Raw genomic sequence first — 267,789 nt, 5'->3', positions numbered from 1 at the left:
TTCATCATAAAAGTTAGTCCTTTTATATTTGTTCAAGAATTATTAATGCCAGGTGTGATCCAGGAACTTGCATGTTACCATGCAAACTGATTCTTGATATCTTCTTTGGAAAGCACATTTCAAAATACCCCATAAAGATGGATGTGAAGGAATTATATGCATCATTGGTATTTGTTTGGAACAGCAGTTCTGCCTAGGACACAAAGCTTGTGGTTTTATAAGTCTAAACTGGTATTTGTCATATCTACTTCTGTAGGGCCTACATTTGAAAATATGTTATCCCTAATACTTCATGAGTTGTTTTACATTGTTCTAGGTTCATATATGTGGGGAAATACGTTATACATAAGAAATTTAAGAACTGCTCTTTCAGCATACTTTTGTTCATAAGATTTATATTGAAGTCTCCACACACAATTATAGTGACTCTTTAAGAAAATCAGATGTTAAGTAGTGTTTCTAAATTATTAATAATAGCATTGTATTGTCAGTATGTGGCCTGTATATTGCTATGACAAAGACTTTTCCTTGTAGCTTATACAGCTACATGTCTGCTACTTCAAAATACTCCTTCACACTCAAGGATTTGGTTTTGCACTTTCTTTTGTACTTGATGAACGATTTGGTAAAAGCACATACACCCCAGTTTTAATATTCCTTCTACAATCCTAACTTGCCAGTTTAAATGTATGGATGTTAGTGCTACTTAGTTAAAAATTTCTGCTGCAGTGCTCCACAATTCACGCAGAATATTTGCACAATTCATTGCTATTTCAAGTTCTAATGAGTTATTTTGAAGATACTAAATGTTTAGGCTAAAAATCTGCAGGTAATTAGTACAACGACTGGTGACATTCATATTTATGTTATGTGATGTTGTGTTCCGTCCTGTGTCTTGACCAGGTTCCAAAAATCCTTAAGAAGGACAGGTTTTTGCACCTGGGCTACAGTATTTCTATTGTTGTTGATAATTGTGCTTCTGTTTGAGATGATTCTGAAGGCTCACATTTGGTTTGGAGTGGTGCAGCTTCAATGACGGCAGATGTCACTCTTCCTAGACAGCACATATTTCTTGCATCACACTGCACATTTGAGAACTTATGCACTAATTCTAAAAATCTTTATTATTATATCACCTTGTCCAGTTTGTTTAGGCAAAAACCATGTGAAATGTGAAATCTTTTCCCCAAATTTCTTATGGCCATGAACATTACATTTCAAACTGCCTGAAAATATTTCATGTCTGTGTATCAGCACTTTCCACTTCTTTGTTTACATAGGGCCAATCCCACCAAGTGGTGATGATATTTTCTTCTCCTCAGCTCATAAAGTCTTCTTTTAAGTTAGATTAATAGAGCCTTTTTTTATCATTCCTTGAAACTTCTTTTGATCCTGCCAAGAAGCAGTGACGATGTTAGGCATAAGCGATCACTGATGGCCTCGTGCTTGTAGGGACCTCGCAAAATAGTTGTTGAAGCTGTTACAATTTTAGCTACGTAGTTGTCCATCTCTATTTCTGTACGAATGTAGTAGTATTTATCTGGGGTCGTCTGGCAACATTATGACAGTTAAGCTCCATTACAAGATGCATCTAAGGTGTACACCTATGCAGCAGTGCTCCAAGTGTACAAGTTTGGGACTGCAGACTGGTTCCGGTAGGCCTATTACATTACACGATTCACACAGGGTATACCTGTCTTGAATCAGCGCATGCACACTACATAGCAGTAATGCATGGAGCTTGGAGGAGGACTAAAAAAAATAGTAAAATAATTATTAAACTATATACCATACTTAGTGAGGAAGCTGATTGCCATATTAAAGAAAGATGCATGTTAAACAGAAAATACACTTACTTCTCTTTATACCATATTCACAGCCTGCTTGGTATGCACAGTTTTTCCAGACTGATACTTCGATCCAACAACAGCAAATGTAACAATGCTCTGTGGAAGAGACAATGCAGGCAGGGACATTATCTTGGCCAGTAGTGCTCTCTGAAACCAATACTACCAGGTGACACTTTACTCTTTTTTCAAGTTATTGATCTCATATAAGTGAACAAGTCTTTTATCTCTGAAGGTGTGGTTGTACCAATTTCAGCCATACGTACTATGGTAAGTCAGTATACAATACATTTCTTGGCTGTTCCGGTGAAACCGAATTCATTATAACTGGTGTCGCAGGTTCACACTTGAGCTCCTCTGGGATTACCACCTATGCCAACACTAGCCACAGTAAGAAACAGGACCTAACTAGTTTAAGTGAAGCATTGCAATTTATTATAACTCACTTACAAAGGTATACAAAAACATGAGAGCAATACAATACACCATCCACACAGAAGGAAACAAACAGAGTGAACACACTCTGGGGATGTGAGCACACTCTGTGCTCGCAAAAGCATTTTTATTATTGTTTTATTTATTTTTTTATTACTGTACACCTGTTAATGTTGCACAGACACAATACTCATATTAAAGAAAAGCTGATATCATTACCTTTTATTTTCGTCTAACAACATTGACTGCAAGTTGCATACTAGTGCAAATTCATTCTCATACTATCTCTCTCTCTCTCTCTGTCACACACACACACACACACACACACACACACACACACACACACAAACACACACACAATAGGGATGACAGTGGCCGCACACGCGTGCTTGTGTGTGTTTCTTCACTTGATGAAGGACCTTGTTTTCTAGCTGGATAATACCCAAGTTTACTTTTAAATGTGCCTATCTGTTAGTCAGTGCCTCCTCTGTATGGTGAGTAGTGATCTACCCTAAATGTGTTATCAGTGCTTTGACTAGTTTGAAGCACCTCTCCGCACTGGTCTATTTTGTGCAACTATTTCATATCTGCACAACTACCGCACCTTACATTTACCAGAATATGCTTACTATGTCCAGGTATTTGCCTCATTCCAATATTTTTAGCCCCTAAATGTAACTCCATTACCTACATTACTACAACTTGATGTCTCACATTATGTCCCATTATCTTCTCTCTTCTTTTAGCAGAGTTGTGCCATGAAGCTTTTTTTCCTCCAGTTTGATTCAATGTCTTTCATTAGTTACTTGATCTACACATTTAGTCTGCAGCATTCTTCTCTTACATCAAAATACAATAGCTTCTCTTCTCTTATTGTGTATACTGTTTTGCATATGTTTCACTTCCATAGGATACAGTCCAGAAAAATACATTCAGAAATGGATTCTTAACTCTCAAATTTATAAGGATGCAGGTTTCCATTGCCAATGTCAGTTTTAATGAGAGTTTTTTTGTGTATTGGGTCATCATATCATTTTGAAACATTAAACATAATTACAAAACCATTGTTTTGAATGTACTGGGCAATAATACTAACGGCTTCCGATGACATGACATACCGCCAACCATCATTATTCTGGAACATTATCGGATAGTCTAAAGCCAAGATTACTTTGGAAGGTGGTTGTTATTACCCAGAAGAGGAATGCTGCAGTGACAGTCAAAGAACATGATGAAGCTGTCCCAGCTCATAGTGGAACAAACCACTTCAAAAATAGGTATCCTGTGCTCTATCTTCTCGTGCCCCTCATAATAATGAAATAATGTAACCATTCCTTTGCCAAAATTTTGATTACTTATTATTATGTCCAGAGGTGGCATTCCACTCCCCCACTCAATCTGTGAAATATCTAGGTCCATCCTTATACCATATCTCCTAACCTCTTTGGGCTAATTGCTATGGAAGTCTCAGCTGCAAGACCTGTCTTATGCATCCATCTAGCACATACTACATAATCCAGTCCCACCAAAGAGATATTCAGTATTTTAAGAGCTAGGGGCGCATGTGAAAGCAGTCATATCATACACCAGCTCCGCTGTAATTTCTGTATATCCTTTACGCTATGGTGGCCAGGGGTACCAGCTGCAACACTCATGACAGTTATGAAGCATGGATCAAAGTAGGCAACACTGACATGCTCCAAAGCAGCTATGCAGGAAGATCAAGTATAAACCCAGACCGCCAGGAGGCGCATCGAGAGCTACGGACCACCGAGCATCTTCCCAGGTATTAGCAAGAGGTCCCTGGTTGCACCACAATACCATATCTCCATCCTGTCCTGAGTGACTAGGTAGCACCAGTCTCTCCCTGAAGATTGATTATTTAAGCCAACACAGGGACAACTGCAGACAGTTCCCATCAGTGAGAGCTGGCCAAGTCATGCGCAGCTGCTTGTGGTCTGTCACTTATGCACTCACTGATGTGCCATTGAAAAAGGCCGTGTCATGCCATGAATTTAGACTTCATAGTAGGCAACAGTTCTTCAATTGCTAGTTTTTCCCATTTTAGTTCCAGCTCATGGGAATTAATTGGAGCTTATACCTCAGAATTGCATTTAGTTTAAACCACTGAAGAGGTGGAGTTAATTTTTTATTGTCTCTATTGTAACCACCTTTTCTTGCAAGATAATTAAGAAGCTGTTCCTAACTTTACCAGGTTTCTCTTCAATTAGCAGCAAGAAGTAGGATTTATCAGTGGCAATGAGGATTTTTGATCTGTTAGAACGTGTGTGCCATGTCCCAGATAGAACAGGAAAAAGTGGCAGCCATGCTGCCAGACATAAACATTACAGATGTGTGCTGCTCTTATGCCAAAGGATGCAGGAAGCAAATTAGATCATAGTGGGACAAGTTCTCACCTTGAAAATTCCCACTCCAGTAACTGTGGAGTTAGGTTCTCAGCCCATCACCGATGTATGCCGAGTTACATTGCCACAAATCCCACTGTTACCGACTGTGATCCAAAGTTTTATAAGCCCCACAGCATTGAGTTTACACTCCGGGATAAGCTTTGACAGGAATTTAAACACCTCCAGAAAAATTACATTTTCATCCCAGTCACGCATAGTGAATGGGCATCGCCCATTTTGAATTTGGAGAAGCCATCGGTCACCATCTGCATCTGTGGTAACTTCAAGGCCACCATCAACACCCAATCTGTGTCTGCCATGTATTTCATTCCCAAGATCGAGGACATTGCTTCCTAACTTGCCAAAATTAACCTTTGGGATGCTAATCTCCACCACCCACTGGACAACTCCCGAAAGACAGTGGTCATCAATACTCTGCATGGATTGTACCAATATAGCAGGATTTCATTTGGCGTTTGGCATCAAAATTGCCCCACCAATCTTCCAGAGATACTTGGAGCAGTTCCTGAAGGGCATCCCAGGGACAGTGAACTACCTTGGCAATATTCTGGTTGCTGGAAAGAATAGAGCTGATCTTGCCTGGAACCTACAGTCTCTTCTCCACATTTACAACAGCAAAATTTCATTGTAATTTTGTCAAATGCTCTTTCTTTGTCCATCAGGTTGAGTATTTAGGACCCATATTCAGTTTGTCAGGCATCTGGCCTATTCTGCAGCATGTGTCCATCATCCAACAATTACCAGCTCCAGCGGACACATCCCAGCTCTAGTCAGTATTGGGCCAGCAGAATATCTACTGAGAGTTCATTTCCCTTTCTGCGGCAACTGAGGAGCCGCAACAACACCTTCTCCATAAGAACGTGACCTGGAAGTGGTCCTCCCAGTGTAATAAGGTGTTCCATGATATGCAGCAAATCCTCCTTCAACATACTTGCTTAATGGCACACAATCCAGCAAAACCACTAGTACTGGCAATCAACACTTCAGACCATGGGATCAGCACAGTCTTGTCCCATATTGTGAACAGTGTGGAGCAACCCATCACATCTCTATCCAAAACTGTAATGGCAGCAGAGAGGAATTACAGCCAGATAGAAAAAGAGGCTTTGACCATCATCTTCGGACTCAAAAACACTTCCATGACTACCAAATGAAGTGGTGCAGTGCTTAGCACAAAGGACTTGCATTCAGGAGGACGATGGTTCAAATCCCCATCCGGCCATCTAGATTTAGGTTTTCTGTGATTTCCCTAAATCGCTTACGGCAAACACTGAGATGGCTCCTTCAACAAAAGGCACAACTGACTTTCTTTCCCATTCTTTCCTAATCAAAGTTTGTGCTCCACCTTCAGTGACCTACACATCAACAGGATCTTCCTTCCTTCCTGCTTCCATGGTTACATCTGTGGCTGCCATTTCATTTCATGCTCATGTCGGATCATAAACCTCTACTGCCACTCTTCAAGTCATCAGAAGCGAAATGATCCGAATGGCGCAAAGGCTGCAGCAGTGGACCCTTTTTTTGGGGGGAGAGAGGGGGGGTTATGCCTATGATATCCCAATACCATCCTAATGCTGTCCATACCACCTGTCAGTCGTGACCTGGAGTCTGATGAGGATCCGGAAGTATGTTTTCACTTCAAAGTTGACACCAGAGGCATTATGTACAGTCACCCAAACAACGTGTGCCTCTTAGGACAATACATACTGAACAACCATGTCCTCCAGGAGAACTTGTGAAGTAGAACACAGTGATGCCCTATGGGCAAGAAAAAGATGACACACCTTGACCTCCAAGCATACTTGAACAGGTGGCATGAGATTTCATCCCTGCACGGCATTGTGTTTCTACAGAGTACCACAAGCTATGCTCGGATGTTCATTCCTGGCACTGTCTGACATAAAGTCTTCAGATTCTCTATGGCAGCCACTGGGGTAGTCATACTGATGACACTGCTTGCCCAGCAACATCTTTACTAGAGGGGTATAGGTGTTGTAACGTCTCTTAGCAAAACACATATTATATGTGGTAAAAAAGGAGAAAACAATAATTGAACTGGATGATTGTAATTGCGTGGACAACGATTGTGTGAACTTTATGTAATAAAGAGAAAGCATTATGTGTTATGTTTTATACTTTTATAGAATTATGTACTGATTTTTTTAAAGATAATATCTGTGTTGGCGAGTACTGAAACCGCCACAGACGATACTTATTAAATATCAAACAAAGATGAGAATATGTCACAATGAGTATAAATAGTAGTGACCGAACATTAAAATCTCTGTCATCTTCTTGGAGTTACGTAAGTAAGAAGAGCCTGTGATGTTATAGTGTACACTTGCGTAGCATTCTTTTGTCAAGAATGCGAAAAGGACGCCATTAGGTACTGATTTGTAAAGGTGTGTAAGAATTTAATCTGTCTAAATGTTTTGAATAGAGTTACTTAGTGAAAACTTGCATTATGATTTGTAATAAGCTTGCCTGGTATTTTATCCCATCCTTTTAAGACATTTTCAGCTATTTAAATATTATTCGTGGTGCAGAACTGCGCTACGAACGAACGAGCCGCTGCTGCGGCGCATTCAAACTCCATTAAATGAAACCAATCATACCGCAAAGAAGCAGACAGGTAATAGTGAACTACAATTATTTCTTTCAGCTTTCGGAATTGCAGGGCAGAGCAGCAGATTTTATTTTTTATTTATTTATTTATTGTTCTGTGGGACCAAATTAAGGAGAAGTCTCCATGGTCATGGAACGAGTCAATACATGAAATTATAACACGATAGTAGAAACAGATAAAATGAAACACAAGAAATGTATTCAGGTGACAATTTGTAAGTTTAAATAAAGAAAATCAACAATGTAACACTGAAATTTGCTTAATTTTTCAGCTCTTCCAGGAGCTCCTCGACAGAATAGAAGGAGTGAGCCATGAGGAAACTCTTCAGTTTAGACTTAAAAGCGTTTGGGCTACTGCTAAGATTTTTGAGTTCTTGTGGTAGCTTATTGAAAATGGATGCAGCAGAATAGTGCACTCCTTTCTGCACAAGAGTCAAGGAAGTGCATTCCACATGCAGATTTGATTTCTGCCTAGTATTAACTGAGTGAAAACTGCTAACTCTTGGGAATAAGCTAATATTGCTAACAACAAACGACATTAAAGAAAATATATACTGTGAGGGCAATGTCAGAATTCCCAGACTATTGAATAGGGATCGACAAGAGGTTCTCGAACTTACACCACATATAGCTCGAACAGCCCGTTTTTGAGCCAAAAACACCGTTTTTGAATCAGAAGAATTACCCCAAAAAATAATACCATATGACATAAGCATATGAAAATATGCAAAGTAGACTACTTTTCGTGTTGAACTGTCACTTATTTCAGATACTGTTGTAATGATAAATAAAGCAGCATTTATTTTCTGAACGAGATCCTGAACATGGGCATTTCGCAACAGCTTACTATCTATCCGAACGCCTAGGAACTTGAACTGTTTCGTCTCGCTTATAATATGCCCATTCTGTCTGATCAAAATATCAGTTCTTGTTGAATTGTGAGTTAGAAACTGTAAAAACTGAGTCTTACTGTGATTTAGCATCAAATTATTCTCCACAAGCCACGAACTTATTTCATGAACTACATCATTTGATAATGTTTCAATATTACACATAAGATCCTTCACTACCAAGCTGGTGTCATCAGCAGACAGAAATATTTTTGAATCACCTGTAATACTAGAAGGCATATCATTTATATAAATAAGAAACAGCAGTGGCCACAGCACCGACCCTTGGGGAACACCCCTCTTAACATTGCCCCATTGGGACTGAACATCACTACCACTCTCAATATTGCGGAGAATTACCTTCCGCTTTCTGTTCTTAAAGTAAGAGGCAAACCAATTGTAAGCTACTCCCATTACTCCATAATGGTCCAATTTCTGCAGTAATATTTTGTGGTCAACACAGTCAAAAGCCTTTGTTAAATCAAAGAAAACACCTAGCGTTAGCAACCTTTTATTTAATCCATCCAAAACCTCACAGAGAAAAGAGAATATAGCATTTTCAGTTGTTAAACCATTTCTAAAACCAAACTGTACATTTGACATCAAATTATGTGATTTTAAATGCTCCAGTAACCTTGTATATACTACATTCTCAATAACTTTAGCAAACACTGATGGCATAGAAATAGGTCTATAATTGCCAAAATTATCCCTGTCTCGCTTTTTATAAAGCAGCTTCACTACCGAGTACTTTAATCGGTCAGGAAACCGACCACTCCTACAGGTAAAGTTACAGATATGGCTAAGTACTGGGCTAACATACATAGAACATTACTTCAGTATTCTGCTAGATACACCGTCATATCCATGAGAGTTCTTGGTCATTAGTGATTTAGTTAATAACTCAATCTCCCTCTTGTCAGTATCATGGAGGAGCATTTCAGGTAACAGTTTCGGAACACTTTTTTCTATGATTGCTATATGATTCCCTGTTGGAACTAGGTTTCTATTTAGTTCACCTGCTATATTCAGAAAGTGATTATTAAATACTGTACATATATGCAACTTATCAGTAACATGGACATTCCCACTACGCACTGATTCTATATCCGCGACCTGTCTCTGCAGACCAGCCACTTCCTTTTTTATGATGTGTTTTACAGGTGGACGTGGGCTGCGGATGATATATTATTAACAGTGCAAAAAGATAATTTACCTTCATAACATAAAAGAAATCTTGCTGTGCGTAGTTCTGGTCTGGAAAACATTATAGTAAAAACATCGTTTACTCTGATAATAGTCTCATGTTCTCATGTTAGTTGTGGTACTTATTGTTGTTTTACTGTTAACACAAATACACTAAAAATTTTGATGTTGAACAAACATTGCGTACTGTATCATCAGTATTGATAGCAAAATAATTTTCAGTAACCTTTTCAATAACTGTAAAGTAAGGAAGATATGTTGAATTTTATGGAAGTTACAGTAACGATAAAATGTTCCTTTAATAGAAAGCCAGATCCAGAATAATAAGAACATAATATATTTTGTTTTGTTGAAAATTAATGATCCAAAGAAAGTCATAGCACAGCATCCCTAAAAAGTATTTCGGGGCTCTTTTCATAACAACATATTTTATCTCATATATTAGTTGTTATGCGAGGAATAACAAAAGCAAAGCAGAGAGACAGCGAAAGTGTGAAGTGAATATTGCCAGAATGGTGAGGAAGTGCTCCACATGTCAAAGCAAGCAAACAGCATCCTACCCCTCCCCCTGTTGATAGTTTCTATTGTCCACCATGATGAAGTTGGTCCCATGAGTATTTGGATTTTGTGGGTCCTTTCTTTGAATCTAAGTGACTTCCAGTTATGGGTGCTGGCAGTGGATTCCCTTTTGGGTTTCACATGTAATCCACAACCTCAATGAAAATGATCCACTTGCTAGACACTTGTTTCCCCTCAGACTCCCAAAAGCCCTGGTCACTGGGTACAGACCCCAATATATGTTGGCCAAGTTCCAGGAATTCTGCACTTCTTAATGGCATCATGTTAATCTGCACTGCTCCATTCCACCGTGCCTTGAATAGTATGGTTGAAAGTTTGTATCCAACGTCAAGAACAGAATGGAAAAATTACCTCATCACTTTTGGCAGGAGGAACAAGACTTTTGGTCAGGTGAATACGGGGTTATAAATACAAAATCAAATAGGGGTAATGGGAGAGAATGAAACATAGTAGGTGAATATGGATTGGGGCTAAGAAATGAAAGAGGAAGCCGCCTGGTAGAATTTTGCGCAGAGCATAACTTAATCATAGCTAACACTTCGTTCAAGAATCATGAAAGAAGGTTGTATACATGGAAGAACCCTGGAGATAGTAGAAGATATCAGATAGATTATATACTGGTAAGGCAGAGATTTAGGAACCAGGTTTTAAATTGTAAGACATTTCCAGCGGCAGATGTGGACACTGACCACAATCTATTGGTTACGAACTGTAGATTAAAACTGAAGAAACTGCAAAAAGGTGGAAATTTAAGAAGATGGGACCTGGATAAACTGAAAGAACCAGAGGTTGTACAGGGTTTCAGGCAGAGCATAAGGGAACAATTGACAGGAATGGGGGAAAGAAATACAGTAGAAGAAGAACGGGTTTGAGGGATGAAATAGTGAAGGCAGCAGAGGATAAAGTAGGTAAAAACAAGAGGGCTAGTAGAAACCCTTGGGTAACAGAAGAAATATTGAATTTAATTGACGAAAGGAGGAAATACAAAAATGCAGTAAATGAAGCAGGCAAAAGGGAATACAAACGTCTCAAAAATGAGATCGACAGGAAGTGCAAAATGGCTAAGCAGGGATGGCTAGAGGACAAATGTAAGGACATAGAGGCATATCTCACTAGAGGTGAGATAGATACTGTGTACAGGAAAATTAAAGAGACCTTTGGAGAAAGGAGAACCACTTGCATGAATATCAAGACCATTGATGGAAACCCAGTTCTAAGCAAAGAAGGGAAAGCAGAAAGGTGGAAGGAGTATATAGAGGGTCTATACAAGGGCGATGTACTTGAGGACAATATTATGGAAATGGAAGAGGATATAGATGAAGATGAAATGGGAGATATGATACTGTGTGAAGAGTTTGACAGAGCACTGGAAGACCTGAGTCGAAACAACATTCCATTAGAACTACTGACAGCCTTGGGAGAGCCAGTCCTGACAAAACTCTACCATCTCGTGAGAAAGATGTATGAGACAGGCGAAATACCCTCAGACTTCAAGAAGAATATAATAATTCCAATCCCAAGGAACGCAGGTGTTGACAGATGTGAAAATTACCGAACTATCAGTTTAATAAGTCACAGCTGCAAAATACTAACGCGAATTCTTTACAGACGAATGGAAAAAGTGATAGAAGCCGACCTCGGGGAAGATCAGTTTGGATTCTGTAGAAATGTTGGAACACGTGAGGCAATACTGACCCTACAACTTATCTTAGAAGAAAGATTAAGGAAATGCAAACCTACGTTTCTAGCATTTGTAGACTTAGAGAACGCTTTTGACAATGTTGACTGGAATACTCTCTTTCAAATTCTAAAGGTGGCAGGGGTAAAATACAGGGAGCGAAATGCTATTTACAATTTGTACAGAAAGCAGATCGCAGTTATACGAGTCGAGGGGTATGAAAGGGATGCAGTGGTTGGAAAGGGAGTGAGACAGTGTTGTAGCCTATCCCCGATGTTATTCAATCTGTATAGTGAACAAGCAATAAAGGAAACAAAAGAAAAATTCGTAGTAGGAATTAAAATCCATGGAGAAAAAATAAAAACTTTGAGGTTCGCCGATGACATTGTAATTCTGTCTGAGACAGCAAAGGACTTGGAAGAGCAGTTGAACAGAATGGACAGTGTCTTGAAAGGAGGGTATAAGATGAACATGAACAAAAGCAAAACGGCGATAATGGAATGTAGTCGAATTAAGTTGGGTGATGCTGAGGGAATTAGATTAGGAAATGAGACACTTAAAGTAGTAAAGGAGTTTTGCTATTTGGGGAGCAAAATAACTGATGATGGTTGAAGTAGATAGGATATAAAATGTAGACTGGCAATGGCAAGGAAAGCGTTTTTGAAGAAGAGAAATTTGTTAACATCGAGTATTGATTTAAGTGTTAGGAAGTCGTTTCTGAAAGTATTTGTATGGAGTGTAGCCATGTATGGAAGTCAAATGTGGACGATAAATTATTTGGACAAGAAGAGAATAGAAGCTTTCGAAATGTGGTGCTACAGAAGAATGCTGAAGTTTAGATGGGTAGATCACAAAACTAATGAGGAAGTATTGAATAGAATTGGGGAGAAGAGGAGTTTGTGGCACAACTTGACAAGAAGAAGGGACCGGTCGGTGGGACATGTTCTGAGGCATCAGGGGATGACCAATTTAGTATTGGATGGCAGCGTGGAGGGCAAAAATTGTAGAGGGAGACCAAGAGCTGAATACACTAAGCAGATTCAGAAGGATGTAGGCTGCAGTAGGTACTGGGAGATGAAGAAGCTTGCACAGGATAGAGTAGCATGGAGAGCTGCATCAAACCAGTCTCAGGACTGAAGACGACAACAACAACAACACCTCATCACTGCTCCAGTTAGGATGCCTTGACATCATTTCTTTCATCATACCATGTAGCTCCTCAGGACAAATTCTCACCTGCAGAGAAACTGCTTGGCTGTCAGCACAGATCACAATTATCCCTGGTGTACCCCCAGATCAGCTCCTCACCATCAAAGACTAATAGACGGCGACATTTTTCTCCACATAATCTGATATGGTGCTGACATATCAATGAGGTCATCAGCAGTGGCAGCCTGTATTCATCATCCACTTGATCAGACATGTCATGGTCAAAGTCCAGCTGCTAAACAGAGGCCACTGCCACCAGCATGTTGACCAAGTCTGGGCAAGACATGAACTGGAACCTCCAAGGGACACTCTAACACCTCTTTTCATTCCAGATTCCCAGGATGAGGCACAGATCACAATTATCCCTGGTGTACCCCCAGATCAGCTCCTCACCATCAAAGACTAACAGACAGCGACATTTTTCTCCACATAATCTGATATGGTGCTGACATATCAATGAGGTCATCAGCAGTGGCAGCCTGCATTCATCATCCACTTGATCAGACATGTCATGGTCAAAGTCCAGCTGCTAAACAGAGGCCACTGCCACCAGCATGTTGACCAAGTCTGGGCAAGACATGAACTGGAACCTCCAAGGGACACTCTAACACCTCTTTTCATTCCAGATTCCCAGGATGAGGCACTTTTCGCACCGCCTGCCATTGCACTGGCCCAAGACCTCCCGAGGCCAGATGTGGTTTGTCATGATCCCCATCCCACATTGATGGAGGTGGATCTGGATCCACCCCTCAGGATGGCAAAGACTCCAGCATCATCAAGGCCTTCATGGCCTGCCATTTCCTTGACGCAGCGATGGAGATGAGGATTGCTATGGTGAATAGGAGCACCAGCCACAACCTTCACAAGAAGTATGATGTGCAGGTCAAAGTAGGCGATGCCCACACGCTCTGTAGTGGCATTTGTGTAAATCTAGTATAAATCCAGACTGCTAAGGACTACCGGGCACCTTGCTAGGCATCAGCTAGAGGTCGCTGGCTGCATCACAAAGCCACACCTCCATCTAGTCTCAAGTGGCTAGGGGGCAGGACATCTTTTCCTGGAGAGTCACCATACAAGCCAACCCAGGGAACCACTGCAGACTTTTCCTATCAATGAGAACTGGCCGAGTCATGAGCTGACTGCTTGCAGTCCATCACTTAAGTCCTCATCAATGTGCCATTGGAGAAGACTGTGTCATGCTGAGAATTTAGGCTTCATAGAAGGAACAGTTTTTTCAATTTTAGTTCTTGCTCCTGGGAGTTAGTTGGAGCCTATACCTCAGAATTGTATTTAGTTGAAACCTCTTAAGAGGTGGAGTTAATTTCTTGTTATTTCTATTGTAACTACCCTTCTCTTTCTCTCTCTCCCCCTCTCCCTCCTTTTTTTTCTTTCTTCAAGCTAAAGCTGCTTGTAAGATCTACCAGGGCTACCATCAACTAGCTGTCCACCTGAACGAATGGCCTCCATCAAATTGTGGCTAAGATGAGAACTTACCATCCAGTAGTGCAAATTGCTGCAGAGTATAACATGCTCGATTTCAGTGCTACTTCATGACTCATAACACCTAGAACCTCACCTCTAATACTAACTTCTCTTAAACAATATTATGAAAAGGAAAGTTGCTACTCACCATATAGCGGAGATGCTGAGCCGCAGATAGGCACAACAAAGAGACTCTCACAATTAAAGCTTTCAGCTGTTAAGGCCTACAATAGATCACATACATACATACATACATACATACACACACACACACACACACACACACACACACACACACACACGTGCACATGTGCAAACACAGCTCGCACACACAACTGCAGTCTGAGGCAACTGAAACCACACTGCGAGCAGCACCACCAGTGCATGATAGGAGCAGCGACTGGGTGGGGGTAAGGAGAAGGCTGGGGTGGGGAGGGGGAGGGATAGTATGGTGAGGGCGATTGACAGTGAAGTGCTGCAGGTTATAGATGTGTTCAAATTATTAGACTAAAGACATTTTTTACAAAACTTTACATTTATTACACATTTACATTCACACACAGATTGTATTTGTACATTCAATACTTTGTATGCATGCTTTTCTTCTTAATCAACAGTTTTATCCTGTTTGGCATAGTTTTTATTAACTTTTCACATGAAATTTTAATATAATCGTCATGGTACCAGATTTCCTGTAGTTTCTCCATGAGATCTTGTTTGGTGGTTATTGTAAATTTCCTTATCCTCTGTTTCACAATAGCCCATAAATTTTCAATTGGGTTCATGTCAGGGCTATTCCCTGGCCAGAGCAACACATTCAGTTGCTTTTCTTCCAAGTACATGGAAACACTTTTGGATTTGTGTCAAGGTGCCCCATCATGCATAAAAATGGCATCTTTAGTAGGAAACTACTCATTTACTTGGAGGAAAAGTTCCTTTCCAATGATTTCTTTATATTGTTCTTGCCTCACTGTCCCTACAACAATGTGTAATCTGCCAGGACCTTTCACGGACATCACACTCCAAACCATAACGAAGTTGGATGCTTCACACATTGTTGCACACACTCAGTTTTGAACTGTTCTCCAGGTCTGCAATGAACATACTGACTGCTTTCTTCCATCACAGTGAATACCGATGCATCACTGAAGCATGTGTACAAAATTACAAGTTAGAAAAGTTGGGAATAGCAGCATAGGAGACCTCAACAGTCCCAAAATTCAAATGTGCATTTCTTCAGTGTCAATAAAAAATCACAATTTCAAGCCAAAACTCCTAACTTTAGAGGTCAGACCCACTTAATTTACCACATCATTGCACATAGCTTAGCCCAGTTCTCACTTGTCCACTCCTGAAGTTGTTTAACCCACTGCAATCTTTTGTTTTTCATGGCAGGTGTGATTTTCTCTTTTTTACTTGGTCGGCGTGCCTTTAAACCACATCCTAACAGCCTCCTCCTCACTGCCACAGGTGACACTTCAACACCCAAACCTTTCAGTTGATGGCTCATGTCTGTAGAAGTAAATTTACAGTTCATTGTTGCCTTGTTGCCATGGCAGGTATGATTTTCTGTTTTTCCCTTGGTCAGCATGCATTTAAACCACATTCAAACAGCCTCCTATAGGTGAAACTTCTACACCCAAACCTTTCAGCTGACGGCTCATGTCTGTTGAAGTAATTTTATGGTTCATTGTTGCCATGTTTGTAAGTCTTCTCATTGTTCTAGGACTGATTTTTCTTTTACATCCACATTTTACTTTCCTCTTTGGCTTTTATTCACCACCTTTCTGCACTGAAAGTTTGACTGTGCTCACAGTTTTCTGTGATATTCTCATTCTGTCAGCAATTTTTTGCTGTGTATAATGATTTTCAGCAAGAAGTGCTACCACAGCCAAAACTTTCTGAGGCGAACATCTTTTGTTTTCCCCATAACCTCACTTCCTTTGGAAACTCCACGATTTATTCCTATAGCTAAAAACATGCAAGTTCACAAGCTATATAATGTCGTGATTGATAATACACGATTTACTCTACTTAATTTACTTGTTTGTATATCTCCGCTATCAGAGAATCTTTTTAGGGTTATAATTCTCAGGATTTGTAATTATAAAAGGGGAGAGATTGGGAGGGGGGAGGGGGTGGGAAGGGGGTAGCATAAAAGGAGAGAAATAAAAAGACTGGGTGTGATGGTGGGAAGACGGCTGTGTAGTGCTGGAAATGGGAACTGGGAAGAGGCTGGATGCATAAGGAAAGTCACTCTCCTCACCCACCCAGCCTCTTCCCTGTTCCCATATCCAGCACTACACAGCCGTCATTCCACAATCACACCCAGTATTTTTATTTCTCTCCTTTTCTGCTACTCCCCACCCCCCTCTCCCCTACCCTCCATCTAACCTGCAGCACTTCACTGTCTGCCACCCCCACCATACTATCCGTTCCCCTCCCCAACCCAGCCTCCTCCTTATCCCCACCCAGTCGCTGCTGCCTGCAGTGCCGTTTCAGTTGCTTGAGACTGTAGTTGTGTGTGTGTGTGTGTGTGTGTGTGTGTTGTCTATTGTTGACAAAGATCTCAACAGCCGAAAGCTTTAATTGCGAGAGTCTTTTTGTCGTGCATATCTGTGACTCAGCATCTCTGCTATATGGTGAGTAGCAACTTTCCTTTGCATAATAGTGTTACATTCCATCCTGAATTTTCCATTGTTTAATTAGCTTCTCTTAAACACACAGATCAGCACGACATAAATTTCAATCCTGGAGTCCTCCTGAACTTAAGTCTTTGCTAGTCCCTGCCTCACATTCACCTGCACCCTAGTTCCCATGTCCCCACTTCCCTCACACTCTCTTCACTGGAATCTACCTCTTCTTCTGTCCTACTTTTCCTTCACAGTCCTCTCCTTCATGTCACTGTGTGCTTGTTCCACAAGCAACTGCATTTGACAGCACCAGAAAGCTGACCAGTAATGCACTCCTATCCTGAATGCTTGCTGACTCTTCCTCCAAGCCATTAGCTACCTTCCTGTCTAACATACCTCCTCCCCCTCTGTTTTATTTCTACTCTCACCCCAGTCAAGCTGCAGTGCCAGTACAATATTGTGAGCTAGGACAATGTAGTGATGTGTATTTTGTACCAGTTATGGAGGAGGGCATTGTCCAAAACCTTAGCAACATTTTTCCCTTATTTATGTTTATATCAACTACTCAATGCTACCTTTACTCCTTCCAGCTATTCAGGCCTTTTCGTTTTTTGTATCACCATTCTAGTGACTGGTTTGATACAGCACACCACAAATTCCTCATATTTTACCCTCCACAGCTCCCTCTAGTACCATGTAAGTTACTCCTTGTCTTTAACAAATGTTATCATCCTTTCCCATCTTCTTGTCAGTATTTTCTATACATACCTTTCTTCACAGAGTCTGTGGAGAACTTCTTCATTCCTTGTCTTATCAGTCTAGCTAATTACTATCATTCTTTATCACCACATCTCAAACTCTTAAATTCTCTCCTGGTTGTCCAACAGCCCATGATTCATTACCACAATGCTGGGTTCTGAACATATATTCTCTGAAATATTTCCTCAAATTAAGGCTGATGTACGATACTAGGAGACTTCTTTTGGCCAGGGGCAAGGAATATCCTCTTTGCCTGTGCTAGTTGGCTTTTTTATCTCCTCCTTGCTGCATCTGTCATGTTATTTAAGGCAACTGCTTGTGAGAAGCAGGAAATCTGTGTCTGTGTCCCAGTCCGGCACAAATTTTCATATCATCAATATGTAGTACATCCATACCTAACACAGCTGAAGCCAAGTTACTTGCATTCATTGAATTTATTTTGGAGCAATAGCAGTCATCAGCAAATCTAATCTTTGATATCATTTCATCCTGAATTTTAATCCCAATCTTGAGCCCTTCTTTCATTTCTGACATTGCTCCTTCAACAGTTGGGGCAAAAGACTGCTTCCCAGTCTTACACCCTCGTTACTCTGAGTGCTTTATTCTTGTTCTTCCATCCTTATTGTTTCCTCTTCGTTCTTTCACATACCGTATACTACCTCTCTTTCCCTATAGCTTCCTATAATTTTTCCCAGAATTTCAAACATCTTGTACCACTTTACATCATCAAACACTTTTTCTATAAGGTTGACAGATCCTATGAACGTATCTCGATTCTTCTAAAATCTTGCTTCCATTATCAACTGAAACATCAGAACTGCCTCTCTGATGCCTTTACCTCTCCTAAAGTGAAATTGATTATCACATAAAATATCCTCAATTTTCACTTCCATTCTTCTGTATATTATTCTTGTTAATAACTTGGATGTATGAGCTGTTACGTTGATTGTCCAATAGTTCTTGCCCTCATTATTATTATGTGGATAGTACTTTTCTCAATCAGATGGTACACCTCCAGTCTGACAGATTCTACACACCAACGTGAAAAGTGGTTGCCATTTCCCCCCATGATTTAAGTTCCAAAGGGATGTTGTCTATCCCTTCTGCCTTATCTGACTGCAAGTTTTCCAAAGCTCTGTTATACACTCTAACATTGGACCCCCTATATCTCCCACATCAACTCCCATTTCTTCTTCTATCATATGATCAGATGAGTCTTCCATCTCATAGAGATATTGTGTGCTCTTTGCACGTATCCCCTCTCTCCTATGGGTTTAACAGTGGAATTCTTATCATACTCTAAACGTTGCCACCCTTGGTTTTAATTTCACTGAAGGATGTTTTTGACTTTACCACTTGCTGTACCAGTCCTTGCAATGCTCATTTCTTTATTGATTTCTTCAGATTTTTCCAGCAGCCATTTTGTGTTGGCTACCTTGCACTTGCTATATATTTAATTGCTAAGTGACTTATGTTACTGTATTCCTCTCTTTCTGTGCACCTTTTGTACTTACTTCTTTCACTGAAGTATTTCTTCTGTCACCCAAGATTTCTTTGCAGTTGCATTACCTTCCTTGTCTCAGACAATGTCTGTGACTGCTCTTTTTAGAGATTTCCATTCCTTTCCAGCTGAACTACCTATTGTGGTATCCATTACCACAGTATCTACAGCCTCAGAGAACTTCAGACACAGATCATTCCTCAGCAATTCAGTATCCAATTTCTTTCCTCATTGCTTCTCTTAAGCTTCAGGCTAATCGTCTTCATTACTAAATAGTGGTCTGAGTTTATATCTTCTCCTTGGTACACCTTACAATACAATATTTGATTTCAGACTCTGTCTGACCTGATGCAAACCAGCAGAAACCTTCCCTTGTCTCCATGCCCTTTTGAGTAGAACTCCTCTTCTTGTGATTTTTGAACAGCATAATGGCTATTACCAGTTGAATTTTGCTGCAGAACTCAATCTATCTCCTCTTTCAAACCCACTACTAATCTCATATCCTCACATAACACCATCTTTTGTTCCTTCCCCCATAGCTGCTAGATGATCTCCCTTTACATTTTGATTTACCCATCCAAAGTCCTCATTTACTTTCTTACTCTCCATTTTCTGCTTGTGATGTCAGCAAGTATACCAGAACTATTATTGTTGGACCAACCTCTCCTTTGACAATCCCCTCCTGGCGATCGATCCAAAAGGGGGGCTAAACTGCAATCTTTTGCTGCTGTACATATAATGAAACTTTTTTTTCAGTTAAAAGCCACATATCCTGTGGATACACATTATTTGTATTTAATGAAGTGTTTTCCATTGCCTTCTGCATCCTCATGCCATTGAGCATTGCTGATTCTTACACCCTTTTGGTGCAAGGGATGAGAGAATGCCCTGATACTCTAACAGCTGTTGCATCCTCTTTGACAAAGCCTTCGGTAGAACTAGTGCTACTCCTTAGATCAGAAGTCTTCAGGTGCCACTGATGACAATTTTTATTCAAAATCAGGCACTGGCTGCATTTGAACCCAGAACCCAAGACATCTTCAAATACTAGTCAAAGTTACTACCCACTAGACCACAGCTCACACTTTGTGAGCCAAACTAGTAAAGGGGCGGTGCAGTTATCAGTTGAAAAGCAGGCTGATCATGCCAAGCCCTCACAATGTGTCTCTGCAAACATGATATAAAACAAACTGTAAAAATAGAAAGTGTGAAGAATAAAATCCACCAATGAAAGAGAACAGAAACTAATGAGAGACATACACAATCCTCAAGTCATTATGAGACAGCCGGAATGTGCAAGTAGCTCAGCCAAAGGAAACTTCTGAGAATACTACATTCCGAGATGTTTCATCCTTCCTGTATTTTGCTCCATAGCAGCTCCACGGTAATGACATTCAAAATTGGTTACAGTTGTCTGAATGGTGTCTGTGAAATTTTAAGGTAGTATCGATGCTATTGAGGGCGCTGTAAAAAATACAATGTGTGGTCAAAAAGTAATGGGGATTTTTTAATTTTGTGGGCTTTACATTTATGACTTTCAAAATTTTTTTATCTTGTTGGTACAAGTGTGCCTGATGTATGCATTTTCATCTGTTTTGAATCTTTAGTTTATTGTTGACAATCAAAAAGTGCTCGGCAAATTTTTACTTTCGGAAAAGATGGATCAAAGAATTTGCATTAAATTTTGCTTGAAAAGTGAAATAAAGTGCAGCACCACACTTGAAATGTTGACTGTGGCTTTTGGTTAATCTACTATGAGTAAGACAAGAGTTTATGTGAGGTCTGAATGTTTGAAAGAGGGTTGAAAAGATGCTGAAGACAACTTCCCTGGATACCTTAGCACATCAATAATTGATGACAATATGAATGAAGTAACGAAATGGTTCTAGAAAATCATTGAATCACCGCCAGAGAGGTTGCTAATGATGTTGGCATATCTTTTGCTTCTTGCCAAGCAATTTTTCAGATGTTTCGGGCATGAAACATGTAACAGTAAAGTTTATTCCAAAATTGTTGAATTTTGACCAAAAACGTTGTGTAGACATTGCTCAGGAATTTCTACATGAAGTCGACAATAACACAGAACTTCTAAAGAAAGTCCGCTCCGATAGCTGAGTGGCCAGCACAGTGGTCTGTCACGCCAAGGGGTCCGGGTTCGATTCCTGGCTGGGTCGGAGATTTTCTCCACTCAGGGACTGGGTCTTTTGTTGCCATCATTGTCATTTCATCATCATCAGTGAAAGGCAATGGGTTCCACCACCACTGGGATCACTTCCCTAGACGCTCATGAGGTGGACCTCTCTGACGAGGCTTCCTCTGTGACCAGACCTGCCGTAAGGCAGAACACAAAGTTTTTTCTAAAGAAAGTTATAACTGGTGATGAAACATGGGTATGACATTGAAATGAAGGCTCAGTCGTCCAAAATGAAACTGCCTGGAGCACAAAGACTGAAAAAAATTCAACAAGTCTGATCACAAGTGAAAGTCTTCCTTACTATTTCCTTCGATTACAATGGGATGGTGCATCATGAGTTCCTGCCTTATGGTCATATGGTCAATAAGGAATACTACCTGCAAGTTATGCACTATATGCATGAAGTAATCTGAAGAAAATGACCAGAACTGTGGCAAGTGCTGGCACAAGTGCATTATATCTGATGGGGATTGCCTTGAAGAAAACAAAGTTGATGTTGATGAATAAATGGAGATTCTTTAAGAAAAACAAAAACTCCCATTATTTTTTTGATAACTCCTTGTACATGAAGTCACAGGTCGTGTGGTGAGTACTTATTTTATTTATGCATTTTGATGCTCGCACACATTGTATTACAGGTAAGATAGATGACTCCACACCTATGTATGACTCGTTGACCCAAACCTTGATTAATCTTATGACGACATATAAATCGAAACATTTAGTCAAAGAACATATTCACCACACAACCTGCGACTCCCATGTATTTCTTATGTTGTCCATAATAGCACTGATACAAGCTCCATATTACGTAAAAATGGACGCGTGCTTCTAACGTGACTTCATGTCACCCCTGTGTCTGTGAAAACTGCAAAGTGTTCCATGGATTCTATGCAAGGTTTTGTTTATGGGTGAAGGATCATTTGCAAATCAGTCTTTGCAATATGCAATAGTGGTCAGTTGAAATCCACTCTGTTCTCAAAGAGGATAAACAACCACCATGGTTTGTCAACATATTTCCAAGAAGTGCATCACTGATCACTATTTTATTGATGGGATTCTAAATAACCAAGAGTACCTACCTTTTCCTAATAGATACTCTGCTGCAGCTATTGGAAAACTTTCCACTGGGCAAAAGGCAATTTTTATGGTACTAACATGACTCTGAAATACCAGCCATTCTGCACAGATAATTACAGACCTCCTCAACAGAACATTTGGAGACCACTGGACTGGCCATTTTGTAAACAAAAAATTGCCTGCATGCTCACCAAATTCAACATTTCTGGGTTTCTGTTGGAGGGAAAATTAAAATATGAGGTCTGAAAGAAAACACTGATGATTCCCAAAGACATGAAATGCCTTATAACAAGGACATGTGCTGTGATAAGTCCAAGTTCAACATGTAGTATAGTCAGTCTGGAATTACTTTACAGCATGTATGAATGCTCAAGGTCAACATTTTGAGCACTTGGTATGATGGTCAAAACAACAAACACACAAATCATACCTAAGATACATGTTTGCTTATACTTGGTACAGTAGGGCAGATGTTTGTGAGATATTTTCTCCTGACAGCAGAACAGCAGCTTGTGATGTAGTTGTCTTGTTTCTAACTGATAAAGTTTTACAAATGATACACCACTGAAGTCTTCTTTGAACACTCTTTCCAACGCCACAGAAAAAGAATATATATTCCCACAAATAAATGAACGGGCAGTATCATAACTTGGCAGCTATAAACATTAAAAATTATTTGCTTACATCTCAAAATTCGACAAACAGTCTGCTTAACAAAAACTATACCCTGATATATAGGGTGTACATAAAGTCCGGGAACATTTTCAATTATTTATTGCACAAGAACCAAAAATTGTACAGATATCATACATATGTCATTTTGAGGAGAAACTGTGAAAGTTTTTTTCATGTATACTGTCACAGCTTAGTTTGATAACTTGCCAATAGTCAGCGCTAGTCGCAAACATGGCAAGTTCAGGTGTGGAGCGAGCTTTCTGTGTGTTGGAGTTCGACAAAAACAAGTGTGCTACAGCTGTTTAGTGGATGTTTAGAACCAAGTACGGTAAGAAGCCACCAACAAGGAAGGCCATTTAGCAATGGCACAACAAATTCGTTATGACAGGTTGCTTGTGCTCAGCAAAGAGAAGCAGACGTCCCAGTGTGAGTGAAGTGAATGTGGAGTGCATATGGCAAGAATTCGATTACCTTATTGACATCTGCCGGGTCACTCATGGTTCGCATATCGAATGTTTGTAAAAAAAACTTTCAGAGTTTCTCTTCAAAATGTAATATGTATGACATCTGTACAATGTTTAGTTCTTGTGCAGATAATAATTGAAAGTGTTCCTGGACTTTATGTACACTCTGTATTTATTTATGCTGGATGTATTTTAAGTGGCCTGCCTCAATCTGTCTGTATTACAGATAGAAAGACATGGAAAGGCAATGAAGGAGAATGGGGAAGACCTGGATGTAAATGGAGATGTTAGAGAAAAGAATTAAAAGACTCACAAGAGCTGAGTATATGTTACATGAATGATTTGCCTACTAGGATCCAGAGAGTTACAAACCAAGCAGCCACCAACCGATATAATCTGCAAAACAAAATTGTCTGTTGTTATTACAGAGTGTCTACAGCCATTTAGTATTACTAGTAATGCTGGGGCAGTTGCCATTCTGTCAATGCAGGAAGCTGAAAAGAATTTGTAAAGGCATTGATGGATATGTTATAATCAAAAAGTGGCTCTTCCTTTGGCTGTGTAAGTCTTCACAAAGGTAGGGGCTGGATCAGGTTGTAGAGGTGGGGTCTGTGAAAGTTTGGAAATGGGACAACTCTGGTCTATTACAACAGTAAATGAATAATAAAAAAGAGACTGGTAAGAAACATATGACTTATATTTTACTGGTCAGGACAGCAATTATAAATCAAACATCTCAGAGAAATAAACTTTCCTCTATGAAAGTAACATACTACAATTTCTTTGTTTCACGACTTAATGGATCACTCGATGTGATCATATAAGTTAACTGGCAGTGACAACTGACTAAGAATTCTATATTCACATTTATGTAAGTACTACAGTTTCCATACAATTTAATCCTGTGTACATGCAGCAGACATGATGATGTATAACATCTTCATACTGAAGATCCTGTAGTGGAAACTGGGAGCGCTGTACGATAATGGGTGTTCTTCGTCTAACACTTTCTTACTGATGCAAAATGCACAAAATTAAACACTGTGTGCAGCCCATAACAAGAAACAACTGTTTCTTATCTCATTTGAATAACACGACAAATGTTATTTTCCTTTGTACAAGAAATCAAAGATTAAAAGTATATTTCATTCTGATCTAGACTCTGATTCACAGGGAGAACAGTAAGAACCTCTTTCCCATTATAAGTAATGATATACAAGTGAGCTAACAAAATGAATAAATTATGTTATCGTCTAAAGCCACAAGGATACTATATAACATGCTACTGAAAGTGTTGCTACTTTTAAGATACTTCTAGAACTACCGTATGAACTGCAACACTGATTACGTTACAAATCTGTAACTCAGAAACCTATATGCTTTAAAACTGGCATACAGTACTGTATATATGTCATCTATACAAAAATTGTTCACTGTGAAATGATAAACATATGTGGACCATTTCCAAAATTAATATCACACAATTCTGTAACAGTAGCATGACAGCAAAACAATTTATCTATATACAATGCTACAGTTAAACAAACTAATCTCTTTAACATATGATTTTGTATACTGTTATCTTTGAAAATATAATAATATAGCTGCTGTAACATAATTCTTGCCATTACAGCAACTCTCCAAAAAGTGATACACTTCATGAAAAATGAGCCATTACTCTACTCTTGATACAATTTTTCTAAAAGCCACTATATAATGCAATTACGATGCCATGTTTTGTGTGCTGAATACCTTGCACACAAACAGTTTATATATGTTACCTTTGTCATTACTGAATCTACTTCATACAAATCCACTGAACCTACGCTTACTGACAGATTATGTAATCTCTTGTATATTTTCAGTTTCATGTTATTTATACTTATTGCTTTAGGGATTAACAAAGGACACTACTACTCCTATGAAAGCCTATTGTATAAAAGAAATAGGCAACAACAAAACATACTTCACTTAAAAGTATCACAATATGTTTTAAAAACAATTTGTTATCAATCTGTGAAGAACAAATAGTACAATTTTGAATGAGACACTAACAAAAAAGATTTACTGTATTGCAATGTTCAAAGCACTTAGCTTTAACGTAGCTCAGGGTAGGAGGGCAATGCTAAAACGTGCTGGGATGGTAGCCATCAATGTCCTTACATTATATACATTACAACATGCACAAATGCACATAAATAACCACCATAGTGATAGTGGTTTGGAAAAAAAATTTGTACGAGATTCATTTATTTGCAGAGTGCTATTTCCTACAAATATTACAGAAGTATATTCCAACAGAGAACTCCAGATGGCAAGACATATTTCAATTATCATACAAGTTATACTATAACACGGACAAATTGTTTAACATTGGTAGTACATCACTTCATAGTCAGTCAACAGCGACAGGGAATATATAATGCTTCTTGAAACATATTCTACACCGTGTAAGTTGGGGAGTGAGGGAACTATGGAACAATCGAGTGTACAACTCCCAATTAAATTTAACATACAAACAAACTGTTTCACATTAACGACATTTTACATACACATAACAACTGACCAATGGAGCTATTACAGCAGTACCATCAGAATAGAATCAGGGAGAAAATACACATAAGCGCTTTTTTTAAAACATAAAATGGTATTGCTACAATACTTTAAAAGTAGTCACTGATATCAATATCACTACTGAGCAAATTCAGATTGGTCAAAAATGAAATGCCCAAGTTTTAGTGTTCAACAAATTCACTAAAATGGCTAAGATCTGACTGCATGATTCAATGGAAGTCTCCTATACCATCTTGCATTCCATCTTATTAGTAAACCATTCAGCAGTTTATATTATTAGAAATCACGTTTTTGGAGGGCCCTGCTGTAGGTGTGATCAAGCTGAAAACTATATATAACATGCTCAGCGAGCAATCAATCTGATACTATTCGTCGTTGTCTCTTCTGAGGTGGAGATATGCAGTCATCATCAGAGCCTGCTGTTGTATCATATGCATACTGAGGAAGCCACTTCTGCAATAGGCTATCAAAAAATTCTTCTAAAGTTTTTGCATCTTGGTAAACTTGGCTCTCCTTCTGCAAAAGACAAAGAAAAGCATCTCTTCACAATTATTGTTAGGTATTAGTTCCAAATAGTAAACTATAGCAATTTTCTAATATATATTTTTTTCATTTGTACAGACTGACTGCTACACTCTCAAGTTGAGGAATATTCCATTACTGTTAACAAGTATCTTTTACAAGTCACATATTGGTTTTTCAGTTTTGGTTTTCTGATAAATACTATAGATTGAACGTATGAGAGGAAACACACAGATTACAGTTCTCGTGGAAAGATCGTAATCTCAAAAGGGTGTGAAAATTTAGAATATCACATATTCACTATAACCTAAATGTCTGTAAATTCCTCAAGAACATTTTACTGAAGAGACTACTAGCAAATTAAAAATCCAACTCAAATTGTGAAGCATTGGGCCATAATTATGGCATGTTTGGGAAGCTGATACCATCTTTTCTACTGCAGTAATCCTAATTATGTTTACAAACATAGCTAGTGCCATTTTAAGTTGTAAAGATGTGATTAGCAACTGCATAAATAAATGGTCTGTGAGTACATACAAAATGTATCTGCAACTGCCAGAGCCAGACTTCACACAAGATTCTAAGTAGGATACCAATAAACCCTGGAGCAACACTAAGGAGGGAGGATGGTGAGTATAAAGAGTCAGCACATGAGAGGCAGAAAGTATTCCTAAAAGACTCACTTCTGACAATGCGCTCTGCCAGATGATTCAGATCAAGATCCAGTCCTTGTGAGGTACTGGTTAACAAGTAACCAATAGTAGAACTGAGAATCTGGTAAGGAATATATGGAGTTCAACAAAATCTAGTGGACAATGGGAATGTTTCAACTATTCAAGTCACCAGGTCTTTGTTGCAACAAGCAGGAGAGTGATTAATCACACTCTTATGCAGACTGTTTAAGAGTCAGTTTTGGTGCAGTTGTCATTGTTAATACTTGGAGAACAGTGGAAGTTGTTTCCAGTATGGAGCCAGGCAGAATGATCATACAAGGCTAAGGACATGAGACTAATCAATCTGTTCTCCTTTCATCTAAAGACATAAGAAAAACTGGTTAGCATGCACGTTGCAGAAAGAAGGTGAACTGAAGTTTCTCTAAATAAAAACCAACACTCATACTAAACAGACAAATCACACAAAACAGCACTTCATCAACTTGTTGCAAAAGCACTACATTTCCAGGGAATGACACTCTGCATAATCCTGAATACTGTGAGGGCTCGCAGCAATACAAGCTTTGAACCTATGGTAAAAGTCATGGAAGGGCATGACATTAAGACCACCATATCTAGGTAGAATAGGTGGATTAAGACAGTGATGAGAAGAAAAAAGGTCAAAGCCACCATGATAGATGTCAAACTGGTGATAAATACCACTAGAGGGCATTTGCAAGATGGGATCTTGTCTCTGCTACCAGGGAACCTAGTGGTGAATGGACTCATTAAGAACCTAAATGCTGGACTATTTTTGCCAAGGATATGCAGACGATTTAGTCAAAGTAATATTTGGTAAGATTGCAAGAACTGTTAGAATATTGGCACACTGTGCTATGAGTATTGTGTAAAATTGGTGTAGGAAACAGGATTCAAGGGTTAGTATCATTCTTGAGATAGCTTCTCCAGAACAAGTACTGGAATCTTCAGCTCTTCGACGAAATTCCATCAGTAGAGGGAGTCAGAGAAGTACTTAGGAGTAGCCCAGAATGTGAAACTTACAAGCACCATCACAAAAAGAAAACTTATGGGGCTACAATGTGGTGGAATACAATAGCAAAAAAGCTGGCTGCTAAGGAGCTCAGGAAGATGTAGAGATTGGCCTACCTAGTAATAATGAGTGGAATTAGCAACACTCCCACCGCCGAGTTGGATACAACACTACACATGCGCCCCCCTTCTCCAATTACATCACTGGGTTACAATGAAAGCTGCAGTAGAGATCTTTAGGATTTCCAGAATCCCACACTAATATAATGAAAGTGGTAAACATAGCAGTGGTCTGGGAAATGCCAGCTGACTATACAATAACTTACAGCTGCTTCAATAAACCTTTCTATGTAACCATAGGGAGCAGGGAGCATGGAAGGGTGAACCACAATACTGTTCAGCTGATGTAGTCTGGTTTACTGACGGGTCAATAATGGGTGAAAGTGCTGGAGGTGGGGTACACAGTGTGCAGCCTCAACTGAAGAGTACAGTCTCACTAAGGAGGCTGCTGTGGTATTCACAATCAGAGTATGCACAGAGGAAAATCTACATAGGCATTACAAGGATTGTAACATCTACATTCATTCAGACAGTCAAGTAGCTGTGAAATCTGTGTCAGCCCCTGGAATAAGATAAAGTATCACTGCAGAACATCATGAAATTTTTGTGAGGCTAGGGTAAAGCAACAGTGTAAACTTGCTGTGGGTTCCTAGTCACTCGGAATTAGTGGTTATGAACAAGCTGTTAGGATGGCCAGGGCATGCACTATGACTCAGTCAGTTGGACCGGAACTTACCTCAGCCATCATTAAGGCAAAAGTAAAATCTAAATTAAATGGCCAGATCAGGAGGTACATTAGAACAGTGGACTAAAACCCAAAAACAATCATGACAAGCAAAATGCCAAAATCATGTTTTAAAAGAAGTTCTGTAATCCTGGGCTTGAACAGCAGGCATATTAAACTCTCATTAGGTCTAATAACTCGCCTGGAAACTTCAGGAAACACCTGCACATGATGGCTATAGAGAAAGGAGCTCTAAGTGCAGTCTATATGTTATGGGGGACGAAACACATTACATTTAATCTTTCAATGTGATGCACTGGAAGCCAAAAGACAAAATATTTTAGCCATAATTCATGAAGAAACTGTGGCAAGCAAAGATGTATTAAAAATACTCCTACAACTCTTTAAGTGTGCTGGTTGTCTTTTCTAGAATGGCAGAGAGATACTACATAATAAACTCAGTCTCAGTGCAGGCAACAGGGTGCTAGGACCACCGTTGTTTTATCTACCTGGTTAAATCAAATCAAACCAAACTAAATCAGTCACCTGCTCAAATATTTTTTGTTCCTTCTTTAACAATCCATAGCCTAACAACTAATAAAAATTTAACAACATATACAAAGACATGGAAGCACACATCGCCGCTGTCCCTCCTCCTCACACGCACACATGGGGCGGAGGGAGGGAGAGGGGGAGGGGGGAGGGGGGGGAGGAGGGGGCGGAGAGAGAGAGAGAGAGAGAGAGAGAGAGAGAGAGAGAGAGAGAGACTTCATTGCCTTTCTTTAGAGGGAAATCATGCTTACAGACAAATTTATTATGGTCAGATCTTTGTTTCAATACAAGAGAGATACCAGCCACGTACTACTTCCACATACCACTAAACAGTCTGTAAATTACACAGAAATGATACGGATAAGCAAACCCACATAACATAACATTTGAATTGATCTTTTGACATGGTGACTGGTTTTAAATGCGTAACCCAACAAAACAAATTTTGAATTACATAGAGCCCACACAACACAACAGTTGCATGTAAATAAAGAACTGACATTTTGTTATACATTCACTACAAGTTTTTCATGACTCCAACACTTCAATATAGTAAGAACTTATCTATTATAAAGCAGTATACTATACACTGGTAGGGTTACAGGACATCAGCCAAACACTGATAATGTAAGCCTCAACACTTTGTGCATAATGTAAGCATGTATCAAAATGAAACTAACAAGCCTGATCCTAGTTTGGCAGTTGATAAAAAAGAGAAAAAAAGGGATAGAATGCAAGGACAAATACAGCATCTCACTTTAAGTACTCTAATAAAGCCCAGTAATCACATTTTTAATAGAGAACAGGAGTGTAAGAATGGATTCTTAAATAGAAACACAAACCTATTCACTTTTCTGGATATTCTGTAACATGCATTATTTTTCTAACTTATTCAAGTCATACCATTGTGACTGGCAATAATTTCTTTTGTTTTAAAAATAACTGTTCTCTGTTACACTTCTCTTGCTTTGTTTTTGCTGCCACCAAAACACACAGACATATACTTATGCAAAACCCCCCCCCCCCCCCCCCCCCCACACGTGGGAAAAATATATCTGAAAACAAAGATGATGTGACTGACCAAATAAAAGCACTGGCATGTTGATAGACACACAAACAAACACAAACATACACACAAAATTCAAGCTTTCGCAACCAACGGTTGCTTCATCAGGAAAGAGGGAAGGAGAGGGAAAGACGAAAGGATGCGGGTTTTAAGGGAGAGGGTAAGGAGTCATTCCAATCCCGGGAGCAGAAAGACTTACCTTAGGGAGAAAAAAGGACAGGTGTACACTCGCGCGCGCACGCATACACACATATCCATCCGCATATACACAGACACAAGCAGACATTTGTAAAGGCAAAGAGTTTTCCTTTACAAATGTCTGCTTGTGTCTGTGTATGTGCGGATGGATGTGTGTGTGTGTGTGTGTGAGCGCGCGAGTGAATACCTGTCCTTTTTTCCCCTTAAGGTAAGTCTTTCCGCTGCCGGGATTGGAATGACTCCTTACCCTCTCCCTTAAAACCCACATCCTTTCATCTTTCCCTCTCCTTTCCTCTTTCCTGATGAAGGAACCGTTGGTTGCGAAAGCTTGAATTTTGTGTGTATGTTTGTGTCTCTATCAACATGCCAGCGCTTTCGTTTGGTAAGTCACATCATCTTTGTTTTTATATATATATATATATATATATATATATATATATATATATGTATATATATATATATATAAAAAAAGAAAGATGATGAAACTTACCAAACAAAAGCGCTGGCAGGTCGATAGACACACAAACAAACACAAACATACACACAAAATTCTAGCTTTCGCAACCAATGGTTGCCTCGTCAGGAAAGAGGGAAGGAGAAGGAAAGACAAAAGGATATGGGTTTTAAGGGAGAGGGTAAGGAGTCATTCCAATCCCGGGAGCGGAAAGACTTACCTTAGGGGGAAAAAAGGACAGGTATACACTCGCACACACACACATATCCATCCACACATACACAGACACAAGCAGACACAGAAAATGTCTGCTTGTGTCTGTGTATGTGTGGATGGATATGTGTGTGTGTGCGAGTGTATACCTGTCCTTTTTTCCCCCTAAGGTAAGTCTTTCCGCTCCCGGGATTGGAATGACTCCTTACCCTCTCCCTTAAAACCCATATCCTTTTGTCTTTCCTTCTCCTTCCCTCTTTCCTGACGAGGCAACCATTGGTTGCGAAAGCTAGAATTTTGTGTGTATGTTTGTGTTTGTTTGTGTGTCTATCGACCTGCCAGCGCTTTTGTTTGGTAAGTTTCATCATCTTTCTTTTTAGATATATTTTTCCCACGTGGAATGTTTCCCTCTATTATATATATATATATATATATATATATATATATATATATATATATATATATATATATATTCTGAAGCCTGTAAACCAATAATCACAGTACACATTAAAAAAAGAAAAGCCTATCCCCACCTGATTTCAGTAGGGACATCTAAAACACTAATACATACATGCATTTCCCATTATTCATGAATAATGCACAAGCTTTCAAAGAATGCATTGATATGCTGTTGCATTGAAAGCACTCTCCTACTTCCAACACTTGTACCATTAAAAGACAACAGATAAATAGCTTAACCACCTGTTAGTGCAATAAAACAAGTTCTGTTGAAATGTAAGACTTTTTTTTGGGGGGGGGGGGGGGGGGCAGAGTAGGTTAGTGGAAATCAGTGAAGTGTTACATTAAGCACATGCACAAAATCTAAAATCCATTCATACTGTCCAATAAGGTAACATCCAGTAGTTTTACTGCTTGCTCTGCCATGGCAAGTCAAATGTGATTTCACCTTTTAATTGTGGAGGTAGAAATTGGAAATTATGATGAATATAACAAGAGTTTCACCTTTTAATTGTGGAGGTAGAAGTGGGAAATTATGATGAATATAACAAGAGTCTACACACACCTCCCAAAATGTCAAACACAGTCTGATGCTGTAATCAGGCAAAGAGGTCGGCACTGCAGAACAGTGTAGGGAGTATCAACAAAAAAGTGAATACACGGACACTTAAAAATTGTGATATGGTGAAGAAAGGGATGCTATTTCAAGAGAAACTCTTCCTGAAGTTTTTCACAGAAGCAATTAAATTAATGTTAATTCCTGGACTGAAGTAGTTACTGACCACTGATTCATACTCATCAAATATGATGCGATGGTAATGAGCATAGCTGGTTATTGAGATAGTATTCCGGGATACTTACAGTTGAGAAATTTACACCTTAGAAATAAACAGTAAAAAATAATCTAAGCACTGTGTCACAGATAGTTGTGTAACCCAGACCTTAAATAGAGAAAAAAATGTAGATGGCAAGTGTGAGATTCATACGAATGATGATACAAGAAATACCTTGCAGAACTGTGGAACATCAATATACCATTACTGGTCAACGTTAACTAACGAAGTAAAACACGTTGGTGTAGCCACTTCAGAAGAATAGAACACAAAACAGAACTATATGGTGGTACTTTACTTAAACATAAGAGGTAAAAAATGATAATTAGGGACATTACTTACATTTGCGTGTTGGTGAAGTCAAAAACAAGACAGAGACGGCGAAATTTAGGAAATATCTAAAACAAATAGAAATGCTAGAACATTAGATGGTAGAGTGGAAATGCCTGATAATGGGTACATATTTACCTTCTCATTCTTTTTCCAGTCAGAAGTTGAGACACAATGGATTTGCAAAACATTTGCATCTACAAGTCATGGAATCCAGACGACAAAAATAAATAAAGATAGAAAACAGTTCATCGTGATGAATGTGTGAAGAGTAGATTGGCAGAACATGGGTTAATTAGTGCACCTGCACAGATCTTATATTAGTAGTTTTGACTGTTTGCTGTAAGAATCTGGTGTATACAATTTGGTAAGCAATCAGGTTGGAACATTAAACTTATTTAGATGACATTACATATAGTTGGATCACTGGGAGACTACAGATTGGCCATATCATAGTTAAGGAGACCTTGAGTCGATTGCCACATACACTGCTATTTTGTGGATGTGGGAAAAAATCTAGGAGTAAGGAAACACTCAATGACAGCCTTCACGCAGTCAACTATGGGCTACAAAATAATGTCTGTGCTATTTTCTTGTTTCAAGTGCCTGAAGGCATCTAACAAAATTCTTGCTCTGGCCTGACCTTTTGGCAGCCTCTCAGTCACACATCCCTCTGGAAGCTCAGTTACCTGTGCCTTCACAAGAAGGAACCACAGTTGGTGTTGTAATGAGTGAGCCTATGAAAAGTGGGGCAGTATTCTTGTTCACAGGTCAATCACAGTTTACTGTGGAGTATGAATTCCTCACATGAGTATGTGGCATGCCACCACCCATGTCACAATCAACTAATATTGTGGAATGCGACAAAAATGAAATAAAACTTTCCAGTGCCTGAAAGATTCACAAAAAGGCAGTGAATCACTTGCATTTGTATTTCACTTCTACCATGCAAATGAATAATTCATTCACCATGCACAAACCTTCAGTATATGTTTGCAAAACAAAAGCAACAGAATAGGCATGATGAGATGGCTTCATCAACATAATAACGAACAGCTTGAGTTAAGGATGCAAATATGTACCTCTAAGTAGTTTGTTCATATCTACTGTAGGCAGCCTAGGTGGCTTACTATCATGCCTACACTGTGACAAAATTTAAATTAAATTTTGAAAAAATTATAAAAAGTTTAAAAAATTCAAGCTGTTCAGTTTTCAAGAATTCAACCGACACTTCCGATACATTTTAAAAAACATTCATTTTTAGTAGTATTACTTGATTGAAGTCTTAATGTTATTCCTTTACAGAAAGTGTCAATACTGATAATACAAGCAATGAATGCATATGTTAAACTTTACTGACTACACTTTGCCTCTCGTATAAATTCTCCTCTCGTCACATGAACATAGAAGTATAATAAGTAGTGTCGCAGTCAATGAATGTGACCATAGCACTCAATTCATTATGTGGGGAATGTTTGTAGAATATACAGGCCAAATACCAGAGCCCATAGTCTTTACGCAAACAATTTATCTGAATAACAGAAGACAATATTATGAAATGGATAGTTGCTACTCACCAGATGCTGAGCCACAGATACGCACAACAAAAAGACTGGCAGAAAGTAAGCTTTCTTCGGCCAACAAGGCCTTCATTGGAAACAACCCCCCCTCCGCACACACATGACCACAGTCTCTGGCTCCTGAGGCCTCTGCCAGTCTTTTTGTTGTGCCTATCTGCACTGTATGGTGAGTAGCAAACATCATTTTCATAATATTGTCATAGTCCACTCTGCACTTTCCATTGTTGAATAACAGAAGACATTTGTTTCCAAGAAAATACAAAACATTATTTCCATGAAGTTTAATAAGATGACTGACTCTGTTAACAGATAGTCCTATCACACAGAACTACACATAAACAGCGAATCAATGTGTACATGCTGTATAACTGTCGGTAAATATGACCCTGAATATGAAACTCATAACTTCATAATTTCATTCAAGTCAAAACTGAGCTGTATTTAAGGGAAAAAATCGATTTTTAACCAAATATGCCTTCCAACATGCGCCAGACTCTGCACCGGAACAAAACTTTCTGACAGACTCCCTCTTGCATAATAAAACAAACGTGTACATGGAAAAACAATAAACCATATGCTGATTCTTAAGTCTACATTTTTGTGCAGAGCAATAGTTAATTTAGATTTTATTACTTCACTAACAATTAGAGTTTTGAAATGAATCAAAAATATTTGTCCTGACAGTATGAAGCACTAAATAGATTATGCTCACCATGAAGAATGCATTGTAACTTTTCAAATTATAACTACTGCCAAGTTAATGCTTACTGTTGAACCCTCTCAGTGAGCAGCATTAGAAACAATCCTGTTTTGTGCATGAAACTTCAATGGGGTCTCAGAACTGAATGCAGAATGTATGGCATGTATTCTACGGAACATGATTCATTGGTTTCCTTAGTCCCATGAAACCACTTATGGCTCTTGAGGTCCATAAAATGTGCCTTTGTCAGATGTGTTATAATATCTGAAGATGGCTAGTCTCACATAGGGTACAAAAAGGAGGTACTGAGTTGACTAGTGAGGATCCATACATATACAGGGCATTTTCTCATGGGACATATCTTACCAACAAATATACTTACTCAAATCAAGTTGGTGTGTCCCTAAAAAGCCACTTGGGGACTGTCTGTATCTCTTTTTGTAATTCTAATTCTCTACAAACAATACATTCCAGCATTATAATGCATCACACCATAGTGGACAAAATGCCCCCGCCCCCCCCCCCCCCAAACAATGACATGATGGAGAGGTCTAAGGGTGAAGTCCCTACACCTTAAAATGCCGGAAAAATGTGGTCAACTATGAAAATAACATGGTCCAATACATTATCTATAAGTATTTTGTTACTTCATGAATCAGTGTAAGTTAACATTGCTGTACTTTATCAACTGGGTTCTCTAAAATAATAACTACCTATTCCACAACTTCTGCCCGAGTAGTGAAAAGCTAAATCTGTCCTCCTCTTGCATGCCCCAAACCTGCCCCCCCCCCCCCCCCCCCCCCTCAATCCCACTTCTTTCCCCTATTTATTACTCATGTAACTTTGTGTCCGAGTTCTACAGGTATTTTCAAAATTATTTCCCAGCTAATACAAGAGTTCAGTGTTGAGTATAATGAAGAATTTTGTGGTATGAAACTCTCTCAGCCAGAACCCTTGTTAGTTACCACATTTTTAAAGCAGAAGCATTGTTCCTTTTAACCAATAGAGTAGCATAATATGAGCCCCTTTTGTAAAAGCCATAGTCTTCTTGCAGCCATTCCTGTTACATATTGAAAACTAATGCAATTTAGGTGAAATTGGTTATCGACACCAACAAAGATTGCACATAAGCAGCCAAAGGTAAGTGGTCTTTAAACAGCTATGACTGCAATATCTACCACCACATTGCAGTTGATAGTTTTTTCATGGCAATTAAACAAGACCTTTTTCCAAGCTAGAGCAGCAATATAGCAATATGAATGTCAGCTGCTTACCTTTGATGAAACCGCATTGAGATACACATGAAACGAAACAATAAAAATATTTGAGTGTACACACGTATGCATGACACAGACTTACAAAAATTCTCAAATGACTGTTGATTAATAAGAAATTTCAGAAAAACTAGAGCAATTCCATGCAACTAGAACTGATCATTATTTTACAGGTGTGTACTGCAAAATTAAACAGAAGTGGTAACATCAAAAAGTAAGTGATAACTTTTATGAAAGTAAGAGACTCTTCACATGACTGTTACAAAGTAATATTCTATGACACAAATGCAGTGAGTAGTAACCATCTGTAATCTGGATGCATGACTGCATTTTTGTCTCATTAGGTATCTAGTCCACAAATTTCAGTTTTGTGTATTGTATTATGAAAACAAATTGCGCACTACTTGGAAAAACTATAAAGCTGACATTTTGTGTAACTCTAAAATTGAATCTCTAGTAATTGTTTCATGCACATCTATTGTCCTTAACTGCAAAATTAAGACATCAGTCAGATGAAAATTGAAATATTCAAAGCAGTTGTTGATAATTTAGTTTGGTGTCACTTTAAAGACCAATCTTCTATCTTTGGTCTAAAAAAATTCTCAGTGAAAATAATATATAGGGATTAATGGTAATGAAAATTTATATAATTTATTTAGAAATATCTTTAGTTGATTTTTTTCCAATTTAGAAGTGAATCACACTATGCTGATCTGAAGACAATGGTGCTATCATGTTAATGATTTTTCTCTCCTGTGCAGTAGAAAAATTACATAGTTATCAATGAAAGAGACAAACTGTGGATGTTCAACAGGATTAATTTGTTTTTGAACTGATTTTGTGCTTAGAAGGCCATATTCAGGTTATTATCTTATTATCCACCATAATTACACTCTCCACTGTCTGATAGAATAGCTCCTGGTATAATGCAGCTAATATAAATAAAGTATTGATTTAGCAAGTGCGAGCAACAAGAATACTGAGCAAAGTAGATAATCACTTATGTTGCAAAGTTCTTTTCCATGAACTTTGAACTCCTACGCGCACTTTCCCATACATTTTCTTCTAAATGATATTTATAGCTGATGATTAACGTCAGTTTCAGATCAAATGTGATTAACAAAATTACAATATAAGACACAGAAATGATTTTTTATACGATGAACCTGTAATTTTTTAACAGATTCACAAGAAAAGAGAGATTTTATCTTACATGTCAGAATAAAATATTTGATTATCTAAATCCAAAAGTTGAAAACTCCTGTTAACAGTGTAACAGGAAATGAAATTTGTGGCAAAAGGACCTTTTTCTTTCATCATGACAATATTAAACAAGAACTAGTAGATAATCAGCAATAATGTTCTACCAGTGGTCTTTCTCTTGATTTTCCAAGCTCATTTAAAGCTCCTCATGCACAAAGAATAAATGACAGTGAATGAGTGAGAATTCTTAACACAGTGTACAGATGTAGTTCCTGAAGCAGATTCTCTTTGTAAACAAAACAAAACAGTATGATAGTAGGGATTCCTGGAGAACTTACCCCCCCCCCCCCCCTCCAAGGAGCAAATAATGTGATCTGGAAAAACCACTAGTCAATAACAATTGGATCAGCCTTTGGCACATCCACTACCATAAATGGGGGAATATAGCATAATGATAATGATAATAATAATAATAATAATAATAATAACAGTAATCACAATAGTAAACTCTGTGTGTGTGAGTAAATGACTGAACTTAGAACAGGTTACATACAAAAAAATTAAAAGTTATTGCCTGTTGCTCTTTTTCTTCACCACTCTCTAAGATTTCTGTTGGTTAAAGTGTCAGTTTCTCACAATATTATGAAAAGAATAGTTGCTACTCACCATATAGCAGAGGTTTTGAGTCGCAGATAGGCACTATAAAAAGACTGGCAGAAACTAAGCTTTCAGCCAATAAGGCCTTCATGGGATATAGACACACACACACACGACCACAGTCTTTGGCAGCTGAAGCCACACTATGAGCAGCAGCAGCAGCAGCAGCAGTGCATGATGGTAGAGGCAACTGGGTGGGGGTAAGGAGGAAGCTATGGTGGGGAGGGGGAGGGATAGCAGGATAGGAGTGGGTGGTGGTAATAAGCTGCTGGACAGTGTGCAGGGACGAGGTGGGGAGAGGGAGGGCAACTAGGTGCAGTTGGGAGGTTAGTCGGAGGACAGGGGTAGCAGAAAAGGAGAGAAGTAAAATGACACCCACTGTGCCCAAGAAACAGCTACACGACCCTGTTGCTGAGCACGCCAACCAACACGACATTCTTTGTTTCAATGACCGCTTCACAGCCTGTGCCTCACAGACACCAGCTTTTCTGAATTGCGCAGGTGGGAACTCTCCCTGCAAGATATCCTATGTTCCTGTAACCCACCTGGCCTCGACTTGGTTACTCATTGTCCTCACCCATCTTGCCCCTTCCCTGGTCACATTCCAGCACTTATACAGTCCTCTATTCCACCAACGCACCCAGTCTCTTTCTCTTTACTTCTCTCCTTTTTCGCTATCCCTGCCCTCCTGCACCTCTTCCTCGCCCTCTGTCTAGCCTCCCGACTGCACCTAGCTACCCTACCCTCTCTCCACCTTGTACCTGCACGCTCTCCAGCAGCACATCACTGTCCCCCACCCCTATCCTACTATCCCCCCCCCCCCCCCCTCCAACCCCAGCTTCCTCCTTACCCTCACCCAGTTGCCTCTCCCATCATCCACTGCTGCTGCTGCTCTTAGTGTGGCTTCTACTGCCAGAGACTGTGGGTCGTATGTGAGAGTTGCATTTGTGTGTGTGTGTGTGTCTACCGTCTATTTTTGACAAAGGCCTTGTTGAGCGAAAGCTTATTTTGTGACAGTCTTTCTGTTGCGCCTATCTGCGAGTCAGGATCTTCATTATATGGTGAATAGCGACTATCCCTTTCATATATTGTTACATTCCACCTTGGATTTTCAATTGTTTGTTTCACATAATAAAAGTAGATGTAATATATCCGGTTCTTGACTTTCTTGTTTCATTGAATATATCCATTCCTCAGTATTTCCTATATGGACCTAATTGTATCAGACACTTTCATTTACTTCAAAATAAGAAAGATGGGAGCTGGTGGGAAAAAACACAACACACATCCCTCTAACAATAACAAAAGTGCTCTCATTTCTGAATATCACTGCCTTCGCAAATGAGAAAGGAAGTAGAATGAGCAGAATCCTACAGTGCACCAGCACTTAGAAACATACTAAAAGTGAACCAACTTAAAACAAAGGAATATGAAGACGAAGAAACAAATACATCCTTAGTAGATTACCCAATTTATCATCAGTTTATTTATTAGACACCACAGTAACTAACAACAGAGAGAAAATTCTATAACCATTTCAAGACTACTTTCCATATTTGCACAGTTGAAGATATGAATAAAAAACACAGATAATTAATAGCGTAAACAATAATTTCTAGAAATAATTCCAAATTATGTGTTTGCAGCCATTCAAGACTTGAAGAAGGTCCATGGAGATGATAGTGATATACAAAAGAAGATAACACAACTGTGTACAGAATATATGCAGAAGAAGCTAATTTTTCAAAATGAGAACAATTTTGTAATTATTCTGCTTCACAAGAAAGCTGCCTCCTCCAACCATTTACAAAGTATTCACCAAAATTATTGCGCACCACATAGAGGGGGGGAAAAAAATTGATTTTGTAAGAAGCCAGTCGTCCTCTGAAGTGGATATATCTGATGGTAGCTACTGTTGCCTTTGGTGTTGGGTGTTCTGAATCCATATTTAGCATGGGTTTTTTGAATGATAATCTTTATTTTGATAGATCACACGTGAGTAGGTCACGGAAATAGCCAATATCCTGTTGTTTCCTTTACTATTTGTCTCTGATGTTCCACTTGCTCATCAGATACCCAGTGTGGTCGCTGTTAATGAAATAAGTTATCCTTGAACATCTTGTAAAAATTCCTGGTGTTATTTTTGAAGTCCTGTTTTATATCCATAAGTGAAACATAAGATCGGTTTGTTTCTGCGAATTATTTTGGAGGCTTTTCCTGCATCTTTAGAAAAGTCTCCCAGCTTTCAGTAGTTCTACGTCTATTCGGATCTCCGGGCGGGGACTACTCAGGAGGACGCCGTTATCAGGAGAAAGAAAACTGGCGTTCTACGGATCAGAGCGTGGAAAATCACATCCCTTAATCGGGCAGGTAGGTTGGAAAATTTAAAGGGATATGGATAGGTTAAAGTTAGATATAGTGGGAATTAGTGAAGTTCGGTGGCAGGAGGAACAATACTTTTGGTCAGGTGAATACAAAGTTATAAATACAAAATCAAATAGGGGTAATGCAGGAGTAGGTTTAATAATGAATTAAAAAATAGGAGTATGGGTAAGCTACTATAAACAGCATAGTGAATGCATTATTGTGGCCAAGATAGACACAAAGCCCATGCCTACTACAGTAGTACAAGTTTATATGCCAACTAGCTCTGCAGATGATGAAGAAATTGATGAAATGTATGATGAGATAAAAGAAATTATTCAGGTAGTGAAGGGAGACGAAAATTTAATAGTCATGGGTGACTGGAATTCGAGAGTAGGAAAAGGGAGAGAAGGAAACATAGTAGGTGAATATGGATTGGGGCTAAGAAATGAAAGAGGAAGCCGCCTGGTAGAATTTTGCGCAGAGCATAACTTAATCATAGCTAACACTTCGTTCAAGAATCATGAAAGAAGGTTGTATACATGGAAGAACCATGGAGATAGTAGAAGATATCAGATAGATTATATAATGGTAAGGCAGAGATTTAGGAACCAGGTTTTAAATTGTAAGACATTTCCAGCGGCAGATGTGGACACTGACCACAATCTATTGGTTACGAACTGTAGATTAAAACTGAAGAAACTGCAAAAAGGTGGGAATTTAAGGAGATGGGACCTGGGTAAACTGAAAGAACCAGAGGTTGTACAGGGTTTCAGGCAGAGCATAAGGGAACAATTGACAGGAATGGGGGAAAGAAATACATTAGAAGAAGAACGGGTTTGAGGGATGAAATAGTGAAGGCAGCAGAGGATAAAGTAGATAAAAACAAGAGGGCTAGTAGAAACCCTTGGGTAACAGAAGAAATATTGAATTTAATTGATGAAAGGAGGAAATACAAAAATGCAGTAAATGAAGCAGGCAAAAGGGAATACAAATGTCTCAAAAATGAGATCGACAGGATGTGCAAAATGGGTAAGGAGGGATGGCTAGAGGACAAATGTAAGGATGTAGAGGCTTATCTCACTAGGGGTAAGATAGATACTGCCTACAGGAAAATTAAAGAGACCTTTGGACAAAGGAGCACCACTTGCATGAATATCAATACCATTGATGGAAACCCAGTTCTAAGCAAAGAAGGCAAAGCAGAAAGGTAGAAGGAGTATATAGAGGGTCTATACAAGGGCAATGCACTTGAAGACAATATTATGGAAATGGAAGAGGATGTAGATGAAGATGAAATGGGAGATACGATACTGCGTGAAGAGTTTGACAGAGCACTGAAAGACCTAAGTCGAAACAAGGCCCCCGGTGTAGACAACATTCCATTAGAACTACTGACAGCCTTGGGAGAACCAGTCCTGACAAAACTCTACCATCTGGTGAGTAAGATGTATGAAACAGGCAAAATACCTCAGACTTCAAGAAGAATACAATAATTCCAATCCCAAAGAAAGCAGGTGTTGACAGATGTGAAAATTACCAAACTATCAGTTTAGTAAGTCACAGCTTCAAAATACTAACCTGAATTCTTTACAGACAAATGGAAAAATTGGTAGAAGCCAACCTCGGTGAAGATCAGTTTGGATTCCGCAGAAATGTTGGAACACGTGAGGCAATACTGACCCTACGACTTATCTTAGAAGGACAGGCAAACCTACATTTCTAGCATTTGTGGACTTAGAGAAAGCTTTTGACAATGTTGATTGGAATACTCTCTTTCAAATTCTGAAGGTGGCAGGGGTAAAATACAGGGAGCGAAAGGCTATTTACAATTTGTACAGAAACCAGATGGCACTTATAAGAGTCGAAGGGTATGGAAGGGAAGCAGTGGTTGGGAAGGGAGTGAGACAGGGTTGTAGCCTTTCAACCGCTGTTATTCAATCTGTATATTGAGCAAGCAGTAAAGGAAACAAAAGAAAAGTTAGGAGTTGGTATTAAAATCCATGGAGAAGAAATAAAAACTCTGAGGTTCGCCGATGACATTGTAATTCTGTCAGAGACAGCAAAGGACTTGGAAGAGCAGTTGAACGGATTGGACAGTGTCTTGAAAGGAGGATATAAGATAAACACCAACAAAAGCAAATCGAGGATAATGGAATGTAGTCAAATTAAGTCGGGTGACGCTGAGGGATTTAGATTAGGAAATGAGTCACTTAAAGTAGTAAAGGAGTTTTGCTATTTGGGGAGCAAAATAACTGATGATGGTCGAAGTAGAGAGGGTATAAAATGTAGACTGGCAATGGCAAGGAAAGCGTTTCTGAAGAAGAAAAATTTGTTAACATCGAGTATAGATTTAAATGTCAGAAAGTCGTTTCTGAAAGTATTTGTATGGGGTGTAGCCATGTATGGAAGTGAAACATGGACAATAAATAGTTTGGGCAAGAAGAGAATAGAAGCTTTCGAAATGTGGTGCTACAGAAGAATGCTGAAGACTAGATGGGTAGATCACATAACTAATGAGGAGGTATTGAATAGAATTGGGGAGAAGAGGAGCTTGTGGCACAACTTGACTAGAAGAAGGGATCGGTTGGTAGGACATGTTCTGAGACATCGAGGGATCACCAATTTAGTATTGGAGGGCAGCGTGGAGGGTAAAAATCGTAGAGGGAGACTAAGAGATGAATACACTAAGCAGATTCAGAAGGATGTAGGCTGCAGTAGGTACTGGGAGATGAAGAAGCTTGCACAGGATAGAGTAGCATGGAGAGCTGCATCAAACCAGTCTCAGGACTGAAGACCACAACAACAACAACAACAACAACAACAACAACACCTATACCACTGATTCAGCACTTTGGTTCAGTCCTCCATCATGCTATCACATCAAATGCTTCAGTGACCAACATGGGCATACCCAGCACAAACACAATACAGTACTTGCATAGTGCTCTGCAACGCAAAAAATGTGTCAGTTTAGTAACAACTGGACGACAGTTGGATATTTGATTAATATTTACATTTAGGATGTGTATCTATAGCCATTTGCAATGAAATCTGGAAACTATTTTGCTGTTCGCTATTTTCTTTGTGACCAAAAACACCAGATGGCACCATGATCTAAAAGCTTCCAGCAGTGCTGTATCTTCAATATCAAATGTTTTTTCTCATGTTGCTGCCCAATGGCAATAAACTCGTAAAAAAGTTAATGCAGTAAATATTTGCATGTATAAAAGTCTCATAAAAACTATACTCTCTAAGTTAAGAACATGGTAAATACTAGGTATCTGTGTGATAAAGAAATTGAGTTTCTCAATAATTATGAGGTTTTTTTTTTTTTTTTTTTTTTTTTTTTTTTTTTTTTTTTTTTTTTTGTAAGGATCTGTGCTACATTTCCTCCAGCCCTCCCACTTATATTAAACTGGTTTTCAAACCCCACCCCTCTCCCTAAGTATAGATCCTGGGTGCACTCCAGGTGACCAGTAACTGGGATGAAAGTACCATGAAACCCAATACGTTGCATTGACAAACATATATTGATAAGAAGTTGAGCACTCTTTATGTTTCATACATAGTGAAATGATGGCATTTAAATTGGTGCTCCAATGGTGAGGTGGGTGAGGCAAAGCCAATCAGTTGTGAGGGCAAGAGTTACAATGTTCAGCATCTGCTGCAAGCACTTGCCTGTGTGAGGAAATTAGACCAAGTCAGTTAATTGTTGTGATGTAACAAATGGAATTTTCAGTTCATCAACAAATTGAGTAAAATAGTCTTTTCATTTGTCACCCTAGACACTTATTAATAAAGGAAATAAATTTCCTGAACGGGTCTGCAATCATTGCGGATTTTTGAAAAGCCACGTATATTGCTGAATACATTTCGTTACCCATAATATCATTTTGGCTACTGCCATCATCGGATAAAAACTTAGAATTTCTAAAAGAATATTCAATGTCAGTTTCAATAAAATCCACAAATTTTACCAAATCTACATATTAAATTGAATCTATAGGTTTCATTGAAACAAACAGTGAGTATTGTTTTACAAGTTCTAAGTTTAGATCTTTGATGGTGGTACACTAAACAATGTCATAAACAAATAAAAGCAGGGTGTCTGGGTTAAGCGGATAATAATACACTCCTGGAAATTGAAATAAGAACACCGTGAATTCATTCTCCCAGGAAGGGGAAACTTTATTGACACATTCCTGGGGTCAGATACATCACATGATCACACTGACAGAACCACAGGCACATAGACACAGGCAACAGAGCATGCACAATGTCGGCACTAGTACAGTGTATATCCACCTTTCGCAGCAATGCAGGCTGCTATTCTCCCATGGAGACGATCGTAGAGATGCTGGATGTAGTCCTGTGGAACGGTTTGCCATGCCATTTCCACCTGGCGCCTCAGTTGGACCAGCGTTCGTGCTGGACGTGCAGACCGCGTGAGACGACGCTTCATCCAGTCCCAAACATGCTCAATGGGGGACAGATCCGGAGATCTTGCTGGCCAGGGTAGTTGACTTACACCTTCTAGAGCACGTTGGGTGGCACGGGATACATGCGGACGAGCATTGTCCTGTTGGAACAGCAAGTTCCCTTGCCCGTCTAGGAATGGTAGAACGATGGGTTCGATGACGGTTTGGATGTACCGTGCACTATTCAGTGTCCCCTCGACGATCACCAGTGGTGTACGGCCAGTGTAGGAGATCGCTCCCCACACCATGATGCCGGGTGTTGGCCCTGTGTGCCTCGCTCGTATGCAGTCCTGATTGTGGCGCTCACCTGCACGGCGCCAAACACGCATACGACCATCATTGGCACCAAGGCAGAAGCGACTCTCATCGCTGAAGACGACACGTCTCCATTCGTCCCTCCATTCACGCCTGTCGCGACACCACTGGAGGCGGGCTGCACGATAGTGGGGCGTGAGCGGAAGACGGCCTAACGGTGTGCGAAACCGTAGCCCAGCTTCATGGAGACGGTTGCGAATGGTCCTCGCCGATACCCCAGGAGCAACAGTGTCCCTAATTTGCTGGGAAGTGGCGGTGCGGTCCCCTACGGCACTGCATAGGATCCTACGGTCTTGGCGTGCATCCGTGCGTCGCTGCGGTCCGGTCCCAGGTCCACGGGCACGTGCACCTTCCGCCGACCACTGGCGACAACATCGATGTACTGTGGAGACCTCACGGCCCCACGTGTTGAGCAATTCGGTGGTACGTCCACCCGGCCTCCCGCATGCCCACTATACGCCCTCGCTCAAAGTCCGTCAACTGCACATACGGTTCACGTCCACGCTGTCGCGGCATGCTACCAGTGTTAAAGACTGCGATGGACCTCCGTATGCCACGGCAAACTGGCTGACACTGACGGCGGCGGTGCACAAATGCTGCGCAGCTAGCGCCATTCGACGGCCAACACCGCGGTTCCTGGTGTGTCCGCTGTGCCGTGCGTGTGATCATTGCTTGTACAGCCCTCTCGCAGTGTCCGGAGCAATTATGGTGGGTCTGACACACCGGTGTCAATGTGTTCTTTTTTCCATTTCCAGGAGTGTATAAAATGTAATAGCTTGATACATAATCGAGCTATTTATTGGCGGGTTGCTTTTACAAGTACGGTAACTCAAAATGTTGCTTGTGGCAGTTGGTGCCATATGCAACAATGCATAACTGCTAAAGTCTGTGACACTGATACAATGTCGATTTTTGCACAAGTATGGATGGAGATCAAGTGACGAAGTTCCCACTTACATAACAATCACGAAATGGGGCAAGCAGCTCTGGGAAATTGGGAGTTTGCTTTTGATATTGGGCCATCATGCCAATCATGCAGTTTCAGAGGCTTCTGTTGAATTAATCTGTATGTTCTTCAGCAGATTATCAATCTGACAATCAAGTAGGCAGTTACGATTACCTCATTCTAGAGTACATTATGTCGTACATAAAAATTTGCACATATGGACATACAAACTCCAACTTCATTACAAATACAGATTATATATCTACGTGCTACTAATGGAGCACGGATAGAGGTGTAGTAGGTGTTTAAAAAAAGCCCTTTGAGTTAGATTCACATTCCATAAATTATTTTGCACAATAAATCATAATGTTGTGCAATGAGTCATTATACACTCACAGTGTAAATAAATTTTTTCATATGGTTACATTCTACATTTCTAAGGTCGTTCCTTTTTCCCCTACGTACTACCTTTTACACATCATGATAAGAGGAAGTCTTCTACGGAATAGGAGGAGATGTCATGGAGAAACTTTCTTAGTTTGTTTTCAAATTTTACTTTGCAGTCTGTCAGACTTTTTATATCATTGGGTTGCAGCACTGTGCATCCTTTTCTACACTAAAAACAACCTTAAAGTGGAATAATGAATGTCATTTTTCCTTATGGTAGTGTAATTATACACAGCATTGTTCCTTCTGAACTGTAGTGGATTATTTATAACAAACATCATAAGGGAATAAGTACATTGTGAAGCAGTAGTCAGAATCCCCAGCTCCTTAAACGGATGTCTACAAGATGATTGTGGGTGAGCTCCATATATTATTCTTGCAGCATGTATTTGAGCAACAAAGACTCATTTTCTTAAAGATGAGTTCCTCCAGAAAATTATTCCATATGATATTATTGAATAAAAATATGCAAATTATGTCAAAATACTGATTTGTCTCTCACCATCATTTGCAATCATTGTAAGTGCAAATAGGGTTGAGCTAACTTGTTTTAGGAGTTCCAAAATTTGCTTTTGTCATTTTAAATTCTCACTGATAGGGACACCCAATAATTTTGAAGTCTCCACCCTTCTTATTATTTCCTTACCACATATTGCACTTCTCACTGGCATACTACTGCTAGATACGCAGAACTGCATATTTGGCGTCTTCTTAAAACTGAGGGTGAAACCATTCTCAGAAGACCAGTCAGTGATACTTTTAAGAAATTTGTTTGTGACTTCTTCTGTTCCTGTATGTATGCTTGGACTGATTCCAATACTAGTGTCATCTGCAAAAAGGACTAATTCTGTTTGTTGTGTATTAAACAGAAGATTGTTTACATGTATCAGGAACAACAGTGGACCTAAGATTGAGCCTTGAGGAACCCCATGCAAGATTTCTCCTGACTTGGAATTATATCCCTGGACTATATTGGCTGAATTACTAAGTCAACTTTCTGCACCATTCTGGTTAGATATGACATTATCCGCTGGTTAGACAGTTCATCAATCCCACAAAACTTCAATTTATCTATGCGAATACTGTGATTCACACAGTCAAATGCCTTAGACAGGTCACAGAAAATACCAAGTGGCAGTATCTTATTATTTAATGTTTATAAAATCTGGTGAGTGAACAGGTAAGTAGCATTTTCAGGAGAGCAACCATTCTGAAATTGTTGAGGATATTATTGTTGCTAAAATGAGGTGCTGTTCTAGACTACATCACATTCTCAAAAAGTTTGGCAAATGATGTCAGCAGTAAAAGAGGTTGATGGTTTTTGACATTTTTCTTATCACCTCTCTGAAAAAGGGGTTTAACAACTACATATTTCAGTCTCTCTGGAAAAATGTCTTGAGTCAGTGATGCATTACATAAAGACCCGGCTTCTTATATGGGAACAAATCTTCAATACTCTATTGGAAAGAAAGCTCAATGAGCTTTTATTTTGAGAGAATGCATAATTTTTGTAATTTCTGAAGGAGAATCTGGCAAGACATTCATATGATTATGTGTGTTATTTTTCAACATACTGCTGTGATTTTTCTCTTGAACTGTTTGTCTCTAGGCTTTCTACTATATATAAGAAATGATTATTAAACACAGTTGCTACCTGTGACTCATCATTTATAGTCCTTCCATTCGGTTATCCTGTTCTGTGGCTAGTTGTCCTGTCTCTCGTTTCACTACATTCCACGTAGCCTTAATTCTGCTGTCAGAATTACGGATTTCTGACATTATATGCATGTTCCTTGATTGTTTAATAACATTCTTAGTAAGTTTGAGTAGTTTTTCTAGTGTGCAACTATTGCAGGATCTCTACTTATTCTTGCCAAAAGATACATTTCCCTTTCACAAGGTACTTCAATCCCATGAGTGATCCAGGGTTTTTTACATGGCTGTTTCATTTTGTTTCTGATTAGCTACAGCCTACGTTCAGATGGCTCAAAACCATCCAGACTAAGAAGATTTTTGACACAGCATACTCACTGAAGAGACCTCATAGAGGTTGAGATTATTGGTAGTTGGGAGCTCCAATGTCTGGCACACTATGGACCCCTTAGGGACATGGCTGCCACGAAGGGAAAGCAAGCCAATGTGCACTCTTTAGGCATACTGGGTGAAGTCATTCCAGATGTGGAATGGGTCTTTCCAGAGGCCATGAGGAGCACAGGGTGCAGCCAACTGCAGGTGGAGCCTCACATTGGTACTAATGATGTGTGTCGCTTTGGATCGGAAGAGATTCTCTCTGGTTTTGAGCGGCTATCAGACATGGTAAATACTGCCAGTCTTGCTTGTGATATGAAAGCAGAGCTCCCCATTTGCAGCGTAGTCGACAGGACCGATTGCAGACCTCTGGTACAGAGCCAAGTGGAGGGTTTGAATCAGAGGCTCAGACAGTTCTGCAACTGTGTAGACTGCAGATTCCTTGACTTGCACCGTAGGGTGGTGGGGTTTTGGGTTCCACCAAATAGTCAGGAGTCTATTACTTGCAGGGGGTGGCTACACGGGTAGCAGGGGCAGTGTGGCATGGACTGGGCGGTTTTTATGTTAGAGGGTCTCAGGGAGACACAAAAAAGGGCTTCAGTCTCAAAAGGTGCAGGTCGAACACTCAAAATAACGTACACTGTAGGAAAAATCGGTATAACAGTTGCATATTGTCGTAGCTATGTTGGGAAAGTACCAGAGCTCTCAGCGCTAATAGGAAGCACTGATGACCAAATCGTTACAGGCACTGAAAGCTGGCTAAAGCCGGAGATAAGTTCAGCCAAAATTTTTATGAAGAACCTATCAGTGTTAAGAAAGGATAGGCTAAACACAGTTGGCAGTGGCATGTTTGTTGCTGTTAGTAGTAGTTTACCTTGCAGCAAAATTGAAATAGATGGTTCAAATGGCTCTAAGCACTATGGGAAATAGATGGTTCCTGTGAGTTAGTATGAGTAAAGGTTATTCTTGGCCACCAGAGTAAAATAATAATTGAATCCTTTTACCAACCACCCAACTTACATGATACAATTGCTGAAAGGTTCGAAGAGAACTTGAGTCTAATTTCAGACACATACCTGACGGATACAGTTATAGTTGGTGATGACTTCAATTTATCCTCGATATGTTGGTAAAAACGCATGTTTAAATCTGGAGGTTCGCATAAAACATAATCTGAAATTGTGCTAAACGCATACTCTAAATTAGTCCGAGCAGTTAGTTCATGAGACCACTCTAATAGTAAATGGTTGTGAAAACACACCTAACCTCTTAGCAATACATAATCCTGAGCTAATAACAAGCACCAAAACGAATACAGGGATTAATGAAAACAGAGTTGTCATAGCAAGACTGAATACTGCAACTCCCGAAGCCTCCAAAAATAAATAAAAAATATACCCACTTAAAAAAGCAGATAAAAACTTGCCTGACGCCTTCCTGAGACATAATCTCAACTCCTTAAAAAATTAACAATGTAAGTGTACACCAAATATGGCTTGAAATCAAAGAAATAGTATCGACAGCAACTGAGAGATTTATACCAAATAAATTAAAAAACGATGGATCTGAAGATCCTTTGTACACAAAATTGGTCAGAACACTGTTTAAGAACCAATGAAAAAAACATGCCAAATTTAAATGAATGCAAAATCCCCGCAATTGGTGATCTTTTACAGAAGCTCAAAATGTAAAACGGACTTAAATGCGAGATGCTTGTAATAGTTTCCACAAGACATTTTGTCTTGAAACCTGGCAGAAAATCCAGAGAGAATCTGGTGGTATGTAACCTACGCCAGTTGCGTGTTAGTAATGGAAATACTATCAATGACAGTGCTGATAAGGCAGAGTTACTAAACGCAGCCTTCCGAAATTCCTTCACCAAAGAAGGTGAAGTAAATATTCCAGAATTCCACACAGGAACAGCTGCCAACAGGTGTGAGTTAGAAGTAGATATCCTCGGAGTAGTGAAGAAACTTAAATCACTTAATAAAAGCAAGTCTTCCAATCCAGACTGTGTGCCAATTAAATTCCTCTCAGAGTATGCTGATGCAATAGTTCCATACTTAACAACCATATACAATTGCTCACTCAACAAAAGATCCACACCCAAAGACTGGGAACTTGCACAGGTCACACCAACATTCAAGAAAGGCAATAGGAGTAACCCATTAAATTACAGGCCCATATTCTGACATTGATATGCGGTGGGATTTTGGAACATATACTGTATTCGAGCATTATGAATTACCCTGAAGAGAACGGTCTACTGACACGCAGTCAACATGGATTTAGAAAATCCTGTTCTTGTGAAACACAACTAGCTCTTTACTCACATGAAGTATTTAGTGCTATTCACAAGGGATTTCAAATTGATTCCCTATCTCTAGACTTCCAGAAGGCTTGTGATCCTGTACCTCACAACTGGCTTGTAATCAAATTACGTGCATCTCAGTTATATGACTGGATCTGTGATTTCCTGTCAGGGAGGTCACAGTTCACGTCATTGAGTAAAACTTAAGTGATATCTGGCGATCCCCAAGGTGGTGTTATAGGTCCTCTGCTGTTCCTTATATAGATAAATGATTTAGGAGACAATCCACGCAGCCCTAGGTTGTTTGCAGATGATGATGTTTATCGTCACGTAAAGTCATTAGAAGATCAAAACAGATTGCAAAACAATTTAGAAAAGATATCTGTATGGTGTGAAAATTGGCAAGTGACACTAAATAATGAAAAGTGTGAGGTCATCCACATGAGTGCTCAAAGGAATCCATTAAACTTTGGTTACATGATAAATCAATCAAATCTAAAGGCTGCAAATTCAACTATCTGCCTAAGAATTACAATTACACACAACTTAAATTGAAAAGAACAAATAGAAAATGTTGTGGGAAAGACGAACCAAGAATTGTGATCTACTGGCAGAACACTTAGAAGATGCAACAAATCTACTGAAAAGACTGCCTACACTACACTAATCTGTGCTCTTTTGGAGTACTGCTGCATGGTGTGGGATCCTTACCAGATAGGATTAACGGAGTACATCAAGAAAGTTCAAACAAGAGAAAATGTTTGATATTATTGAGAGATTGGGGAGAGAGTGTCACAGACATGACACAAGACTTGGGGTACACATCAATAGAACAACAGTGCTTCTCATTGCTGGTGGGATCATCTTACAAAATTTCAGTTACCAACTTTCTCCTAGAAATGCGAAAATATTTTGTTGATGACAACCTACATAGGGAGAAACGATCATCATAATAAAATGAGGGAAATCAGTGCTCGCATGGAAAATAGGTGTTCATTTTTTCTGCACATTCTTCAAGAGTGGAATAATAGAGAATTATTGTGAAGCTTGTTAGATGAACACTCTGCCAGGCAATTAAGCGTGATATGCAGATAATCAATGTAGATGTAGGTATGTACTGATTGTGCCATAGTGTCAAAAAAATATATTTCATTACAATATGTACATTTTTTGGATGTTAAGCATGATACAAACATAAATTCTTATTGCATTACAGGAAAGGTAAAATTATAAACGAAACGAAATTGAAGCAACAAGAGGAACACAAATCATGATGTGGTAAAAACCACATGAATAAAGATTCCAAGCGGAAAAAGAATGACAGGAACAAAAGTTAGAGCAAATGAAAAATACGAATGTCATGATTAAAATGATGTGCTATAACAATAGAGATAAAACAATGCATTCAAACCAATTAATTGAATATAACAATAGTGACCAAAATAAAGGTTAAAAAAATTTTTTTCTAACCACCTGACATAAAGGTTTAAAAATTTTTTTTTTTCCTAACCACCTGACATGATTTGAACCCACAATCTTTTACATATGAGGCTTGTATTTTAACCACTACACTGCGCAACCGCCTGTTACACACAACTTTTTCAAAGCTTTAGAGTATCACACAAGATTCTGAAATTTTTTCCCATCAATTACTTGCAGACGAGGGCCCATTGGATCAAATAACTGCAGGGTGTAGTTCCTGGGACCTTAACTTACGTCTCTGGGTAGGTGATTTCAAAAAGTCGATCAAACAGTTGGGAACCACTCTTTGTGAGAGTATTACAGTATATCCCCCTGGAACAAAGATGCTAAATCCACACAAGGAAGACCAAGTTCCCAGTGCAAAATGGCAAATTATAACCAAAAGAATAATAATAAATTAAAAAATAACTCACACACATATGGCCTCATAGTCTCAAGGTACTGAGACCTCAGTGACAACCAAACATGACTCTGTGTGTATGTGTGTGTGTGTGTGTGTGTGTGTGTGTGTGCGCGCACGCGCGCGCAGTGGAGCTCATATAATATATAATACTAGCTGCAGAAAGCTGGCTGAAACTTATAATTGACAGGAGTGCGAATTTTGGGTAAATTGAAGTGTAGATTGTAATGATAGACTAAGGAGAAACAGAGGTAGTGTATTTGTCACAGAAGACAAGAAACTCAAATCTACAAAAAATATAAATTGAAGCTGCCTAAGAGATTATTTGGGCAAGACATGGTATCATGCGTGGGCATAAAACTGTAATTCGATCTTTTTTTCAAAAACCAGACTCATTCCCAGATATACCTCATAACTAGAGAGTAAACCTTAGTTCCCTAGCATGTATGTTCTTCAATCATACTGTCTTCATTGGAGGAGACTTTAATTATCTAAAAATCGATCAGGAAAATTACAGTTTGTGGGTATGATTAGACATCCTGCAAAATATTACTAAATGCCTTCTCTGAAAGCTACCTACAACAGACAGTTCGGGATCCCATTCAGGATGGTAAAATGTTATATCTAAAAGCAACAAATAAACTTAACCTCTTTGAAGGTCTCCATGATGAAACTAGTGTCAGTGATCATCAGGAAGTCGAAGTAATAATGATTTCACAGTAAAATGGACAATCAAAACAAGTACAAAGATTTTCATGCTCAGTAAAATAGATAGAGAGACTGCAGTGTCATATCTCAGTGAGAAACATGATAAGTTCAACTCTGGGCTGGAGTATGTAGATGAACTATGGCTAAAGTTTAGAAGAAACACCTGGCAGAACAGTTCATGATGAGAGTGACCCTGGATGGTATATGATAACTGTAAACAAACTTCTACAGAAAATGACTTCTGCATACCAAATGCAAAACAATGCACAGGACCAAAAATACAGAGATATCATCAGGAGGGCAACAGGTGAAACCTCCAATGACTACCATAGGAGAACCTTGATGAAATATCTAGAGATATTCTTGAGCCTTCAGGTATTGCTTACGTAGGAATAATGAAGAATCAAATTAATTACAGCATGTATGAAGGCATTTAAGCAGTCAATCTTCCCACATCCTGTATTTGACAGACACACGAAGAGACGGACACTTGGTACCATGCCAAGTGTCCTCTGCCATACACATCACAGTGGTTCACAGAGTATGTAAGCAGCTGTAGATGTAGGAAAAACGTGAGTTTGGGAAGGAAACTTAAAGAACAAATATTACCACTCATCTAGGAAGATAGAATAAGATGATGTAATAAACTGCCTAGCATTTGTAGATTTTTTCCCATATTAAAGCCTGACAAATGCAGTAACACAAGCCATCTCCCAGAAGAGAGCCCGAAAGCCAGGCTTACAAATCTCTATCAAGAGAAACAAATTGATGACCAACATAAATGTAATCAAAAATATTTAGGAATATATGTTGTTCAATAGAAAAGGTAAAGCAACACAAATGTTTTGGGGGAAACAATCCTAGAAAACATTTAGAAAAATCAGCTATGGAGGAATACACGAGATGGAAAGAGCTTACAGTGAAACTAAGAATTTCTACAACAAAATAGCTTGTCTAAAAACATTAAAACAAAGTACTATAACACAGTAATGAAACTGCAATTCCACCAAATGTTTGGTACAGAATTACAAGCTTGATAAATTAGAATATTAGAAAGAAGAATTATAAAAATATATTAGGTCCTCTAAAAACATCAACATTTTGGAAATGGAAAGTAACAGTGAAATTTATCACAACATAGGAAACCTATCAGAAACAATGAGGAATAGGGTACTGATATTACTTGGACCTATGTAGAAAATGAACAACAGAATAGCCAAAAGGATTTCTAACATCTTTGGGGAAAAGGTCAACAACTATCAGGATTGCTTGGTCAAAAAAGACTTGAAAAGATACAACATTAGACAGGAAGTAGTAATGGAAAGAGAAAGATTTAGGAGGAAAGTTTTAAAACTAAAGGTTTCAAAAGGAGGAAGGAAAATAAAACAGGTACAAAGTGGTGTGAAGACAGGAAAAAGAGACACTGTGAAATAATGAAGGAATACTGGAAGAAAATGATGGAACAACAAAACATAAAGAATTGAAAATGCAATGTGGTCCCTTTAAGACCCTATCATAAAAAGAAGAACCAGATAATCAGTAGTTTTATCAGCTGATAGTAAGACATCTGAATGGCAATTTTATGGACATATCCTTCCAATGATGAAGCTTGAAATAACATTATCCTAGTATCATTCTCCGGACATCAAAATATATAATACATCCCAAGGAACCTACATATAGTTTCTAAAATACTATTGTGATATTGATATTTCTTTTTGATTCCCATCTTATTTATCTGAATAATATATACATCTGCACAAGCGTGTTGAATCTGATAAGCACCCAGAGATCCATACCATAATTAACAAATATACATGGTGTAACTAAGTAACTGTGTAATAATAATCCTTTATTCAATTCAGCCAAGAAAATTAATGAATGATGTCAAAGAATGGTTCAAAAGAAAGCAAGTAGCATGACTGCCAAGTTCAGGTAAGTGGTATCTTGATTTCACACTGGAAATGAGAGCCTACACCAAATGACTGACTGACAATTTCATTTGACTGGAAAACAGAAAACATTAGTAAACATCATAAGTATTCATAAAAATCCACTTGAGCATACCCAAAAGACTATTAGCAGTTATTTATGGTTTCATAAAACTTTTTTTAATGAGTAACAAGATTTAGTAATTTAGAACTATGCACGGTACAAGTCAAGAACTGTACTCCCTATTATTCACTCTGAGAAGTATTGTACTAATGAAAATCAGAAAATTATTTTCAGAAGAACAGATCCCTTTTACTTGCTGTGTGAACAGCAGCATGTTATTGACGTCAGTTTAACATGAACATTTGTATGGGAAAATTGAAGGCTGTGGGAGGGGGATGGGGGAGGGGATGGGGATGTGGATGTGGAGGGGAACCAAACAATATGACATGTCACATACAGTCCCTTCAAATAGGAGGATTATATGACTAATTAGTTTGTAACCTCAACATTTTAAGAGTGAAATACAATTCCACTTTCATTTTGACACCTCTTCCCTAAGCTTAATCACATATATCTAAAACATAACATCTGAGGCAAATGCACTCTCTTTAAGGGAAGAAGTACGGAAAATTGTACAAGAAAACTTTTCTTAACAGGTGTTTTCTCAGACAAATTAACAAATTAGATGACCACAAAGATGACAACATTTACTACCACCTGTGATCCTGAGTTGTGTTTTCCATAAATGTTTTCAATACTTCCGTTTCTAAAATATTGATGAAAAGTTTTTTTTTTACATGTTTAATGCCAAATCTGTGGTGGTGTTAAACATTTAAAAAAGTCTTTTCTTCAGGTGTGTTTTCCAGTTACAAAATTACATAAACTTAAACATCAAAATATCATTCTTCTAGTGACTAAAAGTTAAGGACCAACTGTGGAAGATGGTAGGTGAAAGCTACCACAAAAATCAGAGCTAAATTTATAACTTTCTCCTTTCGAACCTCTCTTTTATTCCTTATTTTTCTTTTTTTGAAATAGAAGAAACCTCTCTTTTGTTCTTTCCTTTTCCTTTTATGAATCAGAAGAAGACTGTGATCTTTAATTGATTGGTACTGCCACATCATGTATGTCAACACTGGCTTCTCAAATTCCATCACACTCTTGTTTTCATCCAGGGATGATGTAGCACAGCATGAAAATCATGCAATTTTAGTTTCTATCATCCACAACTCTAATACATTTTCTTTGCATGGATATCATGAACCATGTTTGTAGTAAATGAGTAAAAGACAGAGATAATAAAATATGATGACAATAATGGAGAATACAGTGCTGTAAAAAAAAAATTTGAAGAACATATGAGAATGACAACAAGAATCATACAATGTGACAGATAGTAAAACCACAAAATAAGGGTGGAAGCCTTGGGCACAACAGATTTGGAATTTTTAATAAAAATACATTAAATTTCTGATAAAAAGCTCAGTGATTACAGTGCCATGCTTTATTAACAGCATGTCACATTCAAAGAAGTTTTGAGCTTGCAGAAATTCAAAGTTCATGTGAATGGATGACACTTTGACTGGGCACATGTCAGTCATCCTCAATTGAGATTGAGGAAATCTTCACCTGTTCTGCAATTCACTAGTGTCCTATATGTATTCAGTACATGCTTTAAGATCATGATAACAGACTGACAACATTACCAGGTGGGCAGCACAATCGCTGGTGGAATTGCAGAACTCAGACTCCTCAGAGTTGCCAGTCACAATGGCCACTGGTGTACTCTGTCATCTCAGTTTCAAGTAATTAGTAGAAATGATGGGGTTCCATGCATTATTCATCAGGTTCCTGCTATCATGATTCATCAGATTTTCCTTGGATTCTTTAATAATGGAGTCTCAAAAGTATGTTGGTGTGGCCAACATTATTGTATTATCATTCTTCACTGAATGTTCGGTGGAGATATAACGTTCAGCAATAGCAGACTTGGTTGGTCCCAAAAGGATAGTACAGCAATGATGTGTGGTACGGTATTCTTCCACAGTGTGTGAGGTCTGGCTCATATAAGGCATACCACATTCGCTAAGTATTTTCTATAGTTCAGCTTTCTGGAATAACAAATCATCCTTCACCGATTCCAGAAGGTCTGCAACCTTGGACAGTGGGCAGGAAAGCATTATTCTAAGGACATCTGAAGTGTGCTAATAAATTATAGGCAGTGGAAGTCTTCACCAGTCTTTGATGGCTCACCCAGGCACCCAGTTGAAATATCGTGGAGAGAAGTGAACTTTGACTTGCTGCAACCATGAAACTTCTTTGATTATTCAATTTGTCAGGAAGATTTTAAAATTGACGCAGTACATCATGTTCCTATAGAATTAAAAACTGATGTATTAACGGGTATGTGGAAGTCCACTTGGGATTGTTACCATTTGCTTTTGCGTTTCACAATGAATTATGACCTTCAGTATGAATGGCTAGAATATTACTAAAATCCGTAAATACTTAAGACAATACTGTTGTGCGCCTGACAGAAAAGAATTCAACAAGGAACATAAAAGGATGGTTAAATATGTATTGTTAATGGACCAAATATAGGAAAGGAAAGGATATGGCTGACTCATGAAAATTATTGATGCAGGAATGATGCATTAATGTATGGCCACAAACCACAGTTATGAGTCAATTCGCTTTATTTATCACTAACAACAATATAGGATTTGTCATCATAATGCAATGGAGACAAGTACTTAAGATATACATATGCACAGAGTATATGAGTATCCTTTTACAAGGATAGGGCACACGCGAAACCGCTCACCTCCATCTGTTGGCAGATCTATTTCCCAATGCATCAAAAATATTGCTTTTTCAACTGGTAACTATTCATTTTAAATCAACTGGTAACAGTTCAATTTTTGCCAATAAAGTTTTAAATTAATAATTGTTTTGTGGCATTTCATGTTGTACTAGTTATCAAATGAGAAGGATTTCAAAAGCAAACCCATATAATTAATAAAGAAATAAATTATACGAAGATGAAAATGTTAAGTGATTCCAAGAATTTATAAAGTTCCCCAACCCTTCCCAGTAGCTTCAGGTACTTTTAATGCGGCAGATTTCCTCTACCCCTTTCAAATTCCCCACTTAACATTCTGCAATTTATGATTTTTGGGAGCTAAGTAGCAAAGTTTATGAAGCAACACTTCCCCACATAATTCAAATCCAAGTACATTGCAGGAAGAAGGCAATCACACAATTTTGAGGGTGGTATTATAAAACAAATACTCAAGCATTTCAAATCAGATTTTCTGGACAATCTTGACTGTGTAGCCAGTAGTGTGTTAACATTTACTATCTTGGAGAAGAACAGACCTCACTGCAGTGTTCTCTCTAGCTGATAGTGTCTGCCACATCAAAATTTTGAAAACATCTTACAGCTGAAATGTTTCATCATGGGTTATAGTTAAGTAAGATCAGCAAATTATCTACAGTAAACAGCAATTTTGTAATTATTTTGCATATAAATACCTTGCAGCCACACAAAATGGACTACTAACATTCACAGAAAAACAAGACTTTACCTAATGGTACTGGATATATTGTAAAGTGGAATTAAGTTACTTACCGGATTGAACAAATATGCATTGTTGAATATAAGACGAACATCAGCAACAAAATCACGCATGCTACTGTAGTGTTCTGGATGCGTCGAATCCAGTTTTCTCCTGATAATGTCCAACGACATTGGTTTCTTTATTTTCTCATGGTACTCCGTCACCTACAAACATAAAATGCCATGAATAAAACATTTTACCTAGTACAGACATGACACAGGTAATTACAGTCCAACCATAAGACGACAAAAATGTATTCGCCATTTGCTGGCACAAGGCCTAAAAATCACTTGTGGTTCTCAACTGAATGCTAGCTTTTTGAGTCTTCACACTTCGTATATTTATTTATTAAAGCAGCATCTCATTTAGTCACACAAAGAATGCTATACAAATCCTTACATCCAACGTTCAGTGTCTCTCCCACAGTAATTCTCTGTACAACACATTTCGACTTCATGCGAAAAACGAGTGTGCATCAAAGTGTAACAATTACTCACTTAATTTTCTGAGATACTGGTAATAACAGTTCTACCACAAAAAATTTACAACTTCTACTCTGTTCCCAGAATTTTTGAATTGCAATTCCCATCTGTGGGACTACATTGCTGGGCACTGCTCATTTTGTTGGCAAATGTGAACTGCTTAATTGTTTTGTGTTATTTTACACAGAAAATGTTTATGGTAAGTCAAGCTGAGGGCTTTTGAGATTTGGTGCAATACAGGCTTGTTAGAAATTTCATGACAAAGTAACATATAAACACTTCTGGCCTCTAGCCAGACTATACCCAGGTTTGATCACATACAAATAGTATTTCAGAACTACTCTCATTATTCTGTTGGCTAAGGCACATAACTCATAATGTGAATGTTTACAGAGTTGCCAAACACTTTCTGAAATGTTTCAAAGACTAACTACATCACGAACAGAAACAATGTGTTTCGTATCCTTGGTGAGCAGCTTTGTCATCCTCCTGCAATTTTTTTTTGACACTAGCAGACGTGTGTCATGTTTATGTCAGAGATGACAAAAGTTACAAAATGAGCTATACTTGGTAGCATACAATATCCACGATATGCAATGAGAGCATCCAGTTAACAGACATTCAAACATGATGGGAGGTGGTGCCAAACTGATCATAATGGGACACACACACACACACACACACACACACACACACACACACAGTTCTTCACCCCCGCCACCTACCCACTATCAATCACCCTCCACCATGGGAGAGGGCAGACTGCTCCCTGAGGCCACAAGACTAGCTATATAAAATTGATACCGATGTGGAATATTTAAGGATGTTCTCAAAGTGAGCTAAAATATTTATGTTTCAATTAATTCATGTTCTGTAGAGAACATCTACTTTGGTTGTGATACGCACCAGTCAATTTTTGTGTTGTTCACCGTACTTCTCTCAGCATATGATATCGTTACAGCAGAACACACAATTTATAAAAGAGGACCCGTCTACAAAATGCCTCAATGGACAATTATACGCCATGGAAAGAAAAAAAGAACAAAACCTTGCACACACTTAAAAATTAAAAAAGAAAGCAGAGAACAATAGCATGAAACCAGGTCTTTCCTAATTTAGATTTAAGAAGAGTAACTGAGATCAAAAATCAGATAGAACTGTACAATGTAATTAGATGGATTAAAAAATCTACTCACCAAGCAGGGGAAAAACAGACACATAAAACACAGTTATAACTATTCTTTTATGTGTGTGTTCTGCTATGGCTTGGTGAGTATATTTTTTACTGTATCCAATTACATTATAATGTCAAAAATTGATTGTTTACATTGTTAGACAACAAAACTGTAGGTAATATAACGGGGATAACTTACTGAGAAATCAGGATCAAAGTGACATGCACAAAGGTGGAAGTAATAGATAAGGTATTAACCCCAGAGCAGGTTTGAATTGCTGCATGAAGAAAACATCTGACAAGAGTTAAGAGAACAGTTGTTCTATTCATCACAGAAGGAATCATATTTATATTTTGATAGTAGCTATATTTTTTTTATCTTATTCAACTGAACATTTCTCAGTATGCTTTGTCAGTCATCTGTGCTGTACTACTTCTGATCTCATAATCTGCATTTTACTGAATGATAAGAAACAGAGAGGAATACAAGTTGCTGAATGTTTGCTCCTTACTGTTCACATCTTACCACAGTGTTTTGTCTTCACATTTCCTAAAAATTAAGTGACATCCACATTTTTAGCACCAACATATACAATTCTTTATAACAATTTGATGAGTGTAACACACAAATTGTATAAGTTATAATTTATCAATGCCCATAGTCAGTTTCTGAAAATGCAAGAGCTGAATAATGAGAACTGTACTCACGGGCTCTTCTATCCATGATGGTACATTGGAGTGTGAGTGTATAGCCCTCCTCTTATTTCCCCTCACAATAATTGGACAGAACAAATTATATGGTATAAGTGTATATTACAATAAACTTTACAACGTGCACAGGTAGCACGCCAACTGTGGCTCCTGGCTTAGCTGGGAGACATACACGCCCGTCCGCTACAGAGTCTCAAAGCTATCTGCCTCGGTCGTAACAAGAGTGGCTAATTTTACCTGCGCGCGCAAAGGACCTGGAAGATCCACTTCCACACGTAGGTTGCAAGGTCTCCCGACAGGGAGCAGACTATACTGGACAGTCTGACTTGCCCAATTTGGAAGCTGCCACTAGATGGCACTTGCAGTTGCAGTCCAAACATACTCCCACTCTAAAATGAGTTCTTTCATTTTTCAAATAACCATAATTTTAACAAACAACAAAACCAAAACAAAGAAAACAATAAAAATATAACTAGACACAATATCAATGCAGATAAAACATGAATACGCTAACATTTGGAATGAGAGCAGTTAGTCCACAAGAAACATCCACAGCTTCCTAAGCTGATCTTATAAATTAAGAGGTTGTTCCAGTAAATGGTAATTTGGCAGTGGCGCTGTTATCATATATCACTACACAGATCTGAGGGAACACTTAACTGATTCACTGCTTAGGCAGGGGACACAGTTTTGCTATAGGCCTCTTAATCTGCACACTAGCAGTTTTGACCACACGCACACACTTATCAGGACCGGGAAACAGCTGGTCAATGACACCCAGCCTCCATACCAAGGGAGGCTTGCCATCTGTGCAACCTGTTGGTGGGAATCTCAATGACAGAAGGTTCAGGATGAGCATCAAGGGGCTGTCCAATTAGGAAATGACCAGGAGTGAGAGCAGCAGGAGGATCTAGGTCATCACAGAGAAGACAACGGCCTTGAATTCAAGCATGCTTCTATCTGAATTAACACAGTGGTCAGTTCTTCAAACGTCAGTACTGCATTGCTGATGACACATCTGAGATGCAACTTCATGCATTTAATTCCTGCCTCCCAGAGGATTTTTGTCAAATGATGCTTAGGCGGTACGATAATAGGATGGCGCTCATCATATGGTACATCAGCATTCATTAATCTTCCTCCCACCCATAAAATACCTTCGGCATCAACAAACGGGTGCAAATTCCTTAATTTGCTATTATGTGGAACAGGGGAACTAGGCTTCAACAAAGCAATCTCAGTGCCATATTCACTATGTTGAGTTGTGCCAAATGCTCTTTTGGTAGTGTTTTGGCATTCCTGTGGAGTGAGTGGCTCAGTTATCCGGCCTGATTGTTATTAGCAAACCTCAGTGCATAGGCCAGAACTCTGTAAGTTTTCTTGAATGACGAATATTTACACAGCAGTTCATCATCAAGTTTAATGACTGACACCAAGGATACTTGTGTTCACCTTCTGTCGGGTGCATCTTCTACACTAAGTGGAGTGCAGGCGTTGCAGTCGAGGTTGCGAGGGGTTAGCCACGACAGGCCAGACCACCACTGAACAAGTGAACTCAAAGCAGCTGGATTACTATCACGTGACAAGTGGTCAGCAGGATTATCCTCCATTTTGACACATCGCCAATTGGCAACTTAACTCAGTTCCTGGGTTTCAGAGACTCTGTTGGCAACAAAAGTTTTCCAATGATCAGGACTAAGCTGCAGCCAATAGAGAACTATTGTGGAGTTCGTCTACAAATGAATGGTGCCACTATCTATGGTGTCTAAGGCATTGACCACCTTGTGAATGAGTCGAGCAAGAAGCAGAGCAACACGTAATTCCAGTCGCGGAAGAGACTGTTGTTTTACAGGGGCAACCCGAGATTTGGCTGCAGCCAATGAGACCAATGCATTGCCATTGGGAAGAACACATCTGACGTATACACATGCCCCACATGCCACAAGCATCAAAAAAACTATGAATTTCTAATTTAACATACTGGGGGCAAGGAATGATCTTCCTGTTAATCAAAATACCATTTAGGGAAGGCAGTTGCACACAAACAGCATTCCATTCATCAATGAGGTTGGATGGAAGAGTTTCATCCCAATCAAGGCCTAATTGCCTCAAGCGCTGCAAGAACAATTTACATCTTACGACTGCTCAATCTAGAAGCCCCAGTGGGTCATAGGTTGATGCTATTGTAGACAGGACATTGCACTTGGTAACCTTTGAGAGCCAATGACTCTTCAGTTGCACATGGCACTGGAATATGTCAGAGCCAAGGTGTCATAATATCCCTAACGTTTTTGTGGCTTGTTCACCAGTAAGATGATAAGGCAAAGACATTTCTCTGTCCTGCACAGGAATTTTTTTCATGACCTTGTGACTATTGGAACACCATTTCCTCAGTGGAAACCTCCCAGAAGCAAGTAGTTGAGTGAGCTGGGTTTGAAGTTCCTGAGCTTCAGCTTCCTTAGCTGATCCACCTAAGAAGTCATCCACATAAAAGCTAGACATCAACACTTGCGATGCCATTGGAAACTTGTCTTGATTTTCCAAAGGCAACTGCTGAGGTTTCCATTTTCCAAAGGCAAATGTTGAAGATCTCTAGTAGCAAGAAAGGAAGCAGGAGCGGTTCCATAAGTCAATTTAATATCTTTCTCTGAAATGATTTTATTGAAAGAGGTACTTGTAGTTACGCACCTTTAATATAATCACCTCTGTTGTGCATGACCTTCTGCCAAAAATCCGAAAGGCGCTTATGCCATCTGCGCATCTATTTCTGTTGGTGTCGCTTATTGACTACCCTAGGGCACGGATAATGTCATCTCTGGTGTTGCACTGAATCCCTTGCAGTGGTTCTTTCACTTTGGCAAAGAGATTATAATCGCAGGGACTCACATTGGATGAGTATGGTGTATGTTCCAGACTCTCGCATTGCCAGAGGTGCAAGAGGTCCTGAACAACAATAATGGTGTGACAGTGTGCATTGTCAAGCAGAATGATGGGTTGCTGCTCCATGAAATGTCACCACTTTTGCCTGAGCTCTGGATGAAGGTGGTGTTGCAGCAACATATAGTAGTAGGCAATGTTTACTGTCACCCTTGGTGGTAAAATGTGATGACATACATTGTCAGTGTCTTAAGCCACAATGAACATCACCTTGACTGCACTGGGTGTAGCATGCATTTTCTGTGGATGAAGAGAACACTGGTGCCTCCATTCAGTGGGTTGGCATTTCAAGTTTGGTTCATATGAGTGCGTCCACGTTTCATTGATACTGATGCTGTGCTGAAGGAAGTTGTTACCTCTGCTTTGGTACTGGCCCAATTGTTGCACCTTGAACATTTCATGAGGGATCCAATGTGCTGCAGTTTGGTGGTACCCCAGAATGTGGACCACAGTTTTGTTACATACTGCAACTTCTGCTGCTAAAACTTGAGCAGTCCAGCGGAGATCAAAGTCCAACAAGGAAGCAAAGAGTTGAACTGTATTGTCCACCACATGGAGTCGTCCTGTAGGGGTGATCCTTCACAGTATCTCTGCCTAATCTGAACACTTTAACCCATCATGTGAAAGTGCTGTGCGGCAATGTTGCATCACAACATGCTTCACGCAGTCTCTGGAAATGTTCTTCTGTACGCTAATCTCATGCCAGTTCAATTTTGAGCCAAGAATGTTACTCTATCTTTGTACACACGATGTTAAGGAGGTTGCGCTATTACTACGATAATCAACAGTCTTCATACTCCAGTAGATTGACAGAGTTCTGCTCCTGCTTGCTGTACAAACTCTTCTCACAGGCCTCCATTGTGTCAACATAGGTGGTGCCTCGTCAACTCACCGTCTTGATGTTACAGCAGTGTTACGTTGTATCCAGCCCTTGTTTAATGTAATTGGGCAGATAAAAAGTCTACTCAACAAGTAGTAGAAGGAGAACACACATACAGAGGTATTTCAGTTTTCAAGCTTTTGAGGCCAGTGGCTCCTTCTGGCAGAGTGGTTGAAGAGGATGTAAGAGGGGTGAAGGAAAAGGACTGTTGAAGTTTAGAAAATGGGGAGAATTTGCAAAATTCTCCCAGAACAAAGGGACTTGGGAGACTTAAGGGACAGGATGAGAAGGAATGACTGACTGTTGGGGGATTGCACTGGACGAGATTTGAAAACCTGAGAGCTTAAAGGTGAAAGATAGGGTAATACACAAGGCAGAGATTATTGCCAGAACATCACGCATGAAATAATAAGATTGGAAAGCTAAGTGCATTGTATGTGGTGGGGGAGGGGGATACAGAAATCAGAAAACAAAACATATAGGAAACTAAAAGGGAGTGAAGGAAGGAATAGTTACTTTGAAGAAATGCTGAGACTGAAGAAATTAATGTAAATTAAAGCCAGGTGGATCACAAGAATCAAGGCATGTCGTAACATCAGTTTTCACTTGCGGAGTTATGAGAAAATGATCTCTGGGGGGAGAATCCAGACGGCACATGTTATAAAACGGACACAAATGTCATGACTGTCATGTTCTAGAGCATGCTCTGCAATAGGATACTGTGTGTTTCCAGTACAGGGTGTATATGTGGACAAGGAAAAGAATTCCTGGATGCACCAGTTAAAAATACACTTTATCCTGTGTGAAACAGCACTTTTTCTGTGTTAAGTGACAGAATACTTTCTGTCAGAACCATAAAACGTATCAACCCTTTGAATGGTTAAGGTTTTATACACCGTCATAGAACTCCCCCCCAAGCAAAAAAGGGAAGACGGATTTTGGAAAGATCCCTGATGTGCAGCAGCATGTACGCTGCATATTTTCTTATTACAAAAGTATAATTTGAATTCCACCAAACACAGCACATTAGTTTCCAAAGCATTGAAATCGAGATTGCGATGCGCTTTAGTAAGTCAGTCATAGTTGATGTCACGTGATCTTGCCAGCCAATGATAGCAGATATTTAGAGCACAGGACACGTGATATAGTCAGCCAATAGCAACCAAAATCACTGTTCAGTAGCGCGAGCACATAAATGTGAAAAGTTAATGGTTTAAATTAATATACATAGTGTAGCTACAAGAAAAGCTAAGCTTTCACAATATAATATTAGTCTTTTTGCACATGTTAACTTTAATATACATCACACAAATGTGCCAGTCAAATCTTAAATAATACATAAACGCCCGAGCTTCAAATTCTGCTAAGTGGTTGGTCCTCACGGTGTTAAGATTTAAATGAGAATCAAACACTCTGTGATTTAAGAAATTCAAAGCACATTCGCACACATAATATAATTCATCTTGCGTAAAATGAAATTGACATTGAAAGTAAGGCTTTTCCACCACCATTCGCAATATTTTCCCGTGACCTGTTAGAATTTGTTTCAGCAGCTGTCAGAGGGTGCCAGAAAATAGTGTTACTGTGTGGCCACAGCTACAATGATGTAGGAAGCTAACATGTTCATACCTCTATAGCATAGAGAGATCTTCCATTATGTCGTAAATGAAAGAGAACATCAGATGGTACTCCAAGAGCAATGGAATTTTGTAAATCTGACTAAAATGCATAATTTGGCTGAAAGTGCACATTCATATGTCCAAATTCACAAAGAAGTAGGTACAACCTGATATTAAGCTTTTCAGTGTGGTTTTCAGGCTGCAAATTTTCTTGGAGATCAGTACTGTATTGTCTCATGTTTGGTTCTTTATTATGGCATAATGCCACATGTGCCAGGGGATGAAAACTGGCACTTGTAATTCAGCAAACAGTTTACACTAGCCAATAATGTGGAATAAAACACTTTGTTTCAAGTAAATTGACTGCCTCTGTGGAAAAGAATATTAAAAGTTAAGTTCCTTCAGGAAATTGACAAAAGTAAGTTCAGTGTTCTGCAAGGCAATTAATGCTAGACTGCCAAAAACCTGGAAATAAAATAAAATCAAGAAACTAAAATAACATATTTTAGCCTTTTCTAATTATATGAATGTATTTTAATTCACTTGCTAGATCTCAGCCACAGAAATCCGTTTTGGTTTCATTTGGCATAGACAGTTGTAAACGAAGAAGAAACAGCAAAATCACTAAACCTAAACATGGGTCATGTTTACTACCGCCCTCTCCACTGCTACTTAGACTGCTCTGCACATGTGTGAATCTGGCAGCTTGGGCTCGTCAGAAGAATATTTCAAGCTAGTGTCTGGCTGCTTGTTGCTACTGCTGATACAGCCAACAGCCGTACTTCAAGCAGCTCATACGTGACTCAATTGCGCTTGCGCACGAGCCCGCTGGCAACTGCTCAAGCGAACCTAATGCAAACTGTTGTGATGTCATGGTCATCAGGAGCAGTTTGTTGTTATTAAGTATTGCATAGTCTTCGTCCTAAAGCCTTTGACACATTTTGGTGTTGGCAGGCACTCGTGTGTCCACTGTGTTTTGTTGTTGGAAATGGTGCACTTCCTCTGTAACTTAAGTTTATTTTGGTTTTCTTTCCATGGTTTATGTTTGATTGCTGCAGTATTATTCTGCAGTAGCGGTCTAAAGTAAAATTATTTTCTCAGCCTAAATTACAAAAATTTAACTGAAAACTAAAACAATGAAAAATTTCCGGAATTCTAAAAAATTCCCGAGGTTTTCCTGGTTTTCTCCTGGATAAAAAAGTTCCCGGGTTTTTCCCGGATTCCCTGGGGTGTATACACCCTGCATTATATACGCTCTGCCTATGTCCGCTCATTATAATTGATAACTTATTGCTAGTCATGCCATTGCAAAAGCCCAAAGAGTGTTTACGTAACAACTGATAAGCTGGTAAAAGACATGTGTTGCTTCACAGATCACTCTCTCTTAGATAGTATGTTTTGTCAGTTATATTACTGGATGTAATTACCCAAACAGCCTAGTTCAAAAGCAGATTTCCCAGCACATCACACCCAATCCTGGTAATGTTGATCCCTCCAATTATCCTGGTCTTGAATGTATTAATCAGCCACTTTAACGAGGCTATGACTTCATAAAATCAGCCTTGAAATGAGATCCATTCTTCTGACATTTTGCCCAACACAACTAGAATAGCTTATTATAGATCTCCAAACCTCTGCAGTATCACTGTCAGCCAAGACGCTTCTTCAGCACCCATTTCCCTACTGTACAGCTCCTATCCCTGTGACCGTCCCTGCTCTAAGACTTGTCCTAGGCCAGCTGTTACGACAACCTACATCTGCCCTGTAACTGGAAAAACATGTACTACCAAAGAGAGAGCCACCTGTGAAACAATACATGTCGGTATACCAGCTGTTATGTAAACACTGTTTGGCCTTGGCATGGCAATCACCAAATTATCAGTTAGGAGAATGGGCATAGGCAGAGGGTGCATACTGGCAATACACAGTAACCTGTTGCAGAGTATGCTCTACAACATGACAGTCATGACCTCAGTGCCTGTTTCACCATATGTGCTATTTGGATTCTTCCCCCAGACACCAGTATCTCAGAACTCCACAGGTGGGAGCTGGCATTACAACATGTCCTTTGTTCTTGTCCCCCCACCTGGCTTTAATTTATGTTAATTTGTTCAGTCTCAGAATTTCTTAACAGTAACTATTCCTTTCCTCACTCCCTTTTAGTTTTCTGTATCTTCTTTTTCTGACTACTATATTCCCCCCATCGCCCCTCCTTCCACCTACCACATACAATGCAGTTAGGTTTCCACTCTTATTACCCCATGCATGATGTTTCGGCAGTGCTCTCTGTCTTGTATATTATCTATCTTTCACCTTTAAGCTCTCAGGTTTTCAAATCTCATCCAGTGCAGTCCCCAACAATCCGTCTTTCCTTCGCATCCTGTCTGGTAAGTTTCCCCTGACCTGGGATTCTGGCCAACTTTTCTGAACTCTCCCCATTTCCTAAACCTCAGCAGTCCTTTTCATTCACAACTCTTCCTTCCCCTTTAACCTTTCAGCCAGAAGAAGAAGAAGCCATTGGTCCCAAAGGATTGTACATGTAAATACTTTTACACGTGTGTTCTGCTGCCACCGCTAGGTAAGTAGATTTTTTTTATCCGTCCAATTACATTACAAATATAATAGAGGGACTTATTTTCTCTTTCTGTTTTTGCCAGTAGGTTCACTTCGTATTCACTTTCTCCTGAAAATGTCTGCTTGTGTCTGTGTATGTGCAGATGGATATGCGTGTGTGTGCGAGTGTATACCTGTCCTTTTTTCCCCCTAAGGTAAGACTTTCCGCTCCCGGGATTGGAATGACTCCTTACCCTCTCCCTTAAAACCCACATCCTTTCGTCTTTCTCTCTCCTTCCCTCTTTCCTGACGAAGCAACCATTGGTTGCGAAAGCTAGAATTTTGTGTGTATGTATGTGTTTGTTTGTGTTTCTATCGACCTGCCAGCGCTTTCGTATGGTAAGTCACAATTACATTACAAGTTATACTTTATCATACAAATGGTTACTTGAAGCACACACAGGAGCAGAGAAGGTTTAAAGCTTGTTGATGAGTACACAAATACTGATCTCAGTTCAGTAAATATATTTAGCACAGAAAATAATTTACAAGCAACAATGTAGCGAAGAAATCTGATTCCTTTCTAAATAAATACGGGTGGTAGGGACAGAGCATCGAGTGACATTACACTGAGTGCACTATCCGAAAATTACCTCGAGCAATTAAACGGAGAACCGACTCGTGGAGATAACATCTTGGACCTACTGATAACAAACAGACCCGAACTTTTCGACTCTGTATGTACAGAACAGGGAATCAGTGATCATAAGGCCGTTGCAGCATCCCTGAATATGGAAGTTAATAGGAATATAAAAAAAGGGAGGAAGGTTTATCTGTTTAGCAAGAGTAATAGAAGGCAGATTTCAGACTACCTAACAGATCAAAACGAAAATTTCTGTTCCGACACTGACAATGTTGAGTGTTTATGGAAAAAGTTCAAGGCAATCGTAAAATGCGTTTTAGACAGGTACGTGCCGAGTAAAACTGTGAGGGACGGGAAAAACCCACCGTGGTACAACAACATAGTTAGGAAACTACTGCGAAAGCAAAGAGAGCTCCACTCCAAGTTTAAACGCAGCCAAAACCTCTCAGACAAACAGAAGCTAAACGATGTCAAAGTTAGTGTAAGGAGGGCTATGCGTGAAGCGTTCATTGAATTCGAAAGTAAAATTCTATGTACCGACTTGACAGAAAATCCTAGGAAGTTCTGGTCTTACGTTAAATCAGTAAGTGGCTCGAAACAGCATATCCAGACACTACGGGATGATGATGGCATTGAAACAGAGGATGACACGCGTAAAGCTGAAATACTAAACACCGTTTTCCAAAGCTGTTTCACAGAGGAAGACCGCACTGCAGTTCCTTCTCTAAATCCTCGCACAAACGAAAAAATGGCTGACATCGAAATAAGTGTCCAAGGAATAGAAAAGCAACTGGAATCACTCAATAGAGGAAAGTCCACTGGACCTGACGGGATACCAATTCGATTCTACACAGAGTACGCGAAAGAACTTCCCCCCTTTCTAACAGCCGTGTACCGCAAGTCTCTAGAGGAACGGAGGGTTCCAAATGATTGGAAAAGAGCACAGATAGTCCCAGTCTTCAAGAAGGGTCGTCGAGCAGATGTGCAAAACTATAGACCTATATCGCTTACGTCGATCTCTTGTAGAATTTTAGAACATGTTTTTTGCTCGCGTATCATGTCATTTCTGGAAACCCAGAATCTACTACGTAGGAATCAACATGGATTCCGGAAACAGCGATCGTGTGAGACCCAACTCGCCTTATTTGTTCATGAGACCCAGAAAATATTAGATACAGGCTCCCAGGTAGATGCTATTTTTCTTGACTTCCGGAAGGCGTTCGATACAGTTCCGCACTGTCGCCTGATAAACAAAGTAAGAGCCTACGGAATATCAGACCAGCTGTGTGGCTGGATTGAAGAGTTTTTAGCAAACAGAACACAGCATGTTGTTATCAATGGAGAGACGTCTACAGACGTTAAAGTAACCTCTGGCGTGCCACAGGGGAGTGTTATGGGACCATTGCTTTTCACAATATATATAAATGACTTAGTAGATAGTGTCGGAAGTTCCATGCGGCTTTTCGCGGATGATGCTGTAGTATACAGAGAAGTTGCAGCATTAGAAAATTGTAGCGAAATGCAGGAAGATCTGCAGCGGATAGGCACTTGGTGCAGGGAGTGGCAACTGACCCTTAACATAGACAAATGTAATGTATTGCGATTACATAGAAAGAAGGATCCTTTATTGTATGATTATATGATAGCGGAACAAACACTGGTAGCAGTTACTTCTGTAAAATATCTGGGAGTATGCGTGCGGAACGATTTGAAGTGGAATGATCATATAAAATTAATTGTTGGTAAGGCGGGTACCAGGTTGAGATTCATTGGGAGAGTGCTTAGAAAATGTAGTCCATCAACAAAGGACGTGGCTTACAAAACACTCGTTCGACCTATACTTGAGTATTGCTCATCAGTGTGGGATCCGTACCAGGTCGGGTTGACGGAAGAGATAGAGAAGATCCAAAGAAGAGCGGCGCGTTTCGTTACCGGGTTATTTGGTAACCGTGATAGCATTACGGAGATGTTTAATAAACTCAAGTGGCAGACTCTGCAAGAGAGGCGCTCTGCATCGCGGTGTAACTTGCTCGCCAGGTTTCGAGAGGGTGCGTTTCTGGATGAGGTATCGAATATATTGCTTCCCCCTACTTATACCTCCCGAGGAGATCACGAATGCAAAATTAGAGAGATTAGAGCGCGCACGGAGGCTTTCAGACAGTCGTTCTTCCCGCGAACCATACGCGACTGGAACAGGAAAGGGAGGTAATGACAGTGGCACGTAAAGTGCCTTCCGCCACACACCGTTGGGTGGCTTGCGGAGTATCACTGTAGATGTAGATGTAGATAATTTTCACAAACGCTTTGAATCCTGTTTTCAATTATGGGAAGTTAAATGCCTGCCAGGAGAATAGCAGTCTTTTTAACTGTGAAAATTATCAATAATCAAAATATTAAACAACACTACAGCAACACAACAAAATCCTAAATTGTCCTCACACAGACTGGTGTTGTGTACCCTACTGTAAGAAATGAAACTGGTATACTACTTCAGTAATATGATGTTTCACACTCTACAAAAAATTTCCATTTCGTATAACACCTCTCCACTTTTCTTGGACTGGCATGATAATCATCATTGACATAAGAATTTTTACTACTTCTTTAACAACAATAGAGTAAATGGACTACATAATTGACAAATTACTGGTAAGTGTGAGAAATAAGTTAATGGCTCCACCAGATGAGCAATGTTTGTATTTGGCAAGTAGGCAAATAGTTCAAAAATAATATTTTAGATCTTGGAAATTAACTACTTACCACTTGCACATGAAACCTTGGCATAAGTATGAGTTGTTGTGAAATTATTTATTTTTCTTCATTACAAAGAGTTATTTTGCTAAGTGTCTCATCTCAGATATTTCCTGAAATGCTTAAGATACGCAATTCTATCTTCACATTGGTGAATGATACAAGTTCTCACTAAACAATGTATAGTCTCTTGTGAAAGCTACATTAATTAGATATGTTGGTACCACATTTGCTTAAAAAAAAAGGGGCCTAAAGCAATTTCTGTTACTAAGATAACAGATTTCAAAGAGACCAATTTATTCACATTTCACTCTCAAAAATTCAAGAGGTAGATTCAGAGAAATTAGAATAATTAAAACTTGGGTTTTATTTCTTTTGAATGAAAAATTCATTTCAAATAACTTAGAGGAATGCAGATAGATGATATTGTTGACAACTGCCAATACTCCGACAGGTGTTAACTCTATCTCTGTTTTTTGACAAGGAAGAGGGCAGGATTCCAATACAATTTAAGCAAAAACCTTAATCTCTAGTTACAAGGTTATTTGCTAATTTAATTTCAACTGCTTCCTTAACAACGCTATCCCATCAGCTTGAATCTATGCCAGAATCTCCATGTTGTTATATTCCACAGGATGATCGGTGCCAAGACAATGTTCTGCAATAGCCAATTTCCTTGGCTGTTGTAAGTGTGCATCATGCTTAAACTCAGTACCCCAGTCCTCGTTGGTCCTGATAGTGTGAGCAATATATGGCATGCCACAATTGCAAGGGTACAATAGACATCCGCCTTAAGCAAACCGAGATCATTTTTAATGGAACTTGAAAGGACCATAATCTTAGAGGGGGGTTTGGAAAAAATATTTCACATCATATTTCCTCAAAACATGACCAATTTTGTCAGAAATGCACCCTGCATAATGCAGAGAGACTACATACCTTGATGCCAACTCCTTATTGTCATCATTGACCAAGTGCACAGTTGGTTGATAGCGCAATGCACATCTGACTGGTCTTTCAATACATGCATTCTAACAAAAAGTAACCGCCAGATGGGTTACCTCAGCTGGAAAACTCTCAGGGTTCAAATGATGTGGGTGCTGTGAACGAAGGTATGGTGTTGCCCTTCACACTCTGTCAGATGGTGAAAGCTATCATCCTGCAGATACAAATCAGTGTGAATACACTCCCTAAAAACAGCATGTCCCAACATGTCATTAACCTTCCTCCTGAATAACATATCAAGGAAGGGACGGCATCTATTGTGAAATGAATATTCAGGTGCTGAATAACATATCAAGGAAGGGACGGCATCTATTGTGAAATGAATATTCATGTGGACTGAATTCAGCTGCTATAAAAAGTTGTTCAAATTCTCACTGCCCTGAGGCTAAACATACCTGGGGGGGGAAAAAAAAAAAAAAAAAAAAAAAAAAAAAAAAAAAAAAAAAAAAAAAAAAAAAACACACGAAGTTTTCAAAACAGAGGCACATTCCTCAAAGTCTTTCATAAGCAAATTTGCAGTAACAGGTGACAACGGGCTTCTCATCACAACACTATCTGTCTGCTCATAGTACTGTTCACTGAATAAAAAGTGAGTGGAAGTCAACACTTGTCAAAATAGGTTTGTTAATTCAATAGCAAACCTAACCTCAACATGACTACATGACTTCCTGTTGCACCTTCAACTAACCTCAATTAACCATAACATACCAGGCAGAGAAATACAACTGAAGAGACAGACAACATCAAAACTGATTAGAATATCAGAGTCATTCAAACGCATTCCCTCTAATTGACATAAGAAATCTGCTGAGCTCTTACTGTGATACTCAACCAACCAACTAGTGGGTTCAACAGAGAAGCAAGGTGTTTTCCTACACAATGTGTCAGAGCACCAATGTTATTCACAATCAGACAAAGAGGAACCCCTTCTTTGTAGATATTTGGAACGCCATATAACTTAAGGGAAACAGCACAATACATATTATGACTCTATAGTTTCGTGTGACAAGGAACTTTTCTTCAGACCACTATTAGTCTTTCTCTCGACACTTGTTGTGGGGTTGGCAGCTAGTAAACACTACATCTTTTCACTGTAATCCTGCTTTTCTACAGGTAACATAACACTATCTGAATAAGCTCTAAGTGAACGTAAAGCAGCCCTCTCTGCTTCTGTTATATTACTCTTGGGTGGGTGTGCCACAGTTAGTGTATGGCATGCCTCGTTCTGAAACTCATCTGCAGCCTCAGAAGGCCATTTACAATTAGCCTGTTCAACAAACTAATAAAATCAATCACTGGCAAATACTTGAGCACTGGTGCAAAATTTAAATCTTTTCCTAGCATGGGCGAGATTTATGATAGAACACTGAGATATAGTATTAGACTCTGAGCCATGGAAATATTCAGACTACACCACATGTCAGGTAGTTACAAAATTAAATTCCTAGTCAGACAGCGAGCATGAAGCAACATCCTGCCAATAACAAGAAAAAACTAACAGTCTTGACTTTCTGCTGGCATATACAATGTTCAACTCTCTCTCTCTCTCTCTCTCTCTCTCTCTCTCTCTCTCTCTCTCTCTCTCTCTCTTACAAAACACTAGCAGCATAACACAAAGATCACTGATGCTAGAATTTTTAACATAAGTGAAAATTACTAAACAACAGGTGTGGTATCATTAACTCTGTCTCTCTTGTTTTTTGACAAGGGAGGGCGCAGGGTTCTGAGCAGAATTTAAGCAAAAGCCTCCACCTCTATTTACAAGGTTACTTCCTAATTTTATTTCAACTGCTTCCTTAATAACACTATCCCTGTAGCTGGAAGTGCATGTCAGTATCTTCATGTTGTTATGTTCCATAAGATGACTGGTATCAATACAACGTTCTGCAATAGCCGATTTGCTCGGCTGTTGTAAGCATGTGTGACCTTGTGCTCAATAGCCCTCTGAAAACCGAGGTTTTAAATTCCCTTGCATAGCACTTACCTGCTGCAGTTTTGCCTTGAAAATGAGGGGTGGTCATTCATCAAACTATTGGTGGTTGTCACCAATGTCACCCGATTTCATTTCCATAATTTATTTGAACATTATACGTGGCAGGAGAAACTCAGGTCTCACGTCAAATTGATTGACATTCTTATGCAGAAGATCTTGTTACCATGCAGAAATGTTGCATTTACCTGATGGGGAACTCCAGCTTCATGAAACTGATAGAGTTTCATTAGAAATTTGGAACAGTTGAGAGAAGCTTTCAATTAAATTGATACTAATCACACTTGGCTAAAAGTGATTGGACAGACACACTAGCCCAAAGGACAGAACAATGAAACTGAGATGATACAAGTGTCAAGTGTGGTAACAGTTCCGCACGTTTCTGCCAGAGCACTGTAATAAAGATGACAGCCTTAAATTGAATGGATGTGTGAGACAGAAAACAGACATATAAGTATTGTCAAAGAGTACCTTTACATGGAAAAAAAAAAAAAAAAAAAAAAAAAAGAGAGAGAGAGAGAGAGAGAAAAAAAAAAAAAACCTTGAGTTTCGACTCAAGATACACAATTGCGTTGTAAAATTACACCAGCAAAACTAACTACAAGGAAATTACATAATAAACTGCTCATGAACACTAAAATGCTATTTGTATCATCAAGAGTTCAAAATACCCACCACCAACTACAATACAAATTTTTCATCATTGGTGCAAGGACTGGACAGTATCGACTGAGGTGGCACAGTGGTAAGATACCAGACAAGCATTTTGGCAGCAGTTTGGATCCCTGTACATCATTCCCCTAACTCATTTATGTAAATGAAGCAGTTGTTCCTTCGTAAAGGACAGGGGTGATTCCCTTCCCCAATTCAGATTTATGTTCCATCTCTAATGATGTTTTTGTCAACAAAATGCTAAATCCTAACCTTCCTTTCCTGCTCTCCTCTCCCTTTACTTTTGACAGACTAAAGAGACTCCATCTATAGTTTGAAAATACTGCAAAAATGTGATGTCTTATGCCCTCTTGGGTCATCACAATACATAAACAGACCTATTCTTTGAGTTTATCCAAAAAAAAAAAAAAAAAAAAAAAAAAAAAAAAAAAAAAAAAAAAAAAAAAACCACTCTGATGTTCAACCTGCCTCGGCCATTGTAACTTCCACGCAGCCCAATAATGGACATTTCTTACATCAGACTTTCCAGGATTTGTAAAATACACTGAATCAGTAACATAATTTGTTGAAGAAAGAAGCTATAGTCCAGATGTTTCTTCTGAAATTCTACTGGTTTATCTGCTGGCTGAAGTGTTCCATGATCTGAAATGTGTGTATGTTTGAATAAAATTATGATTGTCATTACTTTTAAATAATGTACTGCATTTTCTTGACTAACCATGCACCTAAACCGCAACTTTTTTTGTACATGGACTGTCTCCCGTGCAACTCTTCTGTGTGGGCATCTGTGGTTTTCTCAATACACACTTTCTACCAAACAACAGAAAGTCCTTCTTCATAAATATGCATATACAGACAATTATTGGACACTGTCTCTTTCAGATGTACAACCTGTCCAACTCTGGACAGATCTGTCAAACTAAATAATGTAATCTGTTGTGATATTATCCTGAGTGCCATGGTCTTCTCTATTCCATGGAATGCAGCACGTCTCCTAGACGAGATGTCAAAGCATGGAATAAACTGCCAGTCCAGCAGATATCACAATGCATAGAAAAAAACTGTTCTTGCCATCTCATTTTCAAGATGCGCAGCATACAAACACACCAAAATACATGCACAAATAGAAAAACAAACTTCCATATAATAGGCCATTCAAAATTACTTAACTTAAAAGAAATACTGCCACAGGTGGCGATCATCATTCATTGGTACTGTAGACATTGCGCAACACATTACTTTGCCAAAGGGATATGCTACACCGCATGGTGAAGTAACAAGACAAAGATGAATGCTGCTTGTGCACAACAAAATGCAATCACGCAGGACTGAGTCACTACAGGGAATGATATCATCTCGAGAGTTTACATATAGATTAAGAAGCAGCAGCCACTAGAACATCCATTTCACTTTCTTGCTCGCTGCAGGTTTCTCACTTGCGCTCTTTATACCATTCCACTGCCCTTTCAATAAAATTTTTTTGCACATTTACTGAACTGTCATTCTTGTTGGACAACATCCGTCAGCCTAACTTTTTTATGTACAACTTACCTGTTCTCCTCACATTCCTTTTGCATAGCCCGTAAAGAAGTAAAATATTTAACTTTTCTTGGTTTACACAAAACATTAGTTTTCCCCCTAAACAAATAAGTCCTTGATAAAAATGAAATACAGATAATATAAAGGATTTAATTTTTACAAGCTTTTGGAGCCAGTGGCTACTACTTCTGGCAGAAGAATTGAAGGGGAAGGAAGAGGGGTGAAGGAAAAGCATTGGGGAGGATTAGGGAAAGGGGTACAGTTCAGAAAAGTCACTCAGAACCCCGGGTCAGGGGGCAGACTTACCAGACAGGATGAGAAGGAACCTCTTCCTTCCCCTTCAACTCTTCTGCCAGGAGAAGGAGCCACTGGCTCCAAAAGCTTGTAAAAGTTAAATCTTCTTGCGTGTGTGTTCCCTGCTGCCACTTGGGGAGTAGATCTTTTATCTATCTGTTTATATCATATTGATCTTTTATCTATCTGTTTATATCATATTATGAATGACTGATTATTTTCGTTGTTATATTAGCACATGAAATTCAGAATCAAAATTGGAGATTACAATTTCTCTGCTATCACAGCAGTGCAACACTGTTTACTCCTTATCTGACACAACTTATTTCTTTATCCTGTTATGAAATTGCTGTGTTCATAACTCAAGAGGTACACAGGAACAATTAATTATGAGTGTGTACGATGTACTTTCAGTCATAATGATTAAATCACAGACTTCCAAGACACAGCAAAATTCTTTAGATTAAATTGTATCAGGTACATGACTCCAATTCCACACATACGAGGGTCATTCAATAATTAAAGAGACAAACTTGTCTGGAGAAAAAAGTGTTTAGTTTTACAAAACAATATTTTTCCTATTTTTCAACATATTCCTCTTGAACATTTATGCAATTGTTCCAACGGGCTACAAACGTTTTTATTCCAGCTGCAAAGAACTCTTTATCTTGATGTTTGAACCAATTTCCCACTAACTTTTTCACATTCTCATTGTCTTGGAACCTCTTCCCACGTAATGTCTCCTACAGTGCACCAAACAAATCGAAATCACTAGGTGCTAAATCAGAACTACAAGAGGGATGAGGCAGTACTTCCCAGCCCATAATGTCGACTGTTTCACGGGTTGGTTGAGCAATATGAGAATGTGTGTTGTCTTGCTGGAGAACCACACATCTCCTCTGAGATCCACGACATCTCTCTCTCATGGCTGGCTCAACTCTCATTTCCGCAGTCACATGGTGGTTGGCACGAATAATGTCATCAATTCAACTTTCAATTGAGGGAGTTGAAACTGCAACTGGTTGGCCAGAACAGTGTTCATCAGTCATTGAGTTGTAACCATTCTTGAACTGCTCACCCAATTGTAAAAATTTGCATGATTCATACAACCTTCACCATAAACTTCAGACATTCTACAGTATATATTCAGTGGTTCCTAGCCTTCAGCAAGTAAAAAACAAATAACAGAACCTTGTTCAACTAATGTGGACATATCAAGCGGACTCACTACCTTGAAATGTATTTTAGGGGTTATAAACAAAACAATGTTGATACATCAGCTGATCAGCGCTCATCCCAGGGATGCCAACTTAAAGCCATAAAAGTACCAAACCTGCCCCACTAACAGTTTTTTCCCCAGACCAACTCGTCTTTTTAATTACTGAATGACTCTCGTACAATTATTAAGAAAGTTGAGTACTTTTATTGCAAATATGCAATATTAATAAATTATTGATAGCATGCCAACACTGCCTCCTTATCGAGAATAACAACAGAAATTTTGCTCTCTGTAGCCGTGGATGTTTGGGCTGAACTGATAACATCCAGTTACAACATCACAACATCGGTGTTGCAGACAGAACTTTCACGATTACTGCAGAAATTTCATCAGCTACCAACACTGGCGAAGAGGAAAAGTAAAGACTGAAGAAAATTTTCACCAGTTTCCAACACTGATGACAAGGAACACAAATTGTAGAATTTTAGAACATGTTTTTTGCTCGCGTATCATGTCGTTTCTGGAAACCCAGAATCTACTCTGTAGGAATCAACATGGATTGCGCAAAAAGCGATCGTGTGAGACCCAACTTGCTTTACTTGTTCATGAGACCCAGAAAATATTAGATACAGGCTCCCAGGTAGATGCTATTTTCCTTGACTTCCGGAAGGCGTTCGATACAGTTCCGCACTGGCGCCTGATAGACAAAGTAAGAGCCTATGGAATATCAGACCAGCTGTGTGGCTGGATTGAAGAGTTTTTAGCAAACAGAACACAGCATGTTGTTCTCAATGGAGAGACGTCTACAGACGTTAAAGTAACCTCTGGCGTGCCACAGGGGAGTGTTATGGGACATTGCTGTATACAATATATATAAATGACCTAGTACTTAGTGTCGGAAGTTCCATGCGGCTTTTTGCGGATGATGCTGTAGTATACAGAGAAGTTGCAGCATTAGAAAATTGTAGCAAAATGCAGGAAGATCTGCAGCAGATAGGCACGTGGTGCAGAGAGTGGCAACGGACCCTTAACATAGACAAATGTAATGTATTGCGAATACATAGAAAAAAGGATCCTTTATTATATGATTATATGATAGCGGAACAAACACTGCTAGTAGTTACTTCTGTAAAATATCTGGGAGTATGCGTACAGAACGATATGAAGTGGAATGATCATATAAAATTAATTGTTGGTAAGGCGGGTACCAGGTTGAGATTCATTGGGAGAATCCTTAGAAAATATAGTCCATCAACAAAGGAGGTGGCTTACAAAACACTCGTTTGACCTATACTTAAGTATTGCTCATCAGTGTGGGATCCGTACCAGATCGGGTTGACGGAGGAGATAGAGAAGATCCAAAGAAGAGCGGCGCGTTTCGTCACAGGGTTATTTGGTAAGCGTGATAGCGTTATGGAGATGTTAGCAAACTCAAGTGGCAGACCCTGCAAGAGAGGCGCTCTGCATCGCGGTGTAGCTTTCTGTCCAGGTTTCGAGAAGGTGCGTTTCTGGATGAGGTATCGAATATATTGCTTTACCCTACTTATACCTCCCAAGGAGATCACGAATGTAAAATTAGAGGGATTTGAGCGCGCATGGAGGCTTTCCGGCAGTCGTTCTTCCCGCGACCCATGCGCGACTGGAACAGGAAAGGGAGGTAATGACAGTGGCACATAAAGTGCCCTCTGCCACACACCGTTGGGTGGCTTGCGGAGTATAAATGTAGATGTAGATGTAGGTTCAGGAAAAATGAGGCAGTGCATACCCACAGAATTATTCTTGTTGCAACAAAGGGAATGAGAAAAAAGAACCAATACTGGCGTCAACACAGAACTAAGCAAGTGTTTTTCCCCATTAATTTTGAAAGCATGTTTGGTTTTGATTTTTGAGGAATCACTTTATTTTTTACTGCATGCTAATCAGTTTCCTCTCCAAGATGTTTTTTGACAATTTTGTCAACTGTTCTAAGCACGGCTCAACAGAGGAGCTCATGGTGGTGCACTTGGTCAGACTTTAAGAATGAAAGGAAAAAAGTCAACGGCAATTCCAAAATATTAAAATGTCACCACCACCCATTCTGGAATATGATCGGAAATTTGAGGCTTGAAACAATTATATTCAACACACGGAGTAGCACTCCATTATGTACCACATATCAGCTGACATACAAACAAAAGCATTTTCAGTATCATATGCAGACCCCACTCATATTTCAACTCTTTCAGACACTGTCACCAGCCTGTAAACCTCTCCATTCTGCCATTAAAGATATTCTTGAGAAATATTATGAGTCTCAAGTCCATGTTGTTGCTGCCAGACAGAGGATTTTTTTCAATGTTTTAGGAAGTTAAATCAAAATTATAAGGAGTGGAGTACTCAATTACAGGGCTCAACTAGGGAGTTTAAATTTCACTGTGAAGATGACTTGTTTAAGAAATCTTATGCATATTCTCTACTTCAGGATATGTTTATCAAGCACTCCCCTGGTAATAAATTAAAGAAGGGCCTGCTTAGCCTAACAAATCCTTCTTTCCAAGACTGCCATTAATTTGGGCATATGAACAATTGCCTATATCTGCTGAAACGTTACAGTGCAAGGATGCTGATGTGTTCACTGCGAGTCAACAACCAGCATTGGCTAACTGACTGATGAGGACCGATCCAAAAAATACAGGATGAGTACATTATTTGACTGAAATAGGCGGTAAACAAGTTCAGAAATGCTGAACTACTATTTTATTCACACTGTGGTGTAAACCAGAGAAGGAACACTTGTTTCTATCAGGCAACACATTGCAATTATTGTAAAACTACCAGACATAGGGCAGAGGTTTAAAAAACGAAGCACAACTAACAAAAACATCAGATGCTCAAACATACTGCTGTAGTAAACCATAAGAAGGCAAGTGTTGTTCATAATGAACATGTGCAAATTCAAAAACTTCCACAAACAAAGTGTCATGTGAATGTCATATTTTCTGTCAGTAAAAAGTCATTATCTGAGTTGACAATGTGCTGATCAACTTTCGAACTGACAAACGGTCATCAATTTCAATCATAAATCTAGTCATACTGGAAATTGGGATCGCCAAAGTTATCAGGTTTTCAAAGTTAACCGTTCAGTTACAGCAATCAGCAGATTCCACAGAAAGGAGAATTCACAACAGATATTATGTATAGACAATTTACAAAACAAGCTACAATCTTAGTTCTAAATTCAAATGAAGCAACAAATTTGCTAGGCCTGTATCTCATCTATGCTTTGGGCTTCACCATTCATGAAGAAGTGAATCAAATTCAAACTGACGTTCTGAATGGGATTTAACACATCTGTTCCAAAAAGGTGATTTTTTTTTTTTGAAAGTAACAAGTAGAACTAAAGGTTACAAGGCACACATCATGATGAAGTCAACTGCAGTGGCAAAATTCTGTGAAGCACGCAACATTTCCTTTCCATTAAAAGATAAAGTAAAGCAAAGAAAATGAGGTTATTGAAGCCACAACCATTAGCCAATGGTAAAGTAACAGAACTGCTCATGGTGCATCTCCAGAACTCACTTTATTACTGACTCTTATTCAATTCCCAAGGTGGAAAAAATGATGTCAAAATTAGCTGGTGGTGTGCACTTTGTCAAACTGAATTTACAGAAGCATATTTGCAATCCCTTTGGTTGAAGGCACACAGAGATTTACGACAACAGTCGAAACACATTTTTTAAAAAACTAAGTGATCTAGTACCCATTAAAATGTACAAAAACAGGGGTACCTGATACAGATACAGAACAGGTTGGCTGTGTACTATTTAAATTTAAATGTTCACACGGTGTCACAATGGGCCATAAAAATCAAATCAGACTGCAATGCACTCACACGCTTAGAGGGAGATCACCTACGCTGCCTTCTTTTACAAAATCAGAAGACCTGTATGCAGTCAGCTGTCTGAGGAACCTGCTAATGCTGATGGCAGCCGTCCCACCAGTGCAGCCAGCAATGGTGCCCAGCTGCACACAGCCAGCGAGGAACCGATGGAAGTGGATGCAGTGCTCATACTTCACACAAAAACATAAAAATGTTTAAGACTCAACCGGTCACCACCTCACTGTGGTACTGACTAGGTTTTGCACAGTGCCATGGGAAAATGCCAATGGAGGCATGGTGAGTGCATGCACCGAATTTGCATGCCTCCAAGCATGGAAGCAGGATATTAATGAAGCCATTCAGCTTCGACGGCTTGCCCTCCAGGGAAGATGATGTGTACATTGCTCAAGGGGTACACAGCAGTAACACAGAAGTCCACCACCACACAAAAGCACATCACTTGCGAGCACCTCTTCAGTTCTACACAGCAGCCTCCAAGACTATCTTCTGCTTTCACACCACGTCCATCAGTGCATCATATCCATCTGCCGATAGGGTTGCCAGCTGCTATGGAGAGCACTGTCAACTGTGGCCTACTCTGCTTCTGCAAAATACGGGTGCACATGGAGATTCTTTTGCCAACACGGACAGAAGTCAATGCACCACTGACACTCGCTCAGTTCTGTCATAACTCTAACAGTTCCTGCAATTAGGCTATAGAGCATGGTTCTGGCAGTTCGGTTCAGAGGCTAATGCAGTTCCATCTCTTTTATACACAATTGTGAAGTTCTACAGTGATGACAGTTCTCATATAGCAACCACTACTTACAGAGCAAAAGGGAATAGTTAACTACGGGTGTTAGATATAGGACCTCAGTGCCATCATCCAACTACTAAAGAAGTTATGTACATTTATTGCAAATTTTCAATGTTAATAAACTATTGCATCTGCCTATCCAAGGCTTTCAAGATGTCAAGTGAGGAAACTGTAAGTCGGTTTCCACATGACTGACGTTTTCAGAATTCATCATGGTTGGTGTGGAAGAGATTTTTCTGCTCAAGATATCTCATTATGTTCAAGCTCAAAATATGCTCTAGGATTCTACAACACACAGACGTCAAAGACATTGGATGGTAGTTCTCGGTATTGGCCGCAAAATGAGGAAATCCACTGATATAACCGAGCTTGACAAAGGACAGAGGGGTAAGGTCCTGGCCCTTGAATGAGAATTTCAGAAGCTGTGAAGCTGATTAGTTATTCATGTGCCACTGTTGAGACAATTTACAGTAAGCGGTTGAAGAACAGCAAAACCACGACTAGTTGACTAGATGTTGGATGTGTATGACCCATCATGGAACATGGAGGTCAGAGGGTTGCCCATTCTGTAAAGCAGGATAAGGAATGATCTGCGGGAGATCTGATTACGGATTACACTGCTGGTGCAAGCACAAGCGTTTCAGAACACATTGTTCAGCGTATGTTGTTGATCAGGGTGCTTCGCAGCAGACAATCACTATGTGCTCTCATGCTGACCCATAGACACAGTAAATTATGATTGCAGTGGGCATGGGATAATCCAAGGCTGCACTGTGGGTCAATGGAAACCTGTCACCTGGTCAGATAAGTAATGGGGAGAAGTATTATGCTACGGGGGATATTCATGCAGGCTTCCATTGAATCTGCAGTACTGATGGAAGACACTGTGACAGCTGTGGATTAAGTGAACTTTATTACTGATACCTACATCCATTCATGACCAATGTCTTCCCTGATGACAAAGGCATCTTCTAGCATGATAATTTCCATGCCTCAAGACTTGACTCATGCTATAATGGTTTGAGAAATGAGATTGTGGGCTCATATTGATGTCTTGGCCACCAACCTGATCTGAACCCAATGGATGGGAATGCTATAGGGCATCAGCTCCACCCCCCCCCCCCCCTTCCCCCCCCCCCCCCACCACACACACACACACACACACACACACACACACACAGAGAGAGAGAGAGAGAGAGAGAGAGAGAGAGAGAGAGAGAGAGAGAGAAATGGGCAATAATTCTCTCTCAGGGACTGAGAAAACAGTATAGAGACAGAATGGAAAAATACATAGAAAGGAAGACCAGTACAGCTCCAAAAGTCAAACAATGAATATTTTTTTTATTTGGCCATAGTTTGTAAGTACTAGCAATTAATAACAGCAATTATTATTGTTTTGATAACCGCAGTACACGTAATATTTACTGTACATTTCAGTGACAAAAAGACGGCACTATCATAAACATGGGTACAAGAAAATATCTCACCTCTGGTCCCACAACCTCTCTGAAATGCAAGCTGGGTTCATACTGGCAGTAAAGTTCCAGAAGCATTCTCTCAGCTAGTTTCTGCTCAGATTTCGACAGTTCTCTCCCTCTAGGGTCCAATGAATTCTTCATGTTGCTCAGGTAGTCCCTCAGCTCGGTACACAAAAGACATTGCCATGTTTCACTTTCCCTGTAGACGAAAGATAAATATATCTTATTTTGATTGTTTAACGTACACACAATTTTTCATTGTTTGACTACTACAGCAAAAATTTAAAAAATAATTGAAAGAACACATCATATGTATTGTGAAATGATTTTTCTAAAGTAAGAACCAAAATAGATCAGAGAAACATTTGATCTGTTTTTGAATGACAGTCGAAATAATGTACAGCAGCTGAGACGTTCTTACATTAGTGATGTAAGGAGACCACTGAGTGAAATTCCACAACACAAATATCTTCTAGTATTCTTTAAAATTATCAGATTTTATGTTAAATGTGTTTCAAATGTTTCCCTTATCTACCATGATTCATACTTTCAGACAAATTACTTCGCAAAAATTGGATCTCTTTTTTCCTCCCCAAAAGCTTTTTATTGTCAAACTTTGTTAGGATAGCATGAAATTAACATAAATACCAATCTGCATGATGAATTTGACACTGAAAGACCTAAGTCAGAACAAGAACCTCAGGAGTAGACAACATTCCATTAGAACTACTGATAGCCTTGCGAGAGCCAGCCATGACAAAACTCTACCATCTCGTGAGCAAGATGTATGAGACAGGCGAAATACCCTCAGACTTCAAGAAGAATATAATAATTCCAATCCCAAAGAAAGCAGTGCTGACAGGTGTGAAAATTACCAAACTATCAGTTTAATAAGTCACAGCTGCAAAATACCAACATGAATTCTTTACAGACGAAAGGCAAAACTGGTAGAAGCCGACCTCGGGGAAGACCACTTTGGATTCCAAAGAAATGTTGGAACACGTGAGGCAATACTGACCCTACAACTAATCTTAGATTAAGGAAAGATAAACATGTTTCTAGCATTTGTAGACTTAAAGAAAGCTTTTAACAATGTTGACTGGAATACTCTCTTTCAAACTCTGAAGATAGCAGGGGTCTAATACAGGGAGCGAAAGACTATTTACAATTTGTACAGAAACCAGATGGCAGTTATAAGAGTCGAGGGACATGAAAGGAAAGCAGTGGTTTGGAAGGGAGCGAGACGGGGTTGTAGCCTATCCCCGATGTTATTCAATCTATATACTGAGCAAGCAGTAAAGGAAACAAAAGAAAAATTTGGAGTAGGAATTAAAATCCACGGAGAAGAAATAAAAACTTTGAAGTTTTCCAATGACATTGTAATTCTGTCAGAGACAGCAAAGGACCTGGAAGCACAGCTGAATGGAATGGACAGTGTCTTGAAAGGAGGATATAAGATTAACATTATCAAAAGCAAAGCAAGGATAGGCCTCAGCTAGAGATGGTGATCTTGTGTGTGAGAGTTGCGTTTGCATGATTTTTGTGTGTGTGTGTGTGTGTGTGTGTGTGTAGTCTATTCCCGATGAAGGCCTTGTTGGTCGAAAGCAACTTTCTGGCAGTCTTTTTGTTGTAGCTACCTGTGACTCAGCATCTCCGCTATATGCTGAGTAGCAACTATCCTTTTCATAATATTGTTACATTCCATCCTCGACTTTCCATTGTTTGATTTCCTTGTTAGATATAGAATTACATTTACAGCATGTGTTTTCTCAACTAGACTTGAAAATTGTGGGAAAAAGTTTAGATACTCTAGAAATAACACTTGTCGAGCAGCAGGAGCAGATGGGACACTCCAGATACTTACCACATTTTTCTGTTACGACTAGGGACCGGCAAAATTCGTATTTTGCAATAAATGTGAAATAGATGTGAATTTTGCCTCAAAATGTGAAAGCACAAAATTATTTAATAGACAGTATTTTGTACCAAATTGTATCCATATGAAGTATTTCATCAGAGATAGTTTGAAATAGCTTTATTTTCTGCATATAAATATCGAAAATATTACCAATTTTCAGTTACTGGTATTTTAAATCATCTGGCGAACCCAATTTGGAAATCTAATGCACGTAAGAACTTGTTTTCAAAATATAAAGTGCACAAACGCAACGATGAATCAATGTGCACAATGATCTGGTGTCATTCCAATTGTGGACGGTTGAATGGTCTATTGAAGATAATATCACATAATGTGATGTAGCAGTACTCAATTGTGGCACCTAGCATTTTAAAACAAAGAAACTGTACGTTTGTTTGTTAGCCAAAGCTCAAAAGATGATACGTTGTGGAAACTTTTACTGTATCAAATTAGGTGGCGGATGTTTTGAACTGTGGTCGCATCAAATGCCCCTAGACATTGGGTCTGAACTACATCGTTAGCAATACACTGCTAACCTCAACAAACAATTGCCCATTGCTGTCTCCGAATGTCTTGTGTCGTGCACTGCTTGTGGTTTTCTTTTCTTATTTTGAAAAATGTGAAGTGACTAATCCTGGTCTATAACATATTTCGATTACCACCCTCACAACACTAGAAGAGATTGGTGATATCTGTAACAATGTATCAATCCTGCTAAAGGGAAGCGGGGCTTGTTTCCCTGTACCTCTCCCCTCTCGTCTGATGGTCAAAATTCTGGTTTGTTTACACTTGTGGCTATCTGCTGCTATAGCCAATAATGTCTGCACTCTGTGCTATAGCAACTGGAAAAAGAAATTTGTAACATGTTTCGACTGTGGCAAAATCCTTTACCTAACATAAAAATATAATTACTGTATGTTCAGTTCTACTTAGATGCCAAATACTTTGTCATTTCAATTTGTAGCATTGTCAAGCATGGGTTGCACAGCTATGAATGCCCACAGAAGGCCTACATTAATAGTCTGCAGATTTTGTAATGATTGAACTTGGCAGGAAAAGACAAGTAATGTCTAGAAACTCCCTAAGATGGCAACACATTCAGATCACCAGCGGGAAAATGCTGCTGCTCTTCAACAGAACAATCATTCCTGAAAGCTTGAATACAGCCAAACCCAGAAAATAAAGGCCATCCCCCAGAAAATAAAGGCCATCTCAGAACAAAAAGTTTTGTGCATAAGCAAACAATCCAGTCAAAAAGGTCCCAGTCGGCACTTTTTGTAAGAGTCAATTTCAAAGAACTAATGCTTTGTTCATCTTCACTAATGTAGCGTGATAACATTTTATATTAGTGCACTAAAACAAAAAAGACGAAGGATGAAGTAGTATATGTAAGGAGTTCTAAGGACCAAGATGAGTCAGTATCCCTTAGGAACAGATATTAAACTGAAGGAGGACAAATGTTGCAACCATGGTAGACTGATGTTTGAACTATGTGAAGCTTAGATGGGAAAAGAGGAATATGTATTGGTGGAAAGAGAATAGAATGTGTAAGATTTGCTGATGACATGGTATTAGTGGCAGTAAGTGAGCGGACAGGGATTAACATGCTGAAAGATCTGAATGAAGCTTGTGTGGAATATGGGATGCAAATAAACACAGCAAAAACAAAGAGTGTGGCCATCAATACAAGATGCAGACTGTCCAATATTAAAATAGGACAATCTACCATTAGCCAAGTAAGTGAATTTAAATATCTTGGAAGCACAATAACTGAAGACTTGAGATGTCACCAGGAGGTGAAAACTCGAATTGCCATAGCGAAGGAGGCATTCAACAGAAAGAAGGCTTGGCAAATGTTTTGTCTGGAGTGTGGCACTATATGGGGCAGAAACATGGATGCTGAGACGAGAGGATGAAAAAAAAGGTTAGAAGCATTTGAGATGTGGATGTGGATGAGAATGGAGAGAATAAGCTGGATGGAAAGAGTGAGTAATGAAAGAGTATTGGAAAGGGTTGGTGAGAGAGGATGTCTGCTGAAGGTTGTAAGAGGAAGGAAAAAGAACAGGTTGGGACATTCATTGAGAAGGGAGTGGTTGCTAACAGATGCTTTGGAAGGATTTGTTTGTGGGAGCAGACAGAGAGGAAGAAGGAGATACAAGATGATAGACAACATACAGGGAAGAGGAAATTACGCAGACCTGAAGAGGATGGCAGAAGACCGGACAGCCTGGAGAACTACCATGTGAAAACCTGCCTTTTGGCAGAACACTGATGATGATGATGATGATGATGATGATGATGATGATGTGAAGTTCATGTGTCCTATTTCAAGACAATTATTGTAATCACGATAAAAAATGTTTGTTGTAATTGTTGTTCTTCTGTGACTATGTCATGTATTTTATTTCGGGACAAGTATTGTAAGATCATTTTTGAATTCTGTAAAGCACAGTATTGTATCTCAGAACAATCGTTGTAATCATACAATAATCTTTAAGTGTAATTGTTATACTGTTGTAACTATGGGAAAAATAAATAAATAAATAATAACCCAAGAAATGTTTCCCTTATCTACCATGATTCATACTTTCAGACAAATGACTTCGCAAAAATTGGATCTCTTTTTTCCTCCCCAAAAGCTTTTTATTGTCAAACTTTGTTAGGATAGCATGAAATTAACATAAATACCAATCTGCATGATGAATTTGACACTGAAAGACCTAAGTCAGAACAAGAACCTCAGGAGTAGACAACATTCCACTCTGAAGGATAATGCCAATTTTTCCAAGGGGAGGGGCGTCACGTCCGCAGCAAAAAATTCAAGTACTAGTAAAAAATTCAAGTACCAGTAAAAAATTCAAGTGCTAGTAAAAAATTCAAGTACTAGTAAAAATATCAAAGTTAACTACATAAAGACAGAGTCTGAGCATAGGAACAGAAACAGACACAGATAGGACAAATGGCCACATGCTTGAGGTCCTAGGCCATGGACCAGAGAAGACCTGTGCAATAAATAAGGAAACAGATTTAAGGAAGCAAGAGCTAGGCAATAACACAAGGAGCTATGAGACAGATTTCATGAAGGGAATCCATAGATGACAACGGGATAAAAACTTCACTTAGCCTCTGAAAGATATCTGAAGAATAACACATAGCCAATAATGCTATGTGAAGCCTCTGAAGCTATCTCAAGGACTGGTAGGGTCAAAGAGGAAGGCGAACAAAAAGAGAGGACCACAGCCGAGTCCAGAGCAAAGTTAGAAACATGTAGACAGATTTGGCCAGGAGATGTACATACTGAGAGAGATGTCAGTAGACAGTACGGGTTAGATGGAGAAGCAGTCATGGACTGAAGCAGACAGTGTGTTCAGCTGAACGTGCTGCAAATAAGATAGCTACAAGGGCTCTGCTGGTCTTAGAATTTATATACAAGAGTTTCAGTAAGTGGACAGAATGGTGATAAAAGTCACTGTCATTGTGTAAGGACATGGCAGCCAACATACCAACCACCTCAGCTAGGGAAGTTAGCTTTGTAAATAATATTTGGAAAATAATCTAATGTCACTTATCCACCTCACTATCCCCCAATCCTGTACATGTGGTTCTGAAATTCTAGTCAGACACTCAGGTACTCCTTCACTTTGATAAAATCGGCTGAATTCAGTTTATCATGAACCCCTGTTGCTCTATCCCTCGTAAATTCCAAGATTGAGACTGAGACACGACAATGGTAAAAAGAACCACAAAAATGCTTTATATTTAAAAATATTTGTTCTTTTTGTTTTTATACATAGCATCACAAAAAATAACTCTTACGCAGGAATTGCTTTGAGATGAGGAATGTGGCAGTTAACGTGGAAGACCTTTGGACATTTGTCACAGCATACTAGCTCACCACCATCCATACACACAGCACACCAATCTTCATTTGGATCATCCTTCTGTGGTTCTGCAAAGAAAAAAAATCAGTACAACCAAACTGGAACTATGTCATGAAGTAATATCACATCTTGTCTCAAATAGGATGCAAACACATTAATAGTACAGTTCAACAGCTGTTACTGACTGCACCTCATTTCAAACTGTCCTCATCTACGTACTTCAAGAAGCTGCAGAAAATTATCATGGAGCTGCATTCTACGAGGGATCATTCATGGAAGTTCTTGATTCTTTCATATAAAAAATGTTGACTGTTTAAAGCTTTTCAGTACAATGTACACACCGAGCACTATTTTTTGTATCATAATTTCATCTCCACTAACATTTATAATTAATACGCTATTTTTCAACAGCCTGATTATAACCAATTTTTATGGTACCCATAAGACCTTGATGTGTATGACTATTCATTACTGCCAAATCACCTTACACCAACACATTCAATGAGCTTGCTGAACACATTATAATCACTGCAATACTGATATGAGTTGTATCAAAAATGTGCCCTCACCTTCAACGGGGGGAAAAAGAAAGAAAGGAAAGAAAGAAAGAAAAAAAAAACACATGTTGCACAAAGTGTCATTCTTACTTGTAGATCCCTACTTGGGCCACTCCATCTTTACCGGATTTCATACTGTATTTGACCCACACATCAGGGAAATTTTATCCTGAAGCTTTTAGCACACACAAAAAGGTGTTTCTAATATTTAAATCTGAAGAGTACATCTGCAGTTGATGTAATATTTTTAGCTGCTATGAGATGTTTTCCAGAAACACCACAACAGAATACTGTTCCGTGCATACACGACTCATGATCTGAGTTTCTATATATTTTAGTGATATGCATAACTTGCTATTCACATTTTCCTTGCAGCAAACATCACACACTTAATTAGTTGCAGCAATGCCTGAGGCGTTAACTTATTATTCCTGTGTGCCTACTTAATCACTGCAGTATTCATCAACCAGAAATGTTTTGAAGTTTACAACACACCCCTAAGGCATCTTCAATCTGAACTCACTGAGCAGTCAAATAAAACTGTCGACAAGATGAAACATGTGGACGAGATGAACATATTTGTCCCATTTGAGAAATATAGAGGCATCCTACAACTAAGACGTGATTTATGTTGTTCCTAAATTATCTGATTTAGTCGAGGAGAATTTGATCCTGCTGAAAGTATGCACACACTGAGTCTATAGTCAATGAGATCTGTGATGCAGTGCATTAACTGCTACAACTAAAATACTTTATCGCCAAGTGTGTTGTGGAGTGACAACTGATGATTAAACAACATAGAGAGTTGAAACTCACATGTGTTGTGTGTAAATGATGCCCTATTTAGCCAGTTTTCTATCAAGCAAAGCACCTGAGTGTAACACAGGCTGTCTCAAAACTATCACTGCGATTTGCATTCACAGTCATCCCATCAAAACATTTAATAACTGTAAACACTAACATCCTTATAAGACATATGTATTTTGCTCCCTAAGTTTTTAAGCTGTTCTTGGAGTAAACAACACATGCAAATCAAATTTACATCAGCTAATAGGGAAATTTTTTATTACAAAAGGAAACAGAAATATATGATTATTATAATGTCGTAATAGGTTACCTGAAAAATTGTTAATTAAACCAACAACTATGTTCTGAAGCACAATTAAAGCACCAATCAAAATAACTAATCAAAATATCTAATTAAGTATAACATTAGAATAGACTAGAGAGAATAGATAAAACTGACTGATGAAATCCTCCCAATCACCACCTACACCACATGCACCATCTATCCCACCAGAGGCAGGAGTATATGTGAAATCAGTCATGTGATCCACAAGCTAAGCTAAGCCACAGTGCTGCATTCTATATTGGCATGACAATCAACACGCTGTCTGTCGGCATGACCGACCACCGACAAACTGTGGAAAAGAAACAGCTGGCCACATAGTTGCTGAGCAATCTGCCCAATACAATGTTCTTCCTTTTAAAAACTGCTTCACAGCCTGTGCCAGCTGGAATCTTCATATCAACACCAACTTTCAAGAATTGCACAGGTGGGAACTCTCCCTGCTGTATATCCTATGCTCCTGTAACCCACCTCACCTAACCCTTCATTAGTCATTGTCCTACATCCACCCATCTCCTTCCCTGTTCCTACTCCAGCATCACACAGCCCTCTATTCCACCAATGCATATATGAATATATGAATTTTCCTTCTCTCCTTTTCCACTGCCACCCCCCCCCCCTCCCCCTGTCTAATCTTGTGACTGCACCTAGCTGCCCCATCCTCTCTCCAACTTGTCCCTGTACGCTCCCACAAGCAGTACTTTACCATCCCCCCACCTCTACCCAGCTATCCCTCTCCCTCCCCACCCTAGCATCTTTCTAACCCCCAGCATCCAGATTGCTTCCCCCAGCATGCGCTACTGCTCGCAGTCTGGCCTCAGCAGACATAGACTGTGGTCATATGCGTGTGAGTTACACTTGTGTGTGTGTGTGTGTGTGTGTGTGTGTGTGTGTGTGTGCGTGTGTGTGTGTGTGTGTGTGCGCACGCGCGCTCTGTCTAATTCCAATGCAGGCCTTTTTCACCAAAAGCTTACTTGTTTGGCAGTCTTTCTGTTGTGTCTATCTGTGATTGAGCATCTCTGCTATATGGTGAGTAGCAATTTATCCTTTTCATAATACTCTCATTATTCCGTCATGAATTTTCCATTGTTTGATGAAATCTGTGTGTTTGATAACTTATAGGTATGTGAATAACATTAAAAAAGTAAGCTTGGTAATAAATATGTAAATAATATAATTTTCTCAATTGTCAGAAGCATATTTCTTTTTTTTTCTCTTTTAACTACAGTTGAACATATTGCTTAAAAAGATGCTATTAGTTATGAGAAACTTAGCCATGGCCTTGTTGAATGGGCAGTTTTAGATGGTGCACACTGTAATACCCTAAAACTACATTAACTTATATTAATACAATTAATGACCCAGTCTGGCTGTGCAAAGGTAGCATTAAGTACAGGGTGGCACAGATAAAAGTACCCCATGTAAGTACAAAGGAAATACAGTGAAATTACAGAAACCAAGAGCTGAACTGGACTAACCATTTATTTACAGTGAAAAATACATTTACTGAAGACACTGAAAGTGACCTCCTGCCACATCAATACATAGCTATGCACGCCTAAGCATCTACATATATACTCCGCTAGCCAACAAGCGGTGTGTGGCGGAGGGCACTATTTGTGCCAAAGTCATATCCCCCCCCCCCCCCCCCCCTGTTCCACTCGCGGATTGCGCAAGGGAAAAATATGACTGTCTGAACGTCTCAGTATGAGCTCTAAGCTCTAAGTTCAATTATCTTTGAATGGTGATCAAGGTGTGATCTGAAAGTTGGTTGTAATAATATATGCTCTACATCCTCAGCAAAGATCAGATTTTGGAATTTAGTGAGCAGCCCCTTCTGTTTAGTGCGTCATCTATCTGCAAGTGTGTCCCACTTCAAACTTTCTATGAGACTTGTAACACTCTCGCGATGTCTAAAAGTACCAGTCACAAATCTTGACACTCTTCTTTGGACCTTCTCAATCTTGAATCAGACCCAACCAGTAAGGGTTCCAGACAGATGAACAATACTCTAAGACTGGACAAACTAGAGTATTGTAAGCAATTTCCTTTGTTGAAGGTCTGCATCGCTTCAGGATTCTACCAATAAACCACAATCTACAGTTCGCCTTGCCTGTTACTTGTGTAATCTGATCATTCCATTTGAGATCATTTCGAGTAGTTACACCCAGATACTTGATGGATGTTACCGCTTCCAAAGACTGGGCATTTATTTTGTACTTATACATTAACAGGGATTTTCGCTTTGTTATACGCAGTAGGGTACACTTACCAATATTGAGAGATAACTGCCAGTCATTACATCACGCATTTATTTTCTGCAAATCCTCACTGATTTGTTAACAACTTTGTGTGATACTACTTTCCTGTAGACTACAGCATCATCGGCAAACAGTCTAATGCCGCAGTCAATACCATCAACCAGACTGATTATGTAAATCTTAAAACGCAGCAGACCTATTACAATGCCCTGGGGCACACCTGATGTTACACTTGTTTCTGTTGAAGTCTCCGCATTCAAGATGACATACTGCTCTCTGTCTGTCAGAAAAATTTCTATCCAACCGCATAGTCATCAGGCAGACCGTAAGCGCGCACTTTTTGGAGCAAGTGACAGTGGGGAACTGAGTTGAACAGCTTTTGAAAGTCGAGGAATATGGCATCAACCTGGGAGCCAGTACCTAGAGTCTGTTGTATATCATGCACAAAGAGGGCCAGCTGTGTCTTGCATGATCGCTGTTTCCTAAAACGGTGCTGGTTTCTGCAGATGAGCTTTTCAGAGTCTAGAAAGTTCATTATGTCTGAACACAAAATATGTTCCATAATTCTACAATAAATTGATGTCAGTGAAATTGGCCAGTAATTATGTGCATCCAATTTTCTACCCTTTTTATAGATTGCTATGACCTAGGCCTTCTTCCAGTCATGGGGAACTTTCCGCTGTTCCAATGATCTCCGATAGATGATGGATAAGAATGGTGCTATATTTGTAGGATAGTCAACATAAAATCTTACAGGGATACCGTCTGGACCAGATGCCTTCCTGGCATCTAAGAATCTTAACGGTTTTACAATCTCAGATGCACTAAACACTATGTCAGCCATCTTTGAATTTGTTCGATAATTGAAAGCATATTCAGATACACCTGGCAAAAAGTTTGGATATCGATGGGGGCAACTTCACAGTTGATGTCTTTCAGTTCCTATATTGTGTGTGGATTTAGGCTCTTCAAGTGTCCCCATAGGGAAAAATCACATGATGTTAGATATGGTGACCGGGGTGGCCATAAATGTTTGCTGACAGTTCATTCTTCAGTGAAGACATCATGGATTCGTTCCAAGGATACCTAAAACGTGTAGCATGTTGCCCCTTCTTGCTGGAAGAAGCAGTACCATCTTTCATATTCAGTGATTAGGAAACAAACTGTATCAAAAATTTCCATATATGCAGCTGTGTTGAAGGTAGTGTCAAAAAATAATGGTCCAATGATGTGAATTCCTGTTAGACCACACCAAATGCTGATTTTTTTAATCATGGATTGGTTGCTGACACACACTGTTAGGGTTCTCCATTGCCCAGTATCTCACGTTCTGTGAATTCCCGTGACCGGCAAAATGAAACCATGCTTCATCATTCACGATGTAAAGGAAAGCGTCTAACAAACCTTCAGTGATGCTATTCAAAAGCCACATGCAGTAATCTACACTTTCCTGACTGTCATCTTCCCATAATTGCTGCACAACAATCACACGATATGGTTTCAAATTAAGACTCTATGTGTACACTTCTTTGGACTCTGAATGTCTTTGGCAAATGTCTGCAGTAACTTCTGGTGTGCGAACTGAAGGAATTCTTTGTCATTTTAAATTTTGCACAGATCAGAGGGTGCGTCAGTTTTTATACAGACTTTTATTGCTCTCTTTGCTGGTAGTCCTCTATCCAGATACTTGACCCCAAAAATTTTGTGAGTTTAATTTATCGAACCTGTTTTCACATATGCTTCAATAATTTCAATTCTTTCTTCTATCGAGAAAGTCACTTTGCAGTCTGCAAAGAGAAATGTCTAACTTGACTGATGTAATAAACTGAAATATTGACATAAGAATGCTAATAATCAATTATTACACAAAATTGTGCATTTTCATTGTTGTTTACTGTATTTCAGAAGTCAAAACATTGCATGCACATTTAAAGGGGATGGAGTACTTTTAACTGTGCCATCCTGTATCTATGGCCAGGCAACTTATGTGGCAGGCCACTGCATAGAGTTATGAATAAATTTCAGAGAATGAAGCAATGTAAGCAGCGGATGTCAGGAAAGTTGTCTAGAGAGATGAATGTTGGGTGTTCCATTTCGCATTGGTGTTTGGAGTGACATTTCATGGCAGTAATGGGAGTACTTTGTAATGCAAGTTATCATCTTTTTAGCCATTGTAAATACTGTATGCGAATTGTGTGTGTGTGTGTGTGTGTGTGTGTGTGTGTGTGTGTGTGTGTGTGTGGAAAAAAATAAGAAAAAGCCACATATGACATATATGTTTAGCTTGTCTTACAGCACTTCTCTTGTGAAGCTTAGAACACACAGTGTTGCATTGTTGGGACTCTGTCACAATTCTTTGTCATGGACTCTTTATGGCAGACTTCTTTGCCTTGTCATGCAAAGGATCACGCCCACATCAAGGTTTGATTCAAGGAAGGCAGAAAGCCAAAAGTTGAGTAATCTGCTGTACTGCTGAAAGAACATCCTGTATGTAACTCAGGCAAAGCTGCTGAAGTAATTTGATGATGAGGTGGTTATATCTTCGTAAGCAATCAACACTTATTACAATACTTCAAAGCTGAGTAACTCACTGTCCATTGTATGAAGAACTGCAGTGAATTAAGAGTGCAAGCTGTGAGTGTTAATGCGAGGGAAGCAGTAATTAGGTCTGAAATTGTCATCGTATTTCTAAATGTGTATCTACACATCATTGTGATGTGAATGCTAGGTTAAAAGGCATAGTGGGAAAAAGGGATCCACCCGAGATTTGACTCCACGACTTTTCAGTTTCCAACGACATGCTCTATTGCTAGATCAACACACCAGGTGTGAATTTGATCCTGCTTGCTGTGTCCATGAGGCACTGCTCCTCTCTCGAGTTATGGCAGCTGTTCACTAGGTGGCAATGGCATTATTTTCACAAAATAACTTTAATTAATCACAATTCACACAGTTTTGATGAAATATTTATAAATTATATACAAAGCGTTTCTCTTGATCTATTAGTCAAAACCAGATCAAAATCCCTGCAGCAGTTCCTGACGTCAGCCTGTATATACAGACACATGCAAGCGAGAGATTTCAAAACAAAAACACACACACACACACACACACACACACACACACACACACACACAGAGAGAGAGAGAGAGAGAGAGAGAGAGAGAGAGAGAGAGCGAGCGAGCGCTACATTGTCATGGTAGCCTAATTGTCCTCATGCAGCAGTCACCCACGACAACATAGCCACACGTGTGTGCATGTGGATTGCATTAGTCAGCTCTGAAGGAGGCCCCCCCGTCCAAGCGTTCAGCAACAGACTCAATTTCATTTGTGTGTCTCCCGATCACTAAGGAGGAGTGGTTACCCTCATACCTTCCATTATTTGTACTTTATCCATGAGTACTCAGTATCATATTAAACTTGTAACAGGACGATTAGACAGTCATATAACAGGACAATTAGACAGTCATATGAAATCAGCTACTCCCAAACACATGCATTTTAGCTACAGGCCCACAGGCCCGCATTCATTGCTGACAATAAGTATTAACTCAAAGCTCTTGAAAACAACACCCAAAGAGTAAATGCTTTAAAAGAGCTGATGCAAATAAAGCTACAAACAAAATAATCTTACTACAAGTACTCTAAACCATTGAGGACACAAAATTTTTCAGGAAGTCAAGTGTGTGCTAAAAAATATCAAAACAGCAATATTATTACAGAAGTAAATGAAGAATACTGGTGGTTTATCAAAACAGCAATATTATTACAGAAGTAAATGAAGAATACTGGTGGTTTACAAGCATGAGTTCAGTACAAATAAGCTAAAAGCCTTGGGTAATAATTTTATTTCTTACTCACATTTACAACTTAGTAGCTAATGTCAAGACTGTGTCAAATACAAGTGATTTGAAACTGTTCAATAATTTTTATTATACTTTCTATTTATGAAAACAAAAGAACACATCTGACTTCAAAGTGCTTTTTAATACAAACCTTGCTCAAGACCACCATTTGAAAGTGGCAGCCCAGAGGTTTCATCGAGTCCAGTGGAGCTGTCTACCAGTGGTGCATCATTGGAACCTACTTTCTGTGTCTCGGGCACCACCTCAATACCATTCCGATCGAGCTTTGCTATTGTTGCCATAAGGTCATTAACAGATTCCTTAAAACAAGAAAGATAATGAGTGAAATTTTACACTGAAACATGGTATCACAGAGAATGGCTAGAACATCAAACAAATACTATAATCTAGTTCATAATCAATTTATATAAATCAAACAGCCACCTTTTTTTATACAAAAAATGACAACCAAGGTAACAGCACTACAAGAAACATTATTCAAGTTTCTGCAGAAAACATTCTTCTGTATATTGTGCTACATGAAAATTTCTAGCCATTTATTAAGATACATGAGTGATGTAAAAAAACTGAACTTTGCTTACAACATCCTTATTGCTCACTGAACTACATTTTAAGCACTGTACCCATCAAAGCAGTCACTTCCACTGGTAACGTTTCTTCCATTTTTGGAAAGCCTCCTGCAATGCACTTTCCGGGATGGCACACAGGTGTTTTGTCACATTGCACACATTGTCCTGAATCTCCTCTGTGGTTTGAAAACAATGAGTTTTTTTTTTCTTTTTTCCAACATAGTTTTAAGGTTAGGAGACAAGAAAAAGTCTGCTGGGCCTCGGTATGGAGAATAAGGTGGATGGGGTACAATAGACTATCAATGTTTCTCGAGATAGTGCAGACAAGGAGTGATGCTTAAGCTGAGGCAACTCAGGCCTGTTCCTGTGCACAGCATCCCTCAAACACATTAAAATTCTTTTGCGTACTTCCTTGTTTACTATCTGACCAGGCAGTACAAACTCATAAGGGAAATTAACTTTGCATTAAAAAAAAAGGAACACAATCAACTGACCAAAATCATCTTGAACTTTGTCCAAGCCATGCATACTTTTTGCAAAAAAAAAGGAGACTCTTTGTTCACCCACTGTAAGCAATTTAATCTGCCAACCGAGGCACTATTTCAAAAGTTTGGTCTTTTTCAGAATGCTCCTTGTGTATTCACAATTCCCGACGTTTTGTAACCCATTAACTTGATTTAACCCTACAAAAAGAAGCCACAGGGGTTTGTGGGAGATGAACATGTAGTCGAAGGAATTGGCCAGCCTTTATCTTTCCACTGATGCATTAAACTGTGCTTGAGCACACACTGAAACGTGCACAAATGCAATGCTGTGCCTGAAATACATCTTTGTACATACTGCTAACAGTATGTAGTGTGTTGCCCAAGAAAGATCCACCGTTCACTACTGTATGTTTGTTTAGCAAAAACTGGATCTCAATGAGAAATCACCAACAATGCCACAATGCCAACTCTGATTTGACTGAGAATCTCTGCTGATACGAAGTTTGACCATCTGGTCACACCTTTGGAAGCCTAAACATAAGTGGTTCACGTAAGTTATGAGAGATACCGTATTTACTCGAATCTAAGCCGCACCTGAAAAATGAGACTTGGAAAAAAAAAAATCCCCGAATCTAAGCCGCACCTGAAATTTGAGACTCGAAATTCAAGGGGAAAGAAAAGTTTTAGGCCGCACCTCCAAATTGAAACAAAGTTGGTCCATTGTAATATGGGACACAATTTAGGTCGAATGAATGACGATACAGCTACAGTAGTTTGGTTCCAGTCGTAAGCTTAGCAGTTAAGTTTTACCAGGTAGCCATTGCTATGTGTCAGGCGCTCCGTCCGTATTTATATGGGTACTCTTCCTTTTTCACGTGCTTTGTCTGGTTTGAATCGATTGCTTATTTTGCTTTGACCTGATAAGTGCCATTTTCTTTGTTACAGGTGTTTACGTCACTCTAAGCTGAAAATGCATTACTGTACTGTGCCATGCATTGTTTGTCGCATTCTGATAGTGCGTGTTTACGGCCTGTCGCCGCTTGCGGCCTGGCTTGCTTTTGTGCATGCTACCGTCACTTACAATTTAAAAAAAAAAAAAGGAGAGAGGAATCGTCTCATTAGCGAAACAAAGGCAAGAGACTGCTATTTGTTGTTACTTACACTGCTGATTTCTTTGATAATGATCAACAAGAACCAAATAATAGACTGCGTAAGATAGAACATGTTCTGAACGAGAGTTAGGCGAAAATTTTTCTCCGTTTGAAAATCTTTGCGGCCGCTTCTTTAGTACATCAAATTCTGCACAGAAATTAGAGTCACCTTAGATTTAAAAATCTAGTCAGTTGCCATGCTTCATTTCTGACTGTATCATTATTAGGCATAAGAATAATACGAATATAAACATGACACGATATGTATATTCTTCCGCGTTTGCTGTTGTCTCACTCTAGTTTCGTAGTTTATTAGGCAGACAGGATTTAAATGAGATAGCAGCAAACACGAGAGAATACATGGCAAAATGTTTATATTCGTATTATTCTTATGGTGAAGAGAATACTGCATGTGATTCACAATTCATCAGGTTCCTATTAGCAACCATCTCTTCTCACAGGTAGGAAAAAATTCAGAACGTAGAGTTGGCCATATTGACAAACATCCCAAACAGTCTTGCCAGTCGGAATTTCGTAGTACATTGAAATTCTGCTACATTCGAAGATGAACAACACGGAATTTGTATTTACTTCATTGGATAATGTATGAAAATGCAGTGGTCAAAAATCGAGGCGGAGAAAAAAAGCTCGTCTTCCACCTTTTTTTTAAAATTTATTTACTTACGCAGAGGTTTTGGCGCCAGTATTTATTTTCACGCCTACAAAGCATCCCTGTCTAGCGCTACATATATTCGATGGCAGAAGTTAGTTGTGGTGGAGGAGGAGCAGATTAGTGTTTAACGTCCCGTCGACAACGAGGTCATTAGAGACAGAGCGCAAGCTCGGGTGAGGGAAGGATGGGGAAGGAAATCGGCCGTGCCCTTTCAAAGGAACCATCCCGGCATTTGCCTGAAGCGATTTAGTTAGTTGTGGTGGCACCTACCAACATTTTTCAGAGCTTCCGCTTGCTTTGCACTCGATTCTAAGCCGCAGGCGGTTTTTTGGATTACAAAAACCGGAAAAAAAGTGCGGCTTAGATTTGAGTAAATACGGTATATGCAAATGTTAACCAATACAGAAACCCAACATTCAAAGCATCTTTCTTGTTGCAATGATGGGGGTTAACTGGGTTCCCATCCATCAAGCCATAAATGAAATATTCTGCTACTGGTTTTATTACTGAAGTACACAATTACCAACATGTTCTAGCCTCTAACACAGATGGTAATATGGGTATTAAAGAGTGTGTGTGTGTGTGTGTGTGTGTGTGTGTGTGTGTGTGTGTGTGTGTGTGTGTGTGCACGTTTTAGCTGACTTTTCTAAAAGTTCACTGAATTGCTTATTCAAACGTCATAGTAGCCATAACAGTCATTATTATTATTTGAAAATTAGGGCTCATTTCTGGGAACAATATTGATTCAAATTCTGGTTAGTTTCAAACAACTCCAAAAGTCTTGCTCACTATTTTACAAACACACCACAAATGAAATAATACTGTGACAGTAGAATGTCCACTAAAAGCCAAAACTCACCTGACAGAGGTTATCGAGGCTCTTCTCTGTATCCTCTGAACGCCCCTGGCTGGGGCTAGGCGTCTTTGGTACAGAAGAGGTTACAGCCGACGACACTCTCCCCGACAGCTCTCCATTTTGATTTTGAGCGACTGCAGGCACTGTACCTCCTGTCACCCTCTGTGCCTGTGGCTGCACCTGTGACTTCAGCGTAATTTTGAAGGACTCGTCAACCGGCCCCTGCGGCTGTGCAGCTCGTGCTACCGGTGGGTAAGCGTGTCCGTTGGCATTAGATCCGACACCCTGTTGTGGTATGTGCCATTGCACACCAGAGTGTTGCATCATCTGCGCACTGGAACTGTGCGGGCTCTGGCCGCGGGTGTGCGTGACGGACACCCCTGCTGCTGGCATGACATGCTGCATCCCCACTGCCTGCCGTTGCACTTGTCCTGCAAATGTGTGCCCCACATTTTGTGAGGCCATCCTGTTGTTTGGTATCTGCTGAGGCTGCTGCTGGTGGTGGTGCACAGTGTACAGCTGCAGTGGAAACATTACAGATTTTATGATATAGGCACCAATTTAAGTGATAGAAAACTAGTGGTACAATCAAGTGTGCCACTCTAAATTAGTAAAACAATTACAGACACAGAGTTATTGAAAACCTGAAGGTTGTGGATTCATTACTTAAACAAAATAATAATATAATAAATTACTGATTTCCAAATGACAACAGAGATCCAAAGGAATAATCTCATCAACACCCCTATCTTGCATAAAAATTGTAGAAAGAAGATTACTTCAGTTATTAATATAAATAGAAAATAAAATGAAATGTAGACACTATAACAAAAAGCCATAGAGGATGTGCTTCTTAATTCCAATGCCAAAACCTGTTAAAGATGGACAAAATCCCATTGGAAACCCCGAAAAAGTGGAAAAGTTTACAATAAATTCAACTACCTTAAACGTAATTAATAATAGTAAAATTTTATGATGTAAAATTATGACTGGAAATTAACATTCTGCAAGCGAATTACACACACAGCTTACAGAAATTAAAAGTACTTATGGATTAAAATAATCTTTCTTCGATGCCCATAACAAATTACATTTAAGAAGCTGTCCAATGAAATACATGTCTACAAATGACTTCCAATGAAGAAGGAATAATAATTTAATTTTTAATGCTGTATCATGTGCTAACAAGGAAGGGCAGGTCGACAGATGGAGGAACAGACGGTTACCCATATGTGCTCTCCCTCTCCCTCTCCCTCTCCCCCTCCCCTCCCCTCTCCTCTCCCTCCAGATTTACCTTATTGGGAATTTTTCTTGAAAACGTTGTGTCCGTTCTTCTTTTGTCTGAAATGCATTGATTTAGAAAACTGATATGAGCAAAGAGAAGAGAGAACCTTACTCCCTGGAAGCTGGAGGAAATGGACTCAAAATCAGTATTTCAAATGGTAAGAGGGCACAAAATTAATGCCATTGAACAGATGTATCAAAATGAAGTATTCTTGTAAAAAAGTTTTTTGCAACTTTTGCCAATTGGATAACACCAAGGAGGGGGTACAGAAGAAAAAACACATGTGGACTGGCAATATGCCATATCACCTCCAACAAAAATGTGTGAGAATTACTGGCACTACAAAGCATGACCTGCGTTCCTTCATTGATAATGACACCACTTCTGTCTAATGAGCAGCATTCTGGAGGTACACTATCACAGGTTTCTACCGTGATCTTTAAGGTGTTTTGTCATTTGTTTAGTAATTAGATGTTCTATCACAGAAGGATTTTCTATGTGTAAGGCAGTTGGAGAATGTCACCAGAGTAACTGACAAGCTTTATGCAGAAAGAGATCAAGATTATCCATTTCATCATGACTGTTTTTCAGTGTCTGTAGGCAAGGATTGGAAGTAGTGGTTATGTGTAAGCCACTCACACTTATAACTTGCAAGTTAGACTCTGTGTTAGATATGGCAGAAGCAAAGAGATACTTCCTGCAATAAATCTGAGCCCACATCTTTCCAGAAGAAGAATACCATGGGTTTCTGGAATAATCAGAAGTACTCAAGAACTCTACGCAATGGTGGTTTACTTCTATGCCACGTCCATATCCAATGGACATTAAGCAGAGATGATTTCCAGACTACAATCACATTCTGCAAATGCTTTCTAAATAAAAATACGGAGTTTCTAACTTTTATGCTGTGGATGTTATTGGAGTGAACAAGCTGAATGTTGAAAGCAGTGTTCCTCATTGTCTGACAGGGTGATGCTACAGTGTGTACTGCCACTTAATGAGATTTACAATCTCTTCTTCAAGCACATTACAAGAAATGAGACAGCATTATTTGTGGGAAATATGGCTTTCATGTATGTTCCCTACTACAGAAGCTTCAAGATGCCCTTATTCCAGTGGGACAATTCTTACTCTTATGCTGTGCTGATTTTTCCTCATTGCCTTTGAAACACTAAAATATTGCCTTTGGTGGGTGGTTCCCCCAGGCCTGATACCCACTAAACATACCTGGGATCAGAAATGAAAGTAATCAGTTAGTTAAGTGTTCCAGTCATTTTAAATTCACATCACAAATTAATTTGTACACATAGTTACATTCTGAACATATCTTTTTTTTTTAAGCAGAGATTTGGAGCACCAATTGTAACAGTTGTAGCTTGTTTAGGAGATCAATACAGAGCCTTCCTGTCCTATGTGGAAAAAGAGTAAATTACACAGTATGTCATCAACATACACACTCATTTAACAACAAAAAAGGTATATATTACAATTTTAGGTGCATTTCAACCATCTTTTGAGCACAATTTAGCATCTGCTTCTCAGTTTTCAGCCTTTCTGCTCCACCAAGCAAGTGCACAAGTTAGCACACTGGACTTGTATTCTGGGGGATGATGGTTCAAACCCGCATCTGGCCTTCCTGATTTAGGTTTTCCGTGATTTCCCTAAATCACTCAAGGCAAACACCAGGATGGTTCCTTTGAAAGGATACAACTGTGAAATCCCATTTAAAGTCACATCACAGTCGGAGGTCTAAGCTGATTCACAGTGTTCTGTATGTCAATATAGTTGAATTTTTGGTGGCAGTGAGACAGAAGGGAGTGCACGGCCCCCTGCTGTGCAACTTTTTACATATCTATGAGATATTTCTGCCAGGACTTACGGTCACTGACAAATAGGCACCGAGATGATGCCCAGCAGTCAGTCGACATGCCTAAATCCTATTGCAGCTGACATTTGGGTCTGAGCAGGGTATCATACACTTGCTTACCCAGTCCCCAATCTCCAGTGAAACCAGCAAACAGAGGGCTTGTTAGTTACCTGGCATTGAAGAAGTGGTAGATGAGCAGCTCTTTGATTGCTTGTGATAACTACCCATGTCTCTGTTGCAGTCACGCCAAGTCAATAATTCTTCCATCTCCTTGGTCAGTAAATCCACTGTGGTGGACAGCATGTCACAAATGGCCAATGTTATCAATTGTGACAGCAAGTTGTTGCACGCTGGCACCACTGTACTCACTGGCGCAGGCATTATAGCATCAAATATATTGTCAGCTAACTCTGCTACAGTGTCTAAAGACATGTTGGTTTGCGATGCAATAATGGCTTTCACCTGGGGTGCAAACAACTGCTTCACAATGTGCACAAAAGACTTACTAAATATTCTGTTGCCTGTGTCTTATTGGTTTTGGACTTGTCTGATATGTTCTTCCTATGAAGTGGTAATCCATTGTATCAGTTCTGTTTTTAACTTCCCATATGCATCTGTCACAGGTGAAGTGGTGATCACACCTTTAATCTCCATTATGTACTTCTGATCCAGATGGCTCATAACGATTGCAAATTTGGTTGCGTCTGCTGTTATTCAGGCATAGAGAAAACTTGCATCCACCTGCGCAAACCATTAAGCCAGGTTATGTGGTCAAAAGGGTGGCAAACAAACGCTGAGTTGAAACTTCCTGGCAGATTAAAACTGCGTGCCAGGCCGAGACTCGAACTCGGGACCTTTGCCTTTCGTGGGCAAGTGCTCTACCAACTGAGCTACCCAAGCACGACTCATGCCCCGTCCTCACACCTTTAATTCCGCCAGTAGCTCGTCTCCTACCTTCCAAACTTCACAGAAGCTCTCCTGCGAAACTAGCAGAACTAGCACTCCTGGAAGAAAGGATATTGTGGGGACATGCTTAGCCACAGCCTGGGGGTTGTTTCTAGAATGAAATTTTCACTCTACAGCAGAGTGTGCAATGATATGAAACTTCCTGGCAGATTAAAACTGCGTGCGGGACCTCTGCTTTTGCCTAAATGGTGAGTTGTCATAACGAAGCCATGGGATCCATTGCCATGGGATCCGAAGCCATGGGATCATGTCGAACGGGGGTCCAGACTATTAGCCGCCGATATAGCAAAAGAGAATCTTCACATCAGAATCGGTAACACTTCAATCAAATGCACAGAGAGCTGGTTAATAATAAATGTTACATCGAGGCATTTTACTTGGAAGTAGAATCAACCCGAAAATTAGAACACGCAATAGTCAAAAGCAACTCCGTAACTAATAAAATACGAAATAAGAAACTACTCTAAGAGTATGTGCACAAGCATCACAGATTACAGTGCCTCTGGCAGCTGGTGAAGAAGCACTTTGACAATGTTACAAAATTTTGTGCACAAACCATGTGACTTGCACTGCACTGTAGTGTCACTTCTGCACAACTGCAATAAAATACATGAAAACATAAAATGATAAAATGGAAGAAATTAAATCGAAGTTAATACATAAAAGTAATAAAACTACAAGCAAAAGGAGTCCAAAAGCAAAAAGTAATGACTGGAAGACAATATAAGAGCATGAAATAGTTAATACAATGATTAATATGACATGACAAAGGATTAAAAATTTAAAAGAATATTATTTATAAAATTACATTTGAATCAATTACTTACATAAAAATAAGTATCAAATTCATTTCCATAAAGATTTAAAAATAAAGAACTTTAAAGGATCTGATGAGATTCGAACAACCAACTTTACACACACCGCGGATGTACATTTTTAACAACTAAGCCACTTTATGTAGTTTTAAGAATTTTAAAGGTCTAGAGCATGGAGGTCCCACCCTCCAGGACCCATGGATCTCATGGAGGCTTGCATGCCTCAGCGATACAGATAGCCATACTGTAGATGCAACCACAATGGAGGGGTAACTGTGGAGAGGATAGACACACATGTGGTTCCTGAACAGGGATAGCAGCTTTTCCAGTTGTTGCAGGGGCAACAGTCTGGATGATTGACTGGTCTGGTCTTGTAACATCAACCAGAATGGCCTTGCAGTGCTGGTACTCCCAATGGCTGAAAGAAGGGGAAACTAGAGTTGTAAATTTTCCTCGGGGCATGCAGCTTTACTGTATGGTTAAATGATGATTGGGTCCTCTTGGGTAAAATATACCAGAGGTAAAATATTCCACCATTTGGATCTCCGCACGAGTACTACTCAGGAGGACGTCATTATCAAGAGAAGGAAAACTGGCATTCTACGGATCAGAGTGTGGAATAGCAGATCCCTTAACTGGGCAGGTAGGTTAGAAAATTTAAAGAGGGAAATGGATAGGTTAATGCTAAATATGGTGGGAGTTAGTGAAGTTCAGTGGCAGGAGGAACAGGACTTCTGGTCAGGTGAATACAGAGTTACAAATACAAGTAGGTGTAATGCAGGAGTAGGTTTAATAATGAGTTAAAAAGTAGGAACGCAGATAAGCTACTATGAACAGCATAGTGAACAAGTTATTGTAGACAATATAGACATGAAGCCAACAACTACCACAGTATTGCAAGTTTACATGACAATTAGGTCCACAGATGATAAAGAGATTGAAGAAATGTATGATGAAATAAAAGAAATTATAGAGAAGTTAAGGGAGGCGAAAATGTAATAGTCATGGCGGAATGGAATTCGGTGGTAGGAAAAGGAAGAGGAGGAAAAATAGTAGGTGAATAAGGAATGAGGGAGGAAGCTGCCTGGTAGAATTTTGCACAGAGCATAATTTAATCATCGCTAACAGTTGGTTAAAGAATCATGAAAGAAGTTTGTGTACATGCAGAAGACATGGAGACAACTGAAGGTTTCAGACTGATTACATAATGGCAAGACAGAGATTTAGGAACCAGATTTCAAATTTTAATTTGAAGACATTTCCTAGGGCTCATGTGGACTCTGACCACAATTTATTGGTTATGAACTGTAGATTAAAGAAACTGCAAAAAGGTAGGAATTTAAGGAGATGGGACGTGGATAAACTGAAAGAACCATAGGTTGTAAAGAGTTTCAGAGGGAGCTCTGCGGAGTGATTGACATGAATGAGGGAAAGGAATATGGTAGAAGAAGAATGGGTAGCTTTGGGAGATGAAGTAATGAAAGCAGCAGATCAACAAGGTAAAAAGACGAGGCTAGTAGAAACTGGAGGGTAACAACTGATACTGAATTTAACTGGCGAAAGGTGAAAATATAAAACTGTAGTAAATGAAGCAGGCAAAAAAGAATATAAATGTCTAAAAAATGAGAGTGACAGGAATGCTAAATCACAAAGCAGGAATGGATAGAGGGCAAATGTATTTAGAAGAATATATCACTGGGAGAAAGACAGATGCCACCTACAGGAAAATTAAGGAGACCTTTGGAGAAATGAGAACCACCTGTATGAACATCATGAGCTCAGATGGGAGACCAGCCCTAAGCAAAAAAGGGAAAGCAGAAATGTGGAATAAGTATATAGAGGGTCTACACAAGGGAAATGTACTTGAGGGCAATATTATGGAAATGGAAGAGAACGTAGATGAATATCAGATGGGAGATATGATATGGCGCAAAAATTTTGACAGAGCTCTGGAAGACCTAAGTCAAAACGAGGTCCCAGGAGCAGACAACATTCTGTTAGAACAACTGATAGCCATGGGAGAACCAGCCTAACAAAACTCTTTCATCATGTGAGCAAGTTGTGTGAGACAGGCAAAATACCCTCAGACTTCATGAAGAATATAATAATTCTAATGCGAAAAAAAGCAGGCGCTGACAGGTGTGAAAGTTACCGAATTATCAGTTTAATAAATCATGGCTGCAGGATACAAACACGAATTCTGTATAGAAAAATGGAAAAACTGATAGAAGTTGACCTCGGGGAAGGTCAGTTTAGATTCCAGAGAAATGCAGGAACATGCAAGGCAATACTGGCCCTACAACTTCTCACAGAAGATAGGTTAAGGAAAGACAAAGCTACATTTACAGCATTTGCAAACTTAGAGAGAAAGCTTTTGGCAATGTTGACTGGAATATTCTCTTTCTAATTCTAAATGCAGCACGGCTAACATAAGGGAGCGAAAGGCTATTTACAATTTGTACAAGAACCAGATGGTAGTAATAAGAGTCAAAGGGCATGAAAGGGAAGCAGTGGTTGAGAATAGAGTGAGACAGAGCTGTAGCCTACACCAGATGTTATTCAATCTGTTACTGAGCAAGCAATAAAGGAAACAAAAGAAAAATTTGGAGCAAGCAATAAAAGAAAAATTTGAATTACAGTCCAGGGAGAAGAAACAAAAACTTTGAGGTTTGCCAATGACATCGTACAACTGTCAGAGACGCCAAAGGACTCAGAAGAGCAGTTGAATGGACTGAACAGTGTCTTGAAAGGAGGATATAAAATGAACATCAACAAAAGCAGAATGAGGATAATGGAGTACAATCGAATTAAATCAGCTGATGCCGAGGGAATCAAATTAGGAAGTGAGACACAGTACTAGATGAGTTTTGCTAGTGCGGTAGGAAAATAACTGATGATGCTCGAAGTAGATAGGATGGAAAATGTAGACTGGAATGGGAAGAAAAGCGTTTCTGAAGAAAAGAAATTCCTTAACATCAAGTATAGTTTTAAGTGTCAGGAAGTCTTTTCTGAAAGTATTTGTATGGAATATGGCCATGTAAGAGAAATATGGACAATAAACAGTTTAGAGAAGAAGAGCATAGAAGCTTTTGAAATGTGTTGCTACAGAAGAATGCTGAAGATTAGATGGGCAGATCATGCAACTAATGAGGAGGTACAGAAAGAAATTTGTGGCACAACCTGACTACAAGAAGGGATCACTTCGTAGGATACATTCTGACACACCATTTTAGTACTGGAGGGAAGTGTGAGGGGTAGAAATTGTAGAGATAGACCAAGAGATGAATACAGTAACCAGATTGAGAAGGATGTAGGTTGCAGTAGTTACTTGGAGATGAACAGGCTTGCACATGATAGAGTAGCACGGAGAGCTGCATCAAACCCATCTTTGCACTGAAGACGACGACTACATTATGAATTATCTTCTTGTCGATTACTCACAAATAAGGGCCCACAAGGGTGAATAGCTGCAGGGTGTGATAGTTGGGACCCTAACCAACACATAGTTGGTTTCAAAAATTCGATCTCACACTGGGGACTTCTCCTAGTAGGACAGTGACCATAACACATGCTGCGTTCCATGCAACTGGCACTACTACCTCATTCATATGTATAAAGTTGGGTTCAAGCAGCTATCCATAGTCTCAGTATTCTGTTTCAACTTCCCATTGAACCAACTGTTCAAGTGCATCTCCACTATTGTTTAACAGAGCTGCTGGATATTGGAAAACACAGTATACATGGGTGTTAACTGTTCCAATATTTAATGGGGGGACTGTGAGCCCTCTGTCATAATGTCTGTGGCAGTGTGTCATATGACCTAGCACCCTGGGCCTATATGAAGCCTACAATAGGCCTCTGTTAAAGCACCAAACTTGCTATGCAACCTACAGAAATGTTGATCTTTCCAACCAGAAGTTAAATATTTGAGACACATTCTTAAAAACGTAGAGTAGTATAAAGGTCATGTATAGCTGAGTCAGAGTAAGTTGATCCCTGACAGAGGCAGTGGGCTGGGTATGACAGCTTCATGGGCCTACATCAACCAGCAACACAACATGATTCTGTAAATGTCGCTGTAGCAAGGCCACTGTGTTGTCACAGCTCTGCAGGTGGCTACTGTTTGCACCTGCAGCCATTAGCGCTTCATAGTTGAAAGCTGGCAACAGCACTACGAGCTGTCAGGGAACATCTTATGCTATCTCGACTAAAGTATAGTGCAATGCCATATAAACCAGTCAGCCCCACCTTGTTTTTTCCTTCCCCGATACTACATATATAATGAAGGGTGCCGCACTATCACCATAATTAGAGGTAAGGCATCACACAGTGCTGTTTGTCCCCACCACCCCAACAACCACCACCTTTTGGTGGAAGAAGTTCAGAGCATATCTAGAGGCTAAGATGAAACACCCATCAAAGAACAATAGCTCAAGTAAAATACCTCTGTGATTGACAGATTACACTGGTGGCAGGCACTGTTACTAGAGTGCAGCCAGTCATACAGCACAAGGCTCTGCACATATCTACGAAACAGGCAACATAGCGAGCACATTGTGCTTGTGAATGAACTATGAATGGCTGCGCTCTACCATTCAAATTACACAAACAGCAGCCGTAAAGCTATAATGACAGCTCAGTTTACCGTCTGGTATTTGTCCATCATGACAGACTAAATAACTAACTGAAGACTGTAGTTCTGACTCAGTCATCAGGCAATTCAAGACAACAGCAATTTTATATTTCATCAATGTGCATTTCACATGGTAGTCATCTAATAAGACAAAATTGCCTTATCATTACAGAGGAACTTGTGCACTGCTGGTATAAGCCAATACTTATAAGAAATGTTGCGAAATACCATCTGTAAAGCAAAACAAAAAGAACTGGCCACGTTTTACATCAACTGACATAGTAGCAAACACTTACAAGAGACAGTTAGGCCCCCCAAATCACTTGCAACTGTGTCACAAGGAACTGTGGTGTAAAGTCAATGGAGGAAAAGAAAATGACATTATATTTTACAAGCAAGTACTGGATAGATGACAACGGTATTATTTTACAGCATCAAGGGTAGGCACCTTGTCCTACATTAAAGAAGAATGATAAATATTCAATGCTATAAAGACACACAGGAAGAACAGCACCAAACAATCAATAAAATGTGCTATAGAATGCCTCACATGGGATTACAACTTTCCTTTCAGTAACAAATTTTAAAATGGGTGTTAAGACATTGCCCAGTAAGCATTTCAACACCTGTCCACAGTCCAAAACTCTCATCCCACGATTTTCACAACTGTGACAATCTGAGCAACGGCAATCCTGTTAACCTTCGTAAATACTTGAAAGATTATTTTTGAGCAAATAATTCTTAAAAGATATTTTTTGACAAGTGACGCATTTCCTCTATATTTTTCCTAGAAGCTTATTAAGGCAAGTAAATATAATACACGGCATACCTGCTGCTGGGCAGAATAGCGTGGTGGGTGCTGGTACGCATGTCCAACTGGGACACGGTAAGCTGTGGGTGCTGCACCAACATGTTGTTGGACAGGTTGGTTTGACACACTAACTCGTAACACTGGTCCACCACCACCTTGCTGATACACTTGATGTGACAGAAGGCCACGGAGATTAGCATTCACACCATCAGTGCCAAGCTGCTGAGGATGTGTTGAAGATGTAACCTGTTGCAAAAAGACAACTAAATTACAACTGTAGATCTTGGTACGTTTCACTGGGAAATTTAGCAACACTTTCTACTTTTTAAATGAGATTGAAATAAAAAATTAACAAAATAACATTGTTGTTATTTTCTATTATGCTTCTAAAATTGAGGTAGTTTCAGCATCTGACCACACATACCCCTGCCACTGTGTATTTTTTTGTTTGTTTGTTTGTTTGTTTTGGTTTTAGGGCGCAAAACTTCTATGGTCATTAGCGCCCGGTCCGTGACTTAGGAAACAGTAAAAAGCCGAAATTGAAAACCAGCAGCAATGGGAACAAAAGTCATAAAATTGGAGAAACTAAAAGCAGAAGGAAGGCTTAAAAATCCACTACAGAAAGGGGTTGGTTGTCCCCAAAAAAAGCTTCAAATGACTGACGTCATTTCACTGGCACTAATAAACTTGAGAACGCGGTCGGCTGAGCGCGTGTCATCTGCTAAAATCGACAATATATCAGGCGAAAGCTGTAGACGGGAGCGTAACGGATTAAAATAGGGGCACTCAATTAAAAGGTGTCTTACCGTCCACAGCTGAGAGCAGTGGGGACAGAGTGGGGGAGGATCGCCGCTTAAAAGATGTCGATGGCTAAAAAGACAGTGCCCTATCCGGAGTCTAGTTAAAATTACCTCCTCCCGACGACGCGTTCGGGAGGAAGAGGTCCAAGCACAAGGAAGAGCTTTCATGTCCCGCAATTTATTATGGGTAAGTGTCGACCAATGCGTGTGCCATAAATGAACAACACGTCGACATAGAACGCTCCGTAGATCGGCGAAGGGAATCGATTGAATAGCTGGCCGAGGAAGAGAGACTGCAGCCTTGGCTGCAATATCGGCCGCCTCATTTCCACAGATACCAACATGTCCCGGGAGCCAGAGGAACGCCACCGAGACGCCCCCCAGGTGGAGCAAGCGCAGACAGTCCTGAATCCGGTGGACCAGAGGGTGCACAGGATAAAGAGCTTCGAGACTGAGGAGAGAGCTGAGAGAATCTGAGCAGATAACGTACTGTATCCGCTGATGGCGGCGGATGTAGTGGACAGCCTGGAGAACAGCGTAAAGCTCCGCAGTATAAACCGAACACTGGTCGGGAAGCCGAAAGTGATTTGGGGTGTCGCCAACAATATAGGCACTCCCTACACCTAACGATGTTTTCGAGCCGTCGGTGTAAATAAATGTGGTGTCCGTCATTTGTGCACATAGAGCAGCAAATGCCCGACGATAAACAAGTGAAGGGGTACCATCCTTGGGAAATCGACAGAGGTCACGGAGCAGGCAGATCCGGGGACGGAGCCAAGGCGGTGCTGTACCCCAAGTTGTCAAGAAGGTTTTAGGAAAGCGGAAGGAAAGAGAATGGAGCAGTTGACGGAAGCGGACTCCCGGTGGTAGTAGGGAGGAGGGGCGGCCTGCATACCCTACATCAAAGGAGGCGTCGAAAAAAATGTCATGGGCTGGATTAGCAGGCATGGAAGACAGATGGCTAGCATAACGACTCAGAAGGACTGCTCGCCGATTGGACAGTGGAGGTTCAGCAGTCTCAGCATAAAGGCTTTCCACAGGGCTGGTGTAAAAAGCGCCAGACACTAAACATAATCCACGGTGGTGGATAGAGTCGAGACGCCGAAGAATAGACGGCCGAGCAGAGGAGTAGACTATGCTTCCATAGTCCAATTTCGAGCACACTAAGGCGCGATAGAGGCGGAGAAGGACCACTCGGTCCGCTCCCCAGGAGGTACCATTCAGGACACGGAGGGTGTTAAGGGATCGCAGACAGCGAGCCGAAAGATAGGAAACGTGGGAGGACCAGCACAGTTTTCTGTCAAACATAAGACCCAAGAATTTAGCGACGTCTGAAAACGGAAGGTTGACAGGACCTAGATGTAAGGAGGGCGGAAGAAACTCCTTACGTCGCCAAAAATTAACACAAACGGTCTTACTGGGAGAAAAACGGAAGCCAGTTTCGATGCTCCAAGAGTGGAGGCGATCGAGACATCCTTGAAGACGTCGTTCAAGAAGGCTGGTCCGTTGAGAGCTGTAGTAGATAGCAAAATCGTCCACAAAGAGGGAGCCCGAGACATCAGGAAGGAGACAATCCATAATTGGATTGATGGCAATGGCAAACAGTACAACACTCAGCACGGAGCCCTGGGGTACCCCGTTTTCTTGGGAGAAAGTACGGGAGAGAGTAGTGTTCACCCGCACCCTAAATGTGCGCTCAGCCATAAATTTGCGAAGAAAAAGGGGCAGCCGACCTCGAAAGCCCCAAGAGAACAGTGTGCGGAGGATGCCTGTCCTCCAACAGGTATCGTATGCTCTCTCCAGATCAAAAAATATTGCTACTGTTTGGCGTTTCCAGAGAAAATTGTTCATGATATAAGTGGAGAGAGCAACAAGATGGTCAAGTGCAGAACGATGCTTTCGGAATCCGCATTGGGCAGGTGTTAAAAGACTGCGGGATTCCAGCCACCACGCTAAACGGTAATTCACCATACGCTCCAAAACCTTACAGACACTACTCGCGAGAGAAATGGGGCGATAGCTAGAGGGGAGATGTTTGTCCTTTCCAGGTTTCGGAACAGGAACGACGATAGCTTCCCGCCATCGTCTGGGAAAAGTACTGTCGGTCCAAATTCGATTATAAAGGCGAAGGAGGTAATGCAGACTATGGGTTGATAAATGCAGCAACATTTGGACGTGGATACCATCCGGTCCTGGGGCGGAGGAGCGGGAAGAAGAGAGTGCATGTTGGAGTTCCCGCAAGGAGAAAACAGTATTGTAGCTTTCGCGATTTTGAGAGGAGAAAGCAAGAGGTCGCACGTTTCTTCGGGAGAAACGCTGGCGGGTAATTTGAAGAGCTCGAAATCTCAGCAAAGTTCTGACCCAACGAGTTAGAAATTGCGACGGGGTCCACTAATGTGCCATGCGCGACAGTGAGCCCAGAGACCGGGGAGAAACTAGGCGCGCCTGAGAACCGTCGAAGCCGACTCCAAACTTCCGAGGAGGGAGTGAAGGTGTTAAATGAGCTAATAAAGAATTTCCAGCTTGCCTTCTTGCTATCGCAGATGACACGACGGCATCGCACTCGGAACTGCTTATAGCGGATACAGTTGGCCAAAGTAGGATGGTGGCGGAAAACGCGGAGAGCACGTCGCCGCTCACGTATTGCATCACGGCATGCCTCGTTCCACCAAGGAACTGGGGGGCGCCGGGGCAATTCGGAGGTGCGTGGTATTGAATGTTCCGCAGCTGTAAGAATAACGTCGGTAATATGTGTGACCTCATCGTCGACGCTGGGAAAGTGACGGTCATCGAATGTCGCTAGAGACGAAAAAAGTGTCCAATCGGCTTGGGCAAACTTCCAGTGTTGCGTGCGCATGTAGGGCAGTTGAGGCTGCAGTCTAAGGACACATGGAAAGTGGTCACTCGAGTGTGTACCATCAAGGGCGAACCATTCGAAGTGCCGAGCTAGCGGAACAGTACCGACCGCAAGGTCGAAATGAGATAAATTTGTCGTGGACGCAGACAAAAATGTAGGGACCCCAGTGTTAAGGCAAACTAGATCTGCTTGGTGGAAGACGTCTAGCAATAGTGAGCCACGTGGACAAGGATGTGGAGATCCCCAAAGCGGGTGGTGGGCATTGAAGTCCCCAACCAGCAAATATGGGGATGGAAGCTGACCAAGAAGATGAAGGAGATCAGCTCGTGCCATTGGTGTGGACGATGGAATGTATACAGTACAAAGAGAGAACATGTATCCGGAAAGGGAAAGACGGACGACGACAGCTTGGAAGGAAGTGTTTAAATGGATTGGGTGATAATGGAGAGTTTCATGGAGAAGAATCATGAGTCCTCCATGTGCTGGAGTGCCTTCAACAGAGGGGAGATCATATCGGACGGACTGAAAATGAGGGAGAACAAAGTGGTCATGGGGACGCAGCTTTGTTTCCGGAAGACAGAAGATGACCGGCGAGTAGGATCGTAAGAGGATCGACAATTCATCCCAATTGGCTCGAATACCGTGGATATTCGAGTGGATAATGGACATAGGGTGAACAGAAAATGGAGGAATGTGACCAAGGTCGCTGTCAACTCAACGACTGCTCTGAGCTTGCGACCGACAGCATGGAATGGCATTCAGTCGAAGGCAGAAGATCCTGATCCATAGATTGGTCAGGAGCAGCTCCTGCCACCAGCGATCGGCCGGTTGATCGGCCGCCAGCAGTGCGCCTCGGCGACACAGAAGACGGCCGAGGGCGATTTCCGCCAGGTGGTGCTGTAGATGGGACACGCCTTGGCGGAGAAGGAGAGGAACTGGGTTTCTTTGTAGCCTTCTTGGAAGTATGATGTTTAGAGGAAGGAGGAACCGATGGTTGGGAAGTTGCCGTACGTAAAAACTCTTCACGAGTATGCTCTTTTTTCGAAGTCTTGGTGTCCGACTTGTGGGCTCGAGATTTAGCAGAACTCGACGAAGGGTGAGCCAGAGAGTGGGCAGGCAAAAGTGGTGAGGTTGAACGGGCGATCTTTGCGCTGGCCGATCTGACGACCGTGGCACTAAAGGTGAGGTCGCAAGTCTGCGTGGCCGCCTCCTTTGTTGGCCGAGGAGAAGCAAGGACAGTGCTGTATTTTCCTTTCTGAGGCACGGTGGGCTGTCGACTGGCGAATAATTTTCGAGCAGCAAAGGTCGACACCTTTTCCTTTACTCTAATTTCCTGGATGAGCTTTTCGTCCTTAAAAACGGGACAATCTTGAGAGGAAGTAGCGTGGTCACCCATACAGTTGATGCAGCGAGGGGATGGAGGTGGACAAGCACCCTCACGGGCATCCTTGCCACACGTAACACATTTGGCCGGATTGGAACAGGACTGGCTGGTGTGATTGAACCGCTGACACCGATAGCAACGCGTAGGGTTTGGGACGTAAGGGCGAACGGAAATTATCTCATAGCCTGCTTTGATTTTCGATGGGAGTTGAACTTTGTCAAATGTCAAGAAGACAGTGCGGGTTGGAATGATGTTCGTGTCAACCCTTTTCATAACCCTATGAACAGCCGTTACGCCCTGGTCAGACAGGTAGTGCTGAATTTCTTCGTCAGACAATCCATCGAGGGAGCGTGTATAAACGACTCCACGCGAGGAATTTAAAGTACGGTGCGGTTTCACCCAGACAGGGAAGGTGTGTAGTAGTGAGGCACGCAGCAATTTTTGTGCCTGGAGGGCACTGACTGTTTCTAACAACAGGGTGCCATTCCGTAATCTGGAACAAGACTTTACAGGACCTGCAATTGCGTCGACACCTTTCTGAATAATGAAAGGGTTGACCGTGGAGAAGTCGTGACTGTCGTCAGACCGAGAAACAACAAGGAACTGTGGCAACGATGGAAGAACTGACTGTGGCTGAGACTCAGTGAACTTACGTTTGTGAGCAGACATAGTGGAAGGTGAGGAAACCATTGCGGAAGAATCCCCCATGATTACCGGCGTCTCCGATGGCGGGCTCCTTCCTTGTGGGGGCCCTCTCTGAGAGCACTCCCGCCTTAGGTGATTGTTCACACCTCAGGTCAAACCGCCCGACAAATGGACGGAGGGACCAATCGGCACTTTCAGAAGGTATCAGCTCGGGTAATCACCCCTCCCTGGGCCTGGCCGTTACCAGAGGGTACGTACGTGTCCTACCTGTCTACCCGGGGCGGGGAATTACGCGTTACCCCGTCACCGGCTACGCATGGATGTGCGTGGGTCGGCCTTCAGACACGCACAGGGAGGACGAAAGAGAAAGGGAAAGGAAAGAAGAGAGGTCTCAAACGTCGCAGCGGAGAAAAGGGTAAAGAGAAGAGGTAAGAAAAGAGAAGGACAAAGGAAGGATGAAGACATACAAGCAAGGAAGGCGAAGAATGCGGTACATTTACAAGCGTCCGTCTCCGGATGTAGGCACAAACCATACTCCCAGAGGGGGAGAAAGGGAAGGAAAGAGCCAGAGGTGGGGGAGGGGGGGGGGGGGGGACGAAGATGGGGGATGGGGAAGGATGCGGAAAGGGAAGGTATGCAGCCCGGAAAGGAAGGAAGGCCACATTAGCTCGGGGTCCCGTGCTCGCTACGCACGTAGCCACAAAAGAGTTGTGGATCCCCTGGGGGGTGCTACTGTGTAGTTGTACTGTCACACACCAGCTAGTAAATCACTGCTTGAGCTACTTGTATGTGGTTGGTTTTGGCTTTGTTCTGTGAACTCATTGTACTCTGTAGTTCTGTACCATCTGTCCCGTATATTTATTGGTGCGCATGCACAAATGAACTGAATGAAGAGAAGTGATATACTGGTTTTACAAGCACAACAACAACAATATTTTCCTAATGTCAGCAAAAACAGATCACATCTATGCCACTAAATTGCATATGAGCCCTAAGAAACACCCACTCCTTTCCTTCTGCAAAATGTTAGTTTGAAGTTAAAAAAGTGTAATGACTGACATAAATTGCTCTTGAAACAAAGGGGTATTGCCTCCTCGAGAGAGATATTTTTGTAGGCACTGTGCAAATCACCAAATTCAAGTACTTCTGTTAGTCCTTGGTTCACCTCCAGGACTTCTCTTTCTTCTCTTCCTTTCCCCATAGTTGATGTGTAAGAGCATGCCAAAAAGTAATGACTCCAAATTTTTTATGTAAAACTCTCAATGAACATTATTAACATTCTACATCTTTACTCTTCATGTTGTATATCTGCAACCCTCTGTCACTAGAGGGCTATAACTTGTAACTTGGCTGTGTGTAACATAACTACATTGGTGCGCAAGAAACAGTGAGCTGTAAAGGAGTTTTGAACTCAAAAAGGATTGTCCATGCATGGAGCACCCTCCCCTTCACAATAATGCCACACCACACATGGGTGCTGTGACCTGCAACAATCCACCGCCTTGGGTTCACTGTTATCGACAAACCTCCAAGACTTCATTTTGATGGTGATAAAGTGGTGCAAGCAGTGGTGAGGTTGTGGTTCTATCAACAAAACCAAACATTCTACAGCAATGGTATTGACAAGCTGGTCTCTTATTGGGAGAAATGTGTTCGTTGCCAGGTTGGGTATGTTGAGAAATAAATATGTAGACATAAATAATAAAGACAAAAAAATATGTAGACATAAAGAATAAATACAAATAAATATATAGTCATGAAGAATAAAGCCAAACATTCTGCAGTGATGGTATCAACAAACTGGTCTCTCGTTGGGAGAAATGTGTTTGTTGCCTAGCTGGCAATGTTGAGAAATAAAGGAGTTTAGACACGAAAAATAAAGATGTGGAGTGTTAATAACATTTGTTTTATTTAAAAATCTTTAATGAATTTTCACACAAAAAAATTCTGAGACACTTTTTCAGCATCTCCTTGTTGCTACATTTTCTGATTTCACATGCATTATTACTGTCTATAGCATATTTTATAAATTTTCACTATGGTTGTCAGTGTAGTCAACTGCATTTATTCAATGACAGCTTTTCACCAGATAGTTACAAGGGATGCAATGTTCAAATTCATCCTATTATCAATTTAAGTATGTATGCCATCCTCAAAAGATTTTGAAAGATCTTCGCATTATCATATTCTAGATTCAAGCCATAATGCGCCAAAATATTTGAATTCATCAAATTTCATGGCTGTACACAGGATAAACATGGTGCTGGAATTAATATTACGAGTTCCACTTGATGGTGATAGTAGCACCCAATTTATCCTGTGTATAATTATGAAATTTGATTATGTCAATTTTTTGGCACATTGTGGTTTGTTTTAGAATGTGAGGTACTGAAGCAATTCATTAGGTGATGAAGCTATTCGAAACAGTTTGAACGTAGAAAAGCTGTTCCAAATGATTGTAGAATAAACTAATCAACATATGCTTTACATTCATCTAGCGAAAATATTATTTCACAAACATTTTCTGTTTTCTTTTATATTCTTCCTCAGTTCTGATTTGCAGTTTCAGCGTGCTATCACATATAAGACTGATAAGGACAGCCTATCATTTAAGGTGAAGTAAAAGGTTGTAAGTGCACTTTAAACCTGCAGTTGCTTGAAATAAACATTCTATTTTTGATTTAGACAATCTGCTGTTGGTACCTTCAGCAATGTTTTGTAGCAAATGTCATGTTAAATCAGATATGTTTCTTGTTGATAATACCACTGCTTTGTTGAAGATTACAAGCTTGAGTTATGTCCATTTCTACACTCCTGGAAATTGAAATAAGAACACCGTGAATTCATTGTCCCAGGAAGGGGAAACTTTATTGACACATTCCTGGGGTCAGATACATCACATGATCACACTGACAGAACCACAGGCACATAGACACAGGCAACAGAGCATGCACAATGTCGGCACTAGTACAGTGTATATCCACCTTTCGCAGCAATGCAGGCTGCTATTCTCCCATGGAGACGATCGTAGAGATGCTGGATGTAGTCCTGTGGAACGGCTTGCCATGCCATTTCCACCTGGCGCCTCAGTTGGACCAGCGTTCGTGCTGGACGTGCAGACCGCGTGAGACGACGCTTCATCCAGTCCCAAACATGCTCAATGGGGGACAGATCCGGAGATCTTGCTGGCCAGGGTAGTTGACTTACACCTTCTAGAGCACGTTGGGTGGCACGGGATACATGTGGACGTGCATTGTCCTGTTGGAACAGCAAGTTCCCTTGCCGGTCTAGGAATGGTAGAACGATGGGTTCGATGACGGTTTGGATGTACCGTGCACTATTCAGTGTCCCCTCGACGATCACCAGTGGTGTACGGCCAGTGTAGGAGATCGCTCCCCACACCATGATGCCGGGTGTTGGCCCTGTGTGCCTCGGTCGTATGCAGTCCTGATTGTGACGCTCACCTGCACGGCGCCAAACACGCATACGACCATCATTGGCACCAAGGCAGAAGCGACTCTCATCGCTGAAGACGACACGTCTCCATTCGTCCCTCCATTCACGCCTGTCGCGACACCACTGGAGGCGGGCTGCACGATGTTGGGGCGTGAGCGGAAGACGGCCTAACGGTGTGCGGGACCGTAGCCCAGCTTCATGGAGACGGTTGCGAATGGTCCTCACCGATACCCCAGGAGCAACAGTGTCCCTAATTTGCTGGGAAGTGGCGGTGCGGTCCCCTACGGCACTGCGTAGGATCCTACGGTCTTCGCGTGCATCCGTGCGTCGCTGCGGTCCGGTCCCAGGTTGACGGGCACGTGCACCTTCCGCCGACCACTGGCGACAACATCGATGTACTGTGGAGACCTCACGCCCCACGTGTTGAGCAATTCGGCGGTACGTCCACCCGGCCTCCCGCATGCCCACTATACGCCCTCGCTCAAAGTCCGTCAACTGCACATACGGTTCACGTCCACGCTGTCGCGGCATGCTACCAGTGTTAAAGACTGCGATGGAGCTCCGTATGCCATGGCAAGCTGGCTGACACTGACGGCGGCGGTGCACAAATGCTGCGCAGCTAGCGCCATTCGACGGCCAACACCGCGGTTCCTGGTGTGTCCGCTGTGCCGTGCATGTGATCATTGCTTGTACAGCCCTCTCGCAGTGTCCGGAGCAAGTATGGTGGGTCTGACACACCGGTGTCAATGTGTTCTTCTTTCCATTTCCACGAGTGAAAAACTAACTTGTCCTGCTATTAGCATGAAATTTACTCGTAGTTACTAAAATGATTCAGCAAATTAAGAAGTGAGAAATATGTTGAGTTTATATGGTGGTTTTTATTTATATATACATCACTTGCACCTCTCTCGTGTTTTCTGTTACTTCTGGTTTATCTTTTGATGTGATGAACAGCTGAAAAATATTTTGAACAGTGGAGATAAAGTGAATAATGAAGTCCTTCACTGATTAGCAGTACAGTGGCAGTTAAGAATAATGTACCGACATCAACTCTTATTTGTATTTCATGTTATATGGGAACACAAGATGGTGAGAAAAAAAATCAACACTTTGAATGAGGAACAAAGGACAGCTACAGCTAGTGGGTGCTGGATGGACAAGGTAATTGTGCCACTCAGTGTCTATTATAGCAAGTAACAGATGGAACTACAGGGCATGGTGCATGCACATCAGTGTAGGAGGTGCTGAAATTAAATGAGGAATACTGCCAATACCAGTTTTAATGCGTTTTCAAAACATACAATATTAAAATGTATTACCTCTGTATAACCAGATGTTACCATATATCACTGAGACACTTCCCTAAGGGGAGAATACAGTTAATTGTATCTTTTATAAAGAAGGTATCAATGAGTCTGTTTTTAGAAGATCTCTCTCCTATTTGCCTGGTTGGTAGTTGAAGTAATAAACAGCAATATGTTTCACACTTTGATTATTCACTTCCTTGTGAGGATGAGCCAACTGTCTGATTTCCTTAGAAAACTTTTTTTTTTATATATTGTTATACGGGCATTCACATTTAAATATAGGAGTGAGAGAGCCTTCACATAGAAATTTATTTGTTCTCCATTACTGGTTGTAATATTAAATGTGGATGTTGTATGTTATTGTTCCACCAACTTTGGCAGACAAGAGGATTTTTGAGGCATTCTTTAGTAATAGATTAGGCAATGTGTATGGTTTGTTCTGATTTATTCTGTAGGGTCAAGTATTCCTTTCTAATCAAATCTATCCGAAAGAAATTTTAAATAATTTCACAAATGGGAAAGGATTAGTATGACTATTCATGTTCACCCCCCCCCATGAACCATGGACCTTGCCGTTGGTGGGGAGGCTTGCGTGCCTCAGCGATACAGATAGCCGTACCGTAGGTGCAACCACAACGAAGGGGTATCTGTTGAGAGGCCAGACAAACGTGTGGTTCCTGAAGAGGGGCAGCAGCCTTTTCAGTAGTTGCAAGGGCAACAGTCTGGATGATTGACTGATTTGGCCTTGTAACAATAACCAAAACGGCCTTGCTGTGATGGTACTGCGAACGGCTGAAAGCAAGGGGAAACTACAGCCGTAATTTTTCCCGAGGGCATGCAGCTTTACTGTATGATTACATGATGATGGCGTCCTCTTGGGTAAAATATTCCGGAGGTAAAATAGTCCCCCATTCGGATCTCCGGCCGGGGACTACTCAAGAGGATGTCGTTATCAGGAGAAAGAAAACTGGCGTTCTACGGATCGGAGCGTGGAATGTCAGATCCCTTAATCGGGCAGGTAGGTTAGAAAATTTAAAAAGGGAAATGGATAGGTTGAAGTTAGATATAGTGGGAATTAGTGAAGTTCGGTGGCAGGAGGAACAAGACTTCTGGTCAGGTGACTACAGGGTTATAAACACAAAATCAAATAGGGGTAAAGCAGGAGTAGGTTTAATAATGAATAGGAAAATAGGAATGCGGGTAAGCTACTACAAACAGCATAGTGAACGCATTATTGTGGCCAAGATAGATACGAAGCCCACGCCTACTACAGTAGTACAAGTTTATATGCCAACTAGGTCTGCAGATGAAGAAGAAATTGAAGAAATGTATGATGAAATAAAAGAAATTATTCAGATTGTGAAGGGAGACGAAAATTTAATAGTCATGGGTGACTGGAATTCGAGTGTAGGAAAAGGGAGAGAAGGAAACATAGTAGGTGAATATGGATTGGGGGACAGAAATGAAAGAGGAAGCCGCCTGGTCGAATTTTGCACAGAGCACAACATAATCATAACCAACACTTGGTTTAAGAATCATGAAAGAAGGTTGTATACATGGAAGAACCCTGGAGATACTAAAAGGTATGAGATAGATTATATAATGGTAAGACAGAGATTTAGGAACCAGGTTTTAAATTGTAAGACATTTCCAGGGGCAGATGTGGACTCTGACCACAATCTATTGGTTATGACCTGTAGATTAAAACTGAAGAAACTGCAAAAAGGTGGGAATTTAAGGAGATGGGACCTGGATAAACTAAAAGAACCAGAGGTTGTACAGAGATTCAGGGAGAGCATAAGGGAGCAATTGACAGGAATGGGGGAAATAAATACAGTAGAAGAAGAATGGGTAGCTTTGAGGGATGAAGTAGTGAAGGCAGCAGAGGATCAAGTAGGTAAAAAGACGAGGGCTAGTAGAAATCCTTGGGTAACAGAAGAAATATTGAATTTAATTGATGAAAGGAGAAAATATAAAAATGCAGTAAGTGAAACAGGCAAAAAGGAATACAAACGTCTCAAAAATGAGATCGACAGGAAGTGCAAAATGGCTAAGCAGGGATGGCTAGAGGACAAATGTAAGGATGTAGAGGCCTATCTCACTAGGGGTAAGATAGATACCGCCTACAGGAAAATTAAAGAGACCTTTGGAGATAAGAGAACGACTTGTATGAATATCAAGAGCTCAGATGGAAACCCAGTTCTAAGCAAAGAAGGGAAAGCAGAAATGTGGAAGGAGTATATAGAGGGTCTATACAAGGGCGATGTACTTGAGAACAATATTATGGAAATGGAAGAGGATGTAGATGAAGATGAAATGGGAGATATGATACTGCGTGAAGAGATTGACAGAGCACTGAAAGACCTGAGTCGAAACAAGGCCCCCGGAGTAGACAATATTCCATTGGAACTACTAACGGCCGTGGGAGAGCCAGTCCTGACAAAACTCTACCATCTGGTGAGCAACATGTATGAAACAGGCGAAATACCCTCAGACTTCAAGAAGAATATAATAATTCCAATCCCAAAGAAAGCAGGTGTTGACAGATGTGAAAATTACCGAACTATCAGCTTAATAAGTCACAGCTGCGAAATACTAACACGAATTCTTTACAGACGAATGGAAAAACTAGTAGAAGCCAACCTCGGGGAAGATCAGTTTGGATTCCGTAGAAACACTGGAACACGTGAGGCAATACTGACCTTACGACTTATCTTAGAAGAAAGATTAAGGAAAGGCAAACCTACGTTTCTAGCATTTGTAGACTTAGAGAAAGCTTTTGACAATGTTGACTGGAATACTCTCTTTCAAATTCTAAAGGTGGCAGGGGTAAAATACAGGGAGCGAAAGGCTATTTACAATTTGTACAGAAACCAGATGGCAGTTATAAGAGTCGAGGGACATGAAAGGGAAGCAGTGGTTGGGAAGGGAGTAAGACAGGGTTGTAGCCTCTCCCCGATGTTGTTCGATCTGTATATTGAGCAAGCAGTAAAGGAAACAAAAGAAAAATTCGGAGTAGGTATTAAAACTCATGGAGAAGAAATAAAAACTTTGAGGTTCGCCGATGACATTGTAATTCTGTCAGAGACAGCAAAGGACTTGGAAGAGCAGTTGAATGGAATGGACAGTGTCTTGAAAGGAGGATATAAGATGAACATCAACAAAAGCAAAACAAGGATAATGGAATGTAGTCTAATTAAGTCGGGTGATGCTGAGGGAATTAGATTAGGAAATGAGACACTTAAAGTAGTAAAGGAGTTTTGCTATTTGGGGAGCAAAATAACTGATGATGGTCGAAGTAGAGAGGATATAAAATGTAGGCTGGCAATGGCAAGGAAAGCGTTTCTGAAGAAGAGAAATTTGTTAACATCCAGTATTGATTTAAGTGTCAGGAAGTCATTTCTGAAAGTATTTGTATGGAGTGTAGCCATGTATGGAAGTGAAACATGGACGATAAATAGTTTGGACAAGAAGAGAATAGAAGCTTTCGAAATGTGGTGCTACAGAAGAATGCTGAAGATTAGATGGGTAGATCACATAACTAATGAGGAAGTATTGAATAGGATTGGGGAGAAGAGAAGTTTGTGGCACAACTTGACCAGAAGAAGGGATCGGTTGGTAGGACATGTTCTGAGGCATCAAGGGATCACCAATTTAGTATTGGAGGGCAGCGTGGAGGGTAAAAATCGTAGAGGGAGACCAAGAGATGAATACACTAAGCAGATTCAGAAGGATGTAGGTTGCAGTAGGTACTGGGAGATGAAAAAGCTTGCACAGGATAGAGTAGCATGGAGAGCTGCATCAAACCAGTCTCAGAACTGAAGACCACAACAACAACAACAACAACAACATTCATGTTCAATAATCAAACCATGATATTCAAATTTTTCTTGACATTTAACTGTACTAAATTTTATTATAAAAGTCCATTGCTTTTGTTACCCTGAAAGTTGAGAGGTTTTCTGTTGGTGACAATAAACAGAACCTACCTAGTACTGTCACTATCTCCTCCTCCCCCCCACACACACACAAAGCAATTACTCATGAAAGTTTTATAGAATATTTCGAAGTATTAGGATTGTTATAGCACTTCATGGCATTCAAACTGATTAGTATTCAGTATGTGAAGGTACTGCTGAAGATGAGTGCTACTCAAAACTGTGTAGGTCAGTTACAAATAAAGTGTGTTCCTAACACAGTAAATGGTAGCTGCTCCTGTATACATCACATAGCACCTTGACAGTTCTAAATCCTACTCTCTCCGATCAGTTATGACTGTTGACACCAACACAGTAAAATGTGAATATTGTGGATAATTTCCAATATCCAGCTATAATAATAAAATTTCAAAGAGTGAGATTTCGGCAGTAGCTCCATCCAGAACGACCAAATAAAGTATCACCTAAGGAAAAGAAGTATATTGTAAAACAATGGGCTGAACATTTACTCTCTCTGAGGTTTCATTTAGTCTTAAAAATACAGAAGCTAATCTAACCTGCTGATGGTGGTTGGTCTGCATAAGTACTGGCACATGCGGTGGCTGTCGCATCATGTTACGACTGGGTGTTGGTCCCACTGGCACACTCTGGTGAGGAGACATTCGGCTGTGTGGGGAAATACGGTGATGAGGCTGTGGGCTGGGTCCTTGCTGCTGCGGCTGCTGATGCTGATGATGCAGAGGCGGCGGCTGAGGTTGCTGTCGCTGCACCTGCTGAGGGGTTTGAGGATACGGAGGAGGATTTCCAAGCACAGGTGGTGGTGCCAAGGGAGCCTGCTGATGTGGAGGTTGTACATGACTTGACTGCACAGCTGGATGTTGCTGCTGATGTTGCTGCTGTGGAGACTGCGCGAGGTGCAGTGTCTGCTGAAACTGTGCATGCTGTGGCTGTGGAGATTGCTGAAGATGCTGATGTTGTTGCTGTGGTTGCTGCTGCTGTTGGTGTTGTTGGTGGTGCTGCTGCTGCTGTTGTTGGTGTTGCTGCTGCTGTTGTTGGTGCTGTTGCTGCTGCTGCGGCTGTTGTTGGTGGTGGTGCTGTTGTTGTTGTTGCTGCTGCTGCTGTTGAGGTTGGGGTGGTGGTGGTGGTGGAGGTGGTGGCGGTGGGGGTTGTGGTTGTGGTTGCTGCTGTGGTGATTGAGACTGAGCTGGAGGCTGATGAGCTCCACTGCTTCCTGATGTATACATCCGACCATCCACCACTATCCCACCAATACTAGAAACCGCTGCAACAACATATTTGAAAACTGCAATATCCATAATCACTATGAACTGCAACAACATGAACCACTGGTGGTACTGCAATGTGAGATGTGTTTTTTATGTATACATAACAACGGACTTGTTAGAACAGATCACTTTAAACATTTAAAAAATGGCATCTCAGAGTATAAAGTACTGATAATAAGCTAAATATAGACAGAGTACTGATCAGTAGTGAAGGCTAGGGAAAAAACAGTTATGACCTTTTTAAAAGGATTATTCCAGTCCCCAAGTGAACTAATTGAATGAACTATTGGTAAATCTACATCTGGAAAGATGGATGGGGGGTTTGAACACAACTTCTCCCAAATGTGAGTCCAGTCTTCATCACAACATCACCTAAAAAACCACAATATCACCTAACGCAGTAGTTTCAATTTTTCTCCTTATTCTTTGCACATAAAACATGGTGACAGAAGAATTCCCTTTTACAGCACTCAGCTGCATCTCTCTCTCTCCTCTAACCCAGTACTCTTATTCCAAGATGAAAAAAATTCCTCCATTCCAAATGATAGCATTTGTGTTGTATTTGTATGTATCCCGTCTTTCCCACTGCTCAGCAAGTACCAATTTTTATTTGATTGGGATCAGTATTTTTCACCTAAATTGTTTTATTACTAAGTGAAACTCTGCCAAAGGCTTTTCAGCAATACAGTACATGACATTAACCTCTGCGCCACTGCATGTCTCGATCTCATTGGTGAGCAGAGGGAAGCAGAGTTTCACACAATCACTGCTTGCATAATTAGTGGTAATTTTGATAGAGTAATTTTTCAGTTCTATTGACTGCAAGAACAGTATGGTCATTATATGTGTACTAAGCGAAGATGTCACTAATTCCAAACATTGGTCTGAAGATCATTGTTGTCTTCCTCCAACTTCTGAAATGACTTACCAAGGTAGTTACTGGGGGACCTACATTTTAATTTGGACTCCAAACCATGGTGAAACTAAGCATTTTCACATCAACAAACACTGTCAGTGACAGATAAAAATCCTAGGACTGACTGGGAATAAAGAACAAAGTAAGTTCATATCAAATAGTCAGATTAAATGCTCTTTACATAAGCTGAAATAATTTCAAAGCAAACACAAATAAAGATATATCAACAAAAATAATAAATGTTTGAAACCATAACGTAACTGGATAGATAAAAAATCTACACATTAAGTAGTGGCTGCAGGACATACATATAAAGGTATTTAAATCTGCAAGCTTTTGGAGCCAGTGGTTCCTCATGCTGGCAGAAGGGTTGAAGTGGAAGAAAGGGGTATAAAAGAAAAGGACTGGTGAGGTTTAGGCAATGGGGAGAGCTCAGAAAAGATGCCCAGAACCCTGGGTCAGGAGCCACTTACTGGTCAGGATGAAAAGATAAGACTGATTGTTGGGGACTGCTCTGGACGAGATATGAAATACTGAGAGCTTAAAGGTCGGAGATAAGGTAATAAGCAAGACAGAGATTACTGACAAAACATCACGCATGAGTTAATAAGAGAGAAAAGTGAAGTGAGTAGTTTGTAGTAGAGGTGAGGGTGGGAAAAAATAGACAGGTCATAAAACAAAAGATGTAGAAAATTAAAAGTAGTGAAGAAGGAATTGTTACCGAGAAGAAATCAACGTAAATTAAAGAGAGGTGGATAGTGGAAACCAAGGACATGTTGTAATGTGAGTTTCTCTTAACTTTGGAGTTCTGAGTGGTCTGGGGAAGAAACCAGATAGCACGTATGGTGAAACAGGCACCAATGTCACAATGTCATGTTGTAGAGCATGCTCTGCTACAAGATAATGTGTGTCAAAAGTATGCACCCTCTGCCTACACCCATTCATCCTAACTGATAACTTGGTGGTAGTGATGCCAATGTAAAAGACCAAACAGTGTTTACATAACAGATGGTACCTGACATGTTTCGTTTCATAGGTGGTTCTCCCATTGATAGTACACGTTTTTCCAGTTACAGGGCTGGTATAGGTGGTGGTAGGAGGGTGCATAGGGCAAGTCTTACAGTGTGGTCGTCATAGGGATGGAAGCCACAGCATAGGGAAATGGGTGCGAAGAGGAGCATGGGGTCTGAGGAGAATATTGAGGAGATTGGGAGGGCAACATAAAGCAGAAAGCTACAGTAGGCGTCGTGGGCAAAATGTCAAGACAGAATAGACCCCATTTTAGGGTATGATTTTAGGAATTCATAACCTTGTCAAAGTAGGTGATTAATGCATTCAACACGAGGGTAACACTGAGTGATATGAGGTGTAATACTAAGGATGCCTGGGAAATCTGCTTTTCCACTCGGCTGGTGGGGTAATTACACCCAGTGAATGGTGATGTACTCCTGTATGGAGTCTGCATCTAAACTAGACTCACTCAAGAATTGTGCCCGGCGGGCGCGGCTGCACTCCGCGGGCACAAGGCAGTGTAGTTCAGTGCCCCGTACTCGGCTGTGTGTCGCTAGTGTCAGCATAGGAGTGAGAGGGAGTGAGAGGGAGTGAGAGAGAGAGAGAGAGAGAGAGAGAGAGAGAGAGAGAGAGAGACAGAGCACTGTTCTGTGCTGGACGGTCCCACAGTCAGATCCAACATGCACAAAATAACAGAGGAAGTGCAGCTCTGTAAGTGGCTAATGAGTGGTAAAACAAGCAAACCATTTACTGTTTAGGTAACAATTAGTGTTCATGTGGCAGAATTACTGCACAAAGCTTTACAAAACAATATCCAAAACAAGAATCAAAGAACAACATAGTAGTTTTCTGACCCACAGGTTGATTCTATTAGTATTGCCCATGCGCACTCATCATACGTACAGTAGACATCTTTTGAAATATATATCAATTTCTTAAATGAACTAGTGTCATAAATATTCTATTTTAGAAATAATTTTACATAGGGGATATAGAGTCTCATTCTTCTTATTAGTAGTTACAAGTAAATATTTTTATTGTATTCATGCTACAGCTTTTTGTATCCCTTTTCAGAGTATAGACATCAAATCCTTAGTTTGCTATTTTGTACGCAATAATTTTAATTGATCAAGTTTGAAAACTTATTAAAAAAATAGAGTTAAGGTTGTAAAGACCTTTAATCCTTACAGTCAACATTGTTAAAGAAGACCATTAACTTTTTACATGATTTTATTTTTCGAGGAAATGATTTTGTCTAGGTTTGGTACAATATTCCGGGAGACTGCTAACCTCAAAGAATTTTTATCGCTAAGTAGTGAACGGTTCTTAGTTTTAGCAAACTTTAAAAGAGAGAAAAAGCGCTCACAAATATACGTGAAACCAAACACTGAGGGATTGGCGGCGTGCTTGTGCAAGAAAGGGTACTTCACTCATGGAAAACAGCTGTAAAAGTCGTCCAAAGTTTTACACAAAAGAAAGCGGTCCTTCAGGTGGATATCGCACTGCAGGTCAATTAGCTCTAGTTGAAACACTTGTGAGAAGTCCTTTGTCTGAAAGAAAAACGGGCAAACAAATATATCTAAGGCCGGTTGAAGCTCACTTATTTCTAAAAATCTGTTTTCAAACTCTTCTTGTCATTCGCAAATAATTTTAACATAATCTGAAAAATCTACATCTTCTTTAACGCTGTCTAATGCAGAAAAGTGTCCACAATTCTCCTTGTGCAACTGTTTTTCCCCATTTTTTTTAATCCTCTGCACTAAATCAACAACAAAGTGATTTTGACCTAGGAGTGAAATGTTCAAAGTATTCAAATGACCAGTCAGATCACTCAAAAATGCCAAATTCACACCCACTTAGGATCACGAAGTAATTCTTCTGGATGTCCTTTCATTTCCAAAAAGGTATTGATTTTGTCCCTCAAGGAGAAAAACTGATGAAGTGCATTCCCTCTGGTCAGTGATCTTGCTTCAGCGTGGTAGGGGATGTCCGGGTATTCCACTTCCATATCAGCCACAAATTCTTTAAATTGACGATGTGTGAGTCCATGGGAGTGAAGATAATTAACTGTTGGAACAACTGTGTCCATAATATTTTTATGTTGATAATCTTCGTACAAAGCGTGTCCTGGTGTATGAGACAATGGACTGCCGCGAATAAGGAACAGCTGACTTCAGCCATTTTTGACCTGACGTAACCCAGGAGTCCAGTGCATATCCCTCTTAGTGCAGGGGCTCCATCCATTGTTACACTGATCAGGCGTTCCCATTTTAAACCCACTGACCAAACATGTTTTCCACGGCTAGAAAAATATCCAAACCCATGGGTTGTGTCTCTTAATGTATAAGGCAGAGAAATTCTTCTGTGACACGCATGTTGTCGTCGATGCCCAGAATGAATTTGGCGAACTGAGATATGTTAGCAACATCTTTGGACTCGTTAAGAGTGATAGAAAATTTAATGAAGTTTGCTTCTCTCTCCGTTAATTGCTGCTCCATATCTGAGGCCATATCTTCAACACAGCGAGCAACAGTTTGAGGCGAAAGAGCTATTTTTTCAAATTTTTCCGTAAGGTCTGCTGGACAAATAAAAGCCGCCGAGTTGACCAGGTAATCCTTGATGTGATTCCCAGCCGCAAAGGGTTTCCCTGATTTCGCAATTCTCAGCGAGCATTCGTAACTTGTGCGAAAACTTTGCCCACCTGTTTCCTGCTCCTACCACGGCAATAAAGAAAAAATTATAATTAATTTTGTACAATTATGTTTTTAAAACACTATTATCATTTTAACATTTAATTGTTTCACTATTTGAAACCCAAATAAAAAACTAACAAAAAAAGTTTGTTTTAGGTGCGTTTTTCCTCATTTCCTCTGAAAAGCAGTCATCGACGCTAGCAAGGACAGCGGAATGTGGTCGCAAAATAAATTTTTATCTATTGGAATAGATGTGTTTTAATTAATTATAAACATAGATCAAACTACAACATATCTCTTTCCATCCATCAAAACACAAAAACAAAGAATGACTCTTAATGTCACTTTGCTGTCCAAGAGAGAGTTTGTGATGGCTTTTCAGAAAGTGGGAAAAAGTAATGCACCTGAAACTTTTTCTAATGTCTGTGCGACACAATTTAATGCAACCCAAATATAAAAATCAACAGAAATGTTCCTTGCTGCTGACAATCTGATATTCAATAACTGGCACATTGCTAAATGACATATTATAAAATATAGTTCTATTTATCATCTTTATAAATACTAAAGAGTCATACGATAGGAAAAACTTACTTCATTGTAATGCAGCTTGAAATTTTCTTTTATTTGTTCAAGCTTTGAATGGCGTTCCTCTAGCAACAAATTTTCGAACTGATCTTTGCAATGGGTATTAAAGTGCCGTTAAATCGAGTACTTTTTTTTAATACAAATGGTTCTGATGGCATACTAAATATTTAGCATGATTTTCGACAGCAGTACAAAAAATGTTAATTTCCTAGTCCGGTTTAAATAGTGCGGATCTGCTGCTCCTACTTATTTTGTCTGCTGCTGTGGACCATTCATCTCGATTCACTGTAGCCTTGCATCTGTTGACTAACAGCTTAGTGTTGTATCAATGCCTTTGGCTGCTGCTGGCGAGGTAGTCTGTCTTCCATACGAAGCGCACGTACAGCGGCATGGCGAGACACAGCGAGCAGACCACACAGTCAGCTAAGCGGCACGGCTCGGCCACTGCCACAACATACAAATTCGCTTGGGGCACTGGCCTCGGACGATTGCGGGCGCTAGCACCCCAGGGGCACAGTTTGCACGAGCCTGATCAAAATGAATACTATTTTGCCTTTGAGGGACAAACAAACAGATCAAGAGCACGGCCATGGGAATTAGAAAGGATCCTTCATACGCCGACCTTTTCATGCGCCACTTGGAGCGGGCTTTTCTGGGATCCATATGCCTTCAGACCCTGGTTTGGTTTACATGCATTGATGGCATCTTTGCCATGTGGACTCATTGTGAGGCTGACCTGTTAAAATTCTTGAAATCTCTAAATACATTCTCCCAATTAAATTTCACACAACCCTATTCCAAATCCCATGCCACCTTCCTTGCTGCAGACCTCATCCTCAACTGAGGCTCAGCTACACTCTTCTGTTTACATAAAACAAATTAGGATCACATCTCTTGTCACTCAGTATTATCCTGGTTTTGAATCAGCTATTTCGACAAGGCTTTGACTGCAAGAAATCATTCCCTAAAATGAGGTTCACTCTGTCCCACATTTTTGCTATCACACCTAGAATAGCTTTTCGTCATCCTCACAATCTCTGCAAGATCCTTGTCAGCCCATGGCTCCCATTCCTGTGACCATCCTCACTGTAACACTTGCCATGAGCATCCTTACCACCCACTATATCTGCCCTGTAACTGGCAACATATATACTATCAAACGGAGAACCACCTGTGAAATGACACATCATGTAACAGCTGTCATGTTAATACTGTTTGGTCTTCTACACTGGCATAAACACCATCAAGTTATCAGTTAGGATGAACGGGCATAGACAGAGGATGTATACTGGCAACACACTGAGCTGTGTCAACTCATATTGGTTTCTCTTCCAGGTGACTTCCTCTGCTTGGTTTTTCCCCTGGTCGTCCAGTGGTGCTGCCACCACACTGCAGCCGGTGGGCCAAACTTTCACGGTGTGCAACACTCAGTTGGAAAGCGCTGGGAGGAAGTGCGGGCTCGAGCTGAAGCAATCAGGACAATGGTTGGCTGATTGTGCAGGAAGTGTCCCAAGGCTCAGTTCCATGACAGACTGATGGCTATTGGTTTTCCATCAAAAGTATGTTGCTGCCACTACCTATATTGTTGCCTTCTGTCGAAATGACCTCTTGGTAACAAGCTGTCAGTTGGCGATTCACTTGCAACCTTTCCCCTTGCATGCGATTTTTCGGGAACGGGAACAACCGTTGGTTGGTCGATCATCTCAGTGGATGACAGTACTGGGTTTTTGGCCGTTTCTGGGTTGTGTGTGCCCCTGATTGCTTGCAATTCGTCCCTGTTGCTATACAATGACTGGTTTTAGTACACGTTGCATTGTTGACAAATGTCCTATATTGGTAAGGTGCACTATTTGTCTAGTGAAATTTTTGAATGAGCAGTCAATCTTAACGTTGTCTGTGTGCTGGATTTATGGAGGCTAATTGTTGAAATTATCTCAGATTAATCTTGTGTTTAAATATTACCCTCTTGTTTAAATGTTTGTCATGGGGACAAATAATACTTTAATTGCAGTTATCTTTAATTCTTGGGCTTAAGTGTTATAATATTATTTCAGTGTTTGCCTTTAAATAAAATACAATTAAAAAGGAGTGTGTGTGTGTGTGTGTGTGTGTGTGTGTGTGTGTGTGTGTGTGTGTGTGTGTGTGTGTGTTTTTGGGGGGAGGGGCAAATTTGCACAGGATCAAGTGGGGAATTATTCTTGTGTTTTACCGGTTACTGTCTACATTAATCTAACACTAATATCATGTTGTCAGTTTCGCAGACTGGGCTAGTTAGCCATATTGTATGCCAACCCAGCTACTGTTTTTGTACGAATGGCCAATAAATTGTTCCAGTGTGCTTCACCAGATAGCCGACTTGGCAATGAGAGAGGAGTGGGCATGGTACTAGGACCTCATTGGGACAAATATTCCATGCCGAGTTGCGATTGTGGGTCATCAGGCACTTAAGTTCTTATGCTTATTGCATCACTCAGTCCTGGGGATCATCTAAATTTTCTGTTCATCATTAAACTTGCCCTTGCCTGCCTCCCCTCATGGTATCAAGTCTCAAAATTGTGCATATAGGAAGGTTTCAAGTCATGAGACAGTTACTGAATTTCACCAAGTTAAACTCTATTGGTATAAACATTTATTTGGAATTATTATCAATTTATGCTACTTGCTGTCTCTGTTTTTACATTTGTTGTAATCTTCTCAGCCACCACCGTGGCACAGTTGTTTTGAATCAGGGCATTTACTCACTTAAATTGTTTTGGAAGAATTGTAAAATATCTTGATCTATTTCTGTTAAAGTGCCCCCCTCCCCCACCCTTTTTTTAACGGGATACTTCAAACCTTCAAGGGCTCTGTATTGATCTTGATGTAATCCTTAAAAATTTCTAAGCTTTCTGGTGTTGGATAATTATGGATTTTGGTCTTGTTGTAAATTATTTTCAAAGAGAGAATTTTAAAGTAATTCTAAGCCTCCTGGCACTCTGCCTTTTTTCTATTTTTTTTTATACATTTCAAAGCAAATTTTAAGCCCTTCTGGCACTCCATGATTATTGGTTGTTGTTAACTGGCTTTTTGCTTCATTGCATTGTAAAGGAAAATTCTGAATGTTTTCACAAAATGAATCTAGATGTTTTCAGCCACAAGTGGTGCTGAACCTGAGGCTTGGCCCTTCCATGAGTTCCTGCCACCACCAATGAAAGTCCATTTCACACACAATATCCTGTTGCACAGTGTGCTATATAATATGACAGTCATGACATCGGTGCCTGTTTCAGGCACCAGTTTCTCAGAACTCCGCAGGTGGAAAATCGCGTTACATGTCCTTGTTCCCACCACCCACCCGGCCATACATTAATTTCTTCTAACTAGCCCTTCTTCACTCCCTCTTATTTTTCTGTATCTTTTATTTTCTGAACTGTCTATCTTTTACCTGCCCCCATCTCTACCACTAAAATACACTTCATTTCCACACTTATTAACAGGTGCATGATATTTTGTCAGTGATCTTTGTCTTGCATATTATCCTATCTTCAACATTTAAGCTCCCAGTTTTACAAACCTCGTCTGGTGCAGTCCCCAACAATCAGTCTTTCCTTCTCATCTTGTCCAGTAAGTTGCCGCTGATCTGTGGTTCTGAGTGACTTTTCCAAACTCCCCCCATTTCTTAAACCTCATCAGTCCTTTCCCTTCATCCCTCTTCCTTCCACTTAAACCCTTCTGCCAGACGAAGATGCCACTGGCTCAAAGCTTGCAAATTTCAGTACCTCTATATGTGTATTCTCCTGTCACTGCTTGGTGAGCAGATTCTTTAGCTATCTAATTACAAATAAAGATAGGGATCAGAATGTACCAATATGAGAGTATTATCACATGAAAAGACATATTTAAAAAAAATTAGGGTGAAATCTTACCTTTAATGAGTTCATTAACTTTCTCAGAGGACAAATGAATTCTAACTGGAATTTCTGGATTAGGAATATCAGCCCTTCTACTTTTAATCCTTTGTAAATGATTGGTGACTGCCCTGCAAGATTAAGACAATTACATGATTTATTTTATGGTAAACCTGAGTGCTTTATAGTATGATAATAAAAAAAGAAATACCTTTTGCTAAAGAGCAGGGCCATATCACTGCTCTTATTAAGAGCATTTTTCACAAAATCAATGCAGTGGTCTGTTAACTGAGACAACTGCTCCAGAGCAACCTTTTTATCCATTAGTGTATGCTGCTTATTATCACATATCTCATTCAACTGCAAAATCAATTGCTTTCCTCTGTGATTTATAGCCTTTGTCAGCCTGCACACAAAAAAACAAATGTGAATGATAAGCTTGTCACTCAAATACAGTTACAGTTGTTTTCAGATATTTCTAATATTATGAACAATGACAAATCAAAGCATTTGCTGGAACTACAGCTGCAAGACACTGATATCTCAAACAGTTACCATTACTCTGTTGCTCTAATGACAGAAGTGTTTCCTTGAAGATGTGTAGAGAGAAACTAAACTTGAGATACATTCCTATCACACACAGATTATTTTGCTACAATGAGACAACCACTAAAGCAGCTACTTCAAGAGGCATCAATGTGTTTTGCAACAACAGGCAAGATCGCTCTGTCTCCTTCTTTATTGAGTACTGATGTCCATCAGAGTCTTGTTAAATTATGTAAACTTTATCTGAAGAGACCTGCACACTTACAGTAGAACAATAAGTGCTCTCAGTTCAACAAGAATTGTTCTACAACTGACAAAGACTGCCTTACAATTTGTAAGTTCTGATCAAATTTACTTGGCCATCAAGGCCCTACTGAAAGATCTGTCAGGGTCACAAGCAAAATGGCCATTGAGCTTCAAGGGTACACTGTCACAACGGTAAAGGAAAATGGACGCAAACAAAGCTGCCGAATGCATTTGAAGAACACCTCAGCATAGGTGATATTCCAGTCACCACATCATTATAGGACATGGCTGCTGAACAAAGTGAAGTTACAGAATTGCTAAAGACCATATGAGGTGTTCCCAAAAGTACAGAACCTCTGGCTGGCAGAAATATAATAACTGATCAGGAAGTATAGAAACCTAATCTCATTCATCTCTTTGGTAATGCACAGATTTCTGTCAGTGTTCCCACCTTTGTCAGAAGCACTTCTGGAATATGTCTTTTGAATGGTGATCAGTCAGATCGTCAGTTTCCACATATCGTCTCTTGATCATACTGTTTTTCTTATAGGGTAATTTTCAAATTTGGAAATAACGAAAAGTCACTCAGAGCTGTGTCTAGAGAGAGAGTGCCTGACCAACTACAGGAATGTTGTATTTGGTAAGAAAATTCTGAATCAGACATACTGTACAGCATCAAAAAGGCACTGAAGGACCTCCTAGTTGTATACCTTTGTGATGATTTGGCCATGGAGAGAGTACTCATGATGCACCATCCCATAAAAGTTGAAGGAAATGGTCAACAAGACCTTGCCGCAGACCTAGCAAACTTTTTCTGGCCTCAGGGATGTCAGGTGTTTCCACTGTGATGACCACATCTAGATTTCTGTGTTGAACCTACAAACCCACGTCATAACACCCACAATCAAGCAAGGTGTTAAGAAAGTTGGGGTGACTGCTTGCATTGTCCTGTGTGATTTCCAGACAGCTTTGCTTCTGCTCCATTGTCAGCAGCTGTGGTACGAATTTTGCAGATACTCTCCTCATGCACAATTCATTAGTCAAAATTATATGTACTTATACAGTGCTTAACCCCACACCATTCAAAAGTTCTCGTACTGTGATACAGTGATCTTCCATGACCAAACTCCCCACTTGCTCAATGAAATTGTCATTTTGGCTTGCTGAGTGTTTGCCTGAATGTGGTTTGCTGTTGACTGATGTACAGCCATCTTTGAAGAAGTTGTACCACTCTTTTATCCACGTGTCACACATAGTGTCAACCCCGAAAGCCTGCTGAAACTTGTGAAAGGTTTTCACTTGGATATCATCACACTTCTGGCCAAATTTGATGCAATATCAATGCTGAATTTGTTCCATCATTTTACAACTTACTGGGATCTGACGAGTGCTCACCACATGTATGATACAAAATAAAATGAATTAGACTCCAATGAGATGGAAATTGTTCTTTGGCATTCCAGATCTTAAAGTATTTTTATGACAATCCAACATCAGGTAACTTGGTTTTCTTGCAGAAATTTGACAGAACAAGGTGCCTGCAGGCCTCCATAAGCACTTCCATTGTGACGTTAGTTATGATGTTACGAGACATCACTCAGTCTTCATAAGCAAGTTACATCAACCTATCACTTAATCAATCCTCACAAACAAGTGCTGAAATAGCAGAACAAAAGAAGGGAGGCCATTATTAATAGAGGGCTCTCTTTGCCTGAGCACAAATGAGATGGAATTACAGTGTACATCATTCTGTAGCATTCAGTACATCATGTGATGATCTAAAACTAGTGTCATAAGTAATTTTATATTGCAACATCATCCACAGGAATGGTATATGACAACAATCCACAGACATATTTTAATAACATATTGGCAGATATGTCCCTCAAATTCATGGAGATTGAGTAGAAAGACTAGCACACAGTACAGGTGGTCTTAACATTCATATACATCACAGGATGGCTGCCCAAATGGAACAGAAACAAGGGACATCCTGTGTCCATTGTCTGATGATAATCAAGAAGATCACATCACACAGCTCACTACCAGAACTGTAGAAGCAAGAAACCTGGCTTTCATCTGTACTTCATTACTTCAGCTAAAGGACAAGAGTATAACACTGCAAACAGTGGTCAATTACGTCACAGCTCAGATGACTCAGGACACCCATATGGGAAACTGGGTTATTAAAAACATTAAGAAAACAGTGCTTTGATGCACATAGAAGCCTGTGCTATTTGTTAAAATCCTACAGTAAAAAGACAAAAACACAAGAGACTTCTGTACATTCAACATGAAGATTTGTTAAAGTCCTCAGGTGCAGGAAGAAGATTGAAATTTACTATGTAAAGTTCTTGAAGACATTTGGCATCTGCAATGACGCAATCAGAGCAGTTAGTTACCTTCAAACATCACAATAATGGTGGTAAGGATGTGACAATACAAGTAGACAATTAGAATTATTAAGCACAGTCGTATTACAAACCTTTGTCAACTTCCAGCCTATATTTTGTAGCGCGTTCCATAACATCCACTGAAAAAGCAGATTATCAATTTCCCGAGAGATGAGCTGCAGCCTGTACATCATCCTGTGTAGTGTGAAAGGTACAATCACAGGCCAGTGTGCGCTTGTTCTAAATTTACTGACCCACTGTCAGTATTTGCCATTTAATTAGTAAGTTTTCTTGAAGTTTCCAGAAACCACTCATTAACAAAATGTTTGCATGATAAAACGAACTCTGTGTCTTTTCACAAACACGAACACAATCCGTTTAGAAGGCAGTTCAATTTCTTCTATGCTTTTTACTGTGTTTGCATAATAAATCTGAATTCAGTATTAAAAGTTAGAGAGTTCACTGGCAACCCTACTCTTGCACTTTCTATAAAATGCTGCCAATTTTGGCAATATTAATTTATGTACTTACTTGAAGACTAGATTTTTTATTTCTTCAACAGTAACTTTTTTCTTCTCTAAGATTAGTGTTTGTCGATCATCTATAACTTTCATTGCACTTGTCAACAGCACACGTTTGTAGCTGTAAAAGACATAACAAGCTTCCTGAACAAAACTAGTAAACATGAACAATACACTGTGCTAAAATTAAATGCTGGAGAAAGAAATACAGAATGTTCATAATGTTAAAATTACCTGACTTCTGATAGAAGGCCAGATATAGTTTCCCTTGTTTCAGCTGCAATTTCATGTATAAACTTGTATTTGTGATCTCTGTGGTCAGTTAGCTGACAATCTCGACATGTCAACTTGTCACAGGTTTCACAAAACAAAGATAGCCGCTCCTATAAAGATACATGTATTTTGTAACTGCAACCAAAAGAACACATTCACCACACAACTACAATTTTGTGGACTATATAAAACCACAAATTGACATATTTTCAGTTACTGATATTGTACACCAAACATACAAAATGTATTCATGACACAAAAGAAAATTATGCTAATTTCATGTACCATTAGTCTATGCACATCTTGTACATATGTATTTAAACAGTTAAGAACATTAACAGTCTCCCCCTGCTACATTAATTTTCTGCTAATGTATCTTACTACAAACACAACACTCAAAGGAATAATAACTAAACTATATTATATAGAGCAGTTTTGAAGTTTAGCAATGGGAGACTGCAGGTGACAGATTATATCTTGCTTTCTTGAACATTTAACCTAATTATAATTTCTCTTTGGATGAGAGATTGGTTTAGCAATAGTTGTGGGTAAGTTAACGCCATGAGAAGTCACAATGAAACAGAGAAAAGTGTTACACAGATGTCCATGTTGATTTTTCAGGAAGGAAGAGATGAACAATTTTTTCAAAGAACTATCTCCAGTGCCTGAAACAGACTGTCTACATTTCTCAGTCATTTTCAGATGACTCCGAGGCTTTTTTAAATATGACCTACAGACTAACATCGCTGGCTATTCACACAAGGACTTCAGGTTCAATTCCTGGTGAGAAACTTAGATTTTCCTCACATGGGAATGTCTTCAACTTCAGGTGCCCAAATAAGAAACGTTATATGTAAATAAGGTGTCAAAATGACTGCCACTATGCGTCAGACAAGAGAGTGATACATGTTGGGAGCCATATGTACTCTAGTTTCAGAGGGATAACTACAGCTTCGAAAGTACTAACCACTCACATCAACCATCTACATTGCCGTGACTAAAGTGGTTTCTCACTGCATTCCTTTGACCTTTTATTGAGTGTTTAAGTGTATTCATATTGTGTGGATGATTATATGAGTCCTTGTGCATTTTTACATTTCTTTTGTTATTAAGGAACAGTACAGAACGTAAGGGGATGTTGTCCAACAGACTACACTTCTCGAATAGCACCAATGGTTCTCCTGAGCTTAACGCACTCTTCCATATTGATAGACAACAATCAACAATGTCACATCCCTTTACTACATGCGATTCTGTGAAGAGGTTTGAAATGTAAGCCAGAACACGGACACAAAGACAAGTAATTATGAACTGTAGACCACCACTTTGTTTCCCCTTGTATGTTAAACTGCTGGTTGGTTAGGGGTTAAGGAACTAAACTGTGAGATCATCAGTTCCCCGGTACAATGTTAGTTCACTTAGAGTTATAATATCTGCCAGCAATGTGATCAGATGATTAAAGTACGTAGGAAGGATAAAATCGAGGCACTGAAGGTAATACTGATGCTAGAGCTGAGAAACAATTCACAGAGAAGTAATAGTATGTAGTCCAGGCCGGTACGTAGGTCAGGACAGACAGACAGTATTCCAGGGCTCATCTGTGGCACAGGAAACCCCACCCTAACTGAATACCTTCCCCCCACCCCAATCCCAACTCAATTAAGGGCACAAAGACAGTTACAGAGTAAAGAATGCATCCTAGTCAGGAGATTTCAGTAATGGACATCAGTTTGCTCATTAATAATGAAACAAGGTACAAGAAATAATTTAGGCAGCAAGTGGTGGGGGGGGGGGATCCACCTGTGAGTGTCCCCTAGGACTTTGCATGTGGTGGGAGCTGTGTCTTCCACAGTACTGCCCTTGATCCATTACAGTAAAAGTATTAATGAGTTAAAGAAGAGAACAGCATCCACCGTTCAACAGAAAAAGAGGGTGTGGCAGAAAACACAGGGAACTGCATCTAAAAGTAATTAAAAGGAGTGAAAGAAGAGTGACAGAGGTACCTGGCAAAGGAGGTGTGGTCGGGGTCTGACAGACCCAGCATGTGGCAGGCAACACCTCAACCCCAACTACGCAGCCCACATCCTGGAGGTAGTTTGGCATTTTAAGGGGTTAATTCTGAGAATAAATACCACTCGCACAGAGAAAATAGAGAACCAGTTCAATTGGCCAAGCCATCAATATTAGAGGCAAAGAATCTGGAAGATCACATTTGGAGAATCACAGGAAGAGGTCTTTCCACAAGGATATGTATGAGCTACTGTATATAAGGCTCCACAACCATATTGTAGGAGTGTCTCATTACATAAAATAACACTATGAGTTAAGTCTGGTATGACTGATGTGGTGCAACACAGGACAGTGGATTCGTTAAGGTGGAACGGAAGGAGAAGCGCAATGCACCAGTAGTCTCCTCTAGAGTGTGCAGTTTACCAGAGGGGACATTAGCCCACCAGATGTTCTATCTCTGAATGAGGAGAGGCCTTATATGCACCCGAAAATCCACACCTGGTATTGTCAAAATGAATGCTGGGCAGCTAATCGCTTCTCAACCAAATGGTTGACCAGTCTGTTCGCTGGGATACCCACACAACTTGTGACCCAAATCAACTCCTTGTCTCAACTGACTACTCGAGACAAGTGCATCTACTGCTGTGCCCCTGGCGTTATATTCCCGTATTGAGTCTTGTTTGCTTTGAGAGGTCACTTTTGTTCAAAAGTTAGCACCAAAATTGCTAATGTAGTGACAGTTGTTTGTTTTGTTGTGCAGTTTGGCATTTGAGTGGTGAAAGTGGGATTATGAGGGACTTTCCTTTTTATAGAAAAATCAAAATGTAGTAACAAACAATGACAACAGAGTTTATTAATGACCGAAGCAGATTTCATAGTGGAAGTTCTTGTCAACAGTCTTGTGGTAAATTCTCTACTGTCATAAAAACATATGCAAGAATTTTCTATAGAAAATACATTCTTGCAAACACATCACACAATATTGAGAACACAGTAAATAGTACCTTTTTGCATTACCCTTTGTATCTTGTTTCCTTGCTAAGTGCCAAATAAAAAAATTATTTTTCTCATCCAATAAATCAGACATTTTCACTATTGAAATAACTTTCATTACATTTTTATTTTTGCATAGTACAGTTTTATTCTCTGTAAAAAGTAGATATTTTTGTTTTCAGATATTTTGTCTCTCTTGTAGGAGAATACGAGTAGGAAAAAATACCAGGACGTCATGTAACTTTTCAATGTGCCACAAATACAAAGAAAACAACATAATAAGAATTATTTTTGGAACACAACCTACGATCAGCATAGAGACAGAAGTGATGACACTTACTGCAGGACCTGACCATCATTTTGCAGGACAATGCTCAAGCACGTACAGTGCAAGCTGTTACTGATTCGTTTGATTGATGGGGTTGCTAAGTGCTACACCACCTGCTGCACTCACCTGACTTAAGCCCTCGTAAGTTCAACTCTATTTCTAAACTGAAGGAAACACTTCACGGCACTTGCTTCAAAACTGCTACAAATTCGTCAGGCAATAGACCGTGCCACTCGAACTGTCAACACAACTGGCACTGCTAAGAGTATCCTGCGACTTCCACATCGCTGGCAACGGGTTATACACAATGCTGGTGACTACTTTGAAGGTCAGTAAAACTTTGAAACGTGTCTATTTTATAAGAGCTGCAAATAAATAGTTGCCACTATTAAAGTTCCAACCCTCGTAGATCACTGACATCAGAGACACACTCATGCCACGGTTGGTTGCCGATTTACATGCATGCACAAAAGGCGCATGCACTTCGAGTAGTTGATCTTGACCAGCAAGTCGCTCGTGTAAAACGGTCTTATCATCGATCAATGGCCTGTAGACTGCTCACTGAGTCAATATGAATTAAGATGTGTTTGAGGGAGTCTTTTTAGTAAAACATAAGGCTATGATAATGGGTATTGGTTCTGTCATAAAAACATGAAATGTTCCATGCAACAAATCTTGTTCCTGACTGGTTGGGGATGAAAAGTATATCAAATACTACCCTTCGTTTTAAAGGTAACAGTGTAAATGATGGCAGCACCTTGATCCTCTAGAAGAACGAAAGGGATAAATCCCACAGGATCATGGGAGTGACTGAAATTTTAAAACCTTGAAACAAATCAATACTAATACCTGGTCTGGATGCCGAACAAGGAGGGGGGGGGGGGGGGGGGGAGGAGGTTAGGTGGAGGTCTTGTCAGAGGACCTTGAGGTTCATTCAAGCAGGTAATTTCACTCAATGGTGGGAGTCAGGTCGCTGACGCCCCCTTGTATCCAAAAATAATGTGATAAGTTCGATGATTAATAGAGTGTTGATCCATAAACCTGGTAAATGGAGTCCAATCAGGATGAGACAAGGGACTAGGGCCAAACAACTATAGGTGAGTGAAGTGCTATCTGTACGAATGCATGCTTTTGCGGCGATATTCATTAATAAAACATTCATGGGTTTCAAGCCGCGTCAAGTGGTTTACTGCCTACGAGCCTTCGGCAGAGACCTCCTCTGCCATTGTCAAGTGGATGACTGTCGTGTGGTTGTCACTGCCATGCTTATGTAGCCGCGCCATCACTCGTGACGAGACTGGTGCTTGGTCCCACACCATATATGGTAATGTTTTGGCCGCGCAACGGTTGGGCCCACTTCAACTCCCTAAACACCAGATCCCACGCTGTACTCAGAACAATCTGGCCGACATAGAACTGCCCACAACCACACGATATCTTGTAAATTCCTGGCGTTCTGAGGCCTACATCGTCTTTCACAGGTTTCATTACTTTCTAGAGGGCTGAAGATTGTGTCTATTTTATGCCTCTTCAGGAGCCAACTAATCTTCCCTGTTGTCAAACCACAAAAAGGTAAGAATGCAACCTGCTTGGTGTCTTCTTCAGAGGTCTTTTTCCTTTAAGGCTTGGATAACACTCCTTGTGAGATCTGTTTGTTGTCATAACCATTTTCCTTAAAAATTTTGCGTAACTGTCTCAATTCTCTCGACAAGTTTTCAGCATCTGGGACAGTTTCAGCTCGATGTACTAAGGTCCTCCGAACTGACTATTTCTGTGGTGGGTGATGGAAGCTGGTGGTGTGCAGATACCGATCCATGTGGGTGAGCTAGCGGTAAATGCTCTGACCTAGAGACCCATTGGGTTTACGGCGGACAAGCACGTCAAAGAACGGCAGGGAACCCTCCTTCTCTACTTCCATTGTGAAGTTGATGTGGTCGTGGATGCTGTTGAGGTGCTCCAGGAACTCTTCTAACTTTTTTTGTCCATGTGGCCAAATGACGAAAGTATCGTCAACGTAGCGATAAAAACAGCTCGGCTTTGCAGGAGCCGTGTCCAAGGCGATGTCTTCGAAATGCTACATAAAGAGGTTGGCTACTACTGGAGCTAATGGACTTCCCATTGCCATGCCGTCAGTTTGGTTAAAATATTCTCCATCACGTATGAAATATGAGGACGCAGAGTGTGCTTAAATAAATCCATGATGGTGTCCTCAAAGAGCTGGGACAGCAAGTCAATAGTCTGTGATGGGGACACACGTGAATAAAGAAACCACATCGAAGCTAACCATAATATCCCCTTCAGCAAGTTGCAGACCTTTAATCTGACTGATGAAGTCTGCCGTATTCTTTGTATGGTGTCCACAGCATCCAACGTCTGTAAAGAGGAGGCTGGTCAGATGTTTAGCAAGTTTATAGGTCGGCGATTCGATGGTACTCACTATCGGCCTCAACAGTGTGTACTTCTTATGCACCTTTGGCAGACCATAGAACGTGGGCAGACTTGGTGCCTTGGGGAGGATGACCGTTTGTGAAGCTCTGAAGTCTTCCTCACTATTCTGGATTTTTGGTCCCGAGGTAATTTTTGGTATGTGTCTTCCTCCAACATCCATCTGATTTTTGCGTCATAGTCGACTCGTTCAATTAAGACGGCAGAAATGCCCTTGTCAGCTGGTAGGACGACGACGAGAGGATCATTCCAGAGAGCATGGAGGCCACTGCGTTCAGCTCTAGTCATGTCTGAAGCTGGTGGTTTGGATTTTAAAAGAACATGGCTCGTTTTCCTCAGCTACATCACTCGGATACCTACGAACCGCTTGTTCAACACCACTCAATATGTCAGCGAAGGGGATGCTTCGTGGTGAAGGAGCAAAGCTACGTCCCTTCTTAAGTGCTGAGATGGCACCTGCGTTGATGGTTCATGCTGTCATGTTGATCACAGCATGTTCCGTAGCTTTATGTTCTGCTCCATGTTGTTTCAGTGAAAGCCTACTGAATTTCCCTTTCTGCTTCTCCATTGCTCTCTGTCTCGATGATGTTTGCTGCGCAACTGTTGCTGCACAGAGTGTTATAAGCTTCCACAAGCAGCTAGTCTTTAGTCGAGTGTGGTCTCAGCTCTCCGAGACTGCAGACGTGTGAGCAAGTTGTGTGTGTGTGTGTGTGTGTGTGTGTGTGTGTGTGTGTGTGTGTGTGTGTGTGTGTGTGTGTGTGTGTGTGTGTCTCTACTGCTGACAAAGGCCTTAATGGTCGAAAGCTTTGATTGTGTGAATCTTTTTATTGTGCCTATCGCGACTCAGCATCTCCGCTATATGGTGAGTAGCAACTTTCCTTCTCTGGTATTGTTACATTCCATCCTGGATTTTCTAGTGTTTGCTTTAGTTGATAAAAATAATATGGAGAAGCCAAGTCAGCTCACAGCAGTCTCAAAAATTGGGACTGTACAACAACAACCAAGCACTGGGAGTTCTGCATCAGGATGACTGTTGTATGACAACAGAAAACCATCACCCGCATTTTTGCAGGAAGGAACTGAAAACCATAGGAAAGGGTACAATTGGGGGTTCTTTGGATGGTGCCTTGGAGCTGGCGTTCACCCATGACAGCAGGATGGTGAGCTATACCAAATGCAAAAGGTGTTAACATGGGTAATCAATGGCACAATGGAGGGCACTAGCCAATTGATGGTGATGAGAAACGGTGTAAAGTTCAGCAAAGAGCCCTGTGGGATGCCATTCTCTAGGACCCTTGGGAGCTGAGTGTTATACAATTCTTAACCTGAAAAAACAGGTGGGACAAAACCTGAAGAGTAAAAATCAGTAGTGAGCCTCGGAAGTCCCAGTCACAGCAGTTAAATAGAAAGTGATGGTGCCAATCAGTATCATATGCCTTATGCAAGTCAAAAAAGACTGCAATGGGGTGTTGATATTTAGATAAAGCCTATAAGGCTGCCATTACCAACTTGAGCAGGTGGTTGGCAGTGGAACATCCCTCCCAGAAACCACAATAATGAAGGGACAAAAGGCTCCGAGATTCGAGAACCCCGTATAATTGGCGAACAGTTTGCAAAGCATGTAGGTGAGACTAATTACGTCATAGCTGCTGAATGACATTGTGTTTCTGCCTGATTTTAGGATTTGGATGATGATACCACCTACCACTGTGAAGAGAGACACCTTCAAACCAAATACAGCCGAAAATCCCAAGTGAACAGAGCCTTTGAGTAACTTTTGGAAGTTGCATCATCTGATTATGAACTGAATCATGGTCCGGGCCTGTAGGGTGTGAGGAGGTAAGAGCCGGAAGCAGTTTCCAGTCAGTCAAGGGTTCATTATATTATTTGGTGTAGCTTGGGAAGGGGGGTGAGTGAGGTGGGGGACTGAAGGATAGGGAGATGTCCTCAACTGGTTATTTAGGCATGCAAAATATAGCCAGGAAACAAGAGGATGCCAATGCTTTCACAAAGTGGGTCGCAAGGTGTTCATTGAGAACTGACACACTGGTAGAAACACCATCCTGAAGGATGAGACTGGGAATATTTGTTGATCTTTGGCAGCCCAGAAGGCTATACAGAGCTTGGCCAACACCTGAGAGGGAAAGGCATACATTCCCAAGGAGGAGACCTAGTTCTCCCAGCATTCCTTCTTTCTGTGTTTAATTAGGTAGCAAGCCTTAGTGCTTGATTAAAAGTGAGGAGGGGAGTCTGTGATGAAGGATGTCACTTGAGACATTGCAGGACCTTTTGCAATCCTGAATAGTAGTTACAATGTTTTTGGTCAACCATGGCACCGGCCGATGGCCGATCGGACTTGTAGAAACGGGAATAGCAGTTCCAGTGGCACAGTTGATTGCCTCAGAAATGTCTTCCACAACCTTGTCGATGCAAACTGACAGAGCGGGGATGAAAGTGCCAACAGAGGCGAACAACTGCCAGATAGCTCTTTGAAATGCCCATTGAGGTAACTGGTTCACTAGGTAGTGACAAGGAAGTGACAGGATCACTGGAAGGTGTCACTGTCAGAAAGATCATCGTGTAGCAACCACTGGTGCAAAGCCACAAATTTGGGGAAGAGGTCGTAAGGCCAATAGCCAAAAAGGGGCCACGGGGTGCACAGAAGCCATCACTGAGTAGAGACAGATCAAAATCAGAAAGAAGCTAGTCAAACAGAAGGCCCCTAAAGGAAGTTGTACTTCCCCACATAGACTGGTATGCATTGATATACCCAAGTAGGACAAAAAGAGTTTGGCCTGCCTTGAAGTAAATAAACATTACAAATGGTGATTGCTGGTGTCATTTGCACACCCCACCTACTTCAACGTTTTCAAACCCAAATCTACCCCTGCCCTCCTTTCTCATGATTCCTGAGACCGATCTTCAGGAATCACTCTCCGCACCTGGCCAGAGAAACAGCTTTGACTTTTGGCATCTACCAGAGGTAGGTCTCCCTCTTGGGACCCCTCTCCCTGGAAATCCACAGGTCAGAGGCCAAAATCAGCTAGTGACTGAAGGAGTTGTGAACTCTGGGTCCGAGAGGTACCTGTTCTTCCTCTCTTTTTTACACTCACATTAGAGATGCTCCAAAAGTTGCAAAAGAGGAGGAGGAGGAGGAGGAGGAGGAGGAGGAGGAGGAGGAGAAGAAGAAGAAGAAGAAGAAGAAGAAATCGCGAGTGAAGGCTTCTCCTGTGACTCTGGAGGTACCAGCTTCCCCCATGTCATTGATTCTGAACCAATGTTCATTGTGTCATTCCACCTCCCACTGCAACAGACAGTTGCCCTGGCATGTGATATGTCTTTCTGGTCCCTTTACACCTAATGAGGACACCTTCAACATGGTGATCCATTGGAAATGTTATGGATATTGTTGTTACCTGTTTTCTTTTGTTCTGCACTTTGTGTTGCTCTCCAAGAACACATTTTGCTGATGACAGTTTCCCAGCACTTCGAGATTACTGTGCATTCTGTCAGAACTGTACTGGCCCCAAGAGGACATGTCGAGGGGTCTGTACATTGATTCCCACAGATGTCATCTGTGAGCAGTTTTTCACCATGTCAACTGGATGCTTGGGTTAACAATTTTTCCTTGTCTCAGGATAAGACGGGCAGCCAGTTCATTTATATGATTGTATCTTCTTATCTTTTGCACAATATAGTAAATGATTTATGTCTTAAGCATAAGCATTAGAAAGATCTCATGAGCAGAGGGATTGCATGTCACACTTACACACAACAACATAACTTTTTTGTAACTTCTAATCTCTCTGGAGATCAAGGTCTCTGAAACATAACTACTTGTACTGTATTCAAAGTTTTATGTGCAGTAATAGTCACTGGTATGTTACCTAGTTTTTCACCTGTCTGAAGTGCTCGAGATAGTGCAACAGAAGAGACTTTAATCAAGACTGCCCATTTTGCAAATTACTTCACAGTCTTACGTAGACGCTAAATGTAGACATAGTAGCTACTAAGATTATAGAAGTTGAAAAGTAGAGGAGGACTCTAGAGTATTAAATGAGGTATTAAGAAGTGAGAGTGAAGTGTAAAATAGATTTTTATTTTACCAGAAAATATTTAATTATAATGCACATAAAGACGTATACTAGGGCAATGAACCATGAGGCCTACTCAAAGGATAAGGGAGATGTACCCAACATTTGCTAAGGATATAGGGCAGGCGTACCTACATAGAGTAAGGATGTCCTGTGGCCTGATGAATAGGGATGTTTTATAAAGAGGCGTACCTACCAGGACGGAAGGAGGAAGTGCACTCATAGGGTCAACTCACATGTAAGGTATAGGTACTGATCCTAGGGGAAAAGGACAGTATCATGACAAGTAACACATTTAATAGGAATTATTCTGGTAAGTTTGAATTTTATACACCACTAGCTTTTTTAGGCCTATGTTTTATGTGAGTTTACAAGTGTTGAAAAGAACACTTTCAGTTGCTCAGAGTACCTCCAGACTACAAACTACTATAAATAATGATACTATTAAGTACTAAGGAAAAAATAGTACAAGGAATTACCTAGAATAAAGTACTCAAGTGTCATAAACTACTGGAGCTTACAATTGTAAACTATAGGTTTCGTCCCTACAATTCCTAGATATAAGAAAACAAACTTCAACATTGATTGAAATGTTCACATTTTATAATTAAAGAAAAACGAAAAAAATAAGGAATAGCTAAATAATACGAAAAAGGGTATTCACGGTTATGAAAGGAACAAGGTATACTGTTGAAATATGAATTGTTGTTTTATGTGATATAATGTACATAATGATTGTATATAAAGTATCGTGTGTTCGATCTGAGCGGGGGAATATGTAGTGCTTCATGAATTTCTGCGTAAATTCTAGAACCACGTGGCTTTCCTCCGTCTCAAACACATGACATTTTAAACAGAAGTGAGAGAGAGACAAATCTGACCTACAGTGCATGGCATGTTTGTGTGTGCAGATCTAAAAACAGTCACGAGCGAAATGCGGACGCAGCCGCTAACAAGTACCTGCTGTACGATCCATAGAGTTTCAGTGTATTTGTAGAGAAGAACAAGGAGTGTTTATGTATTATTCTGTGCGTTTAGCGACTGTGATGATTGTTAACGACAAATGAAGAAATGAAATTAGACTTATAAGTAATTCATGTGTTGGAGTTGCTAGTAGCAAGACACGTTCATAAATTATATGGTTGTTAAACCAACGCTATTGTAAATGTATTTAATCGAGTCTAATGTGAGACTAATCAGTTGACTTGCAAACTTCTGAACATTTATGTGAGAAATGGTGAATTTGTCTTTGTGGAAGTTGAAATATAACAAGATTAAATTAAAAGTATTCTGCGACTATCCACTTATTTCATGAGTAGAGAGAGAGAGAGAGAGAGAGAGAGAGAGAGAGAGAGAGAGAGAGAGAGAGAGAGAGAGAAGATGGGTAAATTCACTTGACCAGCTTTATTCTGCAGAGAAGAAGTTTTTGGAGATCGACTATCCAGAGAGGAAGATCAGCTGTGCACACCAAGTCAACTGATGTGAGAGCAGTGTGAATTTGCAAATCAGCTCCACATCGACTCTTGTCATCTAGAGCGTTAGAGAACCTTCTTATGCTGTCTTGACTACAGCCCTACACAATGTATTTGTGCTCATTTAAAACTATCACAGTTCATCTTTCAAAGCTGAATTGGGTTATAAGTAACACGTTTTCTATAGGCTTAGGCTAAATATTTTGCTTTCTAACTACAGACACATGTTGTATCTGAATTTTTACTAGTATTATTAAGCTACTTTAGTTGCCGAGATTCATTTATTTCCTTACTTAACTATAACAGCTGCAGCAGAAAAGAGTTCACTAAAGATTGTTGATGTCTTGAATATATCTCACAAAACACAAATTAAAAGGTGTGCGCTGAGCACTACGCGGAAAACTGATATGAAAACCACATATTCATGTAGTTTATAAAAGACTTACAATATTACACCTCATACCTGTCTATGCACAGCACAGTAGAGACTTCTGGGGGCATTCGTAACAGCTGAAGCTTGATTGTCATTTTCTGCCTCTTCCTTTGGCTTTATGGTATGTTCTTTCGTAATTTTTAAACGTTGATGTGCCTACATCAAAGGTTCATTAAGTACATAATATTTCTTCCGTTACACAACAGTGAATAATTAAAAACATATGATTACCTGAACACAACCATCACAAATATATTCAGAGCACTCCACACACCAACTTGTGACAATGGAATTATCTAAACAACTTGTGCACTTCTGGTCACTAACTTTAGAAGAGCCTTGACCATTTTCATTGTCACCCTCTGCTTCCAAGAGAAACTGGTTTTCAATTATGTTGGCAGCATAACAGTGAACACGACATATGGGGCACACCACATTACTATTCTCTGCAATATAAGAAGAGCACTTGTAGAAAATTGTTTAAAAACCTAATTCCAAAATTTAAAGCGCTATTTCGATTTAGTTACTATGCTGTTGATTAACGTAAACAAAATATAATCTTACCAACTACTTCAACGTCAAGTTGCTCCTGTTCGTTAAATTTTAATGACAAGCAAGAAGAACAACTGGCGTGAAGACAATCTAAAAGTTTCGGAGCGTCTCCGGACGATAACACATGTTGGCAAAAAACACATTTTGTATTGCACCAAGGGTTTCCAGTTGGGTTGTCACCAGTTGTTGGACTAGGTATAGTATCTTCACTACAGTCGTTCATCTGTTTGTCCGAGGTTACTGATGCATGAGTGTTATTCTCGTTTGCTTCTTGTTTCACAACAGCGATAACTTGTTCTTGCCTATCCATTTCCCCGACTAAAAATCTTCTGTCACGCTTCGGTTCAAAATTCGCGACCTAAGCCATCAATGTAAACAACTCAGTATCGGTATGCAGGCCAGTCACTGCGGTAACACACTTTCCACTACTACTCTCAGTTATATGAACGCAAATATGATTTTTAAAATAATTACGGCTTTCTGATACAATTCATCATTTATACGGCATTTCTGACAACAGCCATTTCTCCGTGCGGCCGTGCCAGGGATTTAAGAAGGTCGAATTAGCGTTAAACGCATGGACTTCAGAGCGATAATAACAGCATTATAGACACATAAGTCATCTATGTTTTCAAATTAATGTAAATAGTCGTCCCACGTATCATTAACTCATTCCATCCTGTCAATATCCTACATTTTCATACCGCCAAAACACCACCTACCACCATCTAATTCCTCTTATCGATATATTCCATGGTCGATATAACCAAACTCACTTCCTGCAATTGCAACTACACTCCGACCGTTTCAAATATCGATATTATCGATTAAACCGAGTTCCGATTCGCATGCAGATAATAATTGCGGCGCGTAATTAATCATGACAGGGTGTACCACACTGTTGTACATGACTGATAGAATGTTATAAAACTAAACTATCTTTAAATTCTTAGTGTAATCAAGTTGTTCTTGATTATTTCACTGCAAAATAATTGATTTATTGATTGCAGACGACATTCAGACACTATCATAGCTGAGTAACTGGATATTTCGTTACATGATATGTTAAAAACAAGTCATCATTAATAAAGTGTTGCGCATTAGTATTTCTTTTGTTTATAGTTGATATCGGAAGGTACCAAATATTAATGGTGAACAGTGCCACTTGGAAGGCGTTTCCAGCTAGGAATGCATCAGTCAATGCACGCTGTAGTTAAATTGTTTTTCGTAAGTGATTGCGATTCTTTCCTAATCACAAAATTTGTTAGACTAGATATACAGGAAACGTGCAACAAACGCCGTAATCAATATGGCGTGATAAAACGTGATGTTATTGGCGATTTTTTCAAATGGGATAAGCTACATATCAGTCTTTCATCACAACCAGATTTATTTAGTTTCAGATTCGTTGGCTTCGCCAACTCACAACCATACTGTCACCTTCTGACCTAATTTATATCTCATGCCCAGCTACAGATCAACCTTTTTGTCTTCTAAATTGGTTGGCATTACGTTACTGGCCAAAGCCGACTATTCGTATCGAAACATTCCTCTTCACCCGACAAAAGAGTTCGATGGTTGAACTCCGTAACAGGGGTTCCAAGCCCGAGCCCGCACGCGGTCTAAAGCATGCATCAATGCGGCCCAAGAAGTGATCAATTATAACATAACCGGTAAAAATAAATAAATACAATAGAGCTGTGTAAAGTTATGATAAATTGAATATTTTCAGTCTGAAACACCCGCCAGATGTTGATATTCTCTGCTTGGTCCATCACGATTTTTTTTCTCGGCGGTTATTGTTAGTAGTGTTAAGGGTACTACGTGCGGCCCAAAAATACTCGCCTTCTTTCAGTGTGGCCCAGGTAAGCTAAAAAAAAATGGACGTCCTTGCTCTACAACTTTGGATGGCCCCGTGAGAACGCGTAAAAACTGAATTATAAGGTGTGAAATGTGAATTAAATTGCTCAAAGGTATATCGATTACAGTAATTTGAACAGCAGCCTGAGATACGAAGCTAAGAATCACATTTAGCTGTAGAACGAGCTAGGACGAAAAGGCCGTTTTATAGAAAAAAATGAGTTAGTCGGGAGTAAAACAATTTCAGAAGAATAAACAATTCTTAGCAGTTTGGAAGTGATCGAGCCTAGTGCAGAGGAATAACATAAAGCATGTAAAAAGAATGTTTAAAAAATTATTTTCATCGTACGCTTCGCTTTAATGTTAACTTCGACATAAATAATATTGTAAAATTGTGTGCCGCAGGGGGAAAATTATAACTAGAAGCTTAGGGAGTTATGAAATAAGTCTATGACGCGAGCCTGTCTCGAGACTGTAAAATTAGATAACAAGCCTACCACTTTTCCACAGCCAGTACTAATGTCTTCGCACAGATATATAAACAAACGATCCGTTTTGGCGCGATTGTCTCATGAATGCACGAGAAAAACTAGCTGTAAAATTTAATAACATTATGGCGTGCGTTCATGAAAGCCACCATTGTTTCCGTTGCCAGCAACACACGCAAGCAATTCTTTAATTTGAGCGCTATCACAAAGCTTATGCAGGAGGTCCACCATATGGCACAAGGCACACGAATTTGCAAAAACTGGAAATTTGTATATCTGACAACGGATTGTTATGTGTTCGGTTCCCCGGTTCTGAATCGTTAGAAGTCGGAGTACTTCGGCCCGTTAGCTAGTGTTTTGTCTTCGATCACTGCCAACGTAACGCACGGCAAAGCCATTGGCCGCAGGCTGCAAAGCACTCACTAGGAATTAAAGTGCAGATGAACCGTTAGTGGTCGCATATTACTTGCTTTATTAGTAGTTTCACTAGATAAACGACAGTGTCTTGAAATATTCACTAACCTAATGTCGACATGCTATATGTTCAAAGGTGTTCTCAGCGCAATCGTCAACATGAGGAGCTGAGAGAAACTTTGAAATATTGACATACTACAGTCGGTGCAATGAGTATCTGAAGAGGCTCTCTTTTATAGAGAGATTGAAATGGCTCTGAGCACTATGGGACTTAACATCTTAGGTCATCAGTTCCCTACAACTTAGAACTACTTAAACCCAACTAACCTAAGGACATCACACACATCCATGCCCGAGGCAGGATTCGAACCTGCGACCGTAGCAGTCCCGCGGTTCCAGACTGCAGCGCCTAGAACCGCACGGCCACCGCTGCCGTCCTTATAGAGAGAGACTAGTAAAATAACAAATAATATACGACCTGCTGAGGTTTCAAAATGGTTCAAATGGCTCTGAGCACTATGGGACTCAACTGCTGAGGTCATTAGTCCCCTAGAACTTAGAACTAGTTAAACCTAACTAACCTAAGGACATCACAAACATCCATGCCCGAGGCACGATTCGAACCTGCGACCGTAGTGGTCTTGCGGTTCCAGACTGCAGCGCCTTTAACCGCACGGCCACTTTGGCCGGCACCTGCTGAGGTTTATCTATGCATTAGTTAACCAGTATATTCGGGAGACTCCGGCTTCTATGCTGCGTAACCTGATGTAAACTGTAAACATTATCCCATGTATTCCTTGCACGCTTGCTGGAGTCTCATTAGATTTCGTTCCACGTGGAGCGGAAGCGAAGCTGTCTCTAGAACAGCAAAATACGGCAATAGAGATACGTTTTATGCTGTGCGTTACGCTCACATTGACTGAGCGATAATATACGGTAACAACTTTACCGGCGCATTTATCTTGGACGACACCGGCCAGCAAGCTGGTCCAGCTAACCTGCAGTGACGTGGGCATTTGCAATTACGATGTAAAAACACACGAACAAAGAAACTATGTAGCTTAGAATGTCATTTCATTTTTAAAGAGAACTCCAATACCGCACGCCTCTTAGAGGACTAGACGTGAAGAATAATACGCTCTCGTTCTTGGCTAACATAGTATTGTAATTAAAAACAAGAGTGATAAAAATTCCTAACTTAAACACGGGGTAATTTTTCTGCGCGCGATATGTGTGGCGTTACAGCGTATTGCAGGGGTTTCACCGTATAAAAGTACTGAAGCCACTGAATGTATTATTTATAGTAAGTCGTCTGGTAATCTCTGAACGCCTTCCATTTTCAACTTCGCAAAATACATTTTAGTGCTTGAACTCTCATCTGCTACACTGATAACGAGTAGGTCAATAACAGAAACCACGAAACCATCCAAGCGCCACATTTTCTCCTCTGGCGTGGCGTTGTGTGTCTCGCCAGCGTTAGGCAGTGACGTGCGCCAAAACTTTGTGCATTAGTTCCCATATGTCCGGCAGCTTGAAATGCCTTGTTATTTCTCGCGACTTATCCCCTAACTTGGCTCCAGATCAGTTGAGTTCTGTTGGGACCGGCTGCTGTGGCCGAGCGGTTCTAGGCGCTTCAGTCCGGAACCGCGCTGCTGCTACGGTCGCAGGTTCGAATCCTGCCTCGGACATGGATGTGTGTGATGTCCTTAGGTTAGTTAGGTTTAATTAGTTCTAAATCTAGGGGACTGATGACCTCGGACGTTAAGTCCCATAGTGCAAAAGCCATTTGAACCATTTAGTTCTGTTGGGTTCATACTGCAGCAGAACGAGAATTTTGATGCAATATGTTATTAGAAACAAGAAGACATATATTTTTCGTTAAAATGATGGTTAGATATGCGTTAATTAGCATATATTTGATGAATTTTATGTTTAACTGAACGAAAACGAAGAGAAAACCAATCGAGATTTGTAACATCGATCCATGACTTGTATCGATTTATCATTCTACAACGCTATATATTCAGCTACACATTCGGTTTTCAAAATTCCCTTAGCTTTAGTAAATACACTTAGTCAGAACCTCAAAGCTTATCTTTCTGTAAACCAATGAACAACATTTAGAACAACCTGTTTCTCGCCACTTGTTAACCGTGTTCTACGCGCATGTTTCACTACGCAGCAGCAAGCATTGTCAGCCGTTTTCACAGTACATATGAACAGAACGACAATCAGTGCACAACATTACAGAGAAAGACCTGTACAAGATTTCTGAAGTAAAAACTACATATCTAAAGTATGACCAAGGAAAAAGTTGATAGCTTTTAATACTTTAGAATATCGTAAAGTTTCATTTACTGTAACTTAGTAACAAGAAGGAGGACCTACTTCCGAGAGCGTAACAACACCAGTGTACGTGAGCTACGATTGCTAATCAACTATCGCACAGGACGTAGCAAGGAATTTCTCAAAAGGGGTTGGGGCTCGGGTTCGCTTTGTTAAAGATGGCCTTAAAAGGGCTCATGCTTTTCACTAATTCTGAAAAAAAAACGTTTATTTTTTTTTTTAATTTTATGTACAAAATTTACATTCAGTTGTCCTTCATACAAATAGCATTTAGTACATAAAATTAAGCAACAAAAGCCTCTTTAAAAAGTGTAGCATATACTCTCAACAGTATGTAAGAATACCCAAATGCACAATTTAATATTTCTTTATTTGGCAATATGATAACTTTACGCTATTGCGAAACGAATTCTAAGTCTAATATAATATACTGCCTCTTTACTATCAACACACAGCTGAGCCTTCTAACATTAGATTCACCATCATCTTCCCGAATCCCGGAAGCTGCGTGCTAACGGGTGCGGCTATCCGTGTGGGTCGGATTAACTTTAGTCATTTGAAACAAATTATTACTATTCGTGCTATATCACAGCATGAGGCAATCTTAGGTTTTCTCGGTCAAGCTTGCATATTTTTATCTTATAGGAAGTAAATTCATGCATACTACATACTTTGATTTTCATATACTTAACTTGACATATTTTACACTTTAATCATGCATATTAATCACCTTTTCCCGCCATTAGTATATTGTCCATGATACTGCGTTATGGAATTTCCATAAAGAGAGATACACCGTTTTCACCATGCAGAGATCTAATCTCGTTCCTTATGAGTGCTGTATTTTGGCAAACAACTTAGAAGCCGTCATGCTCTAATCTCCCGTCACCCTCGAAGGTTATTTTACGCTCTTCTTCTGTCAGTTTCGGTCTGAGTTGAGGAAGTGATCAGGATTCAACGAAAATAAACTTTTTCGGACACGACGATTATTACCGACAGGATTGTTGGAATAAATAGATCTCACATTATTGTGTTAGACAGAGAAGTATAACAATTTCTGATGGCGAACATGGAAATGATCTGGAATTATCCAACCTTACAATTTCCCAAACTATCTCATTTAAGTATTCATGTGTCACTTCTTGCAATGGAAAAAGGTCGTTTTTTACAGATAAACTCATCAGTCTAAATGAGAAGGAGTTGGATTATTATTTACCAGTGGGAAAATGCTCCTGTCGGAACAAAAGAAAGGAGATATGTTCCTGTTTAAAAGAGTCTGAGGGGACATGACCTCAGATGTTAAGTCCCATAGTGCTTAGAACCATTTGAAAGGAGTGTGACTGAAAAGTGGGGTGTTAGCTGCCACACTCTGTTCTCCTCAGCACTTTTAAAAATTTTCCCAAACATTTTGGCATGAGAATATACTTACTGGCCATTAAAATTACTACACCAAGAAGAAATGCAGATGATAAACGGGTATCCAATGGTCAAATATATTATACTAGAACTGACATGTGATTACATTTTCACGCAATTTGGGTGCATAGATCCTAAGAAATCAGTGCCCAGAACAGCCACCTCTGGCTGTAATAACGGCCTTGATGCGCCTGGGCATTGAGTCAAACAGAGCTTGGATGGCGTGTGCAGGTACAGCTACCCATGCAGCTTCAACACGGTACCACAGTTCTTGACCGGACGTTTTCAGTTGGTGAGAGATCTGGAGAATGTGCCGGCCAGGGCAGCAGTCGAATATTTTCTGTATCCAGAAAGGCCCGTACAGGACCTGTAACATGGGGTCGTGCATTATCCTACTGAAATGTAAGATTTCGCAGGGATCGAATCGAACACATATGAAATGTAATGTTCACTGTTCAAAGTGCCGTCAGTGCGAACAAGAGGTGACCGAGACGTGTAAGATAAGATACCATCACGTCGGGTGATACGCCAGTATGGCTTCCAATGTGCGTTCACCGCGGTATCGCCAAACACGGATGCGACCATCTTGATGCTGTAAACAGAACCTGGTTTCATCCGAAAAAATGACGTTTTGCCATTCATGCACTCAGGTTCGTCGTTGAGTACACCATCGCAGGCGCTCCTGTCGGTGATGCAGCGTCAAGGGTAACCGCAGCCATTGTCTCCGAGCTGGTAGTCCATGCTGCTTAAAACGTCGTCGAACTGCTCGTGCAGATGGTTGTTGTCTTGCAAACGTCCCCATCTGTTGACTCAGGGATCGAGACGTGGCTGCACGATCCGTTACAGTCATGCGGATAAGATGCCTGTCATCTCGACTGCTAGTGATACGAGGCCGTTGGGATCCAGCACGATGTTCCGTATTACCCTCCTGAACCCACCGATTCCATATTCTGCTAACAGTCATTGGATCTCGACCAACGCGAGCAGCAATGTCGCGATACGATAAACCGCAATCGCGATAGGCGACAATCCGACTTTTATCAAAGCCGGTAACGTGATGGCACGCGTTTCTCCTCCTTACACAAGGCATCACAACACCGTTTCACCAGGCAACGCCGGTCAACTGCTGTTTTGTGTATGAAAAATCGGTTGGAAACTTTCCTCATGTCAGCACGTTGTAGGTGCCGCCACCGGCGTCAACCTTGTGTGAATGCTCTGAAAAGCTAATCATTTGCATACCACAGCATCTTCTTTTTGTCGGTTAAATTTCGCGTCTGTAGCACGTCATCTTCGTGGTGTAGCAATTTTAAAAATGGTTCAAATGGCTCTGAATACTATGGGACTTAACATCTATGGTCAGCAGTCCCCTAAAACTTAGAACTACTTAAACCCAGCTAACCTAAGGACATCACACAACACCCAGCGATCACGAGGCAGAGAAAATCACTGACCCCGCCGGGAATCGAACCCAGGAACCCGGGCGTGGGAAACAAGAACGCTACCGCACGACCACGAACTGCGGGCTAGCAATTTTAATAGCCAGTAGTGTATTTACGTTCTTTGTAACGCGCAGCTCACTTCACGCTCCCACAAGCTCCCCTAACCGTAAGTCGCTCTAAGTTTCTCGTACCCATCGATTCCTAGTTGCCCTTTCAGAGTCACTCACTCAGCCCAACTCATTAGCTCTTCGTATCTCTCTGTCATTGTCTCCGTGTCACAACCACAGTCCCCTTCATTCCGTCCTACTACTGTTGTCTGCTCTCACTGCCACTGACTTCCACTTGCCCCCTCTTACTGCTACTGTCTCATTTATTTCTTCCCACTTTTGTTGTCTCTTCTCACTGTCATTATCCCTCTCTTCCTCGTTGTCATTGTCACAGACTCTGTCTCTCATTATCACTGGCTCTCTCCCTCTTTCACTTTCGTCCGCGGCTCGTGGTCTACCGTAACATGGTAGCTCAGCGTATTCGGTCAGAGGGTTAGCTCCTCTATATAAAAAAAAACTGAGTTAATGAATCAACTATGAACTCGAATAGGGGTCCTGGGACGTCCTCCCCGAACAAATACAACGACCATTAACGAGCAAAATGAGATCACCCCCCCCCCCAAAAAAAAAAAAAAAAAAATTGGCTACCGTTGCTGCCTCTGAATCACAGGGTCCCGGGTTCGATTACCGGCCAGCTCGGTGATTTTCTCTGCCCGGGGACTGGGTGTTTGTGTTGTCCTCATCATTCCATCATCATCATTCGGGACAGTTGATAGATTGGATTGTGTAAAAATTGGACTGTGTATTTGGGACTTTGTATGGGCTCTGAAGATCACGCCGTTGGGCGCCCCACAAACCATACATCATCATCTTTCACTTTCTGCATTCCTTTATTCCTCTCCCACCGTCACTGTCTCCTTCACTCTTCCTAGCACCGTTTCGCCAGCATGAACTGCGTTCAACTGCCACTGTGTGCCTCTCTTTCTCTCACACAGACATTGTCTCCTTCGCTCTCTCTATACCACAACCACTGTCTTCTATCTTCCAGTATTTATTACCTTTCCATCTCTCTGCCACTGGCCCTGTTTCCTTCTCTCTCGGCATAAAAAAGTGCGAATATGTTCGCACCATCATCATCACTTATTGCGTTAACGGGCCTTTGAGGCCTACAGCAGAACAACAGGAAAACAAACCATTACAAACACAAAGACCCCAGTAAAAGCAATGTTTGCCAATCACATGAGAGGAGGTATTTGCTGCATATGACACTCCATCGTTTTCGGTCTCCAGCATCATCCTCCACGGCCGCTGTTTACACTTCTTGAAGGATCGTCATCACTCGATCCTTCCATCGCGTTCTTGGGCGTACTCTCGGGCGTTTTCTCGTGGGTTGAGAGTGGAGGACTCTCTTAGGAATGGATCCGTCCGCTCGTAAGATGTGGCCAAACTATTGCAGTAGCCTCAGTCCCAATATTCGTCCAATGTGTGGCTTTCCAAATCTCTGGAACAGGTCTCCTTTCTATCTTCTTTCCCATTTACCTTCCATGTTATTGTAGATGGGTCCATAGATCTTCCGAAGTAACTTTCTTTCAAATGCACATATTGAATCTGTTGCTGATGTCGCCCAAGTTTCACAGACATATAAAAGTACTGGCCTCACCAGTGTCGTGTACAGATGGACTTTGTTCTTCTGAGATATCAGACGAGGTTTAAAAAGATTGTTCAGACTAAAGAACACGCGATTATAGTTGATGTACTTCTTTCGTCCGCTGTGTCCGAGCGGCTCTAGGCGCTTCGGTCCGGAACCGCGCTGCTGCTACGGTCGCAGGTTCGAATCCTGCCTCGGACATGGATGTGTGTGATGTCCTTAGGTTAGTTGGGTTTAAGTAGTTCTAAGTTCTAGGGGAATGACGACCTCAGATGTTAAGTCCCATAGTGCTTAGAGCCATTTGAACCATCTACAACAATGGTGGGAGGGAGAACTCGACGACGTGATACTCCAAGATATTTAGTTTTGTCCTCGTTCACCTCCAGCCCAATTTCCTTTGCACTTTTGGAGGAATGGGGAAGTATCAGAACACATTTGCTCTAGAGTTTCGCCAAGGATCACAGCATCATCAGTAAATACCAGAATTGTGTCTACTCCCAACATCTCCATTTCTCTGGTTCGGCAAGTGTCACGGCTTTTCCAAGGCCAAGTTAAATAATATTGGTACCAATGGATCTCCTTGTCTCAATCCATTTTGGATAGTGAAAGATGGTGATAGCTGTTTGCCACACCGTACTATAGAAGTTGACTGGGAGTAGCAAGCTGCAGTTAGACGGATATATTTCGATGGGATTCCCAGTTCCTCTAACGTTTCCCATAATGTGACGCGGTCAGCGCTGTCATAAGCTTGCCGATAATCGATGAAGATGAGGTGTAGTTTCCGATTGAACTCGTAGAATTTTTCTATCAACTGCCTCAAAGTAGATATGTGGTCAATGGTAGACCGTCCGGGGACGAATCCACATTGATATGTGCCTACAGTTTCTTCAGTCAGTTGTTTCATTTGATTTAGCAGCAGACTTGTAAGGACTTTGTGTTCAATTTCAAGAAGTGAAATTCCTCGGTAGTTGGATAGTAGGGTTACATCATCCTTCTTGAAGATGGGACATATAATTGCTCCCTTCCATTCTTCAGGAATTATAGCAGCAGAGTTGTAAAGACTTTGTATCCAATTTCAAAAAGTGAAATTCCTCGGTAGTTGGATATGCCTGGGTTACATCATCCTTCTTGAAGATGGGACATATAATTGCTCCCTTCCATTCTTCAGGAATTATAGCAGCAGAGTTGTAAAGACTTTGTATCCAATTTCAAAAAGTGAAATTCCTCGGTAGTTGGATATGCCTGGGTTACATCATCCTTCTTGAAGATGGGACATATAATTGCTCCCTTCCATTCTTCAGGAATTATTTCTGCTGCCCTGATGGTTGATATTAATCGCTTCAGTGCATCTATCAGTGGGTGCCCTACCAACTGAGGCATCTCAGCTGTGATACCTCTACCTCCTGGGGCAGTTTTAGGGCAAAACTGATTTCTTCCTCTGATGGTTCAGGAACTTCTACTCTATCAAAACGGGCTCCTGTCTGAATTGTCACCGTCAGTTCGCATGCCAAACTTTTGGGGGAAAAAATTTGAAGGTGCTGAGGCAGATAGAATGAGGCAGCTGATACCATAACTTTAAACATGAGCTTATTTGCATTTTCTGTACTCCGATAGGAGCATTTTTCCGTTGCTTTCTTTTGTCCCTGTTACAGCATGGCATGTCACTAATAAGAAAAGCTGTAAGGGTCAGTAAAATTTTGATAGTTTACTTATGTGGAATTCACATAATGCAAAATTCATTTTACACCTCATACTGGCTTTTACGTACACAAAAATTTTGCTTGTGCTTAAGTACTACAACATGGGGTTCCCAGAACCATTCTGATGATAACGGAGACACGCAACAGCATATTCCTCCGTGATACGTCACTTCGTAAACCGCGTTTTCACCTGACACCAGACTTTACGTGTGTATTCTACATCTACAAGTATGGTAACTTTGAACCTCTGAATCTCGAGAACGGGTAACGATACCAAGAAAATTTTCAAGGTTGTTTCAGATCCATATCTTAGTAATATATAGTAAAGAATACACCCATTTGCTGTGCTTTGGTACAGAAAAAACGGATTTCTGGGGTATTTTTCGATAACAGATGAAGAGTTTTGAAAACGGAAAGATGACACTTCTAGATAAATGCCTAGAGGATATATAGTTAAAATTTGAGCAATTTGCTGCGGTTATTTATTATTTAGGTTTCCCCTCACACCGGATTTTACGTGCGCATTTTACGTGGACATGTAACGTAACCGCGCTGATGAAATAAGTGTTAATAAACAATAGGAAGAAATAAGGACCTCTGTAACTGAAGCAGCTGAAGAAATTCTAGGAGACAGAAAGCTAACAATGAAGAAGAAATGGTTCAATGAGACATGTGAACAAGATGTGAAGGCCTGGAAGAGAGCAAGGGCGGTGCACATGCTGGACAGACAAAGTGCTGTACTACAGGAAGCGCTCAAGACCGTAAGAAGAGAAACAAATAGGATTCTGAGAACAGCAAGAAGGAAGTTCTTGAACAATATGACTGATGAAATCGAAAAGAGAAATAGAATATCAGACAGCAGGAAAATGTTTCAGATGTTGAAACATGTGAGGAATGTCACAGAAACGAAGCTTTAGTTGTTAATGATAAGGATGTAAATATGTTAACAGACAAGAAAAAAATTCTGAATAGGTGGAGTGACTATTTCGAAGAGCTATTGAATGCTGAAGATGCAGAGAGTGTCTTTCCACATGAGAATAATACAGAGGGTGAAGGAGAAGCCGCAAACATTCAAGTGACTCAACAAGATGTAGAAAGAGCAATGAGGAAACTAAAGAATAATAAGACACCATGAGAAGATAGGATACGGCAGAGATGTGTAAGGCAGGAGGAGAAACACTTCAGGAAGAGTTATACAGTCCCATAAAAGAAATATGGGAAAAAGAGGAAATTCCAGAAGAGTGAAAATCAGCCGTCATTCTCCCACTGCACAAAAAGAACAGTGCCGGCCGTTGCGACCGAGCGGTTCTAGGCGCTTCAGTTCGGAACCACGCGACTGCTATGATCGCAGGTTCGAATCCTGCCTCGGGCGTGGATGTGTGTGATGTCCTTAGATTAGTTAGGTTTACGTAGTTGTAAGTCTAGGGGACTGATGACCTCAGATGTTAAGTCCCGTAGTGCTTAGAGCCATTTGAACCATTTTGAAAAAGAACAGTAATAGGAATTGTAACAACTACAGGGGCATTTCTCTTCTAAGTGTAACTTAAGAAGTTCTATCTTTAATAATACTAGAAAAACTTAAGCCGTTTGCAAAAGATATTGTGGGAGAGTACCAGACAGGCTTCCAGGAAGGACGATCGACCATCGATCAAACTTTTACCCAGAGGCAAATCTGGGAAAAGTGCTGGGAATTGAACCATCGGTTTCTGGTGACGTTCGAGGACTTCTCAAACGCTTATGACAGTATCCACAGATTAAGTATGTACAGTTTTAGACATAAGAACTGACCGCCGGCCGGCCGCCATAGAGACTAAGACCGAGTCGTTCACTTAAGGTGGCCAGTAAAACTGACCGCCCCTGACAACCCTAAGTCCGGCCATCTGCACAATCTGGCAACACTGTAAGATGCGGATGTGTTAGAAGGAAGTGTTGTCTACTTCCGAGTTGTTCCCGGAGTGTGTGAGCCCGTAGTCTGGTGGTAATCGTCGTGTGTTCTTAAGCTTATAGTCGCCTGTTCGCGTCAGACTGAGTTTTTTTATTTTTTTTTTATTTTTACCACATTTCGGTCTAACGTTATGAGTCTGATTGAACATCGAAGATAATTCGCTTAACATTTTACCCACCAGCCATAACAAGTATTCCAGAAACAATTCCGCAGGACAGCTCGTGGCTGCGTCGCGATCATAACAGCTTACGCTCGAGCGTTTCCTCGCGCTGCAGCGGCTACCGGCCACCGACCAGACGCCACCCGCCGCCTGAAATCCGGCGCCACCCACGTGAACGCGGCGTCACGTTGTCAGTGTATGTATCAACTGTCATTTTCGAATCTGAAGTTCTAGTTATCATCTTGAAGTTAAGCATTGGATTTTGCATACTTAAAAATCATGAACTACAGTTAAGCATTGTAAAATTGAGTCACAAGTGGAAAAAGGTGTAACATCTGCAACACAACGTTTACTTTTGGTGTAACAGAGGGGTGAACGCAGAGGACGCAGCTAGAAAGATTTGAACTGTGTGTGGAGCGAGTGATTTTGGGTAAAATACATCAGAAAAAGATATTCTTGTTTCAACAGAGATCGTTCTGGCATGAATAATTTTCCACATTAAGGAAGTCTCGACTACTGATATATGTGATAGATTACCTTTTTACCATCATGCGACATTTACATTCAACAGGCGAAGTTCAGAAGTCTGGTGTAGGAATACTGCATGCTCTAATTCGAATCAACTAAAATCAACGGAGTGACTATTATTGAACGTCATCAGGTCGCTCATTGAGCATTCCTATGCAGTACTGTTACTGGTGATGTGTTATGATGCCTTTATCGTTAACTTCCTAAGAAGGAATGATAGGCTGAGCTCCACCAAAAGACGTAAACTCGAGCAAAGAGTAGTGTGAACTTAATATTTTACATTGATAGCTCCAAAAGTGTGTTTTGGGCTACGAATTCTGCCCCAAGGGGTGTGTGCAACACAGCTGGATTTTGTTGCTAACAACTGAGACACTTTTCGGTCGCAGTGTAAGAAAATCGAGCAACAAAACTACACCACCTGTGCTACTGCATGATAACGTACTCTGTTAATTTGAGAAACAAAACTATCCAGGAGATTGATAGGAAAGTCGTCTCTCAGGTATTTGTATTGATAGGGAAGTCCTCTCTCAAGCACTTGTCCCTCTCGTCATACATTCGTAAAATTTTACTTTTCCCGCACTTGATCGATCAACTGTAAAGGCAATTCATTTCTAGACGAAAATACTCTTAAAACTATTCTGGTTTAATGACATCGTTAGAACCAGTAGGTTTCTACAGGCGTAGAATTTGTAAACAACTTTAGCATTGTCAGATTGTTTTAGATACCGTGAAAGAAAATTCTGCTGCTGATTAATTTCTCTTTGATGATTACTGTTGCGTTTAGTAAACTAATGGAAAATGCAATTAAAATATTCACTGTACTAATAGAAATTAAATTCAGCTTACTACAGAAGCATCACGACGGCAGTCTATCTTAATAAAGCATTAAACTCAAAAATGGTTCAAATGGCTCTGAGCACTATGGGACTTAACATCTGAGGTCATCAGTCCCCTAGAACTTAGAACTACATAAACCTAACTAACCAAACGACATCACACATCCATGCCCGAGGCAGGATTCAAACCTGCGACCGTAGCGGTCGCGCGGTTCCAGACTGTAGCGCCTACTGTAAGCAGTTTGACAGCATAACACCACCACAACTACTGACAACCTGAACCATTATCATCACGCAGTTGTAACTCGCAGTGATTACAAGTTGCTGATGTTTGTCAAGAATAGCGGAAACCACCTCTAAAGTTCCATTTGCATTACGCCTAGGACGGAGAGAATCCTAAATAACAGTTACAGGTCACCCAGCGAAGAGAAGAGTCCAAGTATTGTCTCAAGTTCTTGCAGTTTGATATTAATGCAGTTCCCGATGGTTTCACACTAACGGGTTCTTTTGGCTATCGGAATGCTCATATGGGAATTACAAAAGTTTAATTGCTAGAACGCTCAACTACCTTAATAACACATTCTGGATTGAAGACGATTCGGAAAGTGACGTTAATTTGACGTTTCCATCCATCTTCTGACGTCTTACTGAATGAAGTCTGAAGTGCGCGCACAGTTGTGTTGCCTGCCGCATGGGTTCTGTGAAGTGTTGTGGCAGCTGGCAGTCATTGCTGAATACAGACATGTGCAAATATCCCCACTGCTCTAGGGGAAATCGTCTTTGTTGCATTTTTTCCATACCGTAATTAGCACAATAACATAAGGCTTGTTCTGCTGAAGAATTTGTTGCCCACAAGTCCTTAAATAAGAATCTCCCAGCGGGAGTAATGCATGAAAGGAGACAGACTGTTGGACAAAAGAATGGACAGCTCCCTGCTCTTTGCTTTTCCGATAGCGCCTACGATAAGAATCTGGTATCATATTATGCTTCACAACCCTAAATTGTTTATTTTTTTACTTCATACTAAAACAAAAGTTATGATATGAGAACAGGAAATGACTGATATGCTTCTAAGGAACTTTAGTTTTTCGTGTTTATTTTCTCACTTCATACTAAAACAAGGGCGTTAATATGAGAAGAGGAAATGAAATATACGCATACTAAAACAAGGGCGTTAATATGAGAAGAGGAAATGAAATATACGCTTCCAAGACATAGTATTTCCTTGTGTGCTACTACTGCATACATGAAAGCCCTGCAGTTAATTTTTGTATATTGGATAAACTTTGATATCACCTCACATTCCTTTGTGAGAAGGTTCCTATTTTCTTGGGATTCAAATAGAGTGGACATTTCATCACTGGTTAATATTCTGATGACTAATGACATGATACCCGTTGCAATTGCTCCATGGCACCTGTGAGTAGAGTCTCACGTTGGTTACTATAAGAACACGCAGGCAGTGATATCCGCTCACTGCAGTCAGAGCCAAGGTGATTTCTTCCTGTTTATGGCGAAGCGTCTGCTGCAGTGTGCACTCTCAGCCAACATAAACAAATCGCGGCGGCATTGGGCACTGCACTTGTCGCGAGTTTCGACAACAAGAGCGCACTGTCTCTGCTAACGATACTATGAAGTTAATACATCTTACTTGACGTAATATGCAGGTCGTGGGTTGGGTAAAAATTCAGTTTGTAACTTCCCATCGCATTAAAATACTTTACAGTCATATTTGATGCAATATTTATTGTTGGTTGTCTCTCAAATGTTAATAGTATTGATTCAGATTGTGCGTGAACACGAAAACACACACACACACACACAAAAACAGGCATTGATTCCAGTGAGGGTGACAACTACTGTGTGTTGAACAACACATGCACCAGTCAATTCCTCAGCTGGCGTCGAGTGGATGAGATTTTTCAATTACCTTGCATTGCATGAATTGTAAGGTGGATACTGAGAGTAAATGGACTTGTATGCTAAAGAGCTGCGACAAAGCAAAGCTTGACCGATTAGCAGATAATTGTCCACATGGGTTTTGTGGACGAGTATACTTTTAGTAACCAACCCACCCACGATCATTACGTAAGTTTCTCGAAGGCGTAGGGGCATTGATTTCATTAAGCCTTCGACAGTGTGGTTTACTTCCCACCATACGTTTTCTATATTCGTCCAAAGGTCGCTTGCATTTGTAGGTCCACATGGCAATGACCTTGTTACCTCTGTCCACATATTCTCTATCTGGTTGATGTTCGGTGATCGTGGAACAAACGGCAACAGCTTTATCCTCTCTTGGCCTTGAAACCCATCTCGCACTGCTCTGCTATGATGGATGGGACTCTGCTCCTGTAAATAAACTGTTATCTCGTTAGTTCATACATTTATATTTAAGTAACGTGTTTGTAATAAGCACATTGTATTATTATTTTCCACAGTGTTTCAGAATTCAGTTCCTGTCATAGATAAGTGATCTAGATTCAACAGTCTGATTAAGAATGTGGTTTACCCAGTCTATCAAATGATGAGAGTCGTAGTCGGATATCTACATTAAGACTTACTGGCTGAATCCGATTAGAACGATCTGGTATCGAAATGAAATTACAGAAATCGGATAATTCGAACGTCTGTATTGCAACAATGCTGCGCACATAAATTCCTATGATGGAGTAACAGGTTGCAACTGTCTAAGAAAAAGTGAGAAATATGTCTACTAGCAGCAATGTAACGTAATTATAACCCATATTTATGTGATGGAAATACTGAGTCGAACCATATACATCTATTTCAGTGGTGGGAAGATACACCATATCGGATTTGCTGATGACATAATGACAATAATAATAATAATAATAATAATAATTCCGTGTGGCCGATAGGGGAAACCCTCTCCCATATGGGTGGTACCGAGGAAATCAAATACTTGGGGTGAACCAAATACTAACACAATCCTGAAGGGCTACTCAATCCGTTGAACCCAAAATCCACACACGTCTGAGTGAAAATCACTGCTACTCTGGTCACCGTCTGTTATCTCAATGAGCTCGGCTGAAAATATTTGCTTCCAAAGGCTTCAACACCTTCTAGTCCTGTCCGGTCCTGGTATCACCCAAGCCAAACCAATGAAACACAAGCAAACATGAAGTGTGCAAGCAAAGTCAACTTTACCCCAGGTTGTATACAGCCCGGCTGCCGACAGGCGGCAACTGGATTTTCGGATTCTGGGGAGTCCAGGTTAGCACGGCAGAGAATATCGAAGATCTCTGGTAAATTTCCCTACAAGCAGAAAACATGCATTTGAAAACTAAACATCGATACATTGATCTAAGCACGAAAACTAAATAATCTCACATAATAAATGGACCGACAAAAAATTCTCATCCTTGCCCTTCAAGAACCACGACTAACTAACAATGAAACCTTGCATTACGGAAACCATTGCATCTTCAAGAGCAAAATACAACAAAAGGTAGCGAAGGCGTACCAATCTTTGGCAAGGCATTTCTCGAACACAGAACTATCATCAACTCTGTCAAAGAAATCACACCCATCAACAATCGACTTATGGCTATGCTCATTCAGAGCCCCAGTAAAAAATATACACTCATCAATGCACATGGCCCCACCGACATGGAAAATAAAAAAAACACCGAAAATGTAGGAAAATTCTGGAACACACTCGAAAATATTATGAGCAAAATTCACCAAGATGACGTGAAAATACTAATGGGAGACTTCAACTCCCTATTTGAGACAGAAAAAAACCTGTAGAAAAATCATTAGTACAAATTCAACACACCGAAACGCTTAGACCAACGGCACATGTCTGACTGACATTTTCCAACAATTCAACCACAAAAGGATGTCTTTCCACTTTAGGAAAATACCATTTCTCAGGTAACATGCTTGGCTACCAGGTGCAAGCTGCTTTCGTTCGCCTTTCGAGACTCGCTGAAAGCCAGGTTTTTAATTCTTTTAAGCAGGCAGATACAAACTCAATAAGGGCATCGTAAGACAACGCTCGAGCAAAATTCGTCTTGCTACTTTCAGTAGCCCTTAGTGTCAGAACGAAAACCTTAAGGTACTGCCAATTTCATGATGCCACTTTTGTTTTCTGCCGACATATTTTTTGTTGTTGTGAATATATAATTTTATCTATGAATTGCCACATTTTCATAATACTTGCGAATGATACAGGAAGTGAAGCAAATACAAATTATTTCGAAGTCAAAAGTCGGTAATATCCTACTAATTCGTGTTAAAATAGGTTCAATCGTCTTACAGACACTTAATGGATCGCTACAGTCTGGAACCGCGCGACCACTACGGTCGCAGGTCGAATCCTGCCTCGGGCATAGATGTGTGTGATGTCCTTAGGTTAGTTAGGCTTAACTAGTTCTAAGTTCTAGGGGACTGATGGCCTCAGATGTTAAGTCCCATAGTGCTCAGAGCCATTTGAACCATTTTTGAGTTAATGCCTCATTAAGATAGACTGCCGTCGTGATGTTTCTGTAGTAAGCTGAATTTAATTTCTATTAGTACAGTGAATATTTTAATTGCATTTTCCATTAGTTTACCAAACGCAACAGTAATCATCAAAGAGAAATTAATCAGAAGCAGAATTTTCTTTCACGATATCTAAAACAATCTGACAATGCTAAAGTTGTTTACAAATTCTACGCCCGTAGAAACCTACTGGTTCTAACGATGTCATTAAACCAGAATAGTATTAAGAGTATTTTCGTCTGGAAATGAATTGCCTTTACAGTTGATCGATCAAGTGCGGGAAAAGTAGAATTTTACGAATATATGACGAGAGGGACAAGTGCTTGAGAGAGGACTTCCCTATCAATACAAATACCTGAGAGACGACTTTCCTATCAATCTCCTGGATAGTTTTGTTTCTCAAATTAACAGAGTACGTTATCATGCAGTAGCACAGGTGGTGTAGTTTTGTTGCTCGATTTTCTTACACTGCGACCGAAAAGTGTCTCAGTTGTTAGCAACAAAATCCAGCTGTGTTGCACACACCCCTTGGGGCAGAATTCGTAGCCCAAAACACACTTTTGGAGCTGTCAGATGTAAAATATTAAGTTCACACTACTCTTTGCTCGAGTTTACGTCTTTTGGTGGAGCTCAGCCTATCATTTCTTCTTAGAAAGTTAACGATAAAGGCATCATAACACGTCACCAGTAATAGTACTACATAGGAATGCTCAATGAGCGACCTGATGACGTTCAATAATAATCACTCCGTAGATTTTAGTTGATTCGAATTAGAGCATGCAGTATTCCTACACCAGACTTCTGAACTTTGCCTGTTGAATGTAAATGTTGCATGATGGTAAAATGATAATCTTTCGCATATGTGAGACTTCCTTAATGTGGAAAATCATTCATGCCAGAACGATCTTTGTTGAAACAAGAATATCTTTTTCTGATGTATTTTACCCAAAAGCACTCGCTCCACACACAGTTCAAATCTTTCTAGCTGCATCTCTGCGTTCACCCCTCTGTTATACCAAAAGTAAACGTTGTGTTGCAGATGTTACACCTTTTTCCACTTGTGACTCAAGTTTACAATGCTTAACTGTAGTTCATGATTTTTAAGTATGCAAAATCCAATGCTTAACTTCAAGATGATAACTAGAACTTCAAATTCGAAAATGACAGTTGATACATACACTGACAGCGTGACGCCGCGTTCACGTGGGTGGCGCCGGATTTCAGGCGGCGGGTGGCGTCTGGCCGGTGGCCGGTAGCCGCTGCAGCGCGAGGAAACGCTCGAGCGTAAGCTGTTATGATCGCGACGCAGCCACGAGCTGTCCTGCGGAATTGTTTCTGGAATACTTGTTATGACTGGTGGGTAGAATGTTAAGCGAATTATCTTCGATGTCCAATCGGACTCATAACGTTAGACCGAAATGTGGTAAAAAAAAATTTAAAAAAATTCAGTCTGACGCGGCGACTATAAGCTTAGAACACACGACGATTACCACCAGACCAAGGGCTCACACACTCCGAGGACAACTCGGAAGTAGACAAACACTTCCTCCTAACACATCCGCATCTTACAGTGTTGCCAGATTGTGCAGATGGCCGGACTTAGAGTTGTCAGGGGCGGTCAGTTTTACTGGCCACCTTAAGTGAACGACTCGGACTTAGTCTCTATGGCGACCGGCCGGCGGTCAGTTTTTATGTCTAAGACAGTACAACATCCTGAGAGAGCTTTGTATAGCAATGAAGTTAATAACTGTGGTCAAGGTGTGCACAGTGGAGACAATAGCCAAAGTCAGATACCAAGGGCAGCTGTCCGAGGAATTCCATATCAAAACGGGTGTGAGACAAGGTGGCCGGCCGGTGTGGCAATGCGGTTCTAGGCGCTTCAGTCTCGAACCACGTGACCGCTACGGTCGCAGGTTCGAGTCCTGCCTCGAGCATGGATGTTTGTGCTGTCCTTAGGTTAGTTAATTTTAAGTAGTTCTAAGTTCTAGGGGACTGATGACCACAGATGTTATGTCCCATAGTGCTCAGAGCAATTTGAACAATTTTTATTTATTTATTTATTTATTTTTTTTTTTTTTTTGGAGACAAGGTGATGTTATTTCACCACTGTTATTTAATCTGGTCCTAGAGAAAGCAATCTGAGAAATGAAAAGAGAAAACAGTGGGGTGACACTAAATGGTAGGACAGATTTATTGGGTTATGCAGACGACATCACAGTTCTAGCAGAATCAGAGGAAGAGATGGTAGAAACTGTAGGGGACCTAGCGCAAAATGCAAGTAAGATCGCGTTACGGATTAATGTGGAAAAGACCGAGGTAATGGAGGTACCAAGAGAAGCTCCTAATGATATCCCATTACGAGTAGGGATATGGAAATTTGCTAAAGTGGAAAATTTTAAATACTTTGGTACATTGATCAACAGGCAAAATAATTTAAAACAGGAAATAAACCAACGTGTTGTGAACGGGTCTAAAACTTATTTCAGTCTAAAGCAGATAATGTCATCCAAGAATCTGTCGATTAAGACCAAACTTAAAGCCTACAATGCCGTGATAGTACCAGTATTGTTGTATGGGATAGTAACCCTAAGCACAACAAAGAATTATGAAGAAAACTTGTTGGTTTTCGAAAGAAAAATTATGAGAAGGGTCTTTGGACCTGTCCAGGAAGGGAGATCGTGGAGACGTAGAAAAAACCAAGAATTGTATGAGCCGATGTGGCAACCGAACATCGCTCAAAAACTGAAAGCGCTGAGAATAAGCTTGGCAGGCCACATTGCTAGGAGATCAGACTCCTCTCAGGCAAAAGCCGTACTTAAGGGAAGACCTGATAGCATCCGTCCAATCGGAAGACCCAAGAAACGATGGGAGGATGAGCTACAGAAATACCTCTGCCAACTAGGAGTCCGTGACAACTGGGTCCAAAGTGTACAAGATCGCCGTCTATGGAGGATATCAACAAAATTTTCCAGATTATCCGAGATCAGGATCTTAGGAATGTATTGTAAAAATTTCAGCCACTTGCTGGGCATAGTCGTCTTCGAATCCACGTATCGGTTTTTGTACAAAAAAATGGCAAAAAATCCTTTTGTGGAGATTTGTAATGTGCCGCCCATGAACTAATGATGCCTCCATAAGCCCCTTAAGACCTACTGTAATCCACATCAAATACAAAAAGAACCAACCCATGTGTTCCATTTGCCTAAGCAGGGCTGAGTGTGTAATATTCATATTTTGACCTTGTAATGTAGGATGGTGACTCTAAAACGATACTTCTGTTGGGTATACAAATGGTCCCTATCCCAAGGGCTATCCAAAACAGTTGACCCTATCACCAATAGAACCCGAGGTATGAGCCATGGAAGAATCCCGTTTCTATTCGCGGAGTTTTGGAACATTTTCGGTAGCGCATGCTGTTGCGTGCGTACCGATTTATCGTGAATTTTCGTGCTGGACGTCTCTGAAGATATTTTCTGTTCGCCTTCGATGCAGCTCTTTTCATGTAAGCAGTCAGGAAAGAATGGAATCCGGAAGGAATTGCCTGTGACCTATAGTAAGGGACCAACATCGAAATTCGCCTAAATTGAAAATGGGAAGCCACAGAAACACATTTTGAAGATCGCAAATGGATTCGAACCACCTCGCCTTCTGAATCCAGGGATTGCTAGCTCAGTGCCTCAAGGCGCAGATCTTCCCCAGTCGGTGGAGAATTTGGGAAAAGTGGTTTTCGTACATTGTTTTCAAATAAAACGAAACGCATCACAACAAAAGGAAGGAATGAAGATTGAGTTTAATGTCCCTTTGCTATTGAGGTCATTAGAGACGGGAGCACAAGGTCGGATTGTGGCCGGCTTCTGTGAACGAGCAGTTCTAGGCGCTTCAGTCCAGAACCGCGCTGCTGCTACGGTCGCATGTTCGAATTCTGCCTCAGGCATGGATGTGGTTTTCGGGTGTAATGTCCTTAGGTTAGTTAGGTTTAAGTAGGTCTAGCGGACTGATGACCTCAGATGTTAAGTCCCATAGTGCTTAGAGCCATTTGAACCATTCGGATTGTGGCAAGGACGGGGATGGAAATCGGCGGGGCCCTTTCAAAGGAATAATCCCGGTATTTGCCTGGAGCGATTTAGGGAAATTACGGAAAACCTAAATCTGGATGGCCGGACGAAGCTTTGAGCCGTCGTCCTTTCGAATGCGAATCCAGTGTGATAACCACTGCGCCACCTAGTTCTGTAACACCAGGGATGGAATTCTGATACTGCATGTTCCTCTTTAATTGTGCACGTTTAGTCATTTGATAGTGCACGAATGCATGCATATCTTACTGTTTAATGCAATGAAATTCCCGCCTTTTAGTTACTATAGCTTTACTAGAGGATAAATAGATTTTGAACGAAAGGGTGTGGAATGGGAGGGAGGGAGGGGGGAAGGTGCAATACGCAGTCTAATGAAGTAAAGTAACCTGCTGCAAAAAATCTTTTAGAAACAAACGAACTATAGAATGTGCTATCATCGTATACCACTTCCGCTCACCGCAAACCCATTGTTCCGTGTCGGAAATGATTGGAACAGATTGGACGATGTTTTGTCATTTGGGCTACTACTGATAGAATTTTGAGCAAATTTTATCGAATTTTTGTTGATCAAGGCGATACATGTGTGACTCAGGCAAATAAAAGTGTATTTTCATGGAGCGGTTTTAATATAATGTTATTTGTAATGTTATTTACCGTTTCGCTCTCTTGCGAAATACTGAATTTTGCAACCCTAAAGTTCTACCAGTGTCCAAACAACGACTCCAGAGCTAATATTAAACAGTTAGATGGGTAATTAGGCTATTATAGTAGCGTGTACTTATTGTAATGCAAATGGAAGAATCAAATTCGGTTCTCCTCTTTTTTCGTATTACAAACTTATCCATAATTAGAAACCATCATAACTCCACATACCACAAAAACAGTAAACGGCAGCACTTACATTACATTCAACTGCAAGTAAGAACTGAAATGATTAACAAAACGAAAACTGAACTGAAGTAAGGCGAACAGTGTACAGTAATTGGTCTTGGCTAAATTATGGATGAGCGATAGCCGTTGGTGCTACAGACAGATAGCTTAAATCTATCAATGGCCTTGTTAGCTATCACTAATGCGTGTCCCTTTTTCGTCGTATGACTTAAAATCAAAATATCTTTCAGTCTCACTTCACGGAAACTAAGTCGTGTGTAACTTCATTTAGGTGATGGGTGGGAGGTCCGAACCCCCTGACATCCCCTTTCGCTACGCCCTCGTTACCACATTTGTATTTCGTTGACATCGGGTTTATTCTTATGATGAATGATGTGTATGTTGTCTCTCCAATCATTGCCAATTTCGTAGTTAAAAAAAGTTAGTTACACCACGACCGTCGTAGTTATTGCGCCTGCATTTTTGTGATGATGTGTGTGATGGAAATGGCTGGAGGTATCAGCAACTTCTTCTTGCAAAAGCAGATATCTATCACAGTTGCTCGGAACGAAATACGGTACTAAACAGCTTGCCAACAGTAACAATTCCTAAATTCCTTGCAGCAAATGCCAGCGCAATTCCTTTGAAAATTATACGGTCGATTTACCTACCCAGCCTTTCTTGCGCTCTGTCCTCGTTGGTCCCATTCTTGCAGAATCTTTTTCCGGCCGCAGCGATGTCGGAGATTTGATGTTTTACCGGATTCCTCATATTCATTGTACACTCGTGAAATGGTCGTACGGGAAGATCCCCACTTCTTAGCTATCTCGGAGATGCTTTGTCCCGTCGCTCGTACACCGACTATAACACCACGTTCAAACTCGCTTAAATCTTGATAACCTGCCACTGCAGCAGCAGTAACCGATCTAATAACTGCACTAGACACTTGTTGTCTTATATAGTTGTTGCCGACCGGCCGGCCTGTGTGGCCGTGCGGTTAAAGGCGCTTCAGTCTGGAACCGCGTGACCGCTACGGTCGCAGGTTCGAATCCTGCCTCGGGCATGGATGTGTGTGATGTCCTTAGGTTAGTTAGGTTTAATTAGTTCTAAGTTCTAGGCGACTGATGCCCTCAGCAGTTGAGTCGCATAGTGCTCAGAGCCATTTTTTTTCGTTGCTGACCGAAGCACCGTTTTCTGCCTGTTTACATATCTTTGTATTTCAATAGGCACGCCTATACGAGTTTCTTGGGCGCTTCAGTGTACATCAGTTCTGACAAGTTAAAGATATTTGTACAAATTTTAGACGTGTTTGAAACTCAGTATGTTCTTAGAATTTGTAGATCTGACCAATGAGCCATGGTTTGTTTCTGAGTAGGGAATTGCATTTCGCTGTCTCAAGTCTACCAACCACCTGTTACCTTTATACATGCAACGGCATGCGCACCTAATATGTTTCAAAGCGCCGCGCATAAAAACGAGATTTCCGGTGCTCATTGCCTACCCAATAGGCGGACCCTCTTATTGTCACTCTCTCACAGTACAGGGTCAAAATATGCTTAGGCAAATGAAGAAAATCCGTTCGTTCTTTTTGCATTTGATGTGTTATACTATGGGCTTTATGTTGGTACCATTAGTTAACGATCGGTTCCTAGGAAAACCAATTTAAAAAAAAAAAATTAATATATTTTCGCCGTCACCAGCAGACCAAAAACCAACAGAGGATTCCAAGACTGCTATCTATAGAAAATAGCTGAAATTTTTACGATTAATCCAAAGGTCCCGTTCTCGAACAACCATGAAAGTTTTCTTGATATCTTTATCCGTTTCCAAGATACAGAGGTTCAAAGTTAATACTTCTACACCTTAAGTCCGGTATCAGGCGAAATCAAATAATAAATAATAGTCGCAGACAGCTCAGATTCTAACGATGTATTCTCTAGGCATTTATCTAGAAGAGCCATCTCCAAGTTTTCAAAACTCTTTATCCGTTATCTAGAAAAACCCCAGAAATTTGTTTTTTTTTTTTTTTGGGGTATCAAAATCCAGCTGCGGATTCCGAGACGACTACTCAGACCAAATGGCTGTAATGTTTACGATGCATTCCTAAGATACTTATCTCGAACAAGCTTGAAAATTTTCTTCATATCTTTATTCTTTTCCAAGATACAGAGGTTCGAAGTTAGGTTACTTGTAAACGTAAAATACGCACGTAAAATCCGATGTGAGACGAAAACGTAGTTTACAAAGTGACGTAGCAGGGAGAAATATGCTGCAAAGTGTCTCTGTTACCATCTGGGAACTTTATGTTGTAACGCTGAAGCACATGCAAAATTGTTTTGCACGCAAAATCCGGTCTGAGGTGTAAAATTAGTTTTGCATTATTTGACTCCCACATGATCAAAGTATCTAAATTTTACTGATCAGTGTGTTTCTTTCACATGAATTAGATGCCCTGCTGCAGCAGGGAAAAGGAGGGAACCAACGGAAAAGTGTTCCTATTGGAGCACAAAAATTCGAATATGTTCCTGACTGACTGAAATTTCTCAAAAATTTTTGCATGCGAACATATTCGCGCTTTTTTAAGATGGCAGAGAAGAGGACTTTGGCAGTGGCAAACAGAGCGGAAGGTAATAAATTCTGGAAGGTAGCAGACAGTGCTGTGGTATCGAAAAAGCGAAGGAGACGATGGCAGTGTGAGAGCAAGGCAGAACAGTGGCAGTCGCACGTAGTTGACAGTGACAGAGCAGGTTAGGAAAAGGGTGAAGGAGACAGTGCCAAGGAGGTGGAAGAAATAAAGAGAAAGAGGAAGTGGATGAGAGCCAGTGATAATGAGAGAGAGAGTATATGGTAATGACAACGAGGAAGAGTGAGAGGTGACAGTGGGAAGAGATAGCAGTAGTAGGAAGAGAGGAATGAGATATTAGCAGTAAGAGAGAGCATAAGGGAGATAGTGATAGAGAGAGCAGTTTGTAGTAATAGGACAGAACGAAGGAGACTGTGATTGCGACACAGGAGAGAATGACAGAGAGACAGAAAGAGATAATGAGTTGGACTGAATGAGTGAGCAAGGAAGGAAAATTGGAAATGGATGGGTATCAGTGACTTACAGCAATTGACTAGTGGGTGGGCGTGAGTTACAATTAGAGGAGCTTGTGGGAGTTTGAAGTGAACTATATTTTTTAAAAAAAGCACGAATACACCGATCAGCCAGAACACTATGACATAAACCCGTCCAGGCGACAGCAGCGTCACCTGACGAGAAATGACTGCTAGTGAGACACGCGCACGTTGCATGCAGTGTCAGTGAGCGTGCAGTCCGTGTGTAGAATGGGGAAGGCATACGATATTTCTGACATTGACCAAGGGGAGACTGTGATGGCCCAGAGACTCAGCATGAGCATTTCGGAAACTGCACAACTTGCCGAGTGTTCGAGGACTGCTGCGGTCAGTGCCTTCAACACGTGACGAAGCCGTGGCAATACGGTGCCCCCCCTTCTTTGTGATGGGTCAGGTAGTGGGGTGGCGGAGGCAAGGTGGGCAGAGGTCGCAACCCGAGGCCTGGCAACGATGTCTCCTCCCTCCCATCCTGGCGATGTGGTACAAAGGATGCAGTTGGTGTATTATTGTGAATTTTTTTATTTTATTTATTTATTTTTAAATTTTTTTATTTTTCTTGTATTTTTTTAACAGTAAGAAACTGAAAACTAGTAGTACACTCGTTGCGTCGAGTTGGGGACGCGAATAAATAAAAACATGCTTATAGTTGTAACAAAAGGCATAGAGAAAGAGAGCAAAGTGCGGGGTTAAGGAAGCCATGAAGCAAAACCCGAGGGTGGGATCCATACCACCATTAACCGGTGCTACATTTTGCACCAGATGGGAAACAAAAACTGTGAAGACCTTTTCGCTCCGGGGACAAAAAGAGGAAATGGGCCAAATACTGCTATAAGCTATAGAGTGCAAGGTTCACAACGAAACTCTCCATCTGCTGTATCGTCCAGGTATGATTTCTCGTAATGACCAAGGTAGATCCCACGTTGTACCGTGCAGTGTTCTGTCATTGTCTTGTAATTTTAGCTACTCTTATCCGTGATGTTCCAGCTACGTGGAGGATCGTGAAGCGCACTCCACAAATAATTGGAAAAATATTGTCGATACTTCGGGTTACGGAGGATCTTGCAATGTCGTACCTGCAGATCGTTCCAAAAGTCTAAAGTGTCCTTAGTGCCGTCTTGAAACAAATAATGCACCGCATGTCCACGAAGCCACGTCATGGCATTAGTTTTAGTGCATGGGTAATACGTCTCATCCGGGAATAAGATAGTCTTGGGGTCGATATGATTCGGCGTTACTCGAGGGAAGTAAGCTGACGTTTGCCTCACTAAGTGCCACACTGCCGTAGACTCGCCACAGCTAAGACGGTGTTCATCGTTGTCTTGAACGCCACAGCTCGTGCACGTGGGTGAGCCTACCATGTGGATCGCATGTAGCCTTGACCTGGTCACCTGCTTGCCGTTGACAGTGATATACCACATCGCCGTGACGTCAGTGTCCAGTGTTACGTGGTGAATTGTCCTCCACACTACTCGCCAGTTGACGTTCGGGTGCTTCCTCTTCACGACGTTATCGGGTCGTCCACGTTGCAGGACCTGATAAGCCGTCTTTGCCGTCGCCAGTTGAGTCGCTGGTAAGGCAAGTCGAACGTAACTGAGTTCGAGGTAAAAGACACCGATGTAGAAGAGCGACGAGGGGTCGTGGTGTATCGGCACAGGTGGCAACAGGAAGGGCGTTGCTAGTTCTTCTATTAACAAACTCGTCAGACTGTCCGGACGGCGGTGCCATAGTTTGACTAATGTGCTCACAGATAGGACAACCGCACTGTCATGAACGTGATAAAGGCCAAGCCCTCCCCGATCCGGGGGAAGGGTGAGAGTCTCACATCTGATCTTGAAAAGCATTCCTGAACTTACGAAGGACCCAAAAACCGCAAGTATACGGCGAGCTAACACCACCGGTATAGGTAATATCTGGGCGATGTGCAGAACACGTGACGCTAAATGTGTGTTGACATACTGGGTCCGTTGGACGATGTCCAGGGCTCGTAGGCGGTTGTTGGCTATCCCAGTCCGAACATTTAGTAAAAGCCGTCGAAAGTTGTGAGCGGCGGTTCGTCATATATCGCCTGTAAAATCAATGCCAAGACATTTCAGAGTATCTCTGAGCTGTAAGGGGGTGACACTGTCCTCAGACAATCCGACCCCGATGTTCATCGCCACCGATTTTGCGACGTTGATACGACTACCAGTGGCCATGCTATATGTTGCTATCCAATTCAGTCCGCTAGCAGTGTCGTCGCCATTGGAGATGACAATCACCAGGTCGTCAGCGTACGCCTTGCATCGGAAAGTGTGGCCTCGTAATGTCATACCCGTTAGTCCGCATAGGAGTGGTTCCATGGCCACAGCGTAAAGTAAAGTGGACAGAGGGCAGCCTTGGCGTATCGATCGAGAAATGGTGAGGGGCTGCATAGGTCGGTCGTTGACGATCACCTTGGACGTCGCGCCACGGAGTAGTCGCATGACGACAGTGACGAATGACTGTGGGCACTACATATGTTAGGGGACCGCTTCCAAATAGTCGTGGTCCACTCGGTCGAAAGCTTGACTGAAATCGATTGCAGCCAGTGTACCCTTCAGACGACATGCCCTCGCCAGTGAGATCAAGTCACGATATTCACTGAATGCTATTTGAACATTATTGTCGCCTCCTAATGATGTTTGATCGGGTGAGATAACGCTGTGTAAAGTCTGGTGTACCCGCACCGCCAACAGTCTAGAAAAGATCTTAAAGTCGCAGTTCAATAGCGTCAACGGGCGGTAGTCCTGCAGCCGTGAGCCACCGGACGGTTTGTGAATAGGAATAATCATTCCTTCCACAAGGGCCGCAGGGAGCGGCACTTCCAGGGATAGTAGTTCGCGACAGATGTCCGTCCATCGGGTGGCTAATAAATATTGAAAAGTCCCGTAAAATTCCAAGGGGAGGCCATCAGGACCCGGAGACTTGTTGACAGCTCCTTTTTTAATGGCGTCGATCACTTCTTCTTCCGTAATTTCTTCCATCGAGGCCACTTCCATAGCCGGGGTGACGGTGCCGTAAATTGTCTGAGAGACGTCCTCCAGTGCTGTCGGATCAGGGGTCTGAGCGGAATAGAGCTGGGAATAATGATCGTAGAACGCTGTGTTTATGTGGTGCGTGGTGAGGCGGCGACTGTCCTCCGTCTCGATGAAGCGTATCAGCGCTCATTGGCGTCGTTTACATTCACGAAGTACGTGGAACATCGACGGGCGTTCGCTCGGTATCTGATCCTGCGTCCGCGAGCGGATGACCGCCCCCTCTAGGTGGGGCCGCATATTAGCGATGATCTGAGCCTTAGCACGGTGGACCGCAGTTTGTCGTTCCGGAGACGGCGCCATAGCATCGCAGTCGCGCAGTGCGCTGAAGTAAAAGTCGAGTGTATGTCTACGCCAAGCAGCGTGGTCGCGACCGTAGGTTATCAACGTTCCCCTCAGTGCCGGATTGGTGCAGTCCAGCCATCAGCGGATTGTTGTGGAATATGCACGGAGGCGATTATCACACGAATGCCGCGTGTCCTCAACGGGTTGGCTGCAAGCCGGCTATGACAGGTGAGCGATGTTTAATTTCCACGGGCTACGACTGGAAGAGTGACTCGTGAAGTGTGTGAATCCCGGTCGGTGGCCGTGAAGATGTTCCCAAGTGTCCACCATCTGCAGGTCTCGAATTAGCGTCTCGAGTTCCGGGCACGGATTATGTAGTGGGAGTTGGTCTCTGGGCGCCAGTACGCAATTGTAGTCACCTCCAAACACCAGATGGTCGTGTCGGCCTTGGAAGAGCGGGCCAACGTCTTCCGCAAAGAATCGTCTGGAAGAAAAGCCGCTGTCGGCACAACCCGTGGGTCAATGTCCATCCTGGCATGCATGCCTTCTTGCAAGGTCGGCCGGTGATTATCTTCAGGTGGGGGCGCCGTTGTAGAGGCAGGATTCGGTACTGAAGAATCCATCATGGTCTCGCTATCGGGGGCGGCTATCGGACATGTGGTCAGCATCGGAAAGGGTTGCTGCCCGTGCAACCTCGGCGTAATTGAGAGCAAGGGTCGTCACCGTAGAAGGAGTCATAGATTCACCTGTCGGGATTTGAGTAAGCCGTCGTCGGAGACAATCCGACCCGACGTGCCCTTCTTGGCCACAACCGGAGCAAGTGCGTGGCTGACCTTCATACATAATGATCGCCCTACATCCGCCTATGACAAGATATGATGGTACATGTTTGGTCAGTTCAATTTTGATCTGTCGTACCCCGTTAAGAACGGGGCACGTTGTAAAGGTGGTCCATTTTTCGGCCATGTGGCTGACCACTCTGCCGTAAGGTGGAAAGCCGCAGTGACTACGTCCGGTGGTACTTCGAAAGGGAGTTCGAATACGCGTATCGTACGGAGGCCAAGCCCCGCGTGATCGATAGAGACTGCCCCAATATGGTCATCAGAATGTTTGAATTTAAGATCGTTCGCATGTGCGCGCACGATTCTGTTGCACACCTCGTCACTTACTAACTTGACGTAGAACACACTGCTCGTCGGAGTTTGGCGTCATCCCTCGGGATTGGGTGCGTGTGTTGTCCTTAGCGTAAGTTAAAGTTAGAATCTAACTGTTTGATTAAGTAGTGTGTTTAAGCTTAGAGACCGATGACCTCAGAAGTTTAGTCTGATAGGATCTTACCATAAATTTCCAATTTGTTCCTCACATTAAGTTTACAGCTGGTCAATATGCAATAAAGTGACTTTGAACATAAAGAAAACAAATGCCATGAGTTTCATCCTGAAGAGGAAAAATGACACCGTGAAATTAAAAGCACATGGCTCCTCTAAAGACTGTGCAACAAACACTAAATTTCCAGAAATAAATATTGACTCTTTGTTGAAGCGGTGTGAGCACGCAAAGATACTTGCAGACTGAATGTCATCAGCAGTAATGAATGCCTTTTGAGTCCAGTCATCAGTGTATAACAGCCAGCGTACTTTAGTTACATACTGTTCATATGTACACTCAATTCTTAACTATGGCACTCTTTTCTGGGGACCAAATACATAAAATATGAAAATAGTTTTCAAATTACAGAGAAGGGTCGTAAGAGTATTGACCATAACTAGTACCTGAGCTCATTGTACAGGTATGTTCAAAACACTGAGGATTGTAACGACGCCTTACGGGTATATTCAGCTGTACACTTCAAGAATAACATTGATAATTACTGCACAAACAGCTTTGCCCATGACAGGGAACAAGAGCAGAACTGGACTTACATTTTAAGGCAGTTAAAAGGTGGCTGTTGAGCAATACTTGCTATTCTTTGAAGTATTACTTAGATAAAACAGAATAGGGACATGGTAAAAAAATGTAACACATATAAATAACAACTATAGAGGCATTTTACTCCTACCAGTCAATTACAAAGTGCTCTCACGGGCCCTTCTCACCAGATTAGAACAACAGACAGAACATATGATCGGTGAATATCAGGCAGGCTTCCGCCCACATCGATCCTGCGCAGAACAGAATTGGAACCTGAAGATGATACTGCAGCACCGCATAGTAGTCAGCTTCGTAGATTTCAAGAAAGCATGTGACTCGATTGATCGCACCAGTCTGTTCAATATACCTCGTGAATATGGTGTAGATAACAAAACTAATTCATTAATTGAGCAGACTTTAACAGACACAACCTCAAAAGTAAAATTCGTGGAAGAAGTTTCTGAACCTTTTCAAATTAGGACAGGAGTGAGACAGAGTGATGGGATGTCCCCCCTTCTCTTTAACCTGGTACTGCACAAGATTATCAAGACGTGGGAGAAAGAAATACCCGGTATAAATATGGGGACAAAGGACAAACGAATCAACGTAAAATGCCTTGCTTTTGCTGATGACTTAGCAATAATTACGCGGACTCCCGAGGAAGCCAAACATGCCATCGAGAAACATCATGAGGTTGCCATCAAAACCGAACTCCAAATTTATTTCAAGAAAACACAATTCATGGACTCCAAAAGTTCAACCACTTGCAACAGAATATGGTGACATCAAAGAAGTTAAGTACTTCAAGTACTTGGGTAAAATGATAAGCAACACTAGCAAGGAAAAGGTAGCTCACAAAACACGTGCAGAAAACTTACGTAAAACTTGTACAAGGACCTGGAACACATACAATAAGAAATCGCTATCCACGCAAGCCAAACTTCACCACTATCATACAGTCAGTCTTCCAGAAGTGCTCTACGCAACTGAAACAGCATCATTAACCATCAATATCAAGGACACTGAGAAAATGGAAAGGCAAATACTCAGGAAATTATTTGGACCCAAGTTTCAAGATGGTATGTGGATGCGCAAAAGCTCTGAAGAACTGTACTCAATGACTGAACGTTTCACGTCAGTTGCACGGAAAAGACGATTGAAAGTCTGCGGACATGTAGCAAGAATGGATGCCTCTAGAATGACCGAGAAAATCTTCCTTATCATCAAAGGAACTCGCCAAACCAGGGCACGATAGCTAACAGAAACCCAAAATGACCTCACGGAACTCAGTATTGACCCTCTAGAAACCACACGGACTGCGTGCAGACAGAAAATCAACTCTCATAAGTTAACAACCAAAAACTCGACGGAAAAGAATCTGAAATTTTGAAAACACATGGACACAATAAGGAAGACAGGCCCATAGTGAAAGGATGGGAAAGTTTTGGGACGAAAAGAAGAACAAGAAAGCTAAGAAGACTAGTGCTAAATAATTCTTTCGCGTGCTCCTTAGAGGGTGAAACGAATATGTATGTATGTATACCAACGATAGTAAAAAATATATCATTTCACGTAACACTTTTACAATATGTCTTTTTCCTTCTTTTTCCTCTTTCCTGGAAAAACTTACTCCAAAAGCTGTGCGCTGTATAACACCAATACCTTAGCCTCATTCTGAGCTCAACAACTGACTCATTATAGAAGGATACTGCTAAGTGTCAGTTTTTCAGGTTAACTGCTGTGGCCATGACAGCAGCTTATAGCGCGTGTAGTGTTACATCGTGAAACAACGTGTACTGTGTGCAGCTATTGGGGATGGGAAATGAATGAACAGCGTAGCAGTAGCCTCATACATTACTAAATAGCTTCAGTGGTTCAAATGGTTCAAATGGCTCTGAGCACTATGGGTCTTAACATCAGAGGTCATCAGTCCCCTAGAACTTAGAACTACTTAAATCTAACTAACCTAAGGAAATCACACACATCCATGCCCGAGGCAGGATTCGAACCTGCCACCGTAGCGGTCGCGCGGTTCCAGACTAAAGAGCCTAGAACCGCTCGGCCACAGGGGCCGGCCTAGCTTCAATGTAAAACAGTTTTATATACTAGGGATGAACTGGAATGAGGTAGCACTGAAGGAGACTGGTACTGTAGCAGGTTGAAAGTTCCACTCTCCACCCGGCCAGCCTGATTCATGTTTCCCATGGTTTCACTAAATTGCTTCAGGCAAATACCAGGATGGTTCCTGCTATAATGCCTCAAGACCGACTACATGTCCCAGTCCTGTCAAACAAGACTTTCAAGCATGCAAATGACTGTATATGTGAATGACATTATTTTTGGTGCTCTGTAATACCATTAAATCTCCAGTGTAGGTGAACAAAATTACTACTATTACTATTACTAGTACTAGTACTACTACACAACACTACCCACATCGACCTGTGGCGCGTTGTATGATTCTAGCAGCCATTAGCCTTGACACCATTCGAAATGTTTCCATTAATTCACAATCCAGTCTCGATGATCCTGTCATAATACTGCGAGGTGCCGGGGCTAGCAGTGTATTTAACACTAAATTCTTCTCGAATCTACATATGTAAATGATGCTCTAGGCCCCCCCCCCCTATTCTAACTCCGACTTTTGCTGTTGCACAAGGATTAAAAAAAATTCGTGAACTGACTCTAATCAACCCTGCCAGTGGAGTAGAAGAGAGTTTGGCACCTGCAATAATTTAATTTGATAAATAAGTTAAATAAACGAAGGTTTCATTAACATAGTGAAGAATGATAGGGTTGCTCTACCGATTAACAGAATGAAAGTTCTGTCCAAAATAACAATATGATTTATTAAGACTAAACACAAAATAATAAACAAAAACACATGAAACATTTACAATACATCAAATAGGCTCAAATTGGATACTCAAACAAACGCTGTGAATGCGAAGTTGTCATTAAAACTAGATTGTGAGGATTATGACAAAGTGGTTTGTGGAGCCAATTCCTTGCAACTCAAATCTTAAGAGAAAACACATAGCCAACCCAACATTAATTGCTGCAACCCAAGACAGAACAAAGTTAGAAAAAGACGAACAGGCGCGCTCTGCTGAGCTCTGATTATCACCTAGGAAAAACCCTGTCTGCCGGTGCTGCGGACATACCTTACCAATCTGTCTTCTTAACTGCAAGAACACGATTTGGCGTACCGGAGGCGATGGCTGGTTGCTTCGACGTCCTCGACCGAAAGGCGAGAGCCGACTACCTAGATCACCCTTACAGGCCGAACACACAACATTCCCGCCCCCACGACAGTGGCCGTGGTTAAACGTTCCAATCAGCAACTCGAAAACCGGCGGAAAATTCCACTCTATTGCCGGAGCACTACCATTCCACCAATGGAGATTCTTGGCGCCAATTTCTGCGCTGATTTTGCTACGTCACGGAGCTATGCCCTGAGCAAGCCAATCACTGTTACTATTTTGCAGAAAGCGCGGGAATTTTCCCGCCACAACTGCCTGCGTACACAAGTCATTCCCACGCCTCGCTGGTAGCCCGCCAGAAAGTGTTTTCGCTAAGTTTCTGCAAAGTAACGGAACCTCTAGCCCAGCCGCTACTTCAGACCCCTCCGGGCGTGTCTTTTGACAATGTCGGCGTCTGCAAAACATTCACTCGACTTTCTCACACCCGTCGGCCTAACCCTCTCCAGATCAGCAATGCCCGCCTGTCACTGGACCACCCGGGTGACGAGAGACGCTGCGTGGGAAGTCCGCGTGTGAAGGAATAGCGGCTTCCCTGCATGCAATTAGAGAGGAAAATCGTAAGATAGAAATATGAGAGGGGGCTCATGCCACCTCTCAATACAATCTAACAGAAAAAAAAACTACGCGAAGGAATTATTTGAATGGGATGGAAATTTTTGGGAATCTGTGGTAAGGTCTTATGGGACCGAATTGCTGAGGTCATCGGTCCCTAAGCTTACATGCTATTTAATATAACTTAAACGAACTTACGCTAAGGGCGACACACACACTTACGCCCGATGGAGGGGAACCTCCGACGGGGAGAGCCGTGTGGACCATGACAAGACGCCTAAGACCATGCGGCTACCCTGTGCAGTTGAATGGGATGGAAATCGGTAGATGGGTTGTACATGTACAGACAAACAAACAATTACAATTTCAGAAAAATTGGATTATTTATTCATGAGAAAGGGCTTCACAAACAGCATTGATCCACCTCTGGCCTTTATAACATTGTTTGACAGAGTTTTTGGCTGTCCTCCTGAGGGATCTCGTGCCATATTCAGTTCAATAGGCGCGTTAGATCGTCAAACTCCTGCGCTGGTTGGGAGTCCCTGCCCATAATGCTCCAAACGTTGTCAATTGCGGAGCCAGCGTTTTGCTATGCTGGAAGGGTGGCGCAGATGACAACCAAATTGGGCCCTGCTCTGAAAAGAAATGACACCTCAGGTTATCTTCCTGCTTACCAAACCCTACCTTGGCCAGCAAAGTCGCCATATCTCTTCCCAGTTGAGAACATGTGGAGCATTGTGGACGGAGCCTCCACCCATCTTGGGATTTTGATCTAACGAGCCAATTGGACAAAATTTGGCGTCATATACCTCAGGATGATATCCAACAACTCTATCAGTCCATGACAAGACAAATAACTGCTTGCATAAGCGCCAGAAGAGAACGAACGCGTCATTGACTTACTCAGTTTATGAAAGTCTTTCTCTTGAATAAATCATCCAATTTTTCTGAAACTGTAATCATTTGTTTGTCTGTACATGTCCATCACATCTATGAATTTCCGACGAATTCGAATAATTCCTTGGTGGTACACCTTTTTTTTTTTTGCTTTAGAGTGCAGATGATGTCGTTGGATCAACATGGGAACACATGGGAATCATCTGCTGAGAAGACCCACGTTCAGCAGTGTGCACTGAACGGTGTCTTCCGATACAATTGTGCCTTCACAAGGATTGTACTCCCACGAACATTGTACTGACTCAGATCGCCGATTCGCTTTACATAGCGGGCAAGCCTCCGAACTCCACGTCCTCAATGATGCGTGGATATCCAACATTTTGTTGTCTACCTGTGGTTTTTCAACTAATTGTCATAGATGGCTACTGCAGTAGCATGCGAATAGCCGACCACTCTCGCCGTTTCTGAAAAACTCGTTCGCAGACGCTAGGCCATAACAATCCGCCCATTGTCAACGCCGTTTATGTCAGTGGATTTCCCCATTTGCGGCCTGTATCATCTCCAGAATGATTGCTGATTCGTCTCTGCTCCACACCTCCGCTTATACAGGGTAATTCACAAAGATATGCAAATATTTTAACATATCCTAGAAGTAAAACTAAAGAAAAAAGTTCATATAAACATAGGCCCGCGAATGTTTAGTTATGGCTAACAAAAGATTTTGCCTGAAATTAAGGAACTTCGCTAATACGAAGCCATCGCAAAACTGAACGAGGTTAAAGTAAAGCATGATTTCCATTTATTTTGTTGTTATTGGTCTGGTGAATCTAATAAAACGTGTCCCAGCTGTGTATGTGCATTAGTTTTCCAGAACATCCAGAGAAGCTGAGATTATTACACAAGTAAATTTCCATTACGAATGCAGAAATGTTTGTTGGCAACCGTTAGTGAATTGTTTCTGTTGTTTCCTAACCTTGAAACAAGTAAGTTTTCTGCATTTTTCAGTGAAAGAACATAATAACAACAGTGTACTTCTGTGAAATCACATAATAACTATTGTAGTATGTAGATTATTTATGAAATAGGGAAGCTTTTCAAATTTACGACAGAGGAATACGCTGATATGGTGTTTATTTATGACAAATGTGATGATAATGCTACGGCTGCAGGTAACGAATATCGCATACGCTATCCAGCTCGGAGGATTCCGAACGCACGAACCATTAGTGGAGTATTTCGAGTGTTACGGGAGACAGGTTTTCTACCTAGAGTTCGTTATCAGTACGAGTGCTCGACACGTGAAGGCGATGATGAGGATATTATGGATAATGTTCGTCGTAGCCCGGGTACCAGTACTCGACGTATGTCTCAAAGATTAGGCATTTCACAATCTAAGATATGGCGTACACTGAAGTACAATATCTGTATCCTTACCATAAACAAAAAGTGCATCATTTACATCCGGGATATCCTGCCCTTCGTTTGAAGTTGTGCAACTGATTAAATACTAATCGGCAGTTACATAAGACCATTTTATTTACTGGTGAGGCACAGTTTACTCGAGATGGTATAAACAATTTACATAACGAGCGCGTATGGTCTGAAGCAAAGGCACATGCAAAAGTGCAACGCAATTTCCAGCATCGATTTAGCATAAACGTGCGGTGTGGTATAATCAACACGCACTTTGTTCCATAAAAAACACGGAAGAAGTGCCTGATATCAGTAACGTCCTGCCACGATATTTCGACGCAGAGTCTTCTGGCCGTCTTCAGGAGAGTGCCACTGTAGTAGTACTGGCAAGTACGCGCTGAGCTCCGCTATTTAAAGCCATACTGAGGAGATATTGCGCATGCGCTGCTCTCGTTGTCAGACAATCTTATTTCCACAAATTCATTGATAGTCGGGCTCCAAAAGTTTGATGTATGGGCCAAGATTTTTGCGTCGATGTAATTCATGGAATGGTCTGTGGAAATACAATGTTCGGCGATTGCGGACTTCCGCTTGAAGAATGTTGGCGTTAGAGATGGTATGGGGACGGTGGATCAAGGTTTTGAGAACGCACGTTATTTGTGCTGAATGGTGGCAACTAGTAGCTTGTAGATACAGGACTGTATGAGTGGGCTTTCTGTACACCGAGTGACCAAGTGTGCCATCACTCTTCCGTCGCACCAAGACGTCTAAAAATGGCAGACAACCATCTTTTTCTATCTCCATTGTGAACTTTATGTTTTCATGTATGGAGTTCATGTGACGTAAAAATTCTTGGAGACGGTCCAGATCATAAGGCCACACTATAAAAGTATCGTCAACGTATCGCCAAAATGCTGTCTGACGCCGACAGTCTTCAAGCGGAACTGGAACACCTGCAAAAAGTATTTCTGAAGAATGGCTTTTCACCTAGGCAAGTGAACAGAGTGATGCAGACCTGCAAACGACGGAACAAGGAAGAGGAAGAGGCCTTCAGGTCGACTGTTTATCTACCATTTATTGGGAATATTTCTTCACAGATAGGCAGAATATTGAGAAAGTATCAAGCGAGAGTCATCTTTCGCCCTACTTCCAAAATTTCGTCACTGGTGGGATCCGTTAAAGACGACCTACGCCTGCGTAAATCAGGTGTTTACAAAATTCCGTGTGAATGCGACAAATCATATATACGGCAAACAACACGAACTGTGCAGGAACGCATTGTGGAACACCGACGGCATACTCGCCTTCTCCAACCCACCAAGTCCGCAATCGCCGAACATTGTATTTCCACAGACCATTCCATGAATTACAACGACACAAAAATGTTGGCCCATACATCAAACTTTTGGAGCTCGATTATCAATGAATCTGTGGAAATAAGATTGTCTGACAACGAGACTCTCATCAATCGAGATAGCGGTTATCAGCTAAACTCTGCTTGGAATCCTGTTATAGAGCAACTTCGTAGTCGACGTAGTTATCTGCATAAAGATGAAAATCGACCTGATATCGATACGCCAAGCATTCACCGCGGAGGGCGCGAGGCGCAGCGCACGGAGTTGTTTTGAACACGCACGCTGAGCAGCGCATGCGCAATGTCACCTCAGTACGGCTTTAAATAGCGGAGCTCAGCGCGTACTCGTTGACCTGTGGAAAACCTCCCGTATCCTGACATTCCCTAAACCTGGCAAACCGCCGTCCGCCGTAACCCCAGGTTGTATACAGCCCGGCTGCCGACAGGCGGCAACTGGATTTTCGGATTCTGGGGAGTCCAGGTTAGCACGGCAGAGAATATCGAAGATCTCTGGTAAATTTCCCTACAAGCAGAAAACATGCATTTGAAAACTAAACATCGATACATTGATCTAAGCACGAAAACTAAATAATCTCACATAATAAATGGACCGACAAAAAATTGTCATCCTTGCCCTTCAAGAACCACGACTAACAATGAAACCTTGCATTACGGAAACCATTGCATCTTCAAGAGCAAAATACAACAAAAGGTAGCGAAGGCGTACCAATCTTTGGCAAGGCATTTCTCGAACACAGATCTATCATCAACTCTGTCAAAGAAATCACACCCATCAACAATCGACTTATGACTATGCTCATTCAGAGCCCCAGTAAAAAATATACACTCATCAATGCACATGGCCCCACCGACATGGAAAATAAAAAAAAACACTGAAAATGTAGGAAAATTCTGGAACACACTCGAAAATATTATGAGCAAAATTCATCAAGATGACGTGAAAAATCATTAGTACAAATTCAACACACCGAAACGCTTAGACCAACGGCACATGTCTGACTGACATTCTCCAACAATTCAACCACAAAAGGATGTCTTCCCACTTTAGGAAAATACCATTTCTCAGGTAACATGCTTGGCTACCAGGTGCAAGTTTCTTTCGTTCGCCTTTCGAGACTCACTGAAAGCCAGGTTTTTAATTCTTTTAAGCAGGCAGATACAGACTCAATAAGGGAATCGTAAGACAACGCTCGAGCAAAATTCGTCTTGCTACTTTCAGTAGCCCTTAGTGTCAGAACGAAAACCTTAAGGTACTGCCAATTTCATGATGCCACTTTTGTTTTCTGCCGACATATTTTTTGTTGTTGTGAATATATAATTTTATCTATGAATTGCCACATTTTCATAATACTTGCGAATGATACAGGAAGTGAAGCAAATACAAATTATTTCGAAGTCAAAAGTCGGTAATATCCTACTAATTCGTGTTAAAATAGGTTCAATCGTCTTACAGACACTTAATGGATCACTACAGTCTGGAACCGCGCGACCACTACGGTCGCAGGTCGAATCCTGCCTCGGGCATGGATGTGTGTGATGTCCTTAGGTTAGTTAGGCTTAACTAGTTCTAAGTTCTAGGGGACTGATGACCTCAGATGTTAAGTCCCATAGTGCTCAGAGCCATTTGAACCATTTTTGAGCTTAATGCCTCATTAAGATAGACTGCCGTCGTGATGTTTCTGTAGTAAGCTGAATTTAATGTGTATTAGTACAGTGAATATTTTAATTGCATTTTCCATTAGTTTACTAAACGCAACAGTAATCATCAAAGAGTACCTCGTCTCCTACCTTCCAAACTTTACAGAAGCTCTCCTGCGAACCTTGCAGAACTAGCACTCCTGAAAGAAAGGATATTGCGGAGACATGGCTTAGCCACAGCCTGGGGGATGTTTCCAGAATGAGATTTTCACTCTGGCAGAAGTAAAGCTGTGAGTACCGGGCGTGAGTCGTGCTTCGGTAGCTCAGTTGGTAGAGCACTTGCCCGCGAAAGGCAAAGGTCCCGAATTCGAGTCTCGGTCGGGCACACAGTTTTAATCTGCCAGGAAGTTTCATATCAGCGCACACTCCGCTGCAGAGTGAAAATCTCATTCTGGAAACATCCCCCAGGCTGTGGCTAAGCCATGTCTCCGCAATATCCTTTCTTTCAGGAGTGCTAGTTCTGCAAGGTTCGCAGGAGAGCTTCTGTAAAGTTTGGAAGGTAGGAGACGAGGTACTGGCAGAAGTAAAGCTGTGAGTACCGGGCGTGAGTCGTGCTTCGGTAGCTCAGTTGGTAGAGCACTTGCCCGCGAAAGGCAAAGGTCCCGAGTTCGAGTCTCGGTCGGGCACACAGTTTTAATCTGCCAGGAAGTTTCAATGCTAAAGTTGTTTACAAATTCTACGCCCGTAGAAACCTACTGGTTCTAACGATGTCAATAAACCAGAATAGTTTTAAGAGTATTTTCGTTTAGAAATGAATTGCCTTTACAGTTGATCGATCAAGTGCGGGAAAAGTAAAATTTTACGAATATATGACGAGAGGGACAAGTGCTTGAGAGAGGACTTCTCTATCAATACAAGTGCCTGAGAGACGACTTTCCTATCAATCTCCTGGATAGTTTTGTTTCTCAAATTAACAGAGTGCGTTATCATGCAGTAGCACAGGTGGTGTAGTTTTGTTGCTCGATTTTCTTACACTGCGACCGAAAGGTGTCTCAGTTGTTAGCAACAAAATCCAGCTGTGTTGCACACACCCCTTGGGGCAGAATTCGTAGCCCAAAACACACTTTTGGAGCTATCAATGTAAAACATTAAGTTCACACTACTCTTTGCTCGAGTTTACGTCTTTTGGTGGAGCTCAGCCTATCATTCCTTCTTAGGAAGTTAACGATAAAGGCATCACAACACATCACCAGTAACAGTACTGCATAGGAATGCTCAATGAGCGACCTGATGACGTTCAATAATAGTCACTCCGTTGATTTTAGTTGATTCGAATTAGAGCATGCAGTATTCCTACACCAGACTTCTGAACTTTGCCTGTTGAATGTAAATGTCGCGTGATGGTAAAAAGGTAATCTGTCACATATATCAGTAGTCGAGACTTCCTTAATGTGGAAAATCATTCATGCCAGAACGATCTCTGTTGAAACAAGAATATCTTTTTCTGATGTATTTTACCCAAAAGCACTCGCTCCACACACAGTTCAAAATCTTTCTAGCTGCGTCCTCTGCGTTCACCCCTCTGTTATACCAAAAATTAACGTTGTGTTGCAGATGTTACACCTTTTTCCACTTGTGACTCAATTTTACAATGCTTAACTGTAGTTCATGATTTTTAAGTATGCAAAATCCAATGCTTAACTTTAAGATGATAACTAGAACTTCAAATTCGAAAATGACAGTTGATACATGCACTGACAACGTGACGCCGCGTTCACGTGGGTGGCGCCGGATTTCAGGCGGCGGGTGGCATCTGGCCGGTGGCCGGTAGCCGCTGCAGCGCGAGGAAACGCTCGAGCGTAAGCTGTTATGATCGCGACGCAGCCACGAGCTGTCCTGCGGAATTGTTTCTGGAATACTTGTTATGACTGGTGGGTAGAATGTTAAGCGAATTATCTTCGATGTCCAATCGGACTCATAACGTTAGACCGAAATGTGGTAAAAAAAATTTAAAAAAATTCAGTCTGACGCGGCGACTATAAGCTTAGAACACACGACGATTACCACCAGACCAAGGGCTCACACACTCCGAGGACAACTCGGAAGTAGACAAACACTTCCTCCTAACACATCCGCATCTTACAGTGTTGCCAGATTGTGCAGATGGCCGGACTTAGAGTTGTCAGGGGCGGTCAGTTTTACTGGCCACCTTAAGTGAACGACTCGGACTTAGTCTCTATGGCGACCGGCCGGCGGTCAGTTTTTATGTCTAAGACAGTACAACATCCTGAGAGAGCTTTGTATAGCAATGAAGTTAATAACTGTGGTCAAGGTGTGCACAGTGGAGACAATAGCCAAAGTCAGATACCAAGGGGAGCTGTCCGAGGAATTCCATATCAAAACGGGTGTGAGACAAGGTGGCCGGCCAGTGTGGCAATGCGGTTCTAGGCGCTTCAGTCTGGAACCATGTGACCGCTACGGTCGCAGGTTCGAGTCCTGCCTCGAGCATGGATGTGTGTGCTGTCTTTAGTTAATTTTAAGTAGTTCTAAGTTCTAGGGGACTGATGACCACAGATGTTATGTCCCATAGTGCTCAGAGCAATTTGAACAATTTTTATTTATTTATTTATTTATTTTTTTTTTTTGGAGACAAGGTGATGTTATTTCACCACTGTTATTTAATCTGGTCCTAGAGAAAGCAATCTGAGAAATGAAAAGAGAAAACAGTGGGGTGACACTAAATGGTAGGACAGATTTATTGGGTTATGCAGACGACATCACAGTTCTAGCAGAATCAGAGGAAGAGATGGTAGAAACTGTAGGGGACCTAGCGCAAAATGCAAGTAAGATCGCGTTACGGATTAATGTGGAAAAGACCGAGGTAATGGAGGTACCAAGAGAAGCTCCTAATGATATCCCATTACGAGTAGGGATATGGAAATTTGCTAAAGTGGAAAATTTTAAATACTTTGGTACATTGATCAACAGGCAAAATAATTTAAAACAGGAAATAAACCAACGTGTTGTGAACGGGTCTAAAACTTATTTCAGTCTAAAGCAGATAATGTCATCCAAGAATCTGTCGATTAAGACCAAACTTAAAGCCTACAATGCCGTGATAGTACCAGTATTGTTGTATGGGATAGTAACCCTAAGCACAACAAAGAATTATGAAGAAAACTTGTTGGTTTTCGAAAGAAAAATTATGAGAAGGGTCTTTGGACCTGTCCAGGAAGGGAGATCGTGGAGACGTAGAAAAAACCAAGAATTGTATGAGCCGATGTGGCAACCGAACATCGCTCAAAAACTGAAAGCGCTGAGAATAAGCTTGGCAGGCCACATTGCTAGGAGATCAGACTCCTCTCAGGCAAAAGCCGTACTTAAGGGAAGACCTGATAGCATCCGTCCAATCGGAAGACCCAAGAAACGATGGGAGGATGAGCTACAGAAATACCTCTGCCAACTAGGAGTCCGTGACAACTGGGTCCAAAGTGTACAAGATCGCCGTCTATGGAGGATATCAACAAAATTTTCCAGATTATCCGAGATCAGGATCTTAGGAATGTATTGTAAAAATTTCAGCCACTTGCTGGGCATAGTCGTCTTCGAATCCACGTATCGGTTTTTGTACAAAAAAATGGCAAAAAATCCTTTTGTGGAGATTTGTAATGTGCCGCCCATGAACTAATGATGCCTCCATAAGCCCCTTAAGACCTACTGTAATCCACATCAAATACAAAAAGAACCAACCCATGTGTTCCATTTGCCTAAGCAGGGCTGAGTGTGTAATATTCATATTTTGACCTTGTAATGTAGGATGGTGACTCTAAAACGATACTTCTGTTGGGTATACAAATGGTCCCTATCCCAAGGGCTATCCAAAACAGTTGACCCTATCACCAATAGAACCCGAGGTATGAGCCATGGAAGAATCCCGTTTCTATTCGCGGAGTTTTGGAACATTTTCGGTAGCGCATGCTGTTGCGTGCGTACCGATTTATCGTGAATTTTCGTGCTGGACGTCTCTGAAGATATTTTCTGTTCGCCTTCGATGCAGCTCTTTTCATGTAAGGAGTCAGGAAAGAATGGAATTCGGAAGGAATTGCCTGTGACCTATAGTAAGGGACCAACATCGTAATTCGCCTAAATTGAAAATGGGAAGCCACAGAAACACATTTTCAAGATCGCAGATGGATTCGAACCACCTCGCCTTCTGAATCCAGGGATTGCTAGCTCAGTGCCTCAAGGCGCAGATCTTCCCCAGTCGGTGGAGAATTTGGGAAAAGTGGTTTTCGTACATTGTTTTCAAATAAAACGAAACGCATCACAACAAAAGGAAGGAATGAAGATTGAGTTTAATGTCCCTTTGCTATTGAGGTCATTAGAGACGGGAGCACAAGGTCGGATTGTGGCCGGCTTCTGTGAACGAGCAGTTCTAGGCGCTTCAGTCCAGAACCGCGCTGCTGCTACGGTCGCATGTTCGAATTCTGCCTCAGGCATGGATGTGGTTTTCGGGTGTAATGTCCTTAGGTTAGTTAGGTTTAAGTAGGTCTAGCGGACTGATGACCTCAGATGTTAAGTCCCATAGTGCTTAGAGCCATTTGAACCATTCGGATTGTGGCAAGGACGGGGATGGAAATCGGCGGGGCCCTTTCAAAGGAATAATCCCGGTATTTGCCTGGAGCGATTTAGGGAAATTACGGAAAACCTAAATCTGGATGGCCGGACGAAGCTTTGAGCCGTCGTCCTTTCGAATGCGAATCCAGTGTGATAACCACTGCGCCACCTAGTTCTGTAACACCAGGGATGGAATTCTGATACTGCATGTTCCTCTTTAATTGTGCACGTTTAGTCATTTGATAGTGCACGAATGCATGCATATCTTACTGTTTAATGCAATGAAATTCCCGCCTTTTAGTTACTATAGCTTTACTAGAGGATAAATAGATTTTGAACGAAAGGGTGTGGAATGGGAGGGAGGGAGGGGGGAAGGTGCAATACGCAGTCTAATGAAGTAAAGTAACCTGCTGCAAAAAATCTTTTAGAAACAAACGAACTATAGAATGTGCTATCATCGTATACCACTTCCGCTCACCGCAAACCCATTGTTCCGTGTCGGAAATGATTGGAACAGATTGGACGATGTTTTGTCATTTGGGCTACTACTGATAGAATTTTGAGCAAATTTTATCGAATTTTTGTTGATCAAGGCGATACACGTGTGACTCAGGCAAATCAAAGTGTATTTTCATGGAGCGGTTTTAATACACACCTGGAAATTGAAATAAGAACACCGTGAATTCATTGTCCCAGGAAGGGGAAACTTTATTGACACATACCTGGGTTCAGATACATCACAAGATCACACTGACAGAACCACAGGCACATAGACACAGGCAACAGAGCATGCACAATGTCGGCACTAGTACAGTGTATATCCACCTTTCGCAGCAATGCAGGCTGCTATTCTCCCATGGAAACGATCGTAGAGATGCTGGATGTAGTACTGTGGAACGGCTGCCATGCCATTTCCACCTGGCGCCTCAGTTGGACCAGCGTTCGTGCTGGACGTGCAGACCGCGTGAGACGACGCTTCATCCAGTCCCAAACATGCTCAATGGGGGACAGATCCGGAGATCTTGCTGGCCAGGGTAGTTGACTTACACCTTCTAGAGCACGTTGGGTGGCACGGGATACATGCGGACGTGCATTGTCCTGTTGGAACAGCAAGTTCCCTTGCCGGTCTAGGAATGGTAGAACGATGGGTTCGATGACGGTTTGGATGTACCGTGCACTATTCAGTGTCCCCTCGACGATCACCAGTGGTGTACGGCCAGTGTAGGAGATCGCTCCCCACACCATGATGCCGGGTGTTGGCCCTGTGTGCCTCGGTCGTATGCAGTCCTGATTGTGGCGCTCACCTGCACGGCGCCAAACACCCATACGACCATCATTGGCACCAAGGTAGAAGCGACTCTCATCGCTGAAGACGACACGTCTCCATTCGTCCCTCCATTCACGCCTGTCTCGACACCACTGGAGGCGGGCTGCACGATGTTGGGGCGTGAGCGGAAGACGGCCTAACGGTGTGCGGGACCGTAGCCCAGCTTCATGGAGACGGTTGCGAATGGTCCTCGCCGATACCCCAGGAGCAACAGTGTCCCTAATTTGCTGGGAAGTGGCGGTGCGGTCCCCTACGGCACTGCGTAGGATCCTACGGTCTTGGCGTGCATCCGTGCGTCGCTGCGGTCCGGTCCCAGATCGACGGGCACGTGCACCTTCCGCCGACCACTGGCGACAACATCGATGTACTGTGGAGATCTCACGCCCCACGTGTAGAGCAATTCGGCGGTACGTCCACCCGGCCTCCCGCATGCCCACTATACGCCCTCGCTCAAAGTCCGTCAACTGCACATACGGTTCACGTCCACGCTGTCGCGGCATGCTACCAGTGTTAAAGACTGCGATGGAGCTCCGTATGCCACGGCAAACTGGCTGACACTGACGGCGGCGGTGCACAAATGCTGCGCAGCTAGCGCCATTCGACGGCCAACACCGCGGTTCCTGGTGTGTCCGCTGTGCCGTGCATGTGATCATTGCTTGTACAGCCCTCTCGCAGTGTCCGGAGCAAGTATGGTGGGTCTGACACACCGGTGTCAATGTGTTCTTTTTTCCATTTCCAGGAGTGTATAATTTTATTTGTAATGTTATTTACCGTTTCGCTGTCTTGCGAAATACTGAATTTTGCAACCCTAAAGTTCTACCAGTGTCCAAACAACGACTCCAGAGCTAATATTAAACAGTTAGATAGGTAATTAGGCTATTATAGTAGTGTGTACTTATTGTTAACATATTGTAATGCAAATGGAAGAATCAAATTCGGTTCTCCTCTTTTTTCGTATTACAAACTTATCCATAATTAGAAACCATCATAACTCCACATACCACAAAAACAGTAAACGGCAGCACTTACATTACATTCAACTGCAAGTAAGAACTGAAATGATTAATAAAACGAAAACTGAACTGAAGTAAGGCGAACAGTGTACAGTAATTGGTCTTGGCTAAATTATGGATGAGCGATAGCCGTTGGTACTACAGACAGATAGCTTAAATATATCCATGGCCTTGTTAGCTATCACTAATGCGTGTCCCTTTTCCGTCGTATGACTTAAAATCAAAATATCTTTCAATCTCACTTCACAGAAACTAAGTCGTGTGTAACTTCATTTAGGTGATGGGTAGAAGGTCCGAACCCCCTGACATCCCCTTTCGCTACGCCCTCGTTACCACATTTGTATTTCGTTGACATCGGGTTTATTGTCCGCCCCAGTAGCTGAGTGGTCAGCGTGACGGATTGCCGTCCGCTGGGCCCGGGTTCGATTCCCGGCTGGGTCGGAGATTTTCTCCGCTCAGGGACTGGGTGTTGTGTTGTGTTCATCATCATTTCATCCCCATCCGGCGTGCAGGTCGCCCAATGTGGCGCCGAATGTAATAAGACCTGCGATATGGCGGCCGGACCTGCCCCGCGAGGGGCCTCCCGGCCAATGACGCCAAACGCTCATTTCCATTTCCATCGGGTTTATTCTTATGATGAATGATGTGTATGTTGTCTCTCCAATCATTGCCAATTTCGTAGTTAAAAAAAGTTAGTTACACCACGACCGTCGTAGTTATTGCGACTGCATTTTTGTGATGATGTGTGTGATGGAAATGGCTGGAGGTATCAGCAACTACTTCTTGCAAAAGCAGATTTCTATCACAGATGCTCGGAACGAAATACGGTACTAAACAGCTTGCCAACAGTAACAATTCCTAAATTCCTTGCAGCAAATGCCAGCGCAATTCCTTTGAAAATTATACGGTCGATTTACCTACCCAGCCTTTCTTGCGCTCTGTCCTCGTTGGTCCCATTCTTGCAGAATCTTTTTCCGGCCGCAGCAATGTCGGAGATTTGATGTTTTACCGGATTCCTCATATTCATGGTACACTCGTGAAATGGTCGTACGGGAAAATCCCCACTTCATCGCTATCTCGGAGATGCTTTGTCCCATCGCTCGTACACCGACTATAACACCACGTTCAAACTCGCTTAAATCTTGATAACCTGCCACTGCAGCAGCAGTAACCGATCTAACAACTGCACTAGACGCTTGTTGTCTTATATAGGCGTTGCCAACCGAAGCACCGTTTTCTGCCTGTTTGCATATCTTTGTATTTCAATAGGCACGCCTATACGAGTTTCTTGGGCGCTTCAGTATACATCAGTTCTGACAAGTTAAAGATATTTGTACAATTTTTAGACGTGTTTGAAACTCAGTATGTTCTTAGAATTTGTAGATCTGACCAATGAGCCATGGTTTGTTTCTGAGTAGGGAATTGCATTTCGCTGTCTCAAGTCTACCAACCACCTGTTACCTTTATACATGCAACGGCATGCGCACCTAATATGTTTCAGAGCGCCGCGCATAAAAACGAGATTTTCAGTGCTCATTGCCTACTCAATAGGCGGACCCTCTTATTGTCACTCTCTTACAGTACAGGGTCAAAATATGCTTAGGCAAATGAAGAAAATCCGTTCGTTCTTTTTGCATTTGATGTGTTATACTATGGGCTTTATGTTGGTACCATTAGTTAACGATCGGTTCCTAGGAAAACCAATTTAAAATTTTTTTTAAATATATTTTCGCCGTCACCAGCAGACCAAAAACCAACAGAGGATTCCAAGACTGCTACCTATAGAAAATAGCTGAAATTTTTTCGATTAATCCAAAGGTCCCGTTCTCGAACAACCATGAAAGTTTTCTTGATATCTTTATCCGTTTCCAAGATACAGAGGTTCAAAGTTAATACTTCTACACCTAAAGTCCGGTATCAGGCGAAATCAAATAATAAATAATAGTCGCAGACAGCTCAGATTCTAACGATGTATTCTCTAGGCATTTATCTAGAAGAGCCATCTCCAAGTTTTCAAAAATCTTTATCCGTTATCTAGAAAAACCCCAGAAATTTGTTTTTTTTTTTTTTTTTTTTGGGTATCAAAATCCAGCTGCGGATTCCGAGACGATGACTCAGACCAAATGGCTGTAATATTTACGATGCATTCCTAAGATACTTATCTCGGACAACCTTGAAAAGTTTCTTCATATCTTTATTCTTTTCCAAGATACAGAGGTTCGAAGTTAGGTTACTTGTAAACGTAAAATACGCACGTAAAATCCGATGCGAGACGAAAACGTAGTTTACAAAGTGACGTAGCAGGGAGAAATATGCTGCAAAGTGTCTCTGTTACCATCTGGGAACTTTATGTTGTAAGGCTGAAGCACATGCAAAATTGTTTTGCACGCAAAATCCGGTCTGAGGTGTAAAATTAGTTTTGCATTATTTGACTCCCACATAATCAAAGTATCTAAATTTTACTGATCAATGTGTTTCTTTCATATGAATTAGATGCCCTGCTGCAGCAGGGAAAAGGAGCGAACCAACGGAAAAGTGTTCCTATTGGAGCGCAAAAATTCGAATATGTTCCTGACTCTGACTGAAATTTCTCAAAAATTTTTGCATGCCAACATATTCGCGCTTTTTTGAGTTGGCAGAGAAGAGGACTTTGGCAGTGGCAAAGAGAGCGGAAGGTAATAAATTCTGGAAGGTCGCTGACAGTGCTGTGGTATCGAAAAAGCGAAGGAGACGATGTCAGTGTGAGAGCAAGGCAGAACAGTGGCAGTCGCACGTAGTTGACAGTGACAGAGCACGGTAGGAAAAGGGTGAAGGAGACAGTGCCAAGGAGGTGGAAGAAATAAAGAGGAAGTGGAAGTGGATGAGAGCCAGTGATAATGAGAGAGAGAGTATATGGTAATGACAACGAGGAAGAGTGAGAGGTGACAGTTGGAAGAGATAGCAATAGTAGGAAGAGAGGAATGAGATATTAGCAGTAAGAGAGAGCATAAGGGAGACAGTGATAGAGAGAGCAGATTGTAGTAATAGGACAGAACGAAGGAGACTGTGATTGCGACACAGGAGAGAATGACAGAGAGACAGAAAGAGATAATGACAATGAGTTGGACTGAATGAGTGAGCAAGAAAGGAAAATTGGAAATGGATGGGTATCAGTGACTTACAGCAATTGACTAGTGGGTGGGCGTGAGTTACAATTAGAGGAGCTTGTGGGAGTTTGAAGTGAACTATATTTTTTAAAAGAAGCACGAATACACCGATCAGCCAGAACACTATGACATAAACCCGTCCAGGCGACAGCAGCGTCACCTGACGAGGAATGACTGCTAGTGAGACACGCGCACGTTGCATGCAGTGTCAGTGAGCGTGCAGTCCGTGTGTAGAATGGGGAAGGCATACGATATTTCTGACATTGACCAAGGGGAGACTGTGATGGCCCAGAGACTCAGCATGAGCATTTCGGAAACTGCACAACTTGCCGAGTGTTCGAGGACTGCTGCGGTCAGTGCCTTCAACACGTGACGAAGCCGTGGCAATACGGTGCCCCCCCTTCTTTGTGATGGGTCAGGTAGTGGGGTGGCGGAGGCAAGGTGGGCAGAGGTCGCAACCCGAGGCCTGGCAACGATGTCTCCTCCCTCCCATCCTGGCGATGTGGTACAAAGGATGCAGTTGGTGTATTATTGTGAATTTTTTTATTTTATTTATTTATTTTTAAATTTTTTTATTTTTCTTGTATTTTTTTAACAGTAAGAAACTGAAAACTAGTAGTACACTCATTGCGTCGAATTGGGGGCTCGAATAAATAAAAACATGCTTATAGTTGTAGCAAAAGGCATAAAGAAAGAGAGCAAAGTGCGGGGTTAAGGAAGCCATGAAGCAAAACCCGAGGGTGGGATCCATGCCACCATTAACCGGTGCTACATTTTGCACCAGATGGGAAACAAAAACTGTGAAGACCTTTTCGCTCCGGGGACAAAAAGAGGAAATGGGCCAAATACTGCTATAAGCTATAGAGTGCAAGGTTCACAACGAAACTCTCCATCTGCTGTATCGTCCAGGTATGATTTCTCGTAATGACCAAGGTAGATCCCACGTTGTACCGTGCAGTGTTCTGTCATTGTCTTGTAATTTTAGCTACTCTTATCCGTGATGTTCCAGCTACGTGGAGGATCGTGAAGCGCACTCCACAAATAATTGGAAAAATATTGTCGATACTTCGGGTTACGGAGGATCTTGCAATGTCGTACCTGCAGATCGTTCCAAAAGTCTAAAGTGTCCTTAGTGCCGTCTTGAAACAAATAATGCACCGCATGTCCACGAAGCCACGTCATGGCATTAGTTTTAGTGCATGGGTAATACGTCTCATCCGGGAATAAGATAGTCTTGGGGTCGATATGATTCAGCGTTACTCGAGGGAAGTAAGCTGACGTTTGCCTCACTAAGTGCCACACTGCCGTAGACTCACCACAGCTAAGACGGTGTTCATCGTTGTCTTGAACGCCACAGCTCGTGCACGTGGGTGAGTCTACCATGTGGATCGCATGTAGCCTTGACCTGGTCACCTGCTTGCCGTTGACAGTGATATACCACATCGCCGTGACGTCAGTGTCCAGTGTTACGTGGTGAATTGTCCTCCACACTACTCGCCAGTTGACGTTCGGGTGCTTCCTCTTCACGACATTATCGGGTCGTCCACGTTGCAGGACCTGATAAGCCGTCTTTGCCGTCGCCAGTTGAGTCGCTGGTAAGGCAAGTCGAACGTAACTGAGTTCGAGGTAAAAGACACCGATGTAGAAGAGCGAGGACGGGACGTGGTGTATCGGCACAGGTGGCAACAGGGAGGGCGTTGCTAGTTCTTCTATTAACAAACTCGTCAGACTGTCGGGACGGCGGTGCCATAGTTTGACTAATGTGCTCACAGATAGGGCAACCGCACTGTCATGAACGTGATAAAGGCCATGCCCTCCCCGATCCGGGGGAAGGGTGAGAGTCTCACATCTGATCTTGAAAAGCATTCCTGAACTTACGAAGGACCCAAAAACCGCAAGTATACGGCGAGCTAACACCACCGGTATAGGTAATATCTGGGCGATGTGCGGAACACGTGACGCTAAATGTGTGTTGACATACTGGGTCCGTTGGACGATGTCCAGGGCTCGTAGGCGGTTGTTGGCTATCCCAGTCCGAACATGTAGTAAAAGCCGTCGAAAGTTGTGAGCGGCGGTTCGTCATATATCGCCTGTAAAATCAATGCCAAGACATTTCAGAGTATTTCTGAGCTGTAAGGGGGTGACACTGTCCTCAGACAATCCGACCCCGATGTTCATCGCCACCGATTTTGCGACGTTGATACGACTACCAGTGGCCATGCTATATGTTGCTATCCAATTCAGTCCGCTAGCAGTGTCGTCGCCATTGGAGATGACAATCACCAGGTCGTCAGCGTACGCCTTGCATCGGAAAGTGTGGCCTCGTAACGTCATACCCGTTAGTCCGCATAGGAGTGGTTCCATGGCCACAGCGTAAAGTAAAGTGGACAGAGGGCAGCCTTGGCGTATCGATTGAGAAATGGTGAGGGGCTGCGTAGGTCGGTCGTTGACGATCACCTTGGACGTCGCGCCACGGAGTAGTCGCATGACGACAGTGACGAATGACTGTGGGCACTACATATGTTAGGGGACCGCTTCCAAATAGTCGTGGTCCACTCGGTCGAAAGCTTGACTGAAATCGATTGCAGCCAGTGTACCCTTCAGACGACATGCCCTCGCCAGTGAGATCAAGTCACGATATTCACTGAATGCTATTTGAATATTATTGTCGCCTCCTAATGACGTTTGATTGGGTGAGATAACGCTGTGTAAAGTCTGGTGTACCCGCACCGCCAACAGTCTAGAAAAGATCTTAAAGTCGCAGTTCAATAGCGTCAACGGGCGGTAGTCCTGCAGCCGTGAGCCACCGGACGGTTTGTGAATAGGAATAATCATTCCTTCCACAAGGGCCGCAGGGAGCGGCACTTCCAGGGATAGTAGTTCGCGACAGATGTCCGTCCATCGGGTGGCTAATAAATATTGAAAAGTCCCGTAAAATTCCAAGGGGAGGCCATCAGGACCCGGAGACTTGTTGACAGCTCCTTTTTTAATGGCGTCGATCACTTCTTCTTCCGTAATTTCTTCCATCGAGGCCACTTCCATAGCCGGGGTGACGGTGCCGTAAATTGTCTGAGAGACGTCCTCCAGTGCTGTCGGATCAGGGGTCTGAGCGGAATAGAGCTGGGAATAATGATCGTAGAACGCTGTGTTTATGTGGTGCGTGGTGAGGCGGCGACTGTCCTCCGTCTCGATGAAGCGTATCAGCGCTCATTGGCGTCGTTTACATTCACGAAGTACGTGGAACATCGACGGGCGTTCGCTCGGTATCTGATCCTGCGTCCGCGAGCGGATGACCGCCCCCTCTAGGTGGGGCCGCATATTAGCGATGATCTGAGCCTTAGCACGGTGGACCGCAGTTTGTCGTTCCGGAGACGGCGCCATAGCATCGCAGTCGCGCAGTGCGCTGAAGTAAAAGTCGAGTGTATGTCTACGCCAAGCAGCGTGGTCGCGACCGTAGGTTATCAACGTTCCCCTCAGTGCCGGATTGGTGCAGTCCAGCCATCAGCGGATTGTTGTGGAATATGCACGGAGGCGATTATCACACGAATGCCGCGTGTCCTCAACGGGTTGGCTGCAAGCCGGCTATGACAGGTGAGCGATGTTTAATTTCCACGGGCTACGACTGGAAGAGTGACTCGTGAAGTGTGTGAATCCCGGTCGGTGGCCGTGAAGATGTTCCCAAGTGTCCACCATCTGCAGGTCTCGAATTAGCGTCTCGAGTTCCGGGCACGGATTATGTAGTGGGAGTTGGTCTCTGGGCGCCAGTACGCAATTGTAGTCACCTCCAAACACCAGATGGTCGTGTCGGCCTTGGAAGAGCGGGCCAACGTCTTCCGCAAAGAATCGTCTGGAAGAAAAGCCGCTGTCGGCACAACCCGTGGGTCAATGTCCATCCTGGCATGCATGCCTTCTTGCAAGGTCGGCCGGTGATTATCTTCAGGTGGGGGCGCCGTTGTAGAGGCAGGATTCGGTACTGAAGAATCCATCATGGTCTCGCTATCGGGGGCGGCTATCGGACATGTGGTCAGCATCGGAAAGGGTTGCTGCCCGTGCAACCTCGGCGTAATTGAGAGCAAGGGTCGTCACCGTAGAAGGAGTCATAGATTCACCTGTCGGGATTTGAGTAAGCCGTCGTCGGAGACAATCCGACCCGACGTGCCCTTCTTGGCCACAACCGGAGCAAGTGCGTGGCTGACCTTCATACATAATGATCGCCCTACATCCGCCTATGACAAGATATGATGGTACATGTTTGGTCAGTTCAATTTTGATCTGTCGTACCCCGTTAAGAACGGGGCACGTTGTAAAGGTGGTCCATTTTTCGGCCATGTGGCTGACCACTCTGCCGTAAGGTGGAAAGCCGCAGTGACTACGTCCGGTGGTACTTCGAAAGGGAGTTCGAATACGCGTATCGTACGGAGGCCAAGCCCCGCGTGATCGATAGAGACTGCCCCAATATGGTCATCAGAATGTTTGAATTTAAGATCGTTCGCATGTGCGCGCACGATTCTGTTGCACACCTCGTCACTTACTAACTTGACGTAGAACACACTGCTCGTCGGAGTTTGGCGTCATCCCTCGGGATTGGGTGCGTGTGTTGTCCTTAGCGTAAGTTAAAGTTAGAATCTAACTGTTTGATTAAGTAGTGTGTTTAAGCTTAGAGACCGATGACCTCAGAAGTTTAGTCTGATAGGATCTTACCATAAATTTCCAATTTGTTCCTCACATTAAGTTTACAGCTGGTCAATATGCAATAAAGTGACTTTGAACATAAAGAAAACAAATGCCATGAGTTTCATCCTGAAGAGGAAAAATGACACCGTGAAATTAAAAGCACATGGCTCCTCTAAAGACTGTGCAACAAACACTAAATTTCCAGAAATAAATATTGACTCTTTGTTGAAGCGGTGTGAGCACGCAAAGATACTTGCAGACTGAATGTCATCAGCAGTAATGAATGCCTTTTGAGTCCAGTCATCAGTGTATAACAGCCAGCGTACTTTAGTTACATACTGTTCATATGTACACTCAATTCTTAACTATGGCACTCTTTTCTGGGGACCAAATACATAAAATATGAAAATAGTTTTCAAATTACAGAGAAGGGTCGTAAGAGTATTGACCATAACTAGTACCTGAGCTCATTGTACAGGTATGTTCAAAACACTGAGGATTGTAACGACGCCTTACGGGTATATTCAGCTGTACACTTCAAGAATAACATTGATAATTACTGCACAAACAGCTTTGCCCATGACAGGGAACAAGAGCAGAACTGGACTTACATTTTAAGGCAGTTAAAAGGTGGCTGTTGAGCAATACTTGCTATTCTTTGAAGTATTACTTAGATAAAACAGAATAGGGACATGGTAAAAAAATGTAACACATATAAATAACAACTATAGAGGCATTTTACTCCTACCAGTCAATTACAAAGTGCTCTCACGGGCCCTTCTCACCAGATTAGAACAACAGACAGAACATATGATCGGTGAATATCAGGCAGGCTTCCGCCCACATCGATCCTGCGCAGAACAGAATTGGAACCTGAAGATGATACTGCAGCACCGCATAGTAGTCAGCTTCGTAGATTTCAAGAAAGCATGTGACTCGATTGATCGCACCAGTCTGTTCAATATACCTCGTGAATATGGTGTAGATAACAAAACTAATTCATTAATTGAGCAGACTTTAACAGACACAACCTCAAAAGTAAAATTCGTGGAAGAAGTTTCTGAACCTTTTCAAATTAGGACAGGAGTGAGACAGAGTGATGGGATGTCCCCCCTTCTCTTTAACCTGGTACTGCACAAGATTATCAAGACGTGGGAGAAAGAAATACCCGGTATAAATATGGGGACAAAGGACAAACGAATCAACGTAAAATGCCTTGCTTTTGCTGATGACTTAGCAATAATTACGCGGACTCCCGAGGAAGCCAAACATGCCATCGAGAAACATCATGAGGTTGCCATCAAAACCGAACTCCAAATTTATTTCAAGAAAACACAATTCATGGACTCCAAAAGTTCAACCACTTGCAACAGAATATGGTGACATCAAAGAAGTTAAGTACTTCAAGTACTTGGGTAAAATGATAAGCAACACTAGCAAGGAAAAGGTAGCTCACAAAACACGTGCAGAAAACTTACGTAAAACTTGTACAAGGACCTGGAACACATACAATAAGAAATCGCTATCCACGCAAGCCAAACTTCACCACTATCATACAGTCAGTCTTCCAGAAGTGCTCTACGCAACTGAAACAGCATCATTAACCATCAATATCAAGGACACTGAGAAAATGGAAAGGCAAATACTCAGGAAATTATTTGGACCCAAGTTTCAAGATGGTATGTGGATGCGCAAAAGCTCTGAAGAACTGTACTCAATGACTGAACGTTTCACGTCAGTTGCACGGAAAAGACGATTGAAAGTCTGCGGACATGTAGCAAGAATGGATGCCTCTAGAATGACCGAGAAAATCTTCCTTATCATCAAAGGAACTCGCCAAACCAGGGCACGATAGCTAACAGAAACCCAAAATGACCTCACGGAACTCAGTATTGACCCTCTAGAAACCACACGGACTGCGTGCAGACAGAAAATCAACTCTCATAAGTTAACAACCAAAAACTCGACGGAAAAGAATCTGAAATTTTGAAAACACATGGACACAATAAGGAAGACAGGCCCATAGTGAAAGGATGGGAAAGTTTTGGGACGAAAAGAAGAACAAGAAAGCTAAGAAGACTAGTGCTAAATAATTCTTTCGCGTGCTCCTTAGAGGGTGAAACGAATATGTATGTATGTATACCAACGATAGTAAAAAATATATCATTTCACGTAACACTTTTACAATATGTCTTTTTCCTTCTTTTTCCTCTTTCCTGGAAAAACTTACTCCAAAAGCTGTGCGCTGTATAACACCAATACCTTAGCCTCATTCTGAGCTCAACAACTGACTCATTATAGAAGGATACTGCTAAGTGTCAGTTTTTCAGGTTAACTGCTGTGGCCATGACAGCAGCTTATAGCGCGTGTAGTGTTACATCGTGAAACAACGTGTACTGTGTGCAGCTATTGGGGATGGGAAATGAATGAACAGCGTAGCAGTAGCCTCATACATTACTAAATAGCTTCAGTGGTTCAAATGGTTCAAATGGCTCTGAGCACTATGGGTCTTAACATCAGAGGTCATCAGTCCCCTAGAACTTAGAACTACTTAAATCTAACTAACCTAAGGAAATCACACACATCCATGCCCGAGGCAGGATTCGAACCTGCCACCGTAGCGGTCGCGCGGTTCCAGACTAAAGAGCCTAGAACCGCTCGGCCACAGGGGCCGGCCTAGCTTCAATGTAAAACAGTTTTATATACTAGGGATGAACTGGAATGAGGTAGCACTGAAGGAGACTGGTACTGTAGCAGGTTGAAAGTTCCACTCTCCACCCGGCCAGCCTGATTCATGTTTCCCATGGTTTCACTAAATTGCTTCAGGCAAATACCAGGATGGTTCCTGCTATAATGCCTCAAGACCGACTACATGTCCCAGTCCTGTCAAACAAGACTTTCAAGCATGCAAATGACTGTATATGTGAATGACATTATTTTTGGTGCTCTGTAATACCATTAAATCTCCAGTGTAGGTGAACAAAATTACTACTATTACTATTACTAGTACTAGTACTACTACACAACACTACCCACATCGACCTGTGGCGCGTTGTATGATTCTAGCAGCCATTAGCCTTGACACCATTCGAAATGTTTCCATTAATTCACAATCCAGTCTCGATGATCCTGTCATAATACTGCGAGGTGCCGGGGCTAGCAGTGTATTTAACACTAAATTCTTCTCGAATCTACATATGTAAATGATGCTCTAGGCCCCCCCCCCTATTCTAACTCCGACTTTTGCTGTTGCACAAGGATTAAAAAAAATTCGTGAACTGACTCTAATCAACCCTGCCAGTGGAGTAGAAGAGAGTTTGGCACCTGCAATAATTTAATTTGATAAATAAGTTAAATAAACGAAGGTTTCATTAACATAGTGAAGAATGATAGGGTTGCTCTACCGATTAACAGAATGAAAGTTCTGTCCAAAATAACAATATGATTTATTAAGACTAAACACAAAATAATAAACAAAAACACATGAAACATTTACAATACATCAAATAGGCTCAAATTGGATACTCAAACAAACGCTGTGAATGCGAAGTTGTCATTAAAACTAGATTGTGAGGATTATGACAAAGTGGTTTGTGGAGCCAATTCCTTGCAACTCAAATCTTAAGAGAAAACACATAGCCAACCCAACATTAATTGCTGCAACCCAAGACAGAACAAAGTTAGAAAAAGACGAACAGGCGCGCTCTGCTGAGCTCTGATTATCACCTAGGAAAAACCCTGTCTGCCGGTGCTGCGGACATACCTTACCAATCTGTCTTCTTAACTGCAAGAACACGATTTGGCGTACCGGAGGCGATGGCTGGTTGCTTCGACGTCCTCGACCGAAAGGCGAGAGCCGACTACCTAGATCACCCTTACAGGCCGAACACACAACATTCCCGCCCCCACGACAGTGGCCGTGGTTAAACGTTCCAATCAGCAACTCGAAAACCGGCGGAAAATTCCACTCTATTGCCGGAGCACTACCATTCCACCAATGGAGATTCTTGGCGCCAATTTCTGCGCTGATTTTGCTACGTCACGGAGCTATGCCCTGAGCAAGCCAATCACTGTTACTATTTTGCAGAAAGCGCGGGAATTTTCCCGCCACAACTGCCTGCGTACACAAGTCATTCCCACGCCTCGCTGGTAGCCCGCCAGAAAGTGTTTTCGCTAAGTTTCTGCAAAGTAACGGAACCTCTAGCCCAGCCGCTACTTCAGACCCCTCCGGGCGTGTCTTTTGACAATGTCGGCGTCTGCAAAACATTCACTCGACTTTCTCACACCCGTCGGCCTAACCCTCTCCAGATCAGCAATGCCCGCCTGTCACTGGACCACCCGGGTGACGAGAGACGCTGCGTGGGAAGTCCGCGTGTGAAGGAATAGCGGCTTCCCTGCATGCAATTAGAGAGGAAAATCGTAAGATAGAAATATGAGAGGGGGCTCATGCCACCTCTCAATACAATCTAACAGAAAAAAAAACTACGCGAAGGAATTATTTGAATGGGATGGAAATTTTTGGGAATCTGTGGTAAGGTCTTATGGGACCGAATTGCTGAGGTCATCGGTCCCTAAGCTTACATGCTATTTAATATAACTTAAACGAACTTACGCTAAGGGCGACACACACACTTACGCCCGATGGAGGGGAACCTCCGACGGGGAGAGCCGTGTGGACCATGACAAGACGCCTAAGACCATGCGGCTACCCTGTGCAGTTGAATGGGATGGAAATCGGTAGATGGGTTGTACATGTACAGACAAACAAACAATTACAATTTCAGAAAAATTGGATTATTTATTCATGAGAAAGGGCTTCACAAACAGCATTGATCCACCTCTGGCCTTTATAACATTGTTTGACAGAGTTTTTGGCTGTCCTCCTGAGGGATCTCGTGCCATATTCAGTTCAATAGGCGCGTTAGATCGTCAAACTCCTGCGCTGGTTGGGAGTCCCTGCCCATAATGCTCCAAACGTTGTCAATTGCGGAGCCAGCGTTTTGCTATGCTGGAAGGGTGGCGCAGATGACAACCAAATTGGGCCCTGCTCTGAAAAGAAATGACACCTCAGGTTATCTTCCTGCTTACCAAACCCTACCTTGGCCAGCAAAGTCGCCATATCTCTTCCCAGTTGAGAACATGTGGAGCATTGTGGACGGAGCCTCCACCCATCTTGGGATTTTGATCTAACGAGCCAATTGGACAAAATTTGGCGTCATATACCTCAGGATGATATCCAACAACTCTATCAGTCCATGACAAGACAAATAACTGCTTGCATAAGCGCCAGAAGAGAACGAACGCGTCATTGACTTACTCAGTTTATGAAAGTCTTTCTCTTGAATAAATCATCCAATTTTTCTGAAACTGTAATCATTTGTTTGTCTGTACATGTCCATCACATCTATGAATTTCCGACGAATTCGAATAATTCCTTGGTGGTACACCTTTTTTTTTTTGCTTTAGAGTGCAGATGATGTCGTTGGATCAACATGGGAACACATGGGAATCATCTGCTGAGAAGACCCACGTTCAGCAGTGTGCACTGAACGGTGTCTTCCGATACAATTGTGCCTTCACAAGGATTGTACTCCCACGAACATTGTACTGACTCAGATCGCCGATTCGCTTTACATAGCGGGCAAGCCTCCGAACTCCACGTCCTCAATGATGCGTGGATATCCAACATTTTGTTGTCTACCTGTGGTTTTTCAACTAATTGTCATAGATGGCTACTGCAGTAGCATGCGAATAGCCGACCACTCTCGCCGTTTCTGAAAAACTCGTTCGCAGACGCTAGGCCATAACAATCCGCCCATTGTCAACGCCGTTTATGTCAGTGGATTTCCCCATTTGCGGCCTGTATCATCTCCAGAATGATTGCTGATTCGTCTCTGCTCCACACCTCCGCTTATACAGGGTAATTCACAAAGATATGCAAATATTTTAACATATCCTAGAAGTAAAACTAAAGAAAAAAGTTCATATAAACATAGGCCCGCGAATGTTTAGTTATGGCTAACAAAAGATTTTGCCTGAAATTAAGGAACTTCGCTAATACGAAGCCATCGCAAAACTGAACGAGGTTAAAGTAAAGCATGATTTCCATTTATTTTGTTGTTATTGGTCTGGTGAATCTAATAAAACGTGTCCCAGCTGTGTATGTGCATTAGTTTTCCAGAACATCCAGAGAAGCTGAGATTATTACACAAGTAAATTTCCATTACGAATGCAGAAATGTTTGTTGGCAACCGTTAGTGAATTGTTTCTGTTGTTTCCTAACCTTGAAACAAGTAAGTTTTCTGCATTTTTCAGTGAAAGAACATAATAACAACAGTGTACTTCTGTGAAATCACATAATAACTATTGTAGTATGTAGATTATTTATGAAATAGGGAAGCTTTTCAAATTTACGACAGAGGAATACGCTGATATGGTGTTTATTTATGACAAATGTGATGATAATGCTACGGCTGCAGGTAACGAATATCGCATACGCTATCCAGCTCGGAGGATTCCGAACGCACGAACCATTAGTGGAGTATTTCGAGTGTTACGGGAGACAGGTTTTCTACCTAGAGTTCGTTATCAGTACGAGTGCTCGACACGTGAAGGCGATGATGAGGATATTATGGATAATGTTCGTCGTAGCCCGGGTACCAGTACTCGACGTATGTCTCAAAGATTAGGCATTTCACAATCTAAGATATGGCGTACACTGAAGTACAATATCTGTATCCTTACCATAAACAAAAAGTGCATCATTTACATCCGGGATATCCTGCCCTTCGTTTGAAGTTGTGCAACTGATTAAATACTAATCGGCAGTTACATAAGACCATTTTATTTACTGGTGAGGCACAGTTTACTCGAGATGGTATAAACAATTTACATAACGAGCGCGTATGGTCTGAAGCAAAGGCACATGCAAAAGTGCAACGCAATTTCCAGCATCGATTTAGCATAAACGTGCGGTGTGGTATAATCAACACGCACTTTGTTCCATAAAAAACACGGAAGAAGTGCCTGATATCAGTAACGTCCTGCCACGATATTTCGACGCAGAGTCTTCTGGCCGTCTTCAGGAGAGTGCCACTGTAGTAGTACTGGCAAGTACGCGCTGAGCTCCGCTATTTAAAGCCATACTGAGGAGATATTGCGCATGCGCTGCTCTCGTTGTCAGACAATCTTATTTCCACAAATTCATTGATAGTCGGGCTCCAAAAGTTTGATGTATGGGCCAAGATTTTTGCGTCGATGTAATTCATGGAATGGTCTGTGGAAATACAATGTTCGGCGATTGCGGACTTCCGCTTGAAGAATGTTGGCGTTAGAGATGGTATGGGAACGGTGGATCAAGGTTTTGAGAACGCACGTTATTTGTGCTGAATGGTGGCAACTAGTAGCTTGTAGATACAGGACTGTATGAGTGGGCTTTCTGTACACCGAGTGACCAAGTGTGCCATCACTCTTCCGTCGCACCAAGACGTCTAAAAATGGCAGACAACCATCTTTTTCTATCTCCATTGTGAACTTTATGTTTTCATGTATGGAGTTCATGTGACGTAAAAATTCTTGGAGACGGTCCAGATCATAAGGCCACACTATAAAAGTATCGTCAACGTATCGCCAAAATGCTGTCTGACGCCGACAGTCTTCAAGCGGAACTGGAACACCTGCAAAAAGTATTTCTGAAGAATGGCTTTTCACCTAGGCAAGTGAACAGAGTGATGCAGACCTGCAAACGACGGAACAAGGAAGAGGAAGAGGCCTTCAGGTCGACTGTTTATCTACCATTTATTGGGAATATTTCTTCACAGATAGGCAGAATATTGAGAAAGTATCAAGCGAGAGTCATCTTTCGCCCTACTTCCAAAATTTCGTCACTGGTGGGATCCGTTAAAGACGACCTACGCCTGCGTAAATCAGGTGTTTACAAAATTCCGTGTGAATGCGACAAATCATATATACGGCAAACAACACGAACTGTGCAGGAACGCATTGTGGAACACCGACGGCATACTCGCCTTCTCCAACCCACCAAGTCCGCAATCGCCGAACATTGTATTTCCACAGACCATTCCATGAATTACAACGACACAAAAATGTTGGCCCATACATCAAACTTTTGGAGCTCGATTATCAATGAATCTGTGGAAATAAGATTGTCTGACAACGAGACTCTCATCAATCGAGATAGCGGTTATCAGCTAAACTCTGCTTGGAATCCTGTTATAGAGCAACTTCGTAGTCGACGTAGTTATCTGCATAAAGATGAAAATCGACCTGATATCGATACGCCAAGCATTCACCGCGGAGGGCGCGAGGCGCAGCGCACGGAGTTGTTTTGAACACGCACGCTGAGCAGCGCATGCGCAATGTCACCTCAGTACGGCTTTAAATAGCGGAGCTCAGCGCGTACTCGTTGACCTGTGGAAAACCTCCCGTATCCTGACATTCCCTAAACCTGGCAAACCGCCGTCCGCCGTAACCCCAGGTTGTATACAGCCCGGCTGCCGACAGGCGGCAACTGGATTTTCGGATTCTGGGGAGTCCAGGTTAGCACGGCAGAGAATATCGAAGATCTCTGGTAAATTTCCCTACAAGCAGAAAACATGCATTTGAAAACTAAACATCGATACATTGATCTAAGCACGAAAACTAAATAATCTCACATAATAAATGGACCGACAAAAAATTGTCATCCTTGCCCTTCAAGAACCACGACTAACAATGAAACCTTGCATTACGGAAACCATTGCATCTTCAAGAGCAAAATACAACAAAAGGTAGCGAAGGCGTACCAATCTTTGGCAAGGCATTTCTCGAACACAGATCTATCATCAACTCTGTCAAAGAAATCACACCCATCAACAATCGACTTATGACTATGCTCATTCAGAGCCCCAGTAAAAAATATACACTCATCAATGCACATGGCCCCACCGACATGGAAAATAAAAAAAAACACTGAAAATGTAGGAAAATTCTGGAACACACTCGAAAATATTATGAGCAAAATTCATCAAGATGACGTGAAAAATCATTAGTACAAATTCAACACACCGAAACGCTTAGACCAACGGCACATGTCTGACTGACATTCTCCAACAATTCAACCACAAAAGGATGTCTTCCCACTTTAGGAAAATACCATTTCTCAGGTAACATGCTTGGCTACCAGGTGCAAGTTTCTTTCGTTCGCCTTTCGAGACTCGCTGAAAGCCAGGTTTTTAATTCTTTTAAGCAGGCAGATACAGACTCAATAAGGGAATCGTAAGACAACGCTCGAGCAAAATTCGTCTTGCTACTTTCAGTAGCCCTTAGTGTCAGAACGAAAACCTTAAGGTACTGCCAATTTCATGATGCCACTTTTGTTTTCTGCCGACATATTTTTTGTTGTTGTGAATATATAATTTTATCTATGAATTGCCACATTTTCATAATACTTGCGAATGATACAGGAAGTGAAGCAAATACAAATTATTTCGAAGTCAAAAGTCGGTAATATCCTACTAATTCGTGTTAAAATAGGTTCAATCGTCTTACAGACACTTAATGGATCACTACAGTCTGGAACCGCGCGACCACTACGGTCGCAGGTCGAATCCTGCCTCGGGCATGGATGTGTGTGATGTCCTTAGGTTAGTTAGGCTTAACTAGTTCTAAGTTCTAGGGGACTGATGACCTCAGATGTTAAGTCCCATAGTGCTCAGAGCCATTTGAACCATTTTTGAGCTTAATGCCTCATTAAGATAGACTGCCGTCGTGATGTTTCTGTAGTAAGCTGAATTTAATGTGTATTAGTACAGTGAATATTTTAATTGCATTTTCCATTAGTTTACTAAACGCAACAGTAATCATCAAAGAGTACCTCGTCTCCTACCTTCCAAACTTTACAGAAGCTCTCCTGCGAACCTTGCAGAACTAGCACTCCTGAAAGAAAGGATATTGCGGAGACATGGCTTAGCCACAGCCTGGGGGATGTTTCCAGAATGAGATTTTCACTCTGGCAGAAGTAAAGCTGTGAGTACCGGGCGTGAGTCGTGCTTCGGTAGCTCAGTTGGTAGAGCACTTGCCCGCGAAAGGCAAAGGTCCCGAATTCGAGTCTCGGTCGGGCACACAGTTTTAATCTGCCAGGAAGTTTCATATCAGCGCACACTCCGCTGCAGAGTGAAAATCTCATTCTGGAAACATCCCCCAGGCTGTGGCTAAGCCATGTCTCCGCAATATCCTTTCTTTCAGGAGTGCTAGTTCTGCAAGGTTCGCAGGAGAGCTTCTGTAAAGTTTGGAAGGTAGGAGACGAGGTACTGGCAGAAGTAAAGCTGTGAGTACCGGGCGTGAGTCGTGCTTCGGTAGCTCAGTTGGTAGAGCACTTGCCCGCGAAAGGCAAAGGTCCCGAGTTCGAGTCTCGGTCGGGCACACAGTTTTAATCTGCCAGGAAGTTTCAATGCTAAAGTTGTTTACAAATTCTACGCCCGTAGAAACCTACTGGTTCTAACGATGTCAATAAACCAGAATAGTTTTAAGAGTATTTTCGTTTAGAAATGAATTGCCTTTACAGTTGATCGATCAAGTGCGGGAAAAGTAAAATTTTACGAATATATGACGAGAGGGACAAGTGCTTGAGAGAGGACTTCTCTATCAATACAAGTGCCTGAGAGACGACTTTCCTATCAATCTCCTGGATAGTTTTGTTTCTCAAATTAACAGAGTGCGTTATCATGCAGTAGCACAGGTGGTGTAGTTTTGTTGCTCGATTTTCTTACACTGCGACCGAAAGGTGTCTCAGTTGTTAGCAACAAAATCCAGCTGTGTTGCACACACCCCTTGGGGCAGAATTCGTAGCCCAAAACACACTTTTGGAGCTATCAATGTAAAACATTAAGTTCACACTACTCTTTGCTCGAGTTTACGTCTTTTGGTGGAGCTCAGCCTATCATTCCTTCTTAGGAAGTTAACGATAAAGGCATCACAACACATCACCAGTAACAGTACTGCATAGGAATGCTCAATGAGCGACCTGATGACGTTCAATAATAGTCACTCCGTTGATTTTAGTTGATTCGAATTAGAGCATGCAGTATTCCTACACCAGACTTCTGAACTTTGCCTGTTGAATGTAAATGTCGCGTGATGGTAAAAAGGTAATCTGTCACATATATCAGTAGTCGAGACTTCCTTAATGTGGAAAATCATTCATGCCAGAACGATCTCTGTTGAAACAAGAATATCTTTTTCTGATGTATTTTACCCAAAAGCACTCGCTCCACACACAGTTCAAAATCTTTCTAGCTGCGTCCTCTGCGTTCACCCCTCTGTTATACCAAAAATTAACGTTGTGTTGCAGATGTTACACCTTTTTCCACTTGTGACTCAATTTTACAATGCTTAACTGTAGTTCATGATTTTTAAGTATGCAAAATCCAATGCTTAACTTTAAGATGATAACTAGAACTTCAAATTCGAAAATGACAGTTGATACATGCACTGACAACGTGACGCCGCGTTCACGTGGGTGGCGCCGGATTTCAGGCGGCGGGTGGCATCTGGCCGGTGGCCGGTAGCCGCTGCAGCGCGAGGAAACGCTCGAGCGTAAGCTGTTATGATCGCGACGCAGCCACGAGCTGTCCTGCGGAATTGTTTCTGGAATACTTGTTATGACTGGTGGGTAGAATGTTAAGCGAATTATCTTCGATGTCCAATCGGACTCATAACGTTAGACCGAAATGTGGTAAAAAAAAATTTAAAAAAATTCAGTCTGACGCGGCGACTATAAGCTTAGAACACACGACGATTACCACCAGACCAAGGGCTCACACACTCCGAGGACAACTCGGAAGTAGACAAACACTTCCTCCTAACACATCCGCATCTTACAGTGTTGCCAGATTGTGCAGATGGCCGGACTTAGAGTTGTCAGGGGCGGTCAGTTTTACTGGCCACCTTAAGTGAACGACTCGGACTTAGTCTCTATGGCGACCGGCCGGCGGTCAGTTTTTATGTCTAAGACAGTACAACATCCTGAGAGAGCTTTGTATAGCAATGAAGTTAATAACTGTGGTCAAGGTGTGCACAGTGGAGACAATAGCCAAAGTCAGATACCAAGGGGAGCTGTCCGAGGAATTCCATATCAAAACGGGTGTGAGACAAGGTGGCCGGCCAGTGTGGCAATGCGGTTCTAGGCGCTTCAGTCTGGAACCATGTGACCGCTACGGTCGCAGGTTCGAGTCCTGCCTCGAGCATGGATGTGTGTGCTGTCTTTAGTTAATTTTAAGTAGTTCTAAGTTCTAGGGGACTGATGACCACAGATGTTATGTCCCATAGTGCTCAGAGCAATTTGAACAATTTTTATTTATTTATTTATTTATTTTTTTTTTTTGGAGACAAGGTGATGTTATTTCACCACTGTTATTTAATCTGGTCCTAGAGAAAGCAATCTGAGAAATGAAAAGAGAAAACAGTGGGGTGACACTAAATGGTAGGACAGATTTATTGGGTTATGCAGACGACATCACAGTTCTAGCAGAATCAGAGGAAGAGATGGTAGAAACTGTAGGGGACCTAGCGCAAAATGCAAGTAAGATCGCGTTACGGATTAATGTGGAAAAGACCGAGGTAATGGAGGTACCAAGAGAAGCTCCTAATGATATCCCATTACGAGTAGGGATATGGAAATTTGCTAAAGTGGAAAATTTTAAATACTTTGGTACATTGATCAACAGGCAAAATAATTTAAAACAGGAAATAAACCAACGTGTTGTGAACGGGTCTAAAACTTATTTCAGTCTAAAGCAGATAATGTCATCCAAGAATCTGTCGATTAAGACCAAACTTAAAGCCTACAATGCCGTGATAGTACCAGTATTGTTGTATGGGATAGTAACCCTAAGCACAACAAAGAATTATGAAGAAAACTTGTTGGTTTTCGAAAGAAAAATTATGAGAAGGGTCTTTGGACCTGTCCAGGAAGGGAGATCGTGGAGACGTAGAAAAAACCAAGAATTGTATGAGCCGATGTGGCAACCGAACATCGCTCAAAAACTGAAAGCGCTGAGAATAAGCTTGGCAGGCCACATTGCTAGGAGATCAGACTCCTCTCAGGCAAAAGCCGTACTTAAGGGAAGACCTGATAGCATCCGTCCAATCGGAAGACCCAAGAAACGATGGGAGGATGAGCTACAGAAATACCTCTGCCAACTAGGAGTCCGTGACAACTGGGTCCAAAGTGTACAAGATCGCCGTCTATGGAGGATATCAACAAAATTTTCCAGATTATCCGAGATCAGGATCTTAGGAATGTATTGTAAAAATTTCAGCCACTTGCTGGGCATAGTCGTCTTCGAATCCACGTATCGGTTTTTGTACAAAAAAATGGCAAAAAATCCTTTTGTGGAGATTTGTAATGTGCCGCCCATGAACTAATGATGCCTCCATAAGCCCCTTAAGACCTACTGTAATCCACATCAAATACAAAAAGAACCAACCCATGTGTTCCATTTGCCTAAGCAGGGCTGAGTGTGTAATATTCATATTTTGACCTTGTAATGTAGGATGGTGACTCTAAAACGATACTTCTGTTGGGTATACAAATGGTCCCTATCCCAAGGGCTATCCAAAACAGTTGACCCTATCACCAATAGAACCCGAGGTATGAGCCATGGAAGAATCCCGTTTCTATTCGCGGAGTTTTGGAACATTTTCGGTAGCGCATGCTGTTGCGTGCGTACCGATTTATCGTGAATTTTCGTGCTGGACGTCTCTGAAGATATTTTCTGTTCGCCTTCGATGCAGCTCTTTTCATGTAAGGAGTCAGGAAAGAATGGAATTCGGAAGGAATTGCCTGTGACCTATAGTAAGGGACCAACATCGTAATTCGCCTAAATTGAAAATGGGAAGCCACAGAAACACATTTTCAAGATCGCAGATGGATTCGAACCACCTCGCCTTCTGAATCCAGGGATTGCTAGCTCAGTGCCTCAAGGCGCAGATCTTCCCCAGTCGGTGGAGAATTTGGGAAAAGTGGTTTTCGTACATTGTTTTCAAATAAAACGAAACGCATCACAACAAAAGGAAGGAATGAAGATTGAGTTTAATGTCCCTTTGCTATTGAGGTCATTAGAGACGGGAGCACAAGGTCGGATTGTGGCCGGCTTCTGTGAACGAGCAGTTCTAGGCGCTTCAGTCCAGAACCGCGCTGCTGCTACGGTCGCATGTTCGAATTCTGCCTCAGGCATGGATGTGGTTTTCGGGTGTAATGTCCTTAGGTTAGTTAGGTTTAAGTAGGTCTAGCGGACTGATGACCTCAGATGTTAAGTCCCATAGTGCTTAGAGCCATTTGAACCATTCGGATTGTGGCAAGGACGGGGATGGAAATCGGCGGGGCCCTTTCAAAGGAATAATCCCGGTATTTGCCTGGAGCGATTTAGGGAAATTACGGAAAACCTAAATCTGGATGGCCGGACGAAGCTTTGAGCCGTCGTCCTTTCGAATGCGAATCCAGTGTGATAACCACTGCGCCACCTAGTTCTGTAACACCAGGGATGGAATTCTGATACTGCATGTTCCTCTTTAATTGTGCACGTTTAGTCATTTGATAGTGCACGAATGCATGCATATCTTACTGTTTAATGCAATGAAATTCCCGCCTTTTAGTTACTATAGCTTTACTAGAGGATAAATAGATTTTGAACGAAAGGGTGTGGAATGGGAGGGAGGGAGGGGGGAAGGTGCAATACGCAGTCTAATGAAGTAAAGTAACCTGCTGCAAAAAATCTTTTAGAAACAAACGAACTATAGAATGTGCTATCATCGTATACCACTTCCGCTCACCGCAAACCCATTGTTCCGTGTCGGAAATGATTGGAACAGATTGGACGATGTTTTGTCATTTGGGCTACTACTGATAGAATTTTGAGCAAATTTTATCGAATTTTTGTTGATCAAGGCGATACACGTGTGACTCAGGCAAATCAAAGTGTATTTTCATGGAGCGGTTTTAATACACACCTGGAAATTGAAATAAGAACACCGTGAATTCATTGTCCCAGGAAGGGGAAACTTTATTGACACATACCTGGGTTCAGATACATCACAAGATCACACTGACAGAACCACAGGCACATAGACACAGGCAACAGAGCATGCACAATGTCGGCACTAGTACAGTGTATATCCACCTTTCGCAGCAATGCAGGCTGCTATTCTCCCATGGAAACGATCGTAGAGATGCTGGATGTAGTACTGTGGAACGGCTGCCATGCCATTTCCACCTGGCGCCTCAGTTGGACCAGCGTTCGTGCTGGACGTGCAGACCGCGTGAGACGACGCTTCATCCAGTCCCAAACATGCTCAATGGGGGACAGATCCGGAGATCTTGCTGGCCAGGGTAGTTGACTTACACCTTCTAGAGCACGTTGGGTGGCACGGGATACATGCGGACGTGCATTGTCCTGTTGGAACAGCAAGTTCCCTTGCCGGTCTAGGAATGGTAGAACGATGGGTTCGATGACGGTTTGGATGTACCGTGCACTATTCAGTGTCCCCTCGACGATCACCAGTGGTGTACGGCCAGTGTAGGAGATCGCTCCCCACACCATGATGCCGGGTGTTGGCCCTGTGTGCCTCGGTCGTATGCAGTCCTGATTGTGGCGCTCACCTGCACGGCGCCAAACACCCATACGACCATCATTGGCACCAAGGTAGAAGCGACTCTCATCGCTGAAGACGACACGTCTCCATTCGTCCCTCCATTCACGCCTGTCTCGACACCACTGGAGGCGGGCTGCACGATGTTGGGGCGTGAGCGGAAGACGGCCTAACGGTGTGCGGGACCGTAGCCCAGCTTCATGGAGACGGTTGCGAATGGTCCTCGCCGATACCCCAGGAGCAACAGTGTCCCTAATTTGCTGGGAAGTGGCGGTGCGGTCCCCTACGGCACTGCGTAGGATCCTACGGTCTTGGCGTGCATCCGTGCGTCGCTGCGGTCCGGTCCCAGATCGACGGGCACGTGCACCTTCCGCCGACCACTGGCGACAACATCGATGTACTGTGGAGATCTCACGCCCCACGTGTAGAGCAATTCGGCGGTACGTCCACCCGGCCTCCCGCATGCCCACTATACGCCCTCGCTCAAAGTCCGTCAACTGCACATACGGTTCACGTCCACGCTGTCGCGGCATGCTACCAGTGTTAAAGACTGCGATGGAGCTCCGTATGCCACGGCAAACTGGCTGACACTGACGGCGGCGGTGCACAAATGCTGCGCAGCTAGCGCCATTCGACGGCCAACACCGCGGTTCCTGGTGTGTCCGCTGTGCCGTGCATGTGATCATTGCTTGTACAGCCCTCTCGCAGTGTCCGGAGCAAGTATGGTGGGTCTGACACACCGGTGTCAATGTGTTCTTTTTTCCATTTCCAGGAGTGTATAATTTTATTTGTAATGTTATTTACCGTTTCGCTGTCTTGCGAAATACTGAATTTTGCAACCCTAAAGTTCTACCAGTGTCCAAACAACGACTCCAGAGCTAATATTAAACAGTTAGATAGGTAATTAGGCTATTATAGTAGTGTGTACTTATTGTTAACATATTGTAATGCAAATGGAAGAATCAAATTCGGTTCTCCTCTTTTTTCGTATTACAAACTTATCCATAATTAGAAACCATCATAACTCCACATACCACAAAAACAGTAAACGGCAGCACTTACATTACATTCAACTGCAAGTAAGAACTGAAATGATTAATAAAACGAAAACTGAACTGAAGTAAGGCGAACAGTGTACAGTAATTGGTCTTGGCTAAATTATGGATGAGCGATAGCCGTTGGTACTACAGACAGATAGCTTAAATATATCCATGGCCTTGTTAGCTATCACTAATGCGTGTCCCTTTTCCGTCGTATGACTTAAAATCAAAATATCTTTCAATCTCACTTCACAGAAACTAAGTCGTGTGTAACTTCATTTAGGTGATGGGTAGAAGGTCCGAACCCCCTGACATCCCCTTTCGCTACGCCCTCGTTACCACATTTGTATTTCGTTGACATCGGGTTTATTGTCCGCCCCAGTAGCTGAGTGGTCAGCGTGACGGATTGCCGTCCGCTGGGCCCGGGTTCGATTCCCGGCTGGGTCGGAGATTTTCTCCGCTCAGGGACTGGGTGTTGTGTTGTGTTCATCATCATTTCATCCCCATCCGGCGTGCAGGTCGCCCAATGTGGCGCCGAATGTAATAAGACCTGCGATATGGCGGCCGGACCTGCCCCGCGAGGGGCCTCCCGGCCAATGACGCCAAACGCTCATTTCCATTTCCATCGGGTTTATTCTTATGATGAATGATGTGTATGTTGTCTCTCCAATCATTGCCAATTTCGTAGTTAAAAAAAGTTAGTTACACCACGACCGTCGTAGTTATTGCGACTGCATTTTTGTGATGATGTGTGTGATGGAAATGGCTGGAGGTATCAGCAACTACTTCTTGCAAAAGCAGATTTCTATCACAGATGCTCGGAACGAAATACGGTACTAAACAGCTTGCCAACAGTAACAATTCCTAAATTCCTTGCAGCAAATGCCAGCGCAATTCCTTTGAAAATTATACGGTCGATTTACCTACCCAGCCTTTCTTGCGCTCTGTCCTCGTTGGTCCCATTCTTGCAGAATCTTTTTCCGGCCGCAGCAATGTCGGAGATTTGATGTTTTACCGGATTCCTCATATTCATGGTACACTCGTGAAATGGTCGTACGGGAAAATCCCCACTTCATCGCTATCTCGGAGATGCTTTGTCCCATCGCTCGTACACCGACTATAACACCACGTTCAAACTCGCTTAAATCTTGATAACCTGCCACTGCAGCAGCAGTAACCGATCTAACAACTGCACTAGACGCTTGTTGTCTTATATAGGCGTTGCCAACCGAAGCACCGTTTTCTGCCTGTTTGCATATCTTTGTATTTCAATAGGCACGCCTATACGAGTTTCTTGGGCGCTTCAGTATACATCAGTTCTGACAAGTTAAAGATATTTGTACAATTTTTAGACGTGTTTGAAACTCAGTATGTTCTTAGAATTTGTAGATCTGACCAATGAGCCATGGTTTGTTTCTGAGTAGGGAATTGCATTTCGCTGTCTCAAGTCTACCAACCACCTGTTACCTTTATACATGCAACGGCATGCGCACCTAATATGTTTCAGAGCGCCGCGCATAAAAACGAGATTTTCAGTGCTCATTGCCTACTCAATAGGCGGACCCTCTTATTGTCACTCTCTTACAGTACAGGGTCAAAATATGCTTAGGCAAATGAAGAAAATCCGTTCGTTCTTTTTGCATTTGATGTGTTATACTATGGGCTTTATGTTGGTACCATTAGTTAACGATCGGTTCCTAGGAAAACCAATTTAAAATTTTTTTTAAATATATTTTCGCCGTCACCAGCAGACCAAAAACCAACAGAGGATTCCAAGACTGCTACCTATAGAAAATAGCTGAAATTTTTTCGATTAATCCAAAGGTCCCGTTCTCGAACAACCATGAAAGTTTTCTTGATATCTTTATCCGTTTCCAAGATACAGAGGTTCAAAGTTAATACTTCTACACCTAAAGTCCGGTATCAGGCGAAATCAAATAATAATTAATAGTCGCAGACAGCTCAGATTCTAACGATGTATTCTCTAGGCATTTATCTAGAAGAGCCATCTCCAAGTTTTCAAAAATCTTTATCCGTTATCTAGAAAAACCCCAGAAATTTGTTTTTTTTTTTTTTTTTTTTTTTGGGTATCAAAATCCAGCTGCGGATTCCGAGACGATGACTCAGACCAAATGGCTGTAATATTTACGATGCATTCCTAAGATACTTATCTCGGACAACCTTGAAAAGTTTCTTCATATCTTTATTCTTTTCCAAGATACAGAGGTTCGAAGTTAGGTTACTTGTAAACGTAAAATACGCACGTAAAATCCGATGCGAGACGAAAACGTAGTTTACAAAGTGACGTAGCAGGGAGAAATATGCTGCAAAGTGTCTCTGTTACCATCTGGGAACTTTATGTTGTAAGGCTGAAGCACATGCAAAATTGTTTTGCACGCAAAATCCGGTCTGAGGTGTAAAATTAGTTTTGCATTATTTGACTCCCACATAATCAAAGTATCTAAATTTTACTGATCAATGTGTTTCTTTCATATGAATTAGATGCCCTGCTGCAGCAGGGAAAAGGAGCGAACCAACGGAAAAGTGTTCCTATTGGAGCGCAAAAATTCGAATATGTTCCTGACTCTGACTGAAATTTCTCAAAAATTTTTGCATGCCAACATATTCGCGCTTTTTTGAGTTGGCAGAGAAGAGGACTTTGGCAGTGGCAAAGAGAGCGGAAGGTAATAAATTCTGGAAGGTCGCTGACAGTGCTGTGGTATCGAAAAAGCGAAGGAGACGATGTCAGTGTGAGAGCAAGGCAGAACAGTGGCAGTCGCACGTAGTTGACAGTGACAGAGCACGGTAGGAAAAGGGTGAAGGAGACAGTGCCAAGGAGGTGGAAGAAATAAAGAGGAAGTGGAAGTGGATGAGAGCCAGTGATAATGAGAGAGAGAGTATATGGTAATGACAACGAGGAAGAGTGAGAGGTGACAGTTGGAAGAGATAGCAATAGTAGGAAGAGAGGAATGAGATATTAGCAGTAAGAGAGAGCATAAGGGAGACAGTGATAGAGAGAGCAGATTGTAGTAATAGGACAGAACGAAGGAGACTGTGATTGCGACACAGGAGAGAATGACAGAGAGACAGAAAGAGATAATGACAATGAGTTGGACTGAATGAGTGAGCAAGAAAGGAAAATTGGAAATGGATGGGTATCAGTGACTTACAGCAATTGACTAGTGGGTGGGCGTGAGTTACAATTAGAGGAGCTTGTGGGAGTTTGAAGTGAACTATATTTTTTAAAAGAAGCACGAATACACCGATCAGCCAGAACACTATGACATAAACCCGTCCAGGCGACAGCAGCGTCACCTGACGAGGAATGACTGCTAGTGAGACACGCGCACGTTGCATGCAGTGTCAGTGAGCGTGCAGTCCGTGTGTAGAATGGGGAAGGCATACGATATTTCTGACATTGACCAAGGGGAGACTGTGATGGCCCAGAGACTCAGCATGAGCATTTCGGAAACTGCACAACTTGCCGAGTGTTCGAGGACTGCTGCGGTCAGTGCCTTCAACACGTGACGAAGCCGTGGCAATACGGTGCCCCCCCTTCTTTGTGATGGGTCAGGTAGTGGGGTGGCGGAGGCAAGGTGGGCAGAGGTCGCAACCCGAGGCCTGGCAACGATGTCTCCTCCCTCCCATCCTGGCGATGTGGTACAAAGGATGCAGTTGGTGTATTATTGTGAATTTTTTTATTTTATTTATTTATTTTTAATTTTTTTTATTTTTCTTGTATTTTTTTAACAGTAAGAAACTGAAAACTAGTAGTACACTCATTGCGTCGAATTGGGGGCTCGAATAAATAAAAACATGCTTATAGTTGTAGCAAAAGGCATAAAGAAAGAGAGCAAAGTGCGGGGTTAAGGAAGCCATGAAGCAAAACCCGAGGGTGGGATCCATGCCACCATTAACCGGTGCTACATTTTGCACCAGATGGGAAACAAAAACTGTGAAGACCTTTTCGCTCCGGGGACAAAAAGAGGAAATGGGCCAAATACTGCTATAAGCTATAGAGTGCAAGGTTCACAACGAAACTCTCCATCTGCTGTATCGTCCAGGTATGATTTCTCGTAATGACCAAGGTAGATCCCACGTTGTACCGTGCAGTGTTCTGTCATTGTCTTGTAATTTTAGCTACTCTTATCCGTGATGTTCCAGCTACGTGGAGGATCGTGAAGCGCACTCCACAAATAATTGGAAAAATATTGTCGATACTTCGGGTTACGGAGGATCTTGCAATGTCGTACCTGCAGATCGTTCCAAAAGTCTAAAGTGTCCTTAGTGCCGTCTTGAAACAAATAATGCACCGCATGTCCACGAAGCCACGTCATGGCATTAGTTTTAGTGCATGGGTAATACGTCTCATCCGGGAATAAGATAGTCTTGGGGTCGATATGATTCAGCGTTACTCGAGGGAAGTAAGCTGACGTTTGCCTCACTAAGTGCCACACTGCCGTAGACTCACCACAGCTAAGACGGTGTTCATCGTTGTCTTGAACGCCACAGCTCGTGCACGTGGGTGAGTCTACCATGTGGATCGCATGTAGCCTTGACCTGGTCACCTGCTTGCCGTTGACAGTGATATACCACATCGCCGTGACGTCAGTGTCCAGTGTTACGTGGTGAATTGTCCTCCACACTACTCGCCAGTTGACGTTCGGGTGCTTCCTCTTCACGACATTATCGGGTCGTCCACGTTGCAGGACCTGATAAGCCGTCTTTGCCGTCGCCAGTTGAGTCGCTGGTAAGGCAAGTCGAACGTAACTGAGTTCGAGGTAAAAGACACCGATGTAGAAGAGCGAGGACGGGACGTGGTGTATCGGCACAGGTGGCAACAGGGAGGGCGTTGCTAGTTCTTCTATTAACAAACTCGTCAGACTGTCGGGACGGCGGTGCCATAGTTTGACTAATGTGCTCACAGATAGGGCAACCGCACTGTCATGAACGTGATAAAGGCCATGCCCTCCCCGATCCGGGGGAAGGGTGAGAGTCTCACATCTGATCTTGAAAAGCATTCCTGAACTTACGAAGGACCCAAAAACCGCAAGTATACGGCGAGCTAACACCACCGGTATAGGTAATATCTGGGCGATGTGCGGAACACGTGACGCTAAATGTGTGTTGACATACTGGGTCCGTTGGACGATGTCCAGGGCTCGTAGGCGGTTGTTGGCTATCCCAGTCCGAACATGTAGTAAAAGCCGTCGAAAGTTGTGAGCGGCGGTTCGTCATATATCGCCTGTAAAATCAATGCCAAGACATTTCAGAGTATCTCTGAGCTGTAAGGGGGTGACACTGTCCTCAGACAATCCGACCCCGATGTTCATCGCCACCGATTTTGCGACGTTGATACGACTACCAGTGGCCATGCTATATGTTGCTATCCAATTCAGTCCGCTAGCAGTGTCGTCGCCATTGGAGATGACAATCACCAGGTCGTCAGCGTACGCCTTGCATCGGAAAGTGTGGCCTCGTAACGTCATACCCGTTAGTCCGCATAGGAGTGGTTCCATGGCCACAGCGTAAAGTAAAGTGGACAGAGGGCAGCCTTGGCGTATCGATTGAGAAATGGTGAGGGGCTGCGTAGGTCGGTCGTTGACGATCACCTTGGACGTCGCGCCACGGAGTAGTCGCATGACGACAGTGACGAATGACTGTGGGCACTACATATGTTAGGGGACCGCTTCCAAATAGTCGTGGTCCACTCGGTCGAAAGCTTGACTGAAATCGATTGCAGCCAGTGTACCCTTCAGACGACATGCCCTCGCCAGTGAGATCAAGTCACGATATTCACTGAATGCTATTTGAATATTATTGTCGCCTCCTAATGACGTTTGATTGGGTGAGATAACGCTGTGTAAAGTCTGGTGTACCCGCACCGCCAACAGTCTAGAAAAGATCTTAAAGTCGCAGTTCAATAGCGTCAACGGGCGGTAGTCCTGCAGCCGTGAGCCACCGGACGGTTTGTGAATAGGAATAATCATTCCTTCCACAAGGGCCGCAGGGAGCGGCACTTCCAGGGATAGTAGTTCGCGACAGATGTCCGTCCATCGGGTGGCTAATAAATATTGAAAAGTCCCGTAAAATTCCAAGGGAAGGCCATCAGGACCCGGAGACTTGTTGACAGCTCCTTTTTTAATGGCGTCGATCACTTCTTCTTCCGTAATTTCTTCCATCAAGGCCACTTCCATAGCCGGGGTGACGGTGCCGTAAATTGTCTGAGAGACGTCCTCCAGTGCTGTCGGATCAGGGGTCTGAGCGGAATAGAGCTGGGAATAATGATCGTAGAACGCTGTGTTTATGTGGTGCGTGGTGAGGCGGCGACTGTCCTCCGTCTCGATGAAGCGTATCAGCGCTCATTGGCGTCGTTTACGTTCACGAAGTACGTGGAACATCGACGGGCGTTCGCTCGGTATCTGATCCTGCGTCCGCGAGCGGATGACCGCCCCCTCTAGGTGGGGCCGCATATTAGCGATGATCTGAGCCTTAGCACGGTGGACCGCAGTTTGTCGTTCCGGAGACGGCGCCATAGCATCGCAGTCGCGCAGTGCGCTGAAGTAAAAGTCGAGTGTATGTCTACGCCAAGCAGCGTGGTCGCGACCGTAGGTTATCAACGTTCCCCTCAGTGCCGGATTGGTGCAGTCCAGCCATCAGCGGATTGTTGTGGAATATGCACGGAGGCGATTATCACACGAATGCCGCGTGTCCTCAACGGGTTGACTGCAAGCCGGCTACGACAGGTGAGCGATGTTTAATTTCCACGGGCTACGACTGGAAGAGTGACTCGTGAAGTGTGTGAATCCCGGTCGGTGGCCGTGAAGATGTTCCCAAGTGTCCACCATCTGCAGGTCTCGAATTAGCGTCTCGAGTTCCGGGCACGGATTATGTAGTGGGAGTTGGTCTCTGGGCGCCAGTACGCAATTGTAGTCACCTCCAAACACCAGATGGTCGTGTCGGCCTTGGAAGAGCGGGCCAACGTCTTCCGCAAAGAATCGTCTGGAAGAAAAGCCGCTGTCGGCACAACCCGTGGGTCAATGTCCATCCTGGCATGCATGCCTTCTTGCAAGGTCGGCCGGTGATTATCTTCAGGTGGGGGCGCCGTTGTAGAGGCAGGATTCGGTACTGAAGAATCCATCATGGTCTCGCTATCGGGGGCGGCTATCGGACATGTGGTCAGCATCGGAAAGGGTTGCTGCCCGTGCAACCTCGGCGTAATTGAGAGCAAGGGTCGTCACCGTAGAAGGAGTCATAGATTCACCTGTCGGGATTTGAGTAAGCCGTCGTCGGAGACAATCCGACCCGACGTGCCCTTCTTGGCCACAACCGGAGCAAGTGCGTGGCTGACCTTCATACATAATGATCGCCCTACATCCGCCTATGACAAGATATGATGGTACATGTTTGGTCAGTTCAATTTTGATCTGTCGTACCCCGTTAAGAACGGGGCACGTTGTAAAGGTGGTCCATTTTTCGGCCATATGGCTGACCACTCTGCCGTAAGGTGGAAAGCCGCAGTGACTACGTCCGGTGGTACTTCGAAAGGGAGTTCGAATACGCGTATCGTACGGAGGCCAAGCCCCGCGTGATCGATAGAGACTGCCCCAATATGGTCATCAGAATGTTTGAATTTAAGATCGTTCGCATGTGCGCGCACGATTCTGTTGCACACCTCGTCACTTACTAGCTTGACGTAGAAAACACTGCTCGTCGGAGTTTGGCGTCATCCCTCGGGCTTGGGTGCGTGTGTTGTCCTTAGCGTAAGTTAAAGTTAGAATCTAACTGTTTGATTAAGTAGTGTGTTTAAGCTTAGAGACCGATGACCTCAGAAGTTTAGTCTGATAGGATCTTACCATAAATTTCCAATTTGTTCCTCACATTAAGTTTACAGCTGGTCAATATGCAATAAAGTGACTTTGAACATAAAGAAAACAAATGCCATGAGTTTCATCCTGAAGAGGAAAAATGACACCGTGAAATTAAAAGCACATGGCTCCTCTAAAGACTGTGCAACAAACACTAAATTTCCAGAAATAAATATTGACTCTTTGTTGAAGCGGTGTGAGCACGCAAAGATACTTGCAGACTGAATGTCATCAGCAGTAATGAATGCCTTTTGAGTCCAGTCATCAGTGTACAACAGCCAGCGTACTTTAGTTACATACTGTTCATATGTACACTCAATTCTTAACTATGGCACTCTTTTCTGGGGACCAAATACATAAAATATGAAAATAGTTTTCAAATTACAGAGAAGGGTCGTAAGAGTATTGACCATAACTAGTACCTGAGCTCATTGTACAGGTATGTTCAAAACACTGAGGATTGTAACGACGCCTTACGGGTATATTCAGCTGTACACTTCAAGAATAACATTGATAATTACTGCACAAACAGCTTTGCCCATGACAGGGAACAAGAGCAGAACTGGACTTACATTTTAAGGCAGTTAAAAAGTGGCTGTTGAGCAATACTTGCTATTCTTTGAAGTATTACTTAGATAAAACAGAATAGGGACATGGTAAAAAAATGTAACACATATAAATAACAACTATAGAGGCATTTTACTCCTACCAGTCAATTACAAAGTGCTCTCACGGGCCCTTCTCACCAGATTAGAACAACAGACAGAACATATGATCGGTGAATATCAGGCAGGCTTCCGCCCACATCGATCCTGCGCAGAACAGAATTGGAACCTGAAGATGATACTGTAGCACCGCATAGTAGTCAGCTTCGTAGATTTCAAGAAAGCATGTGACTCGATTGATCGCACCAGTCTGTTCAATATACCTCGTGAATATGGTGTAGATAACAAAACTAATTCATTAATTGAGCAGACTTTAACAGACACAACCTCAAAAGTAAAATTCGTGGAAGAAGATTCTGAACCTTTTCAAATTAGGACAGGAGTGAGACAGAGTGATGGGATGTCCCCCCTTCTCTTTAACCTGGTACTGCACAAGATTATCAAGACGTGGGAGAAAGAAATACCCGGTATAAATATGGGGACAAAGGACAAACGAATCAACGTAAAATGCCTTGCTTTTGCTGATGACTTAGCAATAATTACGCGGATTCCCGAGGAAGCCAAACATGCCATCGAGAAACATCATGAGGTTGCCATCAAAACCGAACTCCAAATTTCTTTCAAGAAAACACAATTCATGGACTCCAAAAGTTCAACCACTTGCAACAAAATATGGTGACATCAAAGAAGTTAAGTACTTCAAGTACTTGGGTAAAATGATAAGCAACACTAGCAAGGAAAAGGTAGCTCACAAAAAACGTGCAGAAAACTTACGTAAAACTTGTACAAGGACCTGGAACACATACAATAAGAAATCGCTATCCACGCAAGCCAAACTTCACCACTATCATACAGTCAGTCTTCCAGAAGTGCTCTACGCAACTGAAACAGCATCATTAACCATCAATATCAAGGACACTGAGAAAATGGAAAGGCAAATACTCAGGAAATTATTTGGACCCAAGTTTCAAGATGGTATGTGGATGCGCAAAAGCTCTGAAGAACTGTACTCAATGACTGAACGTTTCACGTCAGTTGCACGGAAAAGACGATTGAAAGTCTGCGGACATGTAGCAAGAATGGATGCCTCTAGAATGACCGAGAAAATCTTCCTTATCATCAAAGGAACTCGCCAAACCAGGGCACGATAGCTAACAGAAACCCAAAATGACCTCACGGAACTCAGTATTGACCCTCTAGAAACCACACGGACTGCGTGCAGGCAGAAAATCAACTCTCATAAGTTAACAACCAAAAACTCGACGGAAAAGAATCTGAAATTTTGAAAACACATGGACACAATAAGGAAGACAGGCCCATAGTGAAAGGATGGGAAAGTTCTGGGACGAAAAGAAGAACAAGAAAGCTAAGAAGACTAGTGCTAAATAATTCTTTCGCGTGCTCCTTAGAGGGTGAAACGAATATGTATGTATGTATACCAACGATAGTAAAAAATATATCATTTCACGTAACACTTTTACAATAGGTCTTTTTCCTTCTTTTTCCTCTTTCCTGGAAAAACTTACTCCAAAAGCTGTGCACTGTATAACACCAATACCTTAGCCTCATTCTGAGCTCAACAACTGACTCATTATAGAAGGATACTGCTAAGTGTCAGTTTTTCAGGTTAACTGCTGTGGCCATGACAGCAGCTTATAGCGCGTGTAGTGTTACATCGTGAAACAACGTGTACTGTGTGCAGCTATTGGGGATGGGAAATGAATGAACAGCGTAGCAGTAGCCTCATACATTACTAAATAGCTTCAGTGGTTCAAATGGTTCAAATGGCTCTGAGCACTATGGGTCTTAACATCAGAGGTCATCAGTCCCCTAGAACTTAGAACTACTTAAATCTAACTAACCTAAGGAAATCACACACATCCATGCCCGAGGCAGGATTCGAACCTGCCACCGTAGCGGTCGCGCGGTTCCAGACTAAAGAGCCTAGAACCGCTCGGCCACAGGGGCCGGCCTAGCTTCAATGTAAAACAGTTTTATATACTAGGGATGAACTGGAATGAGGTAGCACTGAAGGAGACTGGTACTGTAGCAGGTTGAAAGTTCCACTCTCCACCCGGCCAGCCTGATTCATGTTTCCCATGGTTTCACTAAATTGCTTCAGGCAAATACCAGGATGGTTCCTGCTATAATGCCTCAAGACCGACTACATGTCCCACTCCCGTCAAACAAGACTTTCAAGCATGTAAATGATTGTATATGTGAATGACATTATTTTTGGTGCTCTGTAATACCATTAAATCTCCAGTGTAGGTGAACAAAATTACTACTATTACTATTACTAGTACTAGTACTACTACACAACACTACCCACACCGACCTGTGGCGCGTTGTATGATTCTAGCAGCCATTAGCCTTGACACCATGCGAAATGTTTCCATTAATTCACAATCCAGTCTCGATGATCCTGTCATAATACTGCGAGGCGCCGAGGCTAGCAGTGTATTTAACACTAAATTCTTCTCGAATCTACATATGTAAATGATGCTCTAGGCCCCCCCTATTCTAACTCCGACTTTTGCTGTTGCACAAGGATTAAAAAAAATACGCGAACTGACTCTAATCAACCCTGCCAGTGGAGTAGAAGAGAGTTTGGCACCTGCAATAATTTAATTTGATAAATAAGTTAAATAAACGAAGGTTTCATTAACATAGTGAGGAATGATAGGGTTGCTCTACCGATTAACAGAATGAAAGTTCTGTCCAAAATAACAATATGATTTATTAAGACTAAACACAAAATAATAAACAAAAACACATGAAACATTTACAATACATCAAATTGGCTCAAATTGGATACTCAAACAAACGCTGTGAATGCGAAGTTGTCATTAAAACTAGATTGTGAGGATTATGACGAAGTGGTTTGTGGAGCCAATTCCTTGCAACTCAAATCTTAAGAGAAAACACATAGCCAACCCAACATTAATTGCTGCAACCCAAGACAGAACAAAGTTAGAAGAAGACGAACAGGCGCACTCTGCTGAGCTCCGATTATCACCTAGGAAAATCCCTGTCTGCCGATGCTGCGGACATACCTTACCAATCTGTCCTCTTAACTGCAAGAACACGATTTGGCGTACCGGAGGCGATGGCTGGTTGCTTCGACGTCCTCGACCGAAAGGCGAGAGCCGACTACCTAGAGCACCCTTACAGGCCGAACACACAACATTCCCGCCCCCACGACAGTGGCCGTGGTTAAACGTTCCAATCAGCAACTCGAAAACCGGCGGAGCACTACCATTCCACCAATGGAGATTCTTGGCGCCAATTTCTGCGCTGATTTTGCTACGTCACAGAGTTATGCCCTGAGCAAGCCAATCACAGTTACTATTTTGCAGAAAGCGCGGGAATTTTCCCGCCACAACTGCCTGGGTACACAAGTCATTCCCACGCCTCGCTGGTAGCCCGCCAGAAACTGTTTTCGCTAAGTTTCTGCGAAGTAACGGAACCTCTAGCCCAGCCGCTACTTCAGACCCCTCCGGGCGTGTCTTTTGACAATGTCGGCGTCTGCAAAGCATTCACTCGACTTCCTCACACCCGTTGGCTTAACCCTTTCCAGATCAGCAGAGCGCGCCTGTCACCGGACCACCCGGGTGACGAGAGACGCTGCGTGGGAAGTCCGCGTGTGAAGGAATAGCAACTTTCCACCGCATGCAATTAGAGAGGAGAATCGTAAGATAGAAATATGAGAGGGGGCTCATGCCACCTCTCAATACAATCTAACAGAAAAAAAAACTACGCGAAGGAATTATTTGAATGGGATGGAAATTTTTGGGAATCTGTGGTGAGGTCTTATGGGACCGAATTGCTGAGGTCATCAGTCCCTAAGCTTACATGCTATTTAATATAACTTAAACGAACTTACGCTAAGGGCGACACACACACTTATGCCCGATGGAGGGGAACCTCCGACGGGGGGAGCCGTGTGGACCATGACAAGACGCCTAAGACATGCGGCTACCCCGTGCGGTTGAATGGGATGGAAATCGGTAGATGGGTTGTACATGTACAGACAAACAAACGATTACAATTTCAGGAAAATTGGATTATTTATTCATGAGAAAGGGCTTCACAAACAGCATTGATCCACCTCTGGCCCTTATAACATTGTTTGACAGAGTTTTTGGCTGTCCTCCTGAGGGATCTCGTGCCATATTCAGTTCAATAGGCGCGTTAGATCGTCAAACTCCTGCGCTGGTTGGGTGTCCCTGCCCATAATGCTCCAAACGTTGTCAATTGCGGAGCCAGCGTTTTGCTATGCTGGAAGGGTGGCGCAGATGACAACCAAAAGGGCCCTGCTCTGAAAAGAAATGGCACCTCAGGTTGTCTTCCTGCTTACCAAACCCTACCTTGGCCAGCAAAGTCGCCATATCTCTTCCCAGTTGAGAACATGTGGAGCATTGTGGACGGAGCCTCCACCCATCTTGGGATTTTGATCTAACGAGCCAGTTGGACAAAATTTGGCGTCATATACCTCAGGATGATATCCAACGACTCTATCAGTCCATGACAAGACAAATAACTGCTTGCATAAGCGCCAGAAGAGAACGAACGCGTCATTGACTTACTCAGTTTATGAAAGTCTTTCTCTTGAATAAATCATCCAATTTTTCTGAAACTGTAATCATTTGTTTGTCTGTACATGTCCATCACATCTATGAATTTCCGACCGATTCGAATAATTCCTTGGTGGTACACCTTTTTTTTTTTTTTTGTCTTAGAGTGCAGATGATGTCGTTGGATCAACATGGGAACACATGGGAATCATCTGCTGAGAAGACCCACGTTCAGCAGTGTGCACTGAACGGTGTCTTCCGATACAATTGTGCCTTCACAAGGATTGTACTCCCACAAACACTGTACTGACTCAGATCGCCGATTCGCTTTACATAGCGGGCAAGCCTCCGAACTCCACGTCCTCAATGAGGCGTGGATATCCAACATTTTGTTGTCTACCTGTGGTTTTTCAACTAATTGTCATAGATGGCCACTGCAGTAGCATGCGAATAGCCGACCACTCTCGCCGTTTCTGAAAAACTCGTTCGCAGACGCTAGGCCATAACAATCCGCCCATTGTCAACGCCGTTTATGTCAGTGGATTTCCCCATTTGCGGTCTGTATCATCTCCAGAATGATTGCTGATTCGTCTCTGCTCCACACCTCCGCTTATACAGGGTAATTCACAAAGATATGCAAATATTTTAATATATCCTAGAAGTAAAACTAAAGAAAAAAGTTCATATAAACAGGTCCGCGAATGTTTAGTTATGGATAACAAAAGATTTTGCCTGAAATTAAGGAACTTCGCTAATATGAAGCCATCGCAAAACTCAACGAGGTTGAAGTAAAGCATGATTTCCATTTGTCCGCAGCTCGTGGTCGTGCGGTAGCGTTCTCGCTTCCCACGCCCAGGTTCGATTCCCGGCGGGGTCAGGGATTTTCTCTGCCTCGTGATGACTGGGTGTTGTGTGATGTCCTTATGTTAGTTCGGTTTAAGTAGTTCTAAGTTCTAGGGGACTGATGACCATAGATGTTAAGTCCCATAGTGCTCAGAGCCATTTTTGATTTCCATTTATTTTGTTGTTATTGGTCTGGTGAATCTAATAAAACGTGTCCCAGCTGTGTATGTGCATTAGTTTTCCAGAACATCCAGAGAAGCTGAGATTATTATACAAGTAAATTTCCATTACGAATGCAGAAACGTTTGTTGGCAACCGTTAGTGAATTGTTTCTGTTGTTTCCTAACCTTGAAACAAGTAAGTTTTCTTCATTTTTCAGTGAAAGAACATAATAACAACAGTGTACTTCTGTGAAATCACATAATAACTATTGTAGTATGTAGATTATTTATGAAATAGGGAAGCTTTTCAAATTTACGACAGAGGAATACGCTGATATGGTGTTTATTTATGACAAATGTGATGATAATGCTACGGCTGCAGTTAACGAATATCGCATACGCTATCCAGCTCGGAGGATTCCGAACGCACGAACCATTAGTGGAGTATTTCGAGTGTTACGGGAGACAGGTTTTCTACCTAGAGTTCGTTATCAGTTCGAGTGCTCGACACGTGAAGTCGATGATGAGGATATTATGGATACTGTACGTCGTAGCCCGGGTACCAGTACTCGACGTATCTCTCAAAGATTAGGCATTTCACAATCTAAGGTATGGCGTACACTGAAGTACAATATCTGTATCCTTACCATAAACAAAAGGTGCATCATTTACATCCGGGAGATCCTGCCCTTAGTTTGAAGTTGTGCAACTGATTAAATACTAATCGGCAGTTTCACAAGACCATTTTATTTACTGGTGAGGCACAGTTTACTCGAGATGGTATAAACAATTTACATAACGAGCACGTATGGTCTGAAGCAAACGCACATGCAACAGTGCAACGCAATTTCCAGCATCGATTTAGCATAAACGTGCGGTGAGGTATAATCAACACGCACTTTGTTCAATAAAAAACACGGGAGAAATGCCGGATATCAGTAACGTCCTGCCACGATATTTTGGCGCAGAGTCTTCTAGCCATCTTCAGGATGGCAAGTACGCGCTGAGCTCCGCTATTTAAAGCCTTACTGAGGAGATATTGCGCATGCGCTGCTCAGCGTACGCGTTCATAACAACTCCGTGCGCTGCGCCTCGCGCCCTCCGCGGTGAAAGCTTAACGTATCGATATCAGGTCGATTTTCATCTTTGTGCGGATAACTACGTCGACTACGAAGTTGCTCTATACCAGGATTCCAAGCAGAGTTTAGCTGATAACCGCTATCTCGATTGATGAGAGTCTCGTTGTCAGACAATCTTATTTCCACAAATTCATTGATAGTCGAGCTCCAAAAGTTTGATGTATGGGCCAACATTTTTGCGTCGATGTAATTCATGGAATGGTCTGTGGAAATACAATGTTCGGCGATTGCGGACTTGGTGGGTTGGAGAAGGCGAGTATTCTGTTGGTGTTCCACAATGCGTTCCTGCACAGTTCGTGTTGTTTGCCCTATATATGATTTGCCGCATTCACACGGAATTTTGTAAACACCTGATTTACGCAGGCCTAGGTCGTCTTTAACGGATCCCACCAGTGACGAAATTTTGGAAGTAGGGCGAAAGATGACTCTCACTTGATACTTTCTCAATATTCTGCCTATCTGTGAAGAAATATTCCCAATAAATGGTAGATAAACAGTCGACCTGAAGGCCTCTTCCTCTTCCTTGTTCCGTCGTTTGCAGGTCTGCATCACTCTGTTCACTTGCCTAGGTGAAAATCCATTCTTCAGAAATACTTTGTACAGGTGTTCCAGTTCCGCTTGAAGAATGTTAGCGTTAGAGATGGTATGGGAACGGTGGATCAAGGTTTTGAGAACGCACATTATTTGTGCTGGATGGTGGCAACTAGTAGCTTGTAGATACAGGACTGTATGAGTGGGCTTTCTGTACACCGAGTGACCAAGTGTGCCATCACTCTTCCGTCGCACCAAGACGTCTAAAAATGGCAGACAACCATATTTTTCTATCTCCATTGTGAACTTTATGTTTTCATGTATGGAGTTCATGTGACGTAAAAATTATTGGAGACGGTCCAGATCATAAGGCCACACTATAAAAGTATCGTCAACGTATCGCCAAAATGCTGTCTGACGCCGACAGTCTTCAAGCGGAACTGGAACACCTGCAAAAAGTATTTCTGAAGAATGGCTTTTCACCTAGGCAAGTGAACAGAGTGATGCAGACCTGCAAACGACGGAACAAGGAAGAGGAAGAGGCCTTCAGGTCGACTGTTTATCTACCATTTATTGGGAATATTTCTTCACAGATAGGCAGAATATTGAGAAAGTATCAAGTGAGAGTCATCTTTCGCCCTACTTCCAAAATTTTGTCACTGGTGGGATCCGTTAAAGACGACCTAGTCCTGCGTAAATCAGGTGTTTATAAAATTCCGTGTGAATGCGGCAAATCATATATAGGGCAAACAACACGAACTGTGCAGGAACGCATTGTGGAACACCAATGGCATACTCGTCTTCTCCAACCCACCAAGTCCGCAATCGCCGAACATTGTATTTCCACAGACCATTCCATGAATTACGACGACACAAAAATGTTGGCCCGTACATCAAACTTTTGGAGCTCGATTATCAATGAATCTGTGGAAATAAGATTGTCTGACAACGAGACGCTCATCAATCGAGATAGCGGTTATCAGCTAAACTCTGCTTGGAATCCTGGTATAGAGCAACTTCGTAGTCGACGTAGTTATCTGCACAAAGATGAAAATCGACCTGATATCGATACGCCAGGCTTTCGCCGTGGAGGGCGCGAGGCACAGCGCACGGAGCTGTTATGAACGCGCACGCTGAGCAGCGCATGCGCAATGTCACCTCAGTATGGCTTTAAATAGCGGAGATCAGCGCGTACGCGTTGACCTGTGGAAAACCTCCCGTATCCTGATGTTCCTTAAACCTGGCAAACCGCCGTCCGCGTCTCCTCCTACCGTACCATCAGCCTTACCTCGGTCTTCAGCAAGGTCCTGGAATCTATCCTCACCCGACGCATCCACCAGCATCTTCGCCAGCACCGCCGCCTTCCCGTTAGCCAGTGTGGCTTTCGGCCGTCCTTCTCTTCCGATGACCTTCTCCTTCACCTCACTCATCTCCTTTCCGAACAGCTTAATTCCCGTCGCTCCGCAATCTTCCTCTCCCTGGACCTCGAACGTGCATATGACCGCGTATGGCATTCCGGTCTCTTCAAGCTCCAAACCTTCGCTCTTCCCATTAACTACGTCCGTCTGATCGGCTCCTTTCTCTCCCACCGTCCTTCCTACGTCACTATACATTACACAGATTCCTACACCTTTTTCCCCTCCGCTGATGTGCCCCAAGGCTCCGTCCTCGCCCCCCCTTCTGTACCTTTTGTATACGACGGACATGCCGCCGCTGTCACCCCCCGTCCACCTCCTCCAGTTTGCCGATGCCACCGCCTTCCTTGCCCTTGCCCTCACCCTGCAGTGCTCCCAACATCTCTAATCCCATCTTGACCGGTTCACCACTTGGTGCAACCAGTGGTTGCTCAAGGTCAATCCCTCCAAAACCCAAGCGATCATTGTAGGCAAAACAACCCCTTCCTTCCGCCTCCTTGATTTCTATCTCACCATCTATGGCCGTCCTATCGCCCTCACTCCCACCCTTAAGTACCTTGGCGTCACCCTCGACCGTCGCCTCTCTTGGACTCCCCATCTCCGGACAATCCAAGCCAAGGCACGCTCCCGACTCCGTCTCCTCAAGCTCCTTTCCAGCCGTACGTGGGGTCTGACCCCTCCACCATCTTCCACACCTATAAATCCCTCATCCGCCCTATCCTTTGTTACGCCCATCCGGCCTGGATCTCCGCCCCCCTACCTTTTATAAATCCCTTCAAATCCTTGAATGCCATGCTCTCCGTCTCGCCTATCACATAAGTCTCCCCTCCCCCACGCGGATCCTGTACGATCTCATTCCCTTCCCCCACCTCCTCCTTTTCCTTGAAAGGATACGGATCCTGCACACCTCCCACAAACTCGATCCTCCTCACCCGCTTGTCTCACCCATCCTCTCCCACCCCCACCCGCTGCCGCACCTGTATTCCCACGTCCCACCCGGTCTCCATCTCTCCACCCTCCTTACCCTCTCCCAAGGTGGCTTCCGCCAGCTCCCCCTCCCTGATGATGTCCTCCTCCTCTCCATCTACCCCTCCTATCAACTTTGATCCTCCACCCCCCCCCCCACTTCCTGTATCGTTTCCTTTAGGCACCCCCCCTCCCTTCTCTTTCCTTTTCCCCCCATCCCCATTCCTCCGCCCCTCTACCCCCCCGGGCTTCCCCTCCCTCTTCCCTCCTTCCCCCTCTCTCCCCTGCCCATGGCATCTCTGCTCTCCCCTCTCCCTCTCCAACTCCCCCTCCTCCTTCTCCTCTCTTGGCAGGTCCCCAGACTCGTACACGCTCAGTGGACTTCCGCGCGCCGGAGATCATCGCCATCAGTGTCTCGTGTGTGTGCCTTTGTTTTGTGTTTAGTGTTCTTTCGCCGGTCACGCCACCACTGTTCACGTGTGCCGTCGCCGTCATCCATGTTATGTGCGCCGTGTCAATTAGTGTTAGTGATTTTTCTCGTCCAGCGTGAACGGCTCCATGTTTTTTTTTCGTGTCTACAGTTTTTGCCCGCCGTTTTTCTTGTATTATCTGTGCCACCTATATGTAATACTTATTGTACCACTCAAGGCTAAGAGCGGCGTAATATGCTGCTGACAGCTCGCCTTTGTATAAGGTGATCAAAATAACAATAAAGAAAAAGAAAAGCGTACTCGCCAGTACTACTACAGTGGCACTCACCTGAAGATGGCCAGAAGACTCTGCGCCGAAATATCGTGGCAGGACGTTACTGATATCCGGCTGTTCTCCCGTGTTTTTATGGAACAATCAGTACGCCGGGAAATCTTTAAACATCACAACACGCACTTTATTGGACCATTCAGTTTCCCAGGACGTCTAATTGGCGCGTTGTACTTACAATTCCTTCAAGAAGAAATGCCCCGCTTCTCGATGATTGCAAATGTATTTCAACATGAAGGCGCGCCTCCACATTTCATCAACACCGTTACTACACATTTAAATGAACATTTTTCCCAGAATAGGATTGGTCGTGGTGTGACACGTCTGTGGCCACTCAGATAGCCCGATTTAATGCCAATGGATTTTTGTGTATGGGGGTGGATGAAAGACATAGTTTATGAGGACAAAGTCAATACACTTGAGGCATTACTTGCTCGCATTTTGAATGCAATAGACGAAATTAAGGACAACCCTGTGAAACTGAGGTGAGCAACAATATCTGCTCATACACGTGCAGCTAAATCCATTGAACTCGGTGGAGACGTTTTTGAATATTTATTGTGAATGTATTGTGAAACTGTATGTCCACTGTACAACTTCCTTAACATTGAGCTTCGTTTTTCCCCGTTTAATATGAATTCACGTGTGCTATGGTATTAATAAAAGCAAATTATCTGACACATTCATACAGTTTCAGTTAACGTTGTTACCATCATTTCTCCAAAATTAAATTCTCTACAACTTCTGTTGAAAACTTTATGCAATTGTCTGGAATTTAAAAAACAAATTGGGCCAGGTAGTTAATAAACTAAAAGTTTTATGAAATTACTTCTTTGCTTCTCTGGATGTTCTGGAAAACTACTGCAGATACACGTCTGGGACATGTTTTACTAGGTTCACCAGATCAATAAAAACAAAATAAATTGAAGTTGTGCTTTACTTTAACCTCGGATAGTTTTGCAATGGCTTCATATTAACGAAGTTGCTAAATTTCAGGCAAAAAATTGCCGTAACTCCGCAACTAAACATTTGCGGACCTATGTTTATATGAACTTTTTTCTTCAGTTTTACTTGTAGAATAACATATTACTAAAATTTGCAATATTTGAATCACCCTGTATACGAAGCGCGTTCAGTAAGTAAGGCAAAACTTTTTTTACGAAAAAACGTTTTCTTTATGCAGGATTCCGTATTATTTCCCGCTCTTTTGGCTACAAAATCCTATTTGTCAACAAAATCTCCGTTGAAAGCGACGCTCTTACGCCATGTTACTGGGAAGGGCCTGTAGAAGGGGCCTTTGAAAAGCCCATGCAAAAACAAAAACTACTTACGTGTTTGGGGTAAACCTTTTTCATTTTTCGACAGTCTCCTTTTAGACTTATACACTTCGTCCAACGCTGTTCTAATTTGTTGATCCCTTCCGAATAATAGGAATTGTCCAAGTCTGCAAAATAGCTATTAGTTGCTGCAATCACCTCCTCGTTTGAATTAAATCTTTGTCCTGCCAGCCATTTCTTCAAATTGGGAAACAAATAGTAGTCCGAGGGAGCCAAGTCTGGAGAATAGGAAGGATGTGAAACGGGTTGGAATCCTACTTCCATTAATTTTGCGACCACAACTGCTCAGGTGTGTGCTGGTGCATTGTCGTGATGGAAAATGACTTTTTTGCTGCCCAGTCGCCGGCGTTTTTCTTGCAGCTTGGTTTCCAAACAGTCCAATAACGATTAATAAAATGCACCTGTAAGAGTTTTACCCTTTTCCAGATAGTCGATGAGGATTATTCCTTGCGAATCCCAAAAGACAGTTGCCACAACCTTTCCCGCTGAAGAAATGGTCTTCGCCTTTTTTGGTGCAGATTCTCCCTTGGTAAGCCATTGTTTAGGTTGTTGTTTGGTCTCAGGAGTATAGTAATGTATCCATCTTTCACCCACAGTGACGAAACGATGCTTAAAGTCCTGCGGATTCTTCCTGAACAGCTGCAAACCATCCTTGCAACACTTCACACGATTTCGTTTTCGGTCAAGCGTGAGCAATCGCGGAACCCACCTTGTGGATAGCTTTCTCATATCCAAATGTTTCTTCAAAATATTATGTATCCGTTCAGTCGAGATGCCTACAGTACTAGCAATCTCACACACCTTAACTCTTCTGTCATTCATCACCATACCATGGATTTTATCAATGATTTCTTGAGTCATAACGTCCATAGGGCATCAAGAACGTTCAGCATCACTTGTGCCCATATGGCCACTCCAAAAATTTTGAAACCACTTATAAATTGTTCTAATTGGAGGTGCAGAGTCACCGTAATGTTTATCAAGCTTTTCTTTAGTCTCCTGAGGCGTTTTGCCTTTCATAGAGTAATGTTTAATCACCACACGAAATTCATTTTCGTCTTATTTTGACAATCACTCGACTTCCTTGATTCACACGAATGCCAAACACTAACAAATAGACCAATATCGCTGAAACTTGGCGTGCGGTCTTTCCAAAGATGTTACTAACTAAACATAACCTCGATACGCGACAGTGGTGCCATCTACCGCACTTTGCACGGACTTTTCTAACTTCCCTCGTATGCCCGCATGCTATCATTCTGCTGGTCGACGTCGGGGACAACGTCTTGCTGCAACAATAACCTCCCCATCATCCACGTATTGCTTGCCACGGAGTGCACCCTTCATTGGGCCACACAGATGAAACTCGGAAGTTGTGAGATCCGGGCTGTTGGGTGGATGAGGAAGAACAGTCCAATGAAGTTTTGTTCGCAGACTTGTGTGGAGTCTTGCGTTGTCGTGGAGAAGTTCATTTGCATTTTTCTGGAGAAGAGCACGCTAAAGTCGTTTCTTCAATCTCCTGAGGGCAGCTATGTGCGGCCGGCTGGCACACGAGGGATCGGACAGGTTTGCTAGACATTGTTACGAAGATGACAGACGCCTCGCCCAACGACTCACCGTGCTTTTGTTCACTGCCAGGTCCCCATAGACATTTTGCAAGCGCCTGTGAATTGTCTGCGATGTTCTGGGTTTCCACCGAAAGAAGCTCATTGACAGCTCTCTATCTGGAATGCACCTCCGTTGCAGACGATATTTTGAAGGGTACGTATAGTGCCGTCACCTATCGGGACTTCCTGAAACTATAGAAGGCTGATGCGAGAATATTCCACGGTGTCCCACAACAAATCCCGCATTTTTTCAACCGAAAATGGCCGAGAAAAAAAGTTTCACCTTACTTATTGAACCCCCTTGGCAGTAGCTATAAAGTTTTGGCACATCAGTACACTCGTATATCTCTCCTCTCAGGCGCTCGTCTCTGAGATCCTGCGAAGCATTGAACATGTCTCTCCTGAACACAACGATTCCATATTCGCATGATGGCAACATCATGAAACAACAAACTGCAGACTCTACCGCTGTAGAATTGCCGCACTTGCCGGCAGATGTTTGTCCTTCTTCCGCGACGCATAACACTACCTTCTCGCACACAGACAACACTGAGAGGGGATTTTAAAATGTGAAACCTGCTCCGTAACGTTTCCTTACGTTCATACTGTACGTGGCTTTACTCCTACCTGTTTATGCGGTTGTGCTGAAATGCTAATAATTCTTCATCCAAGCATGTTGCACACTTTATGCCAATTTCAAGTTTTTCGCATGTTACTCTCATGAGGTTTCAATTTTAATGGCCATGTGTCGAGTATCGCGTGGTCTTTAGAGACTGATCGCAGGGTCTCCTTCTCCCGTATCAGTGTAACTGTCTCAGCGGCCGCTGTTTCGCTCGTATAGACTGTATGGTGTGCACAGATTTGTATTTTGTTACGTCTGTCGCTCATGTGTAAATCTACACACAGAACCGATTTAAACGTGGTATCCTTTTTGTCATCGATAATGATTAGTTTATATTCTAATTTCAACAAAAATAATTTTATAAACATGTATTAGGTCTACTGAAAGATAAGTGTATTAAAGTCCCGTTTCTTTTTCCATGTAGTTCTGACAAAGTCGATTTGTCGTAGTGACTGTTAAATAGCTTTTTTTGATTTAGTCCATGAACTGCAACACCTTCTAAACTTTTCACATTAATTACGGCCGTAGAGGCATGGTCTTTTACGAATGTGCTTCTGACCAGAAAGCGATTCTGTTAGCTGGAGTCGAAGGTTTTTGTGAATCCTGTCTTTTAAGTTCTTGTTGTGATATTTCCATAGAAACTTTCATCCTCTAGCACATATTTCTTTACTTCTAACCGAGAAGCGAAACACCAGTTTTCATAGATGTAGCTTTACAAATGCTCTGGTAGTTCTTTAATAACGATTTATTTTTTAAAAAAGTTAACTCACTGTTCGCCCTCTTATGAGCTGAATTACCAGATATTCTGAAATACATATTTCTTTTATTTCTGACTGAGAAACCAAATACTAATATTCACAATTCTAACTTCAAAATTGCCTTAATAGAGACAGATTTTCCAAACTACTTTCATCACGTATTTTACCCCCTTAGGGACGGAGTTTCTAAAAATCCCCTCTTAAACTATGTATCAGTCAACACCGTTTCTGAATTTCAAGTTTTAATCCTTAGCGGTTTGGGCTGGGCGATGATGAGCCAGTGAATCAGTCAGGACATTTCTTTTTATATGCGGAGAGAACCACTATAGGTATTAAAATGTATTATAAGCCAAAAATGGTGATTTATGAACATCTATAACTCGGAAAATTTTTCAAATAGTAGGAAAAATGCGCTTATTATAATTATACACTGAAGAGCCAAAGAAACTTGTATAAACGTGCCACAAAATCTTTTGAACTGTTGACCAAGAGAGACAATTTCTGTGACGCAGCTCGAGCACTGGCTGCAGAATTTGAGACATGTGCTGCACGATCGACTAAAGCTACAGCAACTTATCAACCACTGCCGTGGGAATGGCCCACCGCCCTCTCCCTCCTGTACCATCTCATTCACTTGTTTCTGCAAACATCTTGATCATGTTCTTTAGTCCATGTATTGACATGGGGGCTCTTCCCAACAGTTTTAATGGCGATATTCCTGCAATGCAGCGCTGCTATATCTGCTGTTCTGATAAAACATTACCAGCAGTGCGCAGCAGTCTTTCATCTCAACAGTCATCGCATTTCTTATGAAAAAGTTCAACCTTCTTTACTCTTTACACCAACAATCGCTTCACAAAAGAAATCAACACGAGTCGTCTAGCGAGAAATAGCATACTGATTCCGTACTGGGAAAGTTGCAGATTGCTTACAGCGCCATGTTTTCACCTGGCGGCAAAATTACAACTACTACACTTCTGGCCATTAAAATTGCTACACCCAGAAGAAATGCAGATGATAAACGTGTATTCATTGGACAAATATATTATACTAGAACTGACATGTGATTACATTTTCACGCAATTTGGATGCGTAGATCCTGAGAAATCAGTACCCAGAACAACCACCTCTGGCCATAATAACGGCCTTGATACTCCTGGGCATTGAGTCAAACAGAGCTTGGATGGCGTGTACGGGTACAGCTGCCCATGCAGCTTCAACATGACACCACAGTTCATTAAGAGTAGTGACTGGCGTATTGTGACGAGCCAGCTGCTCGGCCACCATTGACCAGACGTTTTCAGTTGGTGAAAGATCTGGAGAATGTGCTGGCCAGGGCAGCAGTCGAACATTTTCTGTATGCAGAAAGGCCCATACAGGACCTGCAACATGCGGTCGTGGATTATCCTGCTGAAATATAGGGTTTCGCAGGGATCGAATGAAGGGTAGAGCCACGGGTCGTAACACATCTGAAATGTAACGTCCACTGTTCAGAGTGCCGTCAATGCGAACAAGAGGTGACCGTGACGTGTAACCAATGGCACCCCATACCATCACGCCAGATGATACGCCAGTATGGCGATGACGAATACACGCTTCCAATGTGCGTTCACTGCGAGGTCGCCAAACACGGATGCGACCACCATGATGCTGTAAACAGAACCTGGATTCATCCGAAAAAATGACGTTTTGCCATTCGTGCACCCAGGTTCGTCGTTGAGTACACCATCGCAGGCGCTCCTGTCTGTCATGCAGCGTCAAGGGTAACCACAGCCATGGTCTCTGAGCTGATAGTCCATGCTGCTGCAAACGTCGTCGAACTGTTCGTGCAAATGGTTGTTGTCTTGCAAACGTCCCCATCTGTTGACTCAGGGATCGAGACGTGGCTGCACGATCCGTTACAGTCATGCGGATAAGATGCCTGTCATCTCGACTGCTAGTGATACGAGGCCGTTGGGATCCAGCACGGCGTGTCGAGATACGATAAACCGCAATCGCGATAGGCTACAGTCCGACCTTTATCAAAGTCAAAAACGTGATGGTACGCATTTCTCCTGCTTACACGAGGCATCACAACAACTTTTCACCAGGCAACGCCGGTCAACTGGTGTTTGCGTATGAGAAATCGGTTGGAAACTTTCATCATATCAGTACGTTGTAGGTGTTGCCACCGGCGCCAACCTTATGTGAATGCTCTGAAAAGCTAATCATGTGCATGTCACAGCATCTTCTTCCTGTCGGTTAAATTTCGCGTCTGTAGCACGTCATCTTCGTGGTGTAGCAATTTTAATGGCCAGTAGTGTATTTTTTCCTTCATACTGCCCGCATATCGTGGTCGTGCGGTAGCGTTCTCGCTTCCCACGCCCGGGTTCCCGGGTTCGATTCCCGGCGGGGTCAGGGATTTTCTCTGCCTCGTGATGGCTGGGTGTTGTGTGCTGTCCTTAGGTTAGTTAGGTTTAAGTAGTTCTAAGTTCTAGGGGACTGATGACCACAGATGTTAAGTCCCATAGTGCTCAGAGCCATTTGAACCAGCCAGCCTTCATACTCTGGGAGCACACCGATTAATGAACATGCCCATGATGTTTCAGCGTCTTGCGATATATTCATCCAGCACTGCAGCACTCGGAACACTGTCAGTTCAATTATAACCACCAGGTACATTAGCATATCTTTTATTGTAAATATTTAATGTACATACCTGTTTTTCTGGCATGTTCTACGCTCTGGTGGAGCTCCTCACTACGGAGCCACTGGAATGAAAAGTAAATATAATCTAATTCAATCTAATTCGCAGTTGGGCGCACCTTTTCTGACAGGAGACATTGTGTGGCTATTTCGTGTTAAAATATGCAAGCTCTACCATTCATGCACTCTTATACGAGGCGGGTGGCAGTTGTCGTTCATCTCGCTTCCCACGCCCGGGTTCCCGGGTTCGATTCCCGGCGGGGTCAGGGATTTTCTCTGCCTCGTGATGGCTGGGTGTTGTGTGCTGTCCTTAGGTTAGTTAGGTTTAAGTAGTTCTAAGTTCTAGGGGACTGATGGCCATAGATGTTAAGTCCCATAGTGCTCAGAGCCAGCCAGCCAGTTGTCGTTCAGATTTCTCGTGCAACAGTCGTATGTAGTCCAGCCACACCAAAAATATATGAATAGTTTGAAGATGTTGATAAAATATGGAAGTGGAAGTTTTCTGTCGAATAGTAGAGCAACAATGAGTGATTCATCGGTCTGTTCATGGATGGTGTGCTTATCTACACACGAAAACAGTGCAAAAATCAGTGTGAGAATACGGAATTATCTTAACAACGGGGACGAATTTATGGGCCAGTGTAATCTGTAACTGTTGCTCAGCTGCTAGACCCTGATACACTGCTGCATGACCGTGGAGGGAAATATAAATATTTCAACGCTATTATTAACGTAGAAAAGGGGTGTGGATTCGAAAATCAAATTCTGAAAAAAACGCAGGTTCTTTTATGATCACGCAGTTTGCATTTAAGGCTGCAGGCAGTGGCTGCCGATCAATAGCATCACCGTATTAGTAACACCAATGTTGTTTTCGTCGCCGATCATATTTCTGTAAAATGATTTCAGAAACAAGATCAGGAAGGAAATATTATTAACTTTACACCATGTTAATTCATGTTTTTATTCTCAATTGTACAACAGCATCAACTTCTGCTATCCGTGCAGACAGACAAGGCGAGCAGAGAAAAGTGATGCAACAAGAAGTAGTTGTCACACCAAATTCTTTCAGACAAAAACATTATAAAAGAATCACAGAGAATATAGTGTCTATGTTACCTGAGATTTTTCTTAATTTTTAATGTCCCATTACAGAGGATTCTGCATGGAACTGTTATAAGACTAAGGGATGGCTTATCACCTTTACCATTCGGTTGTGTGGGAATGTAAAGTTCTGGAGTTTGGAGCTAAATGGGCACAAAATTGAACGAATAATTCTAGAAGGATAATCGAATAGAATTAAGGTAAACTGCATAGCTTTTGCAGACTACTTTGCAATACTTTCAGAAAATCTGTCGGAAGCACTTACTCAAATAACTCTTCTGTATAGAAAACGCTAATGGAACTGATCTCAGAATTTCAGGTAAAATACCAGAATAATGTCAAATAGACAAGTACCAAAATACATATAATCATAAGTAGGTAAAGTACAGGATGGGGCAAATAAAAGTGGTTCGGAGGAGTGCATACGACTGGACGTGAATGTAAGCATATAACCACTCCCAACAGGATGGAGCAACTACCCATACAGTCGGCCGAATCTTGGAGGACATTTACACAGTCTTCACGCCTGACAGAGTTGTTAGCAGAGAACAGTCTTTTCGAGGCCCTAACTAGCAACTATGTTCGCCTGATCTGTCAGCATGCGATTACTATGTGTGGGGAGCCATAAAACCTAATTTGTATAGCATCAACCCTGACAGTCTTCAAGAAATGCAGCAGAATATTTCGAATGAGACTGCAGCAATTCCAGCAGTCCAGTTTCGATCCGCCTTCAGGAAGTTGCTGACCAGGGTCCAAAAGTGCCAAGAGATGAAGGACGGTTACTTTCAACATCCGTTATAGTCAAGTTGGTACCGTGTTCCCTTTCCTGTGTTGTGTTTCTTTGTACCCTGGAACTCTATTCTCTGGGGCACTTTTATTTGCCCAAACCTGTAGATCGAGGCTGGTTGGTTGTTTGGTTCATTTGGGGAGGGAACCAAACAGTGTGGTCATTGGTCCCATCGGATTAGGTAAAGATGGGGAAGGGAGTCGGCCATCCCTTTTCAAAGGAACCATCCTGGCATTTCCTTGAAGCGATTTAGGAAAATCACCCTGTAGAACGAGTTAGTAAATTTAACTCTCTTGGGGAAACAATGCAAAAGACTGGGCTAGAAAAAATTGCAGTAGATGTAAGAGTATAATGGAAAGTGAGTATGGGTTGACTAAAAATATCTATGACAGGAAAAGTGAAAGTTAATCATCTTGGGGCACCTCTACTTAACAATGGAGCACAGGCGAATAAAAGAAATATTCTTGTATTTCTGAAAAGTGACGTCAAAAGTGGCTTGGAAATAACACAAGAACAAGAAAGCAACGATATCAAAGAATCATAAGTAGTGGAAAGAAACATTTTGAAGATACTAAATTTGGAAGGATTTGAAGGCAGAAAAAACAATAAATCAAGAACAATAGAAAGGAAAAGACAACATGAAGAGATGATGAAGACGAAGATAAAGAAACAACACAGAAAGAAGAGAAGTTGTTAAGGAATCCCAGTTGGACAATACTACGAAATAAATTCAATATGGAATTCGTACGGTCAGACTACGGACACCTTGCATCGCATTGGTGCTCTTTTAGTAGCACATTTCGAAAATCTGAGGAGGTTTTATCCATTTTTCACATATGTAAACGCTCAGCAACGTGACCTTAATTGCTCTGACGTCACAAATTTCGTTCATACGGGCCCTGCAGCAAGCTTGTGACGCCACACTAGTTGACTTGTCTGCTACACTTCGCAAACTTTCAGTTCCGTGAAGGGTCCACGGGAAATCAATATTTAATTGAAAAGGTACCCACTTACGATTTTAAGCCTGGAACCGCGCGACCGCTACGGTCGCAGGTTCGAATCCTGCCTCGGGCATGGATGTTTGTGATGTCTTTAGGTTAGTTAAGTTTAAGTAGTTCTAAGTTCTAGGGGACTGATGACCTTAGAAGTTAAGTCCCATAGTGCTCAGAGCCATTTGAACTATTTTGAATTTAAGATTTTAATTTGGTCGTCTGCTATCGAGAACTTGCATATGTTTAAACACACAGTCAAGAATGATTAAACTTGTCTGAAATACACTCCTGGAAATTGAAATAAGAACACCGTGAATTCATTGTCCCAGGAAGGGGAAACTTTATTGACACCTTCCTGGGGTCAGATACATCACATGATCACACTGACAGAACCACAGGCACATAGACACAGGCAACAGAGCATGCACAATGTCGGCACTAGTACAGTGTATATCCACCTTTCGCAGCAATGCAGGCTGCTATTCTCCCATGGAGACGATCGTAGAGATGCTGGATGTAGTCCTGTGGAACGGCTTGCCATGCCATTTCCACCTGGCGCCTCAGTTGGACCAGCGTTCGTGCTGGACGTGCAGAGCGCGTGAGACGACGCTTCATCCAGTCCCAAACATGCTCAATGGGGGACAGATCCGGAGATCTTGCTGGCCAGGGTAGTTGACTTACACCTTCTAGAGCACGTTGGGTGGCACGGGATACATGCGGACATGCATTGTCCTGTTGGAACAGCAAGTTCCCTTGCCGGTCTAGGAATGGTAGAACGATGGGTTCGATGACGGTTTGGATGTACCGTGCACTATTCAGTGTCCCCTCGACGATCACCAGTGGTGTACGGCCAGTGTAGGAGATCGCTCCCCACACCATGATGCCGGGTGTTGGCCCTGTGTGCCTCGGTCGTATGCAGTCCTGATTGTGGCGCTCACCTGCACGGCGCCAAACACGCATACGACCATCATTGGCACCAAGGCAGAAGCGACTCTCATCGCTGAAGACGACACGTCTCCATTCGTCCCTCCATTCACGCCTGTGGCGACACCACTGGAGGCGGGCTGCACGATGTTGGGGCGTGAGCGGAAGACGGCCTAACGGTGTGCGGGACCGTAGCCCAGCTTCATGGAGACGGTTGCGAATGGTCCTCGCCGATACCCCAGGAGCAACAGTGTCCCTAATTTGCTGGGAAGTGGCGGTGCGGTCCCCTACGGCACTGCGTAGGATCCTACGGTCTTGGCGTGCATCCGTGCGTCGCTGCGGTCCGGTCCCAGGTCGACGGGCACGTGCACCTTCCGCCGACCACTGGCGACAACATCGATGTACTGTGGAGACCTCACGCCCCACGTGTTGAGCAATTCGGCGGTACGTCCACCCGGCCTCCCGCATGCCCACTGTACGCCCTCGCTCAAAGTCCGTCAACTGCACATACGGTTCACGTCCACGCTGTCGTGGCATGCTACCAGTGTTAAAGACTGCGATGGAGCTCCGTATGGCACGGCAAACTGGCTGACACTGACGGCGGCGGTGCACAAATCCTGCGCAGCTAGCGCCATTCGACGGCCAACACCTCGGTTCCTGGTGAGTCCGCTGTGCCGTGCGTGTGATCATTGCTTGTACAGTCCTCTCGCAGTGTTCAAAAATGGTTCAAATGGCTCTAAGAACTATGGGACTTAACATCTGAGGTCATCAGTCCCCTAGACTTAGAACTACTTAAACCTAACTAACCTAAGGACATCACACACATCCATGCCCGAGGCAGGATTCGAACCTGCGACCGTAGCAGCAGCGCGGTTCCGGACTGAACCGCCTAGAACCGCTCGGCCACAGAGGCCGGCTCTCTCGCAGTGTCCGGAGCAAGTATGGTGGGTCTGACACACCGGTGTCAATGTGTTATTTTTTCCATTTCCAGGAGTGTAGTTACTCGCTGCCTGCTGAAGGCGGCTACTGGCACCTGTAAGACCTGCAGTGTCACATGCTCTGACGTATGCACCACGGCCTGTCTTTCTCGTGGGCCTCGTTTCGTTCCTGTGGATAAACGGCCTGAGCTGCTAGTGCAATGTGTGACACCGCTTCCAACTGCGGCACCAGAATTGCTGGTTTGGCAACTGACGATGTTTACAAATAAGTACCGCAGCTGACTTAGAGTGGTGAACCAATTACGGCACTGCAGTTTGGTGCAGCAACGACTTTCAGTCTTGAATGAATGAGATTTCATGTTCTCCGAATTCACCATTGTCCATTCTACTAGTGCCACAGTGAGACTGTGCACCAGCAAAAAGCGAATCTGTGATTTGATACTGAAATGGTGTGACACCGAATAGGAGTCACAGACCAACTGGCTTAGCCCCTCTCATAACAATAGTATAGCAAATATTACTCAAACAAATTGGCGCATGACCCCATCTCCACCCCCCAACCCACCGCAAACAAAAGGTTAGTATGAGAGAGTTTATAATTATATTTCGGTTAATCAAAAAGGAAGAACAGATTTCGATAGTTTATTACAGGCAAACTATAAAAGATAGGGACACTTTGCACATGTCACTGTGTAAGGTGTTGGACAAATTACACCACTTCTATTGAATTCCTGAAACAATTCCGGTTAAATCGATATGTCACACGACATAGTTACATGAAAATGTACGAATTTTATTGATAGGCAAATCGAAAAAACAAGCCAACATTTAGTGAATATAAACCACTAGCTCACATTAGGAATTGCATGCAAGTAATTTCCCAGACCTGCTCTACGAGACGCAGTTCTGAGGAAAGGAGAATTTTACGATGGCAATGCTCATCCCTTGTTCGGCCGAAACCTTCACAGCGAGACAGCCAACGGTTACAAAGCGACGCCGTAGCCACCGCGCTGGCCAACGGCAAAAGCCGCCCTAGTCTCTGGAAAACATCTAACAAATCTAGCTTTAAACAATGACCCTTTGGAAAGCCTTTATGCAGGAATGCGGGTGGAGATGGCAGTTAATCTGAAAAAAAAATTTAAAAAAAACATTAGTGACTCACTGTATCCACTTGTGCTAAAGCCCATGTGGAAAAACGCTGTTTGTCTCAGTATTACGTAGCAGAAATTACACTCTGCCCTACGAAAGAAACGACGCCATTGTTAGGCTACAGAAACTCTAGTGGGCGGAGTTATATATAACAAGTACAAATACTCTAACTGGCCAGAAAGAAAAAGAGTGACCACCAGCTTTGATCTAGGCAAAATGCAGACAGAAAAACTCACTCTTCTCTCGCAACAAATCGTCGAGTGGTTGAGCAAGGCGACTCGCGCCGAGCTGAGACGATTGCTCGAGTAATTATGTGAACTCTTTTTCATTGGCTCGTTACAACTCTTAAGGAGATGAAATGCAAAGTCTTCTTGCACCAAGCAGTGCTTGCACGCGATTTGAAGGCAGCGATGTACGCACTATTCCAATCGTATAGCGTGTACCATTCCAATAAACCTAGCTAGGGAATAACTAGAAGCCTCGGCTCCAAGTAAGACGTAGGAAATGTATCAGACTGCTGTTTAAAAGTCGAGTGAGATTTAGAATAGACTTTCTGGTTCACAGCTCGCGCCGACAGAAGCCACTGCCGCCGCCGACGAAAGGTAAACAAGTGCACTCGCGCTACACCAGCAAGTGACATTCAATTGACACCCAGAACTGCGATCGTCTCTGTCTCTCCTATTTTTTTCGTACATTCAACCATGACCTGTATTTAATCATATTCACAATTGTTGAGCTTAACTGAAAGGAAAACACGTGATATTATATCCCATCTAACGAAAAGGATTGATCAGCCACTGCAGAGTGTTTTATACTTTGAACTTATTGAACTTGGTTCAAATTGCTCTGAGCACTATGGGACTTAACATCTCAGGTCATCAGTCCCCTAGAATTTAGAACTACTTAAACCTAACTAACCTAAGGACATCAAACACATCCATGCCCGAGGCAGGATTCGAACCTGCGACCGTAGCGGTCGCGCGGTCCCAGACTCAAGCGCCTAGAACCGCTCGACCACCAGCGACCGGCAGTTATTGATCTGTTTTAATTGTGAAATTATATCTGCAGTGATATTTACGTACCCTATACAGACCCCATTCAGTTTTGGGTATTTTCATTGTGCATTTTAGCTTAATTGATATCCCTGTCCCCAATTCTATTTAATTTGTTTGTGTGTCATCGACCCCCAGACATGATCATCAACCATCTTACTATTAAAGAACCATAGAATAGTTAAGAATTTCGTTTGAGAATTGTGAACACCCACTATCAATATTTTACCATCCTGTGTGTATTATAATTAAAAAAATGGTTCAAATGGTTCTGAGCACTATGGGACTTAACTACTGAGGTCATCAGTCCCCTAGAACTTAGAACTACTTAAACCTAACTAACCTAAGGACATCACACACATCCATGCCCGAGGCAGGATTCGAACCTGCGACCGTAGCGGTCACGCGGTTCCAAACTGACGCGCTTAGAACCGCACGGCCACACCGGCCGGCTATTATAATTATGATTGCTACGTCATGAAGTCATACATAGAGAAAAAATTAAACCTTAATAACGAAAATATAAGATTTTCATATTTTGCTAACATATAGTTTTGCCTGAACACATCCTCTAATTTCTGTTAGCGATAACGTTTTTAAACAGGGAGTTTAGTGGAACTGACGTTCATTGTCTGATAACATCACTGTCTGTACTGCTGCACTCTTCTGAACTCTGCATGGTGAGCTGGTGTCTTCCTACTTTGCAGGCCGTCGGTTCAACACAAATTGCTAAAACACCCACAGAGCGTCCTTGCGCAACTGTGGTAGGAAGACAGATCAGAACCAGACACACATGTTAGAGGGCTGGATAGAGGAAGGTTCAAAGTTTTGACACACCTGCGCTGTTCTTTGTTTCTAACAATATGGCAACTACTCCACAAGAAAAATCATTTTGTGTGTTGTAATTTGCGCAAAGTCAATCCATTGATCAAATTCCACGTCTATTCTGCCGTCGATTCAGCAAGAAGCCGCCTCTGCACAAGCAGATTTATGACTGATTTTTGGAAACTGGGTTGCATATGCAAAGGGAAAAGCACTGGTCGGCCACCCACATCAGATCAAAATATCGAGCGTATCCGAAATGGGTTCACACGGAGCTCTCGGAAGTACAGAATACGGGCAGGCCAGAAACTTCAGCCGCCGGGCCGTTGTGGCCGAGCGGTTCTAGGCGTTTCAGTCTGGAACCGCGCGACCGCTACGTCGCAGGTTCGAATCCTGCCTCGGTCATGGATGTGTGTGATGTCCTTAGGTTAGTTAGGTTTAAGTAATTCTAAGTTCTAGGGGACTGATGACCTCAGATGTTAAGTCCCATAGTGCTCAGAGCCATTTTTTTTAGAAACTTCAGCCCCCTCGAACAATGGTGTGGCGTGTTCTGAAACGACGCCTGCATATGAAGCCTTACAAATTGTAGCAATTGCGTCCAAGCGACCACAACAAATGGTACGAATTTCGCTTTTTAGTTCTCCATGAAATCGCAGAGGATACTTTTTGTGAGAGAGTCATCTTTAAGGACGAATCGACGTTTCATCTATCGGGTAAGGTAAACCACCATAATTTAAAAATTTGGAGGTTACAAAACCCCGGCGTCTTCATCAGTTTGAAAGAGAGTACCGAAACTGAATGTGTTATATGCCGTTTCTGTTCGTAAAGTTTATGGACCTATCTTTTTTTAGAAGAAAACGGCAACAGAAATGTCATACCCGAACATGCTGTAAGACTGGTTGTTTCCTCAACTTCACAAAGATTCCACTGATTTCATATTTATGCTTGATGGCGACCTGCCTTTCTTTCACCCTGAGGTGCGACATTGTGTTGACAACACCATCCCACAACAGTGGATCGGAATAGGTGGCCAACGACATCTTGTTCAGGTCACCAGACCTCACACCTTGCGAATTTTTTCTGTGGGGGACATAAAAGACAGAATCTTTGTTCCACCTATGGCCGCTACTTTTCAAAGGCTGAGAAATCTAATTGTTGAAACTGCCGATTCAATAAACAGGCACTTATTGGTTCGTGTGTGGAATGAGATGGACTACTGTTTGTATGAATATGGTATATGAGAAAGGTATCTGTCCTTTGGACATGTCCATGTTAGGGCTAACCGGCCACTGACCATCTTCTTCTGTGCGAATGCACACGTATTGCCCAAACTCTTACGGGACTCGAGATCCGTACCAGATCGGGTTGACGGAGGAGATAGAGAAGATCCAAAGAAGAGCGGCGCGTTTCGTCACAGGGTTATTTGGTAACCGTGATAGCGTTACGGAGATGTTTAACAAACTCAAATGGCAGACTCTGCAAGAGAGGCGCTCTGCATCGCGGTGTAGCTTGCTCGCCAGGTTTCGAGAGGGTGCGTTTCTGGATGAGGTATCGAATATATTGCTTCCCCCTACTTATACCTCCCGAGGATATCACGAATGTAAAATTAGAGAGATTAGAGCGCGCACGGAGACATTCAGACAGTCGTTCTTCCCGCGAACCATACGCGACTGGAACAGGAAAGGGAGGTAATGACAGTGGCACGTAAAGTGCCCTCCGCCACACACCGTTGGGTGGCTTGCGGAGTATAAATTTAGATGTAGATGTAGATTGTCTGCCGCGAGTAATGAGTGTAATTGGCAGGGGCCCTACGAATGTAGTGTGTGGACATTAAGTTGGGAATGTGGGTGTCACGGGTAGCGTGCAAAGGATAAGTCCCTGCCGTCGCACTATCTTCTATGCCCTCGGTCGCTCAGCAGGATGCCGGCACGGTAACTCAGCGTGTTCGGTCAGCGGGTTAGCTGCCCTCGCTAATAAAAAAAAACTGAGTTAATGAATCAACGACGAACTGCAACGGGTGTCTTGCGACGTCCGCCCCGAGCAGATGCAACGAACGAAAACGAAAAAAATGGGATTTTTTTTAAAAAAAAGAAGATGGATAGAGCGTCTGCCATGTAAGCAGGAGATCCTGGGTTCGAGTCCCGGGCGGGGCACACATTTTCAACTGTCCCCATTGATGTATATTAACGGCTGTCGACAGCATAGGGTCTTGATTTAATTATCATTTCATTCGGACTACAGTTTGAATGTTTCTCGAGAGACGATTTGCGCTCATGTTGAGTGTATGGTACAGTATCTGTGCGAACACAAAACTCTGAACCCTCCTCTGTCCAGTGATATGCGCAATGTGTTTCCATCTTTCTTAGTTTGTCTGTAATAAACCACTGAAATCTGTTATTTGTTTTTGAATCACCCTGTACGTCTCAGTTTTCAAATTTCACAGCTAATTTTCAGAGAAAAGGTACCGGTAGCATGAAAGAAGAGTCTCGAAAATGAAAAGGAATTCCAGAAGATTCAAATTCAATTTAACACAGGATATCTTTCAGTTGCTTCGATGAGGGCTTACCCACGTGGATGATCTTGGAGCCTGGCTGCTAACATACTAGCCAAGTAAAGCTACACATTCAGATACTGAACGTACACTCTTTGACATAAAACTCGACCGGTGGCCGGCCGCTTCAGAGGCTAAGTCCGCGCCGATCGCGACATGGGACAATAAAACTGGCCAACTCGCTAATTCTCTAAGTCCGGTTATCTGCACAATCTGGCAACACTGCAGACTGCGGCACTTCCTGGAAGAAAACTTGTCCCATGATAGAGAAACACTAGGCTGATTACGCCTGTGGTCTAGCGGTAGCGTGCGTTGTTTCGGTTTGTAATGGCAGTGGATCGAGAGCAGCTGGCATAAAATATTTTTATAGCCTCTTCTGTCTGAATGCTGAAGACGTGAGTGTAATGGTAGCGCAGATTCAATCTATTTCGCTTTCTGACACACCGATATCAAAATTTTATCCAGTAACGATTTTGCGGCAGATTTCCTGCAGACTGTCCTCCTCTGGACGCCGTATGCGGCAAAGCTCCGGGATCCATTTGCTGGCTACCGGCAGCGACCGTGGCGACAGCAGCGGCGCTGCACTCCCCCGTTCTTTATCGAAAGCGCCTGCTCCCGCTCACCGCTTTTGATGATTTAAAACGCTTTATTATTAAATGTTGCTCCACAGAAAATTTCTACGATTTCCATTCACGCTCAAAAGCAACGGAGACAGACGCCCTGATTAGTAGGCGGGTATTATATTACATTAATCGGCAAGAGCTGAGTATGGCCCGAAATTAATTTTATAGACTGGGACGAAATTAAACCACCTCGCTACATTCGATGAATTTATAAATGCTTCATACCTCGTTTCTTTTCCTTTCAATCTCAATTATTTGTGCAACTTTTGGTCAATGTTCGGATGTTTTCGTCAAGCCGGGGTGAGCGTCTGTGGTGTAAAGTGTATTACAGTTCTTGTTTCATTCCTTATGGTAACTCTATGCGATAAACTGTATGAATACCTTGCAATGCATGCTCTGTAGCAGTTCAGGAACACTGCACATTTGGAGTTCCATGTATGGGTTCATGAAGTTTAAAGGCATTCTTCAGATTTCGTATAAAGAATTTTTACTAGTCGTTTGCAACTCCATTAATTAAAATGGAAAATAAAAGGTTGTAGTCAGCGGCTTCCACCGAGATTGGAACTGCTATGTCATACAGTACGACCACCGCAACGCACAAGGGAACCTCTTTTTTTTTAATTTTGCTTTTTTTCTTTTACGTTTTTTGACGATTACCTCTTTTTTCTCTCTTATTTTAAAGCCCCTTAGGAAAATGGCAATAAAAAAAGAAACTAAGTGCCACCGCCACTTTTCATCCTATAACAAAAAAAAAAAAGTCTGGTCCACTTCAGGCGTTGGCTCCTGACTAAACCTACCCCAAGAGCTGCCTATATACCAGGGGAAATATGGGAATTCAAGGTTAGGGCTATCATTACAAACAAAACAAAATCTTCCTTTTTCTGAAATTTATTTTTATTTTTATTTTTGTTTTGTTGATTTTTGTTGTGTAATTGATCAGACGCCTTCTGCGCCCCGCTGGTAATATGTTGAGTCACGTCTTCCCGAAATTGGTTTGTTCCGTTCAGTAGTTCAGAAATGTTCATTGGTTCAATCTGGAAACCTTCTTCACTCTTGGCTTAACACATTCCAGCTGCGAGGCGGGTCGTGGAAAGCACTCCCAAGGAAGTTCGAGAAAAATTGTCTGTATTTTGGGTGGCGGACAACGACATAATGACGGTCGTTGAGGTATGTCCAAAAATCGAGTACAGAGTCTACAGTTCGTTCAACTAGGTAGTGAATGGCATGTCCGCGAATCCAATTCACAGCATTGGTCTTTGTCCGAGGAAAATAGTCACGTCCCGGAACTAATAATGAAAGGGGAGTATTCCGATTCAGAATGTCACGCGTTAGAAAAGCCACAATATGACGAATAACCTCTGAGCTAACGACACACTGGCGACCACAGACGGACTATAGTCACTGCGATGTTGCCTGAGCCTCAAAACGCAACCTTAAAACACACAAACAGGTGTTACTTATGTGAAGAACGCCGTTCTTGGAGTCCAGAAATCAATTACACTTTCTAAGTGTCTCATCTTACAGTGGATTCTATCGTACGAGTCTTCGATGTGGAAAACGAATGTCAAGTGAATTTAGCGAGGTAACGCCGGCCTACACCCGGACATGTTGACAAATACTTGCTACGACGCTGCCATTTCTCGGTTCTCTTACGAGGCAGCTCTTCAGCGAAATGCTTGCCGTGATTCTCTGATACGGTCCTTCAGAGTGGAGACGCGCGCGCACGTTTGGTTTTTATGTGGCGTTCTCCCCTGATGGTTTCTGACGTGGGCTATGTCTACATTTGAGACATTCAATTATCATTAATCCAGAATGATACAAGTTTCAGCTTCCGGCGTGGAAGAAGGCTGTTGACGCCGACATTATATCATTTCAACGTAGGGAAAGCAAAACGGGTCATTCAATGTTTCTCATTCAACATAAAGCATGTGAGATAATTTTCCGTAACGTTCAAGTAAGTAAAAATACATCTGAAGCTTATTCGAATTGAATATAATGTAAGATACCAAACGCTTTGCACCTCGATGTCGAATTTGTCCACGTGCAATCTTTTGCAGCATACAAAAAGAATGTCATGATTACCACGAGAATGAAGAAATATGTTGGTACGGATGGAAGCAAGGAGAGACGCAGTCAACAAATATTCGATTCCTCATGGCATTCATTTCATTTGAGACGTAAGAAGAGTTAAAGCGGGATATTACTTACGTTAACACGAAAGATATGCCGCACATATTGATAACGAGGAAGTCTGAGTCTTCATACGTTTCCTCCTTGAAATCTGTATGCTCTCTTATATACTAAGTAGCCTGATCATTGTTTCAGTAATGTTACCCTCTTGTTTGACCCCGTAACGATGAACAGATTCCAAATGCATGTCTCTGCATGAAAGTAGCTGTTCGAACCCTTCCTGGGTTGCTTTTTGTG

General features: G+C 41.9%; 1 protein-coding gene and 1 non-coding gene across 3 annotated transcripts; both read right to left on the bottom strand.

Moving 5' to 3' along the window:
- Window positions 1-24,362: 24,362 nt before the first annotated feature.
- LOC124621934 (E3 ubiquitin-protein ligase TRIM33) lies at window positions 24,363-155,972 on the bottom strand. Of its 2 annotated transcripts, none has more exons than XM_047147442.1 (15): window positions 155,258-155,972; window positions 154,925-155,139; window positions 154,724-154,849; window positions 142,880-143,028; window positions 142,656-142,766; window positions 139,151-139,345; window positions 138,958-139,070; window positions 129,116-129,840; window positions 114,190-114,417; window positions 103,798-104,313; window positions 100,191-100,359; window positions 92,183-92,315; window positions 86,458-86,647; window positions 59,837-59,989; window positions 24,363-26,776 (listed from the first exon to the last, which is right to left on the bottom strand). In XM_047147442.1, the coding sequence occupies exons 1-15, from the start codon at window positions 155,553-155,555 to the stop codon at window positions 26,615-26,617; spliced, it is 3,483 nt and encodes a 1,160-aa protein (XP_047003398.1). In that variant the 5' UTR covers window positions 155,556-155,972; the 3' UTR covers window positions 24,363-26,614. The 2 variants fall into 2 exon arrangements, with proteins under 2 accessions (XP_047003398.1, XP_047003399.1); XM_047147443.1 differs by having other exon boundaries at window positions 24,363-26,773.
- On the bottom strand, window positions 107,770-107,846 carry Trnas-cga. The gene has a single exon. It is a non-coding gene; the product is annotated as a tRNA-Ser (tRNA).
- Window positions 155,973-267,789: the final 111,817 nt, after the last annotated feature.

The sequence above is a fragment of the Schistocerca americana genome, chromosome 7, assembly GCF_021461395.2.
Source record: "Schistocerca americana isolate TAMUIC-IGC-003095 chromosome 7, iqSchAmer2.1, whole genome shotgun sequence".
Taxonomy (NCBI): Eukaryota; Metazoa; Arthropoda; class Insecta; order Orthoptera; family Acrididae; genus Schistocerca; species Schistocerca americana.
The sequence above is the reverse complement of the archived record's forward strand: the minus strand, read 5'-3'. Positions and strand labels throughout refer to the sequence as shown.

What these genes read in the sequence shown, in the direction of transcription:
- LOC124621934 (XM_047147442.1), bottom strand. Translation starts at nt 155,555, where the DNA reads ATGGATAGGCAAGAACAAGTTATCGCTGTTGTGAAACAAGAAGCAAAC. An exon ending in AGACCAACCACCATCAGCAG is followed by an intron (nt 114,418 to 129,115) that starts GTTAGATTAGCT and finishes TTTTTGCAACAG; the next exon opens with GTTACATCTTCAACACATCC. An exon ending in GCCTCGATAACCTCTGTCAG is followed by an intron (nt 100,360 to 103,797) that starts GTGAGTTTTGGC and finishes TCTTGTTTTAAG; the next exon opens with GAATCTGTTAATGACCTTAT.